The following is a 288,358-nucleotide window of genomic DNA, read 5'->3' as shown; positions in this document are numbered from 1 at the left end:
CTAGCTTGCAGAGTTTCTGCTGAAAGATCAGCTGTTAACCTTATGGGGATTCCCTTGTGTGTTATTTGTTGTTTTTTCCTTGCTGCTTTTAATAAGTTTTCTTTGTATTTAATTTTTGACAGTTTGATTAATATGTGTCTTGGCGTATTTCTCCTTGGATTTATCCTGTATGGGACTCTCTGTGCTTCCTGGACTTGATTAACTATTTCCTTTCCCATATTAGGGAAGTTTTCAACTATGATCTCTTCATATATTTTCTCAGTCCCTTTCTTTTTCTCTTCTTCTTCTTCTGGAACCCCTATAATTCGACTGTTGGTGCGTTTAATGTTGTCCCAGAGGTCTCTGAGACTGTCCTCAGTTCTTTTCATTCTTTTTTTTTTTTTTTATTCTGCTCTGCAGTAGTTATTTCCACTATTTTATCTTCCAGGTCACTTATCCATTCGTCTGCCTCAGTTATTCTGCTATTGATCCCATCTAGAGTATTTTTAATTTCATTTATTGTGTTGTTCATCCCTGTTTGTTTCATCTTTAGTTCTTCTAGGTCCTTGATAAATGTTTCTTGCATTTTGTCTATTCTATTTCCAAGATTTCGGATCATCTTTACTATCATTATTCTGAATTCTTTTTCAGGTAGACTGCGTATTTCCTCTTCATTTGTTAGGTCTGGTGGGTTTTTATCTTGCTCCTTCATCTGCTGTGTGTTTTTCTGTCTTCTCATTTTGCTTATCTTACTGTGTTTGGGGTCTCCTTTTTGCAGGTTGCAGGTTCGTAGTTCCCGCTGTTTTTGTTGTCTGTCCCCAGTGGCTAAGGTGGGTTCAGTGGGTTGTGTAGGCTTCGTGGTGGAGGGGACTAGTGCCTGTGTTCTGGTGGATGAGGCTGGATCTTGTCTTTCTAGTGGGCAGGTCCACGTTTTGTGGTGTGTTTTGGGGTGTCTGTGGCCTTATTATGATTTTAGGCAGCCTCTCTACTAATGGGTGGGGTTGTGTTCCTGTCTTGCTAGTTGTTTGGCATAGGATGTCCAGCAATGTAGCTTGCTGGTCGTTGAGTGAAGCTGGGTGCTGGTTTTGAGATGGAGATCTCTGGGAGATTTTTGCCGTTTGATATTATGTGGAACTGAGAGGTCTTTTGTGAACCAGTGTCCTGACGTTGTCTCTCCCACCTCAGAGGCACAGCACTGACTCCTGACTGCAGCACCAAGAGCCTTTCATCCACACGGCTCAGAATAAAAGGGAGAAAAAGTAGAAAGAAAGAATTAGTAGAAGAAAGAAAGAAAGAAAGGAAGGAGGGAGGGAGGGAGGGAGGGAGGAAGGAGGGAAGCAATGAAAAAAGAAAGAAAGATAAAGTAAAATAAAATAAAGTAAGATAAAATACAATAAATTTATTAAAATTAAAATTAATTATTAAAAAAAAATAAAACAAACAAAAAAAAAACGGACGGATAGAACCCTAGGACAAATGGTGGAAACAAAGCTATACAGACAAAATCTCACACAGAAGCATACACATACACATTCATAAAAAGAGGAAAAGGGGAAAAAATCATAAATCTTGCTCTCAAAGTCTACCTCCTCAATTTGGGAGAGATTTCCCTTTCTCTTCTTTGTTCTCACAGCTCCCAGGGGCTCAGCTTTGGATTTGGCCCCGCCTCTGCGTGTAGGTCACCAGAGGGCATCTGTTCTTCTCTCAGACAGGACGGGGTTAAAGGAGCCACTGATTTGGGGGCTCTGGCTCACTCAGGCCGGGGAGAGGGAGGGGCACGGAATGCGGGGCGAGCCTGCGGCGGCAGAGGCCGGCATGACGTTGCACCAACCTGAGGCGCTCCGTGCGTTCTTCCAGGGGAGTTGTTCCTGGATCCTGGGACCCTGGCAGTGGTGGGCTAAACAGGCTCCCCAGAAGGGAGGTATGGAGAGTGACCTGTGCTCGCACACAGACTTCTTGGGGTTGGCAGCAGCAGCCTTAGCGTCTCATGCCCGTCTCTGGGGTCCGCGCTTTTAGCCGCGGCTCACGCCCATCTCTGGAGCTCCTTTAAGCAGCGCTCTTAATCCCCTCTCCTCGCGTACCAGGAAACAAAGAGGGAAGAAAAAGTCTCTTGCCTGTTCGGCAGGTCCAGACTTTTCCCCGGTCTCCCTCCCGGCTAGCCGTGGCGCACTAACCCCCTGCAGGCTGTGTTCACGCCGCCAAACTCAGTCCTTTCCCTGCGCTCCGACCGAAGCCCGAGCCTCAGCTCGCAGCCACGCCCGCCCCGGCAGGTGAGCAGACAAGCCTCTCAGGCTGGTGAGAGCCGGTCGGCACCGATCCTCTGTGCGGGAATCTCTCCCCGCTTTGCCCTCCACACCCCTGTTGCTGTGCTCTCCTACGTGGCTCTGAAGCTTTCCTGCTCCGCCACCCGCAGTCCCTGCCCGCGAAGGGGCTTCCTAGTGTGTAGAAACCTTTCCTCCTTCACAGCTCCCTCCTACTGGTGTCGGTCTCGTCCCTATCCTTTTGTCTCTGTTTATTCTTTTTTCTTTTGCCCTACCCAGGTACGTGGGGAGTTTCTTGCCTTTTGGGAGGATTGAGGTCTTCTGCCAGCATTCAGTAGGTGTTCTGTAGGAGTTGTTCAACGTGTAGATGTATTTCTGGTGTATCTGTGGGGAGGAAGGTGATCTCTGTGTCTTACTCTTCCGCCATCTTCCCGGAAGCCTCCTATTTTTCTGTTTCTTACGTCGTATTTCTTTCTTATATCTCCTCTTTGAGAAGATAATGTACTGTTTTTAACTCAGGAAAGAATTATTGAGGCTACCACTCACTGTGCTACATGCTGTAGAAATAATGAGACTATTATCACTATACTTGCCCTCTTGGAAATTGTAATCAAGGGTATATGGGGGATACCATCTATTTCATGCTTTGATGTCTTAAGAGATGAAATGAAAATTAAATACAATTTAGTAGGATTATATTCTTACTTAACATTGAGTACACATTATTTAATCAAAGGGCTTTTCCAAATCAAATAAAATTAGAGATCAAATAGCCAATCTTTTCATTATAATAGATAGCTAACTAGGAGGTAAGTCTGGATATGCCATAGAAGATATAAAGATGTTAGCACAATTCAGCAATGAGAACCTCATCTTGGATATCACAAGTCTCTTTCATTTTTCACTGCAACATGCTATACAAAACAAAATGAAAACAATAAATTATCACATCAGCTCTACTGCTACAAACATATCCTCATATGTTAGCATATAAAGGCAAAAATGTTTGCACAAGATATTATTTCAGCCTTGTAATAGAAACCTCTTTAAAACAACCTGAATGTCCATCAGCATTAGTCATGAAAACAAAAGCTGCATAAATTATTACAGCAACTATAAAATGGAATAGGCTTCGACTATCAAAAACAATGAGGCAGAACTAAAAGTACCTTTTGAAAAAGAAGTGCAAGTTAAACTTGAGTGAACAAAAAGCCAATTAATAATGTGTGAGAAATTCTCATTTGTGGAAAAAAATGAAGAAACACACTGCACACACACAGGCATATATATATATATATATATATATATATATATATATATATACACACACACACACATACACATGCATATTCTTGAAGAGTATATGGAACTTTGTGTGATATTTTGGTGATACTGGTAATATCTGTTAAGTGAGAATTGGTCCTGGAATAGGTGGGAGAATGATATTTTTTAATATATATGTTTTACTGTTTATATTATTTCTGTACATTTTAAAAATAAACATATTTTAGGAGTGGGTATGGGAAAAATGACTTATCTCCTGTTTAGACTTAATATAAGTAACACAAAAATTCACTAAAATATATATGGAACTTGTTAATAACAATACTTGGAGAAATACAGAGAAAAAGAGGTGAATGTTGCTTCAGTATTCTAGACTGTTTCATAGGACAGTTTACTTTGGATGTTTAATATTAGAAAAGATGCAAGAGAGTACTCTATTTTTTTTTTTTTTTCGGTACGCGGGCCTCTCCCGTTGCAGAGCACAGGCTCTGGATGTGCAGACCCAGCGGCCATGGATCACGGGCCCAGCCGCTCCGTGGCATGTGGGATCCTCCCAGACCGGGGCACAAACCCGTGTCCCCTGCATCGACAGGCGGACTCTCAACCACTGCGCCACCAGGGAAGCCCGGGAGTACTCTATTTTAAGTTTGCTAAGCCATTGAGTTTACTGGTATACTTTTACTGATATTTAAATCAAAATTTAGTAGTCATGCTTATGGAGAGGTGTTTTGAAATGGTAGTTTAGTTTTACAACTTTTTTATTTATGTTAGTAACAGTGACCATTCTCTCTACCCTTTCTGATAGAAAGATATATATAAAACACCAGAAATAGGGCTTGTGCTCTAAATTGAGCTCTTTTGTTTTTCTTTTAAGTCGAAGTAAAACTACATCTTCTCACTATCCTTATGATCAACAGTGCACATTTTCATAATTTTACCCTTGGTAAGAGACAGATAATAGGTGGGAACATTGAAGACATCAGAGCTAAAGTGACAATAAAAGCTCAATACCATGACTTTAATTATCAGTGGACTTTTGGTGTAACTAAATGAGCTAGTCCCGAGTAGGGCCTAATTTCCAGTTGCCATAGAACACTATAAAATAAAAAATTTCATGTGTCAGAAGGCTTGACCATAAAATCTTAGCAGAGAAGAACTGATTGGTGTCTTCCCTTCCTTTGAGGATAAACATCTTATTGACACATGTGAAATCAATGTTGATTTGTGGGGGTTTTTTTAAAGAAAATAATATTGTGAGAACAAATCAAAGTGTCATTTCACCATCTTCTGCATTGAAACAAATTAATAATTTACCTTTGAACTCATTTTCATATAATACTGTTCATCTTTCCTTTTATTCCAGAAATGTTTTCTTTTCTCTCCAGCCAGATTTCAGCTTGGCTCTGCACTTCTGTTCTCATTCATATATTTTTAAAACAGGTCCTAGTGTGTCAACAAGGTATTGATTACAAGGTTAGCATGAAAAAACCTACAAATGAGAAGTGTGCTGTGCACTGTAATAGTGTATTAATATATTGATACAGAGGTGGAGGGTCATAAGAAAATATAGTAGCTGTGAACAAAAGAATGGCACATTATTTATGATTTATAATTGTCAGTAAATCTCTCGATATCTAAATATTTTTAGCTCCATTCATTATTCATTTATTTCTTCATTCAACAAATAATGTGTGAGCTTTACCATGAGTCAGGCACTGGGTCAAGCGTTTGCTTTTTCAATTCTTGTTGTTGGTAGAGTTTCTGTAGGATGTTTTCTACCTATATGTGACCCTAAAATGTATTAATTTTAATAGAAGAAAAATCATCCAGATAATCCTGGAAAGTGTTCACTGTATATGTCTGTTTAAGCTTTTGTTTGTTTTTAGTGTGTTGATTAATTTCTAATTAGGAAAATCTTTACATAGTTAAATAGCTAAAGACAGAGTTTCTGAATAGGTTTTCTGTGATGCACAACATTGTGTTGGAGGTAAGCTGATTTCTGGAAAAAGCACAAGGGCAATGTGATCCAATGAATGTCAATCTTGCATGTTTCGATATAACTTTTTTCAATCTCCATCTCCTTTCAGGGAGTTAGGTGGCTCAGAGATCAGTGAATTTACAACTTAGAAAACAATATATTTATAATTATTTTGCATTCATTCCATTTAAAATAGACAGCACCAGCCAAAGGAACAAATAACTTTTTAATAGTGCAACATTTTAATTATCTTTCTTAGTTTTGAATATTCTATTATTACCCGTTATTTTCTCGCATATGAAGATAGTCTTGGTTTATAACTCCATTTCTATTTCCTCATGATGAAAAGCTATTTTTCCTTCATATCTGTGTGATCCATTCTCTCATCTTCTTCATTTGTATGCTCAAATATTACTTTTCCAGTGAGACTTTTCTTGGCCATTTTATCTAAAATGATATTCACACCATGATGGCACTGCTTATGCCCCTTCTCTGCTTTACTGTCCTCCATAATATGTTTCCATCTGACAGATTGTATTAACTGGCATGTTGGTCTACCTCCACTGGGATACAAGCTCAGTGAAATCAGGGAAGTGCATCTCTTCTGTTCAGGTCTCTGTCTAGCAATAGAACTGTGTCTGGCAAATAGTAGATGCTCAATACACATCTGTAGAAAGACTGAATAAACAGATAACCTTTTTGAATAAGAATCCAATTATGTAATCTACTTTTATGTAGCCTATAAGTCTCTTACAGGCAGAAATGTGATCATATTTTAAACTTGGTTTTCCATACCTCTAATGCACTGCATTAAATAATCCTATGCTCAATACATTTGTATATAAATTGTTCAAATAAGTAATTAGATGAAACTCCAATGCATAATTCTCAAGTTACAGATTAGATTCAGTCCAATGTAACCACAGAACTGAAAACTTCTAACTGCAGAGTTTGAAATCATCATCTTTCTGGCAGGAAAAAAATACATTTTCAAAATATCTTTTTCCTGCAATCAAATTCCATTCTTCCACTTAGAAGGCATACATTTGACTTGCATGTGATGGAAGAGAAGTGAGACAATAAATAAGTCATGAGCATACATAAAATAGGATGTTAGGTGTTAAAGGATAGAAGAAAGTAAATCAAGAGAAGGGTATAGAGAGTAATTGATGAAGCAAGAGATGATGATAATAGCTTAATAATGGCTTAGTCCAGATGCTGTGGGTGGGGCTGGTGACTTAAAGAAAAAATCTCCAAACCTTGAGTTCTGCAACTAAAATATTAAGATGATAATAGTGATTGATTTAGAGAGTGGTTGTTAGGATTACATGTGATAATATATGTGAAATATTTAGCCTCATGTCTGGAGTGTAATCAAGTCTCAATAACTGTTAAATGCAGTGTATTGGGCTTAGATAAATATGTGGCAAAGATTCATTATTTTATCCAATTTATCATTGATAATAGACTTGTGGGTATCTGAATACTGTCCTACTCAGGTGCCTGAGGTTATCTGTAAATTATTACAAAAGGCAGGATTCTTCCCCGACTAGGGAGGACAAATACACTTGGAAAAACCACTGAGAACGCATGATGTTCACAGATATGTTAGCAGCGAAGTAGCATGTGATTTTTCTAACATTGCCTACTACAGACTGTTAAAGGCCTTGGGCAATTAGCAGACTTATGGAAATGTCTAGAGTAGGGAAACACTGTTTTCACATTTTTGTTGTTTTTCTTGATAGTTTGCTTAGTCTGCATGTCGGGACCACTTGTGTTGATAGACTATCTGCCTTCAGTATTCCAGTCTCCAAATCATTACTCTCAGTAAATTGAGAGTTGTTTATTTCAAAATATTATATATATATATGTATATATATATAAATCAATAGCACTGATTTTACTTAACTCATAAAATGCTATTCTTTTAGGCACCCAGTTTCCATCTCTTTCTTTCCTCTTAATAACACAGAGGTATCTTGATATGTGGCACAACTCTTTACATTGCCCACATTAGAGCTTCATAACATCAACTGCAACAGAAACAAACAATAAAAAGCTTCAGCCTTCTGTATGAATTAGATGTGTTCAAGCTTTCCGAATGCTGAACCATATTTTTTATTTCTTATATTTGTAATTAAATCCTGGAACTGAAAATAAAGACCACATTAAATTACATATTTATTTAGCACATATTAAAGGGCACTGTGTTAAGAGGGAATGAAGACTTTAGAAAGTGTTTAAAGCCTGGACTCTGTTCTGCAGGTATCAAAAATTTATTTCATCCTGAAAAGTTAGATAGAACATGCATTGGATATATTTCTTTAAATAGTGGATTGTGGAATCCTCAATATCAAGAATACAGTCATCCCTCAGTATGCTTAGGGAGATTGGTTCCAGGACCCCACAGATACCAAAATCTGAGGATGTTCAAGTCTCCTATATAAAATGCTGTAGTATCTTCAAATAACTTATGTGCATCCTCCTGAATACTTTAAATCATCTCTAGATTACTTATAATACCTACTACAATATATGTAAATATTATTTAAATAGTTGACAAGCCCAGCCATTTCAAGTTTTACTTTTTGGAACTTTCTGAAATGTTTTATTTCCTGAATATTTTTGATCCCCAGTTGGTTAATCCTTGGATGTGAAACTCGTGGATATGAAGAACCTACTGTATCTATGTGGTCCAATCATCTTAGATCAAGCTGATACAGTAGAGGATGTGGGGATTTTGTTTGTAAGATTGGATGAAAGTATTCCCTGTCTTTTCTTTATTTAGTGATTTTTGGAAACTTCTTTGTCTAATTAGGTGACAAAGTTATTCAATCATTCTTGGTAGTTTTATTCCTGTCCCATTTGCTAAAGAACTTTTTCCTCTTAAAGTTAAATCTCCTCTTCCCACTCCCCAGTGGACATGCTTTATCCTGACTTAGACTCTGTGAATGGTTTCTCCATACCTTCTTTTTCCCTAGTCACATTTTTCTTTCCCAAGGACCCAGGAGATTGAAATACTACTAGAGAATACAGGGAGACTTGAGTTTAGTAGTACAGAGCCAGGCACTGGGTACCTGAAGCCAGATTCCTGGGTTGAAATTGAGAAGCCACCAATTGATTGTATGAATGTGATCAAAGTACAAGCAAACTCTTGCCCATTCATTTTTTCCCTCTTTAAATAAGGATAGTAATATTATTTACCACATAAGAATGTTGCAAAGATTAAATGAGGTTATATTTTTCTTCTTCTCCTCCTTTTCCTCCCCCTCCTTCTCCTCCTCTTTCCTCTCCTTCCTCTCCTTATTATTATCATTAATGTGTCCTTAGTAAACATTTCCAGGAAAACAGGGAACTCCGTTTTTTACAACGGGAGAAACCGTAAGTCATACCCAATTATGTATGCAATCTGAAAAATATATAAATTTACGTTTAGAAGGCACTCAAAGAACATGAATCAGAATAACTTTGACATGAATTAATCACCAATCAGGAATGTTTTTGTCCCAAGACAATGGGGATAAAGATAAGAAAAATGTTTCTGGCTTTGCATTCCTTCAGGATGGCCGTCAACAACATATGTACTGTAAGAAATAAGTAGAATGGATTTAATGCTAGAGGGTTATTAGGATCAGCAGGTGAACATATCAAGGGAATGTAGAACAATACCCTGAAGGCTGAGTGAGGACACATTTTCATTTACAGCATATGAATATGAATATATATCCCAGTTGTATCATATTTTATTCATGTATAATAGTATCATATCCACAGGCTGGTATTTTCAAAGTCCTGTTTACTGAATTTAAAGAGATCCAATTTGTGGAATAAACATGTTTTCCCAAACATGTTGCTTAGTGATGTGTTGCCTCTCACCAGAATAAAATGATAGAATGGAGGTAAATTTTTAAAGATGAGATAGGTTGAGAGCAACCCTAAGCTCTAGGCCAGTGAAGGAAGAAATGGAAGAGGATAGTTGTGTGTTATTCATCCTTTTGTTTCTAGTACCTAGCACAATACCTGCAACATAGTCAAAATGCAATATATATTTTTGAATTAATATATAAATTAGAGATGGTGAATTTCTTTAAAATCATTTCTCAGTGTATTTATATGATGGAGTAAGAAATTTATTATGTTATTTATGTATTCAGATTTTCCACTGGAGATAAAACTTTAATCATAATATTATTGCACCAGAGATACTATTTTTGAATCTGTCAAGCTGAAGTGTTTAAATTCCTAATAACTTATACTTGTTCCTAGTTGCCTTCGTGTTCTCCTCCAGTTAAAGCCAAGGAAGGTAGACATGCAGTTTGGGGTTTGGAAACAGGGTTTTCAAAGTGCATATTGTCAAACAAGCATTTTAATCTGTAAGGAACAATTTTTTGAAAGAGTAAACAGTAAATTTTGAGAGTTCCAAGCCTGTATGACTAGAGCATAGAAGTCTTCAATAAACTATTTAGTAGGAAGGTGACACCATGCTGACCGTAGGAAAGAGATTAAATCCCCCTCTGAGACTGGAAGGAAGGGCTCAGAGAGAAAAGCATAGGAGGAGGACAGGAATACATTACAGAAACTGGCCTGTTCCCTGCCAGTAGCCGCTATACCTCCCTGGTATCTTGCTCCAAGTGCCTTGAATGGGGGCTTTGTAGGATAGGTGTAGTCCGAGAGACTGATGCTACTGCCCTGCTTAAAATGTGTGTATATACATATACACACATGTATCAATATGTATATATCTATATCTATATATACATATATATTTGCTTATCATTTTCAATTTCTCTTTGGCAACATTTTTCTACATTCCTATTCATTTCCTTTTTTTCTCCTTTTCTCTTTCCCTTCTTCTTACTCCTTTTATACAGGTAGCATGTTTGAATAGATCTATTTCTGGTTCCATTATGTAATATTACTCATCTTGAGAAGTAGTGGGATTTTTCTCAATCAGCTATTTGAGGACAGTCCCATAGTAGCAGAATTTATTGTGCCTCCTTTTAAGTTTTATTTTTGTCTCCCCAGTAAACTGAAAAGGGCAGGGTTGGTAAAAATGCAGTGTCTTCTCTTTACACTTATACACGTTTTGCTTTCTGCAAAAGTGATTTGCCTGGGTTCTTTCTAGTTCAGTTCCATCTTACCTGCCTCCCCAGACTTGCTGAATGGGGTATCTGGGAGTTTTTGCTACAGCCCTGACCTTGAGTTCCACTGTCAAAAACAAGGAATTGTTGGTTTCTCCCACGGGATGTACTGTTCCTGTGGGAATCCTGACTTTATGAGATAATCAACAGCTTCTATCTGTCTTCACTAAATTTGTCAATCCTTCCTCATTTATTAGGTTCGGTCTTATGGAAATACCAGAGTTTTGTTGAGGATGCTGTTTTTCAGTCATAATTCTCCTTGTTGATTTTGTGTAAATTCCAGGAAGAAATGAGGTAAATCATGTTCTTTCTTCTATCATGCCATTTTAAAACTGGAACAATGAGACTAAATTTGAACTCAAACATGGCTAAATACCTTACATGAAACCCTTCTTTTTCCTTCTGAAAATGGATATGGAGGTGATAAACAAGCAGTGTCCATTTGCAATAATTCCTCATATTTTTGTTCATCAGTTGAATTATATAAATTTTGAGTTCCTGTTATATTATGATTAATAAATATATGTTTAGTAAAAGGTGAAATGATTGAAAATGCTCAACCTGATGAAAAGCTCTATCTATGGGAACATTTCTAACTAGTCTTCCTAGATCACAGATAATTGATGAATCACAGGATCCTCACATATAGGGCATGATTTCTGCAGATTGTCAAGTTCAGCATTACTATGTGAGTAACAAAATCATCCTATGAGTAACGTAATGGATGTACCCAATCCTTCAGGAAACTCTCCATCACTGAAATCCTGCCTTTTGGTCATTTTAGTACTTAATATTCTTTATCCATGAAGAGCATTTTTCTTTCTATTTGCTTAATTATCACAGTGTTTTTTTTTAAATTTATCTCTTGTGTTCCTTGATTTAATTCCTCTTTTCTGTGTTTACTTGTAAAACACATGTATGTATGCAGTTACCCTGATCCTCTTTCAAAGAAGTTCAGTAGCCTACTCTTTGTGGGAGAGGGAGTGAGCGGCCACGTGGTGTATGAGGCATCTCTATGGGTCTTTACATAGGAAATGTAATTGCACTCCACTCAAGGGCATGGCTGTCTTTGGTCATAATTATTGTAGTAGAAATATGAGAAAGCAAGTTTGAAAGTGAGCATGACCCTAAAGAGGGCAAGGCCAACATACAGCTATGGTGCCACTGACTAGCAGCAGAACTATTATGAAGATAATAACTCACACAGGAAATCAGAGGCTTGGGTAAGTGCATAGGCTGTTTGAAACCCTGTCACTCTTCCTCTTCCCTGAAGAGGTGACTGAGTGACATAGTACAATTTCTCTTCTTCTGGTGCCTGTCGGTGTCATGATTTGCTAGTCTTTCCATAGTACAACAGAAAACTGTATAATTATGTATTTCCTCTCTACACCTGTCCCTCTATATTTCCCTCTCTAGTTGCTTGTTATTTAACTAATCAGGTAATTATTCTATTCATTTAATATTCAATGGATACCTATTCTGTACCAGGCATAATATTAGAGTAAAAAAACATATTTTCCTCCCTAGTTCATGGTTTTGGGGAAGAAATACCTATAAATAAATAATTATAGGCTCAAATTTTAAGTGTACTAACAGATGCATATACATGTGTCTCATAAAATAACTAGAACATTATAAGCACCATGAAAGCTGGTATTTAGTTGGGAATTTGAAGACTAACTGGAAGTAGATGGTAGAAAGAGTTATGGCAGAAATAAACTCAGTCTGTTGTTGCCTAGGAGGTGTGATGCTTTTCCTTCTGCAAGATCTGAACCTGTTACTGAAATGGCCACAAGCATCTTTCTATCTGAAAAGGTCCAAAAAACATAAGAATCAGCTTACCAGTGTATGAACAGGAACATGTTAAGAGTTGTGAACATATCATTGTTTTATAAACCCGAGAATAAAAAGCTTTTCCTATTTTCATCTCATTTTTTTCTGATCTGAGAAGATTAGTGATAGAAAAGAGGTAGCAGGAAATACTGTCGAACAAAATGAAAACCCAAACTGGACACTGAGGGCATATCTGCCATAAAGATTGACAGCTTTATGTGACTAGAGATGATCATACTCAGTGAAGTAGTCAGAAAGAGAAAGACAAATACGATATCACTTATATATGGAATCTAAAATATGATACAAATGAACCTGTCTATGAAACAGAAACAGAATCACGGACATAGAGAACAGACTTGTGGTTGCCAAAGGGAAGGGGGTTGGGGGAGGGATGGAGTGTGAGGTTGGGCTTAGAAGATGTAAACTTTTATACATAGCATGGATAAACAACAAGGTCCTACTGTATAGCACAGGGAACTATATTCAATAACCTATGATAAACCTTAATGGAAAAGAATGTGTGTGTGTGTATATATATATATACATTATATATATAAATCTTTGCTGTACAGCAGACATTAACACAACATTGCAAATCAACTATACTTTAATTAAAAAAAGATTGATAGCTTTAAAATAGAGAGCTTTTAAAACAGAAAATAATTGGCACCTTAATTCATATGAAATGCAATATATAAGCATAATTAATAAAAATGGAATATAAATGACAAATAACCATGAAACATAATAATGAATTTCATGAATACTTGTAGAAATATTTTTAAATGAGATACAATATTCACATATTAAATTGTAAATATTTTTTTTTATCTTGGACATGCCTGATGTGTATACTCTGTATTTGAAAGTTAATATTGGCACAATACAAAAAAAATCATTCAATGTTACTTACATTAGAGAAAAACTGAAAACAACCTAGTCAACAGTTCTGAAGTGGTTGCATAAGGTAGTATAATATTCTTAATATGATAATTAGAACTCTTCTTAAGTCATAAAATATTACTAGTAACATCACATAGAAATAATTAGAAATAAGACTGACATGACTATGGCAAATATATAAAAACCTAAGTGAGAAAAAGGCTGCAAAAGTACATATCAGTAACTATGTAAACATTAAAATAAAATTTTTTTCTTAAATATGATAAAACATTCACAGTGGATTTTGGTGGATGTGGGGTCTTTGGATGATGCATTTTATACTTTTAAAGTTTTAATTTTTCTGTGAAAGGAAATTTAAATAAAATTAACAGATATGTTGAGAGCTTATGTCATGGGTTTGGCACTACCCCATTTATGGGAAATGAGGATTTCAAGAAGTAGTATAGGGTACTTGAATGAGACTGTGGTCTGATTCTCTGTGTGGTCAAAATGACAGGAGGTTACATGTAGAAAGGCATGGGATGCGGCTGGCAGAGACAATAGGGGATTTGGGGCCAAAATTTGCCCAGGAGCCTTAGGCTTCCTACTCTCTTAAGAAAACAAGTCATTCCTTTGCCTGAAGGCAAAAAGGTCAATTTTGAAATTAAAGTAGTCAAGTGTTTGATTTCAATATATGATGCTGTTCCTGTGAGTTTGCCAATCCAATTATCTTGTCAAGTTCTCACTGAAGCCCTGGAGAATATGAAGCCCATCCCTGATTTGAATTTTTTCTACAAAGGGTTCTTTTCCTTTCTGAGTTCTACTAATGTATTTTCCCCCACTGCTGGCATCAACTTGTCTGCAGTGTCACCTTTCCTCTCTTTCTTTTTTAATAGTAAGCTATTTTAAAGGTCATTAGAACTTTGAAAGGTAAACTAAAATCAGCCAGAGACTTATCTGTGATGTGATATCTAGACAAATAAAGACCTTCTAGGATACTGATGATGATGTTCACACCTCTTAATTTCTTACATGGTTGTTTTAAGATGAAGGTTAAATAATTTACATTCGTAAAAGCTTAATTGAAAAGACAGCCATGTCCATTAAATTCCTAAAGCCTACCAGCATTGGCCACGCTTTGCAGTTTTTGTGAAGTTTATCAAACAGAGTTCTTACTATCCTTTTATCATTAAAACACATATGACTTATATGTTTCAGTTATAGCTTTATTAAAACACAGCACCACAAACTTTTTCATTTTTGGTTGTGTTTTACTTATTTTTTCCAAACAAAATTGGTGTTTTAAGAGACATACATCCTTGAAAAGAAATACTGTGTTTTTACCACATGGTCAAAATTCATCATTTTGATGAAATCACTTGTTCCTATATTAGAAAAAGGGACAAACAATGAATGCCTCTAACTAGCTATGTTTGCTCTCAAAAAGCAAGTCAAATCTTGTGCTGTCAAGCCTCCAGTAAATACCCTTGCTCTGGAACGTGTCCTGAGTTCTTTACTTTCCTATACTGACTTCCAGTTCCTCGCCATGCCAGGGTGTAATGAATGCTTTTTCATTTACATTTTCTTATGCAGCTTGAGGGAAAATGGTGCAAACATCACAACCACCACAGTGAGAAAGATGATTTTAATATCTTTTTAATATCTTTGCAACTTCTCCCTGAATCATTTCTAGAAATACCTCTTACCATGGTCATTTCCATAGCATTTCCTAGCTTGGGTCATGTGCACATAATCTTAGGGGAATGGAAGTCTCAAAAAGAAAGCTGAAATAGCTCCCAGCCAGGGAGCTATAAGCATGTGCTTGAGAAGCAGAAGGAATGATAGATTTGGGCTTTGTTTCTGACCCCACTTTCACAGCATCTCTGTATTTACATAGCTGAAGTGTGCAGGGAGGGAGGCTGGGCTGTCAAAGAGCATTTCTTTTATCCCTTATGTCAACCACACAATGAAAGAAAATACAACTCTCATCTAATAGCTAGAGTCAGGACCCAGAGGCGAAGGAAGGTGCATTCTCCGTTTGCCCCCTTTTGCCTCCTGTGTCTTGTGAGCCACTGGATGGATCAGCAGTAGTTTTTACTTTCATCAAAAGATTCTATAAATGTCCATTAATCATTGGTTATGGTGTGATTTAAGGTATTTACAAAAAGCTGTTGGACAAAAAGTATAGGATCTAATCACATTATTGGCAAAACAGGTATTTATAATTAAACTGGAAGATAGTTCAGTAACAGAACTTTTCTTTTTTCTTAATGAGGTGTTATCTGATTCTTTCTAGGCAGAAATAGCTAGTATGGTAACCGAACCCAGGTTCGACTGTTTGCTGCTCAAAAGCCAATAATTCCAGAGGCAAGTGTCAGTAGAGAAGAAAGGTGCTTTAATCAGAAAAGCCGGAAATCTGGGGAAGAGGTGGACTTGTGTCTAGAGACCAACTCCAGAGATTCTGCTCAGCCATGACAGTTTTTAAAGGAAAAAAAACGGGGAGAGAATCTCAGTGAATCATGGAGGCAGGAGGTTGGGTTCTGAATCATTGAGTGCAGACTGTCTGACTCTCTCTTCAGATGTTATCTTGCCTGCATGATCTGCCTGCAGAATTGTTAAGGGGGCTGTCGGGGACAGAAGGCTAGTCACTTTTTACCTAATTAATTCTTCATTTTTTGTTGTCTAGGAAAAGAATCAACAGGTTAGACAAGGCATGGTGTACATTCAGGAAAGCATGTCAGGAGCTAGTTTCAATTGCTTAGTGATCTCATTTCTATAATTAGGTTCTTTTAAGGTTAGAGGGGAATAGAAATGTGCAAACAGGAAAGGGGCAAAAGAGCTGCTTTCCGTATAAAGTTTATTTTTTTCCATGACGATGAACGTCTCTTTCTCTAACTTACCTGGCAACACATTTAGAAAGAAAATGTTCTGCTACTTTCTGAGTGCATAAAGAGAAGGGACAGTGAAAATTATTGTTTGTATTGTGATAAAAGGTAGGCTAGCACTGAATGTTAGAACTGGAAGGGAACTAAAAGGCCAATTCATCCAACTCTTCATTATGAAGATGAATAAACAGAGGCACAGAGTATTTAAGTGTTTTGCTCAAGACCATTCAGACAGGTGGGCTGACATTGCGTTATCCACAAAACCAAGAACCTTACATTTATAGAATTCTAGGCTTCTGGTCCATTCCTTTTTATTATCCCATACAGCCTTCATTTTCATTAAACCTATATTGGAAAAATCAAATAATATCTCCTGCAGTGTACTTTCTCTAGGAAAAGTCAGTTTTCATCCTTGATTCAATGTTCAGTTTGTACTGTAGAAGAATGTTAGAAGAATCCAGTAGAGAGCAATGCCATTCCGTTGGAACTTATATTGTAGTGATATTGGCAAAAGGAGACTGTGGGACTGAGATAGAATATTTTTTTTTTAATGAGCATAAACCTCTTTATTACATGCAATGTATTCTACCATTTACTTTGAATAGATTGAATAAAAGTAATAGTAACACACATCTAAAACATGTTTCTTCATTCCTAAGTCCCATATTTATACAAATGTACTCAGAACTAGATATTAAAATAGTGTTGAGATATAATGCTGTATTTTTACTCTCATATACTTAGTTTGGGAATGTGCCTTAAAAAACTAAAATAGCATTCTGGTTTCAATATAGGCATTTTAATATGAGAAATGGAGTGGACATAGATTATCATTCATCTATGCTGGTTATGATTTCTTAAAGACTGCATCACCTAGTTTTATATTAAAGTCTACATTACAGTGGTTTCAACACAGGCACCATAACATTGTTTTTCACCCAAATAAATGGTTGTTGCCTTACTTTCAGTAGATAAGTGAAATGATGGCTTTATGAGGAACTCCATGTTTGATATCGTAGAAAAAAATATATATGGCATTGGTTCCTAAAATTTAATCAAATTTAGAAGATGCCATCTTTTTTCCCATTTTTATTGAGATGCAGCTGACATACAGCACTGTGTAAGTTTACAGTGTACAGCATAATGATTTGACTTACATATATCATGAAATGATTACCACAATAAATTTAGTGAACATCCATCTCATATAGATACAAAATAAAAGGAAAAACAATATTTTTCCTTGTGGTGAGAACTCAGGATTTATTCTCTTAACTTTCATGTATAACATATAACTGTGTTAGTTAGTCATTTTGTACATTACATAAGATGTCATCTTTTGAAGATATGTTATACATGCATTCCATTTCTTCACAATCCTATGCCTATGAAATTTTAGGATTTAGATGTGTCAATGTTACAATACCCCCTTTAAAGGCTATCCGTGTACCCTGGATACTTCTTTACAAATTAGTCCTTTTTCTGTCTATAGCCTGTGAGTCAGTGCTTCCCAATGTGAGCTCATGCATTCTTAGGCTACTCAGAGGCTATAATGGAGCAGGGTTGTGGGTGGTACACAAGCAATATCTGCTCTCACAAAGAGCCTATAGGACAGAGTACACTTAGCACTGGAAAACCTGCTATGACGGGCTCAAAAGTCCAAAATACGTGAGCAGAAATTGCTTCCACTTGCTGTGATTGCAAAGGTCACATGTAGCTAATGGCATATGGTCTGCCAGGCAAACACATGTGTTTTAAATAAATAGGAAAATAAATTCCTTATTGTTAAATCAGTGCTGATTAGTGGCATAATCTTTCATGATATGGAACCCAATGAAGAGAAATATGAAATGAAGGGTGTTGGTGAATCAGTTACAAATTATTGCTCTAAATTTTTTTTTTTCTTTTCTAACATTTGATCCCAGGGAACTTACATATCTGTCACAGTACTGTCAAATGAGAAAATGGGTAAATGCCTGAATCAGGATCCAGTTTATACTTGGTCTGAAGGTTGATTGTTAATCAACATAATAGAACATGACTCAGTTTCAACTATCATTTGTGTTTGTCTGTGCGTGTGTGTGTGTGTGTGTGTGTGTGTGTGTGTGTGAAACCTCAAAGCAAAATCTAGTGTCTAATTCAGGGTTTCACATACAAAAACATCCACTAATCATGATTAATTATAATATACAGTCTTTTGCAACCAGAGTGTTACATTTTTAGTTTCAAATTTTGATCACTTCCTTGTTTCTTCTCATCATATACATGTGCCTAGTCTCCACATCCAGTTCATAATTTACTGACATGCTTAGAAATGAATTTCTCAATCTCCAGGATTCATATAGTAGTCACTTCCTATATGTTGGTTGATTCACCCATTCACTAAATACAAAGGATGAACTCAATGCCGTATAATGCAGAGTGTGTTTCTTAAGGAGCTCACAGTCTAATGAACTGATTGACTAAGGATTTTGATTGAACTATTGTGTGATAAATAATACACAATAATTATCTAATAAATAATAAGTAACTAAAAAGTAAGTGAAGGTTCAGTTATGCATAGCATTGAGCCTAACATCAGGCCCAGACAAGACAGCAAGTCTCAAAGCCACAAGAGCTTCATTTTGAAGTATGTGTCATATCTTTCAGCCCCTTTTTGGTTGTCATATTCAGGTATTGCCCATTATATAATAATCCTTGCATTTTCACCCCAGTTAATTTGATATCTTTTTTGTAAAAGGTTAATCTTAAATTATGAAGTATTGTTACCAAAAACAACAAATGACTTTAAGTATTCCAAGTCATAATCCAATAACATTTCAGAAATAATATGCCCTATGTAGAGCATTACGGACTTTGCTTTTCTTAAAAATAGTATCTGAATATTGTCAGAGATAGAAGTGACCAAAAGATCTCATGTAAAAGAACATTGTCTGTATTGTTTACTGTCTCCTTTCCAAAAACCTATAGTAAGAGTAGAGTTCAGGAAAGTAATGTCTGGAAATGGTGTCAAACGTTAAATGAACCCAAATTTTCAGGTTAATAAAGGTCCAAAATAGGTATTTTCCTTTTCTGCTTGAATAAGGCAAAACAGTTTTCTCTGATGCGGGCTACTGAATTCTTTTAGAAGAATTCCAGTCTACATTTAATATTCATTGGACATCAGATTAAATGTCCTCATTGGTAGAATTACGGGCCAGATAGCTGCTTCTTTTTGTTTTTCAAAGCAGTATTGTTAGCTATAGTCGTCATGCTGTACTTTAGTTACAAATACAACTGTACAACTTATTGTACAAATAAATACTTTGTACAAAACCACTCAATACATAAGAGGTCCTAGATTTGAAGACCTTCCTGGAATGACTAAGTCCATTTCTTTTTAATATACAATGTTTTTATCCTTGAAAAACTTCCTGGTTAAATGGCTCCCATGACCTATGATTCATATGCGATTCAGTTACAGTTGGGGAACTCGATAATTGGCTCTACATTAGATTCCCAGAAATCATTCGTCTTATAACTGAAAGTTTGTACCTTTTAACCAACATCTCCCCATTTCCCACCCCCCAGTCCCCCAGCAACCATCATTCTACTTTCTTTTTCTATGAGTTTGCTATTTTTAGATTCCACATATGAGATCATAAAATATGTCTTCTTTGACTTATTTCATTTCACATAAGGCCCTCAACATTCACTGATGTTGCTGCAAATGTCAGGATGTCCTTCATTTTTATGGCCAAATAATATTCCATTGTAGATCAGGACAATGCAAGTCAAAACCAAGGAAATTCAAGGAATTTCAAGTTCCTTGAAAGATCATCTGGTTGGTGTATTTGCCTGTGAGCTAACTTTTCAATTTTCCTTTTGTTTATTAACCATTATTTTTTTTAAAAAAGAATATGTGTTTGGGGGTGGGGGAGCAGAGAGGGAGAGGGAGGAAAAGAGAGAGAGAGAAAGGGAGAGAGAAACAGAATGTATAACATTGTAAGCCAACCAGTGCTTACCCTACTTCCAATACTTACATTCTTCTTTCTGGTACTAATAGAAATGAAGTCTGTGATGTAACATTTTCTACTACAGCTTTCTTAAGGTAAAGAAAGGGGATGAAAGTTAAAGATATAATGTTCTTTTAAATATATATGGCTATTTAATCCCTTAGCTCATTTTTTCTCATGTCTCTTTCAGGAATGTATCATTAATATAATCATTTTATAAGGTTCAAATATGTTAAATACTTTATACAAAACCATACAAATAAAGAGCAATCCTAGATTTGAAGACATTTCTGAAATGACTAAGTCTGGTTTCTCTCTAATATACAATGCTTCTGTCCTTGAAAAACTTCCTAGTAAAATGACTCCCATAACCTATGATTCATATGTGATTCAATTACAATTGGGGAACTTGATAACTGGAAACAAATGAAAGAAATTTATTTTCTAAATAATTTTCTTTATCTTCCTCAAACTCTGCATCACTGTTTCACTTCTTATTCAATGATTGCTAAGTAATAATAGCTAGTAACTAGTGAGCACCTCATAATGATCCTGACATCTATTATTATTATTATTATCATTATTATCTTCATGGTATAGCTAGGAACACAAAGACTTGGAGATGTTAAGTGATATATGCAAAGTCACACACACTGCTTTCAACTAAACTAAACAAAATTTGTGTGTGTGTGTGTATGGTTTGTTTTGTTTCACTTCAAAAGGTTCCAAGATCTCGAGGACTTTGAATAATTTTTACTTTGTCTTTTCTTTTACCAGTCTCCTTTGGGGCTCATCTACTTGTCCAGCTATGATGTTATAACAAAAGAAAATTGGAATTCTATGGCAGATGATCTAAGGTTTTCATTTCATTAATGGAGAAATTTGGGACAAGACAAGGGATAGAGGAATATTCGGCAGGAATTGCTGGGGGAACAAGTAGTAAGCTGTGTATTGATTTTCTGTGTATCATGTTTGAGTGGTTGAGATTTCACTGCCCTGAAACAGGTTATCTTACAGACCATTTATTTGTCAGGGTATGATTTTATTAGCAACCAGTTCCGGGCCTTGCATGAGAATGAATCTTCTCACAGCCTGAGCATAAAAGACTAATGAAATTCAAAATCAACACCGCATTTGAAAGCTTTAGCTCCGGATCAGTGAGGGGAGGAGGTTGGAGTTAATGTCCCATTCTGTTCTGCTCAGATGAAGCTGATAACAAGTACTACATGTGTGGATGCGTTTTCATCTCCATCTGCTGTGTTGAGTGTTAGCTCTCTATTTATTCTAGCTCATCCCCATGTTTGTGCTGATGGTTAATAAAAGGTGTAGCACAGGAATGAAAGGAAAATAGTGATTTTAACCATTTTGGAAAAGAAAAATGGTGGGGTTAGGCATTTCTTATAAAATAAGGGAAGTACAAAAAGACTTGTGAAGGCACTTAAAGGTAACTTAAACTCTCAGGGCCATTGGAAGTTCAGCATGCAAAAAAATCCCCAAAACAAAAAAACTTTATGTAAAATTTAATCAAATTGATCAGAGCATTCAACATCTATATACTAATGTTTTAATGATATCCTGTTTAATAAGAGTAGTAAAAATGCTAAAATTTTTTTAAAAATTATTCTAGGTTAGAAACAACAGGCTACTTATTTTATAAGATGATCTAAATAAGTCTTTCTAATGCAGGAAAAAAAAAAAAATCTCTTTAACTCTCACAGAATGTTTAAGGCTGTTTAAACAGTTGCCTGCCGGAATTTCTCAGTTTATATAGGATCCAGGAATCCAATGGTAAAGAACTTGAATCCACTTCAGATATAACTTAACACATCTGATATGTTGAGATGTATGTTTTTTCTCAGGGGCAGAGTGCTGGATCCTGGAGAGTTGTGTCTAGAGAGGGATGAAGAAGAAGGAAAGCATCATGGTGGACAATGGTGGTGGTAGGATCCATAGACTTAGCAGCAGGTCTGGGAGTTGTGAGTGAGCCCTGGTCACTGGTACAGTGTAACGCTGCATTTGAATACATCCTAATACAGCTTCACACCAACTCTTACCTCTTTTTAAATATAATAGTTGTTTATTGTGAGGAGGAGAACACTAGGATTTTTTTTTTTAAAGGCTATTACTAAGAACCTGATTACCTTGGCTGCAACACCCCGCTCAACACTTTAAAAAGTTATCTAGAAAGGAGAGGTGCTTGCCTGCAGGAGAAAAACAGAATGAGTTACAAAGCAGCAGGTGGTTCAAGAAGAATACAGCACCAAGCAGCAACAGCAGGAAAACAGTGACAAAACTCACCTCATTGGTGGTTGAGTTGAGCATTGATGACAGTTTCAAAGCTCTGGAGACAGGGAGGCAATTAACAGGGAGAGACGCTCTCCAAACACAAATGACCACAGGACAGAAGTGGCCCGTATGAGTAACTGGCAAGACAAACCACCCCACCTTGAAGACTCCTAGAAAATTACCTAAGTGCGTAAGAACTAAGGTCTACCTCTTGGCAGTTGGGAATTCTTAATGCCAATAATGTAAGTCCAACTTATTAAAGTGATTTTTTAGATCTTCACACCAGTGGGTCCTTGATCCTTACAGATGGTACTTCAGACTTTGCAGTCAGCTGATCCCTTGAGGGTTCATCGCAGTAACAGAACCTCCTACCTATCTGTCTTCAGCTTGAAAGAACATAACCTGAAAGGTTCAGAAGCCTACCCACAGGGATCTTTCCACACACAGAATAATTTACTTTTAGTGTACGACCTGGAGAATCATATTTTTTTATGATAGTCTCAAAGCTTCTCAATTTCAACTTCATCTTTGGGTGTTTCTTTTATCTCCTTGCCTTAGTAGAATCCAGTTTTTACCTGAGGAATTGCTTCTCATCATGACCTCTGTAAAAGAAATAGCTGTGTATTCATAATTCTCATACCTCAGGGTCAGAATATGGAGCTGGTACCTATCATCTTACTATACTGCACCTCCTTGCTTATTATTGCCTTTTATAAAATGTTTAGTGTCTGGTCATTGAATATCTTCTGGCCTTCTTTATCCTGCTATCTGTTAATCACCCTGCCATTCCTCTTGATTCAGCAAAGATTTTGACACCTGGATCACCATATTTCTCTTTACTAAACCTGGCATCATTCTGGATGATTTTAATATCAGTTTTAATATCTGAATGAATTAGCCATTCTAAACTTCCTTATCTCCAAACACTTTTCGACCCTCCATCTTAGCTACCCACTTACTTGACCACATGTCTGTAACTGTAATTCACATTTTTCATTCATCTGTAAAAATCTTTGTCAAGTATTACATCCTGCTATTATAATCTTTTAGTTTTTCAGTTTGCCTGTCCAATTACTCCCACTTCAGTCTTTTATACCTTTATTGAGACTTTGAGTCTAACATCTCTCTACCTGCTCCAAATACATCATTCAGGTCTTTTTATCCCATCCTATCCATATTACTGATAATCTTATTATGTTGTTTTCCATTTCAAGAAACATCATAATATATTTGTTAAGGACATGGACTCTGTAGCTGCAAAATCTGGGTTCAAATTCCATCCCTGAAGCTTCCTAGATCATTAACGTGTGGTTTGATTTCTGTTTCTTAATATTCACAATAGTAGTATTTATTTTACAGGGTTGTTGTAAGGGTGAAGTGACTTCACTCTTGGTTGGCAGTTATTAACATTACAATATACAATTTATATATAAGCATTTATTATCGTAAGTTTGACAAAACTACAAACTCCCTTGTTCATCCTGTTTTTACCCCATCCCTCTGGCAAATCTGAAAACATGGATCAAACCAAAAGATTCATTTTAACCATACCTCTACTGAAGTAGCTAATTCCTGCTGGAGGGAGTTATATATTTGGTACCAGTACAAATTCATTGTCACAAAATGCAAGGTCTTATGATTCTCTGGACATTCTATTATTTCTCTTTTTCAACCCACTCTCACCCTCTTCACTACAATTAGTGAACTTTGCACTCTCCCCAAATTCCTAATGCCTAAAATCACCCCCCCAAACACACACACCTTAGTCAAGTGATGTCATCTTCTTCACATTAGACACTTAAAGGGCAGTGGGCCAGTAAGCATGAATTCTATTAACGTCCCTCCACTAAACAAACCAACCTACTTCTAATTGTCATTTTCTGCATTCTTACCTCTTGTAATAAAAGGGATGCCCTTATTATTTGAAATCAATTCTGCCACCTATGTTTTGATTCATCCCTCATACCACCTTCGAAAATACACTTTTTGTTTCTGTTTATTTGTGTGCTTATTAACTACTGCCTCTAAGTTGAATCTTGCACATTGCTTGTGAGTGTTTTCACATCCCTTTCTGCATCAGGAAACAGTTATCTACCCTAAACTGCCAGATGCCATTTTCTATCGCTTTCTTATTCTCTCTGAAGAAAACTTCTGATAACAGTTGCCTTTATTCAGTCTTTTGTTCATCATTTCTCATTCACTGTTCAATTCACTTCAGTTTGACTGACAACTTATGATCTCAATACTATCATCAATGCAAATTAATTTTTTTTTTCTTTTTTCTTGACTCAGGCAGCATCCATTGATTTTCTCCTCCTTCTCAGAATAATGTATTGACTAAACTTCAGTAACACTACACACTCTTGGCATCCTCACAGTGTTCCCTCTTATGGACTCATTCTCATCTATGCAACTCTTACAAGTTGGAGTTCTTTAGGATTTGAGCCTGGATTCTCTTCTCAGTATATAATCTCTCCAAAATTCTGTCTTTCACTCTTTAATACTTAAAATTCGATGACTCACTGTTTTATGTCTTTAAGCCTGGATACCCTCTGAGGTCTAGACCCTTATATCCATACAAAAATCTCTTTTTGGAAGCTTCAGTGTCACTTTATACTCAACATATGCAAAAAGAATCATGATCATTCACTCTAAACCTGTATTTCCTTCTGTAACTCTTCTAAATGAATGGCAACACCATCCATCTAGTTGTGCAGGTCAGAATCTAAGTATCTGTTGTTGAATGTCTCCTTTCCCCTCATTTCCCACATCTAATACATCTCCCAGTTCTCTTAGTCATTCTACCAATATATCTTGATTCCATTTCTTTCTACATTTTATTTATTATTCCCCATTCCAGGGCCAATCATCCCTCACCTATATTGTTTATATAACCCCTGAACAAGTTTCTCCACATCAATTTTTGTCCCTGTTCAATCAGTTCTTCTTAATGCAGTCACAGTGATCATTTATTTGTCTTTTCAAAAAGCAAATTTTATGTCACTCCATTTCTTCTCCCTCTCATAACTCTCCAGTTGCTTCCAAAAGCCCTTCGAAACAGTCAAAATCTTTAACATCACCTAGAAAGTAATGCATAGTCTTACCCCACTGTAAAGCCTACATCATTATTTCAGATGTGTCTCAAATTATTCTCTGTGCTCTTATTTTTCAGAGAGGTGGGGATTTTCCTTATGTATTTATTTATGATTTATTTAAAACAGCTTTATTGAGATTTTATATACAAATGATGCACATTTTTAACGTGTGTAACGATGAGTTTGGACATATGCAAACACCTGTGGTACCATCACCACAATCAAGATAACAGGCATATCCAAGACCTCCCAGAGTTTCTTCCGTGTGTGTGTGTGTGTGTGTGTGTGTGTGTTTGTGTTAAGAACACTTAACATGAGATCTTTCGCAGTACACAATACCATCTTGTAAATTATAGGCACTATGTTGTATAGCAGATCTCTAGAACTTATTCATTTTGTATAACTAAACTACCCATTGAACAGCAACCCCCATGTACCCCTCCATTCTACTTTCTCCTTCTATGAGCCTATTTGATATGCCTCATATAAGTGGAATCCTACAGTATTTGTCTTTCTGTGACTGACCTATCTCACCTAATATATTGCCCTCAAGTTTCATCATGTTGTCACATATTGCAGAATTTACTTCTTAAGACTGTATAATATTTCATTGTATGTATATATGACATTTCCTTTATTCATGTACTTGTCAGTGGACATTTAGATTGTTTCTTCATCTTGGCTCTTGTACTTCAGTGAACATGGAGGTGTTCACTGAACACTCCTTGAGTTCCTGAATATCTCTTGTGATCTTAATTTCAACTATTTTGGATAAATACCTAGAAGTGGGATTGTTGGATCATATGGTAGTTCTATCTTTAAGCTTTTCAGGAACCTCCATACTATTTTCCATAGCACCCCTACCATTTTAATTTCCTCCAGCAGTATATGAGGGTTCCAGTTTCTTCATATCTTTGCCAACTCATTATTTTTTGTGATTCTTTTTTATAATAGCTATCTCTACAAGTGTGAAGTGATATCTCACTGTGGTTTTGATTTGCATTTCCCTGATGGTTAGTGGTGTTAACATCTTTTCATACACCAAATAATTTTGTTATAACAAGAAAACCAATGAATTTGAAAAAAAATTAATTATTTTTTACATTAAATACTGTGACTCAATTATCAACTTTAGTTTTGTAATGTCAGTACTTAACTCTAATTAGATTTAGGTCTATGGAAATATTTAGATTTTGCATTAGTTAAAATTAATATCTAATAGAGAAATGGCTTTATATTTACCTCAATTTGATGAAAGTCTAATTAGGTTTTTAAATGTAATCCATATTCTAGAATGCATGTAATGACTTTTCTTTTTCTCTCTTTCTGGCATAAATATTTTGTCACATTTTAGGAATATCGTACAACAAAATAGGTTAGTGTAAAGGAATATATGAGCAATTAGTATTAGTGAAAATCTTTGTGCTTACGTAAAAATCATTTTGTTCAAACCACATTTTATAAAATAGAATACAATGAATAAAATAAGTTAGAGAATTCAACAAGGTTAAAGATGATTTTAGAAATGTTTTTGAAAATAGTAGCTTGTTTGTGAGTGTGGTTTGGCTCCCCGAATGCTTTCATGTATATAGTGGTTCAGAATTAGGCACATATCCTTTCAAATAGCAGTTCTGCTACTGACCCACAAAATGTATCAGGAAACATACATAAAATCAGTACTCTGGTGTCCTTATCTGTAAAGGGGGAATAGTAATACTTACCTCAATGAGCTGTTATAAAGTTTATACTTAATATACTTAATAATGACTTTAAGCATTAAGCACAACCCTGGCCCAATTAAGTCCTAAATTGGGAAATTACTATTCTACCCCAAATGATTTCTACCGTGCTAGAATAGCACACTGAGCACAATAATCACTTAATAAACACCATAACATGCTGTGGCTGCTCAATAAACATTATTATAAATCAGTGGCTGATCAATAAGGAGGAGAATATGTCTGTTAAGGCTTTTTATATGATATATCTAGTTTTATCAAAGAGCAGTAGAATACCTATCTGACCAGAACCTAATCAGCTTCATAAAAAATAGGAGGTATTGTCATATACAACTTGAAGCTTTCTTGGTACCCCATTTTATTTTCAGATTTTAGAGGAGAAATGGTACATTCGAATTACGTTAAACCAAGCTAGATAAAACTGTAACATTTCCAGCTTCCATAAGCCTTAACTAATTCATTGGCTAGCCACATTGGATTTGTCTATATGGCAGAAAGAATGGCAGCACATAAGCTTGCTCAGGTCTATGCCCATAATCTTGTGCATAGCAGGGCTAGGCTGACTGATGACCTTGACTGCAAAATCGAAGTCAGAATTGTTGAGCAATAAACTTTTACCTTCATGTGTATGTGCAATTTTGTTTTTTCACCCACATTTTGTTTTGCTTTGTTGTCTCCCTAACTCATTTTTCCTCTGTTATTTGTGATAATGCCTGCTCAGGATGTTATACCTGTATAATATTTTAATCTTTATCCTGCAAATGTATATATATGATTTAATTTGAAGTACAGAATAGCTTCACGATAACCAGAGATTTGAAATACAGAAACTAATGTTTAATCCATTTCCAAGAAATGGATCTTAAGATCCTGCTTGGTAATCAAGTTTTTTACCTTAACTAATTCTTGGCTAAAGAACCAATGTCAATCTGGGAAGACTGGCCTATCTGACAGAGAATGCATATTAATAATTGAGGGATGAAGGAAGGAAGCACTTAGATATCAGTGTGACAGATAAAACATTCTCAGTCTCACAGCCAATCATAAAAGTTAGGAGATTTTTCTGAATGTACTGCAACTGGTAAGCTGAAAATCAGCCTGACAATTAAAATAGACTGTCCCCTGGCTTGCTCTAAAATGATATCCATTGCATAGAATTTGAGAAGTGCTAAATGTTAGTATATATGTAACAAGTTTTACACAATGCATCTTGCATGGTAGAGGATCTATAAATACAATTTCCCTTAATGTTGAGGCAACTCGAACTGAGAAGTTCTGTTTGCTTTTACAGTGTGCCCCTAGAAGTTCTTAACTGTGTCACAGCCTGAAAAAATATTGGGCGATGCTGCCCCAGGGCAAAGGGAAGAAGCCAAGGCATTACGCTGCAGCATGTCACACAGCAGGCAATTTAAGATCCTAGGTTCTGAAATCCATCTCTTGAAATAGTTCCTAGAATAGATATAGGACATTTATTTCAAGAAATTCAAAACCAATCTTTTATCCTATCTCATTTATTCACACTACTCACCTGTGAGAAATGAGAAGGTCAAATAATACCAACCCCAGAGTTTTGATACATAGATCTGATAAGTGATTTATTCAGAAACATAATGTTTAATAGATCTCAATGTTCTAACTCCCAAAGCTTTGCAATGTTTCTTGACTTAATGAATTAACTAATTTCTTTGTGAAGAGGGCAGTGATTAGTTCTTGTTTTACTGGCCCTTATGGATGAAAATGTCATTTATCTTGAATGTGTTCACAATAATGGTCACCTAGGGTCTTTTTGGGATTGCAGCTCAAATAAACAAATAAAGTCCCTTTCTGGGATTGCAGCTCTAATAAACAAAGTCCTGAACTAAGCATTAGCATTGCCAGATTTAAATCACTTTCTCTATTCAAGTTAGTTTCCTAGGACATGTGCACCGAAAATTCTAACTTTATCATGTTAGTGAGGAAGATTTGTAAGGATCCCATTTTATAGGGTCTGAAAGAGCAACAGCATAACCACTATTGTCCAGGACCCTCACTCAAATGAATAATAAATATAAACTTATTTAAAAATAAGATTTTAAATAATAAATGACTACATTGCGTGGAAAGAGCAGGTTCACACATCCCATTAGAATGGCATTCATTATCTGCAGGCATTTCCACAGTTCTTGCTGACCTTTATTAAACCATCACTAACAAACTCCTTCAGGTGACTGGTAAAACATGTTGAAATGAAATGAAATGAGGAAGTTAATATCTGGATGTGGAGAGACATTGCTGTCTTTACAAACGGAGAAGTTAAACTCCCAGTCAGTTTCTAAAGTGGAAATATACCATGCAAAAGTGTGTATAGCACAAAGCTTACCACTGTAAAGGAGATTTTGGAAATATATCTAAACAGCCAAAGTAAAAAAAAAAAAAACCCTTCTTAGGGAGAGAACTGTAAAGTTTAGAAAAAATTACTGTTTGGCATCATAAGTTAGGGCACTACTTTAGTCGTGGATTAGGAGGAGAATCAAAGGGATAGCTAATATAATTTTCATTACAAATAAGTAGGAGTTTAGGAGAAGCTGAAACCTGTGGGAAAGATGAAATTAGGAATTTCTAGAGTCAATGATGTAACTGAAGGGGTTGTAAGAAAAGATACTTAATATACAGTTCCTTAAATCACTGATGTAAAATCCCTCTCCCTCTCAGGCTATGTATGTATGTATGTGTTTGTGTATATGAAATGGACGATCAACTGACTGAGCCTTAAACGAAGAGAAGAATCATGGATACATGAGGCTTAATTGGGATGGGAAATTACAAGGAATCAGAATCATAAAGTTAGAAGCCATAGCAATCATGAAAATACAAGTCCATGGACATGTTTAGGAATCTTGGGAACAAGTAAAACATACACTTTGAATTGCCATCTAGATAAACCTCATTTTATTTTCCATTCTCAAGTAATATTTAGTTGGAATTTCATTTTTATAATTTTGAGCCACTTGAAAAAACTATTTCTTTTGCATTTCACCATCCTCTAATAATATATTGCTGGGCTTTGTTTTCTGTAGGTTATTTTTTTCTTTCACATCCCTCCCCCATCACATGTCTGACCTTACTCCTTAATGACAATTCAATATCATTGGTTTTAGCCGTCATCACAATCTTAATTAGTTCCTGTTTTTAGTCTCTCTGTGCTACATGCTTTTGTCCATGATGCCACCAACTACCTTTCTTAAAATTTTAAATCATCTTTCCCTTTTTAAAAAACTATGATAGCATCACTTCATAGCAAAATATTTTGATCTTTGCATTTTTATACTCAAGGGTATTTTGACTTCACTGTTTGACCCTTTGTTTTGTCTTTGCTCTGTTACTGGTGGGGAGAGTTACAACACCTTATGCAAAGCAATAAAAAGATGGGTGCAGAACAGAGTGAGTGGTAGAACATGTGCAATCTGGTCAGTAGAAACACTCATAGGACATCTGAAAGCAATTTGGCATATTTTTCTCATTGGTTAATTACCACCTCAATCATAATGCATATTATTGGCATCTGTCTTTAATATAAAGTAAAATGAACAATAACCAAAACTTCTCATTATAAAAAATGAGTTCTGCAATATTTTTACTCTCAACCATTAGACATCTCTCACACACACACACACACACACACAGATTTATAATGGTAAAGTTATAAAGAGTAAAATTTGAAATTGAAAAAAAAATCTAAGTGATGCATAAAATTTTAAAATATATTTACAGAACATAAAGTAGGATAATGAAAATGTAATAAATGGAAATGGTGTAATGGAAATGGTTTAATACATTTTAGTAAAGATTGATCAGTGTTGATATATATCTTTTTTTGATATATTTCTTAAGTATTAGGCTTGTTCTTTTTAAATATATATTATTAAAATGCTGTCAGGGTCAGAATGGTATGTCTATTATCTGGTCATTCTCCTCATTGGTTAAAGAATTGCTTAAAATAGAGAATTCAAATTACTTTCCCAGCTAGCCTCAGTCAACCTCCCCAGCAACATTCCCTAATTCCTCCCCAATTCCTTAACATAGTCCTTAGGACCCACACTGCAATAATCATATTGAGGGTCTTATTTGTATTTTCACAATCTCACACTTTATAGTTCCTGAAACATCCCTTCAGAGCCTCTTCATCTTCCCTCATTTTTCTGCCTGGCAAATACTTATTTACCCTGAAGGTTTGGTTGACCTCCATGACCACAGTCAGATTTGATCACTCCCACCTTAAGAGCATAGTACTGACATGATGGTATTCATTGGACAGATGCCCATTTCTCAACATATTCCATCCATCACTAATCATCAATTTAATAAAGGCCAAGATTTAAGAACCAAGGTTTACACATTTGTATATTCCCTTCAATATTTTTCAAATATTTTGTGCACGTTCCAAAAATTTTGCTAAATAACTAAAAAAGCGATATAGTAGAAGCCTTGAAGAGCTTCACAATGAATTACCATGTACCCTCTGGGAATTTTCTTAAGCTCTTTGTGCCCTAGAATTTATTTTTGTTTGTTTGTTTTGTTTTTCTCATTTTAAAAACAATGATGGTCATACCAACCTCATAGAATTGATATATACATGAATGTATGTATGCAAAGGACTAAGAATTGTGATTGGAATAAAGTATGCATTCATAAATTCAGATATGTAAATTAATTTCATGTCTTGAATACTTACATCAGTCCTAACTGGAAGTAAAAATACACAAAAGTTCTTGAACTATCTACCAGCTCTGGGATTTCCTATGGCTGGTGAGTAAAAGGCAGACATGTGAGAATTGTTCTGCTTTTGTTTACATATCCTGATACATTGTATAATGTGATTCGGATTTTAACATTCATGTAAGCTGCAGTGGTAACTTCCATGTAATGGACTGTGGCACTAAAAATTAGAGAATTCAATTGAAAGGAATTATGGTAGTGTTGGCTGTTTTCAATGAACTAGTTTGAAAGTTAATTATTTTTTTAATAGCTTTACCAAGAAAGTAACTCTTCAGGAAGCTTAAAAAGCATAATTTCTCTGACTGCTTTTCATCGAAGTCCTTTTACTCCCTGTTGTGCTGACCTATTAAAATCAGTATTGAATCACATGTTGAATGCAGAACTTTGGATAATTCTTTGCTAACAAGTAAATAAAACATTTCAGAGATAATCACAAGGTTTTATTTCTGCCAGGTAGGGGCTCTCACATTTGACAGTTATATCTTAATGTCAAACTGAAAGCAGACATTTACAGTGATTACTCAGTGCAGTAAGGAAGGGGACCTTTCCCTTCTAGATTCTTACCCTTTAAAAACACTCCTTCACCTGTCTCAGTTTTTGGCAAGGAAAGTCACTATGGCCAGTTTTGTGGTTGCTTCTCCATACTTGGTAGTAGTTGTTCTGGAGAAAGGAAAGGAGGAATATACTTCAGTGAAAGAGGGAGACTTATACTGGTGATCACTTTTTATGAAAGAGAAAAAAGATGTTTTGGACTCACTCAGTTTTGTTGAGCGTGACCTATAACAGCAGTAATTTAGAAGACACTGTTATTAAGGCAATTCTATGACACTGTAAGGAGGGTAACACAGGTATCTGTCTTCAGGGGGGGACAGTAGTGGTGAAGGTTATGATATAAACAGAAATAGACATAGTTATATTATTTCCAAAATAGTATCCCTCACCTTTTAAAAAACAATCAGTTTATGAACTAGCTTATAAACGTGTTTGCACGAGTGGTTTTGTAAAGGGATTTATTTGAGAATTCATTCTTTCAGCAATCTGTTTTGTAAGAGGCAGTGGCATATATAGATCTTAGAGAAGAAATGTGACTATCCTAAAACAGAGGTGAGGACGAATACCACAAATTGCCCTGGAATGGAGTAACAACCAGATTTGAAGTTTATAAATGTTCTGGAAATTGATCATGCGTCTTGGCCTCTGGACATTTTCCAGACCCTTCCAAGACATATCTCTCCAGACAGAGGTGTAGCTTGCTTCCTATTCTCCTATGAGGTGATGTAGCAGGAATATGGCTTGTCTGCCAATCTGCTAGATCCATATGAGACATCAGTTCAGAATAGAACAATATGCAGGCAACATGACGAAATCCACACAGGAGTCTGGTTTTCAGGGCCATCAGTAGCACCGGAGGCTTTACTGTACAGTGTCCAGCATGAGCATCGTGAACTGCAGGGTAGTGCCCAACATAAGGGCAAGGAGGTCATAACTGGAACAGCCTTCACACCTAACTTTTTGATCCTACTGATGAGTCTGAGAACATTTAAGTGTCTTCTAATAAATCTATTGTCTTCTTAAGCTAGTTAGTGGTGGTTCTCCTGCAACTAGAAGCCATGATACATGGAGATAGCAACAAGAACTCATACTTCTCCCAATTTCTAGAGTATATAAATGATAGTGACCCCAGATTGAATGATATTAACTATGTATATATAAATGAATAGATAACTATGTGATACTGAATACGAACTTCAGAATTGCATTATTTCAAGGTCCTGGTGAAAGTAGTCCTTTGGACAAGTCATTTAAACATTGATATGGCTTTTTGCAGCTCAGAAATTTGCTTTTAAAGTATCAATGTAAATAACTCCCTAAGCCCATAGTTATGAGGGTTAAATAAAATGATTTTTAGAAAATGATTCAAAAATACCTGGAACACATATAGCACTCAGCAAATTTTGGTTGCCTTTGCTGATGTAGTAGTAGCAATGATAGTAGTAGTAGTAGTGGTGGTGGTGGTAGTATGACCTGATAAAAGTTTTTTTGTTACCTCACTTATTCTCACAGAAGCCTCAGTAAGTAGTATAATTTCCAGTTTTAGTAATGAAGAATATGATGTTGGAAGTTTAAATATCTCATCCCAAATCACACAGATTTGAAATAACAGTCGACATTTCTCCAAAACCTGTGTTGCCCAATTCCCCATATCGCTTACCCGAGTCAAAGGCTGACAAACACAAAGGTACGAGTCAGGATGCATCAGTGGTCAAAGCCTGCATGAGTGAAGAAGGAAGGCTCAAGAGTCAGGGCAGGTGCCAATTTGTCCCCAGAACTGGAGATCAGTAGTTTTTTAGAGGACCGACTATGCTCCATGTACTGCTGTAAGCTCTTCCTAGGTATCATTTCATTTAATGACCACAAGAAACCAAGAAGACCAGTTTTAGAGTGAATTATCAACCTTTTACAGGAAAACTGAGACATAACCACTTTTGCAGGGTCACAGAGCTTGCAGATGCTGTAGCTGGGAACTGAAGCTAAACTGACTTCCAAGTGAGTCTGTGTTGATTAAGCCAATGTTTTATCATCTCCACTTTGCTCTGGTTAGCAACTCTTTCTCTGGTGTCAGACTAACCTGGATTGCTGTGTGTGGTAGTTAAGAAGTGACAATATGTGAACATTTGCATTGTTTAAGGGGTTTGTTTTTGTCCTTTTGCTTGTTTGTATTTGTTTTATCTTTTGGTGTTCTTTTTCTCTTTGTTTAAGTTCAGGCTTGGGAAGGAAGTAGTGAAGAGTCATTTAAGTATGTGAATAATGACTTATAAAGTCTAATACACAGGAAACACAGTAATAGTCTCTCATGGGTGTGTATGTGTGTGTGTGTGTATATTTGTGAAGTGACATAAAATCTAGGGAATGGAGAACACAGTACTTGATAATTTCAAGTACTCGTACATTTTAATGATTATTATTGATATTTCCATCATGAATTCTTGTTTCTATGGAATGGATCATATTAAAGAGCCAAGAATAAACTTGTTTAATCGTATATATCTTAAGATTATAGATGTCAGTAATTCTTATATTTCTGTATATCTTAAATTTATTTATCACTAAATATCCCCCCCTATTTTCTTTCCTGACTGGTCTTCTTCTCCCTATGTTCTCCCTAGACTATAGTTATCAGTCTAAATGGAACCTAAATTTTACAAGAAAAATAGCATATGTAGAAAAACTTTGCGAGAAGAGTAAAAAATAACTTTTTTTTTGATGCTTTGCGCTAAGTTGATGTCTATATATATGGTGGCAATAAACTGACTTTTTTAGTAGTACAATTTCTGTCCAATTAAAACATGCTTAAAGTATGCTTATTAGCATGTGTCTGAGTTATGTATGAATAAATGCATACAAATCTTCCATTTGTTGTACTTGGAGCAGATGAAACTAATAGGAGTGCCTACAGCAGGTGAGGAATAGTCTGCCTGCAGTTCAACTACAGAGTGCACATGATTCTTACTCTTAAAGCCTTCATGTCATTAAACTGTTATTTATTGATCCTGCTGTCAAGGCAGCAAAGAAGAGTAATTTTAAAGCTCAGAATGAAAAAAATAAATTAAAAAATCCCTTTTCTGATAGATTGTGCATATCCAGTGCAATCCATTTTCATATGTTCCCAGTTCTTGATTTCCTTATATGCCCAGAAGTAATGTAACCATAAATGAGATAAATGCATGAAATATCTTCTCTGCTTTTTCAATTGATAGTGTCTTGTGTTTAATTCATTTATCAAAAGTATTAGTATCAGGAAAGGAGAAAATGTAGTAAGTCAGTGCCACATTAAAAAGATAATAAATGCTTAATTTTATCTTTTGGTATCAATTTGTAACATTTTTTTAAAGAAGAGATTGCTAATAGGAAAGATAGATATTATGGTGATGATTAAAATGATCTATTCCTCCCTGTTTTTGTTTTTATTTTTATTTTTGTTTTGTCTTCTTCCTGTATACTTTATTTTCAACTTGTGGAATCTACAAAGAAGCAACAGCAAACAGCCATGTTAACTAATTCCCTATCTCTTTGGAAAGGGGGATTTTTAAAAGTTAGCAATCATGACCTGTGATTTGAAATATAATATGAATTGTGTGTGTGTTGATTTTTTTATTTGACTGGGGTTTTTCTTTAGTATTCTTTACTATAACTTTCTGTGCAAGTTTTAAATACAGTTTTCATTTAGGACATTGAATTTTCTACTAACTTACAATACAGTACTGATAAACTGCACTGTTATTTCCTTTCCTTGTGCACTCATTTATGTATTGAGAGCGCTGAAAGATTTAATATATCAGTTTAGTATTTTTAACTGTCACTGAATTTGCTACAAATGTGGGGTCTTCATTTTTTGATTGTGGAATCGTGCTACAATTTCTATGCTCTTGCTGGCTTGATCACTCTCTTCTATGATGGATCCAGAAGGAGCAACACCAGGTGGCAGATATCTGCCCCAGAGAAACAGCTAGGTATGTTTCCTTTTATACTTCTGTACTCTGTTAGCGTTTGGTAATGATGGGGTTGCAGACTTTCTCCAAATTTTTCTGCGGAGATTCAAGTGTCTCCTTCTCTACAATGTTACTCTTATTGAACCAGTCAATGATTTCATTACACTTGTAGAAAATCTTCTATTTGTCCTCATCATTGACATTGCCTTTGATTTTTTTTTTTACATTCGACGATGGCTTTCACATTGAAGATGTAGGATTTAAGAGAATATTTAGAAGAAACCTTGTGTCTCTGCTTCTCGTTTCAACTTTGTGTTTCTTAGCCTTCTGAACTGCACCCTCAAGGTCTTCCTTGCTCAAAGGACACTTGTCATTTGTGGTGGCAATCTTGTTCTTTTTTCCTGTATTGTTATCTGCATACTGGGATCTGAGATATACCACAGAAAACGGGAGTATGCCTGTGAATTAAAACGTGCCAAGCAGGTTGTCATGGCACATCACCCTTTATAAACTAGAATAAGTTCACTGAGCTGGTTGAGTAAGCTGTGAAAGTCTGTGAGTGGGCACGCTGATATTGTGTTGATCATGGTGATTATGACACCACCAGGGGTTTCAATATTAATGGAAAAAGTAGTGATATCCAAGAGCAGTAAACCTTGAACATCCTCAGATTTGTCCCTAGATAAGATCACTGCCTGGGCAGATGTATCATGAACAATAGCTCCATAGGGATTGATGTACCTGTCAATTGTTTTCCCTTGAAGAAGTCTTGCAGAAGTGTCTGAATACTAGAGATATGTGTATAATCACCCATCACAATGAGGACATATATCTCTGACTTGTCTAATTTGACATAGTGAATGGCTTTCTCCACAGAGTCCAGAATGCCACAAGTCAGCATTCAGTTTTTCAAACTAGCACAGAAAATTAACGTGTGGAACTCAACCCTCTCTTGGAGAGAATCAATATCAATTTTGACCTGATTTTGTTTAGTTACATTGTGCATGTTTGCAAGTAGTATAGAGGCTGCAGTCATATATCTTGCTCTCATGAATATCCTTCTTATGCTTGGACTTGAAATCTGCAATGAAACCTTCTGTTTGTCAAAGTCTTCTCCATATAAGCTTTAGTCTTCTGCTATAGGTTTGACCCAAAAGATTCCATAGTCAATAGTGAGGATTTGTACATTTTAAAGTACACCTTTTAAGAAAAAAGTCACCATATGTATTTCACCACCAGTATCTTATTCAAGCCACAGCAGCAGCCAATAGCTCTTTGATACTTCTGAGAATATTAAGAGAAGCAATAGGTTTACCATCTTTGGAAATCTGTTGGTGGCAGTCATTAATAAACTAATGCTGTGGCAATAGCACTTGTAAACAGTCTTCCCAAGGTAGGCTTCTGTGGTTTCTTCATCTTTGCTAGAATCATAGATGATACCTCCTCTGGTTAGAAGCTTTTGGATTCTCCCTTGTATTCCATCTGGACCATAAGCCTTCTTGCATCATTTACCACCAAGAACGGCCAATGAGTCATGTCAGACATGTCCAGACATGTCAGGACAACAGCATTTTCACATCTACATTCAAACTAACACAGTCTAATTCTTCTAAACGTATCACCACTTAATTGAAAATATTAATTAAGGTAATAGTTTCAGGCGATCTACCTAATCATTGGCAATTATCTCTACTTCCCATGCTGCCAGATATCTACACAGGAATAGATGGTGCCATTATCACTGGCAACTGCAGGTACCTCAGACAAGGTTTCTGAGTGTAGGTCTAGGTCAGCTTATTGGAGAAAGTAGTTACTGAAGCTGTTGCAATGTTCAAGGGGAGCTCTATATTTTTTAAAAGAAAACGTACATATCATTTTCTTCTGAGAGTGAAGAGGATATTTATAGTAAAACAAACAGCCAGTCTATTACAAATTATTCAAATTAGCACTGTTTATATTCAAGTGAGATTTTTGATGATATTCCTTCCAATTATATATGAATACGTCTGGATAGATATAAAGTATAAAGTAAATATAAATTTACATATATGGAAACCTAACATTCTACTGTTCTTGAAGTTTTTATACACAAAAATATATCATGGGGAGAGAAAGAGAAAGAGAGAGAGAAGAGAGAGAATTTCCTTACTCAATTTAAGTGTCTTCTTACACAGAATTGCATTATTTTTAAACATCTTTATTGGAGTAAAATTGCTTTACAGTGGTGTGTTAGTTTCTGCTATATAACAAAGTGAATCAGCTATATGTAGAATTGCATTTTATATGTGAGCTGATTAATCTGGCTCTCACTGATGGACATTTTTATATTTCTAATTTGGTTTACTATAAACAATAATTAAATGACGTCTTTGTGTAAGTACATCGGTTCACTTGTGTAATTATTTTCTTTACATTGATTCTTCAAACTCTCATTGCTAAACCAAACTATATTTTATATTGAAACATTAAATGTATTGAATTATTTAATAAATATTGTTATTACTACTCCAAAGAACAAATCATAAAGTATTTTTTCTTCATAATATATCCAATACTAGATTTTAGCTATATGTTTTATTTTTCTTAATTTAAAATTTTTTTTAACATCTTTATTGGAGTATAATTGCTTTACAATGGTGTGTTATTTTTTGCTGTATAACAAGATGTATCAGCTATATGTATACATATATCCCCATATCCCCTCCCTTTTGTATCTCCCTCCCACCCTCCCTATCCCTCCCCTCTAGGTGATCACAAAGCACGGAGCTGATGTCCCAGTGCGATGCAGCTGCTTCCCACTAGCTGTCTATTTTATGTTTCATAGTGTATATATGTCCATGCCACTCTCACTTCGCCCCAGCTTACCCTTCCACCTCCCGTGTCCTCAAGTCAATTCTCTACATCTGCGTCTTTATTCTTGTCCTGCCCCTAGGTTCATCAGAAATTTTTTTTTTTCTTTTTAGATTCCATATATATGTTTTAGCATATGGTATTTGTTTTTCTCTTTCTGACTTACTTCACTTTGTATGACAGACTCTAGGTCCATCCACCTCACTACAAATAACTCAATTTCGTTTCTTCTTATGGCTGAGTAATATTCCATTGTGTATGTGTGCCACATTTTCTTTATCCATTCATCTGTCAGTGGACACTTTGGTTACTTCCATATCCTGACTATTGTAAACAGAGCTGCAATGAAACTTGTGGTACATGACTTTTTTGAATTATGTTTTTCTCAGGGTATATGCCCAGTAGTGGGATTGCTGTGTTGTATGGTAGTTCTATTTTTAGTTTTTAAAGTAACCTCCATACTGTTCTCCATAGTGGCTGTATCAATTTACATTCCCACCAACAGTGCAAGGGGGTTCCCTTTTCTCCACACCCTATCCAGCGCTTATTTTTGGTAGACTTTTTGATGAAGGCTGTTCTGACCGGTGTGAGCTGATACCTCATTGTGGATTTGATTTTCATTTCTCTAATGATTAGAGATGTTGAGCATCCTTTCATGTGTTTACTGGCAATCTGTATATCTTCTTTGCAGAAATGTCTCTTTAGGTCTTCTGCCCATTTTTGGATTGGGTTGTTTGTTTTTTTGATATTGAGCTGCATGAGCTGCTTGTAAATTTTGGAGATTAATCCTTTGTCAGTTGCTTCATTTGCAAATGTTTTCTCCCATTCTGAGGGTTGTCTTTTCATCTTGTTTATGGTTTCCTTTGTTGTGCAAAAGCTTTTAAGTTTTATTAGGTCCCATTTGTTTATTTTTGTTTTTTATTTCCATTTCTCTAAGAGGTGGGTCAAAAAGATCTTGTGGTGATTTATGTCATAGAGTGTTCCGCCCATGTTTTTCCCTAAGAGTTTTATACTGTCTGGCCTTACATTTAGGTCTTTAATCCATTTTGAGTTTATTTTTGTGTATGGTGTTAGGGAGTGTTCTAATTTCATTCTTTTACATGTAGCTGTACAGTTTTCCCAGCACCGTTTTTTGAAGAGGCTGTCTTTTCTCCACTGTATATTCTTGCCTCCTTTATCAAAGATAAGGTGACCATATATGCATGGGTTTATCTCTGGGATTTCTATTCTGTTCCATTGACCCATATTTCTGTTTTTATGCCAGTACCATACTGTCTTGATTACTGTAGCTTTGTAGTATCGTCTGAAGCCCGGGAGCCTGATTCCTCCAGTTCCGTTTTTCTTTCTCAAGATTGTTTGGCTATTCGGGGTCTTTTGTGTTTCCATACAAATTGTGAAATTTTTGTTCTAGTTCTGTGAAAATGCCATTGGGAGTTTGACAGGGATTCCATTGAATCTATAGATTGCTTTGGGTAGTATAGTCATTTTCACAGTGTTCACTCTTCCAATCCAAGAACATGGTATATCTCTCCATCTGTTTGTGTCACCTTTAATTTCGTTCATCAGTGTCTTATAGTTTTCTGCATACAGGCCGTTTGTCTCTGAAGTAGGTTTATTCCTAGGTATTTTATTCTTTTTTTTGGATTGGTAAATGGGAGTGTTTCCTTAATTTCTCTTTCAGATTTTTCATCATTAGTGTATAGAAAAGCAAGAGATTTCTGTGCATTAATTTTGTATCCTGCTACTTTACCAGATTCATTGATTAGCTCTAGCAGTTTCTTTTTTTTTTTTTTTTTTTTTTTTTTTTTTGTGGTACGCGGGACTCTCACTGTTGTGGACTCTCCCGTTGCGGAGCACAAGCTCCGGACGCGCAGGCTCAGCGGCCATGGCTCATGGGCCCAGCCGCTCCGTGGCATGTAGGATCTTCCTGGACCGAGGCACGAACCCGTGTCCCCTGCATCGGCAGGCAGACTCTCAACCGCTGCGCCACCAGGGAAGCCCGAGCTTTAGCAGTCTCTGATAGCATTTTTAGGATTCCCTATGTATATAGTATCATGTCATTTGCAAACAGTGACAGCTTTACTTCTTCCTTTCCGACTTGGATTCCTTTTATTTCTTTTTGTTGTGTGGCTAAAGCTTCCAAAACTATGTTGAATACTAGTGCTGAGAGTAGGCATCCTTGTCTTGTTCTTGAAGTTAGTGGAAATGGTTTCAGTTTTTCACCAATGAGAAGGATGTTGGCTGTGGGTTTGTCGTATATTGCCTTTACTATGTTGAGGTAAGTTCCCTCTATGCCTACTTTCTGGAGTGTTTTTCTCATAAATGGGTGTTGAATTTTGTCGAAAGCTTCTGCATCTATTGAGATTATCATATGTTTTTTCTCCTTCGTTTGTTAATATGCTGTATCACATTGATTGTTTTGCATATATTGAAGAATCGTTGCATTCCAGGGATAAACCCCACTTGATCAAGGTGTATAATCCTTTTAAAGTGCTCTTGGATTCTGTATGCTAGTATTTTGTTGAGGATTTTTGCATCTATGTTCATGAGAGATATTGGCCTGTAGTTTTCTTTTTTGTGACATCTTTGGTTTTGGTATCAGGGTGATGATGGCCTTGTAGAATGAGTTTTGGAGTGTTCCTCCCTCTGCTATATTTTGGAAGAGTCTGAGAAGGATAGGTGTTAGCTCTTCTTTAATGTTGGATAGAATTAACCTGTGAAGCCATCTGGTCCTGGGCTTTTGTTTGTTGGAAGATTTTTAATCACAGTTTCAATGTCAGTGCTTATGATTGGTCTGTTGACATTTTCTATTTCTTCCTGGTTCAGTCTCAGAAGGTTGTGCTTTTCTAAGAATTTGTCCATTTTTTCCAGGTTGTCCATTTTATTGACATATAGCTGCTTGTAGTAATCCCTCATGTTTCTTTGTATTTCTGCAGTGTCAGTTGTTACTTCTCCATTTTCACTTCTAATTCTGTTGGTTTGAGTCTTCTTCCTTTTTTTCTTGATGAGTCTGGCTAGTGGTTTGTCAATTTTGTTTATCTTCTCAAAGAACTAGCTTTTAGTTTTATTGATCTTTGCTATCATTTCCTTCATTTCTTTTTCATTTCTTTCTGATCTGATCATTATGATTTTTTTCCTTCTGCTAAGTATGAGTTCTTTTTGTTCTTATTTCTCTAATTGCTTTAGGTGTAAGAATAGTTTGTTTATTTGAGATGTTTCTTGTTTCTTGAGGTAGGATTGTATTGCTGTAAACGTCTTAGAACTGCTTTTGCTGCATCCCATAGGTTTTGGGTCATCATGTTTTCATTGTCATTTGCTTCTAGGTATTCTTTGATTTCCTCTGATTTCCTCAGTGATGTCTTCGTTATTTAGTAGCCTATTGTTTAGCCTTTATGTGTTTGTATTTTTTACAGTTTTTTTCCTGTAATTGGTATCTAGTCTCATAGCATTGTGGTTGGAAAAGATACTTGATATGATTTCAGTTTTCTTAAATTTACCGAGGCTTCATTTGTGACCCAAGATACGATCTAACCTGGAGTATGTTTCATGAGCACTTGAGAAGAAAGTGTATTCTGTTGTTTTTGGATGGAATGTCCTATAAATATCAATTATGTCTATCTGGTCTAATGTGTCTTTTAAAGCTTGTGTTTTCTTATTTATTTTCATTTTGGATCATCTGTCCAATGGTGAAAGTGGGGTGTTAAAGTCCCCTACTATAATTGTGTTACTGTCGATTTCCCCTTTTATGGCTGTTAGCATTTGCCTTATGTATTGAGGTGCTCCTATGTTGGGTACATAAATATTTAAAATTGTCATATCTTATTCTTGGATTGATCCCTTGATCATTATGTAGTGTCCTTCTTTGTCTCTTATAATAGTCTTTATTTTAAAATCTATTTTTGTCTAATATGAGTAAAACTACTCCAGCTTTCCTTTGATTTCCATTTGCATGGAATATCTCTTTTCCATCACCTCACTTTCAGTCTGTATGTGTCCCTAGGTCTGAAGTGGGTCTCCTGTAGACAGCATATATACGAGTCTTGTTTTTGTGTCCATTCAGCCAGTCTATGTCTTTTGGTTGGAGCATTTTATCCATTTACATTTAATGTAATTATCTTTGTGTATGTTCCTATTACCATTTTCTTAATTGTTTTGGGTGTTTTTTTAGGTCTTTTCCTTCTCCTGTGTCTCCTGCCTAGAGAAGTTCCTTTAGCATTTGTTGTATAGCTGGTTGGGTGGTGCTGAATTCTCTTAGCTTTTGCTTGTCTGTCAAGCTTTTATTTTCTCCATCAAATCTGAATGAGATCCTTGCTGAGTAGAGTAATTTTGGTTGTTGGTTTAACCCTGTCATCACTTTAAATATGTCCTGCCACTGCCTTCTGACTTGCCGAGTTTCTGCCGAAAGATTAGTCATTACCCTTATGGGGATTCCCCTGTATACTATTTGTTGCTTTTCCCTTGCTGCTTTTAATATTTTGTCTTTTATTTAATTTTTGATAGTTTGATTAATATGTGTCTTGGCGTGTTTCTCCTTGGATTTATCCTGTATGGGACTCTCTGCACTTCCTGGACTTGATTGTTTGTTTCTTTTCCCATATTAGGGAAGTTTTCAACTATAATCTCTTCAAATACTTTCTCAGACCCTTTCTTTTTCTCTTCTTTTTCTAGGATCCCTATAATTACAATATTGGTACATTTAATGTTGTCCAAGAGGTCTCTGAGACTGTCCTCATTTCTTTTCTTGCTTTTTTTTTTATTCTGCTCTGTGGGAGTTATTTCCAGTATTTTATCTCCCAGGTCACTTATCTGTTCTTCTGCCTCAGTTATTCTGCTATTGATTCCTTCTAGTGAAGTTTGAATTTCATTTATTGTGTTGTTCATCATTATTTATTTGCTCTTTAGTTCTTCTAGGTGCTTGTTGAACGTTTATTGTAATTTCTCTATTCTAGTTCCAAGATTTTGAATCATCTTTACTATCATTACTCTGAAGTCTTTTTCAGGTCGACTATTTCCTCTTCATTTGTTTGGTCTGGTGGGTTTTTACCTTGCTCCTTCATCTGCTACATATTTCTCTGTCTTCTCATTTTGCTTAACTTACTGTGTTTGTGGTCTCCATTTCACAGTCTGTGGGTTCATAGTTCCCATTGTTTTTGGTGTCTACCTCCAAGGGGTAAGGTTGGTTCAATGGCTTGTGTAGGCTTCCTGATGGAGGGAACTGGTGCCTGTTTTCTGGTGGGTGGGGCTGGATCTTGTCTCTCTGGTGGGCAGGACCACGGCTGGTGGTGTGTTTTAGGGTGTCTGTGAACTTTATTATGATTTTACATAGCCTCTCTGCTAATGGGTGGGTTTGTGTTTCTGTCTCGCTAGTTGTTTGGCATAGGGTGTCCAGCACTGTAGCTTGCTGGTCTTTGAGTGGAACTGGGTCTTAGCATTGAGACAAAGATCTCTGGGAGAACTCTTGCTGACTGAGATTACATGGGGCCAGGAGGTCTCTGTGGTCCAGTGTCCTGAACTTGGCTCTCCCACCTCAGAGTCTCAGGCCTGACACCATGCCAGAGCACCAAGTTCCTGTCAGGCACACAGCTCAGAAGAAAAAGAAGAAAAAAAAGAAAGAAAAAAAATTAAATGAATAAATATATAAAAATAAAATAATTTAAATTAAAAAATTAAAAAAATATATTAAAATAGAAAGGTAACAGGATCTTGGTTTGGTTGAGAGCAACGAAACCAATAAACAAATCCACCAATGATAACAGGCACTAAAAACTATACTAAGATAAACATAAAAATCAGAAACAAGTCAGTCACAGAGAGCAAACCCCATGTCTACATTTGCTCCCAAAGTCTACTGCCTCAATTGTGGGTTGACTCGTTGTCTCTTCAGGTGTTCCACAGATGCAGGGTACCTTAAGTTGATTGTGTGGATTTAACCCGCTGCTCCTCAGGGTACGTGGAGAAATTTCCCTTTCCCTTCTTTGTTCGTACAGCTCCTGGGTTCAGCTTTGGTTTTTACCCCTCCTCTGCGTGTAGGTTGCCTCAGGCTTTTGTTCCCACCCAGACAGGATGGGTTAAAGCAGTGGCTGATTAGGGGGCTCTGGCTCACTCATGCCTGAGGGAGGGAGTGGTACGGTAGTTATAATTTGAATGAGGGGCGAGCCTGCGGCAGGCAGAGGCTAGCATGACATTGCAACAGCCTGAGGTGTGCCATGTGTTCTCCTGGGGAAGTTGTCCCTGGATCATGGGACCCTGGCAGTGGCGGGCTGCACAGGCTCCCAGGGTGGGGTGGTGTGGGTAGTGACCTGTGCTTGCACACAGGCTTCTTGGTGGCTGTAGCAGCAGTGTTAGCATTTCATGCCCGTCTCTGGTGTCTGAGCTGATAGCCACAAGCTGAGCTCGTGCCCATCTCTGGAGCTCACTAAGGTGGTGCTCTGCTTTCTGTGGGCAGACAGGGAAGGAATCCCCTGTCCTCGTGCACCCTGAAACAATGGTCTCTTGCCTCTTAGGCAGGTCCAGACTTTTTCCTGGACTCCCTCTCAGCTAGCTGTGGCGCACTAGCCCCCTTTAGACTGTGTTCATGCAGCCAACCCCACTCCTCTACCTGGGGTCTCACCTCTGAAGCCCGAGCCTCAGCTCACAGCCCCCGCTCGCCCTGGCGGGTGAGCAGACAAGTCTCTCGGGCTGGTGAGTGCTGGTTGGCACTGATCCTCTGTGTGGGAGTCTCTCCGCTTTGCCCTCTCACCCCTTTTGCTGTGCTCTCCTCCGTGGCTCTGAAGATTCCCCCCCAACCACCCCCCGTCTCTGCCAGTGAAGGGGCTTCCTAGTGTGTGGAAGCCTTTCCTCCTTCACAGCTCCCTCCCAGAGGTGCAGGTCCCGTACCTATTCTTTTGTGTCTGTTTCTTCTTTTTTCTTTTGCCCTACCCAGATATGTGGGGAGTTTCTTGCCTTTTGGGAAATCTGAGGTCTTCTGCCAGTGTTCAGTAGGTGTTCTGTAGGAGTCGTTCCACATGTAGATGTGTTTTTGATGTATTTGTGGGGAGGAAGGTGACCTCTACCTCTTACTCCTCCACCATCTTGAAGGTCCCCCTAGCTATATGTTTAGACTTTATCAATCCAGTGGTTGAAAAATCATACCTCATCCTTTTAATTGTCTTTATTTTAATACTAAAGATTTTGAACATTTTTTTAAGCATTTCTTTGTTCATTTGAATGGTCCTTTTTGTGAAACAAATGTTTATGTACTTTGAATATTTTCTAGTTTAGTGATGAACTTTTTCTAACTACTCTGTGGTTGATTGGCCTAATATTTCTAGTTATTTAACTCCCTTTTCCTTCCATGAGGTTTGTTTTTACCCTCTCTTCTTAAATCGGACTTGACCACCTGATTGGCGTTGACCATGGAATGTGACTGAATGTGATGGGTGGTGCTGTGGAGCAGAAACCATGGGAGTCATTTATAGCCCAGCCATTGCTCTTTCTCTCTGTGCTACAGGAGCCTTTTCTCCTAGAGAGATTTACAGTGTAACACAAGAACAAAAGAAATGTTCAATCTAAGCCATAGAAGTTTTGGGGATTGTTCTTTGATGCATTAGAACCTTGCCTAAACTGATTGATAAAAATCCATAAAAAAATATTTCTATACATCATGGGCAGCAGTTCTTTAGGTTTCTTTATTGGGGTTTTGTTTTCCACACAGCATTTGCTTCCAACAAACTCAGCTACCAATGTAGAATTAAAATGCTCATTGAATGTAAGTTTCCAGTACTTCAGTCTTCATTTTTAGATGAGTACACAGTCTCACTTTTTGCTCCAATAAGTCTATGGTATTTAGATTTTTAAAAACTTTTTGACAAGATAAGTATTCATTGTAGATATTCTGTCTGATGATAGGTATACATTCATGGTTCTCTTTAAAAATTACAAGTAAACTGACACCTAAAGGAAAAACAAATAGAAAGCCCCATGTTATTTAATATCACTATAAAAGTTATTTTTGTAGGAAAAGGACACATCCTTGTTTATCTTTCCTCTCCAACTACCTCATTTGCATCTCCTTAGGTATTTTTAAAATACTTCCGCTGTAATCTGCTGAGCCAAATTCTCCTAATTTTATAGGACCCAGTTTAAGCTTTACTTTTTCATTAGTACACTTTTTTCCCTCTGTATTCTCATAAATCACTGTAGCACTTTTAGCTGGTAATTGGTATTTAACATTTTATTACAAACTGATTTAATGATAACTTGGTTCGTATTCACATTATCTTCCTAAAATTGTAATATCCCCGATGTCAGAATTCAGACCTTAATCTAAAGCACTCAAAATACTTAGCATAATACTAGACAGCGAAGAAATGGTCAATAAATTTAAGCCTTAAAACAGATGTATACATTCTTCATAGTTTCAATCTCATCACAAAGAAAATAGTCAGCACACTGTATGTTCACTCCTCATTCTAACTCACTTTTCATCTTTCAAAGTATTAAGTAAAAAATATGTGTGATAAATATGGAGGAAATAGTTTTATGACTGATTGAGAAATGACAGTAGTCATTAATTGGATTTGATCTAAAAGGGTTCCTACCAATTCAGCTTCATTATTTTTATTTTATGTAACAAAAATTTATCAAAGTAGGCGTAACACCAAAAATTGTTATTTATGTAAAAAAATCTTTATCATTTTATCTAAGATAACATAGTATTGTAAAAGGGAAAAGCAATATGAGAAGATTTGTTATCTTAAAATTAAAGTGAACTTACAATAAAATATATGCTAGAAATAAGAAAATTTAATAATAGCACAAGGAAAGGACAATGGATAATAATGTTAGGGGTAATATCTTAAGTTAGTGTATCATATTTTCGTTATTACCATCTAAGTAACTCAATCTTATTAAAACTAAGTTAAAAATTGAAAAAAATAATTTTAAAATATTGTTTACAAAGACTTGCACAATATTGTTGAATCTTAATTTCAATAGAAATTTTTAGATACATCTCTTCGAACATCACATGCAAATGTCAAAATATTGACTCAGTGAGAAAATATATGAGAAGGTATTTGGGGCATTAATTTATTTTCATTTGAATTGACTCAGAGTGAAAGTCAAAATATTTGTGTTTAGGAAAAGAAAGTAACTGCAGTTTTTGTTCCAAAGTAGTTCATTTAAATAGAAGCCTCCTACTTATGAGTGGGCTGTATTCTAAATAGTGATGTGTAAATCAATTATTTGAACATTGGAATGTATTTTCCCTTGCTGTAATATAATAAATGGTGGCTTTGTTACTTATATAAACAGTTCCACAAACTCAGGGTGTGAATATAGTTAGACTTACTTTTTTTTTTTTCTTTATAATTAATTGGCTAAAACTCTGCTCTGTTAAAGGGGTACCACTGTGAAATATAGAGAAGATGAGAAAAATAAGACTACAAACTGGGATGAAACATTTGTAAATCACATGTCTGGTAAAGCTCTTTTATCTAGAATCTGTAAAGAACTCTCACAACCTAAGCTTAAAAAATCCAGTTAGAAAATCTGAGAAAGAGATATGGATGGCAAATAAACACATGAAAATATGTTCATCATCATTTACCATTAGTGATATGCAAATTAAAATCACTATGAAACATCACTGCACACTTATTCAAACATTTAAATTTTTAAGAATGTGACAAAACCAAATAGTGGTGAGAAAATGGATAAATTGGATCGTCCATACATTTCTAGTGAAAATACAAAATGGTACAGGCAACTCTAAAAAATAATTTGGTAGTTTCTTATAAAATTGTACAGGTACTAAGCAGACAACTCAGCAGTCATGTTCTTGGGCACTTATCCCAGAGAAATGAAAACATACATTCACATTAAAACCTGTACATGAATCTTCCTATTGGATTTTTGTAACAGTTCCAAACTGGAAACATTTGAATATCCTTCAGTGGGTAAATGTTTAAATAACTGTGCCATATTCACACCATGGAATTCTAGTCAACACCAAAAATAAACACAATACATGTAATAATTTAGATGGATTTCTAGGATATTATTATTGGTGGAAAACAATTTCTGAAGTTTAAAAACCATATGTTTCATTTGTATAACATTATATAACGTTCTGGAAATTCTAGTGGTAGAGAACACTTTAGTAGTTGTCAGGAGACAGAGACTAGGCTTGTAAATATAAAGGGCTAGTATGAGGGAGTTTCCTAGTAGTGTTGGAAGAGTTCATATGTATGATGAAATTGTTTGGAACTATGTACCCATAGTACTGCAACACCTGGTGGCTCAGCTCTGCTCTTGACAGTATATACTCCTATCAAATAAATGTATTGAGGGGACGTGCTGGTTGTCTAAATATGACTGTTTATAGTACAAGCATATAATTGAACTGCAGAAAGATTAGCTCCTAAAAAAAGTGTACATGATATCACCCAGTTCTAGTATTATACAAGTTATGTTGCCTCTGGGGGGGAAAATCTTTCAAATTGTCTGAATATAATTATTACCGAGAAGATGTGAACTACCTATTCAGAAGGGAGAAACAAATGAGCAGCAATGCAAGATTCTGTAAGCCTACTCAGAAGGATGTGCATGATATTTATTGCAACAATATTATCTATCTACAGAAAGATTGATAATAAATATTGAATCAGTAACATGTGTGATTAAATTAAAAACATGCTTCTGAAGAGTATAATATCCTGTAATTAATATACTACTAAGAAGATATATGATCTGATGTTGCCTTGATATCGAATTATTCATTTTAAATAAAATTGGCTTGACCTCCCATCTCTGTCCTGTGAAAAATCTGATACCCAGTATAGGATGTCTACTACTGGCTTAAATTCTCATTTCCAAGGTCTGTTCTTATCACTTTCTTGTTCCCATTTTAATAATAATTGCACTTCCAGTAATGCCTGTAGCCCTCTCTATGCCTTATATTTAGCCAAATGTGAAACACATACCCACTTCCAAGATTTATTAAAAATACTGGGCACATTCTTTCTAGTATAATTTTAGATTTGATAGAAAATATAAACCATAGCAATAAAAATAAAATATAAAACATTCCCCATTCTTAAAAAGTCCCTGGCTGTGTATTTCCACAGAGGATTTCAGTGGAGTTGCTTTTCTCTCTTGTTATCTCTCCTTCTCTTCAGACTTGTTTTTCATCTCTGCCCATTCAAGCCAGGCCTAGAGAATGTTACTTCTATATGCATCCATATGCGTTGGACGTTTTTCTGAGCAGAGGTATTTTTCTTCATGAGAAGAAATCTGCAATGGTCTCTTATTTGTTTGTTTATTTATTTCCTATCTTGCTGTTAGGGAGTTCTCAAACAAGAGCTATAGTTAAGTGATGTAATCCATTTAATAAAGGTCACATTTGAAGTGCAGTAGCTCCAGAATTAATAAATACTCCAATATGTGAATAGTGAGAGAGTGCACAGAATATGCAAATCTATACAACGGGAAATGTATTAGAGACTGTGGCAAGAATCTTTAACTCAGTACAACAGATAAATGGAAAAAATATATGTATTTATTCATCACTTTCTATGTGCCAAGCAGTGTAAGAACATCACCTATTTTATTTTTTAAATCTCTACAACCACACTCTTCATTAATATTACTGTCTCTTTTAACAGATTTGTGAAAACTGGAAACCATGGTCCTATACTTAATAAAATAACAGAGCCAAGAGTCTAAAAATTTTATTCTGATTACAGAGTCCACACTTATATCCATAAATCAGGACTTTTTGGCTCTTTGTGAGAGTATTTCATTGATAAGATGGATTTTTTTTAAATATTTTATTTCATGGAATCCAAAATAATTACCAAATGTTTAATTAGCAAGAAAAAATTTATATTAATGTGATATCAATTATTTGTGTAAGATCTGTCCTACTCTGCAAAGTCAGTATATAACCTTCCAATTCTTTGATTTAAGGGAAAGTAATTTATATGCATTTCTCCATAGTAAAATATGCAAAGTCTTCAGGAAGACAATTAGAAACTGCATTGAGAAATGCATGTTCAGTAACAAGAAACATATTGAGAGTGTACAGAAAGTCTTTCCTTTGTATATATTTTATTCCCTTCTTTGCTCTCACACACTTTATTATTACTCCTCTAGCTTCTAAATAAGATTGATTGGTGAGTTGATCACAGGGGTGCCTGAGCACAGATTGTGGGAAGTCTTAGTGTGACTCGGTATGCCATAAATCAAACAGCAGGTGAGTGGGAAACACAGTTCCCTGACTCACAAAATATAATAATAAAAATGTAAATAAATAAACTAGCCTCCTTTATTAGGAGATAACCAGTATCAGTAATAACTCTGATAATATATAGGATTCAGTTACACATTTTCCTTTTATATACAAATTTTAAAATATTTATAATATACAAGCTATTATACTAGGCAGCATGGGAGATTTAAGTGTGAAAAAACAAGGTACTTGTCAATGACATCACCATCAAGTAGAGGAAATAAAATTGAGCACTATAGCATAGAGTAGAAATTAACAGCAAATGTTTAAGATTATTTGGAAGAGAAGAAATTTATGTTTTCTGAGGTAATGATTTGAAGAACAGAGAAAGATTCTTAGAAGGGGCTTCCATGCACATAATGATGAAAAACAATGGCATTCAAAGTGGAAATAGCAATGTGAGTATTGATCCTCCCATTTTCACAACAAAACAGGCTTCATTTCCTTACTCTCACTCAGTGTGGACACAATTTAGGCATCCATTGCCGTAAATACTCTTTTCATTCATCATTCTTTCCATCCTGTTCTTTTGATTCCTTAGTATGTGCCAGTCACTACAATAAGCTCTGGGAATAAAGAAGAGAGAGCCAAAGTCTCTGTCCTTAAGGAAATCTTAATCTAGAGAATCTTTTTCCATGTCAGAAATGCCTCTTCAATTTTCCCTCCTGTCCATTTTGTGGTCACTGCTTTAGTATATGTTATCATCACCTGTTCACAGAACTATTTTGACCAACAATTTCTTAGACTTCCCCACTTTACACCCACCTGTTGTTGAGGGTTTTCCTTGGCGCTCTCTGTTGGCAGGAGAGGAAATCAAGCCACACTACTGAAATTAGGCAATCACTGAAAAAGTACATGGACCAAAATATAGACGACAATTATGTGCATAAATGATAGCAGAATACATGAAAAAAATCCACATTATAATGTTCATTTCAGAGCTATTTCTAATGGTGAAATAAAAATATAATTCAAATCTCCATCAATACTATGGTGATATAAAAAATAGTGCATAATCATTAAAAGTGACGATACCATTTGTAATTTGTGACCTAGAAAAGATGTCCATGATTTTTTTTTTTTTTTTTTGCGGTACGCGGGCCTCTCACTGTTGCGGCCTCTCCCATTGCGGAGCACTGGCTCTGGACGCGCAGGCTCAGCGGCCATGGCTCACGGGCCCAGCCGCTCTGTGGCATGTGGGATCTTCCCGGACCGGGGCACGAACCCGTGTCCCCTGCATCGGCAGGTGGACTCTCAACCACTGCGCCACCAGGGAAGCCCTCCATGATGTGTTTTTAAACGTGTGTGTCTATATGTTTGACAGAGATGAGAACCCTGAAGGAATATGTTTTAAATCACTAAAATTGGTTACTGCTGTGTCAAGGAATTATGGTTGGCAATTGAACATTCTTTCTAAGATCTTTATAATAATTCATCAAAATCCTAATATAAATATATATTGATTTATATATAAAACAAATATATTCATATTATAAAAATGGAGTTTTTACATACATAAAGATTAAAGCAACACTATTTTGTATAGTCAATGATATAACATTGGAGGTTATGTATACATAGGAAAATATACTTAGCAGTTTTTTAATTTACTTATCTGTATTAGAAAAAAATTCTGCCACTGTTTTTGATTAGATCATCATAATTGCATATTAAAGACTTTCATGGAGCTGGTCTAAATTGCTCAGCAAATTATAGGCATTATGATTTAGTCAGAAGTCTACTAGATATAAAAACCTGAAAAAAGATATTTTTACAGATTTAGGCTATAAAGATCTCTTTATTTCTCCAAGGAGCTTATAAATATTTAAAGATAAAAATGCTCTCTAACTGTGACAGATGATTTAGGTAAAATATTTGAAAAAACATTTAAATGATAAAATTTTCTGACAGTGATCAATAATACCAGGTTTCACATAACCAGGGGGGAAAATTAGTGTCAGTCAGAAGTTTAGCTAATAATATGGGATCACAGTATTAATATTCCTGGGGATAATTTTTTTCAAATTGTGTCATATTTTATCTGGGTTATTTTATCACAGAGCAGAAAAGTCTAATTTGTAAAGAAATCCTCATGAGGTGTTGGGAGGCTAAAAGAATCAAAATCTGAGTATACAAAGAGCCAAACAAGATCTACATGAACTTCTATCAATCCTCCAATCCTTTTCATAGTTTACATTATTGGGTGTTTTATTCTTTTCCCATCATTCCATTCAATTTAACTCTGGGTTATACTTGGGATTATGGTGATCTGGTTAGATTCTAACTCAACAAACATCACAGTATTCTTCCACAACTTCCTTCCTTAGTTAAAACTCGACAGTTTCCAAGTTCAATTTTGTCTCCCATAACGACTTCCTCACTTTCTTTCATGACTTTTGCCACTGTCATTACTCAAGCCCCTCTCTTTTCTTTCAAGACCTCAATTACCCACATGTTAGGTCACTTGCCATTGTCCCACAGTTCACTACATATTTTTTTTTTTCTTTCTGTTCAACTTCAGTCATCTTTTTTCTACAGTGTATAATCTTCCATTAATGCATTAATGCTCTCCAATGTATTCTTCATCCCAGACATTGTAGTTTCCGTCTCAAGAAATTTGATTTGGGTTTTTTTTTTTTTTCAGTAGCTCTAACTAAAATATATGTAATACAGTTACAATACTTGTTTTAAAGTTCTTATCTACTAATCTAACATCTGTGTCAGTTCTGGATTGGTTTCAGTTGGTTGCTATTCTCTTCATTATGGTTGATTCATCAAAATAGAGACTATATCGTCCCCGATGAAGCTCAGCCACAGAGAACTGAAGTGATATGTCGTATTGGTAGAGTATTCAAGAGTAATATTCCATGAAATACGTGTGAGGAGTTCTGTGTGATCTTGGAGTGGTTTTGGAAGACTTTTTGGTTGAGGAAAGACTAGCTGGCTCCTCCCTTAAAGTTCAAAGTGCTTATTTTCCCCGATGGCAGGACACATATCATTTGAATAATAATGAAAAGCAGAAGAATTTATTTTCCTCACTTTTCTGTTGAATTTTTAGCACAATAACAGCTTGAGGAAAGACATACAATGATGTTCATTTCAAACAGTAAAACATTGAAAAATTAATTTCTAACTAAACTAAAACCCAATTGTGTGCATAAAAATGGTTGGAATATAATGCTTCCTTGGCAAGTGAGAAAAGGGGAGGACTTTGCTGAAGAAGTGTTTATCATTTGTCTTTTGTTTGCACATTTATTTCCTCCCTATATGATTCTGATAGACTGCATCAAGGATATAATTCTCTTTCTGGTGCTTGCTTTGATGTTAACCCTACAAACAGAAAGGATAGTGTATGTTTCTGTATAAACAGGTCAAAGATGGCCTAGAAATTAGTTCACATTATGCTGTCACTTACATCATATTACAAGATTCTTACAATAGCTAAGTAGCTAAGGTGTCAGCATTGATGTGGACTCACTATGCCCATTTTATAATTGGTGGATGTAAAGTTTAGAAAGGTTAAGAGCTTGCAATCATAAGATAAATCTGTGAAGGATTTATAAGCAAGCCCAGAATTTCCAGTTTCAAATCCAGTATTCTGCCCTCTGCCTCAGCCATTTTTTTAAGTTTGCATGTTAGAGGCAGTAGGACTTCTACTGTTTTAGATAACATCAATGAAATACCATAATTGTACTCTTGATTATGTTTAAGATACCAAGAAACTTTAGTCTACATTCATTATTTTTAACTAAAAGTTTCAGTTTGAATATTAATTTTATTTAAATAATGTTCGTAGAAATTTTAGAGAGAAAATTAAAATTACTTTATGTGCAGAATACAGTCTCCATTTGCTTTGACAACTCTTAGTTCATGTATGCAAAATAAGTCTACCTTTTTGTATATAAAATTAAGATGCAATGCCAGGATATCATTGACTGCTTAATTAAAGCAATTAGGATTGTAGTGAATCATGGCACAACTTACCTTAAGAGGTGTGAGCAGACTGCGTCACAGGCTATGATACAGTAAATAGTCATTGAGTTCAAAATACTTCCCACATAATAAAACATAAAGCATATTTGAGTGCTAAAGCTTCATTCATTCTTAACATTGTAGATGCATTTAGAAAAAAAGAAAAACCTTAGAGGTTACCTGCTCTTCAAGACTTGACTTGGTGCACATCATATAGAAGGACTTCCACATGCTGACTTATTACTCAAAACAATGAAGTCCCCAATAGAAAGCATTTCTTTGCTTGGAGTGTCCTTTAATGTACCTGTCTTAGAAACCTTTGGTGGTAGTAGGTAGCTGACTGAGGGTTCAGGGAGATAGACCCTACCTGTGTCTCCATCTTTCTATTAGAGAGCTGTTATTGCCTCTCTCACCTTATCTGAGAAGGGATTAGAAGACTGGTCGCATTGCATTAGCATGGACTTTGAAATGACAATCTCGGAATCAAATTCCAGTCTCAGCATTCATTTTCCTGTAAATTAGGGCAGGGTGCTTAATTTTTCTGAGAGGCAGTTTCAGCAGTGATACAGTTATATCTGCCTCATAAACAGGAGCAGATCCAGATTTTATGGGACCTAAAGCAATACTTTTGGGAGTGCTCTTTAAGGAAAAGGATACAAAATAGGAATGGTTGTGAATATTTATTTAGAATTAACAAAAAAAAGCACAATAGAAATTTGAAGAAGCTGACAAATTCATCATACATTAAAAAAAATTCAACTCTCTATAATTAACTGCCAGACATATCATTTATTGTACTTTGGCTTTGGCTATATATTCTCTGATTATTTCTTTATAACACTTTTAAATTATTATTTTCTTTAGAGAGAATGCTATTCAATATTTCCACTAGCATGGTTGATTATTTTTAAATTAATAATGACAATTTACAAAAGGTTCTTTCAGTTTCACAAATAAGTATTGATTATGTCATGTGGATTTTAAAAATTATTTTGAAGCTTGAGAAACTTCCATTGAGTTTCTTTTGTATATGAGATATTTCAGATATACTTTCTGTAGTATTGCTATAGGTTTGTGTCCTAGAAACATAAGAATTTTATTAAATTTTATTTTACATAATTCTCATTTTTAAATGCATGATGTTTTTGTAGTCATATATATTACCAAGTATATGCCTGACAGAGAGAAATTCTCCTCTGATTTAGGCGCTGATGAGAACTAAATACTCTTCTTACAATTTTATACTTATGACTAAAAGAATATTCTAATAACAACAAAATCTTTTTTTAAAAAAAATTTATTTATTTATTTGGTTCTTCCAGATCTTAGTTGCTGCACGTGGGCCCCTTAGTTGTGACATGTGAACTGTTAGCTGCAGTATGCATGTGGGATCTATTTCCCTGGCCAGGGATCGAACCTGGGCCCCCTGCATTGTGAGCACAGAGTCCTAGCCACTGCGCCACCAGGGAAGTCCCAAATCTTTTGAGCTCTGTCCTTTTCATACCTCTATTATTTACATATTTCTTTTGTTGCGTATCTCGGGACACATTTATATCCCATCGTGATCTGTGGCTGTAAAAGTTTGTGACATGATGATGGGTGACTCAGCACAGGGCCCGTAGGGGTACCCACCATTCCTATACAGTGGATTCAAAATGCCTTGACAGTACATGAAAGGGGTTTCATCTACTAAATACAAAGTTTATGTATCCCCAACTCAACTTCTGCTACCATCTAGCCAAGATGCCTATGGCTGCTTCAGTGTTCCCTGACACAAAAGGAGAGGTGTGACAGAGGGGAAGTTGTTGCTTGAAGAGATTATCAGTCTTAACTAACTGTTAAAATATTTTAATTGTATAAATTTAACATAATTATAGGGCCATATGAAACAACGGCTACTGTCTCACCTTTGAGTCTTTGTGAGCAAATGGCCCTGAAGTGTAAGATTCATTAGGTACGTGGTAAATCTTCTGGTTTAATGTTTACTGAATGTGTAAATTAAAGAGCGTATTCAACTGTATATATTTTGATATTATCCCCACAAAAGCTACTGACATATAATGCAATAAAGGAATACCACCTATTTTTCTATTTCAAATTCAGAAATTTTTATGCTAATTAGAAGCAAGGTTCTAGATACAATATTAATAAGATTCTTCTTGGTCCTCATCATCAATAAAGAATTGACCAAATATTTCCAGCTTAATTTTTTAAGTCAGAGAGTAACATTTTATTAAAATACAACCATATACATTTTAATTATAAACCTCAGATTAATAATTGATTAAAATATACAAACATCTTGGTAAAATTAAGCATTTTCTGATTTTTTCTGAAATTTCTTTTGACAATTTTATCATGAAAAAAATAACCTGTGATCATTTTACATCGTCTAAAGAAAATAATTTAATAAACCTATTAGGGAATTATTGAAGTTTTTATTATCCTGTAATAACTCCTTAATAATGAAAACATTCTCTTCCAAAGAATCTATTATTATTATCATTTTTAGAGGTCTAGCTTTTTCGACTGAAAAAGATACACAACCTAAAAGTTGAGAATTATTTTATTTGACAGACAGAACTGAGGACTTAAGCCAGGAAGATAACTTCACAGCTCTGAGGGATGCTCTGAAGAGATAAGGAAGGAGACAGGGTATATAGGAGTTTTTGCAACAAAACCAGGCAGTCTGAACAAGACACCAAACGATTACTGTTAATTAAAGAAAAACAGACATCTCAAGTTAATGAATTTAGTGCTTTTCTATGTATGGGAACATGCAAGAGTCTGGGCTCTTTAAAATCATTCCTTTGATATGCACCTCAGCTATCTAGGGCCAGTATCCTGTTCTTTTCCATCCTGAATCCCCTTAGGGTACACAGTCTGGGGCTGCTGCAGTGGCTGATGGCTAATGGCTTGATGGCTGCAACATCCTTTGTTTACTGATATGGTGGGTGACTTTCTTTTTAGACAATCCCCTGGGTGATGATTTTGCATGAATTCCAGAAATTCTGTAACATTTTTATCAGCTTCCTGAAATTCTGTATGTTAGAATTTGCCATTTCACTTGATAATCAATTTGAATTCCATTTCCATTATATTTTGTGATATCTAATATATAGAAAAGTTAGACTGGTCAAACAGACAGGGATACACATTATTGTAAAATAGGGACAGCTGATTTGGGGAAGAGTGTATCAGTCTGCTTGGATCACCATGGCAAAATACCAGACTGGGTAGCTTAAACAACAGAAAATATTTTATCACAGTTTCGAAAGCCAGAAGTCTAAGGTCAAGGTGCAAGCAGAGTTGGTTTCTGGTGAGACCTCTCTTCCTGACTTGTAGATGGACACCTTCTCATTGTGTCCTTACATGGTCTTTTCTCTGTGAATGCATAGAGAGAAAAAGAGAGAGGTCTTTGGTGTCTCTTCCTCTTCTTATAAGCACACCAGTCCTAAAGTGTTAGGTCTCTAGCTTTATGACTTCATTTAACCTTAATCTTCTTTAAAAATTCTATCTCCAAATACGGTCACGTTGGGGGTTTATGGCTTCAACATATGAATTTTGAGGGAACACAATTCAATCCATAACCAGGACTAATATAATGAATTCTCAGTTTATTAAAAATATGTTCATATTAATGTTATTTTGCTCTAAACTCTACATAATGAATATTTAGATAATAAATACCCACTGTACTGTAATTTTTCTTTCAACATGTTACATATTCACTCTTTTCTTGTCTGCATGTGTTCTAAAGAGAAGTCCGATGTAATTCTTATCTTTGTTCCTTTATAACCATAATTCTTTTTCTCTTTTTTCAAGATTTTTCTCTTTGTGTTTTTTTTTTTCGGTACGCGGGCCTCTCACTGTTGTGGCCTCTCCTGTTGCAGAGCACAGGCTCCAGACGCGCAGGCTCAGCGGCCATGGCTCACAGGCCCAGCCGCTCCGCGGCATGTGGGATCTTCCCGGACCGGGGCACAAACCCGTGTCCCCTGCATCGGCAGGCGGACTCTCAACCATTGTGCCACCAGGGAAGCCCTCTTTGTTTAGCTTTTTTGCAATTTGATTATGATACACCTAGGTGTATGTTTTTTTGGTATTTATCCTGCTTGATGTTCTCTGAGCTTTCTTGACTTGTAGTTTGGTGTCTGTTACTAATTTTGGAAAGCTCTCTGTCATTATTTCAAACAGTTCATCTGCACCTTCCCTGTTTGTTCTCTTAGTATTTCTATAATGTGTATGTTTTACTTTTGAAATTGTCTTACAGTTCTTGCATGTTCTATTCTTTATTATTTTCATTCTTTCTCTCTTTTCATTTTAGAATGCAAAGTTTCTATTGACATATTTTCAAGCTCACTAATCCTTTTTCAGCTGTGTTCAATCTACTATTGGACCCATCAGAGGCATTTTTCATTTCTGTTGAAGTTTTTTTTCTAGCATTTATTTTTATTCTTTCCATCTCTCTGCTTATAATACCCATCTCTTCTTTCATGGTGTTCACTTTTTCCACTAGAATTCTTCACATATTAATCATAGTTATTTTAAATTCCTTATCTGATAATTTCAAAAGCTGTGTCTTTTCTGAGTCTGGTTCTGATTCTTGCTTTGTCTTTTTAGATTGTGATTTTCTTGCCTGTTGGCATGCCTTGTAATTTATTATTGAAAACTGGGTAATAGCAACTGAGGTAAATAGGCTTTTAGTGTGAGGTTTCATATTAATCTGGCTGGGCATTGGGCTGTGCTTAATGATTACTATAGCTGTAGGTGCCAGAGGCTTCAAATTTAAGTGTCCTTGTTCTTGTCTTGCCTGTAGTCTTTGGACTTCCCCATCAGTTGCTCCTCAGTTAGTCTGTGTATTGCAGTTATTTTTTTTGGCTGTAAGCCACTGTTATTACACAGGAGTTCTTTTGCTGTGGTGGTAAGGTTTGAAGGATGGCAACAATTCTATAATCCTATGATTGCATCTCAGTCTTTTAGGGGGTAGGCCTGTGCACTTAGGCTGTATCCTTCATAGGGATTTCTTAGTTCCCCTTCTGGTAGAGTAGGCCTTCGTAATGGAGAACACTATGGGCATATTTTAATGGTTACCTTTGCCCTGCCCCTGCCAGTGTCATTAGGGACTATTTCTTGGCTGTTCATCTTGAAAACCTGGTGAAATCCCTGGATATAAAAGCCTGGAAAATGTGGGAGCCCCTCACAAGCCCCAGGGGTTTCTCACTCTCAAGTCAATGCACATTAGCCTCCAGCAATTCATTAAGAGAATTTCCACTTAAATATTCCTACCAGTTTATGACTCTAGGGCCTTCTCCAATAAACAGATCTCAGCTGTGACTCTGGATTTGCTTGTCTCCAGATTTCAGGACAGCAGTTTGCCCTGTGACCTCAGGACCCTTTTCCTGAGTCCAGGAAAAGTCATGGGTTTTCAGTGAATTTTTTCCCCTCATTTTCTTACTAAAGATAGGAGTAATGACTTCTAATCCCTTTACATAAAAGTTGGAGCTGAAACCAGAACTTATATTGAAATTTTGCTTCTCAAAAAGTTATGCCAACTTATAAATTATAGTGTATTAATTTGTAATAATAATAATGAATATCACTTGAGAACTTAGTTTGCATGAGGCATTGTGCTAAGTACTTATATGTCCTATTTGATAGAAACAATATGCAAAGTGGTTGAAGATACGTAGTTTGGAGCTAGGCTGCCTGGGTTGCTGAATCCAGGCTTTATCACTACTATGGGACCTTAGGGAAGTTACTTTTCTGTACCTCAATTTTATCATCTGTTCATGAGGATAATAATAAGACCTACCTCATAGAGATTCTATGAGGATTTAATAAGGTAACACATGAGCAGTGCCTCGTACATTGTGAGCGCTGTGTGCTTGCTATTATTACCTCATGTAATCACATGATAATCCCCCGAAATGAATATTCTTTTGACAGAGAGGAACAAAGCCACAGATGGTTTAAATTACTTGACTAAGTGCTCTTCAGTAGCCAGTCCAGATTCCTAAACTATACCTATGACTTAGAGATAATATAGAAGAAAAATCCCCCATCCTAATTTTCATAATTGGCCACACAATTTTTGTAACTTAATATAATGCTCCTAGCCTACAGAAATGGGTTAATGCTATTTAGAAATTAATTTTTTATATATGTGTAATCCAGATATTGTAGATTAGTTGTATGAATCTCAGAGCCCAGCCTAATCTGCACAAGTTTTGATCGGTAAAAAGTCTTTGTTGTAAAAAATATGAATCTGAAAGTGTTCCGATTGGGGCTCCTGCAGTGTCCCAATACTTTACCTCATCTGGTTAAATATTTGTTTTTTATAAGACCACTCATCAAATATTGAAATGATGGATAGCAAGATCATGCAGGGTTTACTGAGGGCTAGGCAATCTCAAGTCCCTCCATGTGTTCCTATTCAGTTCCCCAGGGAACCAAAATATTTACCGTTTTCATCTGATTCATCTCTTTTAGTTTGGAACTTTCCTTCCCATTGTTTTATTCTATTTGGGTACCTGTGCTTCAAATCAAGCAAGTGTGTTTTTTTAAAACCTCAGCTTGTACTGGCACTGGGAGTACCAGGCAATCACCAACATGATGAACAGATTGTAGGAATAATCAGTATTTACAGCATACGCAACTTCCAGCTTTCATATGCCTTTGTAATTACTGGCACAAGATGCCTCTCCACAAAGTTTTGTGCTTGCTGGTGGATTTTAGAGGTTGTTCTGCTTTCCCAAGTCTAACAGAAAACTGCAAAACATGGTTTTCATTCTCAGGCAAACCATAAAACCTACAGTAAAAAAGAACAAAACTGCCTAACTCTTCTGAGAGGGATTCCCACTTGGTGAATCTTTAAAAGCTCGTAAATCCAGAAGTATATTTATTGCCTTTGATGCAGTTCTCTTCCAGGAGACTCCCCACCTTCCTCAGTCTCTTAAGTCCTGTATTACCCTTCTTAGATATACTGCACCCCAGTAGGATTTCCCTGAACTTTGGTAAAATCCCCACATACTAATAGGTCTTTCATTCCAATGGATATTCAGACCTCCTTCCCAAGCATTCGATTCCTTAGAATTTGGCCCCCGAATCCATTATTGTTTCAATATGTCTCATAATAACTTGAAGGAGACACAGTACTTAAACAGTTTTGACTTGCTGCTTTTTTTTTTTCTTTCCAGAAAGCATTACTCACATTCAAAAGAGGAAAAAAAAAAAAAAAAAACTAGTTTAAGTAAAAATGAGATACTGTGCTATGTGTCTGTGGGGGGTGGGGGGTGGGAGAGGGGTGCACATGAGGGGTGGGAGAGGGGTGCACATGCTTTCAAGTGTGTATGTACCAAATGGGATATTTTGACTGAGAAGAGGGATGAGGCTTTTATTTTCTTGGTGTGTTAAGTTAGGTGCCATCTTTCTCTTAGTAAATAAGTTTAAAATTAAACCAAGAATTTTGTTAAAGCCAATATGTCCCAGAAGGTAGCACATTATCCCTGTATATACATTCAAATTCAATTAATTTGTATAGTGAAGCTTGGAACCCCCTCAGCGAGTAAAGGGTCTTAAATACTTATCTAGTTAAGGTCAAAACATGTAAAAGGAAATAAAAACGTTTGCTATGGACAAAGGCGGGTGGGCAATATGGGTGGAGTTGATGGATATCTCATTGAAGATAAGATTGAACCCAGAATGTTATAAAGGAAGGGGAAATACTGGGAGTGATGTGGATTCAGAAATAGGACTTTTTTTTAAACTGAAGTATAATTAACTTATAACATTTTATTGGTTTCAGCTGTACAACATAGTGATTCAATATCTTTATGCACTACAAAATGATCAACATGATAAGTCTGGTTACCATATGTCACAATACAAAGTTATTACAATTATTGACAATATTTTCTACACTGTACATTAGATCCCCATGACTTATTTATTTCATAACTGGAAGTTTGTACCTCTTAATCCCCTTTACCTACTTTTCCCATCTCCTCATCCCCTTCCACTCTGCCAACCACTAGTTTGTTCTCTGTATCAATGGGTCTGTTTCTATTTTGTTATGTTTGTTCATTTCTTTTGTTTTTTATATTCCACATTAAAGTGAAATAATATGGTATCTGTATTTATCTGTCTATCTTATTTCTCTTAGCAAATACCCTCTACGTCTATCCATGTTATCATAGATGACAAGATTTCATTTATTTTTACGGTTGAGTATTATTCCATTGTAAATATATATATCTATATTTGGCTATTGTAAATAATGCTTCACTGAATACTGGGGTGCTATAGCAAAGATAAACAAATGAGACTACATCAAGCTATAAAGCTTTTGCACAGCAAAGGAAACCATCAACAAAAAGAAAAGACAACCTAGTGGGAGAAGATATTTGCAAACAATATACCAGCATACCTCATTTTATTGCTCTTCACAGATACTGCATTTTTTTTTACAAATTGAATCTTTGTGGCAACCCTGTGTGAAATAAATCTGTTGGCACAATTTTTTCCAAAAGTATTTGCTTATCTTGTGTCTCTCTGTTACATCTTGGTGATTCTTACAATATTTCCAACTTTTTCATTATTGTTATAGTTGTTTTGGTGATCTGTAATCAGTCACCTTTGATGTTACTACTATGACTTGCTGAAGGTTCTAACGATGGTTGGCATCTTTTAGCAATAATTTTTTTTTTAAATTAAGGTACGTACCTTTTTTTTTTTAGAAATAATGCTATTACATGCTTAATAGACTACTGTATAGTATAAATACAACTTTTATATGCACTGGGAAACTAAAAAATTCACATGACTCACTTTACTGCTATATTTGCTTTATCGCAGTGGTCTGGAACCCAACCCTCAATATTTCTGAGGTATGCCTGTATCTGATAAGGAGCTTAAGTCCAAAGTATATGAAGAATTCATACAGTCCAGTATCAAAATAAACCAAACAACCTGCTGAAAAATGAGCAGGCATCCTGAATAGATATTTTTCCAAAGAAGATACACAGATGAGTAACAGGTACTTGAAAAAGTGCTCAACATCACTCATCATCAGGGAAATACAAATCAAAACCACAATGAGATATCACCTAACACCAGTCAGAATAGTTGTTATCAAAAAGACAAGAAGCGACAAGGATTGGTGAGGGTGTGGAGAAAAGGGAAACCTTATATGCTGTCAGTGGGAATGTCAGTTGGTACAACCACTATGGAAAACAGTATAGGAAGCTCCTCAAAAAATTAAAATAGAACTACCATACAGTCTAGCAATTCCACTTCTGGATGTTCATCTGAAGAAAACAAAAACTCTAATTTGAAAAGATATATACATCCCAGTGTTCATTGCAGCATTATGACTTAAGCGCCCGAGTTTTTTGTTGTTGTTGTTGTTACTATAAAAAAGACTGCAGCTGGTTCTAGAACCCATGCTGAACTGGTTACCATGAGTGTGTGTGTGTGTGCGTGTGTGTGTGTAAATTAAAAGAATAGTCAGTTACACAGTGGGGCCTTTTTAGAATCTCAACTGATGGTGATGATGGCTGCAAATATTCCTCAGTATTTAATGGTATTTATCTTGAGTTATCAATTCATTGTTATTGAATTTGTTGAGCACTTGAAAGCTCCATTATGATTTTTTTCAAATTATGTGAAGATGGGTATTTCAGAAAAATATACATTGTGGGATAATCAACCAGGAGAGAAGCCTGGAGTCATTGAAAATTGAGGTTTTAATGAAGAGGTAATATTAGTTTTATTCCTGAGGTTATGAAGCCAATTCAAACCAGCTGTACGCTGGAAATGTATGAAACTATAATCAAAAAAGCCATGACAAGAAAAAATAAGTTGAGTATTGTAGATGTCACATTTATCTTTGCTCTTGCTGACTTCTAGCAACTTAGAAAATCCATTAGGTGAGTTTTCTTATATAAGTTCACTGACACCACTGTCATAATCAGTGACAACTGGACAATTCATTCTTTCCTCATTGGTGTCTGAAAGTAATTCCTTTTTCTAGACGAGATTATAATTCACAGAAAAGCATATCAATCATCTACTGTCTTAGACTGTATTGTCAAGGTATCAGTTTTCACATCAACCAGACTTGAATTTTAATCAATGTACTAGTTCAGCAACATTGGATATGTTTTTCAACCTTTCTGATATGCCTGTTTTTTTGTCTATATACAAAGAATATAGGGGGATAAAAATTTTTAGAATGCAAAGGTCATGAATATTGAGCAATGAGCAAATTGTGGTGCAATGAGTGGTGTTTGCTGCGATTTAACCTACTGGCCTCTCTCTTCTTGTCAACATTATTCCCAAGGGTATTGTCTTGGCTACATATTAGTTCCACATTATAGGTTGTTGGAATTTTATACATTGAAATAGGGCACCTGGAAGATTTGTTTGTTTGTTTATGAAAAGAGGTAAGTCTTTTCATTCTAGAGTTTTTCTAACATTCTGTAATAGTACTATTAGCATTAACTCCACACAAAATTGTCTTAACTTATACATCTTTTAAGTCCTACTTAATTTTCTGCTGTATTATTTAGAAGATGTTGAACCTGGCTTTATTGAATGTCAATTCAATGTAAGCTGGCGAGAACTGCCAAGTCATCTGATGTTAGGAAGCATATAATACAAATTTAACATAAAGCCATACAATTTGTATAGGTAACTAGATTTAAAACATAGAATCAGCTGTGATGTTTCATATCATAATCAGCATATGAAACAGTGAATTAGCTGATGCATTACTTTGAGCTATCATATTTAATGAGAATTATTTTTCATAAAGTTTGTAGCTGTGAAGAAAATTAATAAGGTTTTGAATAATGAATTCTTTTACATTTGGTAGTATTATTTTACTAATTGAGCTTTTTTTTCTTTGCTCACTGAGGTTGATTTCTTAAATGCAGAAACTTAAGCGATACATACATTTTTTGTACAAGATACTGATATTTATTTACTCCACTAGTACTTAATAAATATTAGCTTAGTACATAGCAAACCTACTAGACATTGGTTGATGATATAGAAAGATAATAAGACAAGTTGTATATTAATTAGCTATATGAAAGTGACAGTGAACATGGAAGTGGCCAATTTTGGACTGAGGATGGACTGAGGAATTTATGAATTTTAAACTTGCATAATCCTATAGTGGAATCATGACATATGGACTTAATTAGATTTAGCTACATATATTAAAAATACTGAGGCATAAATGAGACAGTTTATTTTTGTTATACCTAAAACATTGTTGGTCAGGGGCTGCTGTGGTAGCCCCTAGTATCATCAGGGAACAAGGCTTTTTTCTTTCTGTTCTTTGATCATAAATTATTCATAGCTTCATTTATCAAAATTATTGTATCAGAAGGGCACCAAGTCAAAGGCCACAGGCCAGATCCACTCTGTCAAATTCTGCATATAATGTTGTGTTGGAGCACAGCCACCCCCATTTATTATGTGTTGTCTAAGGCTACTTTCATGATACAAATGGCAGGATTGCATAGTTGTGACAGAGACTATAGTCCTACAAAGCCAAACATTTGCTATCTGGCGCTTTATAAAAAATAGTTTGCTGATTCATGATCTAAGACAGTGCTATCTATTAGAAAGAGTGTAATGTGAGCCACATATATAGTTTAAATTTTCTAGAAGCCACATTAAAAAAGTAAAAATGAACAAGCAAAATTCATTTTAATAATGTAATTCTTAAATCCTTTATATCAAAAAATATCATTTCACCTTGTAATACATTTAGAAAATAATAATACATTTTACTTTTTTTTCTCTAAATCTTTGATATTTAGAGTATATTTCAATTTGAACTGCTCATACTTCAAGTACTCAATGGCCGTATGTTTCAAGTGGCTATCATGTTGGACAGAACAGGACAGATATATCAAAATGAGTACATCCATATCCTTTGCTTTCTTCATAGGAAGAAGAAAGAGAAGTTTTGAGAGGAACAAATAGGATAAATATAAAACAAATAGCAATATTATATATATATAAGGACACACTTGTATCAATATTTACAATAAAGGTACATAAGTTAAAGATCTCCATTAAAAGGCAGAGGTCATCCAATGGATAAAAAGCAAGAAAAAATGATATGCTGCCATAAAGAAAGTGATTTTAAATATAAACATGCAGATTTAAAAGTAACATGCAGGTTAAAAGTAAAAGAAGAGAAAAAGATATACTATGCTAACACTAGTCACAGAAGACTGGGATGATTACATTGATATCAGCCAAAATAGACTTCATTGCAAAAATATTACCAGGTGTAAAGAGGCTTATTTAGTAGTGATTAATGAGTTAATTCATCATGGGAACATGATAATTATAAATGCTTTGGTATCTTATCCCAGAGCTTTTACTTCACTGACATTTATAGAACATTCCACCTAATAACAGAACACAAATTGTTTTCAAGTATACAAAAGTAAATTTACCATATGGACCATTTTCTAAACCATAAAGCAAATTTAAATAAAGTTCCATGGAATCAAATCACAGAAAGCATGTTTTAAGACAATTTGGCAATAATTAGAAATAAATATCAGAAATAAATTTGAAAAATCATCAAATATTTGAAAACCTAAATAATAGACTTTTAAAATGATAGGTCAGAAAAGCAATCAAAAATGATGATTAGAAAATAAAATGCAAATACAACATACTAAAATTTGTGAGATATAGATAAAGTACTGCATTGAGGAAAATTTATAGCATTGGACGCCTTTATTATAAAAGAAAAGGATCTCAAATTAATTTTCTTCCATTCTAAAAACGTTTTAAAAATATCAAATTAAGTCCTAAGTAAGCAGCAGAAAATAAATAGTAGAGGTTAGTATGAAAATAGAAAACAGAAAAATAATAAGTAAATCAATGAAACCAAAAGTGTGTCCTTCCAGACAGGAATTTAAATTGATAAACCTATAACCAGAGTAGGAAAAATAAGAGAAAAGACACATATTACTAATATAAGGAATGAGAGAGGTGAAGATGCTGCTAATTCTACTAGAATTAAAAATATACTAATGGAATATTGTCAATAACTCAATGCCAACAAATTTTACAACTTGTATAAAATGGACATTTCTTCAAAAATGACAAACCCAAAGCTCAGTAAACAATAGATTAGCTGAATAAATTTCTCTATATTTGTGGTTGAAAAGGTAGGTCCAGATAGCTTCATTGGTGACATCTATGACATTTTAAAGAAGAATTAATATCAATTCTATAGAAACTCTTCTAGAAAATTGAAGAGGTAGAAATACTTTCCAACTCCTTCTGTAAAATCAGCATTACTCTAATAATCAACAAAAGGTAAACTTTTCCACAATGGCACTGGATCAATTTGAGATAGATAGATAGATAGATACATACATACATACATACATACATATATGCACTTTGATCCATATCTGTAACATATGCAAAAACTAGTCAGTATAGGCCTAATGGAAAAGAGAAAACTGTCAGACTTCTGGAAGATTATATAGGGGGATATTTTCATGATATTACTAAGGCAAAGATCCCTTTGATACAATATCATAAGCATGATCTCTCAAAAATTGATAAATTGGATTCATCAAAATTAATAATATATGCTGTTCAAAAGACACTATTAGAAGAATCAAATGACAAGCCAGAGACTGGAAATAATTACTTGTAGGTCACATGTCTGACCAAAGGACTTATCTTTGGGCTGTATAGAGAATTCTCAAAACTTAAAAAAGATTACTAAAAAAAGAAATATTTAAATATACATATTATAGAAGAAGATATGTGGCTATTAAGTAAGCACATAATAATGTATGCAACAGTATTAGTCCTTAAGGAAATGCAAAATAAAACTATGATAAGGTATTACAACACACTTAATAGATTGTCTAAGACTGAAAAAGACTGACTGTATGGAGGTCAGGAGGATGTGAAGTAACCAGAACTCTCATGCAATGCTGGTGGAATGTACATGGTACAAGTACTTAGAAAAGGCTTTGAATATTTCATTAAAGGTTATACATACACCTTCCATACTACCCAACAATTTCACGCCTAAATATTTACCGAAAGGAAATGAAGGCATATATTTACATAAATATTTGTATACAAAATTTATAGCATCTGTATTTGCCAAAAAATGGATACAACAAATGTCTGTCTGTAGATGAATTGATAGATTGTGGTATGGCCATAATAGAAATACTGTATTAAAAGAATAAAAAGGAATAAACTGAATAAAAAGAACTGAATTACTGAATAAAAAGGAATAAACTATCAGTATATACTAAAGATGGATAAAACTCAAAACTTATTGATTGAAATAAATCAGATCCCCCCAAATCCATCCTATATGATTGTGTAAAATTTTATAAAATTCAAATATATTGACAGAAAACAGAAAGAAGATCAGCACTTACCTTGGGATGAGGGTGTGAGGAAAGACAAATTATTTTATGAGAAAGAAGTCATGAGAAAGAAGTCATGAGAAAGAAGTTAAGAGTGATGGATATATTACTTGCCTTGATCGTGATGATGCCTTCAGGAATGTGTGTGTGTGTGTGTGTGCATGTGTGTGTGTGTGTGTTTGTGTGTGAAACATTACGTCGTCCAATAGAACTGTTGAAAAAATATACAATATATTTCACCTCCCATTCTAAATGAAATGCATTTAAATGTAAAAGTGATATAAGTTAATGCCAGACATCCAAATGTACGTATTCACGGACCGGCTGAAAAAATTGGTTTGTTCTTGCTGTTGTTGTCGCCATTGTTTTTGTGTTTTTACAAATCATAGAAAATAGCTAGCTGGCTATATAGATGCTATGGTCTGAATTGTGTTGCCCCCAAATTCATTTAATGAAGCGCTAACCCCCAAGGTGACTCTATCAGGAGATGGGAGTCTTTAGGAGGTATTTGAGGTTAAATGAATCCATAAAGATAAGGCTTTAATCACAGTAGGACTGTGATCTTATAAAAAGAAAATAAATATTTCTTTCCCTTTCCCTTTCTTATTTTCTCTCTCTCTCTTCAACATATGAAGACATTGTGAGAAGGTGGCCATTGGCAAGCTGGGAAAAGAGCTCTCACCAGAACCCAGCCATGCTGACCCTCTGATCTCCAATTTGCAGCCTTCAGAACTGTAAGAAAATTACATTTCTGTTGTTTAAGCAGCCTAGTCTATGGTATTTTGTTATGACAATCCAAGCTTATTAAACAGAAACATGTAAGTGTAGAGACCACTGTCTCTATAAGCCTGCAAATTAAGTTTTATAATGATTGTCAAATTTGAGTTAATATCTACAACAGAAAAGAATATTTAAAATTTAATTTGAGCACAATTTTATATCAAAGAGTAGAGATTAATCATCAATTGTCTTTTATTAATTTAGCATAGATGAGTATATATTACCTGAAATTTATTAATCATTAAATATTTATATAATTTATTAAAATATGGTTTTGAACATCTGGTGAAGCATGCACGGTTGACTCACTCAGTTATTAAGGATTTCAGATGCCCTTCTTCCTTCTCACTTCGATACAGAAGACAGAAAATCTATATACTTGCTTTCCTAGCCTCTCTTGAACCTATGAGTTTCTTGGAAGCAGTTCTGTCCAATTCAACATGACAGTTTGGGGAAGTTTCTGAAAAGTGTTTGGCTTTATCTGATAAAAAGAAAAGAAAAAGTTTGTCTCCAGATCTCTCAGTTCGTTTGGCTTTGAATGCAAATACAGTGTTTACTGCCAGTAAGGCTATTTTGCAATAATGAAGGAAATTGGGCAACTGAATGAACTTCAGTGCACACTTGCCTCTATGCATCTTGTTCTATGTAAAAAAATCAAATATTTAAGCCATTGAAAGTTAAGTATTCTGTTTAATACAGCCAAACATTCTTAATCAATAAGCCCAGTGCATATTAAAATAATTGCTTGGCACCACAATTACAGAAATGGAAAGTGTTGATTTTGATTCTGAACACTTCAGAGTCTCCTGAGGATGATAAGCAAGTAAAGAAATGCTTGGAGAGAGTTTCTTCTGTAAGATGAAGGCATGGTGCTAAGGCATCAATCAGAAGACCATTATTCAGTGAGAGAAGGGTAGAGAAGGCTTCCTGGATATGGAAGCTTGGCAGGAAGAGTATCATTTAGCCAGATAAAGAATGGAAGGGCATTCTAGCCTCAAGAAAGAACTGTCCATCTACGTTGTTTAATTCTTCTTTCAAAATGTACCTTTTAAGCCATCCTCTTCTTTCTATTCCTGCCTTACCCGCCCTAGTTCAGATCACAGCCTGACCTACTTGATTATCCTGTTTTCTTCCCTTCTGTACTCACCCCCACCCCAAATCCATTTCTTACTAGCAGCTAGAGATATGTCTTTAAGAGAAAAGAGATCATGTTACTCCACTACTTTAAATCTTGCAGTAGACACTATCTCCCTTAAAATAAAATGTTTGTAAGTTATTCTATATAATAAATGTCTAAAAAGTATGAAGGCAAGTTAGAAAAATAAAGCAAATTGGGCAACCAAGTAATATCAGACTCTTAGAATTAAACCTGGATTATCTAAAGTGACAAATACATCAACTATAATACACAAACAAAACACATCTTTTAATGCTTTTTACACAACTAACATCTTGACTGTAAGACTTATTCATTTTTTGGGGGGAAATGTTTCCAATGAAAAAAGAGGGGGTAGAAAAAGAAAGAAAACATTGCTGAGCCAGTTGCCCTGAATGGCATTAAGCTCTCAGTGTGTACAGTGAGTGAAAATGAATCTGACATACTTTATTACAAAATCAGTGAAATAGCTTCATGCAGGTTAGCAGGAAAACCTGGCTTGTATGCCAACATTGCTGAAAGCATTTATATGAAGGAAAAGCCAAGTACTCCCTCGTGTTAATACACACCATGATCTATTGTTGGAACAAGAGTCTGAGCTGTAAGCCTTTGGGAACATAGGGAACAAAATCTTTTACCCATGACTTTATGCAGATGCTTTGTTTTTGCAAAACCTTTTTCACTTTTGCCTCTAGAAAGGTACTGAGATTTTCACACAGTGCAAAATGACTAAAACAATATATCACAGAGGAATGTGTATAGTATTTAGATGAGTCAAATAGGTTGGTTCAGGACAAGGATGACTCTTACCATACTGTATTGGCTTAACTTGAATTCAAGGGTCTGGGGTCAAGAATGAAGTTACAAAGTAATGTTCTTGGTTTTCTGATGGATGGAACTGTAACAAATGGGGTTGGGAAGTGGAACAGGGACAGAACAGTTATGAGAAAATTAAGAGACCTTGAAGTTATTAGCTGGAGACCTTAGTATGGCAGGTCATACATTACCAGAGAAAGTACCCAGACTCCTTTAATTTTATGTTACCAAGAATGTGCTGTAGTTATAATGTGTATTGCTGTATATTTCTTCATCTCACTTTAAGAGCAATTTTGTGCTGGGTACAATGCTACGTCCTAGGGTTTTCTTGATGCATAGCACTCAGTCATTCTTTCCTTAGAAACTTCTTGGTCCAGTTTGTGAAAGGAGACATTTGAGCAATGAATAACAAGTGCTCATCACTCAGTAGTTCAGGTTGTGCTGCATTTGGCTGAAGAAAGGATAATTAATTGTTTTCCTTAAGGAAATTAGAGGAGGCTCCATGGAGGTGGTACATGTAAGACAAACAAATATTGTGATAAAAGTTTGAAATAATTTTATCTTCATGTGTAGCAAATGGGAAGTTAATAAGAATGTGAAGAGAAATAATATTGCTATTTGTAGGCTTTTGGTGTACTATCTTTTCTTCATATTAAATAACATTTCATTTATACAGAGTTTTATTTGTTGAATTAACTCATCTTCCAAAGCTTACATGCCACATGGTCAGTCCAGATATCTTCTCATTTTTACATTCATTTCTCATTTGCAATTAGCGTATGATTTAAACATCATGCACTCATAATCAAATGTCTTTCATTAGTTCAGTAGAAAAAAGCAACTTTAAGAAATTAACATGTAGTCTACTATGTCTCCTTTGTATTTAGCTTAAATATTTATATGTTTAGCATAAATATGTATATATTTCACAATATAGCACTCTCTGAATTCATATCTACTGTTTCTGCTCTCACACTGCTTACTAGATGACTTGCATTTTGTTATTGGTCTGTTTTTCCTTTCCGCTGCTTAAAACACTTGAACAAATTAGTTATTTGCATGTAGTGTTTTTGTATGAATAAATCAAGGAAGAAAAACTAAACCTATACTTTGTAGAAATGAAATCATTACAGTGGGCCCTGTATTACTTCTGAGTCTAGTTAGACATATTCAGTCACGGCACTGCCTGACACCTCTTTCTACTGTCACAGAGTAAGGTCTGTGACTGATGATGTATAACTCATGAAGAAAGGTGGCAAAATTGATGGGAATGGAAATTCAGAACGGCCAAATTTTGATTCAGGCTCCTAGAATTAGGCAACCATGCTGATCAGTTCCCAATATTACTGGCGAGGTTACAGACATGGCCAAATGTTGTTAAATTCATAAGACATCAATTTAATGAAACTACAGTCCTGCAGTCACCAGTGAGCATTTGTTTCCCATAGGACACAGAAAATAAGCAATCTTTCAGACCCAATCTTTCAAGTATGGAGATGGGAGGAAATCAGCTGTGTGGAGCAATTCAAAATGAATAAAGAGACTATATTTTAAAGTGAAATAAAGTGGCTTCAGCCATGGTCACTTGTGTCAAATTCAATCTTTTAACTGCAAATTTGATTGGTATGATGTTTCGGGATAGAGTTGCAGATGGGGTGATGAGGTCTTCAGAGTCATTATAGAACTGAGAATTGAGACAAGTTTCTTCTTGTAAGACATGGAAATCACAAACCTTATTTTTAGGTTGGTGAGGTTAAAATGAGAAAAAAATATATGAAAGATCTGAAGCATAGTAGAGTGCTAAATAAAAGGCAGTTTCCTCTCTTTCACTCAAGATTCCTTAGCAGTAATTGGGAACAAGTTATTCTTAGGAACTCTGGAGCAATTCACTAACTTTTGCCTGTTTAAATAATAGAAAGGAAATCCACCATAAGTAATTGGGGGAGAACTATATGATAGAATTTCCATCAGTCAAAGTAATTTTGCACTGCTGATAACCAAAATGGAGTCTGTGGTTTATACAGTGAAAGGTAAGAAATCGTCTGTTTTAAAGTCTCTAAATAGGTAAAAAGATGAGAGTGAAAGTTCTGGTCCAGATAGTGATGATTGTTGGTGTAAAAATGTGCATTTCCATAAGTGAGGAAATGGAGATATTCTGTAGGCAGAAAGAAAGCCTCTAGTAGAGTTAGATGAAATCAGAGAAATTGTTAAGGACCAAAGGGACTTTCATAAAGGAGTTGCATCAAACATGATAATTGACAGTGAAACACCTTCTCCAAATCATCTAAACACTCAAGAAGATTAACAGGATAAAAAAGTTCCCAGAGTTTCAATGGCGGAGAAGCAGAAGGTTTAGTTCAATGTAATTCAAAAAGCATGTATTAAATATTTATCAAATGGCAAATACTGTACCGAGCATGAAATAGTCATAAGACATTTTTAGTCCCTGTCCTATAGAAGCTCATGTTTCAGTAAAGAGGAAAGCAAGTTGGCAAATATTTCTTATGCCATCTTATTTTAAGTTTGTTAAGCGAAACCCCCAACTTTAAGCTCCATGGGGCTAGAGATTTTTGATGTTTTAATTTTGTGTTGATTGTTTTATCTTGACTGATAAATCTGCAATACCTCAATTTATACCTCACTTTATATAATTGGTACATATTAGGTATTAAATAAACTTTATTGAATGACTGAATAATCAAATTAAAAAGGAAACATTCTGTTTAAATGGAAATAATTTTGATTTCCTATGGGAAACCTCTCCAAACTTCACACCATCAACCCTATTAGTAAAGATAGGCACACAAACATCCCCATCATAGGTATATGAATCTTTGTATGCAGGTACTGCTATGCTGATCTATTAAGAACATAGAGAATAGAGAATAAAAAAATAAAGATGAAAATAAGATAAAAATAAATAGGAATAGAAGTTTTAATATTTTTCTTCCCATTCACTTATAAAATGTGTGTGTGTGTCCCCTGAGGTTCATGAAATCAGTTTGTTTTATTTTGTTTTGTTGTGAAGGAACAAAGTAAAAATGTTATCTGACATGTATATGACCCAGTGTAAATTTAGGGTGATCTACACTTTTTTATGTCTATAATCCTAAAAGTGAGAACTAGAGGAAGACACGCTGTATAACTGGTAAAACTGAGTAAACAATCTGCTATATTTCATTTGGGCAGAGTCAGTCATGAAAAGAACATATGAAATGACAGTTATAATGGTATTGAGTGGATCCTTGAATGAATTAATTCCTGATCTGTAGGTAAAGAAAGATCCTTTCTGAAGATAATAGAAAAAAGTTTCCTGGCAAAATATATTCAATTGTATAACCTTTAAATGTACTTAAACAGTTCTCTCTTTTACTACAAATTTCTCAGAGCCCAATTAAGTAACTACTATGAAGACAATACAGGAAATGAAAAAATGCATTTCAAAATTAGTGGAACTTTATTAGCTAACATAAAATGATTCTTGATTAGGTTTCAACTTTTATTGAAGTTTTGTGTAGGAAAAAAAAAATCTGGTTTACTTGTTTCACGATTCTTTCCAAGGTGATGTGATTGATGGAATGTGGCCAACATAACCCAGGTAAATTGAAACAAGTTACCTGAATGTAGATAAAAGTTGCCAGAAAGTATGTAGTTACTACACACCAATTAACAGCTCTGTGATAAAGGTCAGGAAACCCTGCCCTTTGAAGTCCCCTAAAAGAAAGCTACTGCTTATACTACCACTTGATGGCTTGAAGATCCTCTATGAAAAGCTCTCCTTACTAATTTATTGGCATTGTTTGATCCCAGTGGTCTCTGTCATCTGTTCTGGAGATCTTGTTTGCCTTTAATTATGTGTACTGGTTATCATAGTACATTTAGGAATGGTTTTCATCAAGGTCTAAAAGTGGGCTAGCTGAAGTGATAGTAGAACTTGGAAGTCAATGTTGAATTCTTCCTAAAAGAGGGCACTCAAAATGTCCAGGGACAAGTAACAGGAAGCCAGCCCAGCATATTGCGAGTGTTCCCTGCATGAGTCCGATATATCAATTTCCTGCGTCTACCATCACTCTCAGGCCTGGCTGAAATTTATTCCAAGGCATTATGATACTGCTGCACATTAGTAAATTTGGTCTTGGGCATCTGTGGCGATAGAACAGGTGGAATTTCCCATATGGATCAAAAGACCCAAAAATGGCTATCCATAACATCCTGTTTTACTTCTGACAGTGGTATTGTCTTAAGCCACACATGGTAGCCCTAGTACTGGCAAGATTCCACCACCTTTATCATGAATAATAACCTTAGGAGAATAGTATCATTACAACAATTTTATAAAACTCCCATTACTGAGGTTTATAAGCTTAAATTAAGTCATACGTACAGCTTCGAGCAACCACTGTGGCCAAGGAGATACAATGTTCCAATTAGCAAGATACTCTTTCTAAAACCAAATGTGTAGAAGTTGTTAAATATACCCAAACCAGGGGCTTCCCTGGTGGCGCAGTGGTTGAGAGTCCGCCAGCCGATTCAGGGGACGCGGGTTCGTGCCCCGGTCCGGGAGGATCCCACGTGCCGCGGAGCGGCTGGGCCCGTGAGCCATGGCCGCTGAGCCTGCGCGTCCGGAGCCTGTGCTCCGCAACGGGAGAGGCCACAACTGTGAGAGGCCCACATACCGCAAAAAAAACAAACAAAAAAAAAAAAAACCCAAACCAGATGTGCTATTTGATTCAGGGAGGGCTGTTCCCAATTGCAATATCATTGTTATCTGAAGTCAAAATGGATGATGGATAATTAAAATTATCTCTATAAAGTAAAATCCTAGGACATTTCTCTCTTCAGGGAACTGTCATTTGAATGGCACCCACTTTCATTATAATAACACTCTTCCTGGGGAAGATATCTTGACATAGGCTGCTCTGTGCCAGGGTGAACCTTTTCTTATGGAAGAGTCTTTCTTAATGTTCCCTTACAAAATTTGTCATGTATCTAACAACTATCTTAAAACACACCTGTTTTACAAATGCAGTGACTGTTTCATTTTATAGAGTTAGCATTTTCATCATTTTATAAAGTCTAATGCTTGATATACTTAAGAAACTGAGTTGAGACTCTACCATTAGGCATAAAATTTATGAACGCCTAGTAGAAATTTTTTTTTTCTACCTGTGTCATTTTTCCTCAAAGGCCATCCTTTTGAGCTGGGAATTAGCAAATCATTCATGTTTTATGGAAGTTTATGCTTCTGGAATTCAGAAATCGCAGCAGTTAGAGATGAAAAGACCTTTAAAATGACCAGTACATCAAGCTTATGCCCTCCTGTGAAAGCAGGAGACAGAGAGTGAAAGAGACAGAGACTGTTACTGATCTTTATTCTAAGAAAATCTCTATACTATTAAACTTCTAATGTTGTGTTGAAATATAAATTTATTTCCAATTGCTGATAAAGACAAAGTTTTCAAACACTTTTAACTGAAAAATATTTGCATTCTTACCATGGTGTTTTGATTTGATTTGATTTTGATTTTTTTTTAATTGATATATAGTTGATTCACAACATTGTGTTAGCTTCAGGAGTACAGCAGAGTGATTCAGTTATATAGATGTGTGTGTATGTGTGTAGTTTTCAGATTCTTTTCCCTTATAGATTATTACAAAATATTGATTATAGTTCCCTGTGCTATATAGCAGGTTCTGGTTATTTATCTATTTTATATATAGTAGTGTGTATCTTTTCATCCCAAACTCCTAACTTACCCCCCTTTCCCCTTTGGTAACCGTAAGTTTGTTTTCAGTGTTTGTGTGTCTATTTCTGTTTTGTAAATAAGTTCAGTTGTGTAGTTTTTTTTAGATTCCACATATAAGTGATATTATATGATATTTATCTTTCTCTGTCTGGCTTACTTAGTATGATAATCTCTAGGTTCATCCATGTTGCTGCAAATGACATTATTTCATTCTTTTTTATGGCTGAATAATATTCCATTTATGGTGTTTTGATATGTATCTTTTTTCAACTTAATTTATTTTAAAGGTGCAATCTGAATTACTCAGGAGCCTTTACTTAATAGCAGAAATTGAAAATACCTAATGGGATTTCAAGCAGTTTATTTAGGGAGGCAGTTAAGTTTATGACACATGTTTGGAAAAACACACTACTTTTCTATGTGTAGAGCACCTTGATTGTTTTTAGGTTATTGACAAGGTAGTTTAATAAAAGTCATATTATTTCCCACTGGTGCTAAATACATTTAATAAAACATTATTATAATTCCATTTTATTTTTAATCTTTGTTTTCTTACCACAATGTGAAATTTTCTTATCTAACTTTAAAACTGAAGAAAGCAACATCTAGCACATGAGGATAGAAATAATGTGAAAATACAGAAATACGTAAAGAAGGAGATTATTATAATGTATCCAAATCATTTGAAAGGTTTCTCAAAGTAGCATTGTAAATGGGAACCTGAACAAAATGTCAATATTATGGTATGTTGTATCTCAAAACATTCTCATCAAAAGCGATACAAATTTTTAAAAATAACTAATTTTTATATTTAATCACCAAGTGTTACTAAACCAGGTTTTTTCATTGCCAGACATACAGCTAGCCAAACGCTGAGATGCTGAGATTTGCAGCAGAGAAAGGATTTATTCAGAAGGCAGTCAAGCAAGGAGATGTGAGAACAAGTCTCAAAATCTGCCTCCCTGAAGGACAGGGGCTTGGGATATTTATGGAATAAAGAAGCAGGGTACTTCTTAGGTGTGGGGAAAGGAGTTTGGAGGTAGGGAAAAGGTGAGGTAATCTGTGTTCTATGCAGGCTTATCTGAGTTACATGCTTCTTCATGGGACGTATGTTTTAAAATGGAGGCGCTTAGCATGATCTGAGGGTGGAGTTTTGGGCCCTCTAACGTCAGAAGGTCATTCATCTGACACCTGCACAGGTCCAGTTTTAGGGTCGGTGGTCCCGACCAGTCTTAGCCAGCTTGAGCTCGAACTAGACACGACTGACTCCAAGTTTCTACAAAACACTTCAGGCAAACATCTGTTTAGGCTAGGTGAAACTTGGAGTGTATGCAATTTGCACCAAATAATAAAGGCGAGCTTGCTCAGGGAAGGTGGGCTGCAAGTGGAGGGGATTTTAGCAAGCTGCAAGACTAGCTCAAGAATTTCTGTTAGTCACCAGTTTCTGTTAACCCTAAGGGGCATGGTTTCATAACAATCAAGAAGGGGTTAAAAAAGTACTTTAATGATTAACTCTAGAAGCTTTTTTGCGATCCTCAGTGTGGTCAGAAATGCCTTTTTCCACTTAGTCCTGACTACCTTATCACATCTGAGATTTTTCTAGGTTAACTGAATAAAGAGAGAAAGCATTCCAAACCTGAATAAAGAGAGAAAGCTTTCCAATATTTTTTCAAATACGCTGATTTCCTACCCTTGTTTAAAACTTTTTGATGGCTCCTATTTTGTCCAAATGTGCTTTTCACAGTCATTAGATATTTTACTCAATTTCCCCCTTTTTTCGTCCAGCCTAGTGTTTTAATCAACTGTGTAGCCATAGGGCGTTACTGAGGTTCTCAGAAATTACCCTACTCTGTTTAATTTGGCACCTTTGCAAAACTGTTCCATTTGACTTAAACAGCTTGGTTCAATTCTGCTCTTAATTTTCACAGACATAATTCCTGTTAACTTTTTGTATTCTTCTTAAACATCACCTTGTCTGGGAGCCTTAGCAGATGACACAATATTGTATTACTTTCTGCTTATATACCTTTCCAGAGTGCCCTGTATCATAGCACTTACCATATGCTCTTAGCCTGACTGTAATCTTGTATTTTTCCTTCTGCTATCTAATTGAGGACAGGCCTGTGTCTCATTTATTCCCAGAATCTAAACACTGCTTGACACATAGTATGGGCTCAATATATAGATGCTTTCATACATTTGTTGTGTTTCTAACACATTTGTGGAATAGGAGTGAATTATTTGAAGACAATGGCAATTCTTCCAAAGCCTCTCAAATAAATTAAATTTATTTCATCTATAATCATGTACTAAATTTGTTTTCAATTTCCAAATGCAAGTTATTTAAATCTTTTAAATTCGTTATGAACTACATACAAATATTCATTTTCCCAACAACTAGAGAAATATATAAAACACAGCTTAAAAAATCTGAACCTCCCACTGGCTTTCTGGAATTCTTTCACTCCACATTTTAAATGATTTATTCAAAATAATGATTAGATTTCATATAGTGTTTATTTGGAATGGATTGCATTATATATCTCAGCAAAAGTGCATATCTCAGCATCATGCAACTTTAAGTCATATTTCACACAGAGTACAGTGGATTTAAGGGATTATACTTAAGGAAAAGTTTAAAAAAACACAAAACTTTGCAAAACCTATTATCATTTTCTCCTAAATTTCAAATTTTGGAATGTGACTCATATACAAAAGTTGACATAAAAAATTATAAAATAATAGTTTCCACTTCTCTAGTGTGACTAGCTCAGTATATCACTTGCACAGTATTTCATGTTATCCTGATGATGCCATGTGGATTTGGATACATTGACAATTATGTTTGTAATGGTTGTGCTCAATAACTTAGCTAATATGGTTGTGATGTAGCAGTATTTTTCTACCAAATATTCCTCATCCTACCTGTTGTGTCATCTTCAGTAAGAGGATTCTATTATCCCCTTCTCTTTGATGACACTCTTGCCTACATGACTTACTTTGGCCAGTAAAATTGTGAGCCCGAGTGATGGGCATTATGTCTTTTCTGAGCAAAAGCTGTTTGAGTTACCTCACAGCTTGTCATGTTTATTTTTTCTCTATACCAAGACTAATAATGTCCCAGGTAAGGGCTGCTACAGCACTATGAATTCTGGAAAGATGGCATGAAGCAGAGATGTAGTTGACCACTTGAGATCCCTCCTTCCTCCTGGCTGTGTGAACTTTAACCGATTACTTAACCTCCTCTCTGAGTTTCAGTTTTCTTATTTGGAGTCATGAGTGTTGATACTTTGTCATATATTTTTTATGCATAATTAAATGAATATAAAGAAACTAGCTAAACACCTGGAAGTGCATGTGTAAGCAATAAACGATGGAAATCTCTGTTCTTAATCTTTGAAATTCAGCTGGAAGAAAGTCACTCTGGGTCTTCCTTTAGCGTTAATGCATAAGTTTTTAGCATTTAGAAATCAGTATAAAATAATGTAAAAAAATCCCATATATACATTTAACAAGTATTAATATTTATTACTGATAAAATAATTAAGATTAGTGTAATCTTATTGTAATAATAAGTAGCTGTTATTACTACGTAACATTTTTCTGTTCTATGTGTATCTAAAATAAATTATGAATTCACATTATTTCATCCCCAAATGCATTTCTAAAATTAAGGGCATCCCTAATACAATGCAGCTATCATAGCTAACAAATTAGCAATTCCTTAAATTCAGTTAATATTTCACTTCAGTTAATATTTCAGTTAATATTTCATTCCTTAAATTCAGTTAAAATTTCATTAAATTTTACTAATTGTTTACAAAATAGTTGTACATTTGGGTTTTTTTTTTCAGGACTAGGATTCAAACAAGGCCTTCATATTATACTTTCTTATGATTCTCGAGTCTATTTTTCATGTAGTTTTGGAGAAATTGTTTTATATATAAAGAAAAGTAGAAACAAATAATACAATGAACAACTGTTTGTCTGGAATCTAGGTTCAATTGCTAGTATTTTGCTACATTTAGTAAATCTATTTATCTATCGAATCATCTGTCTAACTATATTGCTAAACTATTTTAAAGTAAATTCCAGAGGTCCTAACACTTAACCTTTAACAATTCATAACCCATTAAAAAAAAACTATATTCTCTACCATATTTTATACCACAAACACCTAAAATTAATATACCTAATATCCAATACCCAGTATTTTAGTATTTCTAAGATGTTGTTACTTAGCTGGAATGAAAAGGCAGAGAAGTATGTGCTGGACAGTGAGGGATTAAAAGAAAAAGCTTGCATAAGTGTCTGCCTTCAGCCCTGCCTTTCACAGCACCCATATGCACATATTATTACAACCAAATGTGAGGCAAAACCCTTAAAAACAGCTTGGAAAGGAAATATATCACAAGTGCGCATTGTTCAGTGTATTAGACTATAATGAGAAGATAAATGGTACTCATCATTGTCAGGAAACCACTAAAAATATTGAAAGTCGATATTGAACTCTTCAGGGGAGAGTGAATAGTAGCAGTGAAAGAGGCACTGGTTCATTGGAGAGTGGAATAGTGATAGGAGAAACTTTAGTGACATGTATGGAAAGGGAAACATTTGTATAAAACGTGTGCCCATGGCCTTAGGAAGTTTCTGGTTTTATTTTCTGAGAATCTACTATGGAACACCAGAAGCTATGGTAAAATGGCCTGGCAAGAATAAGTCCAGTAACACAAAGCCTTAATAGAAGCCAAGCTGGTGCCCATCAGTTGTCCCTCATGGGCTTACTTTTTGCAGAGTAGACGGGCACCCACCGTCTGAAAACTTGGATAATGAATGTGAGACACTAAGGCAGTTTCTTAAATGCTGTATCTCATGGATTAATATGTGAATAAGGTATAGGAAGGAATTAAAAGGGCAGAAAAGTTAATAAAAGTTGAGAAGACAGAGATATGGAAAAGTGGGCTTCTAAAGACAATTTTAAAATAAAATTAATCCATTATGCGTACATTTAGGAAGGGTGTTCTTTCCTTCCTGGCAGATGGTAGCACAATAGAATTCCTTAAACACTGTTGGAAGTGGCAGTGCACGGTGATGGCTGCTGATGTATAACACTAATACTTTTTTAGAGTGACAGCACTCTTGATGATGGATTATACTAATATTGTAGTTTATCACCTGAGCAGAACTGTGATGATGCATTACAGCAATATATCATCAAAGCAGTTGTGTTTATTTTCTTTCTCACCAATCTAAGTCAAGTTAAAAATTCTGTTAAAAGGGTAAATCTTTAAGTCCAGGATGGCTTTCAATCTGTTTGTTTGGGGAAAAAAAGGGCATGACATTTGTAGTTACTATAAAAAATGCAAATGACTACCGAGAAGTCATTATTTCGCTTTAGTGCTTAACATTTACATCTCATAACCTTGCTTTAAAAAAATATAGTATATATGTAATGAAGTTTTGCTTTGTATTGGCAGAACAAAATTTTATATCCACTGTATCTACAATAACATTCCTGGTCTGACAGAAAAGTCTGAATGAGGCTAAGGATAGAGATAATACTTTATTACATAATTCAGGGACTATGATGAATAAAATGAGGTCAAAGTGGTTGTATTAATTGTCTTAATTTGAGAAAAGTAGAAACTACTATCATACAATGAGGAATTAGCTCCTAAAGGTACCTCATTTTCTCAAGTAACCAGGTAAACTTTGATATAGATGATTATGTGATTAAGAGAACTAGAAAGAATGATTTAATTCTGGATATTGTAGAGAAACTGAGGTTTACTGGTGGGATGGGCATTATATGGAGGGCAGCAGGAGAAATAAAGGAAAATTAAGGGGAATCAGAAACCTGTACTAGCAGGAAGTTTAGATCCATCAATAGTGGCTCCTAAGATCAGTTTGGACTGAAGTTTAGGGTTGATTATCAAGGGCAATTCCAAATGTAAAATGTATATTTATAAATGAAAATTATCCATAAGGATTTGGACTGAGAACTAGTCAGTGCACAGAGGTGAGGTGGATGGGGGAGTAGTCTTGGTGTACAAAGAGTAAAGAGCTGTCTTAGAACACTCTTGACAACTACCTTTCACCCAACAAATCTGAATTGTGAGTTGTCTATTACTTTTTTTAACTTTCTAGAAATATAACTTATTTTAAAATTAAACAACTGCACCCTCTTTAAGTGTCAGCTCTCTTTTCTCCACATTTAAATCATTTCATTTACAGATTATCCTCCATGATCCATTTCATGATGTTTTGCCTCTTTCCAGGGATATATACAACATGCAATTTAACCAGCAAAACATTTTTTTTCTAATGTGAGAGTGGGCGAAGTAGAACATTTGGACCAAAACACAGTGTCATAATATTGATGCTCTTGCTAATAGATCTAAGTTGTGCTTGTACAGATAAAATTTTTTTCAATAATCACAAAAAATATGTACAAAAATTATATGTATTGTAGCCAATTCAATGATATCTGTTGCCTTCATTTGATTTAGCAGATAAAAAATTTAATATTAATCGAAGTATGTGGCAGATGAAGGCTTTATTATTGTATATTTTTGCCTTCTTTTAAATGCCAAGTCCATGAAGCACAATATTTAATCATATAATGAAGTCAGTGAGTAGGTGTGAATGTATTAGTGTGTTTCTGTTAAGTTAGGACAATTGACAAAGGAGAACTAACAAAAGTAAAAGTCATATATCTTGCAATTAATATATTTATAGTATACTTGGGGAGTCAAATACTAATAACAATAAAAAGCTTTACTGTGTAAAGTGCTATGAAGTCCACAGGGCCATAGTGTTCAGGATATTACTTTGCCTTTATATTGACTCTGGAAGGTGAGTGGTACATGGGTTAAGATCTTGGACTTTGGATTTCAACAAATCTGGGTTTTGAATCTCAGCTCTTTACTTTACCATATACATGGTTTTGTGACAGTTAAGTATGTAAATCTCTTAATATCTCCAACACTCAATTGTTTTCATCTGAAAAATGGAGAATAGAAAGAATATATATATAATAGACATTGTGTGGGATTAAGGCGATAATATGATTTTTAAAGGTTTACTGCAGTATTCTGGGCATTGAAAGTGCTCAGTATATACCATTATTTTCTGTTTCTTCTGCATTTTCAAATTAGAAAACTAAGGACCAACTTTTGTCAAGGGCACCTAGAAAGGAAAAATGAATTGCAAACTAGTGCTAATGATTCTTGCTGATAGACAATTCTGCCTCTCCTACAAACTTAATCAGTGTTGGTGTTGGTAGCAATGGCTTAGTTTGTCCCTATGTTTTCTTTTCTGAAACAAAGAACTCTATGAAGTTGTTGGCTATATTAATTCAGGGAAAGCTTCTTAGATGAGAAAGATTTTCTATCTTTTCTAAGAATTGTGGTAGGATAATTTATTGAATTAATAATTAAAGTTTGCTTTTTCTTTTTGAATATAAAACCTGACTTCATTAGTGGGGATGAAAAAGAAATGCCTACAATGATGTATTCTCCAAGCTGGAACGGAGCCTAGCTAGGGCTTAGAGTTGAAGATGGAGAGGTGACAAATTGGGGTGAAGGGAAGTAAAGCGTTTCCCTAAAAAGAGAAAGATGCATTCATTTCTGAAGGGATTCACACATAGTCCACAAGAAATGGATTTCTTCCAGAAGATTCCTGAAGATGGGAGGGAGAGGTGGGAATAAATACTAAGAATTACAGGTCTTGGGTGCCTTTTAAGAAACAAATAAGCACAAGCACAAGGAAGTCAAGGCTTTGCGGTGTCTACCTTCCCGTATGTTGATGTGAACATGCACAATGACCAGTGTGAACCCACAGAGTAGAGAGCCCAACCCCATTTCCTCTGAACTGAATATATGTATATATATTCATATAATTCATATATATATATATATATGTATGTATGTATTTGTGTGTATGTATACACACACACAACTGAACAGAAGGAGGAGCGCAAGGAGCCCCAGAAACCACAGGATTTAAAGCAAATTACATTTGAATGAGTAAAGTCTATTTTCTTATAAACGAGGGAGGCTGGGTACCTTGCTAGTTAGTAGCACATAGTCAGTTGCCAGTTTGGCTGATGTGAACTTCCTATAAATTGTGGCAGGAACTTGAACAAGTTATTTAACCTTCCCATGCTTCAGTGTCCTTATCCGTGTGATAATATTAACAATACCTATAATATAGAGCTATTGGGAGAATAAGTTAATATAAAAATATAAAGTTAGGGTAATACAAATTAAAAAATATTTGTAGGGTTATGTGGTTGAAATAAAACAATTCTTATTGCTTATAAGAATAAAGGTGCTATGTAATAGCAAGTAATGATAAATTATTACAAGTAATAGCTGCGAGTGTGAACCAGGACTCAAGGATACAAGGGATGTTTCTCGGAATTATTTATAATAATTTGGGATAATTTATTTTCTAGTCACCGTGTACCTCTATACTTACAAAACTATATATTGCTTCTATAACTTAATAAAAAGGAAGCTACAAACTGGAATGGAATATTTGCATGATTTTATTAGTAAAGGTAAACAATGATCTATTCTCTCTAGGATATAGTTTCTGTGAGAACAAAAGATAATTCAATTTAGAAAAACGGAACTCTGTTTATTCTGGGAACTTTTATTTACTAGGTAGAGCTGTAGAATCACTGTTGATAATTATTATGATGACAGTAGCCTATCTAAATATTTTGAAAATATATTTGATCTCAGTCTGTGAAAGATTTTGAACAATTGTCATATTATGGTTGATTTCAAGATAAAATTTCTTTCTAAAAATGAGCTTACATATACGTAGGCAATTTCTTAATCTCAAAATTAATTTACCCTGAGCAGCTCCCAAAATTATAATTGTCAGATAATTAAAAAATAAAACATTAACAGTGGAAGAATGAACATGCTTAAAAATTTTTTGATTAGGTAAGTTAAACTGCTTACTATTATGTTTTTTAAAATGCCAGCCTTTGAATACTGTAGACAAATCTCCTATAAAAAGTCTTCTGATGTCTATACTTCTAATTACACAGATTTGAAAATATATATTAGGATTCAATATTTATTACAAAATATAATCCTTAAATTTAAAGACTTTATGCAAATTAAATTACCCTTATAAAATTATGAGGTCATTTTTTTTCTCTCTCCTGATACTGAAATACAGTGCTATGCACTTTCTTCTTTCCTCTCTAGAGGATAAATTGTGTTTTGATTGCTTTAGGAAGGACATAATTTAGACATCAGGGAAGGCTGTGTTTTATTGTTTTAGATTACAAAATGTTATAGAATATTTGGTTTTGAAGGGACCTTTGCAGTTATTTAATCCACTGTCTCCCCTTTACAGAGGAGGAAACCAAGTCTTCCACAGTGACTTGCAGAAAGTCAAAGTAGCCATTGGCAAAGCTAGAAATGGAAATCAGGCCTGTTTGTTTGTTTGTTTGTTTTCCTTCCAAGTTGTGGAAAAAAACGATTCATTTTGTAGTATGTAAAATTTCTGACATTATTTACAGTTGTAATCAGACATCTTTGAGATGGGCGTGTTTGTGGTCAAATAGTGTTGGATTGGGTGGGGCATTTTTCTTTAACCCATTTTTCTTTTCTTTTTTTAAACATCTTTATTGGAGTATAATTGCTTTACAATGGTGTGTTAGTTTCTGCTCTATAACAAAGTGAATCAGTTATACATATATATATGTCCCCATATCTCTTCCTTCTTGCATCTCCCTCCCTCCCACCCTCCAACCCATTTTTCTTTAATGGGTGTAACTGTGCCTCCATGAAGGCAGCTGCATAAACTCATTTTGGGTTTCTTCCCTGCCAGCCTGTTGTTTCAGCCACAGGCTAGAGACAATGGAACGTGAAAGTTAACAGTATTTTGAAATCCATTAGTTTCTCTTGAAATGAGTGCTCAAATAAGCCTTATAGAAAGTTATAAACATAAATAAATGAATAAATAGCTCTGTGTTAAAACAATTAAATTATATGTCGGATAGAAGGGAATGACAAATGTATCAGTGAAATGCTATTTAGTGAAATAGGTCTCTGTGTGTCAGTGAGCATGCCTCTATTCTTACATTGTTAGCATTAAACATTATATTTAAACAAAAGAAATAAACACAGCTCTTAATGTTACGTGTAACCCCAGCACTGCAGTTGTGTAGTTATTTGAGAAATCAGAGTGTGACCTAAAGTCCGTGAGCTGGTCTGCTCTGGTGCACATTGTGAGACAGCATGCTCCACTTCTCAGACTTTGAGCCAAACATTAATGAAATTAGACCAAAGAGAAAAATCCTCATCAATTTTTCCTTTGGGGCCTCATTTTGGTTTTATGTTTTCTTAGCCTCTCATTCAGTTGTCTCCTATGTCTGATCCCCCAAATTGTGTTACCATCCAGATTCTAGGGTAGTTTCATTTAGTTCAGATATTTCCAAATCTGAAGCCTGCAGAGGTCCTAATTTTATTTAATAGTCAAATGACCTAATCGAAGCTTCCTTCTTAGGTACCTTAGGGAAGTATACTGATTGATCAAGTTCTTTCCCTCCAAGGATTTCTGAAAATCTTTGGAGAGTACTTGAATATTCCCTAAAGACCTCCTGTTTGCTTAAGACCATGTTGCTTGCTTCTACCCTAGTTTAAAAGCATGCTAAGTGATGTGTGGTCCAGGTCAGCTCACCTATTAAGGACACAGAAGAACTTCAGCAGGTACTAATGTTTGATCTGGAGGGTCCCCTTGGCAACTGATCAAAGATTTGGCAACTCAGATTTGACCATGGCTCCTTTTTCACAGACAGAACTAAGAATTTGCCTGTAATTCTTCTCTTGACTCCTATCCCATCTTGACCCCCAGACTCTGAACTTCTTATTTACAGAATAAGTCTCCTAGTTTGATTTACTGTAATGTCAATGAAATGACTCCATCTTTGCAGGCAGCCCAGCTCAGTTCAAATCATACTTTATTGCCATTCATATAACCACAACATGAAAGGAGGCCAATGACAGCTTATTGGATTCTTAAATGACACAGAAAATGAAGTGATCAAAACATTGTTTGGGGTTATTGTTAAACCCACTGAGTAGAAAGTCTGCTGCGTATTATTTAACTTCCACATAAGAAAGTATTGCTGCATGTGCAGAAAGACAAAATGATAACAGAGAATTAGGGAGCAGACAATTAAACATACCTGGTGATAAGAAGTTTGTTCTGAAGTAGCTTTAAGTAGCTTTTCTTCCTTTCATCCCGTTAATAGTTGATTTTCTGGTCAGGTGCACTATTGATCGATTTGCACTGAAGCCATTTCTTCCTCATTAGCTTTCCAAACTTTTTCTTGCTTCAATTTTCCTAGATACAAAAGCCTTACAAGATTATAGAAGACGTGTTGCTTAGCAACAGTCTCATTCCTGTAACTGTCATGGTTGAGTGCACAATGTCACATTTTTGGGGGGAGAAGTCAGACATTTTCTTATTTCCAAAGTTTACTCCATTTAATGACCAATGTAAGATATTTAGTTATTTTTAATTATATCTTTCCTACATGAATGTTTTCAATTTTGGTAATTGTACACAGCGTTGAGACAGAACAATCGTTTTTATGCTGTACAAATATATCCAGAAACTTATTCCTGGTTAAAAAAAAATACTAGCGGGGCTTCCCTGGTGGCGCAGTGCTTGAGGGTCCGCCTAACGATGTAGGGTACACGGGTTCGTGCCCCGGTCCGGGAATATCCCACATGCCGCGGAGCGGCTGGGCCTGTGAGCCATGGCCGCTGAGCCTGCGCGTCCGGAGCCTGTGCTCCGCAACGGGAGAGGCCGCAACAGTGAGAGGCCTGCATACTGCAAAAAAAAAAAAAAAAAAAAAAACTAGCAAGAAAAATGCCTGTTCTTTTTTACTCTCAGAAACTCTTTTCATACCTTAAACAAGAAATCTGAACACTTCTTATAGTAATAATGGCAATCTACTATTCTGTTCTAAAGGATTAGAAAATATAGAAATTTATAGGTAAACAAATTGCCTGTAGTAAATTCCTGTAACAATAGAATTACAGGAATTCTGTAATTCCTGTAAAAGGAAGTAACTTATGAAAAATAAGTTTTCTCTTTTCTACCAACACCTATACACCAATTATACCATTTGTATCTGTTTGATATAAAATATTCTATGTGTTTTGTATACAGAATTTAAATATAATTCAGAGATGCTCATGAATGTAGCTATTATGATGTTTTGTGACTACAATATAATTTTGTACAAAATTGAGCACACCAGTAGTGAGATGTAGAAATAAGACAAAGAGAAAAAAGTTGGAAATAATATACATAGTTGACCCTTGAAAAATGTAAGGATTAGGGACACAGACCCCGTGTAGTTGAAAATCCTAGTTTAACTGTATAGTAGGCCCTTTGTATCTGTGGTTCCACATCCATGGATTCAACTATAGGAGGATCATGTAGTGTGGTAGTACATATTTACTGAAAAGAAATCTGCACATAAGTGGGCCCACAGAGTTCAAACCCATGTTGCAATAGCTCAAGAGTCAATTGTACAGCCATTTCAAAGAAATAAAACATTTGAGATTAGAAAATTTTGTATCTGCCACTGGGAGCAAGGCAAAGTATCTAGTGCATATTTTCCCATACTGCAAAATAAGTGTCAAAGAACTGAAGTGTGCAGAATTGCGGTTAAAAGCACTATACTAATAGCCTGACATTATGGACCTCAACACAACTGGATGGAATGAAGAACAATTTAGAAAATGTTTTATTTATTTATCTATCTATAATTATTTTTAATAATTTGGAAGATCAATCATGAAAACTTAGTAATTATCCTTGATGGTTATTTGGTGGGAGGTTCTATATGCAAAAATCTAGATCCCCGTAGTGAAATGTGTTTTCAAATTTTTCATCTTTTATCAAATGCATTTAGTTATTTATCTGTTTATTTTTGCCTGCGTAGTTACTAGGTGACAGAGGGTATACACGATTGTGCAGGGAGATTGCTCTTGTCACGTGACTTCCCTGTATGCTGTGGGAGGGAATCCACATGAATCAGTCCTTGGGAAGCCAACTACAGAGCAATGTGTAACTTTTCTTATCCTCCTATTATCATTTATTCAACTTAATGGCATTTCAGAAGACAAAGGGAATAAAATATTCATTCCATGGCAATGTTCAACTGGAATTCCACATTCTTATTTTAGATATGAGGACTAGATCAATTTTCTTACCAACATTAAAAAAAAGCACTTATATAGAGATCTGAAGTTTTTTTTTTTTTTTTTTTTTCGGTATGTGGGCCTCTCACTGTTGTGGCCTCTCCCGTTGCGGAGCACAGGCTCTGGACGCGCAGGCTCAGCGGCCATGGCTCACGGGCCCAGCTGCTCCGCGGCATGTGGGATCTTCCCGGACCTGGGCACGAACCCGTGTCCCTTGCATCAGCAGGCAGACTCTCTACCACTGCGCCACCAGGGAAGCCCTAGATATATGAAGTTTAATCACAGTTACATTTTTTTTTTTTTAATGCTTCTGTTAGTAGATGCTTGAGGAAGCATACTGTTGTGCATGGAAAGGGAATTGCTTTTATCAAGTGTCTTCTTTGTATGTTGTTTTGAAGAAATGCAATTAAATCATACCACAGAACTGACTGACAGCAAACCCAGGTATAACTAATACCTGAAGCCTCTAAATCTCACTGATCACCAATTGCCAAGATTTTGGACATTCGACATGAAAAGGGTGTTCCTTAGACGGTGTATTAGTTTCCTAAAGATGCTGTAACAAAGTGCCACAGACTGGGTGACTTAAGACAACAGAAATTTTGCTTTAGCAGTTCTGGAGGCTAAAAGTCCAAAATCAAGGTGTCTGCTGGGTGGCACTCTCTCTCAAGTCTTTAGGGGAGGATCCTTTCTTGCCTCCTCCAGTTACTGGTTCTCCAAAGTGTTCCTTGGCTTGTAGCAACGTAACTCCAACCTTTGCCTTCATCTTTACATGATGTTCTCCTTGTGTTTCTCTGTCTTCAGAAATCCTTGTGAATCCTTATGAGTTTTGAGTAGAGTCTTAGAGCATAGAATGTCCCAGATCATCAAATTAGTCTAATTTATTGACTAGATATTCAACTCAAATAATGGGAACTAGCTTTCCTGATTTTCTCACACTATTTCCTGACTAAAGATGTTTTGTTTGGCTTATTATTATAAATATTATTATAATTTTATCAGAGTAGAATATTACTCTACCCACACACATCGTTTTCCTCAACATACTTTCATTGGATGCTGACTATTCATAATTATTCATAGTGATAGTTCTCTCTCTTTTTTTTTGCACTTTTGCTAAATTAAAATATACATGCATGAAGGACAAATGCACATAGATAATACAAGAAAAAATATTAGTGTGACAAGAATTGAATGTTTTATTTTTAAAGAAGGTGATGTACAAATGATTGCTTTAACCTTACATCTAACTAGTACCCTAAGCGATTGAGGTTGACTAACTTATGCACTCATATTTACAGGAATAAATTAATGGGTAAATACATGGATCAATAGGTAGATGAGTGAATGGTTGGATGAATCACAAATTTATAGATTTATGAAGTCTTTGCAAATCAAATAGGTATTGATATTCTAAATAGCACATTAGAGGCTCATAGTTTAACAGATTTCTTCAGTACAAGGATTTTATAAGAATTTTAAATTGATTTTCTAGTATTTGCTATATCTAGATGAAGTTTACATATGTAACCATATTTCATCTAGAAAACTTTTATTTTGATGTCAATAGGGCCATAATTTTCATTTATTTTCTTGTACTACCTGTGTACTTCCTGAGGGTATAAAAGACATATAGAAACATTCATAAAAACTTATCAATTCTGGGAATTTATTAATAATACATTAATATATCTAAGCCCTGGTTATACTGCCAGTGTGCTTTGGAGGATTTAGAATTCCTCTGGGTAATTTGTTTTGCTAAAAATGTATTGCTTAAGAATTCAGGCCACTAATGTATTGAAATTTTCCTCAACACATTTTAAAAACAAATTCTCTACAGACACTTAAATTGTGAAAAATCTCAAAGTAGAGCCATTAAAATACTTTCAGAATTCATTAGGGTAGTTCCTCATTTCACATCCTTTATAATTATTTTGAATTGTGAATCAGAATAACAGTCATTGAATAAATACTGGATTCCCATGTGTACACAGGACCATTTCATTCAGGTTGGAGATTTTGATATTTGCACCCAAGGAACTTATTCTCTGATGAAATGTGCAGGGCTACCCTAGAAAATGCTAGTAGAGGGGAATGTAATTAAGTGATAAGACCTATATATATATATTTTAAAGTATCAAAACAGAGGAATCTAAAGGGTTTCAAGGAGTTGATGGGACTTTTACTGACTCTTGAAAGTGAGAAAGCATTAGGCAAGGTATAAAAATAATAAGAAATAAAGTCTCAAAAGCAAAAATAAATAATGAAATATCCTCATCTGTGTAGGCTTAGGGTAATGTAGAAATCTATTTTGTCAAAGGGAATGATGTGTTTGGGAAGTTAATGAAAAATAAATTGGGGTGGCTTTATGGCGAGTTCTGAAAATGAGACAAGTTTCTGGAGTATTAAGATGCATTGGCTTATGAAATGACCAGACTTTAGAATATGTAATATTCTAAGTACAAATAATATATGAAAATTATATTGACCATATCAATAGTACTGTATTAAGTATTAATGAATACTGATTTATTGTATCAATATTAATTAATATAATAATATTAATATATTGTAATAGTATAATAAACTAAAAAATATAAATTTAAAAAAAACACAAGATCATAGGTACAGAGAAGAGATTGATAGTTGCCAGAGGTGGAGGGTAGGGAGATGGGAGAAATGGGTGAGCTGTTTATTTTAAAAATTTAAATAAATTGAATATATATATGTATATATTCAATTTATTGAATTCAATTTATTTATTCAATTTATTTATTTTCTTTTATTCAATTTATTTCAATTCAATTGATTTATTCAATTTATTTTATATATATATATATATATATAAAACTTTATTTCTCTGTAACTATAAATTCAGACTTTACCAAAAATTTATTTCTCCCCTATGGTTGAAGTCCACACATATTTTGGAAGGTAATCTGCTTTAGTCAAAGTTACTGATTTAAATGTTAATCACATCTAAAATATGCCTTCCAAACAACACCTAGGTTGGTGTTTGACCAAACATCTGGGCACTGTAGCCTAGCCAAGTTGGCACATAAAATGAACCATCACAGCTGCTCTTTGTTACCTTACGTGCTCCTACAGGTTACCAATTCTATTTTATCTATGAGTCTTATCTGTAACAATACTACTATACCTGGCAAATGAAAAGCATATAATACTGATATAAAAATCACTGATTCTGAGGCTGGGAAAGTGGACTTTATCCAAACAGTTGGGGATCAAACAGACTGAGGTCCACCTTGGCCAAAAAAGGAAATTCTGCCTCCAGACTGCCTTCGAGTTTGAGCTTCAGCTCAGGTCAACTTTTTCTTAGGTCTTCAGCCTACAGGCCTGCTCTGCAAACTTCAGTCTTGCCAGCCCACCATCATGTGGGCCAAATGCTTAAACTAAGTCTCTCTCTACGTGTATATACATACACATCCTATTGGTTCAGTTTCTATGGAGAACCCTGGGTAGTACAGTGGCCGATGTTAATTATCATGTTATAACAACACATTTTATATGCAATACTAGCAAGTGCTAACAAAACAGTAGACAGTTTTCATGGTAAGAGCACCTATAGAGTAGACAAAATAAATTAAATCGCAGATAATTCACAGGTTAAAAAAAAAAGAAAACTTAACCTTAAGGATTTGATATTTTATTTCAGATATGCTGACATGTTGCCCACTATTGTGAAGACTACTTGGCCAGAATTAACTTAGTATGAATACTGTCTCCCTAATTTAGCTCTGAAATGGCTTCACATTAAGTAACCAAAGACTCTGTACACCAAGGATTCATAATCTGTAAACTTGTATAATATCAATTACCTTCTGTTGACCATGCTTTCTTGGTGTAGGGTTCCTAGAAGTTTATTTTCATTAAGCCCTGTAAGAATCATTTTGCAGGGGAGGGTAGAATTAGGATCTTTTGCTCAGAAAAGGCCAAGAAGCATGAAATGGTTAATTATACCCAATTCTGTGCTATGACTTGCTCAACTATGGTGTGATCGTGAGATTTCCTCTGAGCTAGCAGAGAACATATATCAGTGATATCAATTTGTATTGATGCTGCTTTGTTTAGAAGGGTGGTGTATTCAATAATTTATGGTCCTTTAATTGATATCTTCGTGTCTAAAATTGCCACCACTTACAAGTGAGCTCTTAAAATCCATTGATCTACTTTAATGCAGAATATGCCTTCCTGTTCTGATTTACAGTAAAGCAATGGATTATAAGAGCTCACTTGTAAGCGAGGGTGGTCACCTATATGTAAGCAGACTGCGCCGAAGCTGTTAACTATGAGCAGGTTTGGAATTCTGGAATTTGAGTACCTGTCAGTTGTGTTTTAATTATCTGTTTGGAAGCAAGGAATACCACCACCTGGCACAGTGCATAGTTAATGAGATGCAGTTAATAAATATTACAATTTATTAAGTTAAGTATTAAAAGAATCAATTCATGACAAATGGTAAACTGGGGTATAGAACTTTGGTTCTGAAGAATACACAAGTAAGACTTCCTATATTTAAGGGACTTCAAGAAATAATTGCAAATTTTGGTATCCAGAAAGTTAATGACTTACCTAATATAAACTTACAGCTCCAGAAAAGAAGTAATTAAGGCTGTCTAAGAATCTAAAAATGTATAAGCCATTGAGCCCACCAAAATGGACAGAGAACTACCCTAGACCAGACATTAAGGATTCTCAACTGTGCTTAGTTAGGCAAAGTAACTGATTGGGGAAGCCAAGTATGAAGTGAGTTTGGACAGATCTATGCAGCATGAAGAATTATAGTGTACACACACACACAAAAAAAAGGCTGAGTCACCACAAGAAATTTTTTAAATATATCGAAAGGAAAATGTATAGCATACATGAAAAAGAAAACATGGGAAAAACAAGGGAAAATGTGAGTCTTAATTAAGCAATGTGCACATGAGTCTATACACATAGACAAACCCATGTAGAATTTAGCTTTTGGCTTTGTTTATTATGAACACTTGACACTCATCTTAATTTACTCTGGTTTAGGAAACTCTGATCCCCCATGAGAAAATTGCTTTGTAATCTGTATTTTTAAATAAGCTAGACTGTGGTGTCTCATTGCTTAAAATAATCTTGGTACTATTCCAAGTCTTGTGTGTGTGTATGGGGAGGGGTGGGAAATACAGTGTTTCTCCATTTCAATATTTTCCTTTACAATTTTTGTCAAAATTTTGGCTCTCCTAATTTATCTGATAGTGAGAGATGACCAAAGTCCAACATAAATGAATAAACAAATTGTAATTATTTCCCCCCCAAAAGATGTTGAAGTCCTAACCTTTATACCTATGAATGTGACTTTACTGGAAATATGGTCTTTGTGGATGCTGAAGTTCAGATAAGGTCATTAGGAGAACCTCCTTATAATATGTATTAAGGGGGGATTAGGGCACAGAGACAGACACCCATTGAGGGAATGTGAAGTGGAGACACAGAATGCTATCCACAAGCCAATGAATGCCTGAGGCAAACTAAAGCTAGGAGAGACTCATGGAAAAGATCCCTGAGAAGTCAACCCTGATTTTGGATTTCTAGCTTTCTGAACTGTGAGATGATAACACTTCTGATGCTTAAATCACCCAATTTGTGGTACTTTGTTATGTCAGCTCCAGGAAATGAGAACAAGGTATACTTTAAACATGTTTATATGTATGTACAAATTGCTATGAAATAAAATATTTTGATCTATAATTTAAAAGCTTTTAAATTATAGTTGCAGAGCTAACCTCAACTTTCGTCAAACTTCCATACATATTAGCAAATGCTGTTAATGTGGCTTATAAAAGGGATGTCAAGAATTCTAGAGGAAATATTTTCCTATTTAGGAGAAAAACTGGAAGATACAGTTCAGTGTTATGTGAAAGTTTGGAGTCTATTTAAGTTTATGTAATCTGCTTATAACATTCTATTTTTGAGCAAGTCTCCAGATAAAGACTTTTTTTAAAAAAACAAGCATTGTGCTAACATATCTTCATCTGTTGTTTTTACTGAGTTCCTTTCTCAGCTCTTACATAATATAGCTCTGCTTATGAACCTCTGTTTTCCTCAGTAGTTATTTCTGGAAACGTGGTCAATTTGGCTTTGTATATAGCGAGTCAAACTTTTTGTTCATTATTTACTATTTATGACTCACTGTCCCTCCTGGCATGGAAATATCTTTTACCTTTATGTGTGTTCTTTCAAAATATTATTTAACGTTTCATTTTTTAGCAATGAAAATAATTTTCATTTTTGAAGTATTGTTTTCCCCTTATCAAGAAATGCCACACATCATCTTTCTTCAGCAAATGTTTTTTTTTTTTTTTTTTTTTTGTGTTTTTTTTTTGCGGTACACGGGCCTCCCACTGTTGCGGCCTCTCCCACTGCGGAGCACAGGCTCCGGATGTGCAGGCTCAGAGCCATGGCTCACGGGCCCAGCCGCTCCGCGGCACGTGGGATCCTCCGGGACCAGGGCAAGAACACCCGTCCCCTGCATCGGCAGGCTGACTGTCAACCACTGCGCCACCAGGGAAGCCCCCAGCAAAAGTTTTAATTAATATATTTCTGAAAGTGTGTGGTACTTCCATTATACTAGTTTTTGCTTTGAATTTTCACTTAAGTTTACGTTTTATTCCCTCTGGATGTTTTCCATGAAAGCACTGGCAAGTGTTTGGTAGTTTGTTATTTGGTGCTTTGGCAGCAACCAAAAGAGTAAAAGATAAGCAGGTGTGGTGGGCTGAATAGTGGTCCCCAAAGTGATGCACGTATTAATCCCTGGAATTTGTGGATGTTACCTTATATGCCAAAAGTGAGTTTGCAGATACCATTAAGTTAAAGATTTTAAGGTGGAGAGATTATCCTAGATTATCTAGGCAGGCTCTAATGCACTCACAGTATCCTTATGAAAGGCAGACAGAGGCAGATCTGACTACACAGAAGAGGAGAGGGTGAGTGACAATGCTGCTTCTAGCTGTGAACCTAGAAAGAAGAGCTGTAGACCAGGGAATGCAAGGAATGCAGCTCTAGCGACTGGAAAAGACAAAGAAAGAGATTCTACTCTAAAGCTTCTGAGGAAGCCTGGCTGTGCCACCACTTTGGTTTTGGCCTATTGAAACCATTTCTCACCTCTGGCTTGCAGAACTGTAAGAGAATAGATGCATGTTTATTTGAACCACTGATCTGTGTGTGGTTTTTTTGTTTTTTTGTTTTTTTTTTGCGGTACGCACGCCTCTCACTGTTGTGGCCTCTCCCATTGCGGAGCACAGGCTCCGGACGCGCAGGCTCAGCGGCCATGGCTCACGGGCCCAGGCGCTCTGCGGCATGTGGGATCTTCCCGGACCGGGGCACGAACCCATGTCCCCTGCATCGGCAGGCGGACTCTCAACCACTGCACCACCAGTTGTTTTAAACCACAAGTATGGTGTAATTTGTTACATACCGTAGACAGCTGATAAAACAAAGCTCCTCTTGGGAGGTGACCTTATGAAGAAGAGGGGGGCTCCATGAACATCAGACCATTTGTGCCCATCTGCTGTGTGGGCTGATTTGCATAGGAAAAGGGATGTGGAAGGAGATGAGGCTGTGAATTGAAGGGTAGGGGTGAGGAAGGGAGAGCTGGGAGAACAAGAATGGAATGGTGGGCATATGACTGCTTGGACTTTGTAGTAACAACAATTCCCTTACCTTCCCTCCTCTGAATCACCTATGAAAACATTTTATTAGCTTCTGTGGAAGTTCTTTGTAAATCACAGGTTTAAGTGGCCCAGGGAGTATCACTTAGATACTCAACTGACAAAATGAAACGGCATAGAAAAGAAGCTTATTATATCCCCTTGGTCTGGGAAATGAGCTCAGTTTAAGTCCAATAAATATCACATTGAAAAAGACTCCCTCAATCATCATAAGGAATCTGGACTTTTGGTACTTCAGAAGACTGACCATTGCTGCTAAATCTTTATTATGATGGAGGATTCCATCCACGGCAATGATGAAGCCCTGCCTGTAACTGGATTTACAGGCAGCAAGCATCACTGATGGCGTCTGGAGCCAAAGAATCTGGAAAGTCTGTTCATGATCTCAAATGTGTCAGATATCAAGACTGCAAGTGATAAATGGATGAGATTTTTAAAGGACCATGGAAGTCTTATGTCATCAAGGTAGAGTTATAGCACGTTACTAGGACTTAATCTGAAGTAGTTAACCCCTCTTTCCAAACTTATAAGTAAGTCTTAGAGCCTAGTGGACTTTCAGTTGTTGTCTAAAGTCACAAGGGCTCCTTTCTTAAAAGTTGCTTGCCAGGGGGAGGGACACGCTGTGCTTTTCCATCAACTCCATTCGCTAGTCAGATGATTGTCAGTGCTAGAAATAGAAAGAAATAGAAATAGAAAAATAAAAGTGACTCTTCAGAGATTCTGATGAAGTATGACCAGGCTGAGTTTCCACATTGCTAATTAGGAATTATTCACACACACAGAAGGAGATTTCAGCAGAATGTGTTTCACAGTCATCAAACTATGTTCTTTTTCATGCCTTATCAAACCCTTCCCAACTGAAGCTCACTGTCTTGTAGGCAGCAGCCCTCACACAAACAGCCCACACTGGCAAGTAACTCTGGTTTCAAGAGGAAGAACACACAAAATCTGTAGTCAGTTCATTGGTAATTGTGTGTTGGCTCCTAGATGATCATTTTTTAAAAAAATAAAATTATGACTTTTATAAAATAATCACCCAAAGCTTTTATTTAACACATTAATTAGTGAAGGAACCAATAAGATGATAAGATGTTACAATCAGGAATTGTTACAAAGGAATACCTGAATAGCAAACATATAAATATATACATTAGCAAATTAGGAATGATAAATGAATTTGCCAAGAGATATAAAATGTTTAAACTCTATAGGGCTATAAAATAGAGTATTTGTATTTATATATTTATAAATTTTTATTGAAATATAGTTGATTGACAATGTTGTGTTACTTTCAGGTGTATAGTGAAGTGATTGAGGTTTATATATATATATATATATATATAGAATATATATATATATTTTAGATTCTTTTCCATTATAGGTTATTAAAGATATTGAATACAGTTCCCTGTGCTATACAGTAGGTCCCTGTTGTTTATCTATTTTATATATAGTAGTGTGTATCTGTTCATCCCAAACTCTTAACTTATCCCTCCCCTCCCTTTCCCCTTTGGTAACCATAAGTTTATTTTCTATGTTTATGAGTCTATTTCTGTTTTGTGAATAAGTTCATTTGTATCATTTTTTAGATTCCACATATAAGCAATATCATATGATGTTTGTTTTCCTCTTTCTGACTTACTTCACTTAGTATGATAATCTCTAGGTCCATCCATGTTGCTGCAAATGGCATTATTTCATTCTTTTTTATGGCCGAGTAATATCCCATTGTGTTTATATGCCACATCTTTTTTATCCATTCTTCTGTCGATGGACACTTAGGTTGCTTCCATGTCTTGGCTATTGTAAACAGTACTTTACGGATATTGGGGTGCAAGTATCTTTTTTTTCTTTTATTTTTTAAAATACATCTTTATTGGAGAGTAATTGCTTCATAATACTGTGTTAGTTTCTGTTGTACAGCAAAGTGAATCAGTCATATGCATACATATGTCCCCATATCTCCTCCCTCTTGAATCTCACTCCCACCCTCTCTATCCCACGTCTCTGGGTCATCGCAAAGCACCAAGCTGATCTCCCTGTTCTGTTCTGCTGCTTCCCACTAGCTAACTATTTTACATTCGGTAGTGTATATATGTCAATGCTACTCTCACTTTGCCTCAGCTTCCCCCTCCCCCGCCGTGTCCTCAAATCCGTTCTCTATGTCTATGTCTTTATTCCTGCCCTGCCACTATCTTCATCAGTACCATTTTTTTAGATTCCATATATATGTGTGAGCATACGGTATTTGTTTTTCTGACTTACTTCACTCTGTATGACAGACTCTAGGTCCAACCATCTCACTACAAATAACTCAATTTAATTCCGTTTTATGGCTGAGTAATATTCCATTGTATATATGTGCCACATCTTTATCCATTCATCTGTCGATGGACATTTAGATTGCTTCCATGTCCTGGCTATTGGAAATAGTGCTGCAATGAACATTGTGGTAAATGTCTCTTTTGTGATTATGGTTTTCTCAGGGTATATGCCCAGTAGTGGGATTGCTGGATCATATGGTAGTTCTATTTTTAGTTTTTTTAAGGAACCTCCATACTGTTCTCCATAGTGGTGGCATCAATTTACATTCCCACCAAAAGTGCAGCACACCCTTTCCAGCATTTATTGTTTCTAGATATTTTGATAATGGCCATTCTGACCAGTGTGAGGTGATACCTCATGTAATTCTGATTTGCATTTCTTGAATAATTAGTAATGTTGAGCATCTTTTCATGTGCCTCTTGGACATCTGTATGTCTTCTTTGGTGAAATGTCTATTTAGGTCTTCTGACCATTTTTTAATTGAATTGTTTGTTTTTTTGATATTGAGCTCCATGAGCTGTGTGTATATTTTAGAGATTAATCCTTTGTCTGTTGTTTCATTTGCAAATATTTTCTCCCAAAATGAGGGTTGTCTTTTTGTCTCGTTTATGGTTTCCTTTACTGTGCAAAAGCTTTGAAGTTTAATTAGGTCCCATTTGTTTATTTTTATTTCCATTACTCTAGGAGGTGGGTCCTAAAAGATCTTGCTGTGGTTTATGTCAAAGTGTGTTTTCCTCTAAGAGTTTTATAGTGTCTGGCCTTACATTTATGTCTTTAATCCATTTGGAGTTTATTTTTGTGTATGGTGTTAGGTAGTGTTCTAATTTCATTTTTTACATGTAACTGTCCAGTTTTCCCAGCACCACTTATTGAAGAGGCTGTCTTTTCTCCATTGTATGTTCTTGCCTCCTTTCTCATAAATTAGGTGACCATATGTGCATGTGTTTCTCTCTGGGCTTTCTATTCTGTTCCATTGATCTGTATTTCTATTTTTGTGCCAGTACCATACTGTCTTGATTACTGTAGCTTTGTAGTATAGTCTGAAGTCAGGGAGCCTGATTCCTCCAGCTCCGTTTTTCTTTCTCAAGACAGCTTTGGGTGTTCGGGGTCTTTTGTGTTTCCATATGAATTGTAATTTTTTTTTGCTCTAGTTCTGTGAAAAATTGCCATTGGTAGTTTGATAGGGATTACATTAAATCTGTAGATTGCTTTGGGTAGTATAGTCATTTTCACAATATTGATTCTTCCAATCCAAGAATATGGTATATTTCTCCATCTGTTTATGTCAACTTTGATTTCTTTCATCAGTGTTTTATAGTTTTCTGAGTACAAGTCTTTTGCTTCCTTAGGTAGATTTATTCCTAGGTTTTTTATTCTTTTTGTTGCAGTGATAAATGGGAGTGTTTCCTTAATTTATCTTTCTGAGTTTTCATTGTTAGTGTAGAGGAATGCCAGAGATTTCTGTGCTTTCATTTTGTATCCTGCAACCTTACCAAATTCATTGATTAGTTCTAGTAGTTTTCTGGTAGCATCCTTAGGATTTTCTATGTATAGTATCATGTCATCTGCAAACAGTAACCATTTTATTCTTCTTTTTCAGTTTTTATTTCTTTTATTTCTTTTTCTTCTCTTCTTGCCATGACTAGGACTTCCAAAACTATGTTGAATAAGAGTGGCCAGAGTGGATATCCTTGTCTTCTTCCTGATCTTAGTGGAAATGGTTTCAGTTTTTCACCATTGAGAACCATGTTGGCTGTGGTTTTGTTATATAGGCCTTTATTATGTTGAGTTAGTTTCCCTCTATACTGATTTTCTGAGAGTTTTTATCATAAATCTGTGTTGAATTTTGTCAAAAGCTTTTTCTGCATCTATTGAGATGATCATATGGTTTTTATTCCTTAATTTGTCGATATGGTGTATCACACTGATTGATTTGCATATATTGAAGAATCCTTGCATTCCTGGGATAAATCCCACTTGATCATGGTGTATGATCTTTTAATATGTTGTTGGATTGTGTTTGCTAGCATTTTGTTCAGAGTTTTTGCATCTCTGTTCATCAGTGATATTGGTCTATAATTTTCTTTTCTTGTGATATCTTTGTGTGGTTTAGTATCAGGGTGATGGTGCTTCTAGAAGGAATTTAAGAGTGTTCCTCTCTTTGCAATTTTTTGGAAGAGATTGAGAAGGATAGGTTTTAGCTCTTCTCTAAATATTTGGTAGAATTCACCTGTGAAGCCATCTGGTCCTGGACTTTTGTTTGTTGTAACATTTTTAATTACAGTTTCAATTTTGTTACTTGTGGTAGGTCTGTTTATATTATCTAATTCTTCCTGGTTCAGTCTTGGAAAATTGTACCTTTCCAAGAATTTGTCCATTTCTTTGTGGTTGTCCATTTTACTGGCATATATTTGTTTGTAGCAGTCTCTTATAATCCTTTGTATTTCTGTTGTGTCAGTTGTGATTTCTCAATTTTCATTTGTAATTTTATTGTTTTGATCCTCTCCTTTTATTTCTTGATGAGTCTCGCTAAAGGTTTAGCAATTTTGTTTATCTTCTCAACGAACCAGCTTTTAGTTTTATTGATCTTTGCTATTGTTTTCTTCGTTTCTATTTCATTTATTTCTGCCCTGATCTTTATGATTTCTTTCCTTCTGCTGACTTTGGGTTTTCTTTTTTCTTCTTTCTCTAGTTGCTTTAGGTATAGGGTTAGATTGTTTATTTGAGATTTTTCTTGTTTCTTGAGGTGAGATTGAATTGCTATAATCTTCCCTCTTAGAGCTGCTTTTGCTGCATCCCATAGGTTTGGGTCATTATGTTTTCATTGTCATTTGTTTCTATGTATTTTTTTATTTCTTCTTTGATTTCTTCAGTGATCTCTTGTTTAGTAGCACACTGTTTAACCTCCATGTGTTTGTGATGTTTTTTTTTCCATGTAATTGATTTCTAATCTCATAGCGTTGTGGTCGGAAAAGATGCTTGGTATGATTTCAATTTTCTTAAATTTATCGAGGCTTGATTTGTGACCCAAGATGTGATCAATCCTGGAGAATGTTCCATGTGCAATTGAGAAGAAAGTGTATTCTGACATTTTTGGGTGGAATGTTCTATAAATAACAATTAAATCTATCTGGTGTTTTGTGTCACTTAAAGCTTGTGTTTCCTTATTTATTTTCTGTTTGGATGATCTGTCCATTTGTGTAACTGGGGTGTTAAAGTCCCCTACTATTATTGTGTTACTGTTGATTTCCCCTTTCATGGTTGTTAGCATTTGCCTTATGTACTGAGGTGTCTCTATGTTGGGTGCATAAACATTTATAATTATTATGTCTTCTTCTTGGATTGATCCCTTGATTATTATATAGTGTCCTTCCTTATCTCTTATAACAGTCTTTATTTTAAAGTCTGTTTTATCTGATACTAGTATTGCTACTCCAGCTTTCTTTTGAGTTCCATTTGCATAGAATGTCTTTTTCTATCCCTTCACTTTCAGTCTGTATGTGTCACTGGGTCTGAAATGGGTCTCTGGTAGACAGCATATATATAGGTCTTGTTTTTGTATTCATTCAGTCAGTCTATGTCTTTTGGTTGGGGCATTTAATCCACTTACTTTTAAGGTAGTTATCAACATATATGTTCCTATTACCATTTTCTTAACTGTTTGGGTTTGTTTTTCTGGGTCTTTTTGTTCTCTTGTGTTACCCACTTAGAGAAGTTCCTTTAGCATTTATTGTAAAGCTGGTTTGGTGGTGCTGAATTCTCTTAGCTTTTGCTTGTCTGAAAAGCTTTTGATTTCTCCATCAAATCTGAATGAGATCTTTGCCGGGTAGAGGAATCTTGATTGTAGGTTTTTCTCTTTCATCATTTTAAGTATGTCCTGCCACTCCATTCTGGCCTGCAGAGTTTCTGCTGAAAAATCAGCTGATAACCTTATGCAGATTCCTTTGTATGCTATTTGTTGTTCTTCCCTTGCTGCTTTTAGTATTTTTTTCTTTGAATTTAATTTTTATTAGTTTGATTAATATGTGTCTTGGTGTGTTTCTCCTAGGGTTTATTCTGTATGGGACTCTCTGTTTTTTCTGGACTTGGGTGACTATTTCCTTTCCCATGTTAGGGAAGTTTTCCACTATAGTCTCTTCAATTATTTTCTCAGACCCTTTCTTTTTCTCTTCTTCTTCTGGGACCCCTATAATTTGAATGTTGGTGCATTTAATGTTGTCCTAGAGGTCTCTGAGATTGTCTTCAGTTATTTTCTTTCTTTTTTCTTTATTCTGCTCTTCAGCAGATAATTCCACCATTTTGTCTTCCAGCTCACTTATTCATTCTTCTGCTTCAGTTATTCTGTTATTGATTCCTTCTAGTGTATTTTTCATTTCAGTCATTGTTGTCTTCATCTCTATTTGTTTGTTCTTTAGTTCTTCTAGATCTTTGTTAAACATTACTTGTATTTTCTCAATCCATGCCTCCATTCGATTTCTGAAATTCTGGATCATCTTTATTATCATTGCTCTGAATTCTTTTTCAGGTAGATTACCTGTTTCCTCTTCATTTATTTGGTCTTGTACGTTTTTACTTTGCTCCTTCCTCTGTGACATATTCTTTTGCCATCCTTTTTTTTTTTTTTTTCCTTTTTTTTTAATGAGTGGCACTGTTTTCTTGTCTTACTGGTTGTTTGGCCTGACGCTTCCAGCACTGCAGTTTGTAGGCTTTTGTGTAGAGCTGCGTCTTGGTGCTGAGGTGAAGACCTCTGGGAGACCTCACTCCGATGAATATTCTCTGGGCTCTGAGGTTCTCTGTTAGTCCAGTTGTTTGGACTTGGAGCTCCCACCGCAGGAGCTTCAGCCAACTGCTGCCTCATTAACTGAGATCCTGCCTCTTTTCTAATTATAGTTTTCTCTGGATATATGCCCAGGATTGGATTGTTGGATCATATGGTTGTTCTATTTTTAGTTTTTTAACAGACCTCCATACTGTTCTCCATAGTGGCTGCACCAATTTTCATTTCCAACGACAGCATTGGAGGGTTCTTTTTTCCCCCACATCTTTCTAGTATTTATTATTTGTAGACTTTTTGAGGATGGCCATTCTGACTGGTGTGAAGTGATATCTCATTGCAGTTTTGACTTGCATTTCTCTAATAATTAGCAGTGTTGAGCATCTTTCCATGTGCCTTTTGCCCATCTCTATGTCTTATTTGAAGAAATGTCTGTTTAGATCTTCTACCTGTTGTTCTGTTGGTTTTTATTATTATTATTATTATTAAACTATATGAGCTGTTTGTATATTTCAGAACTTAAGCCCTTGGTTGCATCATTTGCAAATGTTTTCTCCCATTCCATAGGTTTTCTTTACATTTTGTTTATGGTTTCCTTTGCTGTGCAGAAGCTTTTGAGTTTGATTAGGTCCCATTTGTTTATTTTTGTTTTTATTTCTATTACTCTAGGAGGTGGGTCAAAAAAGATATTGCTGCAATTTATGTCAAAGAGTGTTCTGCCTATGTTTTCCTCTAGGAGTTTTATAGTATCTTGTCTTACATTTAGGTCTTTTATCCATTTTAAGTTTATTTTTATGTATGGTGTTAGAGAATGTTCTAATTTCATTCTTTTACATGTAGCTGTCCAGTTTTCCCAGCACCACTTATTGAAGAGGTTGTTTTTTCTCCATTGTATATTCTTGCTTCCTTTATCATAGATTAATGACCATAAGTGCATGGGTTTATTTCTGGGCTTTCTATCTTGTTCCATAGATCCATATGTTTGTTTTTGTGCCAGTACCATACTGTTTTGATGACTGTAGCTTTGTGGTATAGTTTTAAGTCAGGGAGCTTGATTCCTCCAGCTCTGTTTTTTTCTCTCAATGTTGCTTTGGCTATTCAGGGTCTTTTGTGTTTCCATACAAATTAAAAAAAATATTTGCTCTAGTTCTGTGAAAAATGCCATTAGTAATTTGATAAGGGTTGCAGTGAATCTATAGATTGCCTTGGATAGTATGGTCATTTGAAATAACCTTTTTATATGGGTAGAAACAGTTGTATCTCTGCCTGACACTTGCATTTCTATTGAAAAAAAAAAAAAAAAACACTTGGAATGTCCTCATTGTTCTATAACTTACAGGTTTATTGTCAAAGAAAATAAAATTGCAAATCCTATAGTGTTAGGTAAGTACAAAAACCCCAGCAAGCCCAACATACTGTTGAATGGACCCCCAAGCAGCTTTTGCACATTTTAGAGACTTTTCACGTTTTCTCCTGACATGTCTCTATTACATACCAATTGTGTGAACATGGTTAAGCCATTGCAACTCTTTGCAAGCATAAGAAGAAAATAATTTCTTGTACCATAAGAAGGAAATAATTTCCAGATTATTTTTTGACTATATTCCCACAGGATTCCACAGGAGTATAAAGTAGAAAAATTAATGTGTATAAAATAATTTTGGGTATAAAAATCACTTTATGAAATTCTTTAGGTAAATTAAGTGCTTGTAAACATGCTGTATTTCTCAAGTAACACTATTTTTCCATATCCAAAAAACAACTTGAGCCACCTTTCCATGTTAAGAGAGTAAATCCTAAGATTTCTCAACACAAAGAAAGCATTCTTTTTTTTCTTTTTTTGTATCTATATGAAATGATGGATGTTCAGTAAACTTATTGTGGTAATCATTTCATGATGTATGTATCAGATAACTAAGCTGTATACCTTATACAGTACAGTCCACCTTTCCATACCTCAAGTCCAATTTCCAAAAATTCCCTTTTAATACTAAAGAGCCGATTAGTGTAATTTTTGGAAACTATCATATCACCCTAGCATAAAATTTGCAGGTAACTTTTAAAAACTAGAATTGTTTTTATTTTAACAAATATGTGTTATAATTTATACTTTAGATATGTATATGTTATATATATTTAACAAATATATATTATAATTTAAATTTAGATTAATTTATATTGCATGCTAATTACCATAGATTAATATTGAAATGTTCTCTAAAGATTTTAGTTTCTAGAAACTACAATCTACCTTTAACTCATGCACTTAACAAATACATTAAAGATTAATCATATACCAGATAATGTTCTAGATAGTAAATAAAAATATGCTTGATCTCATAAAGGAGACAGTTTAGAAAAGGGAGCATACAAAACCAAGTAATCAGTTAAGTAAACTATTTATACACTGTGGTATTTATAAAATAGTATTTTAAGAAAGAGTTTATGAAGGGAACTATTCCAGAAAAGGTAGTCAGGAAAAACATCTCTGAATAATCAACATTTAAAATGAAAAGTTTAATAAAAAATAAAACCATTTAAAGAGTAGGATGAAACACTTTTCTTGGAGTGAGAACACAAAATGCAAACCATTTTGAAGTAGGAAAGAGCTTGATATATTTGAGTGTTTGAAAAAAAATCAAGTGACAGAAATTTAGTTGTTAAGAGAGATGAGTGAAAGCAGATGAAGTCACAGGAGTAGATATGGACAAAAACAGTCAAAGCCTGGAAGATCTTAGGAAGGAATTTGTATTTTATACTACGTTCAATGAAAAAACATTGAAGACCTTTTCTTTTTTTCTTCCAGTTATATTGAGATATAACTGACACATAGCACTGTATAAGTTTAAACTGTACAGTTTAATTATTTGGCTTTTATACATCATGAAATGATTATCACAGTAGGTCTTGTGAACATCCATCATATCATATAAATACAGAAAAAAAAAAGAAAAAATATTTTTCCCTGGGATGATAAATCTTAGGATTTACTCTCATAACGACTTTCATATAAAACATACAGCAGCTTTATTATATTTATCATGCTGTACATTACATCCCTACTACTTATTTATCTGATAACTGTAAGTTTGTACCTTTTGGCTGCCTTCACTAATTCCCCCTCACCCCATGCCCTGACTTTGGTAACCACAAATCTTGTCTCTTTTGCTATGAGTTTGTTTGTTTGTTTTTGAAATATAATTGACCTACAACACTATGTTAGTTCCTGTTACACAACATAGTGGTTTGATATTTCTATACACTTCAAAATGATCACCATGATAAGTCTAGCTACCATCTGTCAACATAAGAAGATATTACATGATTATTGACTATATTCCCCACACTGTGCTTTTCATATCCAGGATGTTTTTATTTTACAACTGGAGGTTTGTACCTCTTAATCCCCATCAACTATTTCTCTCCTATCCCTGCTCTCTCTACCACTGGCAGCCACCTGTTTCCTGTCTGTATCTATGACTCTGTTTTTGTTTAGTTATGTTTGTTTATTTAACTTTTTAGATTTCACATATAAGTGAAATTGTACAGTATTTGTCGTTTTTTGTCTGACTTGTTTCACTTAGCATAATACTCTCTATTCCATCCATGTCACAAATGGCAAGATTTCCTTTTTTATGACAGACTAATAGTCCATTGTGTGTGTGTGTGTGTGTCTGTCTGTCTGTGTTTATACCACATCTTCTTTACCCATTTCTGTATTGATGAGCAGTTAGGTTGCTTTTGTATCTTGTCTAATGTAAACATGATGCAATGAACATAGGAGTACATATATATTTTCCAATCAGTTTTATTTTTCTTCAGATAAATACCCAGGGGAGGAATTGCTAGATGATGTGATAGTTCTATATTTAACTTTTTGAGGAATCTTCATACTGTTTTCCATAGTGGCCATACCAACTTGTATTCCCACCAACAGTGCACGAGCGTTCCCTTTTCTCCATGTCCTCAGCAACACTTGCTATTTTTTTTTCTCTTCATTTATAGAGTTTATTTTTTAGTTATCTATTTTTTTTTATTGCTTTACAATGGTATGTTAGTTTCAGCTTCACAACAAAATGAATCAGTTATATATATACATATGTTCCCATATCTCTTCCCGCTTGCGTCTCCCTCCCTCCCACCCTCCCACCCTCCCTATCCCACCCCTCCAGGTGGTCACAAAGCACTGAGCTGATCTCCCTGTGCTATGCGGCTGCTTCCCACTAGCTATCTACCTTACATTTGGTAGTGTATATATGTCCATGCCTCTCTCTCTCGCTTTGTCACCGTTTACCCTTCCCCCTCCCCATAGCCTCAAGTCCATTCTCTAGTAAGTCAGTGTCTTTATTCCTGTTTCACCCCTAGGTTTTTCATGACATTTTTTTTCTTAAATTCCATATATATGTGTTAGCATACGGTATTTGTCTCTCTCTTTCTGACTTACTTCACTCTGTATGACAGACTCTAGGTCTATCCACCTCATTACAAATAGCTCAATTTCGTTTCTTTTTATGGCCGAGTAATATTCCATTGTATATATGTGCCACATCTTCTTTATCCATTCATCCGATGATGGACACTTAGGTTGCTTCCATCTCTGGGCTATTGTAAATAGAGCTGCAATGAACATTTTGGTACATGATTCTTTTTGAATTATGATTTTCTCAGGGTATATGCCCAGTAGTGGGATTGCTGGGTCATATGGTAGTTCTATTTGTAGTTGTTTAAGGAACCTCCATACTGTTCTCCACAGTGGCTGTATCAATTTACATTCCCACCAACAGTGTAAGAGGGTTCCCTTTTCTCCACACCCTCTCCAGCATTTATTGTTTCTAGATTTTTTGATGATGGCCATTCTGACTGGTGTGAGATGATATCTCATTGTAGTTTTGATTTGCATTTCTCTAATGATTAGTGATGTTGAGCATTCTTTCATGTGTTTGTTGGCAGTCTGTATATCTTCTTTGGAGAAATGTCTATTTAGGTCTTCTGCCCATTTTTGGATTGGGTTGTTTGTTTTTTTGTTATTAAGCTGCATGAGCTGCTTATAAATTTTGGAGATTAATCCTTTGTCAGTTGCTTCATTTACAAATATTTTCTCCCATTCTGAGGGTTGTCTTTTGGTCTTCTTTATGATTTCCTTTGCTGCGCAAAAGCTTTGAAGTTTCATTAGGTCCCATTTGTTTACTTTTGTTTTTATTTCCATTTCTCTAGGAGGTGGGTCAAAAAGGACCTTGCTGTGATTTATGTCATAGAGTGTCCTGCCTATGTTTTCCTCTAAGAGTTTGATAGTTTCTGGCCTTACATTTAAGTCTTTAATCCATTTTGAGCTTATTTTTGTGTATGGTGTTAGGGAGTGATCTAATCTCATATTTTTACATGTAGCTGTCCAGCTTTCCCAGCACCACTTATTGAAGAGGCTGTCCTTTCTCCACTGTACATTCCTGCCTCCTTTGTCAAAGATAAGGTGACCATATGTGCGTGGGTTTATCTCTGGGCTTTCTATCCTGTTCCATTGATCTATATTTCTGTTTTTGTGCCAGTACCATACTGTCTTGATTACTGTAGCTTTGTAGTATAGTGTGAAGTCAGGAAGCCTGATTCCTCCAGCTCCGTTTTTCGTTCTCAAGATTGCTTTGGCTATTCGGGGTCTTTTGTGTTTCCATACAAATTGTGAAATTTTTTGTTCTAGTTCTGAGAAAAATGCCAGTGGTAGTTTGATAGGGATTGCATTGAATCTATAGATTGCTTTGGGTAGTAGAGTCATTTTCACAATGTTGATTCTTCCAATCCAAGAACATGGTATATCTCTCCATCTATTTGTATCATCTTTAATTTCTTTCATCAGTGTCTTATAATTTTCTGCATACAGGTCTTTTGTCTCCTTAGGTAGGTTTATTCCTAGATATTTTATTCTTTTTGTTGCAATGGTAAATGGGAGTGTTTTCTTGATTTCACTTTCAGATTTTTCATCCTTATTGTTTAGGAATGCCAGAGATTTCTGTGCATTAATTTTGTATCCTGCTACTTTACCAAACTCATTGATTAGCTCTAGTAGTTTTCTGGTAGCATCTTTAGGATTCTCTATGTATAGTATCATGTCATCTGCAAAGAGTGACAGGTTTACTTCTTCTTTTCCCATTTGGATTCCTTTTATTTCCTTTTCTTCTCTGATTGCTGTGGCTAAAACTTCCAAAACTATGTTGAATAAGAGTGGTGAGAGTGGGCAACCTTGTCTTGTTCCTGATCTTAGTGGAAATCCTTTCAGTTTTTCACCATTGAGGATGATGTTGGCTGTGGGTTTGTCATATATGGCCTTTATTATGTTGAGGAAAGTTCCCTCTATGCCTACTTTCTGGAGGGTTTTTATCATAAATGTGTGTTGAATTTTGTCAAAAGCTTTCTCTGCATCTATTGAGATGATCATATGGTGTTTCTCCTTCAATTTGTTAATATGTTATATCACGTTGATTGATTTTCATATATTGAAGAATCCTTGTATTCCTGGAATAAACCCCACTTGATCATGGTGTATGAGCCATTTAATGTGCTGTTGGATTCTGTTTGCTAGTATTTTGTTGAGGATTTTTGCATCTATGTTCATCAGTGATACATATCTTGGGTCACAAATCAAGCCTTGGTAAATTTAAGAAAATTGAAATTGTATCAAGCATCTTTTCCGACCACAATGCTATGAAACTAGATATCAATTACAGGAAAAGATCTGTAAAAAATACAAACACATGGAGGCTAAACAATACACTACTTAATAACGAAGTGATCACTGAAGAAATCAAAGAGGAAATCAAAAAATACCTAGAAACAAATGACGATGGAGACACGACGACTCAAAATCTATGGGATGCAGGAAAAGCAGTTCTAAGAGGGAAGTTTATATCAATACAATCCTACCTTAAGAAACAGGAAACATCTCGAATAAACAACCTAACCTTGCACCTAAAGCAATTAGAGAAAGAAGAACAAAAAAACCCCAAAGTTAGCAGAAGGAAAGAAATCATAAAAATCAGATCAGAAGGAAATGAAAAAGAAATGAAGGAAACGATAGCAAAGATCAATAAAACTAAAAGCTGGTTCTTTGAAAGGATAAACAAAATTGATAAACCATTAGCCAGACTCATCAAGAAATAAAGGGAGAAGACTCAAATCAATAGAATTAGAAATGAAAAAGTAGAAGTAACAACTGACACTGCAGAAATACAAAAGATCATGAGAGATTACTACAAGCAACTCTATGCCAATAAAATGGACAACCTGGAAGAAATGGACAAATTCTTAGAAAGGCACAACCTGCCAAGACTGTTTCAGGAAAAAATAGAAAATATGAACTGACCAATCACAAGCACTGAAATTGAAACTGTGATTAAAAACACTTGCTATTTGTTGTCTTTTTTTTTCCTTGAAAATTAAGTTTATTTTTTTTAACATCTTTATTGGAGTATAATTTCTTTACAATGGTGTGTTAGTTTCTGCTTTGTTATCTTTTTGATGATAGCCATCCTAACAGTTGTGAGATGATATCTCTTGTGGTTTTGATTTGTATTTCCCTGATATGTTGAGCATCTTTCATGTGCCTTTTGGTCCTCTTTTATGTGTTCTTTGGAAAAAATGTTTATTCAGATCCTCTACCTATTTTTAATTTTGGTTGCTTGTTTTCTGATGTTGACTTGCATATGTTCTTTGTATATTTTGTATATTTACTCCTAAATGGTTATATTGTTTGCCAATATCTTCTCTCATTCAGTAGGCAGTCTTTTTGTTTCATTGATAGTTTCCTTTGCTGTGCAGATTTTCAGTTTGATGTAATCCCATTTGTTTTTTTGTTTTTTTTTAATTTATTTATTTTCTTCATTTTTTGGCCATATTGGGTCTTAGTTGCGGCATGCGGGATCTTTGTTGAGGCATGCCGTATCTTTCACTGTGGCGCATGGGCCCTTTGTTGCAGTGCATGGGCTTCTCTCTAGTTGTGGCATGCAAACTCAGTAGTTGTGGCATGTGGGCTTAGTTGCCCCATGGCATGTGGGATCTTAGTTCCCTGACCCGTGTCCCCTGCATTGAAAGGTGGATTCTTTACCACTGGGCCACCAGGGAAGTCCTGTCCCATTTGTTTATTTTTGCTGTTGTTTCTCTTGTTGAGGAGACGTATCTGAAAAAATATCGTTAAGACTGATGTCAGAGCATACTGCCTATGTTTTCTTCTAGAAGCTTTATGGTTTTGTGTTTTACATTTAAGTCTTTAGTCTATTTTGAATTTAATTTTGTATGTGGTGTGAGAAAGTATTCCAGTTTGATTCTTTTGCTTTTAGCTATACAGTTTTCCCAATACCATTAATTGAATAAGCTATCTTTTCCCCATTGTCTATTCTTGTCTACTTTGTTGTAGATTAATTTCCCACATAAGTGTGGGTTCATTTCTGGAATCTCTATTCTATTTCATTGATCTATGTGTCTGTTTTTGGAATAACTCTAACTGAAGAGGTAAAAGGTCTGTACTCAGAAAACTATAAGACACTGATGAAAGAAATTGAAAATGGCACAAACAGATGGAAAGATATATTATGATCATGAATTGGAAGAATTAATATTGTTAAAATGACCATATTACCCAATGCAATCTACAGATTTAATGCAATTCCTACCAAAATACCAATGTATTCACAGAACTAGAACAAATAATTCTAAAATTTGTATGGAAACGCAAAAGATCCTGCATAGCCAAAACAGTCTTGAGAAAAAAGAGCAAAGCTGGAGGTATCATGCGCCCTGATTTCAAACTATACTGCAAAGCTACAGTAATCAAAACAGTATGGTACTGGCACACAAAACATTGAAGAATTTTAAGCAGTGGTGTAACTTAAAAAAAAAAAAGACATTCTATGGAATGTGGAAGATATTTAAATGAGGTAAAAATAAGGAAATAAGGTATCTGAATTATACATTTGGGAGGTATTGACTCAAGGTTGGTTCAACAATGTAGACAGAAAAGAGCAGAGCATCTGGAGCAACTATTGGAGTGCTCATTTTTTTAAAGATTGATAATAATGGAGTGTATTTGAATGCTAAGGGAACTATTTAAAAAGAGAAAACTGCTAGAAGATGTAGGAGAGAGTGGGGATTCCCAAAAGATGTATTTTTAAAATTTTCATTATGAAAAATTTTATACACAAACAGGCGTACAAAGAATGGCACAATAAATGCTGGTGTCTCTTTAAGCTGGTTTCAAATTATCAAAATATGGTTCATCTTGTTTCCTCCATGCTTCCTATGCTTCCTCCCCTCTCCTACTCCTAGATGTTGTTTTTAAGAAAATACCAAATATCTTATAATTTCTTTCATAAATACCCAAAGGAATGAAATCTTGAGAAAGTAAGCAAAAATGAGATCCAGAGCACAGTAAGCCCTGTCCAGGTCTAAGTGCCTGGTCAGATTTTGAAATAGAACAAAGTTCATGCTGGAAGCTTAAAGATCATAGAACAGTTCTGAAGCAGGTCCTATAGAGAATAAAGCTATTATAAGAGAAAAACTTTTCAACATTCTTTGAAAGGAACACTTCTATTATTTATATAAAAATAAAACCTTATCATTATGAAAAATAAAAATAAAAACCAACATTCATAAATGAGGGTGGTGTGTGTGTGTGTGTGTGAATAGATTACTGTCTATGAGTAAATATAAAGGAGTTGTTGATTGTGTTTTCTAAAATTTTCCATGACTTCTCTGAGAGTTTAATTATGTCAATGCATTTCAATTAACCTCTGTCATAATTACTTTCTTACATATCTTATAAATTATATTGACATTTACCTGTCTTTGATAATCACCCTTTTAAAAAATAATTATTAGGGAATTTCTTTAAAAACCATTTTTTAAAACATGAGGAATGACTTCTCCCCAAAGTAATGAGATAGTTAGAGACCGAGATTTATAGAATTCATTGAAATAAAATTTCAAATCCAATGTGATTTGTGAAGGAGATATACATAAATAGACATTGGTATATTCAGGGTGTTTTATTGAGAGGCCAAGCAGAAATGCTGATTACTAAATGTACCATTATCCTAGTTTTAGTTCTTTCAGAGCATGTATTAGATCTGCAAAGGAGTTAAAACTTGGATAACCAATGATTGACTCCCCTCAGTGTATCACATTCATGTTATATTCTGAAGACCTTAAGGTTTTGCCAAATTATATATGTATTATATAATTATATAATTTTGCTAAATTATGTATATGACTAGATATTGCTAAATTTTATATATATAAAATCAGTGTTTTTTTATATATATATATAAAAAACCACTGATTATGGTAGTACTAGCCGTAGAAGAGTTCAGCAAGAATGAATTAGAAACATAAGAAGTTTTGAAATGAGCCACATAGTAATAATTTCATCAAATTTGTGATCTGGAATAAGATGGAAGGAAAAGACACATGCTGACATTTTGATAAAATGACAGGTATAAATTAGGTGGATATCTAATTTTGAATAAAAATACTACAGTAAGGAAAAAGTGAGCTGCTAGGTTGGGGAGGGACTTGTTGTACCTTGATGTCATATCATTTTGTATATTGCCTCAAATGCTATATGTGTGTGTTTGTAAATTTTTAAGATAAGCAGAAATAAAATCACAGTTATATTTTTAAAGTTCTATATTACTTTATAAACTGTATACTAAAGTCATTCCAAGGTTCTTTCTAAACTGAATGTGCTAGAAGTCTTTGTAATAATAGCTAATTTCATTCTTCTGATATGTGTATAGAATGAAAATCTTAAAATATTTCAAATATATGTAATGAGAAGAATATTTAAATAGTCTTGAAAGCAATAAATTTGAAGGACATATATAATTAGTTCAAACCACTCTTTGACGACAAATACTGCATTGTCTGTAAAGAGCCATGTTTGTGTCCAATTTTCCTCACCACTCCTGGTACATGCAGACATACATATTTTCCTTTTTTGTCTCAAGGTATATCGAGAATCATACTGACTATTAAATAGAGATGTGTGAGCAAGTGGCAAGGAGCAAGCATATTCTAGTGAGTAATAGCAATAAACTTTACTATGCCAAGAATCAACTGTCAATCTGGTTTAAATGCAGATTTTGTTTCAGTCAGCTCAGAATGGAGACTGAGAATCTCCCTTTACAGCAGTCTTCCACGGACTGCTGACAGTGGTGTTGAATAGACAACAATTTGAGTATAAAGAGAATCAACTTAAATGGATTTGCACACCTTTGTCTTCCAGTGATAGAGGAATCCCCCCTATCAGATAAAACCTACCACTAATAACCATTATAAACTTTGGACAAAATATTAAAACAAAAAATAGTACAACCAACTGAAGGTATCAAGGGGGAATTAAAAGTGTGCAAAAACTGGAGCAGATTGTATATGTGAAAGAAAGAAGTAACAGTTGGTGACTTTCCCATCTTTTGTGGATTTTTCCATGAGTGTGGACCCCAGTTAGTGTTCTGGATATTTTGTGTAGAAAGGCAATAGAGATTGATGTAAATAATATTTTTCCCAGTGTGCTAGCGTGAATAGTTACCTCCAAAACTATGTATTCCTAATCCCTCGAACCTGTGAATATCAATCACCCTATGTGAAAAAAATGGGTCTTTGAAGATGAAATTAAGAATTTTGAGAATCGATCAGCTTGTAATTCCAACAGAGATGTCCCTGTAAGAGACATAAAGACCAGAGACACACAAACACACAGAGAAGAAGCAATGTAAAGAAGACAGAGATTGGAGTGATGTTACCATTAGCCAAGGAACTCTTAAGGCCTCTGTGGAGCCACCAAAAGCTGGAAGAGCCAGGGGATGAATTATCCCTCAGAGCCTCCTGGAAGGAGCACCGCCCTGATGATAAATACCTTTTCTCCTCCTCCTTCTTTTCTGCTGTGGATGTCTAGAGTTGTCTTCAGCTTTTCTCTGCCGATTTCTCAGTGGGCCACACTCGTAATAGAAGCCCCAACCTTCCTTAGGTTGAAGTTTCAAAATCATTAGGAAGCAATTTTCTGTCTAAATTTTCCCACAAAACCACTGTTGTGCTTTCTTCTCTGTTTGTCTGTTAGGTTGTTCAGTTGGTGGTAACAGGAGGTAAGGCATGTTAGGTTGGATTCTGTGTCCAGAGGAGGAAGTGGAATTTCCCTGATCCAGTTGGTGTTACTATTATCCAAGGACGTTTATACCTGTAAACAATTGCTGTGCTCTTGATGAGTTGAGTGTGTTTTACTTTTTCCTCATGATTTAATATATTTTGTGGTCTAAAATACAAAAGGATGATTTACACTCAGACTACCTGATTTTGAGTCCCTGTTTTGCCTTTTCCATGTATGTACATGGAAAATGTTATAATGTCCTTGAGATTCAGTTCCTTTATCTGTAAAAAAAAAAAAAAAAAAAAAAAAAGGTGAAGAATATTTACTCCATAGCATTTTTGAGGATTTTATGATAAAAAGTGTAAATTTTAGTGCAGTATATGCCAATTTGCTAAACTAAATTACAGCATAGTATAGGCCAATTATTCTAACGTGGTCCAGAAAAGATAATAAGTAATTCTTTACTTATCAATCTTGTAAGAGATTTCTAAGATGTCTGTACTTATTTATTTAAAGTGCACAGATATTTGCTTGCCTATTATTTGCACGTTACCATACAAGGCAGCCTACTGTTTGTCCATGCTCAGTCTAACCCGTGGCTCACTTCCTCTGTCTCTGGAGTCTCTCTTGGAAATATCAAGTGGCATACAATAAAGGATAATGATTTTCTTCTCTGCTGGTGACTTCAGGAACTTGGCACACACTACCAAATATTCTATTTTATATCAGTGAGCCATCTTGGTCTTAAGTCAAGGAGTCTTTCCAAAATCTTTTAAATCCTTCCTTAGTTTTATCCTATACTAGACATGCAGGATGTTCGTTATAGTAAACTCTTCATCCAAGTCTAAATGTTATTTACGCAAGTCTGGCATTTCCATGTTACCTCTGCCACTTACTAGCTGGGAGCAACTAGTAAGTTTAGTCACCTTATCTATAAAATGGAGAGAGTCATTCCTACATCCTGGGGCTAGTGTGAGATTTAGATAAAAAATTAATTGGATATAAAATCTGACATATGTTTGTTACCCCCAAAAATTATAGGTATTTTTAATCTGTGATTATTTTTTTCCAAGTGACAAATTTTTTTTCCTGCCTTCTGTTGTTTCAGGATTTTGCTTAAACAAATGTTTATAGTTTAATGGATTTTAATTATCTCTTCTTTTAGTCTTTTCTTTTAGGCTAAAGAACTGACACTTTAAAGAGTGTCTGTTTTATGTGTCATAATAATTCATTAACAAGTAAAGCCTATTACAGTGTAAAAGCAGCAGAGATTAAAAAATTGTAGATAAACCAATGGCAGAAATGGATGGACATTCAAATATATAAATAGCAGATAGACTGAAAGAGATGGAATAGCAACTGATTGAAAAAGAGAGTTAGAAGGACAATAGGTTTAAGATAGAAGATAGGCTAAAGATAGATGATATATATGTATAAAATAATGGAAAGATACACAGCTAATTGATAGTAGATTGATTTATAGATGATACGTAGAAAAGGTAGATGGTAGATTAAAAAAAGACAGTAGATAGATTAAATAGATGATCGATAACTTAACTGGAAGATAGATGACAGGGGGAATACTACAGATTAGTTCACATTTCCTAGTGTTTTAAAATTAGATAATATGAAATCATATAGAATTTTTTTTCCTACCTGGCTCCTTTCACTCAGCCTAATGATTTTGAGACTGATGTATATCATTGCATGTGACGGTTTATTTCCAGTTTGTCCCACTGTCTAAAAGAAAAGGCAAAGTGAAAAAAAAATTAAAAGTAATGAGAGGAAAAGGAGATAGTTTTCTAGAGAAATAAAAATTGTGGGAATTAACCATATTAAAACAGATCTTAAATGGAGTTCTCCCAGCAGAAAAGAATAATTCCAGATAGAATCATGGTAATGTAGAAAAAATGAGGAGCAATGAAAATTGAACATAATGCTAAAATAGAAGTAAATATTTACTTATAAAACTAATTGAAATGCATTTTGAAAGTTAAAATATATGTAGCATCAGAACACGTAAAATAATATAAAATGATGCCAAAATATGGAGGGATGTAAATGGCTATATAGTGCTCTCAGTTTTGCTGTTACTAAGGCAGGATAAAATCAATCATTTCATTTTACTATAATAAGAGTGTATGTTTAGATCATTTAACCAGTAAAAGAACAAGTAAAATTGTTTTATTTTTAAAAAATGAAAAACTAACATTAAGCTAAAATAATAAATTAAAATAAGGTATTTGACCCATCTGAAAGGAGGCAAACAAGGAGAAGAAAAGGAACTTCATGAGACAGATAAATCAAGTATTGCACAAATGGAAAGAAGGTAGATCTGAAACCAAATATATCACTAATCACATCAAATAAATGTGAATTTCAATTGAAAGGTTAATATTTAAAACTGAAAAGTTAAAATATGGCTTCTAAAAGACAGGTTTTAAATATAAAGAAACAAAATGGTTGGAAGTGAAGTGATGGAAAAAGATATACCCACCAAGAAAGCTAGTATAACTATATTAGTACAAGATAAAGTAGCCTTTAAGGAATGAAGTAGTACTTTTGGCAAAGAGTGATATTTCATATTGATGAAAGTTCAATCCACCAACAAGATATAAAAATTCTTAATAGGTATGTACCCAATTAACATGGACTCAAAGCATATGAGATGGATGTTGGGAAGAGCCACTATGATCATATTGCAAAGGTAGATTTGTGGTCCAGTCCTGAAAGTTAGTATTCAACTGCCATCCCATACAGGGATTGTCTTGGCTTCAGAAAGCTGCCTCACCCAAAGTGACATGAAGACTAGGTTCTTTGGGTTACAATTATACATATGACATTGTGGAATCTGGCCTCCAAATCTGTTCCAATATTTTGCCGTAGATTTGAGAAAGAACCATTTCTATGCATCGTATAAACAGGGTTTGAAAACAAATCTTATGGTACTATGAAGAAAACTTTGCATCCAGCTCTGTTCTGCCACTTCTTCAGAATTCATTGTCAGGAAAGTAGCAGTCCCTCCTCTGTCATAGTCAGGGGATTGAAGTCTGAGTCTTATGGCTGCCTCTATATAATGTGGTGGACTAGTGGCACTTGGTCTTTACTTGTCACCTTCATGTTAGGCCAGAATTCATTGATTCACACAAACCATTGTTTGTGGTTGTGCTTTCGGGAAATAGGTATCATTTCTGAAATGGTCCTTCACTGAAGGAAGACAAAATACAGTTAATCATTTTTGAACATGTTCAATCTCACTTCCCAGATATGATTTAAAATTCAAAATAAGGTTATCCCAAAAGATGGTATAGGGGTGCAGAGCACCTTAAAGTTTAGACAAGCATCCAGTAGGTTTGTCAGTATTTATCTCATTTTGGGGCACTGGGATGTAAAGCGTCTCTCAGCTCTTACTCCCCAGGATGGAGGATAGTAAAAGTAAAACTGTCTCTTCAGAGAAAGAACCTGGGATAGTGGGCATATAATTAGAATAGTAATTTTGGGATAGAGAGTAAGCCCAAAATTTAGTTAGCAAAACCAAGTCATACAAGTGACCCTTGAACAATGCAGGGGTTAGAGATGCCAAACCCTAGGCACAGGAAAATCTGCATACTGCTATCTCTGCCTCAAAACCAAAGGAATTGATGAATGACTCACCCAAGGGCGGGAAGCTGAAACAGTTTGGATATAATCATGACTCAAGCCCTAGTCCTTTTGATTCCACATATTGTGATCTCTAATTGAACACTACCTGATTTTGAGTCCCCACACTTTATTTTAAAGATCTGTAAAATGAAAATCTAGATACTACATTTATTGAATAAAAAAACGTGTATAGGCGGACCCATGCTGTTTAAACCCATGATGTTCCAGGGTCAACTGTATTATTAGTATCTAGGGATTTAAAATGTTAGGCAAATAGAATTATCAGAAATGAAACACTCCATAGAATAGAATTAAGATGTAAAGTGATTTGCTGTTGAGGCACCTAAGGTGAGAATGGGCTACTCAAGTACCTTTAAATTCCAAATTTTATTTAAGGTACTGAGGGAAGAGTTCAGTTAAAAGAGAGAGACCAAGTATTGACACTAGAAATGCAATGAGATGACTACCAGGATCATGGCTTGAGTTTATTATAAGTCATTGTGCCTTAAGGCTATGTCTGCCTTGGTCATGTCACCTCAGTAAAGACCTGAATAATCAGATTAATAAACTATGAAGAACAATCAATGAGTAATGAATTATTTAATTATATAATTTAATCAATTGTCTAAAACTGGCTATTACACACACACACATACAAACATACATACCTAAAGGTGCACACATACCTTTAGTGAAATAACCCACCTAAATATTTTCCTGGCTTACACCAAGAACATATTTACTTTTTAATTGTCTGGTTTTACTTTACTTCATTTTGTTTTATTTTAATAGCTTTATTGAAATATTAACATGCAAATAACTGCACATATTTAATATATACAATTTGATGAGTTTGGACATAGGACATTGTAGTGATACGGTCACTACGATCAGGGTTATAGTCATGTCCAACACTTCCCAGAGTTTCCTGTCCTTTTGTGTTTTGTGTGTGTATCTATTTTTTTGTGAAAAGAATACTTTATGTGGCAGCTATTATCTTAACAAGTTTTGAAGTAAACAAGGCACTATTATTAACTGTAGGCACCAGATTGTACAGCACATCTCTAGAACTTATTCCTTTTGTATAAATGAAATGTATGCCCATTATATAACTCACTTCCCTCTGCCCTGCAGCCTTTGACAACCACTTATTGTATTTCCTGCATCTATGAGTATGATTGTTTTAGATACTTCACGTAACTGGAGTTATTTGTCTTTCTGCGACTGTCTTATTTCACTTAGGAAAATGTCCTCTGGGGTCATCCATGTTGTCACAAACAGCAGGATTTTCTTCTTTAATATTGAAAAACAGTCAGCATGTATTTACTTTATAATATCCACTGGGTAATTAAGCTCAAATTTCTGAGATAGCATGGTTTTATATTATTTTCATTTAATGATTACATTAGATTAAAAATGTGGACACAAATCAGAATTCTTAATTGTCACTGCAATTAGAGGTAAGGCTACTGGGAAAGATGCCTTTCCCATCATAAATTTGGTGGCATTTCCTATTTTAGATAGATGAGGCTTGTATAATTAAGTGATCATTAAATTCTAAGTTTAGGAAGCAGAAATACCTTCATTAAGTTACTGTTAATGACCCGTTCTTTTTTACTGTGGAGCTTTATTTGGAAACCATCACAGACATTTTTACTATCATTAGAGGAGTCAGACAAACAAGTGGCTAAATAAGGATGAGTACGACACTGATGTTAAAATATTGATATGGCTCTCCTTTTGGTGAGAATATAAAATATTGACTTAAAAGAGAGAACTGTAACTATTGATTTCTCTCCAAGGAGAAATATTTAAGTTTATGTTCCTTGTTTCATCTACAAATACTTAAAAGTCTGAATTCTACAGTTTACAGCTTGAAAAAAAAAAAAGGCAAAACTCAACACACAGTAACAAGTGCAACCTTTTATTATTATCATTAAGTTGCCTTTTCTTCAGGCTGGCAAGACTCTTCAATATTACTAATCTGACTGAGCTGCTGATCCCACTACTCTTTGCCAATCATTATTTTATTTTATTTGGTAAATCTCTATGACAGTTTTATTGCAGACTGAAAGCAGAATCGATCTTAGCCCTAGTTTACTTAGAATATCTTTTCAAAGGATACAGATATTCTCCATTAATGGGAACTTTGAAGAGAAATAAAATTAAGTACACTCTTAGCCTAATCTAAAACTCTCTATCCTGTAGCAATTTCTACTCTCATTATGTAATATTAACTCTTTGGATTGAAGTATCCATTAAAAAGAAAGGGATTTTTTTTAAGAGTAAAATTATATTAAATATCTAATTCTTCACTTATATAACCTCAAAATGATTTAAAATGTACTCATTCTATTTTGAATTTCATGTTTGAAAACCAGTCCATATGGCATGGAATACTGCATCTTGCAGCATTATAACACCTGCAGGGCAATCTGCTAGCTTCAGTGAGGCTAGCAAACCTTACAGCATAGTGTTTCTGCACGCTTACTAAGATGAGTTATGTGGGAGCAGGGTTCACATTGCTTTTTAAATTTTTTGATATAATATTTATTAGAATGCATGCTTACACTGTTGTAGGTACTATTTTAGTAATTAAAGATACATATGTCAGTATCATTGATCTCAAAAACTAATGAACAGATATTTATCTACCACTGTGATAAATGCTTTAGTAGACATACGAATAGAGTGCTATTGAAGCATGTTTAAGCAAGTAACATTGGATGAGAAGGCAAGGAGCAACTTTCTAAAGAAGATGGTAGACTGAAATTAAACACATAATTGGGAGTCACAGTCGGTCAGATGAAGACCGATGTTTAGAGATAAGGGCTCAGGTAATAGCCTGAGTGAAAGTCTGAATCATGGGACACCATGATAGGTTTTAGTAAAAAAGATACTGGAGTAATTCAGTTTAAGTATTATTTGTGTTTGGGACTTCCGTGGTGGCGCAGTGGTTAAGAATCCACCTGCCAGTGCAGGGGACACGGGTTCGATCCCTGGTCCGGGAAGATCCCACATGCTGTGGAGCACCTAAGCCTGTGTGCCACAACTACTGAGCCTGCACACCACAACTACTGAAGGCTGCGCGCCTAGAGCCTGTGCTCCTCAACAAGACAAGCCACTGCAAAGAGAATCCCGTGCACTGCAACGAAGAGTAGCCCCCGCTCACCACAACTAGAGAAAGCCCGTGTGCAGCAACAAAGACCCAACGCAGCCAAAAATAAATACATAAAATAAATAAAAAATTAAAAATAAAAGAATTATTTGTGCTTGAGCTAAGTTAGTAATAGTGACAGTACAATGCAGGGATGATATTGAAGAGACATGAAGAGATAGAATTGATAGAATTTTCTGACTGGACATAGGGAATTAGACAGAAGTTGTCAATGATAGCTCAATTTATAATCTTGAGCAACTTGGTAGATGGAGTATCATTCAGTGAACAGAGCAATAAATGAATGGGTGAGGTGGCAGATGGTGTGGTCAGTTTGGCAACACATAGGAGGAGTCATTTAATATATATCTTAGATCAGAAGTTCAAGTGTGACACCCATGCTAAAGATAGATATAAGTAATTTATATGAATATAGATGATAATTTAAGCAATGGGGGAGTGAATGAATAGAGAGTGATAAAAGAATAAAGAGGGACATCTAGAAAACTGAAATGTAAGGGCCAGGATATGGAAAAAGACTGGTTTCGTGAAATATTCTAGAAAGAAAAACAAATGGAACTACTAGGCAGGTAAGAGGAAATATAATTTCAAAAAGAAATGGATAGTCAGTGAGGATCCTGAATAAAAAAGTAATAAACACAAATTTGAAGATAATCTAATCAAGCAATAATTTTAAAAGGTATGGGCAACATGCAGGAAAACAGAAATAGTGTACTATCCCAGGTTTACAAACAGGGTAGATGGGGCCATTATTAACAGCCAGGTCCTGTTACTTCAAGGGACAAGTGGAGGGAGTGATTAGCTTAATTGGAGAGAGGCCACCTGACAGTCTGTGACTTAGTCTCATTCTCTCTTTTCCAAATCTTCATTGCTGACCTTAATGAGAGTGATTTAAAGAGAATACTTTAGGAAGAAATCAAATTGCAGTGAGTTGAAAAGTGAGTACAGATAACTCTTGGTCTTAATTAGCAATTTCTAGAAAAGTCCATTCAGTGAATAAAAGAAGCAATAATTATAAAAATACCAAGGAAAGGTGGCAAATGGAAGCAAGGGGCACATTAAGCACACTTGCCTTCTCCATTATTAAAAGAAGGATATAACCAAGTAAACAAAATAATACTTGCAATATAGAATGGATAAAGGTAGTAAGGTTTTCTTTATGTTTCCTTGAGGTCAGAGCATGGTAACAAGAGGGAAATTGAGACATCAGAACAAAAGGACCTGGACAAAAATATTCTTAGATTAGTATCCTGTTTCTGAATTTTATAAACTTTCAGCAAAGTCAATGCTTTGTAGCATTCAATTCTCCTTGACCTGCTGTCATTCTGTCATTGTCATTTATTCATATTGGACTTGCATTATGGGCAACAGGGGTAAAATTACTAACACTATTTTGTTTATGTACAGACAAATACGTGTTATACACACACACACACACACACACACACACACACACACACAGAGACATTGGCATTGCTCCCTTTATGATAGAAGTTACCAAAGCTTTATCAAAATGTAGCAACCTTTCAACAATTTGGATAAAAATGGCTTATCAATTCAGTCAAATAATCAGTCAATTTAATCAAAATGCTTTAAATACTATCATTTACAAACAAGAAAATAACCACTACAACTGGAGGTATTCATATTTAGAAAATTTAATAGAATGTCTTGGTTTTTCTCACCTAGAGATCTAAGCTACATACTGTTTTCCAGTTTTAAACAATTTTTATGATGACCTTTTTATTTTATTATAACTTAATTGAGAAACAATATAATTTTCATCATTATCATAATCAATTATTTTTCAGTTTTCCCAAAGAAGAATCATTGTTGTACATAAAACAGTTGTAAAGGGAGACACACATATTTTAAAACTAGATAAAATGCAGTAAGGTTATAACTAGAAAAGTAGTCAAGTTTCTCTCTTGTTCTCTTGAAACTCTTGTTCTTGCTCTTCACCAACATGTGTTCACACACACACACACACACACACACAAACACACACAAGTTCCTCACCAACTGTTACTACTAATGAAAAGCATACCAAAAGAATCTCACTGATTGGTAACATGTTGCTGTGTTTCTGAAGCTGTTTGCTGCTTTAACTGAAAATATTCTTGTTCATATTTATCTCACTTTGCATGCACTAATACATTTCTCTCTAAGACTTAGTAGGAATGATCATAATCTCTTCAGAGATTTCACAGAATTCTTGATTCTCCCTCTCTTGAGATGCATTTTAAAGGAATATATCCCTTCATAAACATGTTTTCTTCGGACATTTAAAAGAATAACTTTGGACTCAGTCTAGTAAACTTACTGTGCCCACAGTTAAAGATCTCAAGACAAAAATACATCTTGTAAGAAATATTGGGAAAAAACACAGAAAGTGTCTTAAACTTGAATTTCAAGTCTTACACTTGAATTTTTAAAAATAGGCACATAGAATCCTTGAAATTATATCTACATAATTGTACAATGGGACATGTATATGTCTGTCTGAAGGCAGAAGATTTATCCCTTCTTTTTATTTTATAGTTATGTATAGATAAATTGAAATATGCTGTCTAAATGATGAATGAACAACCATGAATTATTAGATCTACAATAAGAATGTCTCTCAAAGAGACGTTAGTAATAGTTAAAATGTGTGTAAAACATTTCACAGTTTATTTCACACTGTAAAGTGTACTATCATTCCTATTTTCATTACTGTCAGTATTGGGATTTCATTGTCATATACAAATTGACATCATTTATTTATCAACAAAAGTAAGCTGGCAGAAGCTAGATGTAAAGTACTTTTCACATATTATATTTTGTTTTCCAAAGGGAATATGACTTTTTGGTCTCTATCGCATAAGGAGACTTTTTTACTCACATTAACTTTATGGAAGTTTAAGCATATCCAACGTATCCCTTTCCTAAATATGTCTACTTACAATGAGAATAAAGGGCAGAACCTTATATATCAGAAAGAGATAATGGTCACACATATGAGAGAGCCTGTTCCTTTCTAAGATAATGACTCCTTAGAAGATAAAAGGAAATAGAGAAGGTATACAGGCTCCAGTTCACTTATCTATGTAAGTGTCCATGCATCTATCCATCCACCCACACATTATACAATTTCTGAAGCATAAACTGGTACAGAACAGAAAAAGAAAGATAAGAGTGATTTCTCTCTTATGTGATCTGTCTAGAGAGTGGTCCTTCAGGCAAAAATAAGTAACTATTATGTACAATAATCTCATATGGAAGTGTGAAATTCAAGAACATGGAGTGAATAAACAATGTTGGAAGTAAGGGGACACTCTTCAGAGGAAATAGCACCTAAGATGATAATTAAAGAATTATCAGAAGCAGAGAGGGACCTTCAAGATGGCAGAGGAGTAAGACATGGAGATCACCTTCCTCCCTACAAATACACCAAAAATACATCTACATGTGGAACAACTCCTACAGAGCACCTACTGAACACTGGCAGAAGACCTCAGACCTCCCAAAAGGCAAGAAACTCCCCACGTAACTGGGAAGGGCAGAAGGAAAAAGGGAAAAACAGACACAAAAGAATAAGGATGGGACCTGAACATATGGGAGGGAGCTATGAAGGAGGAAAAATTTCCACCCACAAGGAAGCCCCTTCACTGGTGGAAATGGTGGGTGGGGGGTTGGGAGAAGCTATGAAACCATGGAGGAGAGCTCAGCAACAGGGGTGCAGAGGGCAAAGTGGAGAGATTCCTGCACAGAGGATCAATTCTGAACAGCACTTACCAGCCTGAGAGGCTTGTCTGCTCACCCACTGGGGCGGGTGGGGGCTGGGAGCTGAGGCTTGGGCTTTGGAGGTCAGATCCCAGGGAGAGGACTGGGGTTGGCTGCGTGAACACAGCCTGAAGGGGGCTAGTGCACCACAGCTAGCCAGGAGGGAGTCCGGAAAAAAGTCTGGACCTGCCTAAGAGTCAAGAGACCATTGTTTCGGGGTGCGTGAGGAAAAGGGATTCAGAGAACTGCCTAAACGAGCTCCAGAGATGAGCGCGAGCCTCTGCTGTCAGCTCAGACACCAGAGATCGGCTTGAGACACTAGGCAGCCACCAAGAATCCTGTGTGCAAGCACAGGTCACTATCTACACCTACCCTCCTGGGAGCCTGTGCAGCCCTCCACTGCCAGGGTCCAGTGATCCAGGGACACCTTCCCCAGGAGAACACACAGTGTGCTTCAGGCTGTTGCAATGTCATGCTGGCCTCTACCCCCGCAGGTTCGCCCCACATCCTGTACCCCTCTTTCCCCCCGGTCTGAGTGAGCCAGAGCCCACTAATCAGCTGGTACTTTAACCCTGTTTGGGCAGGGAACAGATGCCCTCAGGTGACGCAGAGGTGGGGCCAAATCCAAAGCTGAACCCCAGGAGCTATGCGAACGCAAAAGAGAAAGGGAAATTTCTCCCAGCAGCCTCAGGAGCAGTAGATTAAATCTCCACAATCAACTTGATGTACCCAGCATCTCTAGAATACATGAATAGGCGATAATCATCCCAAAATGGATGTGGTGGAATTTGGGAGCAACTGTAGACTTGGGGTTTGCTTTCTGCAACTAATTTGCTTCTGATATTATGTTTATCTTAGTTTAATATTTAGCTTATAATCATTGGTAGATTTGCTTATTGATTTGGTTGCTCTCTTCCTTTTTCTTTAATTTTTATATATATATATATATATATATATATATATATATATTTGCTTTTTCTCTTTTTGTTAGTGTGTATGTGTAAGCTTCTTTGTGTGAATTTGTTTGTATAGCTTTGCTTTTTACCATTTGTCCTAGGGTTCTGTCTGTCCTTTTTTTTTTTTTTTTTGGTATAGTTTTTTACGCTTATTGTCATGGTGGATTTGATTTTTGGTTTGGTTGCTCTCTTCTTTCTTTTTTAAATTTTTTTTTTAATTTTTATTTTAATAAATTTATTTTGTTTATTTTTTTCTTCTTTCTTTTTTTTTTTTTTTTTTTTTCTTCCTATTCTTCTCTGCTGTGTGGCTGACAAGGTCTTGGTGCTCCAGCCAGGTGTCAGGCCTGAGCCTGTGACATGAGAGAGCTGAGTTCAGGACATTGAACCACCAGAGACCTCCCGGCTCCACATAATATCAAATGGTGAAAGCTCTCCCAGAGATCCCCAACTCAATGCTAAGACCCAGCTCCACTCAACAACCAGCAAGCTACATTGCTAGTCACCCTATGCCAAACAACTAGCAAGACAGGACACAACCCCAGCTATTACCAGAGAGGCTGCCTAAAATCATAAGGTCATAGACACCCCAGAACAAACCACTGGACATGGTCCTGCCCACCAGAAAGACAAGATCCAGCCTTGTCCACCAGAACACAGGCACTAGTCCCTTCCAGCAGGAAGCCTACACAATCCACTGAACCAACCTTAGCCACTGGGGGCATACACCAAAAACAATGCAACTAGGAACCTGCAGCCTGTGAAAAGGAGACCCCAAACACAGTAAGTTAAGCAAAATGAGAAGACAGAGAAATACACAGCAGATGAAGGGGCAAGGTAAAAACCCACCAGAACAAACAAATGAGGAGGAAACAGGCAGTTTACCTGGAAAAGAATTCAGAGTAATGATGGTAAAGATGATCCAAAATCTTGGAAATACAATGGAGAAAATACAAGAAATGTTTAACAAGGACCTAGAAGAATTAAGGATGAAACAAACAATGATGAACAACACAATAAATGAAACTAAAAATTCTCTATAAGGAATCAATAGCAGAATAACTGAGGCAGAAGAATGGATAAGTGACCTGGAAGATAAAATAGTGGAAATAAATACCACAGAGCAGAATAAAGAAAAAAGAATGAAAAGAATTGAGGACAGTCTCAGAAACCTCTGGAACAACATTGAACACACCAACATTCGAATTATAGGGGTCCCAGAAGAAGAAGAGAAAACAAAAGGGACTGAGAAAATATTTAAAGAGATTATGGTTGAAAACTTCCCTAATATGGGAAAGAAAATAGTCAATCAAGTCCAGGAGGTGCAGAACGTCCCTTATAGGATAATTCCAAGGAGAAACATGCTAAGACACATATTAATCAAACTATCAAAAATTAAATAAGAAGAAAAAACATTGAAAGCAGCAAGGGAAAACAACAAATAATATACAAAGGAATCCCCATAAGGTTAACAGCTGATCTTTCAGCAGAAACTCTGCAAGCCAGAAGGGAGTGACAGGACATATTTAAAATGATGAAAGGGAAAACCTAAAACCAAGTTTACTTTACCTAGCAAGGATCTCATTCAGATTAGCTGGAGAAATTAAAACCTTTACAGACAAGCAAAAGTTAAGAGAATTCAGCACCACCAAACCAGCTTTACAACAAATGCTAAAGGAATTTCTCGAGGCAGGAAACACAAGAAAGGAAAAGACCTACAATAACAAACCTAAAACAATTAAGAAAATGGTAATAGGAACATACATATGGATAATTACCTTAAATGTAAATGGATTAAATGCTCCAGTCAAAAGACATAGACTGGCTGAATGGATACAAAAACAAGACTGGTACATATGATGTCTACAAGAGACTCACTTCAGACCTAAGGACACATACAGACTGAAAGTGAGGGGATAGAAAAAGATATTCCATGCAAATGGAAATCAAAAGAAAGCTGAAGTAGCAATTCTCATATCAGACAAAATAGACTTTAAAATAAAGACTGTTACAAGAGGCAAAGAACGACACTACATAATGATCAAGGGATCAATCCAAGAAGAAGATTTAACAGTTATATATAATTAGGCACCCAACATAGGACCACCACAATACATAAGGCAAATGCTAACAGCTATAAAAGGGGAAATTGACAGTAACTCAATAATAGGGGGCTTTAATATCCCACTTTCACCAATGGACAGATCTTCCAAAATGAAAATAAATAAGGAAACACAAGCTTTAAATGATACAATAAAAAAGATGGACTTAATTGATATTTATAGGACATTCCATCCAAAAACAACAGAATACACTTTCCTCTCAAGTGCTCATGGAACATTCTCCAGGATGGATCATATCTTGGGTCACAAATCAAGCCTTGATAAACTTAAGAAAATTGAAATTTTATCAAGTATCTTTTTCGACTAGAATGCTGAGACTAGATATCAGTTAAAGAAAAAAAGTCTGTAAAAAATGCAAACACATAGAGGCTAAACAATACACTACTAAATAGCCAAGAGATCACTTAAGAAGTCAAAGAGGAAATCAAAAACACCTAGAAACCAATGACAATGAAAACACAAGCCAACACCTATAGGATGCAGCAAAAGCAGTTCTAAGAGGGAAGTTTATAACAATACAATCCTACTGCAAGGAACAAGAAACATCTCAAATAAACAATCTAACCTTACACCTAAAGCAATTAGAGAAAGAAGAAGCAAAAACTCCCAATGTTAGCGAAGGAAAGAAATTATAAAGATCAGATCAGAAATAAATGAAAAAGAAATGAAGGAAACGATAGCAAAGATCAGTAAAACTAAAAACTGGTTCTTTGAGAAGATAAACAAAATTGATAAACCATTAGCCAGACTCATCAAGAAGGAAAGAAAGGGAGAAGACTCAAATCAGTAGAATTAGAAATGAAAAAGAAGAAGTAACAACTGATGCTGCAGAAATACAAAGGATCATGAGAGATCACTACAGGCAACAATATGCCAGTAAAATGGACAACCTGGAAGAAATGGACAAATTCTTAGAAACACACAATCTTCTGAGACTAAACCAGGAAGAAATAGAAAATATAAACAGATCAATCACAAGAACTGAAATTGAGACTGTGATTAAAAATCTTCCAACAAACAAAAGCCACATGTCTTCACAGGCGAATTCTATCAAACATTTACAGAAGAGCTAACACCTGTCCTTCTCAAACTCTTCCAAAATATAGCACAAAGAGGAACACTCCCAAACTCATTCTACAAGGCCACCATCACTCTGATATGAAAACCAGACAAAGATGTCACAAAGAAAGAAAACTACAGGCCAATATCACTGATGAACATAGATGCAACAATCCTCAACAAAATACTAGCCAACAGAATCTAACAGCACTTTAAAAGGATCATACACCATGATCAAGTGGGGTTTATCCCAGGAATGCAAGGATTCTTCAGTATACACAAATCAATCAATGTGATCAATTGTATTAAAAAACTGAAGGAGAAAAACCATATGATCATCTCAATAGATGCAGAAAAAGCTTAAGACAAAATATAACACCCATTTATGACAAAAACCCTTCAGAAAGTAGGCATAGAGGGAACTTACCTCAACGTAATAAAGGCCATATATGACAAACCCACAGCCAACATTGTTCTCAATGGTGAAAAACTGAAACCATTTCCACTAACATCAGGAAAAAGACAAGGTTGTCCACTCTCACCACGATTATTTAACATACTTTTGGAAATTTTAGCCACAACAATCAGAGAAGAAAAATAAATAAAAGGAATTCATCTTGGAAAAGAAGTAGTGAAATTTTCACTGTTTGCAGATGACATGATACTGTACATAGAGAATCCTAAAGATGCTACAAGAAAACTACCAGAGCTAATCAATGAATTTGGTAATGTAGCAAGATACAAAATTAATGCACAGAAAACTCTTGCATTCCTATACACTAATGATGAAAAATCTGAAAGAGAAATTAAGGAATCACTACCATTTACCAATCCAAAAAAAAGAATAAAATACCTAGGATTAAACCTTCCTAATGACACAAAAGACCTGTCTGCAGAAAACTATAAGACACTGATGAAAGAAATTAAAGATGATACAAACAGATGGAGAGATATACCATGTTCCTGGATTGGAAGAATCAATATTGTGAAAATAACTATACTACCCAAAGCAATCTTCAGATTGCTTGCAATCCTTATCAAGTTACCAATGGCAATTTTCACAGAACTAGAACAATAAACTTCACAATTTGTATCAAAACACAAAAGACCCCGAATAGCCAAAGCAATCTTGAGAAAGAAAAACTGAGCTGGAGGAATCAGACTCCCTGACTTTAGACTGTACTACAAAATCAGACTCCCTGACTTTAGACTGGCACAAAAACAGAAATATAGATCTATGGAACAGGATAGAAAGCCCAGAGATAAACCCACGCACATGGGGTCACAATCTCTTTGACAAAGGAGGCAAGAATATACAATGGAGAAAAGACAGCCTCTTCAGTAACTAGTGCTGGGAAAACTGGACAGGTATATGTAAAAGAATGAAATTAGAACACTTCCTAACACTATACACAAAAATAAACTCAAAATGGATTAAAGACCTAAATGTTAGGCCAGACACTATAAAACTCTTAGAGGAAAACATAGGCAGAACACTCTATGACATAAATCACAGCAAGATCCTTTTTGACCCACCTCTTAGAGAAATGGAAATAAAAAAAAAAATAAATGAATGGGAACTAATGAAACATAAAAGCTTTTGCACAGCAAAGGAAACCATAAACAAGACAAAGAGACAACACTCAGAATGGGAGTAAACATTTGCAAACGAAGCAACTGACAAAGGATTAATCTCCAAAGTATACAAGCATCTCAATATTAAGAAAACAAACAACCCCATCCAAAAATGAGCAGAAGACCTAAATAGACATTTCTCCAAAGAAGATATACAGTTTGCTAGTAAACACATGAAAGGATGCTCAGCATCTCTAATAATTAGAGAAATGCAAATCAAATTCATAGAGGTATCACCTCACACCAGTCAGAATGGTCATCATCAAAAATATCTACAAACAATAAATGCTGGAGAGGGTGTGGAGAAAAGGGAACCCTCTTCCACTGTTGATGGGAATGTAAACTGATATAGCCACTATAGAGAACAGTATGGAGGTTCCTTAAAAAACTAAAAATAGAACTACCATATGATTCAGTTATCCCACTACTGGGCATGTACCCTGAGAAAACCATAATTCAGAAAGAGACATTTACCTCAATATTCATTGCAGCACTATTTACAGTAGCCCAGGCATGGAAGCAATCTTAAGTGTCCATCGACAGATGAATGGATAAGGAAGATGTGGCACATATATACAATGGAATATTTCTCAGCCATAAAAAGAAATGAAATTGAGTTATTTGTAGTTAGGTAGATGGATCTAGAGACTGTCATACCGAGTGAAGTAAGTCAGGAAGAGAAAAACAAATACTGTATGATAATACATATATATAGAATCTAAAAAAAAGAATAGAAAAAATGGTTCTAATGAACCTAGAGGCAGGACACGAATAAAGACGCAGACCTAGAGAACGGACTTGAGGACATAGGGAGGGGGAAGTGTATGCTGGGATGAAGTGAGAGAGTAACATTGACATTTATGTGCTACCAAATGTAAAAGAAAGAACTAGTGGGAAGAAGCTGCCTAGCACAGGGAGATCAGCTAGGTGCTTTGTGACCACCTAGAGGGGTGAGAGGGAGGTGCAAGAGGGAGGGGATACGGGTTATATGTATACATATAACTGATTCACTTTGTTATATAGCAGAAGCTAACACAACATTGTAAAGCAATTATACTCCAATAAAGATGTTAAAAATGTTTTATATTTTAAGTCATTTTCATTAGGGAAATTTATTGATCTCACTGTTGGAAAATATCAGACGTGTACTTTGTTTGTCTTCATTAGCATGGTCAGTCTTTAGATTGTTTTCAATTTCAACATATTAAAGCAATGTGCTGCCTTCTCACTTTACCATATCATGATAGTATGATAATTATTGTCTGTTTAGAGTCTTATGAGGTTCAGATAGACAATATTGGGAAAGTTCAGCATTTGGAAGAAGATTCAGTTTAGTATAATTTTAAAAAATTAATCACAATCCTTATTTTGGATTAGAGGATTGAAGTAGAGGAATGAATCTTAAGACAGAAAGTTAATATCTGTATCATTGATTTTTATGAAAAACTACATATATAATTTGAAAACATAAAAATGGAATTTAATTGAATGTGATGAATTATTTACTTTCATAAAAATGCTTTTTTTTTGTTTTTTCATTGCAAGAAGTATAGATCTGTATTCACACTTCAACTGCCATCTCCTTTTCTTTATTGTTTTGATTTATAAAAGTATTCAGAGGTGCTCTGTTAACATTTTTCTTTTTTTTCTTCCAGTTTTATTGAGATATAATTGACTACAGCACTAAGTTTAAGGTGTACAGTATATTCATTTAACTGACTAACATCATGAAATGTATGCCACAATAAGTTTAGTGAACATCCATAATCTCATGTAAATACAAAATAAAAGGAAAAAAATTTCCTTGGGATGAGAACTCTTAAAATTTGCTCTCTTAACTACTTTCATATAAATCACAGCAGTGATTAACCACAGTGTTAACCACAGTCATCATGTTGTACACTACATCCCCCATACTTACTTGTCTTTTCACTGGAAGACCCCCTCCATCCAATTCTCCTTACCCCCAGCCTTCACCTCTGTTAAGCCCAAATATGATCTCTTTTTCTGTGAGTTTGTTTCATTTGAAGTATAATTGACCTACAACACTATGTTAGTTCCTGCTGCATGACATAGTAATTTGATGTTTCTGTACATTGCAAAATGATCACCACAATAAGTCTAGTTACCGTCGGTCACCATACAAAGATATTACATTATTATTGATTATATTCCTGTTAACTTTTTTTCTTAAACTTTACTTGCAAACTCTTATGATCTGCTATTCAACATTATTACCGCCTCTTCACCAAGGGCAAAAACGGAAAACAAAACATATATATTTATGTATATATGTGTGTAGATAGATAAATAACACCTAAATATACATAATACTACCTAAATATACATACTTTACATCTATAGAAAAGAGTAACAATGTTAAGAAATGATCATTGGAGTCAGACTGCTAATATTAGGTTTTTGGTTTCCTTACTTACTAGATTCTTGAGGCCTAGGGCAAATTAGATAACTTGCTTCCTTTAATTTCCTCACATATTAAATGGCAAAATTATTAGCACCAACTTCTCATTATTGGTGTGAGAACTGAATGTTAACATATATGAGACAATAAAGAGCTCAGTAAATGATAGCTCTTATAATTCATAAATAGGTGACTAGAAGTAGACCTTTACTCTTGAATTTCAATTCAATTAATCCAAAAAACAGCTATGTAGAAATTCTTGTTTCTTATGTATTTTAATATTGAGGAAAAAATGAGTAGATGTTTCAATATAATATCCTGTTGTCACTATATATTCTTAAATATTAATCCTCCCTGGGAATTCATAATAGTGATTATAAGAAAATAGATAATCAGTAATTTTCAGAACTTAGTTGTAATATATACCATTATTTCTGAAAACTAACCTCCTGTTTATTATTGTCACTAAACTCTTACATTTAAAGTGTTCATTCTAATTGGGAGCTCCAGATCTCTGAACTTCATCACTCCTAAATGCAGAAAACTGTCTCTTACACTGAGTGAGATCCTTGAGGCCAAGAAGAGCATCTGCATAGTGACCTTCTTACAGATTACCTGACACACAAAAGGTGGTCAGTTAATATTTGCTAAATGAACTAATGAATAGCTAATTAATTAAGGCACTGTATGCATATTGAATTACCAAGATTTTTATATATGTTACAAATGAAGGGATGCTGGGCAAACTTCCAAATATTAGTTGGCCCTCTGTTATGAACCTTTTTTCTAAGACAAGTGAATTCTGCTTAACCATCTAAATGCATTGATCCAAATGTTTCTTTATGCTTCTTCTCAAGAATCAGATGGCATAATTAGAGTACAGATTTTACCCTATTTGACATTGATTCTCCATAGTAACTATTTCTAGAATCCTGTCGCCTTCCATAAGGGCAGTGTCAAACAGGAGAGTTTCTGATTAACAGTAGCTCTTGGCTATAATTATTCTAGTATAATATATTATAATTACTAGTCTTCAGTGTGCTGTATATGTGTATGTGTGTGTAACAGGTATGGTGAGGTACAAAGGGATCAGATCTGTGTTTATATAAACTTGTTAACTAATGGATTAAAAGACATTGTATTACTACCTCTAAGGGGGTTTCTTAAGAATAATGATTTCTAATATGCAATATTAATGTCTAATATTGTTTCGAGTATGACATTTTACTAAATTAACATTACCCGATTATGGATTTATTGTAAGTCTATTTTCTAAGCATATCAAGGTGTTTCTGTTGTTGACATTTGTTGGTTTCCTAGGAATCAATAAATTTGCTAAGTCTTTGAAACACAAGGGAGGCAAGTAAAACCAGAAGTTTCTTGTGAATATTAATTTGGGGACATGTATTTGATTTTTATCTTTGCATATAAGTAATACATATCTGGTCATATAGAAGGCAAGATACAGATTTTTGTTTTCCTGAAACTAGCTAACAGTGCAAATAGCTTCCACAAATATGTTTTAGAGAGTTTGTTTTGATTTAATAAGACCCTAGTATTTCTATATAAATATGGCCACAATTATTTAATCCTTTTTCCTGGGATATGTGTCCAAAGGAATTTTAGCAGGAAAGAAAAAATATATATATATATATAACTGGAACCAGTAACAATGGCCACTCTTCTGGATCACATTCTTACATAGTACAGTTTCTTATCGTTCATCAATCAAAGTTACTTTCCTCTTCTTCCCAGTGTCACAAGGGCACCATCAATCAAAAAAGGATACTTTGTTGAACAGGTGAGTGTCACAAATGACTACTCACTTGAGAAAACCGTTTACCCCATTAGAGACACAGAAGTTCCCATTGAATTTTTCACTAACACCAGGGTTAAAAGAGCAAGACTTCTGATATATCTAAGAGGAGTGAAAATGTTTTATGTCACAAGATTTTGAGACTCATTGACTGTTAGGGTTATGACTTTAGGGTCATACTTTGAGGTCAACAGCAAAGATGGTAAGCAGAACCAATTTTTGGTAATTTGGATTAATTTCTTTATTTCTCTGGCATCCCTGACTCCTGATAAATTATGAAACTTCTATTGCGATTTAGCTAAGACATATTTTGTACTCTCTTTGAAAGAACTTTTGGGAAACTAACATTATTTCTGAATATAAATATACCGTTTGGTGCTACACAATGAAAAATGAAGGAATAAGGAACTTCCCTAATGCCAAATGCTCTTTGTATAAATGTTAAAGTTCTGATCTACAGTGATTCACTACATGCATGGGCTTCACCTTCTTTGGCTCCACTGGGTCTTTGGATGTTTTCCTGAGGAAAACGTCTAAATCAAACTTTGTCAAAGCTGATTTTGCCCCATATTCCTATGTTGCTGAAGTTCCAGATCATGGTTTTTATCCAGTGAAGCTTCACATGAATAGACAATGCTTTGTTTTATTTTATTTGGGGATTAACAGATCTTCTCATTTTGTGATATTCTGTTTCTGTAGGACTTGCTTTCTTCTTTCATTGTATCACTTGTCCTCCAAGAGACCTGTTCTTTTCCAAGATATTTTCCTCTCTTCATAAAATATCACCTTCCCAGATTACCTTCTCTGGTCCCACTCACTTTGAAGTCCTTTTCTTTGGGTTGTTCTGTAGACATTGATCTGGTCTGTCATATCTCAGACTAGTTGTTGGAAGTTGACACACAGCTTGAGACTCTCTCTTTCTGAGGGTGATTATGTGTGTGTTTTGCTTCTGCTAGAATTCCCCTGTCCTATCCTCTTCTCTGCAAGGTCTCTCAGATTGCTTGTTTGTTATAAACTCTGAACCCAGCTCTGCTGATTTCAGGTGTTTCCTTTATGTATGTATACACTGACATTCTCCACTTATATGTGTAAATTGAACTTTAGTGTTTTCTCTCTCCTAATTATGCTATACACATAAGTGTTTCCATTCCATGTTATATGTTTTTTGGAATGGAGGCAGTCAGTATTATCTCATGGGAAAATGGAAATTGAAAGGGATCTATTTTTTCTTTTTTTTCCAGTGGGAGAAAATACTTGCAATCGATGCAACTGACACGGGATTAATTCCCAAAATATACAAACAGCTCATACAACTCAATGTGAAACACACACACAAATAACACAGTCAAAAAGTGGGCAGAAGACCTAGATAGATATAAAGATGGCCAACAGGCACATGAAAAGATGTTCAACGTAGCTAATTATATGAAAGAATGAAAGAGATGTATTAAATTATTACCTTTAGGCCCAAGAATGGTAGTCCAGTTAATCAACTTCATAAATTATTCACCTTTTATTCTATAACCCTCATCTCCTTTACTGCCGAAATATACAAGTCTGAGGCTAAAGAATGGATGCCTGTGTGGATTCAGACCTCTTGAAACTTGGCTTCTATGTGAAATAAGCTTATTTGTTGTGTTTATTGCATTAACTCTGGCTCCAACTCTCTATCAGTGGTCCTCAAATTTGATGATGTATCAGAATCAACTCAGAAGATATTTTTAAATGATTTCCAGGAACCTATGATTTCCAGAGACCTAATTCCATAGGTCTTGAGGGGAGAACATAATTTACTTATTTAATAATTACTATGAGCTCCTTTTGATGTAAATATTTCATAGACCATATGTTGAGCACTGGAGCAAGGAAGATCATTTTTGATACGTTTATCAGAAATGGTGTGAATCATATGGGTGGCTGGGGGAGCGTAACATTCTGGGCATTGGGAAGGGGATTTGAAGTTAGAGTGTCTTAGTACCTTGGAGGCTTAGTGATAAGGCCAGTGGAGGTGGGCTTGAGTGTGTGAGGAAGACGAAACTAGAAGATGAGATCAGAAACTTCTCTGGCATTTACAGATCACCATATGGAAGAAATGGGCCAAAGAGACTGAGAATGTCTGAATAGAACCAAGAGAGAATCACATACAGCTGAAGACAGAATGTCATATGTATCAATTACATCAAATTCTGCCTAAATGTCAACTAAAATGAGAACTGAGAATTAACCAATTGATTTTGCAGCATGGAGATCATCATTAATATTGACAAGAGCAGTAGTAGAGACAAAAGCCCTTAAATGCAATTGTTTCAAGAGTGGATGTAAAGAAGAAGAAAATGTAAATAGAGAATAAATTAGAAATTTGATTGTTTTAATTAGTTAACACATGTTTTAAGTCCTATAGAAGCACATCAATTAGGAAATAAATTTAAAAAGACTACATTGAGAAAAGGACATTCTTTTTCTTTTCCTTGAGATTGCTGTTAAAGAAAAAAAAGTTTTTATCTAGGAGAAAGTAGATGAAATTGTGAATAGGAATGAGATATTATAACAAAATCATCATCTCCTGTCTCTGCATATATTGGCTTCTTCAGTAGTGAGTCAAATGTGAGGCAAGCAATTTGTGTTTTAAATAGTTATAGGGAATGCCTCTTGCAAGAGAAGTTTTTGATAGACAGCTCAGAAATATTACATGAACCATAGATTTTTACTGATACATACTCCCTCTCTTTTTATGTATTCTATTATTTAAAGACAGAGAAGATAAATCCTCTTACAACAGCAGCATTGCCAAAGTAACAATGATAAAATCCTTCTATTATGTGACCCTTCTCAAAAAGCAATTTGTATTTTTCACACCCTGCCAAGCAGGTTCTTGGGAATTTTTAAGTAGTGTCTTTAAGCACACAATTTTTATTTTTTAGGGTAAAAATAGGAGGCTTTACTATAATTTATTGAATGTGAATTGTTCAGCATTTCAAGAGAAAATAATCCTTAATACCAGGTTAAACTGACTTCAAAGGTTCCAGGACACCAAGTTGTTTTAATAGTAGCAGGCATGGTCAGCCTCATGGAACATAATTCTCTTTCTGGTACTCTTAACCTATCTGTGGCCAGGTATAATGGGAAGACTACTGAAGTGTGTTTCAGGAGGTATTGGCAATAAAATCCTGCTGTGCAGGCATGGTTTGCTTTGATCAGGTAATGGGAACTGTTCCTTAATAAGACCTTGAACAGTTTGAAACGACTATTCTTTCCTCCATTAAATTGTCCTGGGACACTTGTGGCAAATATATTGACCATAAGTATAAGGGTTTATCACTGGATCTCAATTCTATTCCATTGATCTATGTCTATCCTTATGGCAATACAAATGTATGTTCATTACTGTAAGTCTGTAGTGAGTTTTTGAGATTAGAAAACAGGAGCCCTGCAACTTTGTTCTTCTTTTTCAAGATTGTTTAAACTGTTCTGTGTTCCTTGCATTTTTATATGAAGTTAGGGATGGCTTGCCATATCCTGCAATAAATAAGCAAATAAAAAAAACAGAGAAAACACTGGTATTTTGATAGGAATTGTGTTGGATTTGAAGATAAATTGGCAATTATTGCCTTTTAAAAATTCTATTTTCTAATCCATGAACACAAGGTGTCTTTTCATTTATATAAATCTTATTTAGTTTATTCCAACAATGCTTGTAATTTTCAGTATGAAAGTCTTGCTCTTTTTTTGTTAAATGTATTCCTAGGTATTTTATTGCTTTAGCTGCTATACAAATTAGATAATTTTCTTAATTCAATTTTGAATAGTTTATTTCTAGTGCATAGAAATATGATTATTTTGTATATTTATCTTGTATCCTACCATGTTGTTACACTCATGTAACAACAATAGTTTGTTTTAGTCCTTATGATTTTGTACATATATGGTCATTTCATCTTCAAATAGAGAGTGTTATAATTCTTACTTTTCCATATAAATGACACATTTATCTTTATTGCCTAATTGTTTTGGCTAGAACCTCCAATAGAATGTTGAATAGTAAGGGCAAGAATGGACATTCTTGTTTTGTTCCTGACTGTAGGGGAAACCCATTCAGTCTTTTTCCATTAAGTATAATGTTAACTGTAGGTTTTTCACAGGTGCATGTTATCCAGTTGAGAAAATTCCCTTATAGTCTTAGCTTGGTGAGTTTTCTTTTTGTTTGTTTTTTGTTTTTGTTTTTTACAATCAAAACAAGTATTTGTCCTGGTTTTTATTGAATAGCCTTTTTTCCAAGTACAGATTGTCCCAATTAACTTTATTTTCTCTTTAAAGGTTTGTATCCTATTTAGTGTCTACAGAACTTCACCCCATTTGCCTTTAGGTTCCCTCTGCCCTTTGATATTCTTTCACATTCTTATTTCCCAAACTTGACAAGTTCTTACTCTTCCTTGTTAACAAATCTGTCCCCTGTGGCGATTACATTTTAGTTCCTGAGAATGTTACTTAAGCTTCTTAACCCAAACCACCGCTTACCACTGAAATAGCTTTCCTTTCTCTGTAATGATAAAAGTAAGACATTTTCTTTATAAACATTACAATATGCTGAACACTTACTAGTTACTATGTGCCAAGTGTTGAACTAAGTACCTTATAGTTTTTAGTCTGATTTTAATCCTCACAATATAAGGTCAGTGCCATGATGAGCTCCACTGCACAGAGAGAGAGGTTAAGCAAAATGTCAAGGTCGCAACACTAGGAAGGAGCAGAGTCAGGATTTGAATTCAGATCTCTGTTTCCAAACCCTGGCTCAAACAAAAAATAATTTAAAAAATAAAACAAAACAAACAACAAATACAAAGTCTAGCTCAAGCTGCTGTGTCAAACTATAGCATCCTTCCCAATCTTTCCCCAGTTAGAATCACTGATAACATTGGTTTTATCCTTCTGAAGTTTTTCCCCAGCTTTATTGTTATATAATTGATATATACGTTGTATTAGGTTAAGATGTACAACATAGGGATTTTATAAATGTGTAGATTGCAAGACGATTACCACAGTAAGATTACTTAACACTTCCATCACCACACAGTTACAAATTTTTTCTTTTTTATGCTGGGAACTTCTTAAATCTACTCTCTTAGCAACTTTCAGATATACTATATAGTATTGTTAACTACAGTCAGCATGCTGTACTTTACATCCCCAGAATTTATTTTTATCATGAAACGTGTTTTGTCAAATTATTTTCATTGTGTGGATTCAAGTTACTGTCAGTGGCCTGTCATTTCAGCGTGAAGTACTTCTTTTAGGGTAGTTCCACTAGTAAGGAATTCTCTCAGTTTTTATCTATGAGTATCTTAATTTATCCACTTCTGGAGGAGAGTTTAGCTGGATATAGAATTCTTGGTTGATAGTCTTTCCCTTTCAATACTATAAAGATGGTTCTCACTGTCTTCTCACCTCCAAATTTCATAATATTCCTATTGAGGAGGAGTTCTACATGATACATTTTTATTCTCTTGCTGCTTTCACATCTTTCTCTTTGTCTTTGACATTTGTCATTTGACTATGATGTGTCTAGATGTGGATAACTAAATTTACCCTTTTTCAAGTTTTTTGAGCTTCTTTAATGTGTCAATTGACATTTTTCATCAAATTTGGGAAGTTTTTGACCATTATGTCTTCAAATATTTTCTTTCTGCCTCTTTTTATTTTTCTCTGGGGCTCTTACTGTGCATGTGTTGGTATACTTCATGCTGTCCCACAGGCCTATGAGCCTCTGTTCATTTTTTTCTTTATTAATTTTCTTCTGCCTCCATTGTATAATTTTGAGCTATCTGTATGTTGGCTGATTTTTTTCTTCTGTCAGATGAAATCTACCGTTGAACCACTCTAGTGAATATATCATTTGGTTATTGCATTTTTGACCACAGAATTTTGTATCATTAACTCTTATAATTTCTTTCTTTTTAATGGTATTGCCTGTATTGTGAGACATTGTTGGCATACCTTCTTTAGACATGGTTTTCTTTAGTTCTTTGGACATGTTTATAAAATTAAATGAAGTTTGTATCTACTAAGTTAAAAATATGAGCCTCCTCAAGGAACATTTTATCTTTCCACCCTATGTGTATGTGGCATACTTTCCAATTTCTTTTAATGTCTCATAATTTTTTTGTTGAACACTGGACATTTTAGCTAACATATTATAACAACTCTGGTACCAGATTCCTCAAGTCTCCACCCAGCCTCTAAAGTTTGTTGTTACTGTGTTTTTTATCTTTTTCTCTCCATTGTTTCAAATGCTTATTTGTTTATCAACTCTCCTGAGCTAATTCTATAGGATCTGTATTTCCTGCAGTGTGTGCACACTGAGTTTTTTTTATTAGCTAGTTGTTGTTGTTGTTGTTGCTGCTGCTATTAAGTTCTTGTGTTTATTTTTAAGCCTGGCTTTCTGTGGGGCACCCCTCTGTCAGTATAATTTAGTGTTCAGCCAATGATTAGTCAGAAGATTTCTTTAATTATCTTGCCTATGGTTTATCTATCATTTGCAAAGGGATTTGTATGAGAAGAATACCTTCAAACTTCAAAACAGTTTACAAGACAGCCTTAACTTTCACTGCCTGCTGGCACAGTGTCTCAAGATCAGACTTCTCCTTTCTCGTGTTTTTCCTGGGCATATACACAGCCTTTCACATATACTGAAACTTTTAGATTCCCACATATATGTTGGACCTTTCCAAGTTCCCTTATCTAGTTCTTCCATATTTCCTTTTAAATTCCTGGCCAAACTACCCCAACTGAATTTACAACTGTAGGCAGCTGAGATGTTGCCAGCAATTTTATTTTGTTTCAGTAATGCTCTGGAAATTGGCTCACCCTACCTTGCTGATCTGAGGTCTGTGTCAAATGAAATGGATGTCACATTCAAAGAATATAGATTTTCTAAGAATCTGAAAGTTTGGACAAAATATTGACTGTGCTCTGGGAACGGTACTTTTAATGGAAACCCAGAAGAGGGCAGTCATCTTCTTAGGCTAAAAGACTGATGGCTTTTCTCTGTTACAACACCACCGAGTGAGAGAGGGGGTGGGTGGGAATAACCTGAAGTTATAATGTCATAGACCTCACTGTCTCACCAAGATTAAGCATTTTCTCTTGGATAAATTTAGTTTATTTTTAGTTCATTCTGTGACACTAGTTAGTTTCCAGAGTTCTGAAAAGGTTAATTTTAGATATTTTGTTTACATTTGTGTTAGTTTTGAGGGAGAACAATTTTATAAGTATACTTCCTTTGTAATTCTGGAAGTCAATTGCGGCTCTGCTCCTTTAATGCCACAGACTACTTCAGCCAACTTCCAGCCTCTCATTAACTATCTCCGTACCCTAACGGAGTCTAGGTGACACAGGCCAGGCTTTCATTTTGGTACTCTTGAAGCCCTTTTGCCTCATTTGAAATCAAGGTGATTATCATGCAGTCCCCTGAAGGGTAGATCAACACATTTCCTTAAAGGGATTTATTTTCTCAATCACTTCAATCTCATTGCTTTCATACCAGTATTGATCAGGATGAACGTGTTTATCCTGTGGCAACATCTTGAAATTTAATGTAATATTTATTTTTATTTTTTTTAATTTACACTGTTAGTTCATTTTAGGTTGGTGCAGTGTTCGTTTCTATATAGAGACTCAGGGACCAGTGTAACAGAGACTCCCCCATAATGTAGCTGTGCTATCTGGTACTTGCAGCATCTTCATGTGCTAGGAGAAGTACATGGAGGTCTCATCACTGCTTTCCCATGCTTCAGCCCAGAAGTGCTTCCTGCCAATTTCTCTCACAGCAAATTGGATAGAATTAGTCACATGGATTTACTTAGCTCCAAGGGGATTGAGGTTTTTCTTGCCCTCCTTATGACTAGGAAAAAAAAAAAAAAAAAGAACCCACAATCTACTACACTACTCTAAGCTGAATGCTGGTTAAGTGTTGCAAAAATCAGGTTCAAGCCATTTCCTCTTAGAGTCCTCTGTGGGTAGTCTAGCACTTTACTTTTGAATTGGGGCATACTTGGTATGTATTATTTTATTGTCTACTGGAACCTCAGCTAGAACTAAAGAAGGAAAATCTCATTTTACTTTCTTGCTACACAAAGTAGAATTTTTTATAGTTAGGATATTTTCTTAGATGCCTTTTCACAAATTGTCTCCACAACTGCCAGCAAGAATTGGCACTCTACCCAGTCCTGGTCCAGGAATGAGAGCAGCACTATTTCTTTTCATCTTTTCTTCCAACTGGCTCAGAGAACAAGAAGTTGCACTGATTCATTCTGACAGTCTGTCTGGCAATATCCACCTAAACAAGAAATGGTTTTCAAACATTATTAACAAAAACTTTTGCATTGCTTTTCTAAAATTAATGTTTAGCTTTAGATCAGCTATTCTGTCCAACATAGAAAATTTACTTCATAAAGACTGTCCTAGCTGCAGAAGATTGCTTAGTCACACTATACATGGGGCCTCTATCATCCATCGCTCAAAAACGTAATAAACAGAGAGGTCTTGTGTTTCTACTACAATCAGCCCTCTGTATCCACGGGTTCTTTATCCATTCATTCAACCAACCACAATCCTAAGTTGGTTGATTCATTGATGTGGAACCCACTGATACAGGTGGTGGCTGACTGTACTACACCACTGAATATAAGGGACTGAATATCAACAGATTTTGGTATCCATGCAGGTCCTGGAGCCAATCCCACTGGGATAATGAAGGATGACTGTATATGCTAAGGAGTGAGTTAAGATCTTAGACTTTAACAAGTGTGTGAAACATACATACTTATTATTCTCATGCAATTTATAGTCTATTAAAAATAAATATTAGAAAATATTAGAAATATTAGAAAATATTAGAAAACCACATTCATTCAGTAACGCAATACATATTTATTTAATATATTGAACATTTATTAGATGCTAGGTACTGAAATTCCAAAAGCAAATGGGGCATTATCTCTGTCCTTCAGGTTTAAAGGTTATGAAAATTTAATTGATTTATTCACTTCCCTTCATCATAACAAACAAAAGTATATCAGGACTTAATTATGCTGCCTAAAATTTCTAATGTAAGTCTGTTTTGCTTCTGCTGAGGTCTGGTAATTGTGCTTCAATGTTAATTTCCCTAGTATAGTCTAGAGGGGACAGAACTTCTGAAATGGAAGAGTAAAGAACTTGATAGATCTTCTTCCCAACCATACAACCATTTAACTAGGGGAAATTATAAAAATATCATGTAACATTTCTAAAAATTTTCCTTAGTGCATATAGAAAATGGAGAAGCATTGGTTCAATAAAGTTTACTGAATCTTGTTAAGAACAGAGAGAGTCTGGCATTTGAGCTCTCACCCACTCTCTTCCTCCCCTCCCAGTTTGGTATTATGGATACTCTAGTTTGGATGAGTTATGGCCAAGAGTATCAAGTTGGACTTAACAAGTTGGGTAAACACAGAGTTTATCACTGTGTTACACAGTGAGTTCTACACCCAGATATATCATAGCCAAAATGTTGAAAGCAAACATAAAGAGAAAATCTTGAAAGTAGCGAGAAAAAAAACACTTCACTTCCAAGGAGCCCTAATAAGATCAGCAGCTGAATTACCATGAGGAAAACAAAACCAAAAACAATAACAACAGCAACAAAAGTAGCTATAAGGCAGTGGGATGATGTATTCAAAGTATTAAAAGTTAAATAGAAAGACTGTCAGTCAAAACTTTTTCCCTGAATAGCCTAACAAAATAGATATTTTCCAAATTATTTTAATATACACAATAATAAAATCACATATTCTAAGATGCTATCCTAATGCCAAATGAAATCTACATTTCCCAACTAAATGCTCTCCACACTCTAGCAGAGCAAAAGAAGACAATGTGATAAAATAGTAAGAACACAGTATTTGCACGTAAAGAACACTATATTTAAATCTAATTTCTGCATTTCATAGCTCTCTTGTAATGTGTAAGAATTATAGTCTCAATATGTCTAAAATAGGAATGATGATACATACATAACAGGGTCATGATAAGAATTAATTATTGTGACACATATGTGGTGCTTAGTACAGGGCAGGTACTCAATAAATGTTTGCTCCAGTAAAGAAAATTACTATTCTTAATATATGATGGACATTTCACTAGCAGTGTTGCACTAGTTCACCTTATTTATATTGCCTAGAAGCACTGGATAGATAGTGATATCACTCTATTTTAAAGTGGATAAATGGTAGTACAAGTATGTAACAGAACTCATCCAATATCTTACATTTATAGCACATTTTATTTTAAGACTTATACTTCTAAATTCTGAGTTCTATGACTTTTGGTTGCTGTTTTCACTGCAGTTTTCCTAATGCCTAAAACCACAACTAGAAGGTGGCTGATAGCAATAAGTATTTCTCGGGCGAATGAAAGCCAATCTTAATCTCATTTCAGACATAACATTGAGTCATGCTGAAATAAGGGGACTGCTAAAAACCTTAATATTCAATAAAACATAACACTTTGCATTATTATTATTTTTTAACATCTTTATTGGAGTATAATTGCTTTACAATAGTGTGTTACTATCTCTTTTATAAAAAAGTGAATCAGTTATACATATACATATGTCCCCATATCTCTTCCTTCTTGCATCTCCCTCCCTCCTACCCTCTCTATCCCACCCCTCTACGTGGTCAGAAAGAACCGAGCTGATCTCCCTGTGCTATGCGGCTGCTTAGCTATCTGTTTTACGTTTGGTAAAACAGATAGCTAAGCAGCCGCATAGCACAGGGAGATAGCTATCTATCCCCACTAGCTATCTGTTTTACTTTTGGTAGTGTATATATGTCCATGCCACTCTCTTACTTTGCCCCAGCTTACCCTTCCCCCTTCTTGTATCCTCAAGTCCATTCTCTAGTAGGTCTGCATTTTTATTCCCGTCTTACCCCTAGGTTCTTCATGACCTTTTTTTTTTAGATTCCATATACATGTGTGAGCATACGGTATTTGTTTTTCTCTTTCTGACTTACTTCACTCTGAATGACAGTCTCTAGGTCCATCCACCTCACTAAAAATAACTCAGTTTCATTCCTTTTTATGGCTGAGTAATATTCCATTGTATATATGTGCCATATCTTCTTTATCCATTCATCTGTTAATGGACACTTAGGTTACTTCCATGCCCTGGCTATTGTAAACAGAGTTGCACTGAACATGTTGGTACATGACTCTTTTTATATTATGGTTTTCTCAGCGTATATGCCCAGTAGTGGGATTGCTTGGTCATATGGTAGTTCTATTTTTAGTTTCTTAAGGAACCTCCATACTGTTCTCCATAGTGGCTGTATCAATTTACATTCCCACCAACAGTGCAAGAGGGTCCCCTTTTCTCCAACCCTCTCCAGCATTTATTGTTTCTAGATTTTTTCATCATGGCCATTCTGACAGGTGTGAGATGATACCTCATTGTAGTTTTGATTTGCATTTCTCTAATGATTAATGATGTTGAGCATTCTTTCATGTGTTTACTAGCAAACTGTATATCTTCTTTGGAGAAATGTCTATTTAGGTCTTCTGCCCATTTTTGGACTGGGTTGTTTGTTTTTTTGATATTGAGCTGCACGAGCGGCTTGTAAGTTTTGGAGATTAATCCTTTGTCAGTAGCTTCATTTGCAAAGGTTTACTCCCATTCTGAGGGTTGTCTTTTGGTCTTGTTTATGGTTTCCTTTGCTGTGCAAAGCCTTTTAAATTTCATTAGGTCCCACTTGTTTATTTTTATTTCCATTTCTCTAGGAGGTGGGTCAAAAAGGATCTTTCTGTGATTTATGTCATAGAGTGTTCTGCCTATGTTTTCCTCAGAGTTTGATAGTGTCTGGCCTTACATTTAGGTCTTTAATCCATTTTGATTTTATTTTTGTGTACGGTGTTAGAGAGTGTTCTAATTTCATTCTTTTACGTGTAGCTGTCCACTTTTCCCAGCACCACTTATAGAAGAGGCTGTCTTTTCTCCATTGTATATTCTTGCCTCCTTTATCAAAGATAAGGTGACCATATGTGCATGGGTTTATCTCTGGGCTTTCTATCCTGTTCCATTGACCTATATTTCTGTTTTTGTGCCAGTACCATACTGTCTTGATTATTGTAGCTTTGTAGTATAGTCTGAAGTCAGGGAGCCTGATTCCTCCATCTCCGTTTTTCATTCTCAAGATTGTTTTGGGTATTTGGGGTCTTTTGTCTTTCCATACAAATTGTGAAATTTTTTGTTCTATTTCTGTGAAAAATGCCAGTGGTAGTTTCATAGAGATTGCATTGAATCTGTAGATTGCTTTGGGTAGTAGAGTCATTTTGACAATGTTGATTCTTCCAATCCAAGAACATGGTATATCTCTCCATCTATTTATATCATCTTTAATTTCTTTCTTCAGTGTCATAATTTTCTTCATACAGGTCTTTTGTCTCCTTAGGTAGATTTATTCCTAGATATTTTATTCTTTTTGTGCAAAGGTAAATGGGAGTGTTTTCTTAATTTCACTTTAAGATTTTTCATCATTATTGTATAGGAATGCAAGAGATTTCTGTGTATTAATTTTGTATCCTGTTACTTTATCGAATTCATTGTTTAGCTCTACTAGTTTTCTGGTAGCATCTTTAGGATTCTCTATGTGTAGTATCATGTCACCTTCAAACAGTGACAGCTTTACTTCTTCGTTTCCAATTTGGATTCCTTTTATTTCTTTTTCTTCTCTGATTTGTGTGGCTAAAACTTCCAAAACTATGTTGAATAATAGTGGCGAGAGTGGGCAACCTTGTCTTGTTCCTGATCTTAGTGGAAATGGTTTCAATTTTTCACCATTGTGGACGATGTTGGCTGTGGGTTTGTCATATATGACCTTTATTATGTTGAGGAATGTTTCCTCTATGCCTGCTTCCTGCAGGGTTTTTATCATAAATGGGTGTTGAATTTTGTCAAAAGCTTTCTCTGCATCTATTGAGATGATCATGTTTTTCACCTCAGTTTGTTAATAATGGTGTATCACGTTGATTGATTTGCGTATATTGAAGAATCCTTGCATTACTGGGATAAACTCCACTTGATCAGAGTGTATGATCCTTTTAATGTGCTGTTGGATTCTATTTGCTAGTATTTTCTTGAGGATTTTTGCATCTGTGTTCATCAGTGATATTGGCCTGTAGTTTTCTTTCTTTTTAAAATCTTTGTCTGGTTTTCGTATCACGGTGATGGTGGCCTCGTAGAATGAGTTTGGGAGTGTTCCTCCCTCTGCTATATTTTGGAAGAGTTTGAGAAGGATAGGTGTTAGCTCTTCTCTAAATGTTTGATAGAATTGACCTGTGAAGCCATCTGGTCCTGGGCTTTTGTTTGTTGGAAGATTTTTAATCACAGTTTCAATTTCAGTGCTTCTTATTGGTCTGTTCATATTTTGTATTTCTTCCTGATTCAGTCTTGGCAGGTTGTGTATTTCTAAGAATTTGTCCATTTCTTCCAGATTGTCCATTTTATTGGCATAGAGTTGCTTGTAGTAATCTCTCATTATCCTTTGTATTTCTGCAGTGTCAGTTGTTACTTCTCCTTTTTCATTTCCAGTTCTGTTGATTTGAGTCTTCTCCCTTTTTTTCTTGATGAGTCTGGCTAATGGTTTATCAATTTTGTTTATCTCCTCAAAGAACCAGCTTTTAGTTTTATTGATCTTTGCTATCGTTTCCTCCATTTCTTTTTCATTTATTTCTGATCTGATCTTTATGATTTCTTTCCTTCTGCTAACTTTGAGGTTTCTTTGTTTTTCTTTCTCTAATTGCTTTAGGTGTAAGGTTAGGTTGTTTATTTTAAATGTTTCTTGTTTCTTAAGGTAGGATTGTATTGCTATAAACTTCCCTCTTAGAACTGCTTTTGCTGCATCCCATAGGTTTTGGGTCATCATGTTTTCATTGTCATTTGTTTCTAGGTATTTTTTCATTTCCTCTTTGATTTCTTCAGTGATCTCTTGGTTATTAAGTAGTGTGTTGTTTAGCCTCCATGTGTTTGTATTTCTTACAGATTTTTTCCTGTAATTGATATCTAGTCTCATAGCATTGTGGTAGGAAAAGATACTTGATATGATTTCAATTTTCTTAAATTTTCCAGGGCTTGATTTGTGACCCAAGATATTATCTATCACATGTTCCATGAGCACTTGAGAAAAATGTGTATTCTGTTGTTTTTGGATGGAATGTCCTATAAATATCAATTAAATCCATCTTGTTTTATGTATCATTTTAAGCTTGTGTTTCCTTACTTATTTTCATTTTGGATGATCTGTCCATGGGTGAAAGTGGGGTGTTGAAGTCCCCTACTATGATTGTGTTACTCTCGATTTCCCTTTTTATGGCTGTTAGCATTTGCCTTATATATTGAGGTGCTCCTAAGTTGCATGCATATATATTTACAATTGTTATATCTTCTTCTTGGATTGATCCCTTGATCATTATGTAGTGTCCTTCTTTGTCTGTTGTAATAGTCTTTGTTTTAAAGTCTATTTTGTCTGATATGAGAATTGCTACTTCAGCTTTCTTTTGATTTCCTTTTGCATGGAATATCTTTTTCCATCCCCTCACTTTCAGTGTGTATGTGTCCCTAAATTTGAAGTGGGTCTCTTGTAGATAGCATATATATGGGTCTTGTTTTTGTATCCATTCAGCCAATCTATATCTTTAGGTTGGAGCATTTAATCCATTTACATTTAAGGTAATTATCCATATGTATGTTCCTATTACCATTTTCTTAATTGTTTTGTGTTTGTTATTGTGGGTCTTTTACTTCTCTTGTGTTTTCTGCCTAGAGAAATTCCTTTAGCATTTGTTGCAGAGCTGGTTTGGAGGTGCTGAATTCTCTTAGCTTTTGCTTGTTTGTAAAGGTTTCAATTTCTCTGTCAAATCTGAATGAGATCCTTGCTGGGTAAAGTAATCTTGTTTGTAGGTTTTTCTCCTTCATCACTTTAAAAATGTCCTGCTACTCCCTTCTGGCTTGCACAGTTTCTGCTGAAAGATAAGCTGTTAACCTTATGGGGATTCCCTTATGTGTTATTTGTTGTTTTTCCCTTGTTGCTTTTAATATTTGTTCTTTGTATTTAATTTTTGATAGTTTGATTAATATGTATCTTAATATGTTTCTCCTTGGATTTATCCTGTATGGGACTCTCTGTGCTTCCTGGGCTTGACAGACTATTTGCTTTCTGTTATTAAGGAAGTTTTCAACTATAATCTCTTCAAATATTTTCTCAGTCCCTTTCTTTTTCTCTTCTTCTTCTGGGACCCCTATCATTTGAATATTGGTGCATTTAATGTTCTCCCAGAAGTCTCTTAGACTGTCCTCAATTCTTTTCATTCTTTTTTCTTTATTCTGCTCTGAAGTAGTTATTTCCACTATTTTATCTTCCAGGTCACTTATCCATTCTTCTGTGTCAGTTATTCTGCTATTGATCTCTTCTAGAGAATTTTAAATTTCATTTATTGTGTTGTTCATCACTGTTTGTTTGCTCTTTAGTTCTTCTAGGTCCTTGTTAATTGTTTCTTGTATTTTCTCCATTCTATTTTCAGGATTTTGGATCATCTTTACTATTATTATTCTCAATTCTTTTTTAGGTAGACTGTGTATTTCCTCTTTATTTGTTAGGTCTGGTAGGTTTTTGCCTTGCTCCTTCATCTTCTGTGTCTTTCTCTGTCTTCTCATTTTGCTTAACTTACTGTGTTTGGGGTCTCCTTTTTGTAGGCTGCAGGTTCATAGTTCCCGTGTTTTTGGTATCTGTCCCTAGTGGCTAAGGTTGGTTCCGTGGTTTGTGTAAGCTTCCTGGTGGAGGGGACTAGGGCCTGTGTTCTCGTGGATGAGGCTGGATCTTATCTTTCTGTTGGGCAGGTCCACATCTGGTGGTATGCTTTGGGGTGTCTGTGGCCTTATTATGATTTTAGGCAGCCTCTGTGCTAATGCATGGGGTTGTGTTTCTGTCTTGCTAGTTGTTTGCCATAGGGTGTCCAGCACTGTAGCTTGCTGGTCGTTGAGTGCAGCTGTGTCTTGGTTTTGAGATGGAGATGTCTGGGAGATTTTTGCCATTTGATATTATGTGGAGCTGGGAGGTCTCTTGTGGACCACTGTCCTGAACTTGGCTCTCCCACCTTAGTGGCACAGCCCTGACGCCTGGCTGGAGCACCAAGAACCTGTCTTCCACACAGAAAAAGAGAAAAAGGGAAATATCTATCTATCTATCTATCTATCTATCTATCTATATATCATTGATATATATATATATATATATATATATTATATATATATATCATTACTCCCAAAGTCCACCTCCTCAGTTTGGGATGATTTGCTGTCTCTTCAGGTATTCCACAGATGCAGGCTACATCAAGTTGATTGTGGAGATTTAATCTCCCTGCTCCTGAGGCTGCTGGTAGAAATTTCCCTTTTTTGTCTTTGTTTGCTCAGCTCCTGGGGTTCAGCTTTGGATTTGGACCCGCCTCTGCGTGTAGGTCACCTGAGGGCGTGTGTTCTTTGCTCAGACAGGATGGGGTTAAAGGAGCAGCCTATTCGGGGGCTCTGGCTCATTCAATCCGCGGTAGGGAGGGGTACGGATGCAGGGTGAGCCGGCGGTGGCAGAGGCCGTCGTGACATTGCACCAGCTTGAGGTGTGCCGTTCGTTCTCCCGGGTAAGTTGTCCCTGGATCCCGGGACCCTGGCAGTGGCTGGCTGCACAGGCTCCCCGGAAGGGGGTTGTGGATAGTGACCTGTGCTCGCACACAGGCTTTTTGATGGCTGTTGCAGCAGCCTTAGCGTCCCATGCCTGTCTCGCGGGTCCACGTTGATAGCCGCGGCTCGCACCGGTCTCTGGATCTCCTTTAAGTGGTGCTGTTAATCCCCTCTCCTTGCGCACCAGGAAACAAAGAGGCAAGAAAAAGTCTCTTGTCTCTTCGGCAGCTACAGACTTTTTCCTGGACTCCCTTTCGTATAGCTGTGGTGCACTAGGCCCCTTCAGGCTGTGTTCACGCCGCCAACCCCAGTCTTCTCCCTGGGATCCGACCGAAGCCCGAGCCTCAGTTCCCAACCCCCGCCCGCCCCGGCGGGTGAGCAGACAAGCCTCTCGGGCTGGTGAGTGCCGGTCGGCACCAATCCTCTGTGCGGGAATCTCTCCGCTTTGCCCTCCGCGCCCCTGTTGCTGTGCTCTCCTCTGTGGCCCCGAAGCTTCCCCCTCCGCCACCCGCAGTCTCTGCCCGCGAAGGGGCTTCTTAGTGTGTGGAAACTTTTCCTCCTTCACAACTCCCTCCCACTGGTGCAGGTCCCGTCCCTATTCTTTTTTCTCTGTTTTTTCTTTTGCCCTACCCAGGTACGTGGGGAGTTTCTTGCCTTTGGGAGGTCTGAGGTCTTCTGCCAGCGTTCAGTAGGTGTTCTGTAGGAGTTGTTCCACATGTAGATGTATTTCTGATGTATTTGTGGGGAGGAAGGTGATCTCCGCGTCTTACTCTTCCGCCATCTTGAAGCTCTTGTTGACTCTGTATTATTTAAATTAACAGAAAATCTTAGGAGGCTCATGTATTCTTTTAAAATTTTGTCATAATATTCCAAAGTCAATATTCCAAAAAGTTAGTCTTCCTACAGTCAAGGTGAAAACAAAATCTAGCTATTCTGGATTTTTACCTGGTTTCTCCCCAACAGTAGTTTACTAGATCTCTGACCATCATAAATTTAGCTGTATAAACTCCCAAAATAATCTCACAGAACTCAACATATGGACAATATGTGATACCCACCATATGAAAATGTGAGATGTAGGGTATATTATATGTAAACAATCATTATTTAGTTAAAATTGGACATTTCCCAATGACTCACATCAGTGTCATTCATTAGTCCCTGTTCCCACTCCCACAGATGATCAGGAAGTTCAGGAGCTCACATATTAGTCAATAAAATTATTCAGATCATAAATCTAATTTTATCTGATTCACAAAGTTTCAACACTCAGGGGATTTTGACAAAGGCTTGATTGCCAGTTCTTGACTACAGTAAAAGGAGATGATGCTTTAAAGTATTTCTTTATTCTGTTATCTTAGGTAGGTCTTAAAGTCTGGAGATAAAAGCAAATTTGTTGTAAAATTTGACACATAAAAATGGAATCACTGGAATCCTTCTATATCATGACTCAGCAGTAGAATATAAATCAGTATAAGTCAACTAATTAGGCTTAAGTTTTTGCTGTGACTCCAAGCTGCTCATAAAATATCCACTTCCTTTTATTACTGGGCACCCAGAAATACATTTCTTTGACTGTGGTACAGTTGGGTGAGACCATGTTACTGTGTTTTTGCTAATAAAATAGAATTACATGTGGCATTTCCAGACCAGGACATTATGAAGCAAGTGGCCACTCTGCTTTTTCTTCTTCGGCTGGCGGCATGCAGGAAACACGAGAGTCATGGGGATACCAGAGTCATGAATGTCCTTTTAGCACCGTGTAGCAGCAAACTGACCCCCAATCATATATGTTAATATTCATGGATAAATGGTCAAGCATAAAAATTCTAGTATGTTTGAGCCATTACATATTTTGGGATCTATTTATGGCTGACATCCTTTCATCACAAACCACGTATATATTAGTAAGTATAGCAATAATTAATGCAAGCCACTTTAATAAGTGAAGTTAAAGAGATTTTATTTATCCACAGATTCCTAGAGTTAGTTTAGGGCCTACTTTTAAGCTTTGCATCAACACCAGGGATAAAATAATAAATAATGCTTGGTACCACCTGGTAGAAAATCATATTTGACTCCTTGAATACTCCCTGAATAAGTAAAACATCGTGTTTGTATTTGGAATGCACAATACATGGTAAGCTTTTATATTTTCAATCAACAGCAGAATATTTATTGTAACATTTATGTTGCAAAACTAAGTGTTACAAATTGTTTTTATTTCTGACTCTTAACTCACCAGTCTAGAAAATAAATAAGTCTGGATTGAAATATACAGAACTGGATGGATGGCAGGAGGAAGAAAATCCAGAGTTCAACTTTATGCTGTAGGAACAAAGAGTATTCTACATAAATATTTTTACTTGAAAACAAAACATCATATAATGTAGTGAAAATACATGTATTGAATGAAATATGAAATATTTAGCAATAGTAGCTTTTAAACATTTCTGGTTTTAGTATAAATGGTGAAACCACTTTGAAAAACTGTTTTTCAATTTCTCATATATTTTAACACACACCTATGCTAACTCTACTTTTCTACTCCTAAATATACATCGAAAAAGAATGCTTAAGTCCGTAAAGGATTTTATACAAGAACATTTATAACAGTTTTATTCTTCATACCCAAACCAATAAAAAGTCCACATATTTTTCAGCGGGGAAGTAAATGAATTGTGATATATCAGTATAGTGCAGTACTACATAGCAATCATGATAAACAACTTCTGATACAAGTGAGAGTGCAAATATGTCCCAAAAATATATTGAGTGGAATAAGGTAGAAACAAAGGAACGCAAATTTTGTGGATTCGTTAACACGTAGCCTGAGAACTGAACAAATTAATTTATATTAAACGAGTATGAACAAGATTACCTCTGTGAGGGGGGCATTGACTAAGAAAAGGCATGAGGAAACTACCTAGGGGTATGAAAATGCTCATTATCTTGATTTAATTAGAGGTCATCTAAGCATGTGAATATAAACAAAGTAAAAACATTTAATTAAAAATCATAATTAAAATATTTTTGAATATGTGGTAACACCTCTTCGATTGAAATACTTAAGTCTCAGATTCATTTTATCACTTATTTATTCTCTCAATAGACATTAAATAATTATTAAGGATTTACTGTGTACAAACCAAACTCAATGGCGGGAATTTTTAATTTTTTTTTTTTTTTATTTTTTAAAACATTTATTGGAGTATAGTTGATTTATAATGTTGTGTTATTTTCAGGTGTACAGCAAAGTGAATCTGTTGTATAAATACATATATCCACTCTCTTTTAGATTCTTTTCCCATATAGGACATTACAGAGTACTGAGTAGAGTTCCCCGTGCTATACAGTATATTATCTATTTTATATATATAGAGAGAGAGATAACTAATAACTGTATATGTCAGTCCCAATGGTGGGAATTTGAAGTAAGATATTAACTCTGCCTTTAAGAATCTCCCAGTCTAGTAAAGAAAATGAACACAAGAATCCATAATATATGATTAAATCTTTCTGTATCAAGTTATTTAATTGCATGTTGTATATTGTATATGAGATATATGATTATTGCGGGAATGCAATGGAAAAAGCAAGGATGCATACCTAAAAGATGGCATCTTCAGTCTTACATTAATGTAATTACCACTATGTAAAATGCCTCCCCCCGCCCAAAGCACAAATAAGAGAAAGCAATTTGGCTAAGCAATCATGTGCTTATTAGTTCGGTTCCCTTAGTCCTAACTGGTAGACTCAAAATTAACCACAGGGCTCCCCTGGTGGCGTAATGGTTGAGAGTCCGCCTGCCAATGCAGGGGACACGGGCTCGTGCCCCGGTCCGGGAAGATCCCACGTGCCGCGGAGCGGCTGGGCCTGTGAGCCATGGCCACTGAGCCTGCGCGTCCGGAGCCTGTGCTCCGCAACGGGAGACGCCACAACAGTGAGAGGCCTGCGTACCGCAAAAAAAAAAAAAAAAAAAAATTAACCCCATTTAATTCTAACTCCAGCCACCAGGAAAAGATGGGTTGCTATAGAATGGCAATTAATGAAATCCCTTTTTTAGACATATAATCCCAAATTCTTCATTGGAAAGACTAAAATGACATATAGGAAAAAATCCCAAGCCGAGTTAGAACCAGAAAATTTAAGAGAAACTTGCAAAGAGAGTATCTAAAAATTTGGCATAACTTTTATACCTTGAGAAGATTTTCCTTCCTGGAAAAAAGAAGGAAGGTTTATTTCTTGCCATTGTATTCCTTCCTTCCAGTCTGAAACATAAGGCCCATCTTGAAATTGTCTTCTTCCCTACCCACTACTAAAAGCACCCAGATAGTCTATTCCCCTCTTGTTAAAGTGGACTTCTCCCATAGATTTTGCTTTCATTTAGTGATTTTCAACTCCAATAGAAGTTCCCTCATACTGAGTTACAGTGAAAGCTGGCTGGGTGGAAGCTGGGATCTTTCATGGGTCCTTTCCAGCCTACCTATGATTAATGTGTAATATTTTCAGTTTCTTTCTCAGAGAGTAGTTTTAATGCTATATTGTTCTGAAATAAAATAAGAATATGTTGTTTATGCAAACTATAAGCTCCCTATCCTTAATTACAGCATCAGTAACTTCCATGAAAAGTCATTGAGCTTAGAGTTCTAGCAGAGTAAGGGTTAGGCTTTATTTTGTAATTTCTTACTTAAAAGTCCAAAGCATTAAATTGCATGGTTATAAACTCACAGCTCAAATAAAAAATCAAGTCATGCAAGGCGAATACTATTCCTGTAAAAAAGTCACATAAATAGGGAAAAGCTGAATCGAGTGGAAAGCTTGACAAATATGTAAATATGCTAACAAAAGCTATTTTCTTACCAAAGCCAGATTGGTGCCTCCTGTCCTTATAAAACAAATCATATTACTGCCTAGCAATCTCAAGCTTTGTAAAAACGTGTGGTTAAAGAAAGAATGATCTAGGCAAATGCACATGATGTAACATATGCTGAATTTTACCTAGTGATAAAAATTGAAAAATGTAAAATCAAACAACAGTGGATTTGAAAGAGTCTTTAGAAACTGCCGAGTAGGTTCTGTTTGTATTACCATCACCAAATGAACCAAGAACACCAGATTCGGCACAAACCGCTGCTCATTCTCCCACCAGAAACATTCAGAGGCATACACATCTACAACCGGCCAGGAAACAATCCATGTAAAGGAGCGCATGAGTGATGGAGTTTATACACAGCACCAAGAAAGGACTAATCTCTCAAGCTGTTCTTTCAGAAGAGGATGTGATTAGCACATGACACTGGGGGTGGGGATGGGGAAGTGGATCACAACTCTAGTCACTAGATCCTGTCTTTAGGACCTTACTGTGGGAATAAAACCCTCAGCCTCAGGTGTTTGTTTTACCTTTTTTTTAAAAAAAAAAAAATGAAGTATACTTGATTTACAATACTGTGTTAGTTTCTGGTGTACAGCAAAGTGATTCAGCCATATATATGTACCACATCTGCTTTAAGCGTTCATATGTTGATGGACACTTAGATTGCTTCCACGTCTTGAATTTTACCTCTTTCTTAAACAGAAAGCACTCAGTTTTCACCCACCATCCACATATGCAGGCTTATCTCCTGGCTTTGGGTGGGAGGGTGGTGTCATTTAAAAAAAAAAATTTAAATAAATTTATTTATTTACTTATTTATTTATGGCTGAGTTGGGTCTTTGTTGCTGCACGTAGGCTTTCTCTAGTTGGAGCGAGCAAGGGCTACTCTTCGTTGCCGTGCGCGGGGTTCTCATTGCGGTGGCTTCTCTTGTTGTGGAGCACGGGCTCTAGGCGAGTGAGATTCAGTAGTTGTGGCTTGCAGGCTCTAGAGCACAGGCTCAGTAGTTGTGGCGCACAGGCTTAGTTGATCCACGGCATGTGGGATCTTCCCTGACCAGGGCTCGAACCCATGTCCCCTGCATTGGCAGGCATATTCTTAACCACTGCACCACCAGGGAAGCCTCAAGGGTGGTGTCATTTTAATAGGTATGGTGCATTCATGGGAGGATTTGCGTGAGGTATTGCGGGGGGGGGGGGGGAGTGGTTGTTTTTCCATTTGTTGTCTGCTTCTCTAGAACTGAAGAAAGTTGTTCCAATGAGTTTCCAATGTCTTTTTCCTAATACAAAAGAAAAAACAGGTAATATCTCACTGGAGTAGAATTGATTGATTCTGGAGTAGAATTGATTGATTTAATTTGAAAGAAAGCCCTCAAATGTAAATTTGAGGGCTTTCTTTCAAATTAAATACTTTGTTTATCCTGGGAGAGCTTCTGTCATTTGGCAGCATGGAAGAAAGTGATACGCCCTGGGATGGAAGTGAGGTTTCCAGGAATTCTCTCATCTTTTCCAATCTTATCTAGACAAAGTGATTCCTTTTATTTTAGCAGTCTCAGAGAAGGAATGGATGGAAGTGCCCATTTGGCCTTTTTCAAATAAACATACAACATAATATAACTCATAAATATAAAAAGCAAAGTTTGTGTCCTTGCCGATAACCTTATCTTTGTTATCAAATGTTACCTTATCAAATTAACATTAAATAAAAATCTTTCACTGAGGCATCAAATCTCCTCCATTTATTTTCTTGTCTCAGGAGCCTTTCTATATTCTCTTCCTTCAACTCTCTGCCGAAAGATTTCACTTCCAGAGAAAACATAAATTTATATTGCAGCAGTGAAATGCTGCTGTAATGCAGGCTGTCAATTTGTCATGATAGGCCAATGTTCTTCTTATAATGTGTTAGTAAAACTGAACGTCAAATAGTTACTTTTCCTATGTGCAGTCCAGTAGAAATTATAAACTCTTTCACTTACTTTCACTATAAGGATTACCTGTATTTCTTCAGTATTCCTTATATGATGTTTAGTCTTTCATGATTTTAATATTTTATCTTCACAGTTTTAGATGTTTTTGTCTGTGAAAGCAGGAGTTTCCTGATAAGCTACAGATTCATCTCTATTTATCTTCTCTTGTACTTAATAAATAGACAATATTTTAAAATAGTTTAAAATTAAACATGAACAGTAATCACTCTGACTTCTCAGGATGTATGTTCATGTTCAAAATCTATTCTTTTTTTTAATCATGTAACTATTTCAAACAGAGAGGTTATTTTCATGGAAGTAGCCAGGTGTTTCATTGGTCCCATATACTGAATTTTGATATAACAGGACAATATAATTGGTGATAGTTCCAAATCAGTGTGCATAACTATCATACATTAAGTAGGGACAGTACCAGACTTATAGACTTGGTTAGATTTTTTTTGTAAGAAATTCCCCCATGGGTGAGAGAATCATTATATAACAGCTAATTTCTGATGAAACACCAATAAACACTCAAATATATAACTTAAATCATTGATCTCATCAAAGCACTCATACCATTCCCAATTCAACTGTTGATTTTTGCACAAATTGATGTGTATATTATTTTGCTTTTTTCCCCTGGATGAGTAGAAAATTCATTACTTCTAAATTTTTAAATGATTAGCATTATATACTACAGTTCACCCTTAGAATCACTTGTCATTGACCCTGCCAATCTGTAAGTAAATTTCTATCCATAAGTAAATTTCCCATTGCCATCCTTTTCCTGTTTATCCAGTACATAGTCAGTAGTCTGTAATTATAAGAAGCACTCTTTTCCAAAATCCCATAGCTCTCTTCCCTTTATTCTTACATTTTCCTAATTTAGCAACACATATCTGTTTTCTCCGTGTCTTTAACCATGCAGTTGAGCACTGATGCAGAAAATTCCCCCACTCCAAAAATTGATAATGAGAGTCAAGAGTCACAAATGCACATGAAATCTAACAGGCACACAAAAGTGTCTGCCCATCCTACTAATAGTAATGTGACTCTCCCAGTTTCAAAGAAGATTGTTTTGCATTTTTTTATATCTAAGTCTCATAGTCACCTTTACTTTCAGCCAATTCTAGCCTTGCAATTTTACTTACGATATAGAAGTCACCAGGTTTAGACTCCCAGATCTTTCTATCAATGATCCCAAGCTTTCCAAGAGCAATTCCATTCTAGTTAAAACATAAGCCCTTTCATTACTTGAGCACCTATCTTTACCATATCTCTCTTTCTACCCTGTGCATTTGGAGACCAGCAGTTTGCTAGGCACCTTGAATTGAAAGACAAAACACAGTAATTGAGGGGCTGCTAATTTCAGAATCATACTATAAGCTCTGCAACAGAAGAGACAATGGGCTGATTGTTGAATGAATGAATGAATGAAGACTCCCATGATTAATGAAGGTGTGCATGGTAAGAATTTGCAAAGCTGTTGAAGAAATATGATTGTGCTGCTATAATAGGAATTGTTAATAGATATCTGTTTACCCTTACAGATTAATTATTAATCTTTATTCATTTTTAACAAAAACAAGAGACTTTAATCAATAACATGGTAAATGGAAAATGTTGACATATTTTTGGCTTAATGAGGAGCTACATAAAGAATATAACCATCAGTAAAACCAAGAGCTATCTTTTTTTAATTAGGTATTTACTTTATGTCCATCACTATGCTAAGTGTTTTAGAAGTATTATTAAATCTTTTCTCCATTTTGAGTTGGTCACTGTCATTAAAATTAATCATCACACCACCATTTTTTAATTGAAATAGTCGATGCTTAGAGGCAGTGTGCAATTTGCCTAGGATTATTCAGGGCCTTCGAATCAGGAGTCCAAATTATTAACAATCATCCTCTTCCTTCCCTAGTAATAAAAATTTGAAAAAACCACTTCAATCACATGGAGAGAGAAGTTTGCATTTTTTGTCATGTAGAAAAGACCTACATTCAGATTAGAAAGTATCTAACAATTACTTTTTTTTTTAATGTCAACAATTGCTATATTCTTAATACATCCAATGAAAGTCTTAAATACTGCTTTACTATAAATAATCTACTGTCCTAAGACAAAAAATCCTAAATACAAATGTCTACGTTCAGTTTTTTCATGTTGGATAGGTTTCATTTTAGTCTGCTTCGTTTATCTGTTAAATACCTAGGGATCCATGTCTCAGTCAATACCCATATCTGTTCAAAATAAATTAATCTCCTTTAGGTAGATAGCCTGATAAAAATGATTTAAGTAGCTCAAACAATTTGGGTTCATTTCCCTTTCCTAGTTTGAATCCTTTAAAATAGGTGCATTTTTTATTTTGAAATTGAATTACTGATACCTGTTGAGATGGCTGTAAATGAGCAAGTACTAAAGTCAGGAAAATACACTCTAGCTATGTAGGTAAACACTTTTTTTTTTTTTTAACCTAATATTTGTTCCTTAAAGAATCCTAGTGATTTTTTATCCTGTCTTTCCTTACTGTTTTACTACAAATAATTCACAATTTGTAAAGCCATGTTTCTAAATGAAATATTGCAAACTAAATCTTATTTAAAGTTGTCCACATTTTGTTTGATGTTTGGACTTGTCTTGAAATGAACTCTCTTCAGAAGTAGAAAATATCTTACAGGTGATAAATTGAGATATCCTGGTTTAGTTAGTTGAAACTATGTTAGATGAACTCTTTCCTGGATTCACCTTCTAAATGAAGAAAATTTAATTGCTTAATGTCAAATTACAAAATAGTAATGGATGAAGATTATTTTCTCTTTCACAGTAATTTAAATTTTTTTTAATTGTAAAGATATTATATGAGTAATATTGAAAGAAAGCTTGTCATGAGTTCAGATATAATTAAAGGGAAATAATTTCTGTCCAGTTATGACTTGCTAATAGATTTGCTCACATGTGTCTTATTTCTGCTGTTTAACACTGGCTGTCAAGGAAAGAATTGTCAACTTGAAACAAAAGCACAAAAACATGCAGAAGTTTTACACATGTACAAATTAAACCTAGGGAATGAATTGTATATTAAAGACTTAATTATGTTAAAGATTAAATTAGCTTTGTGCAGTGACTCACAAAATCTATTTTATATAGATATAGATAATTTGTTTTAATTAAAATTTGCATTTAAGTTCACTTACTAATTTATTTCCCAAGAAAGTAATTCTCCAGTGAACAGTTGAACTTTGAACGTATTGACTCATATGTCCCAAACCCTTTCTTATTATAAAAAAAAACTATAAATGAACATCATTGTGAACTGTAATTTTTTTTTTTTTGGCTGTGCTATGTCTTCCTTGCTGCACGTGGGCTTTCTCTAGTTGCGGCGAGCAGGACTACTCTTTGATGAGGTGCGCAGGCTTCTCATTGTGGTGGCTTCTCTTTTTGAAGAGCACAGGCTCTAGAGTGCACGGGCTTCAGTAGTTGTGGCGCACGGACTTAGTTGCCCCGCAGCATGTGGGATCTTCCTGGACCAGGGATCGAACCCCTGTCCCCTGCGTTGGCAGGTGGATTCTTAACCACTGGACCACCAAGGAAGCCCCTATAATATTCTTTCCTACTTAAATCTTGAAGGTTATACTTTAGAGCAAACACAACTCTCTGTAAAATCACACTAGGATAAATTAAATTTATAACACTAATAGTTTGTGTCTTAAAATGTAGCAATATTTTTGAATCTTTAAGCTATCTAAGGATATGAATGAATATAAACATTTATTATAAATAATGATCATAAGTACATAAGGTTTAGAATTACATGCTTTCTACTGAATTGACTGCCATCACTCACTTGAATTTTGCAGTTGGTTGAGAAATTTTGTTTGAAATAAACTATTTTTGAAGCAAGAAATTTCATTTTCAAGATAACTATATATACCTTCCTTTACATGTTTTATGAGCAAGATGTGGGTTTCAGGTTTTTTTTTTTTTGGAAGCCACATCTTTGGATGCTCATATCTATATATACATTTTTTTTCTTCTGTGTAGTCTAGTGAATGGGCAACATAGACATAGTAACTCTGTGTCCATCCTAAAAGAGAGTTGTTGATTTATCAGTCCATTTAGTAGGCGATTGGGTTAATCTAAATCCTTAGGAATTCTTGAATGAGTTTGGAAACTGGCTTTTTGTAAGAAATGCAAGGTAAATAATTGAGCAAAACCTATTTTAATCTAGAAATAAGTGTTATTGTGTTTATTAAATAATTATTTTTAACAAAAAATAAATCACATGCATCCCCCGTACCCATTCCCTACTCACATGAGTTAGTCCTGCTGATTTGCTTTCTAAAATCTATTGAATCTCTCCCTTCCTTTTATTTCCACTGTTTTTGCCTTAGTTTATGATGCCATCACAAATATCACTGTCCATTGTATTTTGTACTGACTTCTTTATCTAAATTAGAATCTGCTGTCCTCTATTCCACCTCTATTTCATTCTCCATATCATCTTTGGAACAATCTTTTTAAAACACCATTCTTCATTCTTCCTGAGAGAAAAAAAAGGGCAAAAATTTGCCCTGGCTTAAGTTCTTTCACAATTGACCTCCTGCTCCGCAATTTCCATACCTGACCTACAAAAGACCATACTCAATTATTTGATATTCCCCAAATATATCCCTGCATGTTTTAATGATTTTTCATGCCTTTCTCCTTTTCCAGAAAAGCCCTTCCCCTGAATGCATATAACAAACACTCTTTCAAACTATTTTTACCTTACATTTCTCTGGAAACCTGTGACTGTTCCCCTAATGGGAGTCTTCTCTGAGCTCCAGCAACCTTTGAGTATACCTCTGCTGTGTTGACTGTGATGTGAAAAGAGGATTTTTTGTCTCATGTCTTCATCCCTGTATCTACTACAAAGTACATGGAAGCTAGAGGGTAATAAGATTTTTTTAAATTACTTTTTATTTGAGTATAGTTGCTTTACAGTGTTGTTTTAGTTTCTTGCTGTTCAGCAAAGTGAATCAGTCATACATATACAAATATCCACTCTTTTTTAGAGTTCCTGGTAGGTTATAAGTATTGAAAAATATTTGCAGGATGAAAGATTTTTTTTTTTTTTTTTTTTTTTTTTTTTGCGGTATGCGGGCCTGTCACTGCTGTGGCCTCTCCCGTTGCGGAGCACAGGCTCTGGATGCACAGCCTCAGTGGCCATGGCTCACGGGCCCAGCCACTCCGCGGCATGTGGGATCTTCCCAGACCGGGGCACGAACCCGTGTCCCCTGCATCAGCAGGCGGACTCTCAACCACTGTGCCACCAGGGAAGCCCAGGATGAAAGATTTTAATGAAACTGTATGTTTACGTATCTTTCTGTTTTATTATTCTGAGTGCATTGAGGATTGGTGCCAAATCTCATTCACCATTGTCAATAATAAATTTTAAAATAAATGCTGTACTGTTTTCTCCAATTTAAGTAATATATAATTATTTAAATTAGAAGTAAAAATATTCCATTTTCCCAATCCAGTTTTGCTCACCTTCCCTTTCACTTACTCATCATCAGAAATAATTTCTATTAGCAGTTGACATATCATTCTGATTTCTTTGCTGACTATTCAAATATTTAAATGCATACATAAACAATAAGACATTTGATTTATTTAAAAATGATTTTTATATATGTGTGTGCATATATACATATGCATATACATATATGTGTGATTCTTTACACATCTGAAACTTGTCTTTTTATTATTATTTTATTTAATGATACTGGATACCTTTTTCCACTCTAGTTTATATAGATCTACCTCATATTTTTAGTGACTTCCTAGTATTAGATTATTTGGATATGCCATATTGCACTTGTCATGATTGACAGTGAGGATCCAATAGCTTTTTCAATCATTTCTTTAAGATTGTTAGTGTTGGAAGTATATTTGAAAGTTATTTATTTATTTTTTTTAAGAAGATGTTGGGGGTAGGAGTTTATTAATTTATTTTTACTGTGTTGGGTCTTCGTTTCTGTGTGAGGGCTATCTCTAGTTGTGGCAAGTGGGGGCCACTCTTCATCATGGTGCACGGGCCTCTCACTGTCGCAGCCTCTCTTGTTGTGGAGCACAGGCTCCAGACGCGCAGGCTCAGTAGTTGTGGCTCACGGGCCTAGTTGCTCCATGGCATGTGGGATTCTCCCAGACCAGGGCTCGAACCCGTGTTCCCTGCATTAGCAGGCAGATTCTCAACCACTGCGCCACCAGGGAAGCCCTGAAAGTTATTTTTAAAAACACATTTCAGTGTTAGATAGTATCACTTGGCTTCCAAAATGAAAAATTAAATTATTATTCTTTCATATTTTTCTCTCTACCTTCTGTTTATCATGGTGTGTAGTATTTAATTTCATTTGTAGCTATAATCTCTCTGATAATTAATTTTTTATTATTTGATATTTAGCCAACACTTCTTTATTCTTTTCTTTTAAAAAATTTACTTATAGGCTTAATTTCATCACTAAGTACATTAGATAAGAACATTCCACGAGTACATTCAAGTTTGAAAGGATATCCCCATTATAACAATCTTCTCCAGGCTTGTTACAATACTTATAGGTCATACTTTCATCCTCCAGAATTTATCAACATGGTTTAATTGTGTTGGACCTTTGAATAATGCTCAAGTCTGAGGTAGGCTGTTAGACAAGCTGGATGACTGAAAAATCTTTCTTTATTCAGATGTGTGCTGAGTTCAAATTTCCTATTTTAAGATTTGACATTTCAGTATGAAGATACACTATTTCTTTCATTTCAGTGAAAAAAAAAAAAATGGAAGTTGGAAACAACTTAGTACATAGTGTTATACATAGCTTGAGTTGGTCAAACAACCATTATGAGGATATGTTTAGTGACTTAATTTCAATATTTCAACTCTGAAATGTGGTAGTTTTCAGCGGTAGATACAGTCCGATATTGGTACATTTTTTGACCTAGGTTTTTTGTGTGCTTATTCTGGTGGAATGTTTTCAACATTATGATTTTCTTCACTTATCCTCTGTAATTTTAGAGAAATAAATTGCCTCAGTAGGTTTTATGAGATAGTTTCAGTCTCTGCATTATTTGAAAGACTTAATGGTTCACAGAAAATCAGAGATATGTTTTATGTCTCCGACTTTAAAATATCTACTTCATTGGAAATGAAGCCAGAAACTGAGATCTTATTATATTAGTGACAACAGTAACTGTGATAGTATAATTTAGATTCATTGATGTATTCAGTTATTCAAGACATGTTTTTTTTTTTTTTGTTTGTTTGTTTTTTTTTTTTTTTTTTGCGGTACGCGGGCCTGTGGCCTCTCCCATTGTGGAGCACAGGCTCCGGACGCGCAGGCTCAGCGGCCATGGTTCATGGGCCCAGCCGCTCAAGGGCATGTGGGATCTTTCCGGACCGGGGAACGAACCCGTGTCCCCTGCATCAGCAGGTGGACTCTCAGCCACTTTGCCACCAGGGAAGCCCTCAAGACATGTTTATCGAGAGCCTACCATTTTGCCAGGCATTTGAGACAGAGCAGTGAACAAGTGGATGATCACACATATCCTGCTATAATGGAGATTGTATTTTAGAAATGAATACAAATTCTGTGTGTGTGTGTGTGTGTGTGTGTGTGTGTGTGGACACACTGTGTACTTGTACTGGGTAGGTGAGAGAATAATAAGTGCTATAGGAAGAAAAATGCAGTAGGAAAGTGAAGAGTGTGTATTTGCAGAGGGGAGATCATTTTTTAAATAGGTTGTTTAGGGAGAGCTCACTGAAAAATCTGTGGTGAAATAGAAATGAACAACAAGAGTGAGTGAACAATGAAGGTACATGGTAGAAATTCCAGCCAAAGTGAAGAGTCAGTTCAAAGACAATCATGTTGCAATGCATTGGGGAAATGACTTGGAAGTCCCTAAAATGTAACTGAGAAAGTAAAGAAATAAATAATAGTTTCATTCAAAGAGGTAACGAGGGACCACATTGTGTGAATCTTGAAAAAAGAGCAGTGGCATAATATGACTCATGCTTTGAAAGGATAATTTTGTTGCTATGGTATAAATGGACTAATAAAGACAAGAACAGAATTAAGGAGATGAGTTAGAAGATTATTATAATAATCCAGATAAGAATGATAATGATTAGATCAGCTCTGTTGTGACAGTGTTATTGAGAAGTCTTTGGATTCTATATATTTTAAAGTTAGAGCCAAAAGAATTTTCTGAGAGATTAGATATGAGATTGCTGAGAAAGCAGGGGATCAAAGATGATTACAAAAATATTTTGACAAGAGTAACTGAGATCTGTAAGAACTTCAAGAGAAGAAGGTTTCTAGGTCTCATTTGTTAATTTTTGCTTTTATTTCTTTAACTTTAAATTTAAAAGCTTTTGCACAGAAAAGGAAACCATTGATAAAACAGACAATTAATTTAATGGGAGAAAATATTTGTAAATAATATGACTGTAGGGGGTTAATATACAAAATATATAAACAATTCATACAACTCAAAATAAAAAAAAAAAGAACCCAATTACAAGGGCAGAATATCTGAATAGACATTTTTCCAAAGAAGATATACAGATGGCCAACAGGTATATGAAAAATTGCTCAACATTGCCAATCATCAGAAAAATGCAAATCAAAACAATAATGAGATATTGCCTCACACCTGTCAAAATGGCTATCATCAAAATGTCTACAGAAACAAATAGCAGCAAGAATATGGAGAAAAGGGAACCCTGGTACACTATTGGTGGGATTGTAAATTGGTGTATTTATTATGGAAAACAGTATGGAGGTTCCTCAAAAAACTAAAAATAGAGCTACCATATGATCCAGCAATTCCACTCCTGGGTATATACCCAAAGAAAGCAAAAACACTAATTCAAAACATACATGTACCCACATTTTCATAGCAACATTATCTATAATAGCCAAGATATGAGAGCAACCTAAGTGCACATCAACAGATGAATGAATAAACAAGATGTGAGATATATGTGGAATATTACTCAGCCGTAAACAATGAAATTTTGCCATTTGCAACAAAATGGATGGACCTGCAGGGTATTATGCTAAGTGAAGTAAGACAGAGAAAGACACATACTGTGTGTCATCACATAAAAAAAAAAACTTATTGATACATGCATCATCATGGAAGTGTCAAAAATATTTTAAAAGTGAAAGGAGGCAGACACAAAAGATTACATACTATACTTGACCTTTGAACAATGCAGGGGGTTAGGGATGTTGACCCGTTGACCCTCTACATAATTGAAAATCCATGTACAGCTTTACATTTACCCTCTGTATATACAGTTCTGCATCCACGAATTCAACCAACTGCAGATTTTGTGGTACTGTAGTACATATTTATTGGAATAAAATCTGTGTATAAGTGGACCTGTTCAATTCCATTCCATGTTGTTCAAGGGTCAAATGAATGTGGTCCCATTTTTTTGAAATTCTAGAAAAGGCAAAACTATTGTAAAAGAAAGCAGATTAGTGGTTTCATGAAGCAAGGAGGTGGACCAAGGGAGAAGCCTACAAAAAGGCATGAGGGCAGTATTTGGGGCAGTGGAAGTAATCTCTTTCTTGATTGTGGTTGTGGCTACATGACGGTATATATTTGAAAAGACACCATCAGTGGGTTTTTAATGTTTCTAAACTATTTCTCATATGAATTACCCTTGGTCAAAACTGCTTTACACTGTATATTTAAAATGGATGAAATTTATTATATGGAAAGTAATCATCACTATAACTGATTAAAATTAAAATAAAAGGCAGTAAAGGGGGCATCCCTGGTGGCGCAGTGGTTGAGAGTCCGCCTGCCGATGCTGGGAACGCGGGTTCGTGCCCCGGTCCGGGAGGATCCCACATGCCGTGGAGCGGCTGGGCCCGTGAGCCATGCCTGCTGAGCCTGCGCGTCCGGAGCCTGTGCTCCGCAACGGGAGAGGCCACAACAGTGAGAGGCCCACATACTGCAAAAAAAAAAAAGGCAGTAAAGGATATGATGAGCAAGCTTATGGCATAAATGGCAATTTGCGTAAAATGGATAAAATCCATAAAAAAACACAATTTCAAAAATTAACTCAGGAGGAATTAGAAAAATCTCAATAATCTAATACCTCTTAAGAAAACTGAATCCAACAGAAAGAACTCTGATCTTAGATACTTCACAAGTGAGTTTGCACAAATTACTAAGACAGAAATATTGCTAACCTCACACAAATTCAGAAAGAACAAACAGAGGAATATTTGCCAGCTCATTTTATGAGACTGGCATAGGCTTGATACCAAGACTTGACAAAATCTACAGAGAAATAGAAAAATTACAGGATAATTACTAAATAGACAATCCCGTGAATTGAATCAAAAGTCACAACAAGCGATTAGCCATTCAGAATTTGGCTCACTCAACAAAGCTTTAAATACGCTCCATTATATACTGAGTCAGATACTCTGAGAAAGAGTTGATCAACAGAGGAAATTAAGCCTCAGGATTCCAGGTTCATATAATTCAACAAGTATTCATTGTGTTCTTATTTGAAGGAATTGTGCTGAGATATGCAGAGAGAATAAGATCCATGTTTTGTCTTCAAAGCGTTTACACTCTAGTGTGGAGAAAATTCACAAATATAATTCCCATAAGATGTGGTTTTTGTAGTTACCACAATTAAAGCATAATCATGGTTCCAGAGGATCGCTAAAAAGGGAGGAGGTGATTACCTCCAGGTTTCCCCTCAAGGGGGAGTCTCATGAAATAAAGAGGGTGTGTAACAGCTGAGAAAGGAAGAGAAGGAGTGTTCAAAGTGTTGCACTTCCCTTGACTTTGCTGACCTAACTCCTTTGCTGTCTATTTCAGTGTCAACATCCCTTCCCTGGTGCATTTTGCCATCATAAGAAAATGTGATTAGTAAGAAAAAGAGCCTGCAATCAGGTGGGGAAAAAAAAATACTAAAATTAGAGTTGGGATGTAAACCCAAGTCTTTTATTACCATTGGAAAATCGTATTATATTGTACATGACTTAAAATGTCATAGCAATCCAAATCACACAAAATAAACTCTGGCCTATTCATTTTACCTAGAAACATTTTTTTTCCAATTTAATATTCAGTGGAAAAAGACAAACAAGGAGACAAACACTGAAACCTAATTCGTTGACCCAAAATTCCCCAATTTTTTTCAAGAATTAATGCAACATGGGAGTAGTTACCTATTTGAATAATTTATTAACATAATACTGAACATATTCAGTGCTGACAAAACTGTGTCCATTTCAAACAAATATTAAAAGTACAACTCACCTCTCAGCATCTCAGCTGAGTGCATGTGTCAGTTTTTAAAGTCACCAAATTTAGAGCATGATTGCTTGTTTGGGTTAAATAATTCCCCGATATAAAATTATGTTTAGTGTAGTAACATCGTCTGCATTATTCTGATATGTCAGGGGCTTGACAAACTAATTTATGGATTTGAAGATTGAAGAGTTTACTGTAGACAATCTTTTATAACCACATCTCATTAGAGGTGAGGAAATTGAGTAGCAGGAAAATTAAATTACTTTCTCAGAGATGTAGAAATAGTAATATAGCCAGGCTTATATATTCCAATATGGTGTCTTTTCACCACACCTCAGGTTTAGATGTGTACACAGGCCAATATTGTTCTCTCTGTTTTATCATAAACCTATCTGGTTATCCCAGAATCTCCAGGTCATGTCTGTCCTGTTCCATCTCTAGACTGGAAGAGAATTATTCCAGAACATTTCTTTATCCCTTTTAAAAGGAAAAAGCAGTCGCAGAGGTCACCAAACCAATTTGGATTGAAATATTTTATGCCTGTTTATTTAAAAGAAACACAATGATAGTTTGTACTTTCTCAAGAATATGTGCGTAATTTTATACATGACTCGTTGGTATAGAGAATGTTAACATGTAATGGTCTTGCTTTTGTGAGGTAAAAGAAAATTTTGGACTTTCAAGGAGTAACCAATACTTGGCCTATCAAATGCATGGAAATACTATTACACTATTCCGTCCTTAGCACTGGCATATATCTCGATCACTGTGGGAACAGATGAAATAACATATGTTAGTTGGACTCTTTAGTGTTTTAGGAAACAGGAACTTCTTTCGTTCAGGGGATGAGGATTAATTGTGAGGCTGTGAAAATTCTGTGGCTTAACCAAGATGTGAAATATAACTTATTTATATTAGGGATTAAATAATAGATGTGATGGCCTAACAATATCTTTAGTTTCTCTCATCACTCGTCATCTCCTCTGAAATAGTATCAATTCCTTTTTACTCTCTTGACTTCTTTGATGTATGCTTCAGCTTCTGTTAAGATCTGCTTTTCTACCTGTCCCTATAATTTGCTCTAACTTTGCTACATTCTCTATGTGAATTTTACACTTAAAACCCTTGGGACACTGAGGCTGGTTAGAGTATCGCCATATATTTGGGGAACTTTACTTTGCTAGAAACCTTAGTAAAACAAAGATATTATTTCCCTAATCTGTCTTTGGCTGTCTTTAGATAGTATGCTGTTTTTTTGTTTCCAATTCCATGTGGCAAAGATAATGACAAAATTATGACAAAATAAAAATAATTATGGTGATAATAATGATAATAGCTAAATTTTATTAAACGCTTACTATATGACAGCCACATTTCCAAGCACTTTGCATGTTTATGTCCATAACATCTGATGACAAATCTGTGGATTTGGAACCATTATTATGCCCAATTTATGAATTAAACTGTGTGAGTTCAAGTAATTTATACAAGATGACATAAATACTAAGGAATTACTTTTGATTTATTGTTTTTCTTTTAGACAGGAAGTTTGAACACACTATGTATTTGGTGCTTTCCTAGATTTTCAAGTACGTAAGACAAATTAAATCACTGAAAATTAAGTGATATTTAGATGTACTTTATTAGTAGTAGGATGGTACTCTACTGCTTATATTTACTTTCCTAAATTGTTTAACATCTGTGACCACACAGCTGTTGAGAACTTCTAATAGAGAAAAACAGGAATAAAATTTGGAGATATAATGTCTATCCATTGCTTTATTTCCTTGGTATCTCTTCTCTTTTCTATATGCAACAGCACTACTTGTACAGAATAATCTATCTACCATCCAGTGTGGTCTTGTTACACTGAAAGTTGCATAGCCACAGTAATCACCTTGTGATCCAGTCCTTGACAATCACATTGTTTCACTGTTTGCAATACTACAATACAAAATGCAAACTTACAGTGAAAATAATAATTTGTTCATTCATTCATTCACTTAGGCAATGTCTCATGCAGCAATGAAGAACAGCAAAATGCCTACACAGATGTGCTCTAAAAGAGACTGTTATTAAAAAACACAAATAATATACACCAGTCAGCCAACTAATAATACATGGGAAACCAAGAAAATGCATATGCACCTTTATTAGTTCTCCACTTAACGATTTGTGAAGCATGAGTACAAAATAATGCAAAGTATAATACCCCTTTCTGATCCTCAATGAAGCATTTCAAGTATCTTTTCCCCTCAAGTTATTGTTTTACCACAAGGAATAATCTTATTTAATTAGTGTTCATTTACAAATGAAAAGTCAGTAACCATTCATGGAACTGGGATTAAAAGAATCCCTAGATTCATTTCCAGAGTACATGATCAAAGAATACTAAGATGGGAAGTTGATAATTCCCCTTCCTGGCAAATGAAACTTTATCACGTGTGGCTCATCCACCACAGGCTCGTATCCTTGAGCCCTTGACAGATTAAATGTTTATTGTCTATAATTGATTAGGTCTGCTTTGAAAATTTAATCTAAATCATCTTCTAATTTGATTTTAGAAATACTGGGTTTTGTTATATTTTTCTTAATTTCAGGCTATGACATATCTAGTTCCCAGTAGCATTTTTCCATACCATAGAACTGAATGGAATATATTAAGTGTGGTCCTTTGAATTAGATTAAATTGTATCTTTCCCATTTTTATTATGTTAACCATTTTATAGCAATAAGGAAATGGATCTTGTTGTAAAATCATAATCACAGATCTGTCAGATCAGAAATCAATTAATTCTAATTGATAATCTTGATCCCAAACTTGCTGTAGTGTATGGTATATTTTTTGCAAGTATTCTTCCCTCTCATGAAAATCTAGACATAAACCAATGATTACTAAAATCAGTGGCTTTATTTTTCAAAAGAAATGATAAAAAATATGCAGCCTTCATTTACACAGAGCTTTGCATAAGTCAAGCATTCACTGCTGTGTTTGCTTTGAAATGAGTTTAATATTTACTCCTATGCCAAAGGGCTTGTCATAAACCCATTTTTCTTCAGGTAAATTTAGGCCACCTCTATGCTTTCCTGGCATCAATACCAATCACTACTGCCAACTCTTGATTGTCTGTGTTAATGAAGCGTAATATTAATGCAGATAATCCAAAACAGTGTCAAAATATCAAAAAGAATGCTTTGGAAACCTGCTCCCACAATATTTCTCTCATGGATCCTACTTCATACAGGTGATAATATAAATTAAGCTATTGGGTTGGCCAAAAAAGTTGGTTCCGTAACATCTTATGGAGAAACCCGAACGAGCTTTTTGGCCAACCCAATACATTCCTTTGACATAGATCAATAATGTGTAATATTAGACTAGAAATATTCTGTATAAATAACATCCACCATGAAATTAAAGTATTTGCACATATACTTTAAAAAATAAAGCATTAAATTGTGCAATTTCTATATGATAAACCTTGGCATAAAAGATAAACATTTTTGAAACATGTGCCATAAAAGAAAAAAGAAATTATTTAGACCTGAACTACTTGACATTTTGTGTTTTTTCCAGAAGCACTAAACAGGACTTTTTTCTTTTTTTCCATGATTTTTTTTAACATCTTTATTGGAGTATAATTGCTTTTCAATGGTATGTTAGTTTCTGCTTTATAACAAAGTGAATCAGTTATACATATACATATGTTCCCATATCTCTTCACTCTTGCATCTCCCTCCCTCCCACCCTCCCTATCCCACTCCTCTAGGTGGTCACAAACCACCTAGCTGATCTCCCTGTGCTATGTGGCTGCTTCCCACTAGCTATTTTACGCTTGGTAGTGTATATATGTCCATGCCACTCTCTCACTTTGTCACAGCTTACCCTTCCCCCTCCCCGTATCCTCAAGTCCATGCTTGAGGAGGTCTGTGTCTTTATTCCCGTCTTACCCCTGGGTTCTTCATAAACTTTTTTTTTTTTTCCTTAGATTCCATATATATGTGTCAGCATACAGTATTTGTTTTTCTCTTTCTGACTTACTTCACTCTGTATGACAGACTCTAGGTCCATCCACCTCACTACAAATAACTCAATTTCGTTTCTTTTTATGGCTGAGTAATATTCCATTGTATATATGTGCCACATCTTCTTTATCCATTCATCTGTTGATGGACACTTAGGTTGCTTCCCTCTCCTGGCTATTGTAAATAGAACTGCAATGAATATTTTGGTACATAACTATTTTTGAATTATGGTTTTCTCTGGGTATATGCCCAGTAGTGGGATTGCTGGGTCGTATGGTAGTTCTATTTATAGTTTTTTCAGAAACCTCCATACTGTTCTCCATATTGGCTGTATCAATTTACATTCCCACCAACAGTGCAAGAGTGTTCCCTTTTCTCCACACCCTCTCCAGCATTTATTGTTTCTAGATTTTTTGATGATGAACATTCTGACCGGTGTGAGATGATATCTCGTTGTAGTTTTGATTTGCATTCCTCTAATGATTAATGATGTTGAGCATTCTTTCATGTGTTTGTTGGCAATCTGTATATCTTCTTTGGAGAAATGTCTATTTAGGTCTTCTGCCCATTTTTGGATGGGGTTGTTTGTTTTTTTGTTATTGAGCTGCATGAGCTGCTTGTAAATTTTGGAGATTAATCCTTTGTCAGTTGCTTCACTTGCAAATATTTTCTCCCATTCTGAGGGTTGTCATTTGGTCATGTTTATGGTTTCCTTTGCTGTGCAAAAGCCTTGAAGTTTCATTAGGTCCCATTTGTTTATTTTTGTTTTTATTTCCATTTCTCTAGGACGTGGGTCAAAAAGGATCTCGCTGCGATTTATGTCATAGAGTGTTCTGCCTATGTTTTCCTCTAAGAGTTTGATAGTGTCTGGCCTTGTATTTAGGTCTTTAACCCATTTTGAGTTTATTTTTGTGTATGGTTTTAGGGAGTGTTCTAATACCATTCTTTTATATTTAGCTGTCCAGTTTTCCCAGCACCACTTATTGAAGAGGCTGTCTTTTCTCCACTGTACATTCCTGCCTCCTTTGTCAAAGATAAGGTGACCATATGTGCGTGGGTTTATCTCTGGGCTTTCTATCCTGTTCCATTAATCTATATTTCTCTCTTCGTGCCAGTACCATACTGTGTTGATTACTGTAGCTTTGTAGTATAGTCTGAAGTCAAGGAGCCTGATTCCTCCAGCTCCATTTTTCATTCTCAAGATTGCTTTGGCTATTCGGGGTCTTTTGTGTTTCCATACAAATTGTGAAATTTTTTGTTCTGGTTCTGTGAAAAATGCCACTGGTAGTTTGATAGGGATTGCATTGAATCTGTAGATTGCTTTGGGTAGTAGAATCATTTTCACAATGTTGATTCTTCCAATCAAAGAACATGATATATCTCTCCATCTACTTGTATCATCTTTAATTTCTTTCATCAGTGTCTTATAATTTTCTGCATGCAGGACTTTTGTCTCCTTAGGTAGGTTTATTCCTAGATATTTCATTCTCTTTGGTGCAGTGGTAAATGGGAGTGTTTCCTTAATTTTACCTTCAGATTTTTCATCATTAGTGTATAAGAATGCCAGAGATGTCTGTGCATTAATTTTGTATCCTGCAACTTTTCCAAACTCATTGATTAGCTCTAGTAGTTTTCTGGTAGCATCTCTAGGATTCTCTATGTATAGTATCATGTCATCTGCAAACAGTGACAGCTTTACTTCTTCTTTTCTGATTTGGATTCCTTTTATTTCTTTTTCTTCTCTGATTGCTGTGGCTAAAACTTCCAAAACTATGTTGAATAATAGTGGTAATAGTGGGCAACCTTGTCTTGCTCCTGATCTTAGTGGAAATGCTTTCAGTTTTTCACCATTGAGGATGATGTTGGCTGTGGGTTTGTCATATAGGGCCTTTTTATGTTGAGGGAAGTTCCCTCTATGCCTACTTTCTGGAGGGTTTTTATCATAAATGGGTGTTGAATTTTGTCAAAAGCTTTCTCTGCATCTATTGAGATGATCATATGTTTTTTCTCCTTCAATTTTTTAATATGGTTTATCACATTGATTGCTTTGCGTATATTGAAGAATCCGTGCATTCCTGGAATAAACTGCACTTGATCATGGTGTATGATTCTTTTAATGTGCTCTTGGATTCTGTTTGCTAGTATTTTGTTGAGGATTTTTGCATCTATGTTCATCAGTGATATTGGCCTGTAGTTTTCTTTCTTTGTGACAACTTTGTCTGGTTTTGGTATCATGGTAATGGTGGCCTCATAGAATGAGTTTGGGAGTGTTCCTCCCTCTACTATATTTTGGAAGACTTTGAGGATAGCTGTTAGCTCTTCTCTGAATGTTTTATATAATTTGCTGGTGAAGCCATCTGGTTCTGGGCTTTTGTTTGTTGGAATATTTTTAATCACAGTTTCAATCACAGGACTTGTTATTGGTCTGTTCATATTTTGTATTTCTTCCTGGGTCAGTCTCATAAAGTTGTGCATTTCTAAGAATTTGTCCATTTCTTCCAGTTTGTTCATTTTATTGGCATAGGTTGCTTGTAGTAATCTCTCGTGATCCTTTGTATTTCTGCAGGGTCAGTTGTTACTTCTCGTTTTTCATTTTGAATCCTATTGATTTGAGTCTTCTCCCTTTTTTTCTTGATGAGTCTGGCTAATGGTTTATCAATTTTGTTTATATTCACAAAGAACCAGCTTTTAGTTTTATTGATCTTTGCTATTGTTTCCTTCATTTCTTTTTCAGTTATTTTTGATCTGATCTTTATGATTTCTTTCCTTCTGCTAACTTTGGGTTTTTTTTGTTCTTCTTTCTCTAATTGTTTAGGGGTAAGGTTAGGTTGTTTATCTGAGATATTTCCTGATTCTTATGGTAGGATTGTATTGCTATAAACTTCCCTCTTAGAAGTGCTTTTGTGGATCCCATAGGTTTTGGGTGCTCTTTTCTCCATTGTCATTTGTTTCTAAGTAGTTTTTGATTTCCTCTTTGATTTCTTCAGTGATCACTTAGTTATTAAGTAGTGTATTGTTTAGCCTCCATGTGTTTGTATTTTTTACAGATCTTTTCCTGTTATTGATATCTAGTCTCATAGCATTGTGGTCAGAAAAGTTACTTGTTATGATTTTAATTTTCTTAAATTTACCAAGGCTAGACTTGTGACCCAAGATATTATGTATCCTGGAGAATGTTCCATGAGCACTTGAGAAAAATGTGTATTCTGTTGTTTTTGGATGGAATGTGCTATAAATATCACCTAAGTTCATCCTGTTTCATGTATCATTTAAAGCTTGTGTTTCCTTATTGATTTTCATTTTGGATGATCTGTCCATTGGTGAAAGTGGGGTGTGGAATCCCCTACTATGATTGTGTTACGGTCGATTTCCCCTTTAATGGCTGTTAGTATTTGCCTTATGTATTGAGGTGCTCCTATGTTGGGTGCATATATATTTACAATTGTTATATCTTCTTCTTGGATTGATCCCTTGATCATTATGTAGTGTCCTTCTTTGTCTCTTGTAATAGTCTTTATTTTAAAGTCTATTTTATCTGATATGAGAATTGCTACTCCAGCTTTCTTCTGATTTCCATTTGCATGGAATATTTTTTTCCATCCCCTCACTTTCAGTCTGTATGTGTCCCTAAGTCTGAAGTGGGTCTCTTGTAGACAGCATATATATGGGTCTTGTTTTTGTATCCATTCAGCCAGTCTGTGTCTTTTGTTGGGAGCATTTAATCCATTTACATTTAAGGTAATTATCGATATGTATGTTCCTATTCCCATTTTTTAAATTGTTTTGGGTTTGTTATTGTAGGTCTTTTCCTTCTCTTGTGTTTCTTGCCCAGAGAATTACCTTTAGCGTTTTTTTAAAGCTGGTTTGGTGGTGCTGAACTCTCTCAGCTTTTGCTTGTCTGTAAAGTTTTAATTTCTCCATGAAATCTGAATGAGATCCTTGTTGCATAGAGTAATTTGGTTGTAACTTTTTCTTCTTTATCACTTTAAATAAGTCCTGCCAGTCCCTTCTGGCTTGCAGAGTTTCTCCTGAAAGATCAGCCATTAACCTTATGGGGATTCCCTTGTGTGTTATTTGTTGTTTTTCCATTGCTGCTTTTAATATGTTTTCTTCGTACTTAATTTTTGATAGTTTGATTAATATGTGTCTTGGTGTGTGTCTCCTTGGATTTATCCTGTATGGGACTGTCTGTGCTTCCTGGACTTGATTAACTATTTCCTTTCCCATATTAGGGAAGTTTTCAACTATAATCTCTTCAAATATTTTCTCAGTCCCTTTCTTTTTCTCTTCTTCTTCTGGAACCCCTATAATTCGAATGTTGGTCTGTTTAATGTTGTCCCAGAGGTCTCTGATACTGTCCTCAGTTCTTTTCATTCTTTTTTCTTTATTCTGCTCTGTAGTAGTTATTTCCACTGTTTTATGTTCCAGGTCACTTATCCATTCTTCTGCCTCAGTTATTCTGCTACTGATCCCTTCTAGAGTATTTTTAATTTCATTTATTGTGTTTTTCATCATTGCTTGTTTCTTCTTTAGTTCTTCTAGGTCCTTGTTCAATGTTTCTTGCATTTTGTCTATTCTATTTTCAAGATTTTGGATCATCTTTACTATCATTATTCTGAATTCTTTTCAGCTAGACTGCCTATTTCCTCCTCATTTGTTAGGTCTGGTGGGTTTTTAACCTTGCTACTTCATCTGCTGTGTGTTTTTGTGTCTTTCATTTTGCTTATCTTACTGTGTTTGGGGTCTCCTTTTTGCAGGCTGCAGGTTCGTAGTTCCTGTTGTTTTTGGTGTCTGTCCCCAGTGGCTAAGGTTGGCTCAGTGGGTTGTGTAGGTTTCCTGGTGGAGGGGAGTAGTGCCTGTGCTGTGGTGGATGAGGCTGGATCTTGTCTTTCTGTTGGGCAGGTCCATGTCTGGTGGTGTGTTTTGGGGTGTCTGTGGGCTTATTATGATTTTAGGCAGATTCTCTGCTAATGGATGGGGCTGTGTTTGTGTCTTGCTAGTTGTTTGGCATATGGTGTCCAGCACTGTAGCTTGCTCATCGTGGAGTGCAGCTGGGTCTTGGTGTTGAGATGGAGTTGTCTGGGAGATTTTCACCATCTGATATTACGTGGAGCTGGGAGGTCTCTTGTGTACCAGTGTCCTGAAGTTGGCTCTCCCACCTCAGTGGCACAGCCCTGATGCCTGGCTGGAGCACCAAGAGACTGTCCTCCACACTGCTCAGTATGAAAGGGAGATAAAATAGAAAGAAGGAAAGAAAGAAAAAATAAAATAAGCCAAGATAAAATAAAATAAAGTTATTAAAATAAAAAAAAATAATTATTAAGAAAATAAAATTTTTTAAGTAAAAAAAAGAACAAAAAACCAGATGGACAGAACCCTAGGACAAATGGTGAAAGCAAAGCTATACAGACAAAATCTCACACAGAAGCATACAGATACACACTCACAAAAAGCGGAAAAGGGGAAAAAATAATATATCGTTACTCCCAAAGTCCACCTCCTCGATTTGGGATGATTCGTTGTCTATTCAGTTATTCCACAGATGAAGGGTTCATCAAGTTGATTGTGGAGCTTTAATGCGCTGCTTCTGAGGCTGCTGGTAGAAATTTTCCTTTCTCTTCTTCGTTTGTTCAGCTCCCGGGGTTCATCTTTGTATTTGGTCCCACCTCTGCGTGTACGTCACCTGAGGACGTCTGTTGTTTGCTCGGACAGGACAGGGTTAAAAGAGCAGCTGATTCAGGGGCTCTGGCTCACTCAGGCCGGGGCGAGGGAGGGGTACGGATGCAGGGAGAGCCTGCGGCGGCAGAGGCCGGTGTGACGTTGCAGCAGACTGAGGCGTGCTGTTCATTCTCCAGGGGAAATTTTTCCTGTATCACGGGACCATGGCAGTGGCGGGCTGCACAGGCTCCTGGGAGGGTTGGTGTGGATAGTGACCTGTGCTCGCACAGAGGCTTCTTGTTGGCGGCAGCAGCAGCCTTAGCATCTCATGCCCGTCTCTCGGGTCTGCCTGCCTCGCGCCCGTCTCTGGAGCTCCTTTATGCGGTACTCTTAATCCCCTCTCCTCGCGCACTGGGAAATAAAGAGGCAAGAAAAAGTCTCTTGTCTCTTCGACAGTTCCAGACTTTTTCCCGGAATCCTTCCTGGCTAGCCGTGGTGCACTAACCCCTTCAGGCTGTGTTCACACCGCCAGCCCCAGTCCTCTCCCGGTATCCGACCAAATCCCGAGCCTCAGCTCCCAACCCCCGCCCGTCCCCGCGGGTGAGCAGACCAGCCTCTCGGGCTGGTGAGTGCTGGTAGGCACCGACCCTCTGTGCGGGAATCTCTTCTCTTTGCCCTCTGCACCTCTGTTGCTGTGCTCTCCTTCGCGGCCCCGAAGCTTCCCCGTCTGCCACCCGCAGTCTCTGTCCGCGAAGGGGCTTCCTAGTGTGTGGAAACCTTTCCTCCTTCACAGCTTCCTCCCACTGGTGCAGGTCCCATCCCTATCCTTTTGTCTCTGTTTATTCTTTTTTCTTTTGCCCTACCCAGGTATGTGGGGAGTTTCTTGCCTTTTGGGAGGTCTGAGGTCTTCTGCCAGTGTTCAGTAGGTGTTCTGTAGTTGTTCCACGTGCAGATGTATTTCTGATGTATTTGTAGGGAGGAAGGTGATCTCCGCATCTTACTCTTCCACCATCTTCTCAAATCCTAAACAGGATTTTTTAATGTGATATTAAAAATATGGTCCAGGGGGCTTCCCTGGTGGCGCAGTGGTTGAGAGTCCGCCTGCCAATGCAGGGAACACGGGTTCGTGCCCTGGTCCGGGAAGATCCCACATGCCACGGAGCAGCTGGGTCCGTGAGCCATGGCCACTGAGCCTGCACATCCGGAGCCTGTGCTCTGCAACGGGAGAGGCCACAACAGTGAGAGGCCCGAGTAACGCAAAAAAAAAAAAAAAAATATATATATATATATATATATATATATATAGCCCAAACATTTTAGAATTGACTTTTTATATAGGTCTGTTATCTGTGGGATCATCTAGGGCTCAAAAAAAGCCATATTCTAAGCATTTACTCATGTGAACTGTCTTCCCCTAGCAATCCAGATTTCATTAAATACCAATGTAAGACACATAATTCCCTGCTACAAGAGTACTATTTTTATTTTATTAACACTGACATTCTCAAGAAATGAAATTGAGTTATTTGTAGTAAGGTGGATGGACCTAGAATCTGTCATACAGAGTGAAGTAAGTTAGAAAGAGGAAAACAAATACCGTATGCTAACACATATATATCGAATCTAAAAAAAAAAGAAAAAAATTGTCATGAAGAACCTAGGGGCAAGATGGGAGTAAAGACACAGACCTACTAGAGAATGGACTTGAGGACACAGGGAGGGGGAAGGGTAAGCTGGAACAAAGTGAGAGAGTGGCATGTACATGTATACACTACCAAACGTAAAATAGATAGCTAGTGGGAAGCAACCCCATAGCACAGGGAGATCAGCTCAGTGCTTTGTGACCAGCTAGAGGGGTGGGTTAGGGAGGGTAGTGGGGAGGGAGATGCAAGAGGGAAGAGCTATGGGAACATAAGTATATGTATAACTGATTCACTTTGTTATAAAACAGAAACTAACATACCATTGTAAAGCAATTATGCTCCAATAAAGATGTCAATAAAAAAATAATACAAATGAATGTATATATCAAAACAGAAACAGACTCACACACACACACAAAAAAAAACCTGACATTCTCGACAGGTCTACAAATAGGGATGAATATAGAAGTGATGGTACATGTGAGTGCCCCTGATTGTATTTCTACCATGTTGATGAAATGGAATGCTCTCTTCACCCATTGGCCACCTGCACATAAATAATTGGAATCTACCCCTCAGATATAGATTGGCTGCTGTGTCCTGTCACAGTCAAATGTTTGAGACTAATGGGCCTGAGAGTTCGGCAAAATTATCAAGTTAATTCAGCACTGAGGGTAGGTGGTGAGCTGGTTATCCTTCCCTAGTTAGCACCTCTCTCTAATGTGTTACATACCTGTTGAACTGCAGAGTCTATATAACTCTTTGAAATACTATATAAATTAATCATGCTGTTATGCATTTTATTTTGTACTGAGAAGGGACATAAAATACCAAGCTATTTAAATATTAATTTTCCGGAAAATCATATTGTATATAATGGAATTAGTCTTTCTTCACATATAATTAACCTTCTACAAGTAACTCAGAGTCATGAGCTTTTGAGAATTTAGATGATTCAAAATTATACTACAGTCCATTTACTAGGGTATAAATTAGTATCATCATAATGAACAGCTTAAGAATACATGTACTTTTTGACCCAATTAATCTTTAGATAGTGATCCTTAAGGGGAAAAATACATACAAAATGACCTATCTATAAGAATGTTCAATACATTAATGTTTAAAATAACAAAATTTTAGAGAGAAAAAATTAATGTTCAGCCAAAAATGTGGGCTAAGTAAATTATCGTTCAAGGGAATATTTTTAACAATAAAAAAGAATGTAATTACATTTTGTTATGAATTTGGATATCTGAAATATATTTTGATAATATTTGATAGCGAGTTTTCAAAAGTAATTTTGGAAACAGTATATATATATTGTAGACTGGTTCTATATAAAATATGAATTTGTACAGAAAATGGTCAGGAATGATAAATAATGTAATGGGTGATCATTTCTAGATGACATATTTCCTTTTACTTATCTAACGTTTGTGTAATTCATATGTATTATTTGTTTACAGTAGAATCACCCCCACAACTGCTTTTAACTAAAACACATTTACTATACTTCGTTTATCCTCCTGAGATGGCCTACTTTCCAATTTTGCAATGTGCCTGTCACAGTGCATATCTTACCAATGTTGACTCGCTAAATCTACCACCATTGACAGCCATTTATCACTGCAGTACTAGTTATATGAAGTAACACATATTCTGAGACTTAAGGAGTGAGATGTAATTGTTCAAGTAAAGGACAATAGGGGTATTGTGAACAAGGGGATATTATGTGTCAGGCCAATCAGGTGGTAAGGAGCATGGCTCTTTCAGTATTGGGAAGAAAATTATACAACTGTAACATATAAAATAAGTTGTGGGGGAGTCCTTACAAAGTGGCAGATTGTACAGAACCACAGAGATGAAGTTAATGAATTATGATTTACTCCAAAGGGAGCCTAAAACCTCTAAAGGGTTTTTAAAAAAGGAGGCCAAAAGCAAGATGCATTAATTGAATATATTTTTGCTCCCTTCTCTGTAAAGAATGAATTGGGAAGTCAAGACATTATACACAGTAGGAGACATTTCCTGTGGTACAAACAGGAGATGATGCTGAAGCAGAGAAATTGGTAGTAGGAGTTATTTGGATACATGACTAGATTTTACACACACACACACACACACACAAACACACAAACACACACACACACACAGAGAGAGAGAGAGAGAGAAAGAGGGAGAGAACAGTAAAATTGTAGCTATTTTTATTATAATATTTTAATAATATTCAAAAGTTCAACTCATCAAAATCATATATTCAATCAAAAGCTTAGTTCAAATAAATGCCAAAAAACTGTGTTAGGATCCTTGAATTCACAATTTTGAGTTAGGAGTGAAGACAGAGTTTACTTTATAATTCATTCGTTAATCATTAATCATTAGAGAAAGGCAAATCAAAACTATAATGAGGGCTTCCCTGGTGGTGCAGTGGTTGAGAGTCCGCCTGCCGTTGCAGGGGACACAGGTTCGTGCCCCGGTCTGGGAGGATCCCACATACCGCGGAGCGGCTGGGCCTGTGAGCCATGGCCACTGGGCCTGCATGTCCGGAGCCTGTGCTCCGCAACGGGAGAGGCCACAACAGTGAGAGGCCCGCGTACTGAAAAAAAAACAAAAACAAAAAACAAAACTACAATGAGATATCATCTCACACCAGTCAGAATGGCCATCATCAAAAAATCTAGAAACAATAAATGCTGGAGAGGGTGTGGAGAAAAGGAACGCTCTTGCACTGTTGGTGGAAATGTAAATTGATACAGCCACTATGGAAAACAGTATGGAGTTTCCTTAGAAAACTACAAATAGAACTACCATACGACCCAGCAATCCCACTACTGGGCATATACCCAGAGAAAACCATAATTCAAAAAGAGTCATGTACCAAAATGTTCATTTCAGCTCTATTTACAGTTGCCAGGACATGGAAGCAACCTAAGTGTCCATCAGAAGATGAATGGATAAAGAAGATGTGGCACATATATACAATGGAATATTACTCAGCCATAAAAAGAAACGGAATTGAGTTATTTATAGTGAGGTGGATGGACCTAGAGTCTGTCATACAGAGTGAAGTAAGTCAGAAAGAGAAAAACAAATACCGTATGCTAACACATATATATGGAATCTAAGAAAAAAAAAGAAAAAGGTCATGAAGAACCTAGGGGTAAGATGGGAATAAAGACACAGACCTCCACGAGCATGGACTTGAGAATATGTGGAGGGGGAAGGGTAAGCTGTGACAAAGTGAGAGAGTGGCATGGACATATATACACTACCAATCATAAAATAGATAGCTAGTGGGAAGTAGCCGCATAGCACAGGGAGATCAGCTAGGTGGTTTGTGACCACCTAGAGGAGTGGGATAGGGAGGGTGGGAGGGAGGGAGACACAAGAGGTAAGAGATATGGGAACATATGTATATGTATAACTGATTCACTTAGTTATAATGCAGAATCTAACACACCATTGTAAAGCAGTTATACTCCAATAAAGTTGTTAAAAAATTTACTAATAAATGATAGGCTTAGGGTTATAGATTTAATAATCTAGTAAATTCAAAGCTTTATAATATTACAGTAATAAGTAGCATGTTTTAATTCCTTATTTCTATCCATTGTTATGTGAGGTTGCTTATTTAATCTAGATGATTTCTGCTATGTAACAGAGGCATTGGTATTCACTTAACTTTTCTTCTTCAAAAGATAGATTGATGAGTGTTTCCAATGTGATTGTCATTTAAGACTTGTCTTCTACCACTGTGTGAATCAATTTAATTGAAGTTCAATATATAATGTTGGGTAGTTTTATTTCCTGAGTTTTTCTTAGATTATGACATAGAGTAAATATAATATCGAAGACATATGCATATTATAAGTTAGGCTTCAATTTGTTGTTGTACCACATGGCATAGCCAGATGTATTCTTGCTAGACAGTGTATATAATTACAATGTTGCCCAGTTGGTGTGGCTGGCTGACTCTATAGATGGCTGCCATTATCCTGACTCCTGATGTTCATACTCTTGTGTCAGCTCCTCCCCTTAAGGGTGTGGGAGTCCTGTGATTTACTTCTAACCAATAGAATACATCAGAGGTGACAAGATGTCCCTGATTATGCCTACATGATTATGGGGTTAAGTTGCATAAGATTCTAGCACTCACTCATCTTGCTGGAGTCTCTTACTCTCCTTTGGTTGCTTTGAGAAAGCAAGTGGTCATGTTGGGAAACCCAAAGTGGAAAGGAAATGTGGGTGGTCTCTAGTAGCTGAAAGTACCCAGCCAAAAACAAAACAAAACAAAACAACAAAACAAAGGAAGCCTTCAGTACCCACAAGGAAATGGATTTTTGCCAACAACCTGAGCGAACTTGGAAGCAGATCTTTCCTCAACTGAGTCTCAGATGAGACTACATTCTGACCAACACCTTGATTACAGCTTTGCACAGGACTCAGCTAGGCTGTACTCAGACTCTTGACCCACAGAAACTATGAGAAAGTAAATATGTGTTGCCTTAAGTAGTCAAGTTTGGGACAATGTTTTTGCACAGCAATAGAAACTAATAGAGATGGTTTGTGAGTATGCTCAAGAACAATTATAAAATGATGGACATTTATCCTCCATCCCAGTGAGTCTACCTTGCAACTTACAACAGGGTACAACATTGGGCTGCCAATCTGCAGAACGTGTCACACTTGCTAACTTAGTGTCACCAGGGAAAGTAATCTCAGGCATGCTCCTCACAGTTTCTGTTGCAGTGGTGAGCACTCCAAATTGCAGGTTTGTTTGTGATTAAGATGATCCTGGCACAGACAACTGTTTTTATTTAGCATTATCCTAAATGAGGGGCAGCAGGGATTTCTTTGTTTAAAGATGGTTAACAAATCACTTAGATGCACTTAGGACAAACAGTAGTTCTACATAAAATGTTGCCATTTATCTTTTATTATAATTGTTTAAAGAAAAACAAACATGTAAGCAGAGGCAGATGAGAATAATTTTTCTGGTAACATTTCAGCCTGTACTGAGAAGAAAGGTAAATCTAGAATATAAAAGCAATAGGAAATCATTCACCATGTTAATTGTAGCTTGTTAGTATGCCTGTGTTCAAATATATCTTCTTTCTTTCCTTGATTTATATGTTTTTTCATTTAAGTTTCTGAAAACTTAGATAATCAGGATGCTACCCATGCTTCTTGGGTTCGGCATTTAGTCCCTCTTTTAATCACACTGAAATGGAGTCCTTTATCTGATCACTGACACCTAAAATGGATGATAAGCATTGGATTAGTATCATTACATAGTCAAGGCAGGGAGCAAGTCTGTGCTAATCCCTGCAGTACAGAAGGCAGCATAAGATTTTAGGACATGGAGGGCAGGCACAGGACAAATGCCATTTATAAAGTACTAGGAAAGAGGTGGGCTGTGTGAAGAGCTTAAGGATATATGAAGTATGATACAATGTTTGCACACACCTCTGTTCTTTTAAACATGCCCTTTCTGCTTCCTGGAATTGTTTCTGCTCAGTATTCCATCTAACAGACATCTATAACAATTAAATCTTTTTCCTGTTTTTTTTACTTTTTTTTTTTTTTTTTTTTTTTTGCGGTACGCGGGCCTCTCACTGCTGCGGCCTCTCCCTTTGCAGAGCACAGGCTCCGGACGCACAGGCTCAGTGGCCATGGGATCCTCCCAGACCGGGGCAGGAACCCATGTCCCCTGCATAGGCAAGCGGACTCTCAACCACTGTGCCACCAAGGAAGCCCCTTTTTACTGTTTTATTCAGACATAGTATGTGTTGTCCTGTGTGTCCACAGAACTTTATACCTAAGCTCATTTCAGTATTTGAAAGAAAATTATAACTTTCAGTCTCCCTTCAGTGTAGGGAATAGGAAGCTTCATGTGTTTAAATCTCTGCTTTTAGCATGGTACCTGGCACTCAGTAGATAGTCAATAGATATTTGTTTAAAAATTATTGCTACTGTTGATTGGAAACCTGCAGTGCAAGAAGCAAGAGTTCATACTAAATCAGATGACCACATCATATTAGGTATTCTTGGAAAAAAAAAGATTTAATACTTTTGCATACACACATACACGTACACACACATCCCTACGTACTTCAGTATATATTCAAATTTGTACTTTAAAAATTGATTTTTGAAAGTCAAATGGTCACATGTAATTTTTTTTTTAAATGGCTTTCTACCTATTAAGAATATTTGCATTTTTATGTGTTCTCTGAAAATTGAAAGGAACATTACATTTTCTGAAAATACTGGGAGGATCATTAACAAGTAAATAAATTCTTTATCACTAATTCTTTGTTGTAAAAGTCAAGATTTCCACAGGGAAATCAAAATAGTAAACCAATCTTTTTCTAAAACACTTTCTAACATACAAGAAAAACATTAAAACATAGCCTACTTGTGCTTCTGAGAAATAAACAGAATTAGATTTCTTCAGCCCTATCCCCGGTGTATAAGTGCAGATCCATTTACTAATTGTATACTCAGATTTCTTTATCTATTTGATTTTAACTTAAAATAATGTTTGCATTTTCTCATTATAAATGGAATGTTTACTTAGTGTCAAAATTTTGAAAATATATAGAAAGATTTTAAAAAGCAAAAGAAAAATTCAGTAACCCATGGATATGCCATCTGGAAATAAACATTGTTATCATTCTCATGTATTTATTTTCATATATATTGTGAGTACATACCTTTAAACAGTAGAGATAATATTGGCAAATGTTACTTTTTATATAACATTTTAAAATACCATGAACATTTCCCTATCATTTAATTAAAATATATTTACTTATGAAATATTTTCCAGATGTTACTTGTATAGTAATAAATTTGAATGATATTTTTGTTTGTTTAGGGGAATTATTTCTCTTTTTTTAAAATTTCAAAATATTTTAATTTTTAAGAAAGAATACATGCACAAAGACATTGAAATGATATAAAATGGCAAGCTTTGTGGGAAACTATGCTTACATTTTATTAATTATGAATTTTTATATACATTAAAATGATAATCAATGTATAAAGAATCTTAAAGTATATTGCCAAATTTTCATAGATATTTTTCTCATCATATGAATTCCCAGTTTGTGCACCATTTATTTAACGATGAAAATATAAAGGATTATTTCTCTTCAATAACCCATTTTTAGATTACCTGCCTATGACAAAATTGATGCAAATTAAAACATTAGTTTAAGCCACTTTCTTCTTAATATTTTAAAATATATTAATTTTCCATATTTAGTGACAAATTGTCCTGATTTGCCTGAGACTGAGGACATGGGGCTTTGAGTGTTAAAATCAGGACAGCCTCAGGTAAAATGGAGCTGTGGATTAACTTATTCTAATGTGAATGCTTTATTCTTCTCAGTGTTTTGTGGCAGACGCTGTTTCCTGTTCTACAACTTCCTGTTTCCTCTTCTTGCTGATCACAGAACTAGGCAATATTTTCTAGCTCCTCATGCAGTTAAATGCAATTCAAGTGGAAGTGCCATGCCCTGCATTCAGTCCTGGCCCATCAAAACCTCTCACACATGCTCTTTAAGCCATGTTTCCCTTTTGGCTGACTGGGGTGAGCAAGGCCATAGTAACCTTGGAAGTCATGTGATGAGTAGCACCCATGCCGGCCTGGTTCCTAAATGACCGCATGGAGCAGAGCCTCCCCTCTGACAAGAACACCTACTCTGGAGTGCTAAATATGAGGAATAAACTCTACTGAGTTTATATCACTATAAATCATGTGTCAGTATGTTATGGTAGCTGGATTTAAAATATTCAATCTAGTGTTTCACTATTTAAATATCTACTCAGTTACAAAGGATATCACTAAGCTGTTTGTGAGCTCTGTATGTGGGGAAGGATGATCTGAGATTGTCATAGTAATTTTTGGAGTTTTATGTTTTGTAAAGAAATCACAGTAGTTTGAAAAAGTAGTGAGTAGAATGGAAAAGAATCTAGTTAAATAATTGGAATTAGGCCAGAATCCCAAGGTTAAAAACTTATCTCTTTTAAAGGAGAGAGAAAAATAGTACAGTGAGATTTTTATTAGTAGTACTAAGAAAAAGAGCAATTTAATAACCAGAAATCATCAGTAGCTTAGTTTTATATATTTATTTTAAGTACCCTTCACAATTCCATCTGTACATTTTATAACTTGGCCATAAAATTAGATTTAAAATTCAGTCATTCAAAAGAGAAATTCAGTTCTTTAGTCCATTGCTAAATTAAATGCTTGTTCTCAAAAACCGCTGCTGAATGTCACAGCCGTACTATAGCCATGGAAATAGGGGGATTAGAGAAAAAATTACTTTCAGAAACACATATCCAGAATGGATGAATCAGAAAGTTTATTTTCACACTACTGGAGGCTGATATTTTCTGAAGATAAATTAATAGGATGTATATCAATAAGGATGAACAATCCAGATGTAATTAATTTATTCCACATGAAATGAAAGGTATGGGGGTGTGGTGGCTATTTTATATTTACCTTCTGTCTTCACTTTTCATTAGATACAGCATACAAAATTAACACTGAAAAACATAACCCTTCCAAATTAAGTAAAATTGACTGTATTTATAAATGATAATTTCAAAAGTAGCTCAATTAATTAACCTGATATTTTTGTACTATGTTTTCAGTAGTGTCTCTTTTCTTATCACACTTTAATTTGATGATTAATTTTTATAATTAAAAAGATATAAATTCAACTTTTACTTTAATATCCTTTGAAAGTACAGTATTTGCTATTATACAGTTCTGTGTATAAGCAGTCCAATGGCTCTTTAGTTTCTGAAGCTTCTTCTATTTTTTATTTCTCTCACCCTTAGGGTGTTAACCCTTTACCTACATGGCTCATCACCAAATCTTAAGTCTAGAAACCTGTGGGAAATAAAAAAAAGGGGAAAGGATCATTCAAAAACAAACCAAAACCACAACTTTGATATTTGGAAAATAAGTATTTGAATATTTGTTTCTTCATTTAAAAATGAATGAGCAACAATAAGACAATATAAAGTAAATAAAAAGTATACTGCAGCATAGTTCATGGTGTACTGGGGAAAACCACTGGATCCAGGAAAAATTAAAGAAAATAATACCTCTGGATAAGAACTGAGATGGAAAATAAAAAGTTTTGGAGAAGATCTGCTTTGAATTACCAGTGTGTACAAGGTGATATTGTTTCTATAAAAATAAAACTGTGTAACATAGGAAGAGAGTAAGCAGAAATGCAGAGATATAAATCTAAGAAGCAGGGTACAAAAAGAAAAGGAACTTGTTTAATTAAGAACACAATGCAGAGAAATTAAGGAAACAATCCCCTTCACCACTGCAACAAAAAGAATAATATACCTAGGAATAAACCTGCCTATGGAGGTAAAAGACCTGTAGTCAGAAAACTATAAGACACTGATGAAAGAAATCAAAGATAACACACACAGATGGAGAAATATACCATTTTCTTGGATTGGAAAAATCAATATTGTGAAAATGACTATATTACACAAAGCAGTCTACAGATTGAATGGAATCCCTATCAAATGACCAATGGCACTTTTTACAGAACTAGAAAAAAAATCTTAAAATTTGTATGGAGACACAAAAGACCCCAAATAGTGAAAGCAATCTTGAGGGAAAAAAACAGAGCTGGAGGAATCAAACTCCCTGACTTCAGACTATACTACAAAGCTACAGTAATCAAGACAATATGGTATAGTGAAAGCAATCTTGTGAAATAGTGAAAGCAATCTTGAATAGTGAAAGCAATCTTGAGGGAATAGTGAAAGCAATCTTGAGGGAAAAAAACAGTGAAAATAGTGAAAGCAATCTTGAATAGTGAATAGTGAAAGCAATCTTGAGGGAAAAAAACAGCTGGAGGAATCAAGCTCCCTGACTTCAGACTATACTACAAAGCTACAGTAATCAAGACAATATGGTACTGGCACAAAAACAGAAATATAGATCAATGGAACAGTAAAGAAATCCCAGAGATAAAGCCATACACCTATGGTCAACAAATCTATGACATAGAGGGCAAAGATATACAGTGGAGAAAAGACAGTCTCTTCAATAAGTGGTGCTGGGAAAACTGGACAGCTACATGTAAAAGAATGAAATTAGAACACTCCCTAACACCATACGCAAAAATAAACGCAAAATGGATTCAAGACCTAAATGTAAGACCAGACACTATAAAATTCTTAGAGTAAAACAGAGGAAGAACACTCCCTGACACAAATCACAGCAAGATCTTTTTTGATCCACCTCCTAAAGTAATGGAAATAAAACCAAAAATAAACAAATGGGACCTAATGAAACTTAAAAGCTTTTGCACAGCAAAGGAAACTACAAACAAGATGAAAAGACAACCCTCAGAATGGGAGAAAAATACTTGTAAACAAATCAACTGACAAAGGATTAATCTCCAAAATATATAAACAGCTCATGCAACTCAATGTTAAAAAAACAACCCAATCCCAAAATGGGCAGAAGACGTAAATAGACATCTCTCCAAAGAAGACATACAGATGACAAAGAGGCACATGAAAAGCTGCTCAACATCACTAATTATTAGAGAATGCAAGTCAAATCTATAATGAGGTATCACCTCGCACCAGTTAGAATGGGAATCATCAGAAAATCTACAAACAACAGATGCTGGAGAGGGTGTGGAGAAAAGGGAACGCTTTTGTGCTGTTGGTGGGAATGTAAATTGATACAGCCACTATGTAGAACAGTATGGAGGTTCCTTAAAAAACTAAAAATATAATTACCGTATGATCCAGCAATCCCACTACTGGGCATATGCCCAGAGAAAACCATAATTCAAAAAGACACCTGCACCCCAATGTTCATTGCAGCACTATTTACAATAGCCAGGTCATGGAAGCAACTTAAATGACCATCGACAGATGACTGGATAAAGAAGTTGTGGTACATATATACAATGGAATATTGCTCAGCCATAAAAAGGAACAAAATTGGGTCATTTGTAGAGACGTGGATAGACCTAGAGACTGTCATACAGAGTGAAGTAAGTCAGAAAGAGAAAAACAAATATCGTATATTAACGCATATAAGTAGAATCTAGAAAAATGGTACAGGTAAACCAGTTTGCCAGGCAGAAATAGAGACACAGATGTACAGAACATACGTATGGACACTAAGGGGGAAAGTGGGGTGGTGGTGGTGGTGGTGAGATGAGCTGGAAGATTAGGATTGACATATAATAGATATATATAGATATAATAGATAACTAATAGCCTGCTGTATAAATAATAAATAAAATAAAATTCATCAAACAGAACAGAATGCAGAGAAGTGAAAATGCAATAACAATTATAACTCCCATTGGAGGCCATAAAATCTTAAATGAAAGTTGAAGAAATGGGAATAGAAATTTTAGAAGGTAAACTTAATTCCTTTAGGATCACTGCAGTAAAAAAGAGACAAATAAAAAAGGAAAAGCTAATCAAAATCAAGGATTAGTAAGAAAAGATCCTAATGACACATAAAATAGCCTGACAAGTAGTACATAAAAGAAATAGATAAAATAAATAAAAGCTAAAAATAAAATAATCTCTGTTCTAATTTAATCTGAAGCTGTAGGTCTAAACTACTCATTTTATTCTAGGTAAAATTAATGGATTCTGGAAAAATGTTTGGATTTTGAAGATATAAGAAATAGTCTCAAATAATCACTCAAGCAGGTTTAGATTTACCAAACAAAGTAACAGAAGTAGAACAGAATTTACCTTTTTCTATTAAATATCAAATGCCAGCCATTAATATTCACAAAAGTTTCTTTTAATGTTTGTAAACAAGATATGGACACTCAAACACAGGTATATAGCTATGGTTTCTACCTTATCTCTGTTCTCCTAGTGCTCCCTGAAGTGTAGCAATACTGGCTTCTGTGCAGTTGATCATGTCAGGCATCTTTGTGTTTCATTATCTTTGAGGTTTTTTTGCTTTTTTTTTTTTTAACCTAAGCTGAATTACTCTTTCTGCAAATAGGCATATGGCTTGTTTGGGCCAACCTTTCAGATCTCAGCTTAAATGTCACTTTTTGGAGAACTTTTTCATGAATATCCAATCTAAAGAATATTGCCACTCACTCAACATTCATTAACTCTGGTTTATTTTTCTTCTTAGGACTTATGGTTAACTATTTCTATTTAATATAGCATTTATTTCTGTCTTTCACAGACACAGACTTTGTTCATGGTTATATCACCAGCACATAAAACAATTCTTGGGAAATAGTAGGGCTCAAAAAATCTTGGATAAATAAATAAATGAACAAGAAATATATAGATGGGAGAATCAAGCAAATGAATTTAAACACAGATTGACTCAGAAGTTTTCTGTTCACATAAAAAGTAAATAGATGATTTGAAGTTATGCCAGCATGCAGAATATAAACTACTAAAGCCCCTCCTGATAAAAATAAGTAAAACTGTGAATAAAAGTAATTTAAAAATTTCAAATAAACCACTGTGCTAGCATTGTGATAAGGAATCTAAAAAGCATTGAAATGAAGTGAGAGTAGGAAAACTAGGGGTTAAACAGTCTTCAAAGCAAGGTCAAACTCTGGAGACCTTGAGGTTCTACTGAAATATGTTAGCTTTAACAAATTTAAACATTTGTGTTCATGCAGACCACATTTTCTGAATGAAGGCAATTAAAATAGATCAATTTTAAAAATAACTGAAAAATGCATATTTGAAACAAAAATGCAACTCTAACCTCAAATGAAAAAACATAATGGAAATTAAGTATTAAGAATGAATAGTAATTAAAGCATTATCTATCTAAATATCTAAGAAGTAAAGTTGTATTTAGAAGGAAATATGTAGCTTTCCTTTGTGATACAAGAAACTATAAAATATTCAGCTGAGGCCAAAATAAGATATTAATTAAAGGAAAAACAGAATAAAGACAGTCAAAAGAAGGAAATATCAAAGATGGGATCTCTAGTTAATGAAACTGAGAGCAGAAGTAGTCAACAAAGCCAAAAGTTGGTTCTCTGAAATGCATGACCTGCATGACCATGATAACATGACTCTGATGATAACATGACCATGATAACATGATAGTCATGATAACATGACTGATAACATGACCATGTATTTCTTAAGACTCACTGAAATCAAAAGAGAAAGCAAAGATAAACAATAATATAAATGAAAAAGGAGACATAGCCACACAGCTAATAAAAAATATTATGAAGAACTTTAGGCCAATAAATTTGAACTTTTCAAAAAAAAAATAAGTACTTTGAAAAATAAAACCTCCTGAAAATGACTCAAAGAGATAATAAAACCATGAGATGCTATATAGCCATTAAGAACAATTTTGAGTTAAAAGTCTTCCTATAACTAAAATAGTAGTTTCAACAGTTTCAGAGACAAATTTAATCAAACGTTTGTGGCACAGATACATTTTACACAAAATTTAACTAGTAAAAAAAGAAAAGGCAACAACTTAAAAAAAAGAGAGCATTTATAATAAATCTACACATATGTAACACTTAATGTTGAAATAATAAAGCCTTTTCCTTTCCCTATAGTCAATACTATTTCAAAGGTGTCCATGATTCAACATTTCGATACAGGGTTTTCAATAGAAGAGACATAAAAAGGTATAAAGTATGAAAAGGAAAAACAAACTTGCCCATGGTTTTCAAATAATAGGATTATGTATGTAGAAAGTCCAAAACAAATTATCAGTTTATTTTCTCTTTTCCAATTTTCATATATTCTGTTGTTTTTCTTGCCAGGACTTCCAGTAAAATGTTGACTAGAAATACCAGTAGTGGCTATTGCTGTCTCATTAATCTCATAAGGAAAGCTTTCAACATTCTGTCCTTAAGTACAGAGTTTGTACTTAAGATCTCTTTTATCAAATAATATGGTTTCTTTCTATTTTTTTTTTAAGTACAGTAGTTTATTTTTTTAGTTTACAATGAGTGGATATTGACTTGCAGCAAATGATTTTTCCTGCACCTATTTAAAAGCTTGTATGATTTTCATCTTTATACTGTTAACATTGTTCATTATTTGTCTTTTTTATTTTAAAACTGTTTTTCACTACATAGTAAAGTTGAACATATAATTTAGTAATAACACTTGAAATGTATCTTGGAAAAATGATTGTATACCTGTCCCTGGAGACATGAACAGAAATGTTTACTGCAGTATTGTTCATAATTGCTCCCCCCCCAAATTGGGAAATAGTTTATCATCTGTCAAAAGCACAATGGAAAAACACAATTTTATTGTACAATGAAGCACTAAAATGTATGAACTTCAGCTATATATGTAGAAATGGAGAAATTGCAAAAACATTAAGCAAAACAAGCAAATCACTGAAGAATACATATACTATGGTTCCATTTTTATAATTTTTAACAGTAGTGAGGTTAACTAGGTAGTCAAATTATGAAGAGAGTCAATAGAATTAGGAAAATATTTGTGCCATACCTTGGGAGGTAGGGTAGTGAATGCTTTGGAGGCAGGACACAGAGGAGTCATCACATGTACTGGTAATATGCTATTTCTTAAGCTGGGTATATAAGCGTTAATTTTATTATAAATCTTTGAACTGTTCCTATACATTATATAAATACTTTTATAAACTAATGATAAATATCATAATAAAATACTTTAAAATAATAAATATATAAATATATAGCTGACTAAACCATAGTGAAATTTTACTTCCATTAGAAAAGGTGGGGGGAGACATATCTTCTCTGAAATAATTCACTCTTTTTCTTTGACATTCTATTACAGATTTTCAGTATATGTTAGTTTTTAACTTGCTTTTGCTGGTCTTCCCCACTGATTTTAGGCTCTTTGATGGCAAGATCCCATCTGTTGTTTAATCGAGTATACTATGCCTATTGTACATTGCCTGGCAAACAGTATTTGCTCACTTTATATTTGTAACTCAGTGAATGGGCTAATGCATAAAAAATAGTGAAAAGCAAATGATATCTGGAGAAGTTACCAGATATCAACTTGCTCTCCTTATAGTGAGCCTTACAGTGCATTATTTAGGGGTGCTTAATTTTCCTCTCTCTGAGGATGTTTATGATATATATAAATTGTAAGATTTGTGGCTACTGCATCCTGTAGCCACAAAATGAACAACAAGAACAAAAATATTATAGGGATAAACTAGAAAGTATAGCTTATTTTGTTGACTTTTTGCAGCTGTGTTTCATAGTTCTCCTTGAGTTATAGCCTAATTTAAAGGAGACATTAGGAGATCTTCAAGATGGTGAAGGAGTAAGACATGGAGATCACCTTTGTCCCCACAGATACTTAGGAAATACATCTGCATGTGGAGCGGCTCCTGTGGAATGCCTGCTGAGTGCTGGCAGAGGACCTTGGACTTCCCAGGGGGCAGGAGGCTCCCCATGTGCCTGGGTGGGGTGGGGGAGAAAAGAAAGGGCAGAGACTGAGGAGTAGGGATGGGACCTGCACCTCTAGGAGGGAGCTGTGAAAGAGGAAAAGTTTCCACACACTAGGAAGCCCCTTCACTGGTAGAGATGGTAGTGGCGGGGGCAAGCTTCGGATCCATGTAGGAGAGTGCAGCAATAGGGGTGCAGAGGACAAAGTGGAGAGATTTCCACACAGAGGATTGGTGCCAACCAGCACTCACCAGCCTGAGAGGCTTGTCTGCTAACCCACTGGGGCGGGTGGGGGCGGGAAGCTGAGGCTTTGGCTTCGGAGGTTAGATCCCAGGGAGAGGACCGGGGTTGGCTGCGTGAACAGAGCCTGAAGGGGGTTAGTGCATGACAGCTAGCCGGGGGGGCGTCTGGGAAAAAGTATGGACCTACCTAAGAGGCAACAGAACATTGTTTGGGGGTGCGTGAGCAGAGGGGATTCAAAGCACCACCTAAACGAGCTCCAGAGACAGGCGCGAGCTGTGGCTTTCAGCGCAGACAACAGAGACGGGCATGAAATGCTAAGGCTGCTACTGCAGCCACCAAGAAGCCTGTGTGAAAGCACAAGTCACTATCCACACCTCCCCTCCAGGGAGCCTGTGCAGCCCACCACTGCCAGGGTCCCGTGATCCAGGGACAGCTTCCCCAGGAGAACATATGGCGTGCCTCAGGCTGTTGCAATGTAATTTTGGCCTCTGTTGCCACAGGCTTGCCCCACATTCTGTACCCCATCCTCCCCCTGGCCAGAGTGAGCCAGAGCACCCTAATCACCTGCTGCTTTAACCCCGTTCTGTCTGAGCAAAGAACAGACATCCTCAGGTGACCTACATGCAGAGGCGGGCCCAAATCCAAAGCTGAACCCCAGGAGCTGTGCAAACAAAGAAGAGAAAGGGAAATTTCTCCCAGCAACCTCAGGAGCAGTGGATTAAATCTCCACAATCAACCTGATGTACCCTGCATCTGTAGAATAACTGAATAGACAAAAATGATCCCAAAATTGAGGCAGTGAACTATGGAAGCAACTGTAGACTGGGGTTTGCTTTCTGCAAAAGCAGAAAGCTTGTTTCTCGTTTTATGTTTATCTTAGTTTAGTATTTAAATTTTATTATCATTGGTAGATTTGTTTATTGATTTGGTTGCTCTTGTCCTCGTTTTTATTTATTTACTTATTTTTTATATATAAATATATATACTTTCTTCCTTTTACTCTTTTTGTGAGAGTGTATGTATATGCTTCTTTGTGTGATTTTGGTATAGCTTTGCTTTTACCATTTGTCCTAGGGTTGTGTCTGTTTTTTTTTTTTTTTTCTTTTTTTAAGTATAGATGTTAGCGCTTATTATCATTGGTGGATCTGTTTTTTAATTTGGTTATTCTCTGCTTTCTTTCTTTTATTATTATTTTTTTTATTTTAAAGACTATTTATTTTCTCTTTCTTCTTTCTTTCTTTCTCCCTTTTCTTCTAAGCCATGTGTCTGAGAGGGTCTTGGTGCTCAGGCCTGTGCCTCTGAGGCAGAAGAGCTGAGTTCAGGACATTGGTCCACCAGAGATCTCTTGGCTCCACATAATATCAAACGGTGAAAGCTATCCCAGAGATCTCCATCTCAATGCTAAGACCCAGCTACACTCAACAACCAGCAAGCTACATTGCTGGACACCCTATGGCAAACAACTAGCAAGACAGAAACACAACCCCGCCCATTAGCAGAGAGGCTGCCTAAAATAATAATAAGGTCACAGACACCCCCAAAAACACCACTGGACACAGTCCTGCAGGCCAGAAAGAAAAGATACAGCCTCATCCACCAGAATATAGGCGCTAGTCCCCTCCACCAAGAAGCCTACACAACCCACTGAACCAATCTTGGCCACTGGGGGAAGACACCAAAAACAACAGGAACTATGAACCTGCAGTCTGTGCAAAGGAGACCCCAAACACAGTAAGTTAAGCAAAATGAGAAGACAGAGAAACACACAGCAGATGAAGTAGCAAGATAAAAACCCACCAGACCAAACAAGTGAAGAGGAAACAGGCAGTTTACCTGAAAAATAATTCAGAGTAATGATAGTAATAATGATCTAAAATCTTGGCAATAGAATGGAGAAAATGCAAGAAACGTTTAACAAGGAACTAGAAGAACTAAAGAGCAAAGAAACAATGATAAACAATACAATTAATGAAATTAAATATTCTCTAGAAGGAATCAATAGCAGAATAACTGAGGCAGAAGAATGATAACTGACATGGAAGATAAAATAGTGGAAATAATTACTGCAGAGCAGAATAAAGAAAAAAGAATGAAAAGAACTGAGGACAGTCTTAGAGACTTCTGGGACAACATTAAACACACCAATATTCGAATTATAGAGGTCCCAGAAGAAGAAGAGAAAAAAAAAAGGGGCTGAGAAAATATTTGAAGAGATTATAGTTGAAAACTGCCCCTATATGGGAAAGGAAATAGTCAGTCACGTCCAGGAAACGCAGAGAGTCCCATACAGGGTAAATCCAAGGAGAAACACGCCAAGACACATATTAATCAAACTATCAAAAATTAAATACAAAGACAAAATATTAAAAGCAGCATGGGAAAAACAACAAATAACATACAACGGAATCCCCATAAGGTTAACAGCTGATCTTTCAGCAGAAACTGTGCAAGTCACAAGGGAGTGGCAGGACATATTTAAAGTGATGAAAGTGAAAAACCTACAACCAAGATTACCCAGCAAGGATCTCATTCAGATTCAATGGAGAAATTAAAATGTTTACAGACAAGCAAAAGCTAAGAGAATTCAGTACCACCAAACCAGCTTTACAGGAAATGCTAAAGGAACTTCTCTAGGAAGGAAACACAAGAGAAGGAAAAGACCTACAATAACAAACCCCAAACAATTAAGAAAATGGTAATAGGAACATACATATCGATGATCGCCTTAAATGTAAATGGATTAAATGCTCCAACCAAAAGACATAGACTGGTTGAGTGGATACAAAAACCAGACCCATATATATGCTGTCTACAAGAGACCCACTTCAGACCTAGGGACACACACAGAGGGAAAGTGAGGAGATGGAAAAAGATATTCCATACAAATGGAAATCCAAAGAAAGCTGGAGTAGCTATACTCTTATCAGATAAAATAGACTTTAGAATAAAGATTATTACAAGAGACAAAGAAGGACACTACATAATGACAAGGGATCAATCCAAGAAGAAGATATAACAATTAAATATTTATGCACCCAACATAGGAGCACCTCAATATATAAGGTAAATGTGAACAGCCATAAAAGGGGAAATAGACAGCAACACAATCATACTAGGGCTCTTTAACACCCCATGTTCACCATGGACAGATCATCCAAAATGAAAATAAATAGGGAAACACAAGCTTTAAATGATACATTAAACGAGATGAACTTAATTGATATTTATAGGACATTCCATCCATAAAGAACAAAATACACTTTCTTCTCAAGTGTTTATGGAACATTCTCCAGGATAGATCATACCTTGGGTCACAAATGAAGCCTTGTTATTTTTTTTTTTTTTTAATAAATTCCCATGAGTGACATAACTAGATCAAAGGACATGATCTTTACTGTGCTTCTTTTTTTAATTAATTAATTAATTAACTTATTTATTTATTTTTGGCTGCATTGGGTCTTCGCTGCTGTGCATGGGCTTTCACAAGTTGCAGCAAGCAGGGGCTACTTATCATTGCGGTGTGCGGTCCTTTCATTGTGGTGGCCTCCCCTGTTGTGGAGCACAGGCTCCAGGCACACGGGCTTCAGTAGTTGTGGCACATGGGCTCAGTAGCTCCCTGGAATGTGGGATCCTCCAAAACCAGGGCTCGACCCATGTCCACTTCATTGGCAGGCAGACTCTCAACCATTGCGCCACCAAGGAACCCAAAAACCTTGGCAAATTTAAGAAAATTGAAATTGTATCAAGTATCTTTTCTGACAAGAACGCTATGATACTAGATATCAGTTAAAGGAAAAATCTGTAAAAAAATACAAACACATGGAGGCTAAACAATACACTACTGAATAACCAAGAGATCACTGAAGAAATCAAAGAGGATATCAAAAAATACCTAAAAACAAATGACAATGAAAACATGATGACCCAAACCTATGGCATGTAGAAAAAGCAGCTCTAAAGGGAAGTTTATAGCAATATAATCCTACTACAAGAAACAAGAAAACTCTCAAATAAACAACCTAAACTTACACCTAAAGCAATTAGAGAAATAAGAATAAAAATACCCCCAAAGTTAGCAGAAGGAAAGAAATCATAAAGGTCAGATCAGAAATAAATGAAAAAGAAATGAAGGAAACAATAGCAAAGATCAGTAAAACTAAAAGCTTGTTCTTTGAGAAGATAAACAAAATTGATAAACCTTTAGTCAGACTCATCAAGAAAAAAAGGAAGAAGACTCAAATCAATAGAATTAGAAATGAAAAAGGAGGGGCTTCCCTGGTGGCGCAGTGGTTGAGAGTCTGCCTGCTGATGCAGGGGACATGGGTTTGTGCCCTGGTCTGGGAGGATCCTACATGCCACGGAGCAGCTGGACCCATGAGCCATGGCTGCTGAGCCTGCGCATCCCAAGCCTGTGCTCCGCAACGGGAGAGGCCACATCGGTGAGAGGCCTGCGTACCGCAAAAAAAAGAAATGAAAAAGGAGAAGTAACAATTGACACTGCAGAAATCCACAGGATCATGAGAGATTACTACAACCAACTATATGGGTAAAATGGACAAACTGGAAGAAATGGACAAATTGTTAGAAAAGCACAATCTTCTGAGACTGAACCAGGAAGAAATAGAAAATTTGAACAGACCAATCACAAGCAATGAAATTGAGACTGTGATGAAAATCTTCCAATAAACAAAACTGTAGGACCAGATAGCTTCACAGGCAAATTCTATAAAATATTTAGAGAGAAGCTAACACCTATCCTTTTCAAACTCTTCCAAAATATAGCAGAGGGAGGAACACTCCCAAACTCTTTCTACGAGGCCACCATCACCCTGATACCAAAACCAGACAAAGGTGTCACAGAGAAAGAAAACTACAGGCCTATATCACTGATGAACATAGATGTAAAAATCCTCAACAAAATACTAGCAAACAGAATCCTACAGCACATTAAAAGATCATACACCATGATCAAGTGGGGTTTATCCCAGGAATGCAAGGATTCCTCAATATATGCAAATCAATCAGTGTGATACACCATATTAACAAACTGAAGTATAAAAACCATATGGTCATCTCAATAGATGCAGAACAAGCTTTTGACAAAATTCAACACCCATTTATGATAAAAAGCCCTCCAGAATGTAGGCATACAGGGAACTTACCTCAACATAATAAAGGCCATTATGACAAACCCACAGCCAACATCGTCCTCAATGGTGAAAAACTGAAATGATTTCCACTAACTGAGGAACAAGACAAGGTTGTCCACTCTCACCACTACTATTCATCATAGTTTTGGAAGTTTTAGCCACAGCAGTCAAAGAAGTGAAAGAAATAAAAGGAATCCAAATTGGAAAAGAGGAAGTAAGGCTGTCACTGTTTGCAGGTAACATGATACTGTACATAGATGCTAACAGAAAACTACTAGAACTAATCAATGAATTTGGTAAAGTAGCAGGATACAAAATTCATGCACAGAAATCTCTAGCATTCCTATACACTAATGATGAAAAATCTGAAAGAGAAATTAAGGAAACACTCCCATTTACCATTGCAACAAAAAGAATAAAATACCTAGGAGTAAACCTACCTAAGGAGACAAAAGACATGTATGCAGCAAACTATAAGACAGTGATGAAAGATATTACAGATGATACAAATAGTTGGAGAGATATACCATGTTCTTGGATTAGAAGAATCAACATTGTGAAAATGACTATACTACCCAAAGCCATCAACAGATTCAATGCAATCCCTATCAAACTACCAATGGCATTTTTCACAGAACTAGAACAAAAAAAATCACAATTTGTATGGAAACACAAAAAACCCCGAATAGCCAAAGCAATCTTGAGAAAGAAAAACAGAGCTGGAGGAATCAGTCTCCCAGACATCAGATTATACTACAAAGCTACAGTAATCAATACAGTATGGTACTGGCACAAAAACAGAAATATAGATCAATGGAATAGGATAGAAAGCCCAGAGATAAACCCATGCACATATGATCACATTGTTTTTGATAAAGGAGGCAAGAATATACAATGGAGAAAAGACAGCCTCTTCAATAAGTGGTGCTGGGAAAACTGGACAGCTACATGTTAAAAAATGAAATTAGAACACTCCCTAACACCATACACAAAATAAACTTAAAATGAATTAAAGACCTAAATGTAAGACTAGACACTATCAAACTCTTAGAGGAACACATAGAATACTCTATGACATAAATCACAGCAAGATCCTTTTTGACCCACCTCCTAGGGAAATGGACATAAAAACAAGAATAAACAAATGGGACCTAATGAAACTTCAAAGCTTTTGCACAGCAAAGGAAACCATAAGCAAGACGAAAAGACAACCCTCATAATGGGAGAAAATATTTGCCAATGAAGCAACTGACAAAGGATTAATCTCCAAAATTTACAAGCAGTTCATGAAGCTCAGTATCAAAAAAACAAATAACCCAATCCAAAAATGGGCAGAAAACACAAATAGACATTTCTCCAAAGAAGATATACAGATTGCCAACAAACATATGAAAGGATGCTTAACATCACTAATCATTAAAGAAATGCAAGTCAAAACTACAATGAGGTATCTCCTCACACCAGTCAGAATGGCCATCATGAAAAAAATCTACAAACAGTAAATGCTGGAGAGGGTGTGGAGAAAAGGGAACACTCTTGCACTGCTGGTGGGAATGTGAATTGGTACAGCCACTATGGAGAACAGTATGGAGGTTCCTTAAAAGTTAAAAGTAGAACTACCATATGACCCAGCAGTCCCACTACTGGGCATATACCCTGAGAAAACCATAATTCAAAAAGAGACATGTACCACAGTGTTCATTGCAGCTCTGTTTACAATAGTCAGGACATGGAAGCAACCTAAGTGTCCATCGAGAGATGAATGGATAAAGAAGATGTGGCACATATATACAATGGAATATTACTCAGCTAAAAAAAGAACCGAAATTGAGTTATTGGTAGTGAGGTGGATGGGCCTAGAGTCTGTCATACAAACTGAACTAAGTCAGAAAGAGAAAAACAAATACCGTATGCTAACAGATATATAAGGAATCTAAATAAATAAACAAATGGTGCTGAAGAACCTAGGGGCAGGACATGAATAAAGACACCTATGTAGAGAATGGACCTGAGGACACGGGGAGGGTTAAGTGTAAGCTGGGATGAAGTGAGAGAGTGGCATTGACATATATACACTACCAAATGTAAAATAGATAGTGGGAAGTAGCAGCATAGCACAGGGAGATCAGCTCGGTGCTCTGTGACCACCTAGAGGTGCAGGATAGGGAGGGAGGGTGGGAGGGAGACACAAGAGGGAGGGGACATGGGGATATTTGTATGCATATAGCTGATTCACTTTGTTATACAGCAGAAATTAACACAACAGTGTAAAGCAATTATACTCCAATAAAGATGTTAAAAAAAAATAGGTCTGACTCTTTGTGGGGAAGAGTTTAAATAAAGGCTGAGAGAGCTATTTTTATAAAAAGCACTATAAGACTTCAGATACCAACAGAGCTGTTAGAGAGACCAAGAGAAGGATGAAGAGAATTCAGTAACAACCCAGCATCTTGAAGGGTTTTCAATTCTTGGCTCACCTAGGCAAATATTTTCCCCCAGTTGCCTTGGAGGTATCTAACAACAAAAAAAGATCAAAGACAGTAAGAGGACAAGAGCAAACTTTGCCTGGAGGCTTGTATGGTATCAACATAGAGCCTCCCAGAAGAAATAGCTAATGGGGTAGAGGTCAGATGTATCTGGTTAGAACCCCAAATCTTGCATAAGTACAGATGGGAGTTAGTAACTTTGAACGTTGACAGTTATATGAGCTCTTTGTATCTCCAGATTGCTGTGGCTTAAGGAAGTTTGTGTTGCACTTTATTGTTTATAACCATATTCATATTCAAATATTGTAAATTCAGGCTATAGTCATTTAAATTGTGGAATAATGGGTTAGGGTTAAACTTTAAGTATATTGTTTCTCTGTAAATGATGCAGCTTGATAATGCAATTCAAATGTTCTTGGTTGTCAGAATTTAAGGAAATTTTCCTCATCTCACTCAATGTTTCTTTTATACATTTTGAAAATTCTAGAGTATTTCAGGCATACAAAAAATGACAGAAAATATTTTTTTTCTAAAACCTATGCACTCACGGATACAATTTTGCAAATTTTTATGTTTTTATATATTTACTTCAGCTCTATTTTTTAAAACAATAGGGATCCAGTTAAAACAATCTTTTTCTCCATCATTTCTCCCCATAAGTACCTAGTATGTTAAAACTAGTAAACTTCTTTGTGGTCTATATTTTTTATGCTATCCATATTCCAGTGCTTCCACAAATGATATACGGTTTTGCCAGATACATTTAAATTTTTTACCTAGCAGATACATACATTGATCTTCCTGCTTTTTAGTCTGAAGCCAGTTTCTGTCTGTGGAAAAGCACTCAGTTCATCCATAGCAGGCCAGAAATGCTGAAGAGTTAATATCCCTGGACAACCCTAAACAAATGAGAGATTGATGGAAAACAGGAGGTTAATGCATCCAGCTGTGATTTCATGGTCATTGTTTCAAAGGAGAGTAATTAGTGAATTGATTTAAAGAAAAATGTTAAGTAGATAATTTACTGGAAGATCACACTTATGGCAAAACTCACAAAGGTGGTTTGTGTGCAAAATCTATGAGTCTAAGGAGTGTGAGGTATGGAGGGGAAACCTGTCTCAAGGATCAAGGGTCTGAATTACTCTGAGTTCCATCTTTAACCACTGTCTCTCATTTTCTTATTGATGCATCCATTCCACAAGCATGTGTTCATTCTGAGTTATACTCCATAGCATATCTGGGAGGTCCTAAAGGAAATGAGCAAAGCTGGCTACAGTAGTAACATATTCATTTAACACACCTTGCATTGGTTTTCTTCCCTTTCTTCCTTTCTCATTTCTCCACTTTCTCTTCTTGTGCTTACCTTACAAACAAAATATTTACCCCAAGACCTTTGTCTGATGGTCTGCCTTTGGAGTACCTCAGACTTAAGACACGTGATCTAAACTGCTCTGTATATACGTATTTCCTTTTCACTTCTAGCCATTCTTTCATCTCAGGCACATAAACAGCAGCCACAGAGTCCACTGATATTCTGAAACAGGTGATGCCAATTTATGACTCTGTGCTTTGCCTAATCTCACTTATGGTTTCTGTAGACTTCCTATACAACACGCATCTCAGTGCACATGGCTGGCTCTAACCCACATGCCTGTTTCCTTCCTGATGTTACTACCTCTTGCCTGAAATGCGCTTTACCACTGCCTTTGAAGTCTGGCTCCTCCTTCAAGATTCTACTCAAAACTTTACCTTTCCCTAAAACTTTCCCTTGACACACTGAAGTTGAATTACTAGCTCCTCAAAATATTCAGAACACTTTGCCAATATAGGACTTATCACAGTGTTTTGCTCAATATACTATCATCCTTAGTGACACATCTGTGCTTCTTGGTCAATTGTAAATTCCTTGATAGCATGAGCTTGGTGCTACTGTGTTGTACAGTTTTTTTATACGTTATATCAGCATCTGTTTAATAAACCCATAATACGTAATAAGATTAAATGACTATTATAAAGACTTTAAAAGTATTTTATAAGCTAGATTTAACTTACTAAATAGACTTAAAAATACATTGTAATTAAAGTTTTTAATCTAATTTTGTCACTTAATTTTGAAAAAGTGCTAAAATGTAAATCATATTGTCTGCATAGCAGGTAAGTATGGTAGATTGAAAAATTATAATTATTCATCTTTACCAATATTTACACTGTTGTTTTTGCTTCATGATGTAGAGAACATTCTCTCTCATCCCTAGATTGTAGGTTTAGCTATGTTATGTGCTTTGGACAAAGATATGTCTATGGAAATGACAGTAAAACAATTACACATTAAGACCATAAGGGGACTGGCATGATTTTGTTTTGTTTGTGTGTATGCCTCTAACATTTCCATGCAACAGCTTCCCTTGGGTAATGGCTATCCCTTCAACATCAACCCCAGAATGACACAAATGGAGAAGACCAAAGCCATCTAGAAATGTATTCTGGAGAAGGGAAATCTCAGCTGAGAGCAGAATGTCATACTTTTCTGCCAATAGAAATTCTAATAGTAGGTTCTGTCATGCAAAAAATGTGACCCTAAAAACAAGACATCATAAAATAATAAGTTCATTGCTAATGTCACTTTTCATAATTTTATTATTTTTACCAACTTTGCTTGGTTAAGTAAATTATCTGTGGGTTCAACTAAGTGCCACCCAGGTTGTATTTTCACATACAAACTCCAAAAAGATGAATGGTTAGTTTTAATGATTCCATCTTATAATTAAAATCAACAACTACAACAATATTAAAAAATCTCAATTTTTAGAAGAGAGAGGTATCAATTATTTTCCACCACCTCACAGTTATAGGTTTATCACATAACCGGCTATATTCTACTCAAATAATTGAGACATGCCTCTGGCACTGGAAAACTAATTACACTCTCTTTTTACACTTAATAAGTCCCATAAATCTTAATGTTTAATTTTGCAGCACAATATTTCATCTCATACAAGGTAAAAAAATGTAGCTTTCCTTGGCAGGAAAATAACATAACAGAACAATTATTAGTAAATGAAAAGTCACTAGTCTATAAATTCACATTATTAGATTATTTCATTGTTTTGGTCACTTGAGGCTCACGTTTATAAACCTTGCATCTTTCTTTGCAGGTACACTTCTTTATTAAAACTAAAATGTAACCATAATTCAAAAGTGGAGCCATAGCAATGCTTAAGATAGTTACACCCATTTCAAACCAAACAATTCTGCTCAAGTTGGTCTCTGTAGGTTCATTCCTGCATTTCACAATAAGACAACCGAAGGCCTTTGAAATGTGATTATGAGAGAATGACAGCCAAGCTTTTGAAACTCTCTATGAAGGAAGCTGAGTATATAGTTTGCTGCTATTTGGTTTTCATTCAGTTTGAAAGATACACAATCATATGTTTATGATTATTGGGGAGTTTCAGAATATTTCCAGTAGATATCTAGGAATATGTTAATTTCTGTGCCTTCTATTATTATCCACATTCACTCCTTCAGAAAATATTTATAAGTGTCCCAAATAAAAAATGTTATTGCTGAAAGATACACTATTTAGGATCATAGTGTCTAAGGGCTGGAGAACACACACGGTTTATATTATAAACCTTTCCTTTATTCCTCTATTCCAGTGATTAGCAAACTACACATCCTGAAGACCAAATCTAGGCTGTCACCTTTTGTGGTAAACTTGATGGGAACACAATTTCTGTTGATTTGTGAATGATCTCTGGCTGCTCTCACGCTACAGTGGCTGAGGTGAGTAGTTGCAAAAGAGACTGAGTGCCTTGAAAGGTCTCAAAGATTTCCTGTCTGGCCCTTTGCAGAACATGTGTACTGAATCCTGCTCTATTCAATACGGTTTAATATGCATGCTTACTGTATAGTGGAATTGTGCACAGTTTAATGTGTAAAATGAGAAAATTGGATTTTTAGAGAACTTAAGTGGTTACTTAACATCGTGTAGTTAACTAGAGGCAATCCTTATACTCAACTGATATTGCATTGCTCTGAATTCAGTGTGTTTCCTCTACCACAAGACTATGAGACCTGCTAGTTAAGCTGTGAAAACGAGGCATCATTTAAAAATAGGGCACTTATTAAAAAATATTCATTAGCCACTTCATAAAATTGAGATTTTCATTTGTATGTAGGCTATTGTATTATTTCATATAATGAAGCATATTTTAGGGACTGGATCAATTTGGCTACATGATAATCCTCATCGTGTTTTTAGCTGAAAGAGGCAGCCAGAAGGACATCTCATTCAATAACCTACTGTCCAAGTTTCTTGACTACCATCCTCTCTATCTTGACCACAGTTATTATCAGGAGCCAGACAACCTACTGTCATCATGCATGCTCACTTGTAAAATGACAAAATTATAGATTTCTCTCTGAGCTTATGTTTTTCCACTACTCTAGCTTTATTCCCCCAAAAAACTGATCTTCATGTATCAAAAATGCATATTCCTTTTGATTTAGAAATTTACTTCAAGGCATTTATACAGTAAGTTATTCTTGTACTTTATACAAATATATTTTATTTCGTAATGGGGAAAAATCTGCCAATTACCTAAATACCAATAGAAAAGATAAATATATCTTGGTATGTCCAGTTATTAAAAATAATGGGGCTTCCCTGGTGGCGCAGTGGTTGAGAGTCCGCCTGCCGATGCAGGGGACATGGGTTCGTGCCCCGGTCCGGGAGGATCCCACATGCTGCAGAGCGTGAGCCATGGCCGCTGAGCCTGTGCGTCCGGAGCCTGTGCTCTGCAACGGGAGAGGCCACAACAGTGAGAGGCCGCGTGCCGCAAAAAACAAAAAACAAACAAACAAAAAAATAACGAATTGACTTTTTATAAAGTTATATCTATAGCACATATTATGAATGAAAAGAGCAAGATGCACAAATGGGAGTAGATTTTTCTGCTCAGTCCCCCTCTCTTCAATGTGATTATCTGCTTGTCGTCCTCTGTTTAGCTTCATTGCATTGCTATGGGCCAGGTGCCTGAGACAGAAACTTAGTCTCCTTTGCACCACTGTTTCCCTTGTCTGTTATTGGTCGGTTGTACATATTATCTACAAAATAACACTCCAGCTCAATCCCTTCTACCTCATTCCAGCTGTCACAGCTCTAGGTCAAACTCTTATTTCTCTTTGCTGAACTTCTGAACTCCCGCAACAAACTCCTGACCCCTGTTTGAGAAAGCAGTATTTCTTCAAGTCTTTGCAATTAGTTCTCCCCATCACCTTCAAGCATTATTTTTAAAGAGACACATGAGTACATCAATCTTGTTTTTCAGAACTTTGAATGACCCTGTTGCTCTTGTGATGAAGCCTAACCTCCAATCATAGAATATCTTTTCTTTCATGACCTGGCAACAGCTCTCCTCTTCTGTAGGGGTCAGAAATCTCTTGTGCATGCAGGAACCAAGAAGGAGATGTCAGTTAACAAAATCAACCTTGTGGAGTGTGTGTCAAGTTTCATCTGGACAGCAGCTCCTCAGATTTGGGCAAGCATTCCCATCTGATGGTGTGTGTCCAGTCTCTGCCTTTATTACCACCACTAACTCCCATTATTAAATATGAAAGGCCAGCTCTAATATCACTTTCCTTTCATAGTTATTTCTGACCAACCCTTCCTCCATCTCCCACCCAAGTTCAAATTAAATGCTTTCTTATCTGTGTCCAGGACACTCCATCTATATTCTCATGATGGTCTTTATCACCATATATTTTAGTTATCATTTGACATGTCTATCTTTCTTCCTAAAATGTGATCTCCATGAAGATAGGGAGTATACCATTTATCTTGTATAATTCTCAAGGCTGAGGTGCTGCATATATGAGAAATGAATTGACATTTGAAGCATCAAAAAGTAAGACTACAAATAAAATGCTTCATGGACTGAAAAGCAAAGTATGGTTATATGTCATAACACCAAGGAGGATGATAAATGCTTCATTGAAGGAATGAGTTTTCAAATGAATCTTGAAGAGCAAATAGGAATTTCCAGATAGGAGATGAAGTTGTGAAGGATGAGAGGGAGAGTGAGAGAAGGGATTCTGTACTCAGGAGACGAGCATTTGCAGACTCGCACAGGTTGTGGCCTGGGCTGGGAATGGAAGGCTGTCAACCACTAACAGTGAATCTCATGGGATGAGGAGAGGTGGGAACTAGCTGGGTTCTAGGACTGTAGACTGAGTTCAAAGTGATATACAGATTCCAGATGTCATCGTAAAGTTTCGAGATTTCATCTTACTGGTGTGGGATGTCAGGGACATTTTTAAAGTGATTTTGTTATAACATGATTTATGTTATATCTGTTACTTAGGAAAAAATATAGTTCTTTCAGCTACATAGAGACCAACTTGGCTGGAGAAGCAACTTGAGAAGGTTGCTGAAAATATATAAGGTCCAAAGATGAGGTATTGAGTTGAGGCATGAGAGATGGGAGAGCCACAGATGGTGGATATGCAGAACTTGCAGTTTGTGAATTATGCCTTCTTTCCAAAGCAGAACCCTTTGGCTAGAAGGCTCACTGATCACCCAAAATGCTCCCTTCTTATGTATTCTCTAACATACTTTGGGAGGAAGAGCTCTTTGATAAAACCCATGCCTCTGACCCTCAGTCCATATAAGAGACCCTTAGTCCTCATGTTCTCCTAGCCCTTCTCCCACACTCTAGAAGCAGATGCACTCACAGGATGTCTCTGTTAATCTTTTGTTTTATACTAACTAGGCTGTGAGGATAAGTATCTTGAGGAAAGTGCCTGTGTGTTGTCTTGTATATCTTTTTAATCAAGCATGGTAGGCTGCAGCGGGCCTCTCACCGTTGTGGTCTCTCCCGTTGCGGAGCACAGACTCCGGATGCACAGGCTCAGCGGCCATGGCTCATTGGCCCAGCCGCTCCGCGGCATGTGGGATCTTCCCGGACCGGGGCATGAACCCGCGTCCCCTGCATCGGCAGGCGGACTCTCAACCACTGCGCCACCAGGGAAGCCTTTTAAATCTTTCTAGCTTTGACTGCCTTTCTACACTTGCCTCAATAATTTGAGATAATGCTTTCCTTAATGACTAAGTGTGCAAAATAGATTGTTAATTTTTATTTAATAAAACACATACTGTGCTTTAAGTGCTACATCATCAAAAACCTGATATAGATTCAGCTATGAAAATTTAATTAAATTTTCCCTCATAAAAGCTGTCTAAAAATTACTCTATACAATGTAGCTGTGCTATAAGAGAAATACTGAAATACTGCTAAAGATTTCAATTAAAGTATAACAGAGAACAAATGAAAAATTAAGAAGATAATTCATTCTTTTATTATTGAATTAAAATTAGGAAGAAATTACATTTTGCAAACAAGTAGATACATCTTATGCCACATATTTCAGCTTATATTGTTTAATGCTTTAAAATATAAAACTATCAAATAATAGTTAAATCATTGTTCTTATCTGAAATTGGTTAACTTTGTGAATTTCATCCTTTTAAAGAGAACCAGTTGTGTCGATTTTTTTTTTTTTTTTTTGCGGTACGCGGGCTTCTCACTGTTGTGGCCTCTCCCGTTGCAGAGCACAGGCTTCTGACGCGCAGGCTCAGCAGCCATGGGTCATGGGCCCAGCCGCTCCGTGGCATGTGGGATCTTCCCGGACCGGGGCACGAACCTGTGTCCCCTGCATCGGCAGGCGGACTCTCAACCACTGCGCCACCAGGGAAGCCCAATTGTGTCGATTTTGAATAAATTCTTGGCTGGCATTAGCATCTGTTCTCCGCGGGCCTTTTACAGTAACGGCAGTGAAATGAGCACCATTTCTTGTATCTCTGTTTCATATGTCCCTCAGTGCTACATAGCTAAAGACCATTAAGGTCAATTTAATAATATCTATGCTCTCCTAATAATTAAAAAAAATTACTAGAGAACATTTAAAACTAGAGTAAAGTGTAGACAATGAAATACAAAGTCAACCTCTCTTTTGGAGGGAGGATAAATTGTTAGCGCTTTAGAAAATGTGGCAGTATATAACAAAAGAGTTAAAGATTCTCCTTGGTGAGGGGTTGAAATGAATAGGTAGGACACAGAGTAATTTTAGGACAGTGAAACTACTTTTTATGATATTATAATGATGGATATGTGTCACTATACGTTTGTCCAAGCCCATAGAATGTACAACACCAACGGTGAAACCTAAGGTTAACTATGGACTTTGGGCGATTATGATGTGTCAATGTGGATTTATTCTTGGTAAGAAATGCACCATTCTAGTGAGCAGTGTGGATACTGGGGAAGGCCTTACATGTGTGGGAGCAAGGAGTACATGGGAAAACTCTGTATGTCTCTCAATTTTGTTATAAACATAAAACTGTTCTAAAAAATACTGTCTTAAAAATTATTGATGGAATTACATTTTATCAAGCCAGAACTTAGAACATGTGTTTGTTTTCCCATCTACCCAGAATAACATTAAAGTAACTGTAACTTAGAGCTGTGTGGCAATACTGAAAAGACAAAAACCAAAAACAAGAAAAGCATTTGTCCCCCGTGGAGGAGGGGTTAAGAGTCTTTGAAAGAGAGGGAGCATATTATACCATTTTAACATTTAAAACAAAACTTTAAGTCAAAGTTTACACAGAAGATGATTTCCAAGAAGATAAGGGCTGTTTCTCTCGGTCTCTTGATTCCATTAGGACATCTTGTTGGCTTCAAAACAAGAACATTGGGCTTCCCTGGTGGCGCAGTGGTTGAGAGTCTGCCTGCCGATGCAGGGGACACGGGTTCGTGCCCCGGTCTGGGAAGGTCCCACATGCCGCGGAGGGGCTAGGCCCAAAGCCTCAATAATCTGAAAATATTATTTGAATAATGCACTTTATCAAGGCTTCAAACCATTAAAATATCCCATTCTCTGGTTAAATGTGAATAATGAATAACCTCCAGTTTGAAAATAACAATTATTGAGTGATCTTAACATCAGTTAGTCTTTGCTCTAGTGAGTTAAGGATTACATGGCAGAATGACTTCTTAAGTCTCAAAAGAATGGAAAGGGCTCTGTCCTCAATGTACCAGAAAACCCATTCTAGAGAGACAAATATTAGCGTCCAATCTAGCTGTGCCAACATCTGTTTGCCTGTCCTCTGGGGAAGAATAAATGTTAAAGAAAAAATGTCAGTTAATAGAAACACTGCTAAGAAAATTGTGCAAGATAAATAGACAGCAGCATTAAGAGAAATTCTCTTTTGCTGAGAGTTGCAATTGTTTTATAGATGGATATTATTTACTGATTTAAACTTATCTCCACTGTTTAAAAATATTATATAAATTTACCACATTTTCTTCCTGATTTTATGATACATACCAACTTGTAAAATTTTTGCTTAACCCAAACTCTATTTTAGTGACAACATATATACCATTAGGTATTTTTAAAAGCAACATTATTCACAAGTAAGATAAATTGTGTATTCTAAATAATAGATTTCTTATTGATAAGTAAGCAAACATTATTTTTAGGAAATATTTAAAGAAGCAAAAATAATATATCACAAATTATATTCATTCCAAATAATGCTGAATCTCAGTTAGTGTTATTAGTTTCAAGTAATCTGAATTTTTTCAGTACATATAATCATGTATGAACAATGCACATGATTGACTGTATAAAAGGAATTGGAAAGGAGAAAAAGAGTTTGCTTCTATAGATGAGTGATCATAGATTTTATTCTTGAATTTACCATTAACCCAGAGTAATTTTTATCTCCTTCCTTTACACCTGCAGGTTTCTGATAATCTTACATTGCTTGTCTTTAAGGTCAGCTGTTATGATTTAGTCTTTATATATACTAAAACTCAATGTAATATTTAATAAATATTTAGATAAAGCTTTAATAAAAACTAGCTTATCACTAAATCAGTTAAATCACATAATCAACCTAAAACTTGTCTTAATGCCAAGGACCGTTGAAGCTTGCTGCCTTAAACTATATCTTGCAATTTGAAATGCAAGAGATATAAGAACAATTCTTATCAGTTATATAAGCATCATTGTGTCACTGTATTCAGGTTGGCCCATTTACAGTTTTCAATATTTAAGACAATGCACTATCCATGGGCACTCTCTAATGCTAATTCAAGGGCCTGCATTAATTTGTTCGCTATACCTCTAGTTTACTATTTTTTAGAAGTAGGGTTAAGACTAATATAAAGCAAGCTCTGCAAATTTTTATTTTTCTGTGATTTCCTGTGCCATTACTGTGATCTATGTATCGATAGAATCATGGACCAAGTCTCTCTGATCAATGGCAAAGACCATAGCGTGTTACATAATAAAATGCAGTTCATAGCTTTCTTACAGCATATTTATTTTAAATTAATATTCAGTAGCTTCTGAATCCCAGAAAAAGTCTGGCACCCAGAAAAAGTGAATGCAAAAGTCAGTTGCAAGTAAATGCCATTATGTCCTTATTGGCATATTCACATTCACTACTGCAAAAAAATGATGATGAGAAATATCCCAGGTTCTAACCATTCACAGCCAGATGTGATGCAGATAAACAGCCTGGATTTTATCCTGAGAAATAAGTTAGTTAGTTTGTGCAAATAAGGTATAGCTTCTAACCATAAGTAGGGAACAAAATGTCCTAAGAAAGAAAATGTGAATGTATAATCATTCTTGTTTAGTCTAGCAAAACCTCGCTAACTCACACCTCCTGAAGGGAATCCTAATCAATAGTGATGAAAAAAAATTATAATATGAATTTTAAGTACATTAGTGTGATCCTGATACTCATCTTTTATTGATGGTATCTGAATAAATAAAATAAATTTAATTAACATTAAATGCTATATATGTGTATGTATATATATGTTTTATATATAGCACATATATATTTTCTCAGCAGATTTTCCCACACGTGCACTAAAAAGTCCTACATGAACACAGTTGTAAATTATGAGAAAATTTTAATGAATAAGAATCCATGAAATTTCCCCTCTATAAAATGTCAAACTAGAAAGATATTAAGTGGTTGAAATATAGTGTTCTGAAACCTCTATGCATCTCAGTTGAGAAAGAATGGAATTTTACAAAGTAAAATATATGATTGTTGGTAATTGTTTAGCCTTGAGACTCTTATCCTCCACTCCCTCACGTATGGGAATAATAATATTATCTTTTTGTTAAGATTGTGACATTTGAAGGATAATATGCATTGAAGTGTTTAGCATATATCTGGCAAATAGAAGACACTGGACATTGTATAGTAAATATTATTACTTTTGCCAATATAATACTAATCATTACTATAAGTAGTGGTAGCAGTAGTCTACTCGTAGTTACATTTTCTTAGATTTGCAATGTTATATTAGTCCGACTCCCATTTTGATGTTTGACCACTGACTTCTTTTAAGTCTCTCCTTTCTCTTCCCTTTGGCACCATAGGTAGGGATGCTGATAAGAAAGTCCTTGCATGTGCTCGTCTCCTCCTTTAGCACTGATAGGACATTTCTATCTCCCGTGCACATGAACATGTTCCCAGTCCAACCTCCTTGACACTGTAAAGGCCCAACTCATTCCCTCTATTTTGCCCATATGGGCCCAAACCTGCTTGTACGTGATCAGCTCTCCCCATGCATTCCTTGTATGAGTTATAAACTTTCAAATTCTTTTGGTGTGTGGAGTATCACCAACCTTGACAACTGAGAAATTTCAAGTGTTGGTCCATTCTGCTTTGACGAAGTGACCAAAACGATGACTGGCAACTCAGGAGGATGCTCTAAGCTGTCACCACCACTCCTTTGAGATCTTTCTCCTCTGGATCTCAGCTTACTCTGCACATAGTGCATGGGATGGCTCAGCTGCTTGTTGGTGATCTTGCATTTTGAGTTGTGCTCCTTTTGTCGAGTCCTCTTGAGCTTCTTTTAAAATTGTTCTGACTTAAATCAGAAGTTTTGGTATTTGGCACTTAAGGATGAGCACAGGATTGGGCTGTCCTTCAGGTATCCCTGGGTCATGCATCTCAGCCCAGACCTATCTGTGTGACGCTGAGTGGATCGCGTGTCTGTGACTGATGCTAGGCTCAGGGAAAAGACTCTTACTCTGTAATTGTTTGCCTGTGCGTCTCAGCCAGGTATTGGCCTCCATTCTACAGAGTGCTCAGGAAAAAGACTGTTATACCCTGTGCAATATATGAGCCCATCAGGTTAGTCAAGAAAAAGAGAGTCAAAAAAAAAAAAAAAAAGAAGGAGAGTGAACCAGCTCTTTCCAGGCACCCAGGTATGACACTAAATTAATGACATGCTCCTGCCAGGAGATTCACTGGACACTCTCACGGGAGCAAATGCTCACTGTTGCACTTACAGAGAAGGGGTGGGCTAGTGCCCTACACATGGTTCAGGCACCTGCCATCTTGGTAAAATTGTTAGGCATCATGTGATCCACTGAAGGTTGCTTCCTTCCTAATGTAGCTAAAAGTCATCTCCTAACATTGTCAGCACAACCTCTGTCAAGTAGGCCCCACACCTGCTAGGTCACTTTGACTTCTGGAGACAACATATTTACATCTTTACATTTACGTATACTGCTGAGGCCTATTTATGAGGTCACGCAGAAATCGTCCCGCTTTGAACAGGGCCCTTATAACAGAAGGCCCGAGAGTCAATACTGATGGCCATACTGCAGGCCCATCTTTTAGTACCTTCTGGAGATTCCTCTATGGAGAAAGCTGTTGCAACTAACTATGCTCCTATGCTTCTTAGATTCTCTGGACAACTCTTGGTGGCTGCACATTGCTTCTCATACGAAAGTCTGCTCGCTTAGGTCCTGGACTCATGATATTAGAGCAACAACTGCTAGTTAACACATTGGACCCTCTTAGAAACTGAGGTTCTCATAGGACTTGAACCTGTGGCACTCTTCAGTCTGCTGTTCTCTGTGTCGTGGGTTATGGTTACAGCACCCCACAAACTCAGCACAGCCACAGAGCCCTCCTTGCTGAAATGGAGATTGCACTTACAGGATAAAGCCAAACCCGGGCTCTCTGGCGTATTCTACCAAAAGGATGAAATGATCTCTCCTGTGCTCCATCCCTTAACAAGTATCACAGTGTTCGAGGAGGTCATCTCTCTCCTAGACTACTTGGCCACCTGGGGAGCCTCTTGGGGTCAACTGAGTGAACAGTACATAGGTTCATATACTGTAAGGGCAGAAGTAACAATCACACATGACAGAGCTCACTAGAGAACTGCTGCTTTTCATCCCTGAATTAGAACATCCTTGATAAGGAGGGAACCCAAGATTAAGCACAATAGACCAAACTCCAGACAGTCGTACTGGCACTGGAGGATGCACTAGCTAACAACTGACCCAAACTACCCATCTTTAAGACTCCTGGGCCATTGTCAATGGTCTGGTCATTTTGTCTGGCCAGCAGCATGGCAATAAAAATAATTCTGAATTCAAGGCTTCCCTTTCAGGGTTAAGGGAATTTCTTAATTTGGGGAATTCCTTGACTCTCAGGTTGAGGAGGTTCAAGTTAAGATCATACTTGTCTTTGCCCACACTAAGGCTCAATTTAATGCTAAGACTGATACAGCATTATGTAAATTCTTGGTTCAAGGTTTTATCCTCCATGGATAATTGGTTTTATTGCCTTTTTGAACTCATTTATTACTTTGCCTCAGATTTCTCCCCTTATTTTGACCTGCACTTTTTGCATTTGCAACTAAATAAATTCTCTTGAGCTCCTGCCCCTAAACAAACCACACTGATCTTTTTCCCTCATATACCGTATTCTTGCCAATTACACTGTTCTGCTACTGCCATGTGGGACACTGGTGCTGCCCTTGGAATCCACAATGTTATGCAACACAATTTTTCTGAAAATGGATGCCACTCAAGAACTGTCCAAAAATATATGCAAATATATGATTTACATCACTACCACCCTCAAAGTCCTGAATAAGGGACAATACTTTCTGGCAGCTTTGGTTGCTGATAGTAGCCTAGCATTGGTCTATTAGCCAACTAAACCTTGGAATTAAAATACTAAAATTAAGTTTGCTATTGATTGGATACATAGAATCTTGACTCACTAACCTTCTTGCTGCTTGTGAATAAACAATACAGGCAAAGCTACTCAGATGTCCTAACAAATGAGGCAACAGGTTAAAGTCAATAATGTCACTTGGATGTTTGAACAAACGCCCTGAGCACTCGCAGACAACTTCTGACTCTCCTCAACTATCGCGGATGAGTGAATGCATATGCTCTTCCAGAGCTTCTCATTTCCATTATAGATGGTTGTATATGGTTCCAAAATTTATACTTAAATTCAGCTTCAGTTAAGAGATCTCTTTTGATGGCACATTTCAGTTATCAATCAAACATCAGGAGTGAAGACTATGACTCCATTATTGATGTTTGACTGCTGACTTCTTTTCATGCCTCACTCTCAGTTTCTCCTTTGGCCCCATATCTGGACAGACAAATAATAAAGGCCAAGCACAAGCACCTCCTTACTTGGTGCAGACTGGAAATTTAAACCTCCCCCACTTGGGAATTTTCTACAATCTCACCTCCTCACCAGTATTAAGACCCAATCTATAACCTCTGTTTTGCCTAAGCCATCCCAAATCTGATAGTCCCTCCCTAGGTCTGTCCACAAGTCCCTCATGTGAGAAATAAACTTCATCTCAAATTATCTTGATGTGTGGAGTGTCATCAATCTTTATATCTGAACCAGATTTCAAATGATGTCCATCCTGATTCTTTGAGTGACTACAAAATACAGGTCCGTTGAGGCTGAGAAAAACCTTACCATCTAATGGAAACACCATTCTAGTTCAGGAATTTCCAAAGAGAATTTCATAGAGCATAGAGTTTTAAAACATTTTTCAGGATAGATGAGTTGTCAAGTCAAATATTTTTAGGAAACACAGAGGTAAATGTAATTACATATATTCCATAAATGCAGGTCTTCCAGATCCTTTAATATTCTAATGTTACTTATAAATTGGGAAGACAAGTATATACAATGCAAGATTTCACAAATACATTTGTTCATTAAATTGGGACCAATGTTCAACTACGACCTTCTACTATCACCATAAGGTATTTATGGTGACATCTATTTTAACTGCTAGTGACCATGCTATATCAAACGTGTTTTATGTGTGTATGTGTGTATTTACACATGTATATATGTACTATATACATTCATACCATATATAATATAGTCATACATATATAATACACATGTATATATGTACAATGCATTTGTTACATATGTATGTAGCATATTTAATATATGGCTATATAACTCTTTCATGAAACTATATTTAATAGAGCATGGGTTAAACTAAGTTTTCACCAAACATATTTTAAGAAACACTGTTTTGATGATTATCCATCCTATGTATTAGTATTTTCCTCAAACAGTAAAGACACTAGTTTTTAGAAAACTAGTTTTAGAAAATTGTATTTACTTTGACCTGGAATTATCCATTTGACAACTTCTGGACACTTTCACTTTTTATTTAAATTTGCATAATCAATGTCTTTTTTATAACAGCCTGTTTAATGTCTATAGCTAGGACTTTACACCAGCCTAAGGGACACATAATCTTAGATAGTTACAATGTCCCAGATGATAATCAACTGTCTCTTTTTAATGAATTAAAACACTCCACTACATTAAAGATCTTGAGAAATTTCAAAACACGCAACTGTCCTCAGAAACTCATATCCTATAAGCTCCTTTTTCCTTCTCTATAAATCCCATAGTGCCTTGTCCAAAAACACATTAAAATGCAGAAACACTTCAGATTTCTAAATAATGTTTGCTACACATCCTTTCTATGTCACAACTCCATTGTTTTAATTTTCCTCTGAGTAACAGGGCCCCAGTAGCGATAGGTGTCTTTTGTGCATGTTACTTAGTAATTTGACAGTCTGAAAGTTCAGTGCACCAAAATGGTATTTATGCAAACAATACAAAACTTCATTTTTGTATTTTTATTTCAAAAATACAAAATTTTTATGGCTTAAGATTATATTGTTTTTATTTTTAGAGGTGTATATATATATATATATATATATATATATATATATATATATATATGGTTCACATTGTCTGGCACTTAGACATTAGAAAGTTCACAGATGTAAGTACCTTTGTTGTCACACTTTATATTTACATAATTTAATATTTTAGAGGTACAAAAGAGATTGAAGAAAATTATCACCCAATGTAAGTGTCATTCTAATTTAGCACTATCAAGAGATTATCCCAAATGAACTCATTTTCTATTAACAGGAAAAAAATGGGTTCCTTGTTAGAATTTATCAGTTGAAATATTGATTTCTAATTGTGCTTTCATATCTTTTTCATTTACCTTTTACATCAAGCATTAATCTATCAACTGTCCTCATTATATTTTACCCTTTTAATTTTTCTCATCACCCAGATTTAAAAATTCTGTGTACAAGTTTCTCCCCCTCTAAAATCAACTAGAAGCTGCAAGGATGATCTTCCCTTCCATCTTCAGTTTGTGTGCTTGCCTGACCTCCCTAAAGAGTAGACTTGTATTTTTACAAGCATTCCTTCTTTTAAATTGATTTATTTGTTCCCTGTAATCTGGCTTCTAATTTCAGCACTTTCTCAAAATCATTGTACTGAACTGCCTCTGTCAACTCAGCACGACTGCCCCCTTCAGCTTTCTCCTTTGTATTTCAGGGAGAAACCTGAAACTGCACTTTCCAGAAATTTGGCCCTTAGATTCAGCCAGTAAGAGGTATTTCATCAAATACTGGAAAGTGGAAGAGAAATAAATCAAAATTCTGTGATGGCAAATTCAGAGAGATAGTTTAGAACATCAGAAGCAGCTTCCCTTGACTTTGGACACTTCCTGAGAAGCACCCATTGTAGTCAGGCATTGAAACCACATTTAACTGTGAGTAGAGAGCTTGGAACATAAGCAGCAACTTCTATAGAATTCTGAAAGTTTTCATGATGTCGTATATATTACAGTTGGATACATTGACTGTAGAAACTTGAGATATTTACACTTTGATATTTCCTGAAAGCAGTCTTCTGTCCCTTTCTCTTCCTGCCCTTCTATAATTTGTGCAAACTCTAATTTTTGTCTCCTTAGGTAGGTTTTTTCCTATAGTTATACATAAGATCCTCAGACCTTATTTATCTTATAATCAAAAGTTTATTCATTTTTACAAATATTGCCCTACAACTCAGCAAACCTTCACAACCACTACTCAACTCTATTTTTCTGTAATTTTTTTTTTTTTTTTTTTTTTTGCGGTACGCGGGCCTCCCACCGCTGCGGCCCCTCCCGCCGCGGAGCACAGGCGCCGGACGCGCAGGCTCAGCGGCCACGGCCCACGGGCCCAGCCGCTCCGCGGCATGTGGGATCCTCCGCGGCAGGTGGGATCCTCCGCGGCACGTGGGATCCTCCCCGATCGGGGCACGAACCCGCGTCCCCCGCATCGGCAGGCGGACTCTCAACCACTGCGCCACCAGGGAAGCCCTATTTTTCTGTAATTTTTAAAAACTATTCCATATATAAATTTACCATACAGAATTTGTCTCTCTGTGTCTGGCTTTTTTTTCATTTAACATAATACCCTCCAGATTCATCCATGTTCTTGTACATGTCATACATTCCTTTTCTTAAGGTTGAATAATATTCCAATGTGTTTATATACCACATTTTCTTTACACATTTCTATAAATTGATATGTATGTTGTCTCCATACCTTGGCTATTGTGAATAATGCAACAATGTGCATATGAGTACAGTATCTCTTTAAGGCAATAATTTTGTCTTCTTGGGATATATATCCAGAAGCAGGATTGCTAGATCATATGGTAATTCTATTTTTACTTTTTTCAGGAACCTCGATACAGTTTTCCATAATGATTGTATCATATTATATTGCCACCAACAGGACAAATTCCTGTTCCCCAAATCCTTTCTAGAGGTTGTTATATTTTGTCTTTTTTGTTTTCTATACATATTAGTGTATATATGTCAATCCCAATCTCCCAGTTCATCACACCACCACCACCCCCCTCACCACTTTCCCGCCTTGGTGTCCATATGTTTGTTTTCTACATCTGTGTCTCAATTTCTGCCCTGCAAACCACTTCATCTGTACCACTTTTCTAGGTTCCTCATATATACATTAATATACGATATTTGTTTTTCTCTTTCTGACTTACTTCACTCTGTATGACAGTCTCTAGATCCATCCACGCCTCTAAAAATGACCCAATTTCATTCCGTTTTATGGCTGAGTAATATTCCATTGTATATATGTACCACTTCTTCTTTATCCATTCATCCCTCCCTGGGCATTGAGCTTGCTTCCATGACCTGGCTATTGAAAATAGTGCTGCAATGAATGTTAGGGTGCATGTGTCTCTTTGAATTATGTTTTTCTTCTGGGTATACGCTCAGTAGTGGGATTGCTGGGTCATATGGTAATTCTATTTTTAGTTTCTTAAGGAACCTCCATACTGTTCTCCATAGTGGCTGTATCAATTTACATTCCCATTAACAGTGCAAGAGGGTACCCTTTTCTCCACACCCTCTCCAGCATTTGTTGTTTGTAGATTTTCTGATGATGCCCATTCTACCTGGTGTGAGGTGATACCTCATTGTAGTTTTGATTTGCATTTCTCAAATAATTAATGATGTTGAAGAGCTTTTCATGTGCTTCTTGGACATCTATATTTCTTCTTTGGAGAAATGTCTATTTAGGTCTTCTGCCCATTTTGGGCTTGGGTTGTTTGTTTTTTTAATATTGAGCTGCATGAGCTGTTTATATATTTTGCAGATTAATCCTTTGTCCGTTGATTCGTTTGCAAATATTTTCTCCCATTCTGAGGGTTGTCTTTTCATCTTGTTTATGGCTTCCTTTGCTGTACAAAAGGTTTGAAGTTTTATTATGTCCCATTTGTTTATTTTTGTTTTTATTTTCATTACTCTAAGAGGTGGATCAAAAAAGATCTTGCTGTGATTTGTGTCAGGGAGTGTTCTTCCTATGTTTTCCTCTAAGAGTTTTATACTGTCCAGTTTTACACTTAGGTCTCTAATCCCTTTTGACTTTCTTTTTTGTGTATGGTGTTAGGGAGTGTTCTAATTTCATTCTTTACATGTAGCTGTCCAGTTTTCCCAGCACCATTTATTGAAGACACTGTCTTTTCTCCATTGTATATCCAGGCCTCCTTTGTCATAGATTAGTTGACCATACGTGCATGGGTTTATCTCTGGGCTTTCTATATTGTTCCATTAATCTATGTTTCTGTTTTTGGCCAGTACCATATTGTCTTGATTACTGTAGCTTTGTAGTATAGTCTGAAGTAAGGGAGTCTGATTCCTCCAGCTCTGTTATTATTTCCCAAGATTGCTTTGGCTATTCGAGGTCTTTTGTGTTTCCATGCAGGTTGTGAAATTTTTTGTTCTAGTTCTGTGAAAAATGCCATTGGTAGTTTGATAGGGATTGCATTGAATCTGTACATTGTGTTGGGTAGTATAGTCATTTTCACAATGTTGATTCTTCCAATCCAAGAACATGGTAATCTCTCCATCTGTTTGTATCATCTTTAATTTCTTTTATCACTGTCTTATACTTTTCTGCATACAGGTCTTTTGTCTCCTTACGTAGGTTTTTTCCTAAGTATTTTATTATTTTTGTTGCAGTGGTAAATGGGAGTGTTTCTTTAATTTCTCTTTCAGATTTTTCATCATTAGTGTATAGGAATGCAAGAGATTTCTGTGCATTAATTTTGTATCCTGCAACTTTACCAAATTCATTGATTAGGTCTAGCAGTTTTCTGGTGGCATCTTTAGGATTCTCTATGTATAGTATCATGTCATCTGCAGTCACAGTTTTACTTCTTCTTTTCCAACTTGCATGCCTTTTATTTCTTTTTCTCCTCTGATTGCCGTGGCTAGAACTTCCAAAACTATGTTCAATAATAGTGGTGTGAGTGGACATCCTTGTCTTGTTCCTGATCTTAGAGGAAATGCTTTCAGTTTTTCACCATTGAGAATGATGTTTGCTGTGGGTTTGTCACATATGACCTTTATTATGTTGAGGTAGGTTCACGCTATGCCCACATTCTGGAGGGTTTTTATCATAAATGGGTGTTGAATTTTGTCAAAAGCTTTTACTGCATCTATTGAGATGATCATATGGTTTTTCTTCTTCTATTTGTGAATATGGTTTGTCACACTGTTTGATTTGTGTATATTGAAGAATCCTTGCATGCCTGGGATAAATCCCACTTGATCATGGTGTATGAACCTTTTAATGTATTGTTGGATTCTGTTTGCTAGTATTTTGTTGAGGATTTTAAAATCTATATTCTTTTGATTTCTCCATTGAATCTGAATGACATCCTTGCCGAGTAGAGTAATCTTGGTTGTAGCTTCTTCCCCTTCATCACTTTAAGTAGGTCATGCCACTCCCTTCTGGCTTGTAGAGTTTCTGCTGAGAAATCAGCTGTTAACCTTATGGGACTTCCCTTGTATGTTATTTGTTGTTTTGCCCTTGCTGTTTTCAATAATTTTTCTTTGTCTTTAATTTTTGCCAATTTGATTACTATGTGTCTTGGCATGTTTCTCCTTGGGTTTATCCTGTATTGGACTCTCTACACTTCCTGGACTTGGGTAGCTATTTCCTTTCCCATGTTAGGGAAGTTTTCGACTATAATCTCTTCATATATTTTCTTGGTTCCTTTCTCTCTCTCTTCTCCTTCTGGGACCCCTATAATGTGAATGTTTTTGTGTTTAATGTTGTCCCAGAGGTCTCTTAGGCTGTCTTCATTTCTTTTCATTCTTTTTTCTGTATTCTTTTCCGCAACAGTGAATTCCACCATTTTGTCTTCCAGGTCACTTATCCGTTTTTCTGCCTCAGTTATTCTGCTATTGATTCCTTCTAATGTATTTTTCATTTCAGTTATTGTATTGTTCATCTCTGTTTGTTTGTTCTTTAATTCCTCTACCTCTTTGTTAAACATTTCTTGCATCTTCTCGATCTTTGCCTCCATTCTTTTTCTGAGGCTCTGGATCATCTTCACTATCATTATTCTGAGTTCTTTTTCTGGAAGGTTGCCTACCTGCACTTCATTTAGTTGTTTTTCTGGGGTTTTATCTTATTCCTTCATCTGGTACATAGCCCTCTGCCTTTTCATCTTGTCTGTCTTTCTGTGAAAGTGGGTTTTGTTCCACAGGCTGCAGGATTGTAGTTCTTCTAGCTTCTGCTGTCTGCCCTCTGGTGGATGAGGGTATCTAAGAGGCTTGTGCAAGTTTCCTGATGGGAGGGGCTGGTGGTGGGTAGAGCTGGCTGTTTTTCTTGTGGGCAGAGCTCAGTAAAAGTTTAATCTGCTTGTCTGCTGATGGGTGTGGCTGGGTTTCATCCCTGTTGGTTGTTTAGTGTGAGGTGTCCCAACACTGTAGCCTACCCAGGCTCTTTGGTGGGGCTAATGGCAGTCTCTGGGATGGCTCACGCCAAGGCTACTTCCCAGAATTCTGCTGCCAGTATCCTTGTCCTCACAGTGAGAAACAGCCAACCCCTGCCTCTGCAGGAGACCTTCCAACACTAGCAGGTAGGTCTGGTTCAGTCTCCTATGGGGTCAGTGCTCCTTCCTCTGGGTCCCGATGAGCACACTGCTTTGTGTGTGCCCTCCAAGAGTGGAGTCTCTGTTTTCCCCAGTCCTGTCAAAGTCCTGCAATCAAGTCCTGCTAGACTTCAAGATCTGATTCTCTAGGAATTCCACCTCCCATTGCTGGACCCCCAGGTTGGAAAGTCTGACGTGAGGCTCAGAACCTTCACTCAAGTGGGTGGACTTCTGTGGTATAAGTGTTCTCCAGTTTGTGAGAAAAAACTGTGAGAAAAAATTCCATAACCCAGCAGTTATGGAATTTGATTTTATTGTGATTGTGCCCCTCCTACCATCTCATTGTAGCTTCTCCTTTGTCTTTGGATGTGGTGTATCTTATTTGGTGAGTTCCAGTGTCTTCCTGTCGATGATTGTTCAGCAGTTAGTTGTGATTCTGGTGCTCTTGCAAGAGGGAGGAAGTGAGAGCATGTTCTTCTACTCTGCCATCTTGAACCAGTCTCCCCTTTTGTCTTTTTGATAATAAACATCCTAACAGGTGTGAGGTAATATCTTCTCATGGTTTTGAATTACATTTCCTTGATGATTAGTGATGCTGAACATCTTTTCAAGTAGTTGTTGATCATTTGTGTGTCTTTTTTGGAAAAATGTCTCTTTGGGTCCTTTATATAGATTTAACTTTGTTTTTTGTTTGTTTGTTTGTTTGTTTTGCTATTGAGTCATATGAATTCCTTGTATGTTTTGTATATTAAGTCTTTATCAGATATATGATTTGCAAATATTTTCTCCCATTCCACAGGCTACTTTTCATTTTATTCATGGTTTCCTTTGCTGTGTAGAAACTTTGTAGTGTTACATAGTCTCATTTGTTTCTTTTTGCTTTTGTTGCCTTTTCTTTTAAGTCAAACCTCCTCAAAATTATTGTCAAGACAAATGTCAAGGAGTTTACCCCCTGTGTTTTCTTCTAGGAGTTTTATGGTTTCAGGTCTTACATTCAATTCTTTAGTCCATTTTGAGGTGATTTTTTTGTATGGTGTAAGATACAGTTTTAGGGATACAGTTTCAGTTTTCTGCATGTGGATATCCAGTTTTCCCAACACCATTTATTGAAAAAACTATCCTTTCCCCATTGAATTTTCTTGGCTTATTTGTTGTAAATTATTTGACCATGTATGCATGGATTTATTTCTTAGCTCTCTATTCTGTTCCATTGGCATATGGGTCTGTTTTTATGCCACTACCTTACTGTTTTGATTACCATCACTTTAAAGTATAGTTTGAAAGCAACAAGTTTCTACTTTTGTTTGGAACATATTCCCCTGTTTCTTCATTTTCCTTTCTTCTCTGTGTTGGTTTCCTCTCATTAGATAAATCAGCTCCCATCTTCCAGTCTTGACAAACTGCTCTCCTGTAGTCAATCAGCCTGGCCTGAGGTCCTGGCTGCCTCTCATATCTTTGAGATGGTAAAAGCCACTGTCTTTGTTCTTAGTGGCTCTGAATACTTGAGGATGTGCCAAGACTCATCAGTGTCCCAGCTGGGAGGATCATATTCAGCCCCTAGATGTAGGCTGATTAGAAGCCAGACCTCAGGCAGCAGCTAGGAAAGTATGCATTCAGTCCCCTTTCAGGTAGAATCTGAGGGATGGGCATCTTTTCTCCCTCTGCACTGTACCCAGGTGTCTAGCCATTGGCAGTGCACTTGTTCCCATTAAAAAATTTCTGCTTTTTTTGTTATAGTCCTGTGGTACTTGTGAATGCAAGCTCCAGTGGCTTTCAGAGCTAGGTGACTTGGACTCCATCCCTCAGATGGTAGGTAGCCTTAAACTCAGGGTGTTCAGTGTGTGGTCCAAACCCTTTACTCCTCAGAAAGAAGCTGGAAGTTGAGTGTTCTCTCCCAATTGCATGCTACTGTGACAAGGGTGGGGTTTATGGCAAGAGTATGTCTCAGCCTTTACTACCCAGTTCAATGTGGGTGTTTTCGAAGTCACCCAATGTGCAGGAATCACTTAACTAGTTTCTGGATTTCTTTCAGAGGATATTGTTCCATGTTTAGCTGTGTATTTGCAGTTGCCATCTTGGTCTGGAGTCCTCTCTTTCAATCTTCTACTTAAAAAATAATAATCATGAAATAGCATCCTACACTGTATAATATTGCAAGAAAGAGCCTAACCTTACTATATACAACCTTGATGATTTTTAACAGACAGTGGTGCACTTATGAATGCAGTGAGAAAAAAATGATAACATATTATTCTGTACAATATATGAGCAGACACCTTTTAGTGAGTAAATGGGTGTCTTGTTTATTCTCATCTACTTTGAGATAAATCCTGAGCCTGTGATCTGTTGCTGGAGCTGACAGAAAGAGGATATCCATTTATTCATTTGTCCTACTAGAACCAGCACTTGCTTTACAAATACAGAAAATTTACAAAGGAAACATGCCAACCCATCAACATCAGTTATCTCAGAAACAAATATTTGTTCTTTGTATGTTTCAAAAAAAGAAACCCAAAATTTTGATTTTAAAAAAGTTAGTAACTTTCCCACAGTCTGCCAAGGCAGATGTGAAGAAAAACTGGTTTTTCCCTTTGTTTCAGATTACTCTTTGTATAACACAAAAAAAATCAGATTCTTTAAACTTTCCCCCGTGAGAAACATACATCCATATTTAACCATATTCCTTCTGAAGTTTTCTGAGTCTAAGAACTAGATAAGGATGCTGAGCCTTGGACCCAATTGTCACTTACCAATAGTATAGCAAGGAAAATTTCTGCATAAGAATGATCAAACAGAAAGTACTTACTAGACCTAGGTCAACATCAAGCACGCCTTAATTTTGGAAACAGTTCAACTGAAGACAAATCAAAGCCCTCCTTATTCCACTCAATATTCCCCAAACTGTCATATCATAAAAGGTGTTTTCTTGCTGACTGCAGATAAACTATCTATCCAGTCACTATCATTTAAAATAATTTATTCATTATTTGTATATTGATTTATCCATTCATTCTTCACTTTTCTAATGTTGATTGAGTGCCTAATAAAGATTATACATCTGCCCATGTGTAAGAAAGACAGATATGAGTAGATCTGCCTGATCCCTACCTCCTGAAGTGTTTAGCCTGGAGGAAAATGGAACTTTTTTTGTTATCCTTGTGACATTGCCTTCCAGCAGCCACCTTTTCATACTTTCCTTTCCTCATGATATCCTCTTCAAAGGTTGAGTGAGTCAGCAGCCCAAATGATTGATGCTCTGAAGGTGCTACCATGTTAGTCTGCTAGACTTCCCTTACTCAAAAGGCCTTTTGGGGCTCTGTTTGGAACTCTTCAACCATCTTTCTTTGCATTGCCCTTACCCTAGCCATTGTCCTAAACTCTGCTTTTGGGGTTATCAGTGCCATTGCCCCTGCCCTCTAGGACAAAATGGCTAAGGTAAATAAAGTTTAAGGAATTTTCTGTTTTAAGCAAGTTGCTGCTTCAGCAAATTGATTTTTGGCAAATTGACTTTTTAAACTTTGGTTTTCAGGGGGCTTATTTTTTAGAGAATCGATTTAGAGCCCTACCAAATTCTTAGCTTTCTGGGGCTAATGATAGTCATTGAGATAAAGTGCAATGCCACAGCTAAAGCCCCCAATTTTCTTTGCCCCTAGATAACCCATTAGTAATATGAACTCTGAACTCACACAAAATTAGGGAGCAGATAAGATGGCCAATGCACAGTGGACCAGTAAAACCCCATAGGTTTACTAGTATTCTCTTCTTGCTATGATTTGATAGACTAAATTTTATAAACTCAGTAATGTTAAAAGGCAATCGGATCCCCATATAGTTCTCTTAGACAATATCCTTCCCCATAAGAATATTTTTTCTCCTTCCTATTACTCTCTGCCTTGGATGTCTTGGGTTTTGTGAGGTTAACCAGAGGAAGATGGATATATCAGGCTGTTCCATCTCACTAGTCTAACAACAGATTATTCAAAAGTTGTCAGAAGATTTTCCAAAGATGCTAAAAAACTTGTGACAGATTTCACCCTAAAGGACAGATGATTGTTACATTATGTCTCCATGCTAATTAGATAGTTGAGAGTAATAATAATAATAATAATAATATAATGATGATGGTGGTGGTGGTGGTGATGTTGGTGTTGCCAGATGTTCAAAAGACTGGTAAGGTATAAGATTTGATTTCATTTCATCCTAATATCAAGGCTTCTTTGCTCTCCTACCACAGCATTATATCCCTAGTCTCTTCAGCTATATAAATCAGTTTCTAATTTTTTTTTTATCTTGGAAACTATAATAATAGCCAGTTATTTTACCAACAAATGTAAGTTTATTTGGTAATAGTAGAGGAATTGAAATTTGGGAAATGCATGCTACTGAGGACCAAAGGCAAATCCAGAGAACAATGAAGGGGAACGTGCTTTTAGAGATAAAAGGGACGACTTGGGAGAAGCTGTGATAACCAAAGAATCCATTGGAGGAAACTGGGAGAATTCAAAGTATGGAGGCTTCTCATTGGTTGGGCTGTTACAGTCTCTGGTTGGCTGGGGTGTCTGATTGACTAAGCTGTCATTGGGCAGAGAGAGGTTTTCCTTCTTCCTCCTGTATAGTAGAGTAGAGGCACCTTTTTGTTAGAGATATAGGTGTATGTCTCTTCCTGTTTGAAATAATTGAGGATGCATGACAGGGCACAAGAGCTCCTTCTACAGAACTTCCCAACTCCAGTTTTAGCTGAGGTTACTTTAATTCCACAATATAATATCCAGATAGTTGTAGATTCAGTTCTCTGCCACTATTCCTGAGTAAAACTCTGAATTTCTTGACACAGGAACAGAAAGGAATGAAATCATGATGTGTAATTACAAAAGATGCACTCTTCTATGTTTAAGCCATGTCAAGTAGAAGTTGACTTCTAAAAGACCACAACAATCAATTATGAAGTAGGGAATCTACTAATTTATACAAAGTTCAGACAAGACTCAAGCAATGAGACAGAATCACTGCGTTCTCTCCAACACTCCCTACAGAGAGGTGGGGAAACTTCCTAGGAAGTCAGCCTGGATTTCTGGCTGCTACATGTGTCCTAACAGAATATGTTTAGAAACAAGGTCCTCCACAGTCTATAGAATTTCCAAAGGAGCCTAAAATTCCTTGAGTAAATTTAAGCCTATATTCTGCCTACCTTTGGCCTTTCAGTGCCATTAGTTCAGAGTGGTAATTGGTAAGACATTTGCTGTTGTAAAAATGCTATTTCTTCAAGAGTAGCAGGTACCATGGTCCCCATGGGGGTCCAATAAGTCTGTTTGTTTGGTCAAAAGTGCAGTCTTGAAGGGTTAAACTAAGGAAAGAACAAACATTTAAGATAATAAGACTCATGCCCTCAAAGATCTTGCTCCAGAAGCCATCCCCTCATCAAACGACAGGGGCTCCCTGTTTTACTTGTGCTTCTCTTTCCCCATTACATTAATTTCTCGAACATTCTGAATACAAACAATCTCTGGAGAACTTATTAATAATATACATTCAGAGAGAAAAAAAACAGAAATTAGACACTTGATAGGACTTTGAGGAATCTATATTCATGTAAAGCTACAAGTTACTTTGATGATCAACAAATGTTGAAAATCCTTGTGCTGTAGATTTCTAAATTCTGATGCCCTCTGACCCAACTGGATCCCAATGTTCCCTCACCCAAGTGTAGAACTCTTCTTTAACTCCAAATAAAGTTATAAGTAACATAGAGACAACAACCATTCTGTTGTTTCATCTTAGAACATTTTATAGACTGAATTTTCCTGAAAAACATTATCACAGAAGGAAAACAACACAAAACAAAAGAGATGGAGATCATAATAACTTGTTACAAAGCACAGGTTTTGGTTCACAGAGTGCCTCTCCCTCTGTCTCAGGCCTCTGAGTTCCTTCACAATTTCCCATTCTGTTTGAACTTTTATGTTATGTTTACGAGAAGGCAACCTCAAATAGCTGCTGAAAGATTCTCTTACTGACCATAGGATCTGGTTCTCTGAACACCTGACTCTGTATTCAATGCCTAAAGTGAGTCAGGGCTTTATTCAGACCTTCCATTTTAGTCTTACTTTTTTGTTAAAGGGACAGGTTTTTTGTGTGTGTTTTTTTTTCTTTATGAGAAATGTTCAAAATGACATCTTGAAATGGTTTCAGACATGAGGAGAGACACCTTCTCCTTTGAAATAGTTGGTCCTTTAGAAAGAGAAACAAATATTTTAAATAAATTGTCCAAAAATATGCCTCAGATCTGCTATTTGAGTAAACCATTAATGCTTTTTAAAAAGACTTATCAGATAAAATAAATTTAGAAAATACAAAAAAAAATCAAATTATCAATACTTATCAATTTAAAATTGATAAGACTATTTCTAGGTTTTTGAAAAACCTAGAAATAATACAATAAAATGAGAATTTTAGGTAGCTACCCAAAGCTTTATAATTCATAAGCCTTTAGAGAATATTATAGTAAAATTCTTATTCAATAGAAGAATACAAAATTAGAACACCAAAAAAGGTAGTATGTTGAAGACATATGATGATTATAATAAAAGTTTAAATATAGACTCAAAAGAAGTTCCTGGTAAATGGAAATATACTATGTTCTTTTTTTTCTTCTTCTTTTTTTTGCGGTACGCGGGCCTCTCACTGTTGTGACTTCTCCCATTGTGGAGCTGAGGCTCCGGATGTGCAGGCTCAGTGGCCATGGCCCACAGGCCCAGCCGCTCCACGGCATGTGGGATCTTCCCAGACCGGGGCACGAACCCGCATCCCCTGCATCGGCAGGCGGACTCTCAACCACTGTGCCACCAGGGAAGCCCTATACTATGTTCTTATATGGAAAAATTACTAAATGTAAATTTAATTCAAGTGTATCTACAAAACTGCAAAAATCCAAACCCCATTTGAAGTTTATAACTTATTGAAAATATTATTTGGAATAATTTTAGAAAGTGAAAGTAGCTATAAACAATAAAGTAATAGGAAAAAAAATTGCCTCATGAAAATGTAAAATGTAATATCATTTTAACTTAATAATCCTTCTTATTCAGGAATAGTTCAAGTAACCAGTCAATTACATATAAGAATTTTTCATCTGATAAACATTGCATTTAGAAACAAAGGAAATATGCTAATTTTGATATCATGAAAAGTAAAGTCATGTTTCAAGCCCTCTGAATATATAAGCACATACAACTCACAAAGACAAAGCATAGCAGCAGCAGCAGCAGCTACTACTACAACAGAATTAGAAGTAAAAGAAGAAATATAGATTACAAATGTAAAATTAATTTACAATAGGCATAGTAGACAAAAATTAATATATAAAATCATTAAAAATATCAATTAAGACAACCATACTGATACATGAGCAGAGGTTATAAGCAAGCAATTTATGAAAGTGTTCAAACTAGAAATTAAAAATTAAATTTTTTAATTAAAAAGAAAAAAGAAAAAAATATAATATGTGGCTTTATGGTGATGTGAAGGAAAAACTCACTCTCATAAGCAAACTCTTCAGCTGATTACATTAGGCAACCAGGAAAATAAAAATAAAATAGAACCAAACAATCCAATTGGACATTTATATCAAATATTAAACACGTTCTATCTCTTGGTTACTATTATGTAATTTAGGATTCAGTTAGCAACTTAAATACGGTATAGTTTTCATGGACCTCACCATGTCTCTTGCGAGACTGGTAGATATAACTAAATATGCTTAATGAATAAATCAGCATGAGGGACAAAAGTCACAATTGATGACATGAAACACATTGTAGATGTAATTCCTGCTCTCCATATGATTCAACAGAGTATTTGATGACTCTGAACTTAAATTAATAATTCTTTGTAATGAACTTACAGTAGGTGACGTGTGTTGTAAAACTTAAACTCATTTGTATAAAGAGTAATTTTTGATCTCACAGGGTATTCATTCCTATTAAATGACATAAGGTATAAATAATATCCAATAGAATACCTTAAAATGTAGCTATGACAATTAGAGCATTATGTCTCTGTATTAAGGTTTGGCAAATCAAATAATATTATTATCATTTGTGTTTTTCCTGCTGTTATTCTTTGTTTACAAGAGAGGAAAATGAATCTTTCTGAGTTTTAGTATTCCCTAAGTTTACATATCTAATAATGCACAAAGCCAGAATTGTAGTTCATTATTCTAAATGCCAGCCCAGTCTGATAGTCTAGTACCATTTTCATTCCAATAACCTATATAATCAAATAAATATAGAAAATTTAATATTACTATAGATTTTAACTTTATCTTGGTAATATGACATGGTTAAATACACATTAGGCTCTTAAGCTAAAGGAAAACATAGTTTCTCAGTTATTTTATTCTAATTCTTAATAAAAACAAAAAACAAAAACAATAAAAAGGATTTTTATACGTTTTGCTTCATTCTGCCTTTTTTTTTTTTTTTATCTTTTGGCCACGCCGCGTGGCATGTGGGATCTTAGTTCCCCGACCAGGGATCTAACCCACACCCCCTGCATTGGGAGCACAAGGTCTTAACAACTGGACTGCCAGGGAAGTGCCTGCTTTATTCTGCTTTTGTTAGCATTTAGTCTTTGTTTAATTGCAATTCTCATCTATCTCTTTCTCAATGAAGTGATACAGCTTTCATCATTGTTATGATTTTAGAGACCCACCCCCAGATATTTGTACATTCATATAAATGGAAGAAAGCCTTTTCAATAACATAAATGTAAATAACACTACAGACACATAGGAGTATAGATCTGTTAATTACTAATCGAAAACCAACTTGTCTGGCCGATGACACTTTCATTATAAGGTCCTTAGTAATATCTAACAAGCACACAGAAATAATGTATAAGAAAGAAGCATGAAAGTATATTATTTAGTAGGTATTCATTCATTCAGTATATGTATTGAACTCTTACGCTTGTCAGGCACTAGGCTTGAGAATGAGACAAAAAGAAATATACCAGAATCAGGCATTAAGAAACTCACAGATGCAAATATTAGAGCTCTAATTCTGCCAAACTGTATTAAAATAACAAAATAAGCACTTATTTCATACAACTCATAAAAGAAAATTAGGAACAGCTAAATCTTTGTTTACTTATTTATTTTTTAACATCCTTATTGGAATATAATTGCTTTACAATGATGTGTTAGTTTCTGCTTTATAACAAAGTGAATCAGCTATACATATACATATATCCCCATATCTCTTCCCTCTTGCATCTCCCTCCCTCCCACCCTCCCTATCCCGCCTCTCTAGGTGGTCACAAAGCACCGAGCTGATCTCCCTGTGCTATGTGGCCGCTTCCCACTAGCTATTTTACATTTGGTAGTGTATATATGTCCGTGCCACGCTCTCACTTTGTCCCAGCTTACCCTTCTCCCTCCCCATGTCCTCAAGTCTGTTCTCTAGCAGGTCTGAGTCTTTATTCCCATCCTGCCCATAGGTTCTTCATGACCATTTTTTTTTTTAAGATTCCATATATATGTGTTAGCATATGGTATTTGTTTTTCTCTTTCTGACTTACTACACTCTGTATGACAGACACTAGGTCCATCCACCTAGCTACAAATAACTCAATTGTGTTTCTTTTTATGGCTGAGTAATATTCCATTGTATATATGTGCCACATCTGCTTTATCCACTCAGCTGTCGATGGACACTTAGGTTGCTTCCATGTCCTGGCTATTGTAAATAGAGCTGCAATGTACATTGTGGTACATGACTCTTTTTGAATTATGGTTTTCTCTGGGTATATGCCCAGTACTGGGATTGCTGGGTCGTATGGTAGTTCTATTTTAGTGTTTTAACGAACCTCCATACTGTTCTCCAAGTGGCTGTATCAATTTACATTTGACCAACAGTACAAGAGGGTTCCCTTTTCTCCACACCCTCTCCAGCATTTATTGTTTGTAGATTTTTTGTTGATGGCCATTCTGACCGGTGTGAGGTGATACCTCATTGTAGTTTTGACTTGCATTTCTCTAATGATTAGTGATGTTGAGCATCCTTTCATGTGTTTGTTGGCAATCTGTATATCTGTGGAGAAATGTCTATTTAGGTCTTCTGCCCATTTTTGGAATGGGTTGTTTGTTTTTTGGATATTGAGCTGCATGAGCTGCTTATAAATTTTGGAGATTAATCCTTTGTCAATTGCTTTGTTTGCAAATATTTTCTCCCATTCTGAGGGTTGTCTCTGTCTTGTGTATGGTTTCCTTTGCTGTGCAAAACCTTTTAAGTTTCATTAAGTCCCATTTGATTTTTTTGTTTTTTTTTTTTTTCCATTTCTCTAGGAGGTGGGTCACAAAGGATCTTGCTGTGTTTTATGTCATAGAGTGTTCTTCCTATGTTGTCCTCTAAGAGTTTTATAGTGTCTGGCCTTACATTTAGGTCTTTAATCCGTTTTGAGTTTATTTTTGTGTATGGTGTTAAGATGTGTTCTAATTTCATTCTTTTACATGTAGCTGTCCCGTTTTCTCAGCACCACTTATTGAAGAGGCTGTCTATTCTCCACTGTATATTCTTGCCTCTTTTATCAAAGATAAGGTGACCATATGTGCATGGGTTTATCTCTGGGCTTTCTGTCCTGTTCCATTGATCTATATTTCTGTTTTTGTGCCAGTACCATACTGTCTTGATTACTGTAGCTTTGTAGTATAATCTGAAGTCAGGGAGCCTGATTCCTCGTGCTCAGTTTTTCTTTCTCAAGATTGCTTTGGCTATTCGGGGTCTTTTGTGTTTCCATACAAATTGTGAAGTTTTTTGTTCTAGTTCTGTGAAAAATGCCATTGGCAGTTTGATAGGGATTGCATTTAATCTGTAGTTTGTTTTGGGTAGTATACTCATTTTCACAATGTTGATTCTTCCAATCCAAAAACATGGTATATCTCTCTATCTGTTTGTATCATCTTTAATTTCTTTTATCAATGTCTTATTGTATTCTGCATACTGGTGTTTTGTCCCCTTAGGTATTTTTTTTAATTTAATTTGATTTATTTTTTTATACAGTAGGTTCTTATTAATTATCCATTTTATACATATCCTTTGGTAGGTTTATTCCTAGATATTTTATTGTTTTTGTTGCAGTGGTAAATGGGAGTGTTTCCTTAATTTCTCTTTCAGATTTTTCATCATTAGTGTATAGGAATGCAAGAGATTTCTGTGCATTAAATTTGTATCCTGCTGCTTAACCAAATTCATTGATAGCTCTAGTAGTGTTTTTGTAGCATTTTTTACAATTCTGTATATATAGTATCATGTCATCTGCAAACAGTGACAACTTTACTTCTTCATTTCCAGGTTGGATTCCTTTTATTTAGTTTTTCCCTCTCTGATTGCTGTGGCTAGAACTTCAAATACTGTGTTGAATAATAGTGGTGAGATTGGGCATCCTTGTCTTGTTCCTGATTTTAGAGGGAAAAGTTTCAGTTTTTCATCATTGAGAACGATATTGGCTATGGGTTTGTCATATATGGTATTTATTATGTTGAGGTAAGTTCCCTCTATGCCTACTTTCTGGAGGGTTTTTATCATAAATCGGTGTTGAATTTTGTCAAAAGCTTTTACTGTGTCTATTGACATGATCATGTCGTTTTTCTCCTTCAGTTTGTTAATATGGTGTATCACATTGATTGATTTGCGTATATTAAAGACTCCTTGCATTATTGGGATAAACCCCACTTGATCATGGTGTATGATCCTTTTAATGTGCTGTTGGATTCTGTTTGCTAGTATTTTGTTGAGGATTTTTCATCTATGTTCAGCAGTGATATTGGTCTGTAGTTTTCTTGTTTTGTAGTATCTTTGTCTGGTTTTGGTATCACCATCACGGTGATGGTGGCCTCATAAAATGAGCATGGGAATGTTCCTCCCTCTGCTATATTTTAGAAGAGTTTGAGAAGGATAGGTTTTAGCTATTCTCTAAATGTTTGATAGAATTCACTTGTTAAGCCTTCTAGTCCTGGGCTTTTGTTTGTTGGAAGATTTTTAATCACAGTTTCAATTTCAGTGCTTGTGATTTGTCTTTTGATATTTTCTATTTCTTCCTGCTTCAGTCTCTGAAGGTTGTGCTTTGTGCCTTTCTAAGAACTTGTCCATTACTTCCAGGTTGTCCATTTTATTGGCATAGAGTTGCTTGTAGTAATCTCTCATGGTTCTTTGTATTTCTGCAGTGCCAGTTGTTAGTTCTCGTGTTTCATTTCTAATGATGTTGATTTGAGTCTTCTTTTATCTATTTCATAGAGTATCACATTTCAAATTAAAATTGATTTTTTTGGATTTTATTTATGCAATTGCATGACAAGTCTGTTCCAATAATTTCCCTATTTTAGAGGTAATACTGAGGTCAGTATTACTTGTTCTATATGATTTAATATTGTCAGTAATATTTCTAAATATTCTGTATCAGGTCACTAAGTGTCAGAATACTTTTATTTGGAATGTAAATATATGTATATGATATATATATATATGTGTGGGTGTGTGTGTGTGTGTGTTTAATTAAAATAGAGATTGAATAGATACATTTTAAAATGATGTAGGTTATTTGCTACAGGAGAATGGGAGGGAATTTTGGTAGTTCTTCAACCAACCACTTTGGATTAGATTAAAGAATGATTTAAGTGTAACGTCTCCCTTTTTAGTAACTTCTACACTCCTTTACGAATAAAAGAAAAAGCTCCACCACTGTAATCAAAGAATCCATAGTCTCCAGTGCAGTCATAGAATAGACACTCTTAGGACTGGCTCAGTGATAGTGTTCACTTTGGGGAAAATAAAACAGAGAAAAAGATCCCCTTTTTGACTGAAAATCAAGATGCTACATATATTAGTTTTTGTTTTGTTTTGTTTCTTTGCTGAAGAACAAATGATAAAAAGTTTAGTGGATTAAAGTAACATACATATAATATCTTACAGTTAATGTGGGCCAGGAATCTGGCCATGACTTAGCTGGGTCCTCTGCGTAGGATCTCACAAAGCTATAAGCAATCTGTCACCCAGGACTGGGTTCCCATCAGGGGCTTGGCTGGAGGAGGATCTGCTTCTAAACTTTCTTAGGTTGTTGGAGAATTAATTTCCTTGCAGTTGTAGGACTCGTGACAGCTTGCTTCTTCAAAACTAACAATGGCAAAAGAGATTCTAGCAAGATGAGTGCTCTACTCTTATGTAATCACATACACATAATTAAGTGTATCCCATCACCTTTGCTGTATTCCACTTGTTGGAAACAAATCACAAGCCCTGTCTACACTCAAAAGAACTGGATTACACAAATGTGTGAACACCAGGAAATGGGGAATACAGGAGCCACCCTAAGATCTATCTGCCACACTGTAATTACTACATTTGTGGTTAAACAATCGTGAGAAAAAACTCTGATTTCATCAGTGATGTCCCCAATAGTCAGATAATTTTGTAAGAGTCCTGGTAATCGTTCAAAACTTAAAGGTTTTTGATCCCTGAAATAGCCTGGCTCAGTGTTAGGAGATTTCTCCATTAATTTGCTCAATATACCTGAGAAACTTTAGGTAGGTGCTCTCCTGAGTGAAAGAATAAACCTGCAACAAGGGCCAAAAGAGCCAGTCTTAAATAACACTTCTAGGAATTACTACGGTTAATGAGTCAGTAAACAGAAAACTACCTGGAAGAAAAGTGAGAGGATAATCTGTCCAGATGAAAGACAGTCACTCTAAGCAACTCTAAGGGAGCAAATCAAGCAGTTTTGCTTCAGTTTTTCTTAGGAAGGAGGTAGGTACTGGAGGGGTGTCACAGTTATAGTCCATCATGAAATCCACAGATACTGAAGGGGCACCAAAACTGATGACTTCTAATTTGTTTCCCTCTAAGAATATCCATTCTAAAGGACCAGGTCCCTGTGCCATGTACAATATGTAGCCAGAATGTAAAACACTTGTAATAGGAAGAGAGCCACAGTTTATTAGAGATTTTTCTCTTCCCCATGTTCTGACATTTAAAAAAAAAATCACTTCACTGCCTATGGGAACCAAGTGGATGAAAGATCTGAGAAAATATCTTCTACTTTTGACTTGCTTATTTTACAAAGACTGGAGTCTAGCAGGTAAAACCCCATGTAAGGAACTGTAAAAGAAAAAACTTGGAAACAATCTTTCCCTGGGCTGGGAGACAAGCTTGTCTAAGGCAAATCAAGCTGTGGCTCATGACCCAGGCACACTTTAACACTGAGTGGCTGGAATCAGCAATATCTTGCAGCCCTTAAGCTGTATTCTTAGCAACATGATATAAGGAGGAAGACTTTGAATACACACTATAAAGGGACATAATCAGTTTGGGAGACAAATTGAGATCATGACTCTTCTCAAGAATAAGCTTTGCTATTATAAACTCAGATTCATTTACTGCTATTTATTATGTTCATGAATTTGTGCTTATATAATCCCGTGTTTTAAAAATGTCTCAGCTTTAATTTTGAATATTGAAAAGATTGAAAGATAACTCTATGCACAAAATATCTTAAGCTTTTTGGTAATGACTAAGATTGTAAAGCAGTTCTGAGAACAAAAATTTTGAGAAATGATGCTTTAAAGAACCAATTTAGATGAGAGAAATTTAAAATTTATAATTGATAGAATTTATACCATAAATTTAGATCATAAAAACATGTGCTTTATAGTTTATAATTTATAGAAATTTATTATTGATCAGTTCTAAATACATTATAATATCCTTTATGATATTCTTTTGATCCATGAGTTATTTAGGTTTTATTCCAAATATATTTTAATTAAATATTTTTTTTAATTTATAACTATGGTTATTAAATTTATCATCTAAAGACACTTTAATGTATCCTATTGTATATTTCTCCATGGATATGGGATGTTGGACATAAAAAGAGATTCTTCCAGTTCACACCAGTATCTAAGCTCACTGTATGTTTAATAAAGATGTGTTGTCTTTAAAGAACCGTCTAAGTACAATTATTTCAAATTTTGATACTTGTTTTATGTGTTCAATTAAAAAGTGATTCACACATGCTTGAAAAGAGCATATATATTATATTATAGTCAGTGTTCTATATATGCCAATTAGACCAGATGTGTTATTTGTGCTTTGCAAATATTCTTACACCCAAACTATTGTTCTTTTGGCTTTTTGTCTGCTTAAACTGTGTTCTCTGAGGAGTTAGGTATATAATTCTGTCAACTTAAACTTAACATTTTATAAGCGTGTGTTTTTTCTATATCTAAAACTTTTCTTAACAGTGAAGTATAATTATATAATACTACTATAAATGCTCTAATTTGGGGCGGTTTAATATTTTCTATGTATATTCTTTTTAGTTTTTTTTTTTTCTTTCAACTCTGCTGTGTCCCTAATTTTTCCAAGATTTCTCTTCGGAGCTGTGGATGGGTATATGAAGTTTCCTACTTGATCTACACTTGACTGTCTAAAAGCACATGTAACTTAGCATGTCATAAACCAAGTACCTGATCTTACCTCCAGAACCTTACTGCTGCTTCTTTTTAATGATAAGTTTAACTTTCTAGTTTCTCAGAAGACATCTATAATTTATTTCTCTCATAGTATACATTCTATTTTCAGAATATACTATTGGTTCTACCTTCAAAATAGATCTAACCACTTCTCACTATATTACTACTGCAAACTACCATTTGCTTGCCTCTGATTTTTTTAACTTATTTATTAAGCACATCTTAATAAATGTGCTTAATCACTGAATTTCACATCACTGAAACCTAATATACCTACAAAAACCCTGCACAGATGTTGAGTTCATATGTTTTCACCTGAAACAACTAATCAGATCACAAATATTTCATTACCTGCATCCAAAGTTCCCCCCTTGCCCTCTCCCAGTCACTAATCACTCAAAATTAACAATTACTCAGTCTATCGCAATAGATTAATTTCACTTGCTTATAGAATTTATAAAATTTAAATATACATTATTTTCTCATTTAAATCTCACTGGTTGCTCAACATAAGGTTTGTGAGATTCATATGTTGTTGTGTAGAGCATTAGTTTCTTTATTTTCATTGTTCCATATCTCTTATATGTGGAATCTAGAAAAATGGTACAGATGAACTTATTTGCAAAGCAGAAATAGTCCAGATGTAGAAAACAAACTTATGAATACCAAGGGAGGAAGTGGGGGTGTGTGAGATGAATTGGGAGTTTGGGGTTGACATATATACACTACTATATATGAAATAGTTAACTAATGAGAACCTACTGTATAGCACAGGGAACCCTACTCAGTGCTCTGTGGTGATCTAAATGGGAAGGAAATCTTAAAAAGAGTGGATACATGTATATGTATAACTGATTCACTTTGCTGTACAGCAGAAAGTAACACAACATTGTAAAGCAACTATACTCCAATTTAAAAAAAAATATTCAAATATGTAGATATACCACAATTAATTGATTTGTTTTACTGTTTATGGACACTGGATTGTTTCTAGTTTGAGTCAAATAAAGCTGCTATGAGCATTGTTAATTCATTGTTAATGAATTTGGGGACACATATGCATGCATTTTTGTTGGGTATATTCCCATGAGTGGAATTGCTCAGGGATAAAGTTAATTTGTAGATTAGGACCCACAAAATGGAGACTGTGCCAGTGGCCCAGCCTACACCACACATTTCAACTTAAGTCAGCCTGCCTTATCCGAAACACCTCCCAAGGAAACCTAACATACACCGATCACAATCCTCCAACTCAGCTTTAGCTTATCTTACTTTAGAAAATAGGACGTGCTAGCATTATAAGGAAATCCTCACCTTCTTGCCAATTCTGCCCTGCTTCTGTGTTGCCTCTTCTAATGCTCTATAAAACTGGGTCTTGCCCCAAATCCCTTGGAAAGAGTGCTGCACTGCTTGTGATCCCAACCCATGGATTGTTTTCCCTTGAATGAAGAGCATCAAACTCATAACTAAATTTTTGGTAACAAGATGGGACCCACAGAAAGTTGCTGAAGCTTCCAGGGACCGCTCCTAGACACAGGGGTAGGTACCTGCAGATTCCTTTTGGTTCACTGTTTCTTGAGCCACACTCTGGGACTTTGGGTAAACTTTTCTCAGATTACACTGTGCTTGTTTTGTCATCTGAGCTCTTCAAGTTTATTTATCATAATACTTCCAGGTAGAAAATTGAGGTGTGAAATACTCCAGATTTTTTAGAGTGAGACTTAGTGGGCCACAGCAGTTGGGTTTGCAGCTGACTTATCTACAACGTAAGCTCCTTTGGGAGATTCTGACAGGTCTCAGGAACTGTGCACAGGCAGCCAGAAAGAGTAAGTCTGGTTGAATTAGGGAAGATTATTTCAAAAATGAAATAATGGGTGTCCCTCAATCTAAAGAAAGTAAGATGGCAGCAGTTAGGGAACTCACAAAGCCTTGAGGTAAATTCATTGCATAAACCGCTGGAGGATTTGGGGGAATAAATTAAGACAAGAAATTCAGACTTTGGGGGATATTGACATACCAAAAGCTAGGTAAGCATAAGATGGACTTTTAAAAGCCATTAGGTCTGTCACTATAAAGAAATCTTGTGAAAGGAATAATAGATCTATTGCTAATGGGAATCTCAGAAGCCAAAGCCACAAAACTGGTGTGCATGCCTTGAGCATTTAAAAGCTGTTAGAGCACCTGCCACCTAACTAAAACTTCTGAGCTAGGATAAGTTAGTTAGATTGACACCAGATCACCAAACAACCTCAAGAAAACTTCTGTGCAATGAGGTACACTGTAAAACACCACAAAATCCCCATATCTTAGGTGTTAATCTGTTTTCATGAGACCCAAGGCTTAGCTAAAGAAATGGGATCCTCACGTTTCAAAGAATTAAGTGCATCACTCCTGCTTATTTTATGTCTATGAATCATGGTCCTAGAAGCTGTAGATAGCTACAAAATGTCAAAAGCTCACTAAGACAACCTAGAATTACAATAACCATTATGGGGAACGTTCTAGTTATACAAGGTTGTTTATTTAAAAGTACACTTGAAAGCAGGGTTTCCCTATATTACCTTCTGTTTGTCTTGCTTTGTGTCCTGAGAATTGGGCTTGGCTTTCTCCCTGCCTGGGGTGTGCAGCTTCTTGTGTATACAGGTAGCTCAGTCATCAGGTTGAGGGCCCCAATATATGGCCAGATAGAAATGTGGGTTGCACTCCATTTACAGCTAAAGCTCTACCCACTGCTGCCAGCTCTCAGGGAAATAGACTTAAGTCCTTCTTTATTATGACTGTCTTTCAAAGCAGCTGTGGATCTTGGGTGCATAGTATCTTTGGGGGTTGTTCAGTATTGCCAGGGATGTTTACTCTTTGTTACTCTCAGGAATATAGAAACTAACCCAAATGTTTCTCAAGTTCATATGATTTGTGATAATTTTCAAGAAAAAAATCTAGTTTGTTGATTTAACTAAAATAGGCATGTCTTTAGAGCTATCAATATTAAATATAATGTAGGTATGCAATTTTATTCTACCTAGGTTAACTAAAAGTTAAATAAAGTCATGTTACCTCTATTACTGAATTTGTCAGCAAGAAAGATAACTTAAAATGATTACTGTTTAATGGCTCATGAAATTTTCATGAGTAATCTAAACATAATTGTTAAGAAAAAGTAAATTAAATAAATGTAAGATAAAAATTTATAAATAAACCTTCCAACAATTATGCTTTAAGTAAACTCTGTTTACTTTAAGCATAGTTTAAAAAATCTTTTTGGTAACTTGAAAGCCTAAACTTATACTAAGTTACATAATGGATATTCATTGACTATCTAGATCATTTCCAAATAAGATAAAATACGGAAACATTAATTACTAAACATAGGTTTATCTACTTTTGGCTTCCTTTTATAGAGGAACTAAATACATTTGGGTTTATTAGACATCCTTTTTTCGACATTAAACAACTTACTACGAGAAAGAATATACTTGTAAAAATTATAAAATATATTTATAAATTTGCCAATTCAGAGAATACTGGTATAACAGACAGTCCATAATTGCTTACTTCCTAGATTTCATTAGTTATTAAACATTCTGTGGGTTAAGAATTCTAATCAAAATATGAAATTAAAAGTATTTAAAAATAATAATAGTTAAAGGAAACAACTGCATGAAAAGTAGAATGACCACTTGTTCCAGAATGAGAAAGAAAAAAAAACATAGGAAAAACCCGAATGGATATGAAAAGTTGTAGAAATTTTGTGGAAAGGAATTTTATGTGTGCTCAAGCTGGCTAAGATTTCATTTTTTTAAATAAGTGTTAATATCAAAAGTACTTTGATGTAAAATTAGAATTTGGTTTTCTCTCTGTTAAAAACACAAGGTGGTTTTGGATTATTGGTCTGTTCTTGATAAGAGATTGTGAAAAGTTTATTTGACCTTTTGGGCAATCTACCTGTAAAGCAAAGATATGGGGTCTTAACAAAGCAGTAACTGACTCTTTACTTAGCAATGAAACATCACTAAGGTTAAAAATGGTATAAAAATTTAGAGTTATAATCCACATATATTTGGGGTTTTTTTAACATCTTTATTGGAGTATAATTGCTTTTCAATGGTGTGTTAGTTTCTGCTTTATAACAAAGTGAATCAGTTATACATATACATATGTTTCCATATCTCTTCCCTCTAGTGTCTCCCTCCCTCTCACCCTCCCTATCCCACCCCTCTAAGTGGTCACAAAGCACCTAGCTGACCTCCCTGTGCTATGAGGCTGCTTCCCACTAGCTATCTATTTTACGTTTGGTAGTGTATATATGTCCATGCCACTCTCTCACTTTGTCACAGCTTACCCTTCCCCTCCCTCCTGAAGTCCTTTCTCTAGTAGGTCTGTGTCTTTATTCCTGTATTACCCCTAGGTTCTTCATGACATTTTTTTTTCTTAGATTCCATATATATGTGTTAGCATATGGTATTTGTCTTTCTCTTTCTGACTTACTTCACTCTGTATGACACACTCTAGGTCCATCCACCTTACTACAAAATAACTCAATTTCGTTTCTTTTTATGGATGAGTAATATTCCATTGTATATATGTGCCACATCTTCTTTATCCATTCATCCGATGATGGACACTTAGGTTGCTTCCATCTCCTGGCTATTGTAAATAGAGCTGCAATGAACATTGTGGTACATGACTCTTTTTGAATTATGGTTTTCTCAGGGTATATGCCCAGTAGTGGGATTGCTGGGTCATATGGTAGTTCTACTTTTAGATTTTTAAGGAACCTCCATACTGTTCTCCATAGTGGCTGTATCAATTTACATTCCCACCGACAGTGCAAAAGGGTTCCCTTTTCTCCACACCTTCTCCAGCATTTATTGTTTCTAGATTTTTTGATGATGGCCATTCTGACTGGTGTGAGATGATGTCTCATTGTAGTTTTGATTTTCATTTCTCTAATGATTGGTGATGTTGAGCATTCTTTCATGTGTTTGTTGGCAGTCTGTATATCTTCTTTGGAGAAATGTCTATTTTGGTCTTCTGCCCAGTTTTGGATTGGGTTGTTTGTTTTTTTGATATGGAGCTGCATGAGCTGCTTGTAAATTTTGGAGATTAATCCTTTGTCAGTTGCTTCATTTGCAAATATTTTCTCCCATTCTGAGGGTTGTCTTCTGGTCTTGTTTATGGTTTCCTTTGCTGTGCAGAAACTTTGCAGTTTCATTAGGTCCCATTTGTTTAGTTTTGTTTTTATTTCCATTTCTCTAGGAGGTGGGTCAAAAAGGATCTTGCTGTGATTTATGTCATAGAATGTTCTGCCTATGTTTTCCCCTAAGAGTTTGATAGTTTCTGGCCTTACATTTAGGTCTTTAATCCATTTTGAGCTTATTTTTGTCTATGGTGTTAGGGAGTGATCTAATCTCATGCTTTTACATGTACCTGTCGAGTTTTCCCAGCAGAGGAAAGAGGCTGTCCTTTCTCCACTGTACATTCCTGCCTTCTTTATCAAAGATAAGGTGACCATATGTGCGTGGGTTTATCTCAGGGCTTTCTATCCTGTTCCATTGATGTATATTTCTGTTTTTGTGCCAATACCATACTGTCTTGATTACTGTAGATTTGTAGTATAGTCTGAAGTCAGGGAACTTGATTCCTCCAGCTCTGTTTGTTGTTCTCAAGATTGCTTTGTCTATTCAGGGTCTTTAGTGTTTCCATACAAATTGTGAAATTTTTTGTCCTAGTTCTGTGAAAAATGCCAGCAATAGTTTGATAGGGATTGCATTGAATCTGTAGATTGTTTAGGGTAGTAGAGTCATTTTCACCATGTTGATTCTTCCAATCCAAGAACATGGTATATCTCTCCATCTATTTGTATCATTCTTAATTTCTTTCATCAGTGTCTTATAATTTTCTGCATACAGGTCTTTTTTCTCCTTAGGTAGGTTTATACCTAGATATTTTATTCTCTTTGTTGCAGTGGTAAATGGGAGTGTTTTCTTGATTTCACTTTCAGACTTTTCATCATTAGTGTATAGGAATGACAGAGATTTCTGTGCATTAATTTTTTTTATCCTGCTACTTTACCAAATTCATTGATTAACTCTAGTAGTTTTCTGGTATCATCTTTAGGATTCTCTATGTATAGTATCATGTCATCTGCAAACAGTGACAGCTTTACTTCTTCTTTTCTCATTTGGATTCCTTTTATATCCTTTTCTTCTCTGATTGCAGTGGCTAAAACTTCCAAAACTATGTTGAATAACAGTGGTGAGAGTGGGCAACCTTGTCTTGTTTCTTCCAGGTTGTTTCTTCCAGGTTGTCCATTTTATTGGCATAGAGTTGCTTGTAGTAATCTCTCATGATCTTTTGTATTTCTGCAGTGTCAGTTGTTACTTCTCCTTTTTCATTTCTAATTCTATTGATTTGAGTCTTCTCCCTTTTTTTCTTGATGAGTCTGGCTAATGGTTTATCAATTCTGTTTATCTTCTGAAAGAACCAACTTTTAGTTTTATTGATCTTTGCTATTGTTTCCTTCATTTCTTTTTCATTTATTTCTGATATGATCTTTATGATTTCTTTCCTTCTGCTAACTTTGGGGTTTTTTTTGTTATTTTTCCTGTAATTGCTTTAGGTGCAAGGTTAGGTTGTTTATTCGAGATGTTTCCTGTTTCTTAAGGTAGGATTGTATTGCTATAAACTTCCCTCTTAGAACTGCTTTTGTTGCATCCCATAGATTTTGGGTCATCATGTCTCCATTGTCATTTGTTTCTAGGTATTTTTTGATTTCCTCTTTGATTTCTTCAGTGATTAACAGAGAATAACTTTGTTATTAAGTAGTGTATTGTTTAGCCTCCGTGTGTTTGTATTTTTTACAGAGCTTTTCCTGTAATTGATATCTAGTCTCATAGCGTTGTGGTCGGAAAAGATACTTGATACAATTTCAATCTTCTTAAATTTCCCAAGGCTTGATTTGTGACCCAAGATATGATCTATCCTGGAGAATGTTCCATGAGCACTTGAGAAAAATGTGTATTCTGTTGTTTTTGGATAGAATGTCCTATAAATATCAATTAAGTCCATCTTGTTTAACGTATCATTTAAAGCTTGTGTTTCCTTATTTATTTTCATTTTGGATGATCTGACCATTGGTGGAAGTGGAATCTTTAAGTCCCCTACTATGAATGTGTTACTGTTGATTTCCACTTTTATGGCTGTTAATATTTGCCTTATGTATTGAGGTGATCCTATGTTAGGTGCATGAATATGTACAATTGTTATATCTTCTTCTTGGATCGATCCCTTGATCATTATGTAGTGTCCTTTTCTGTCTCTTCTAATAGTCTTTATTTTAAAGTATATTTTGTCTGATATGAGAATTGCTACTCCAGCTTTCTTTTGATTTCCTTTTGCATGGAGTATCTTTTTCCATCCCCTCACTTTCATTCTATATGTGTCTCTAGGTCTGAAGTGGGTCTCTTGTAGACAGCATATATATGGGTCTTGTTTTTGTATCCATTCAGCCAGTCTGTGTCTTTTGTTGGGAGCATTTAATCCCTGTACATTAATCCACATAGATTTGAATTAAAACTTATTGAACTTCTAATAGTCTCAGTACATATGTTCTTACTTAAAGTGGCATACCAGGGGAAGTAAAAATATATCTCAGTTATAAATCCTGCCTGTGGAAGAAGTAATTCAAAAATGGAATATAATAAGAGAAAGTAATATCTAATTTGACTGATGTCAAAGGATCTGAAAAGAGTTTTGCTCTCAAGATGCATGGACTGTTCTCTCAGGATCCTGATTTTAAAAAATAATCTCTAAAAGAGGCAAAAACCTCACATTCCCTGATGTGACATACATCCATACATAAGTACATGCATTCATACACATGTATATATAAAATATTAGACATATGAGAAAATATAAGAAGTGAGAAAAATACAAAAAAATATGTAGTATACACACACACACACACAACCTTGGATTCCAAATGTATACTGGTAGAATGAATAAAATTAGACAATGAAATCAGACACTTTCTGGATTGGACCAACTATGACTTGGCAATTTACTTGATGTGCAAGGACCAATTCTTGAAAATACTTTCCCATTCTTGATGAATTGCTTTGTTTGTCAAAAATTATTTGATCATATATTAATTGATTAATAAATAATAATAAAATAAATAGTAAAATAATATAATTAATAATTAATCATAATTAAATAATTGATCATATATATACATGATCATATATATATATATGTCGAATTCTGGAGTCCATGATGTCCTATCAATATATTTATTTATTCTAACATGAATACCACACTCTCTTGACCTCTGCAGCTCTTTTACAGCCTTGAAATCAGGTAGTGTGCATCTCCAATCTTATTTTTTTTCTGAGTAATATATTTTCTACCTGTTTTCTTTTTGATTTCTTCTGTTCATTCTTGCTAGGGATTAATTTTGTTAATATTTAACAATCAATTTTGAATTTGTTAGTTTTATTATTTTTTTGCTTTTTCTTTCATTGATTTCTCTCCTTTTTTTTCCCACTTAATATGTCCTTTCTCCTGCTTATTTTGGGTTTAATTTCTGTTTCATTTTCCAGTATCTTAAGATCAAAACTTAGATTTAACTTAGGTTAGAATTATATTACATCTGGAGTGGAAAAACTCTATGCTTACTTCCAGTAGCACCTGGATATCTGTCTTTGGCTTGGTCAAGAAAAGTTCTGTGGATTAACTAACCAACTAATAAATTATAATGTGCTGAGTAAAGTCCACAACTTTTCTGTTGACATCCCTGGTCAGTTTGTTTGATGAGGACTTTCCCTCTGTCTAACTGGTTTGTCAACCTGGCTTGACTACATGACCAGAGAGACATTAAAAAAACATATATTTCTCATCTTCTCTCTGAGAAAGTCTACATTGAGCTCTTCCCAAATCAATATTCATCAGAACAAATTTTGGCAGTTTAATCTTGAGATAAAATACGCTTAACATATGATAATGAATAATAAGATTTTAAGGGCACAGCATGTTGCTGTATCTCACATGATCAGTAGAGATACAGATCCTCCCCCTCCTTGTAATTTTTATTTTGTAAATTTTGGTTCTCTTCACTTTTATTGAGAAGAGATCTTTATAATGTCTTGCATATACCCCATGCTTTAAAGAAATCTGGGTTTGACCATCCTAGCAGTATTTTTGAAATTTGTATTTACCAATAGATTTCTTATCTCAAGATAATCTACAGGATTTAAATATGCTAAGATCTGATTCTAAACATTTTTTCAAGAGTAAGAAATTCTATGAATAAATTTAATTATTGTCTCTTAAATTTTATTATAAACTAACCTCCTGTCTTGTAAAGTATATCAATTCCAAAACTGGTCTGGGGTACTTTTATACCAGAAAACTATTATATGAACAGTAAAATGTGTGTGAATTAATTAGGTTACAAAAATTGTACAAATTAAAAATACTTTAAATATTCTTATCACAGTGATGAAGGTACTCTAAGCTTTCAATAAAGTATACTTTTATTCTGTTTTTTTGGTAGATCTGTGGGCTAAAAGAAGTTGATGAAGACAGGCTTCCACTATATTTCAGCTTTAAACCTTTGAGATTTGCTCTTCCCTCTGAGTCTCAAGACCAGGTAAGACAATGAGCAACGCTTCATTCTAATCTCAAAGGAGAAATAGTTGCTATTTCTAGTGTTGACTTCATGTACAGTCCTTTGAAGTCTTTACAGGCACCCTTCCAAGGACCTGGCCTTCAGACCAAAAGATTAAAGGGAAAAAATTTAAAAGCAAAGAAGCCCCCTTTTCCCCTAGATTTTGTGGAAATGGTATTTCCTGTTTGAGGCCAAAATGCATCTTCTTTTTTTCGATCTTTTTTGTTGTTATTATGTTTGTACAAACTGATTTAAGAACTGTTTATGTATGGCTTTCGTTTTGCCAGAGACATGCTTTACACTAGGGATACAATAGTACATAAGCATGATTGTTAATTTTACTCTTCAAGGGTATGGGGATTACTGTTTGAGAAATTATATGTAGTCATGTTTAAACACATAGTCTTGTGATAAAACAGAAGCAGATTTGAGTCTCAAGTTTATCTTGGATTTATTAACTTATTACCTATCTAATGCTTAAAGTGTTAAGCACTTACGTATTGGAGCATCAGTTTTTTTCTATTTTAAAAGGAGATAATAATACTTCTATTAAAGATTACATTGGCAGTTTGATAATGTAATGTAGAAAAGTTCAAGAAAGTGTAGAATGCTTGGCATATAAGTGATCAGTAAGAGCATGAACTTTAAATACATTTTTCTTCTTCATTACCACTGTCATCATCACCATGACCATTAGTGTCTCAATTTTGTAGTATATGTAATTCATCTGTAATAGTTATTTTGGAATTGGGGCTTAGTATTAGATGTGAGATATATGTTACTAGTATTGTAACAGTTTGGTTACCTTAGCAGAAAATAATACATTGAAATATTGATTGTTCACCTTTCAGTGTTATAGCAAGATATATATCTGATGAGATCAACTGAATATTTTCTACAGAAAAATATAAAAGATGTAGTCAAATAATACAAAAGTGATTATGATTACTTTTGTTTTTTGTCTTTACATTTGGTCTGTGGTAACTTTTAAGACTTTCATCTCTCTTCTTTTTTTGTGGCTCACCTTAGGTTATTTTCCTACTTGTTAATAGGTTAAAGCTGAGGGATACTGAGAGAATAAACTAAATGAATATCAAGATCTCTGATCTGAAAAGTCCTAAGTCAGAAGGTCACATATGTCTTATTAGCACATATTAACACATGCTTTTATCTTCAGCACTTAAATAGCATTGTACTCAGGTAAATTACAATTTATTTATAGGAAACACAGCAGAATGAATTGTACAAGTTGTTAGCTGTTGAAGGAAGTGACTTTGTCTTTCTTTTCCACTGTTGTATATTTAAACTTCACATTCTTGATCACACTTGTTAGCACTATTTGGACCTTATATGTAAAGTCAGGCTTCCATCATTCCTGCCTGCTTTCCTTAAACCATTTTAATTAATATTTTTTAAAAGTAATACATTGCACATATATTTCAGAACTATTATGTTTTTTATTGTGGCATACTTTATATACTGTGAAATGCTCAAGTATTAAGAATATCATTTAATTAAATTTGATGACTAAATATCAAGACACAGAACACTTTCCCAACCCTACAAAGTTCCCATGTGTCCCTTTCCAGTCAAACCAGACAAGAGCACTACCAGGAAGAAATCCTTGAATTAATTCCTATCACCATAGTTTAGCTTTGTCTCTTCCATAATTCCATGTAAATGGAATCATACAGTATGTATTCTCTTTTACTCCCAGCCTCATTTGCTTTCAATAATATTTGTGAGATTACTGATATTGTTATAGTATCAGTAGCTCAGTCTTTCTAGTTCTGAGTAGCATTCTCCTGTATTAATATAGCATAATCTGTATACCCATTTTCCTTATGGTAGAAACCTAGATTGTTTCCAGTCTTCTGGCTTTTATGAATAAACCTATAATGAACATTCTTTAAAAAGCTTTTGTATGCATAGGTTTCATTCTCTTGGATAAACATCTAAGAGTAGAATTGTTTAGCTTTTTAAGAAACTAGAGAATGGTTCCAGTATATAGGTAGCATTTTGTGTTCCCACCACCATTATGGGAGAGTTCTTGATGCTCCACATCCGTTATATATGGTGTTGTCAATTGTTCTAATTTATCTATTTTGGTGTGTATCTAGCGGATCTCATCCTGAATTAATTTGCCTTTTTATGACGACCATGAGGTTGATTTTGGACTACTGAGGTTGAGTTTAAATCTTACACATCCTTATGGATTTTTTCTACTGTTTTATTTATTATTGAAAAGTGTCTGCTAATGTCTTCAATTATGATTGGGAGATTTGTGTCTAGTTCCCTTTAGTTTTAGCAAGTTTTCTCCTGTATTTGAGAACTTGGTTCATACACATTTTGAATTACGTTTTCTTGATTAACTCACCATTTCTTTATTGGAAAATGACCTTTTTTTAAAATCTCTGGTAACACACTTTATCTTGGTCTTTATTTTGTGTATTAGTGAGTCATATTAGCTTTATGTTGCTTAGAGTTTGTATGGCAATTTTTTTCCCATCCTTTACTTTCAGCTTATTTATGTCTTTATGTTTAGATTTCCATCTGTTAAACATATAGTTCATCTTGATTTTTATGTATTGTGAACTCTTTATCTTTTAATTTGGGTCTTTGATTCATTTAACTGTTGATATGTTTGGATTTTAAGTCTTGGTATTTGATTTCTATACTTTCCATATTCTCTTGTTTCTTCTGTTTCTAATTTCCTGTCTTATTTGTTGGTAAATCACTTACGTTATAGCATTCCTTTTCATCTTCTCTACTAAATTTTAAACTATGCTTTCTTGTCTTATCTTTTATTGGTTTCTTTGGGTAGTACAAAATGAAGTCTTAAGTTATCACAGTCTATATCCAAACCTACTCTCTTAATTCACAAAATATTTAAGAACTTCATGATAATTTACTTCCAATTTATAGACTTCATGACAGTGTATGTACCACCCTCCTGCCCTTTATGTTTTTATTTTTATGTATTTTTGTTTTAGAAAAGCTATACAAATGGTATATTATTATTTGTACTTTAAACAGTGTATAGTCTCTCAGGAGACTAATGTCATCCTTTAAATTTCAGCACTCTGATGGATTCAAATATACCATTTTGTACATTATCTACTTTGCTCTTACCAGTAGGTTAGAAGCAACAATGTCTTGTAACTTTCTACAAGTGGAATTTCTTAAAGATAATATTTAATGACTGGCCTTTATTTTAAGGATATATTTGTGTGTATATATATATATATGTGTGTGTGTGTGTGTGTATATATGTGTGTGTGTATATATATATATGTGTGTATATATATGTATATACATGTATATATATATGTATATATATGTGTGTGTATATATATGTATATATATGTATATATATATATATGTGTGTGTATATATATGTGTATATATATATGTGTGTATATATATATGTATATATATGTGTGTATATATATATATATGTGTGTGTGTGTGTGTGTATATATATATATGTATATATATATTGCACCCATACACTGGATGAGGCACTGTGCTAAGGATAAAGATACAAAAGTAAGATACTACCCAAAGCAATCTACAGATTCAATGCAATCCCTATTAAGCTACCAATGGCATTTTTCACAGAACTAGAACAAAATATTTCACAATTTGTATGGAAACACAAAAGACACTGAATAGCCAAAGCAATCTTGAGAAAGAAAAACGGAGCCGGAGGAATCAGGCTCCCAGACTTCAGACTATACTACAAAGCTGCAGTAATCAAGATAATATGGTACTGGCACAAAAACAGAAACATAGGTCAATGGAACAGGACAGAAAGCCCAGAGATAAACCCATGCAAATATGGTCACCTTATATTTGATAAAGAAGTCAAGAATATACAATGGAGAAGAGAGCCTCCTCAATAAGTAGTGCTGGGAAAACTGGACAGCTACATGTAAAAGAATGAAATTAGAACACTCCCTAACACCATAAACAAAAATAAACTCAAAATGGATTAAAGACCTAAATGTAAGGCCAGACACTATAAAACTCTTAGAGGAAAACATAGGCAGAACACTCTATGACATAAATCACAGCAAGATCCTTTTTGACCCACCTCCTAGAGAAATGGAAATAAAAACAAAAATAAAGAAATGGGACCTAATGAAACGTAAAAGCTTTTGCACAGCAAAGGAAACCATAAACAAGACAAAAAGACAACCCTCAGAATGGGAGGAAATATTTGCCAGTGAAGCAACTGACAAAGGATTAATCTCCAAAATTTACAAGCCACTCATACAGCTCAATATCAAAAAAAATAAACAACCTAATCCAAAAATGGGCAGAAGACCTAAATAGACATTTCTCCAAAGAAGATATACAGATTGCCAACAAACACAGCCATTGATGTCACTAGGGCACTTTTCTGCCCAATTTCTGTTTTTTTTTTTTAATTTTTATATAAATGGACATTTCCCTAACATCTCTGATTATGGCAAAGATGATTTGTTGTATTGAGTTAAAAAAAATTCTTTAGGTCTCTTTAACTTCTTACTTCACATATTGGCCTGCAATGCTTTACACTTAAAAAAAAAATCCTGAATATAATTGTTCTCAGATATAGTCCTCACGATTTAGAAATAACAATTGTTCCATCTCCATCACACGTCATTCATTAATTAACTGCAGAGCCACCATTATCAGTCTGCTTGCTGAATATTCTCTCCTACACCCCACCCCCCGAATTTCCCTGTGACTGAATAAGGCTTTTAGTGCATAGTGAGGACCTTTATTATAATAAAACCATAAAAATTAAATGAACATAGATAGTTACCAACAGAAAAATCGCATACCAAATGGGGCTAAATAATGTTTTTCTTTAGGTAAATATTTACTTTTTCTCTGAATTTAATTTATTACTATTTTACTTGAAAATTTTGGTATAATTTATAGTTGAAAATAATACATTCTCTCCTAATACTAGGAAGACCACATCTTTAATAATATCTTCAATATTATTTTTCAAGGAAGGCCCTGAGACACTCCTAAAGTTTTTGTTCATTTACCATCATTTAGAATATCTAAATTCTATTTTCATAAAGGTCATGCATTTTAACATTCAAATTCATATATTTAAACATTCAAATTACAGTTGTTTATTCAACAATGTGGAATGAGATTTGGTTAACAAACATTTCGTCGTATCCATCATGGTACAGGCCTGTTCAAAACTACTGAGACATATACAGCAGTACTTTGTACTCTACAGTAAGGGAGTTTACAAACTCTACACATTTGAGAGAGATTTTAGGAAAGATTCCTGGGAGCACGTGACATCTGTGTCTACAGATAAGTTAAATAAATAGCTGTTTTACCCCCAAACTGTCTCATCTGAAGCTTCCAAAATATTCTGCATGTCTGAAATACCCATGAGATTTAGAGCCAACAGTTAACACATAAAGGGAACTTTAAAATATAATTCATGTGTCAAGGCAAGATACCTGAATATTAAAATCTAGATCATCTTTCTATCTTCTCCTAACATAGTAGAGAATTCTGATTGAGTTCTACCCCTTCAGCTCTAACCAAGTGCATATATAAGAAACAGTTCTCTAAGGAGCATGTCTCTAAGTGTTATCCAAGAGTTTATTAGGATAGCTTTCATTATTTTGCTCAGCGATTTTTACAGAGAGAGTAGAGAGACTGCATATAAATTTTTCTGCAAGATAAGTGTCAGGAAAAAAAAGAAGCTAATATCTTCTGGTGAACAAAGTTTTTTTTTCTTTCCACTGAAAATTGAGAGTTATATAATTCATTACATTTCTCTCAGTGTATGATACTCGAAAATGTCAGCCTGTGATCAAAAAATAAAGTTTTTTCCTCTCCCTTTACTACATTACTTTTGTCCTTACTTTGTTCTCAAAAAATTATTTTTTGGTCTTCTCTTATCATGGTTTTATTAGAATCTTCCAGAAATTCATATTTTAGTAAGGATCATAGAAATAAATATAAATAATAACATGCATTTATAGATGTAAATGTACATATGTATATAATTGCTTATATTTAGTTAAAAATATATGATCCATTTCCTACTTTTACAAAGCAGTTTATATGTTTTCTCCTTACTTTATACATTTTTAAATAAACCTACATCTTTGGTTCAAAGCCTTAACAGTTACTAAAGAAAATTCAGATGAAGAATAGTGAGACTAAAGTCTGAATGCAGGAAAAAAAAAAAAAGAATAGAAAAGAGCTTCTAAAAATTTGATTCATCCCTATCCCCACCTAATCCCTAGAAGAAAGGAAGCACATCATAGTAGTATTTGAGAATAGCACTGCTCTCTCTTAGTTCTGTGACATTAGAAACTTTGCAGCTACACTGTGAGAAGATGCAAACTGCTCAGACTTTTGCCATCTTCCATAAAAGGTTAACTCTATCATTTTGAGAAATGTTAACAAAATAACATCCATTTTGCTTACTTTCTGCTTTTGGGAAAAGGTCAGCTTTCCTAGAAATACTATTTCTTATTTAGCACTCAATTTCTTTCTATTTAATGATCCTATTAAAAACATTTCAATTTAATTAGAGAAAAGGATGATTAGAAATATAATAGAAGCCTAAAATGAAGCAAACACCATCTCTCTCTCTCTCTCTGTCTCTATCTCACACACACACAGATACAAACAAATTATTTTGGACATAATATGTTACTTTTCAAATGTGAGGACATTACAAAAATTTGCATTGATGTGGGAGTTGGGCAGTAAAACATATCATACTGTCAATTCATAATTAATAAGAGGTAGTAAGAATTTTTACATCCCTTTCACGGAAAGATGAGCTGCCAAGGCAAAATTTAGAATGTTTGGACTAATATAGGTAATTCAGATTCTGGCTATTTCCATGCTTTACCACGTTGTAGCTAAATGTACCTAAGAAACATTTCCAAAGGTCAGAAGATGAAGAGTAAAATAAGATTATCTATTCTTATTTATATAATTTATGATACATAGTTATGTGTGCTTGTAAGATTATTTATGTTTAATGGTTATATGGATCCTGGAATTCTCTAAGTCGTGTGCTTCTAAGGTCTTTTAGAAAGGAATTTTATCCACTTTAGAGGCTAATTTTGTGTTTCAATATTTTTGCAGAAAATTATTGATAAGAGGGATTCTGTTGATAAATATTTAAAGATATAGCTAATGCTTTTGAAAGTAAGTTTTGTTTTGTTTTCTTATATTCAGAAAATTTTGCTGGAATTAGGAGAGAGCTTTATGTGTTTTCCTTCATTTTTTAAATGTGGGCCAGACAGAGCTGAACCCCTTAGAGATTTATGAGGATGTCAAAATAGCCCCCTCAGAGTGAAATTCTACTGCTGCTCCTACATTTTACAGAGCATGCTAGCACTGATCCTCTAAACACTGTACATTTAACTCAGAGGTCCTCAGCTGATATGGTAGAGAGGGACAGAGAAAAGAAATACCAGAATCAATTTGTGCTCTTTAAAATCTTTTTCCAGAGCCCCACACATGCTAATTCTGAATTTCCGGGTACATGGATCTATAATGAGGATGAATTAAGGTGTGAGAGCTTATTGTCATGGTCTACAGTAAGGACTGACAAATTTTCTTTCAAGGGTCACATAGTAAATATTCTAATCTGTGAGGGACCTATGATCTCTGTTGCAAATCCTCATCCCTGCTAATATTATAACACAAACACATTAGTAAGCAGCCCTTAAATGAATGAGCAGTGTGACCATGGTTGTTGGAATGATGTCCTATTTATCTTTCCTATCTCCAGCTGGCAGTATCTGATAACTGGTATGGGTTTAATCGAAATGGTGTGGATTGACAAAACCACAGTGAGATATTACCTCACACCTGTCAGAATGGCTATTATCAAAAAGTCTACAAATAACAAATGTTGTCAGGGATGTGGAGAAAAGGGAACCCTTGCACATTCTTGGTGGGAATGTAAATTGGTGCAGCCATTATTTAAAGTAGTATGGAGATTCCTCAAAAAACTAAAAATAGAACTACCATATGATCCAGTAGTTCCACTCCTGGGTATATATATAAAGAAAACAAAAACAGTAATTCAAAAAGGTTCATGAACCCCATGTGTATAGCAGCATTATTTACAATAGCCAAGATATTAGGCAACCTAAGTGTCCTCCAACCTATAAATTATGCACTCATCTACTTATCATTAATGTTATTTTAAATTTGGCAATGTTCATGTCTGTTCTGTAATGTACTCATTCTGCATTTGAGTCTTCTTCAATACTTAGCAATCTATTTCCAGCTTTTAAAAAATTCAGTGATAACTTTTACAGTTAATGCATTTAAAATGTGCATTATATAATACTGTACATATTAAATAAATATCCATTTAATCGGTTACTAATTTTATACCTATACCAAAAACTATGGCTTTATGGAATTGACTTCAGCGAAACATAGAAAATAAACGTGCCCCATTAACAGCCCCATAGTCTTACAACAATACATGGATTAACAACAATGGAAGAGTTACAGTGAAGTATTTTTTGGCAGCTGTATAGTAACTAGCTCAGTGATGTGTACCTATTTATTATCTTTAGGACTTCTGCTTCATGGTTGCCATACAGAGGATGGTATCAACCCCATCCTTTACCCAAAATTAACTTGGAGGTTGAGATGAATGTTGTAGGACATGTACCAAGAGCTTATGAAGAGATTTTTTTTTTGATTTACAGTGTTTCAAGTGTACAGAAAAATGATTTAGTTATCCATATTATATATATATATTTTTTCTAGATACTTTTCCATTATAGTTATCACATGATATTGGATATAGTTCCCTGAGATATGCAGTAGCTTCTTGTTGGGTATCTATTTTATATATAGTAATATGTATCTGTTCATCCCAAACTCCTAATTTATTCCTCCCCCCTACCTTTCAGTTTTGGTAAGCATAAATTTATTTTCTATGTCTGTGAGTCTGTTTATTTTGTAAATAAGTTCATTTGTATCATTTTTTTTTCTTTAGATTCCACATCTAAGTGATATCATGATTTCTTATGCATATATTGAGATTTTCTGATAGAATAGGGAAGGCATCCAAGCTAGTGCAAAAAGGAGCAAGTGGCATGTGTGTGCCTGTGTTTGTATGTGTGTGTGTGTGTGTGAGATAGAGGGTGGGGCCAAGGTCAGGTTTGCCTGGTGCACTGGTCAGGTTTGCCTGGTCTGACCTTCCCTGTTGGTGTCAAGGGAGTGCACATCTGGAATTTCTTTTCAACTTGCCCAGATATGTGGCAAAGGAGGATTGTGGGACTTGAAATTTGTCAATAGTTAAATATCAAAAATTAAGTGAGACTCTCTTTCAAACTTGATGGTTAAATTTGACCTTGTTTGAGTACAGGAGACTTGCAGCTGAGACTAGTAAGGGAGGTTAAAGTTCTATTGCATGCCTTGTGCAAGTGTTGAGTATTCTATACTTTGTGATGTGAAATATGTGCCTTGGTCACTATCATTGATGACTTGAACAATGAAGAGGATATAGAGCGTCTTGTTGATGCCTTGTATTATTATTGCTTTAGAATGTGCAGAGTTGGGTTTGACCTTGATATATATGTCTGTGTGTGTGTGTGTGTGTGTGTGTGTGTTTTGTGGTACGCGGGCCTCTCACTGTTGTGGCCTCTCCCGTTGCGGAGCACAGGCTCCGGACGCGCAGGCTCAGTGGTCATGGCTCACGGGCCCAGCTGCTCCGCGGCATGTGGGATCTTCCCGGACCGGGGCACAGTCTCGCGTCCCCTGCATCGGCAGGCAGACTCTCAACCACTGCGCCACCAGGGAAGCCCTGTGTGTATGTATTTAGGGCAGATACAGTTAGCCCTAAATTAAGGCTAACTTGTTAACAAGAAATTAACAGAGTTCTTTACCTCAAAGGAGCAACTTAAAGACGTTTTATAGGTGGACCAGATTGTACACCATTGTCAATGGCCCAGGAGTCTGCAAAAATATGCTGATGGGGTCCATTGATGCTCAGTGAATCCTCTAGTGCTAAGGTGACTGCCTGAAATCCAGCCAATTTTGCTGACTCTTGGGTCATTGGATTAAATCTATAAAAGTAGGTTGGTAGGGTGAGCAAATAGGGCACAAAGCAGCACAACTCCAAGTACATGCTTGCAAACAGGCAGCAACAGAGCAAAAACACAAGATAGTCAATAGGCAGCAGCTCAAAGTACAAGCATGCCAACCAACAGGAGCCATATGGCCAGCCAAAGCAAGAGAAGAAAGACCACTAGTGGTGGTCATCTTCTAAGACACTCTGCTCGCTGTGCATACAGCTTTGCCGTTGCCTATTGAGGGTAGGATCAACCCTTTCCCACCCAAAATTGGTTCAGATGCTAAGATGGATAATATTACACATGCACCAAGAGTGTATGAAGAGATTCATTGCTCATATATTGAGACTTTGTGAGTAGAGGAGGGCAGAAACACAAGTATTGTGAAAAAATGTTTTAGAAAGGAGGAGTGACTTTATTTTTTATTGTTTTTAGAGGCTGGGACTAGCATAGGGTTACTGCATGCAGGCTGGCTTTTCTTCAAGGTAGGGGATAATCCAGGCTTTCTATAGCTCACCCAGGTATCATAAAAGAAGAAAAGGAGCATAGTAGGGCTTGAGAGATATCTCAGTCAAACATTAAAAAAGGAGTCAGATTCCATTTAATCCCCTACTCTTTAAAAATGGTTCACACAGCTACATACTGGAAACAGTTCAATATCATTCTAATATATGCATGGAAATAACAACCTTACCGATAACTAACAGCCTTAATTACAGCTGCAAAATCTCTTTTGCCACGTAAGATAGTAATAATCACAAGTGCAATATGTCATCACATTCATAGTCCCAATTTTAATTTAATCATGATATGCATTAAACTATAGGCAACTATAGTTGCAAATGGCACAAAGGCATAGCAGCATGACATTGAATAATTAGCCAATTCAATCAGAAAAATAATCAAGTTTGAAGTTCATATAAGTTGACTAGGAAGTTGTATCAATATTATCAAACATACCAAGGATCTTAATGACTAAGGTGACTTTCTCAGAAGTTTATGTTGTTTTTTTTTTTTTTTTTTGTAACAATACTAAAAGGTTTGGAGTTGATAATTTCTATGACTGTTTTTATAGCTTTGTGACCTTCATTCCAAGTATTTCCCTATAGGTTATGGCGTTGACTAACTTGACTCCCTTGTATTTGACTCTAACCACCTGTGCAAATTTAAGATTCTGTTCTTTTTTTTCTGAAAGTGTCTGATATATTAAATATTTCAATCTAAAAGAAAAATTTTTGAAAATTCTTTGACAGTCTTCTCATTGACAGTTGAGATATATGTTTGCCTCTCTTGATTCTGGGCCTCTGTGACTGCATAACCAATAGAATATTGCAGAATTGATACTGTTTCAATTTCTGAGTATCTTCCATTTCTGGTATCTAGGTCTATTAACGCTTGGAGCTATTAGCCACAACCTTAAACACTGACCCCCATGGTGACCTATCCATATTCCTGATAACAGATTTATGGCTAAAATAAGTGTTTGCTGTTCTTTTAAGCCACCATACGTTGGGTTTGTTAGGAAACAATTGATAACTGAAACAGAGTTTGGTACTTAAAATAAGTATGCTACCATAACAAAATTCTATAACATTCGCTTCAGGCCATTTGTTTTGTTCCTAGTTTTGGGCGATTAAGAATAAAGCTGTGTAGTAGGCAGGATTCTAAAATGCCTTTCCCCACCCCAGTTTTTCCACTCTAATCCTGAGGATTATGCATATGATGATATTTCATGGCCAGGATTATGTAAGATTACATGATAAGAGGAAATTTGCAGATGTAATTAAGGTTACTAATCGGTTGACCTTGAGTTAACTAAATCAGAGATTATCTGCTTGGACCAAATATAATCACATGATCCTTTTAAAGCAGAGATATTTTTCCATCTAGTAACAGAAGATAAAGTCAGAGACATTTAAAGAAGAATCTGACACACTTGAAATGGAAAGAACCACGTGCAAAGACCAAAGAGTAGACTCTAGGAGCGGAGTGAAGTGCTTGGATAATATCCAGCAAGGAAATTTGGAGGGGGGGTGGTGTGTCTCTGTCCTATAGCTGCACAGAACTGAAATCTATCTACAACCTGAGTGAAATTGATAGTGTAGTCTTTTCCAGATACTCCATAAAGTAAAGTAACCTGGCCAAGACCTTGATCTCAGCCTTGAGAAACAGTGAGAGAACCCAGTCATGCTTACCCATACTTCTGATCTATAGAACTATAATAATTGGAAGATGTTTAAAACTACTCAGTTTTTGGTAATTTGTTGCACAGTGATAGAAAAGTAACACAAGCTTCATGTACATTCTTGGGCATGCCTTTTTTGTAAACATATGTTTTCTTTTCTCTTGGGCAAATACCTGGTAGTGGAATTGCCAGGATATTGAGTAGGACTACGTCTTACTTCATTAGACAGTACCTGTGCAAATGTTTCCCAAAGTGATTGTATCACTTTATATTTCCTACATAAATGTGAAAATAAGAGCTGCATTTTTCACCTCCTTGATAAAACTTTTAAGTTTAAGTCATTTTGGCTGTTAAAGCAAAATTATCTTATTCTGACTTTAATTTGAGTTTCTCCAATGACTAATTATGTTAAACATCTTTGCATGTGTTTATTGGCTATTCATTCTTTTGTAAATATATGTTCAAAATATTTTGCCCATTTTCAGTTGAGTTGTGTGTCTTTATAACCATTTGGTAGGTATATTTTCATACCCCTTTTACTTCAAATGGTTCCAAATCTACAAGGTCATATTTTTAATCAAAATCATGCTTGGTGCATAAGATGTTATTGTTTAACATCTTTAAGTGATCGGTATTATTTCAATTAGTTATTTTCATGTTTCTAATTAAATGTAACCTTTTCAAAATAGAAAATTATTACTGAGATAATATTCTCTTAATCTCATTAAACTCAAATTAGCTTGCAAAAAACTCACAATTTTAAGATCACAGTAATATATCAATAAAACTATACAGTATAATTTCAATTTTCCTTGTGGTCAGACTCCGTTTTCATACAAAGTGTTAAATAATGAGGACTAAGAAATCTTTTGCTTCATTCTTATCCTTCCCACAATAATTCACCTCAAACCATACTAGTTGTTCAATTTATGTTCTCCATCCCCCCCAAAAGTTCTAACTTCCAATATGAAAGGGACTAAAGATGATCATTTGAGAAGCACGTAATCGATGTTAACATCCTACATGTCAGATTCATGGGCATATATTCAGAACTGCTGGGTTAAAGATTTAAACTCTGACTACATCTCCTGAAAACATTTCAGTCTGCATTGGATAGTCTATGTTAACTTGCCTTGACCATGTTGGATAGGAGAAGCTAGAGAACTATGCTTCAGACTAATGTACCCTTGCCTAAGATATCCTAAATACCTTGCCCTGCATGCAATCGTTTTCATTGCAGTTGATTTGTAAGATTAATCTGTTGCTGTTGTTCTTTGTTTCTTTTTTGTCTTTCTCTCTTTTTTTGCCTTGTTTTAATTGAGCATTTTATAAATGATTCTTTTTCCTAACCTAAATTGGCATATCACTTATATATTTAAATTAGTGCATTTTGGCTTGTCTACATCTGTGTTCTAGTAGAGCAGCCAAATCTAATTTGTGTATGTGTATGTGTGATCAGTCCATCTGCTCTGCTATTTGTTTCAAGCATCCACAGCATGTCACATATTGACTAGCTTCCCTTGTCCCTTCAATTCTTTCATTCCTTCACCTTTTGACCTAGAGTATAGGAATTCTGGTTGTGTTTGCTTCTTTATTTGTATGTTTGTTCGCTTGCTTTTTTTTATACTTCACGGTTTGAACTCTAGCCTCCTTTTCTCTGCTTACCAGGAGCCTATCAATTTGGAAATTTCCTGTGCAGTAAATTTACCTCTCTTTCAAATTACCTGTTTGTTTTAGATCTTTGGTGGTAGATATACACCTTTGCTGACATCATCTTAGAATCTAAAGCAGGCATCTCTGAGTTCCCTGATCCCAGGTTCCTGACACAGTGGAGCATGTGTCCACCCCATCCACTTACGGAAAAGCACATACAATGACCCTTTTACACAGTTTTACATAACAGTCTTGGTGGAACTGATTTTAAAAGAAAGACAATTTTAAACAAAGGTATATTTAGAGTTTCTTCTAGCATCAGAGCATAATGATGGACAAACATGAATGTCTGAAGAAGTAGGTTCAGAAGAGCACCATGAAGAAAATTATGGTATATTTTGAAAAAAAAATATTTTCATGAGATGCGAAAGTGCTAGGTATATTCAACCAAAAGGAAGGTAGGGAAAATACCAGTTACAAAAATTCAAGGGATTGATGCATTGCAATCTTGTCAGAACAGATGTACCTTCCTCTATGTTGGGTGAGATTGCAGACATAGGTATTAGGAGGGATATGAAGGAAATTTGAAGAACATTCCATGCTTATTTTTTCCCCAAGGGGAAGAAGAAACTCCTCTTTTTTAAATCTCAGCTGATAGATGGGCAGTTCATTTTTGCCTGCTTTGACTTCAGTAGATTTGTGGATAACTTATGTAACTTCAGTGAATGGATGGGCAGTTCATATTACTTAGATCAAAGATAGAACACATGAAAGTGGACATTGACCTTGCCTTGAGTAGTTACTCGGCCATACTTCTCTGCCCTTAGAGGTTGCTTATGATGACAAAATGGAAATCCTAGTAACCCTGTGGAACTGATTGTTCTGGAAAAACAGACAGTACTATGATTCATCCCAACTCAGGGTGTAAAGTGGAAGACCTTGATTGGTTGCAAGTTAACACATGCATATAACCCCAGAAGACTTGTATAGAGCCAAAGCGTTTGAATAACTTTTTACTATTCTATCACAAGCATTGACAAAAGCTCCTAATCCATGTTGAAAAGTGCCTTGGCATGGTGTTACAAACTTTACTTCTCACACGACCCAGCTTCATGGGATCTTTTGCATGTTTCATCCCCAGACATCACTGGAGAAATCAATGACCTGTCAGTAATCAGAGTCAATAGAGATATTTAATGAGAGTTCATGGACCAAAAGTAGACAGAGAAGACACAGATGTATAAAGCTGGAGGCTCATTTATTGTATATACTCTTTTAGGATTGATAACTTAGCAGACCCGACCCAGCAAATCTGAGCTAGCCCATGAGAGTAAACGTTAACTATCAATGGGCTCTGAAGTCTGGCTCACTTTAGCTAGGCCAGTTTCCAGATTAAGAAGCTTCCATTGCTGTACAGATATTCTGTGGCAGAGTGATGTTAATGACCCCAATTTTTCACTCCTCCCTGTATAGATACCCTTTGCCAGATAACTTTACAGAGTCCTGATCCTCTAACATTATAGGCAACCATATAACTCTCTTTGCTCAAAGGAATAGTTGTACATGTGATACCCTAAGAAGCTTGGAAGCTTTTTCACATGTCCGTTTCCTGTTCTTGATCTTTTCCGTCTCTAACAGAAGATGATGTTATGTATAAACTAGGCCACTAGAAGAAGAGAGACACATGGCCCAATTACCTCTTTTTTCCCAGATGACAACCAACCAAGTACCAGACATGTGAGTAACATTAAAAATGGCTAGAAAAGTTATCCAGCCAAACCTAGATCAACTGTCTATCTATAGCTTTATGAGAAAAACAAAACCATATCATTTTAAGCTGATTTCTTAGGCAACATTACATACAGAGTATAATCTGTGTGGGTTACCTCTCAATCACAATGTTGACCACTGTGTGTGCAGGCTGTCTACACCTAATCTAACGGGTGAGACATTGAGAAGTGTGGGTATTGTAGTGCTTTTTAGAACTCCTCTGCTTTTAAGGGTTTCCCTAGAAAGTTTCATTTACATCTCACTTCTGTGGCATACCCCTCTATTCATGGTCCTCAATTTGACCGCATTTGATTGTGTGTGTGTGTGTGTGTGTGTGTGTGTGTGAGAGAGAGAGAGAGAGAGAGAGAGAGAAGGAGAGAGAATAAATGTAATTAATGAAGCTTATAGAAAATTAGGATAACATAAAAAAATTCTAGGGACAATAAACCTTAGATTCACCCATAGTCTCACCACTCGGAGAAAACTTACCATCATTCTGTTGTTTTATATTTCCTTTCTTAATGAACAGAGGAAGCTAGATAAATAAATGGAAGGTTTTCTTTTACTAATCTCTGTTTAAAATGTTTATTAATTCAAGAAATTTGTATTAGTAGCTACCATGGATTAGATATTGTTTTAGATACTCAATTCAAATGAGACTGTATAGTTTTATAACAGAGGATTTTGTTTACCATGATTTCATAAACAGTTTTCATTTTTAAACATTTAAAAACATTTATGCATGTATTATTTTCAAGTTTGCATCATTTATGTATGTATGCTTTAATTAACCAAATATTTCTTTGTGGATCATTTATTTATATTTTAATTAATTTGTATTATATATAATATTTGTGTATATATCAATTTATATAATATCAATTTGTATATTATATTCAATTTATGTAAATATTTACAATTTATGTAAATATTTACGTAAATATGAACAAAAATATGCCTCTATAGTAGGCTATTATTTGTCATGATTTTGTAGGTCAGAAGTACCTCGCTTCTTGTGGACCTGACCAGATTGGTCATTGTCATTGTTGAACATCAGGGACATGAGATAATTCAGTGGGTTTACTCAAAGCAACCAGGATTGACTCAAAGCTGAAATAAGTGGAAAGCATTCAGGGTCAGTGTAATAGAATCAAGAAAGGTCTTTGAGTCCAAAGAATTTCAAAGACCCAAGTCTGAGCATTAGAACACAAAGGGAGTACGGTTGGGGTTAAAATGAAGAACATCTTACTAAAGATTCCATTCATATACACAGTGCCCTTTTCTATCTCTTTATTGATCAGAATCATGTATCAAGCATGTGTATACTCACCAAGGAAACACCTACCCATATGCTAGGGTTCTCCTTTCTCCCTATGAAATTTCAATAAAATTCAACTAGGATGTTTTTCATTTCTATCTTGGTGAGCATCCAGCTGATTAGAGTTAATCTAAAGTTGTGGTGACTGATTATAGTATTAACAATCCAATAGGGACTCCTGGATATATTACTTGAACTAAAAGAGTTAATGTTTATTTATGGAGTTTCCTGGCTAAGGGAAGCAGATACAAGATAAATCAACCCTCAAATACCTACTGGCACTTAAGACTATTTTTTCCTATTTGGATGCAGAATATTTTGATAGAAATTATAGTCAATTCAATCACAAAATATCTGTCAGCTGTTTTATGGGTCTGCTCATTCATGTAGTCATTTCCCTGTGGCATTTACAACAAACAGAGCTCTTGAGCATTTGGGTCCTTATAATCACCGAGAAGATGGCAATTGGATTTTAGTAATCAGTAGTTAACAAAACTATTACAAACAATTTAAGAGATACTTTGTTTATTTTTGTGTGTTACAATTTTTCTTTCCTTCTGTACTTTCATTTAAAAGGGATTGAAGGGAAAGCTAATGGCATATTTCTGATAGTTTCCCTCTATTGGCATTACAAATCCTGCTTTCAATCTGACAGTAATCCTCCTTAGCATGAATGATTCAAGGAACTGCTTGGAACTGTAATAAATTGAAGCAAGAATTTAAACTATAACACTAGCCTAAAATCTTTGTTTTTCTAAATGAGTAAGGACATTTTAAAGGATGAAAATTAATGTGCTGAAGTTTGAGGCAAAACATAAGGGGTAAGGATAGCCCATAACATTTTGAGAAAGGACAGGGTCAGCCATGTGAATTAAGGTAGAGATTTACGATGAAACATTAAACTTGGCAAGCAAATAGACTACCTGGAATCTATGATGGTCAAAGGCAGCACTACTAGGGACTGATTCAAAACTGAAGGTCTTAGTAACTGAATTATTGAATCTAAATCAATTCTGAAAATACCAGCGCGTCATACTGTGAAATTACTTTTCTAAAGTTATTGGAGGCGAGTTTCTCTCTGCTCTGTTAAAATTTAAACATAGCTTTCAGAAAAAGAAAATGAAGAATATATCCCAAGCTTAATCCCTTACCTAAGAAACAGCTGGAAACCATAATTCTAGGTGGTTAAGGGCCATGGAAAAAACAAATAATTTACATTATAATCTTACAAAATATTGCAGAGTGGTAAAAGACTAATAAACTGTACTTGATCATATTCAGTTGAAAATGTTTGTGAATTAGCCAACAATAAAATTATTAAAATGGAATGAATAGTGGAATATTCAAATAATAAGTTAGAGAGTAGAAAAATAAAGTGATTCATAAATGTGTTTCAAGTGTGAACACACAGAAAGTGAGCTGTCACCCTCAACAGTACCAGCACCCTACATATACAATGGAAGACAGGGCAAGTGATTAATCTCAAGCACCTTGGACAAGCAAGATGCCACAGCCAGTATAATTTTTTTTTTTTAACATCTTTATTGGGGTATAATTGCTTTACAATGGTGTGTTAGTTTCTTCTTTATAACAAAGTGAATCAGTTATACATATACATATGTTCCCATATCTCTTCCCTCTTGTGTCTCCCTCCGTCCCACCCTCCCTATCCCACCCCTCCAGGTGGTCACAAAGCACGGAGCTGATCTCCCTGTGCTATGTGGCTGCTTCCCACTGGCTATCTATTTTACGTTTGGTAGCGTATATATGTCCATGCCACTCTCTCGCTTTGTTGAAGTTAAATTTGAGACCCTGAGACTAATTTCCAAACTAGGCCTCTTCAATAATCTCAAGATCTCCCTAACATCATATTTGTTATATTACTGTGATAGGTAATTTTAAATGTCAACATGATTGGGCTAAGGGATGCCCCAATAGCATGTAAAACATTATTTCTGGGTGGGTGTGTGAGGATGTTTCCAGAAGAGGTGAGGATCTGAATCTATAGATGGAGTAAAGAAGATCACCCTCATCTATGTGGGTGGATATTATCCAATTCATTGAGAGCCTGAATACAAAAGGTAGAGGAAGGGTGAATTCACTTTCTCTTTGAGCAGGGAAATCCATCTTCTCCTGCCAATAGGTTTCAGCTCTCCTTTGGATTTGGATCGGGGCTTACACTATTGACTTGTCTGGTTCTCAGGTCTTCAGAATTAGCCTGGAACTACACAAACAGCTACTTGGGCTCCACTTTGCAGACAGCAGATCATTGAACTTATCCTCCATAATTGTGTGAGCCAATCCCTTGTGATAAATCTCTCTCTACATATATATATATATACACAGCCTATTGGTTCTGTTCTCTGGAGAACCCTAATATAGTCATTTATAATTTGTGCATACTACAATGCACAGTCATCACTCTAAGTGACAATTTCTTCAACCCCTGTCTTCTCTTTTAATCATAACGTCATGAATGAAAACTTAACATTATCAGTAGCCCCCACCAAAACATAAACCGAACCTGTTAGATGACCTTGGGATTTGCCATCATTGAGCAAACATACTGAAATCTTTTACTTGTTTGTAATTACATTTTATTAACCACAAAGCACTCATGTCTTCAATATTTTTGGCCTCACATTTGCTTCACTAAAATTTAAAGCTACCTTTCAAAACGAGTACTACCTCTCTCAGCTCTGTTAGAAACTGAAGAACGATATTTATCACTTGTCTATCTTATGAGTTCAAGAGAAGCCTCCGGTTAACCCTAGGATTCTCACTAATCTCCCTCCATAAACCTTCACAGTATTTCTACTGGGAAATGTTTACAGTCATTTTATTGAATTTTGTGAACTGTATATTAAAGATATTAACACATTTTTCATCCCTCATTTGCAAAAATTTTCAAATTTTGTTGAATTTTTCTGCATAATTTTGCTTGTTTTAAAACTATTAGCATATCATTTAAAATGTTTAGGTCATAACATCTGTTTCTTTATCTTTTTTCATGAATTTTAAGGCTTAAAAGCCTTCCCCAAACAAAGATTAATTTTTTTCTACTTTTTACTAAATATCTGCAACAATACCTCTCACCATGACTTATGTGCCTCTTTTTACCTCATTTAAGGATTTCCCTACATCAAGCAAAGTACTTTAAATACAGTATGCTTAATAAAATTCTTTGGTATTGAATTAAATCAGCTTGCTATTAAAGGTAACTGGAAATGAAGAATAACATGCAATTGTCTTTATCAATAGTATATACAAATTGCTCTTATATTAAATTTGGCTTATGCTGGTACTCTTTCAGCATATAGGTTAAATATAACACTAAAAATTAAATAAAACAGAATATTAAAGGTACTTTCCAATTTATTAAAAGCTTTAGTGGTAAGCATACTTGTATATAGAATCTTATAATTTCTTACATTTTCTAATAAAAGTTATAAAGTAGAACATCCCCCCAAGCAACATAAAGAGAAAAAAGTAGAATGACTTAATGTTAGAAAATTATATAATTCATTGCAAATTAACAAATTACTAAGGACATTCAACTAGAATCTTTTTACTTATGGATGAACAAATATTTATGAAATATTACTTAAAACATATATAGTAACACAGTGGAAAAATCACTTCATTCTCTTAGTTAAAAATGGCAATACCTACATATTATGAACGTAGAACTAACAAACAGAACACATTTCCAAAAGTTTAATTACTGGGTTAATAGTGGGCTATACATCCTAACATTGGCAAACCTGTCTTATTTTTGTATATTTCCCTTTAGAGCACATCCCTGGTTTCCTATACATTCTATTTTTATTTAAATATAAATTTATGAGATTGATAAAAACCGTATATTGAAACTGACTGCTCTTATATGATGAAATAATAACATTGGTCAAATGGCGTTATATATTTATATCTGCACTGAAGAGACGTTACCTGACTCTCATGAGTAATATTTGGTTATTTTCAGTGAGCAGAAAAGAATCGCCTTTTCAATGTGCATACTAAAAAGACTATTTCCGAGCTGTTTTTTCATAGGCTATAAATGTGTCAATAAATTGCAATATAGTAAGTCAGTATGCAACTGAAACCCTTAACTAGCTCAGCAAATGAAAAAATGAAATTTAACATACATTATTTTTATTGAATTTTCTCAGGAAGTCAGTCTCTGTGAATTCAGGGATCACCATGTAAATGATCCACAGAGATAATAATTTTAATAATCTAGAACTCCACGCCTCTGAGGTTATTTTTTCCCACCATTTGTCATCTCATTTTTACCAATATTGTCATAGGCTTTCCCATTACTAACATTCAACTGTGACCTTTCTATATTAAATTTCCAACATTGTGTTTTCCAAATATCACTGCATACGTTTCCAGATCACTTTCTCTAATTTCCCAACTCCATCAGTACCTCAAACATTTACGAACGTTGAACCATGGATCCAACCATTTTTCACTGTCTTTCAACCAATCATGTCTTCACTTCTCTCCTTCCTCAGCTGAAATTTCATCATCATTATCAACACTGGCATTCACACCAATGCAAGCCCCTTGTCCCTCAATCATTTAATTTTAGGGTCTTAAAAAATACAACTCGTAGTTAATGCAGCTCTCTATTTATATTCTGTCTGCATGAGTGCCACTGAAAGTGTCTGGAATGTAACCCTTACACCACAGACTCACAACATTGCTGACTGGTTTCACTTTAAATTCACAATTTACAAACCACAAGTGGGCCCATTCTATATTTCCCTTGTCTATGTACTTTCCCACTCTTCTGCTAAAATATTATATTCTTCCTCCTATCTCTTTAAGCCTCCCAAATCCACCTACATTCTCCTCCTTCTCAGATGATGGCCTTATTTTCTCTTCTACCAGTAAAGAAAACATAATCAGAAGGGAACATGTCCAGGTTTCCCCTACTGCATCCACTTACTACCTTCACCTATGCCTACCTACTACATTCTCTTTTGTCACTATGGATACTCAGTGCCTTTGGCTAGGGACAATCCCTTATCTTATTCAACAGAATCTATGTCCCCTGACAACTCAAGGATATTGCTATAGCAATTCTCCTCTGTCTCTTTCATGTATTACTTTTTCCTTCTCCATTAAAATATTCCCCAAAGTATTAATATATCATTCTAACCCATTAAAAAAAGAAAAAAGAAAACTCTATCTTGATCCCTCATCTCTCTAGAGCCACCACCATTTTTCTCAGCAGTACTCCTTAAAAGTTATATTTGTTAACCAGTGTCAAATATTTCTCCTCTTATTCTCTCTTACACTCATTTTAATTAGACTTTTGCTTTTATTGTTCTACTAAAATTGCTCCTGTCAACTTACCAATCACTTCAAATTGCAAAATCCAATGACTTTTTATTAGCCCTCATATAATTTGAACTATAAATAGCATTTGTTAGGGCCAACCACTCTTTTCTCCCTTGACCTGCATGCTAAATCTGGGCTTCTAGATCAAGATTTTGTTCAATTTTCAACTAACTCTCTGGTTTCCTATGTCTCTCTTACTTTTGAATGATGGAATGTCCCAGAAGTCAGTCTTCTGAACTGTTCTTTGTTTTATTGCTTTGATTTTTGAATCTCAAATTCATCCACTTATATCTGTCTAGACTCATAAATCCAATTGTCATCAACATTTTCCTTGCATAATTAATATAAATGTAAACTTAACTAGTTAAAAAATAAACACCAGATATTTTCCTCCAAATCTACTCCTTTCACATGCTCCACCATTATGGTATAAAGTAACATAATTTTTCAGTTGTTAAGGCTGAAGACCTGGAGTCAACCTTGAAATCTCCTTTTTAACATATCTCATATTTGATGCCTCAGTGAATCTTGTTTTTCCTACCTTCAAATTATATACAGAATGTGGCAGACTACTACCAGGCTGAACCAAGCCATTACCAACTATTGATTGTTTGTCATAGATTATTTACTGGACCTACCTGCTTCTATTTGACTTCTCTATTAATCCAGACTTTAAAATGCAATCAGAGAGATATGATAAATTTTCATCACTTAAATGTAATGATTAAAGAAAATGTCAATTTTATAATTCAGAGTCCAATTAGGAGACAGAAACCACATAGTAGTTTAAAGAGAATAATTTAATACAAAGAATATTTAATGTCATAAAGAGTAATAAAGATATAAAAAGCAGCCACTATGCCTAGGTCTGAGATAAACCATGCAATGAAGATTAACACCCCTGAAATACAGACCTTGCTGGACAGGACATGGCTATGGTTCACTGGATAGTGGAGAATTGTTGAGGTTGAAATGTAGGTGAGGGAAGGATGAAATGCCATTATAAACTGAAATTCCTCAAAATTTCCCTTGAAGACAGTGATTAAGTGGGCAGACCTCTGTTGTGATATTTCCTGTCTCATAATGACCAGCTAGTGTTGAAGCAACTGTTCAGCACTGTTTGATGGTGTCAACCTGAGGTTCTTTGTTTAACTCTGTTAATTGAATTGACCATTACTTTCAGTAAATTATTTTATGAATTAACTCATTTGATTAAAAATATAAATTATCAGTGTATTGTTTTGAAGACTCTGTCTAAATCTTGCCTGTTGTTTCTATTGGTTTTCATGAGTTTGTGATAGTTTGTTTATTCCTGGAGGAAAAAATCAACAGGCAAATCATGTAACTGGTAAAAATCTAAGCAGAAGACAAAAAGCAGTAAATCGATAAAAATAAATATATATGGGGCTTCCCTGGTGGCGCAGTGGTTGAGAGTCCACCTGACGATGCAGGGGACACGGGTTCGTGCCCTGGTCCGGGAAGATCCCACATGCCTCGGAGCGGCTGGGCCCGTGAGCCATGGCCGCTGAGCCTGTGCATCCGGAGCCTGTGCTCCGCAACGGGAGAGGCCACAACAGTGACAGGCCCGCGTACCGCAAAAAAATAAATAAATAAATAAATAAATAATAAATATATATGTATGATTGCATGGAATATAAATATATATATGCACTTTCATATACACGTGCATATACATTATAAATAAGTATATATAGAAGATGTATATAAGTATAGAAATATTTTTATATAGAAGTCTACTTTTATAATATTGATACTTTAAAAATAGAATTTAAAAAACTGGTAATATAACATCAGAATAACAATTTAGCAAATATTTACATGTTAATTTTTACATTCAGTTCCTACCAAGGGAAATACTATGTACAAATGCATAAAACACAGAAGGAAACAAGGTCACAAAATACGGCATCTGAGTGTAGTAATAGATTCAGACTAGTAAGGCTGTATGATTCATTTTATTTATATGGTTAGAAAAGAAAAGTGTTTCTTGTAAAGCTATTTGCAAAATAACCATTTATAATAAACAAGTATCCAATTTTAAGTGCCAAATCCATTTTATAAACTGTGAATCTATGCATTTATGAATAAAGATATTATTGAAGTTATCAACCATGAAAATAAGCCCTCCCAAAATAAACAAGTTTGTGTATTTTCAAGGTGATTGTCAGCATGATATCTAATCCTTGAAACAAAAAGTATTCAGAAAAAAGAAATATATGTATGATACACCTTTATTTATATTGTATATAATATATTAATTCATATTTTAGATAAAGGTTCTGTCAATATGTTATATGTCTATGCATATTTATATAATGTAGATTTAAAACTATACTACATTTTTTAGAGTGGGTAAGATATATAAAATTTTTAATATTGTTATTAGTCTATTGAAATCAAGAGCCTAAATCTAGTTCAAAAACAGTCATATTTATACAAGATTATTAAATTTAATGAATATATGTCAAAAACAAAAAGTGCTATGCCAAAAATATGTGATAAAGTACATATTAAAATATTTTAAAACAGAATTCTAAAAATATCATAGGGACAAACGATACATTCTAAAGGCTTGCATATTATAGATTTTTATCACCTCCACCCCAAATTCATGCTAAGCAGCTGTATTTCCTTCCGATTTTGCTTGTAATTTTATACAGTTGCCCCAGATTCTCACCCATTTTTATCCCAACAGACAAGACTATTCAATGTTACCTTTCAAATAAGCAGTGAGGGTGGCATCAAATCCCAAATCCTCAGTTTTCTAGCTCTTGCTTTAGGGAAATCCCTTCATATTTCTGAAACTCATTTTTTCTCAGCTGATGAAAAAAATATAGATAATAATATATCCTTTGTAGAGCTTTACAACAGTAATATATGTAAGTCACTTGTTGCATGACAAGCACTCAACTGTGCCTATTGTTAATTTTAAAGTTGCTTTTTGATATGTTATGTTTACTTACGTGTATATCACATTTTATTTCAGAGATCAAATGTAACAGTTTGCAATTATTTTTCTTCAGAATTCTGAATTAATGAAAGGTACTCTTTGCCTGTTAGAAGCTATCTTGTTATTAAGCAAAATGGAAAAGAGTTGAATCATGATACTAAATAAGTTTTCCAGTGGTTCATCAATCAATAAGGTAATTAATCAATCCAAAATATTACTTTAGTGCTGTTTAAAAACAAGCACTAAACCTTACCTAGGCCAGTGGCTATGTGTTGATAGAATGTGGTGAGTTCTACTCGGGTTTAATAGCTATCTGAGAAAATGTATGTGTACGTTTGAGATTTGTGGCAATGCTTTTGTAACATAAAATTTGTTTATATCAGTATGATGATAGCAGTAGCCAGATAAAACAATAAAGCTTAGACATTTCATACTTTTATCTCCTCCTAACCCACAAAGCAAAACATACATACAATCAATGGCTGATACTTACAGAATGGTTACTATGTACCAGGTCCTGCTCTAAATTCTTTACCTAGAATGGACTTTTCACTACAACTCAGTGCACTATGTATATTACCATGCCTATTTTACAGAGGAGGATATTAAGTCAAAGACAGTTAAAGAAAAGGCCAAAGTTCATGCAGCTAAGACCTGATCCATATAGTCTCACACCAGAGGCTACTCTTAACCACTCACATCTTTGCCTCTCAAGAAAAATGCTAACTCCTCCAAGGGTCATACAGTAGTTTTTTCTCCTCCTCCTCTTTCTCTCCCTTCTCCTTTTTTTCTTTTTTAATTTATATTTGAATCCCTCAGGCTTTCAATTAATGTCTACTTGGTTGGCATTGAAAGATTCTTATTCATTTCAGTCTTAACTGGGAAAAGGCAGACATAGCTATGAAATTAGGTAGTATCACTAGTGAATCTATTTGAAAAGTGATTTAACAACCCTATTCTTTATCTAGTAACTATTTATGGTAATGTCCTTCATTTTCTAAATGTTGTAATTGGGAGAAAAACACAATAAATAGGAAAATAGGATGAGGATCCTATTGCAAACACTCCAGTACAATGTTACGACAAACCTGAGAAAATCATTTAGACTTATCATGTTTCTATTTCCCCAACTACTACACCCAAAAGGCCTTTTTAACTCATATGTGTTCCACATAAATATTAGATATAATTTGAATTATATATCATATGTTCTATTATATTTAAATTGGAGGTAGCTTACTGTAGTGTATAGAGTGTGGTTTTAGTGTTGTAAGAACTGGGTTAAAATGTTGACTCTGCCAATTATTAGCTGTGTAATATTGGGTGAGTCTCAATCTCTCTGAGCCTCAGTGTCTGAGCTGTGAAATTCAGATAATTTTTGTTAAATGTCATGGAATTATAGAATATGATGTATAGGAAAGTGCTTTGTAAAGTACTTTAAAGAATGTTAATATTTGTTAACATGTTATCATTATAATATGACCTGAAGCCCATGCTGAGAACCACTTAAGGAGTGAAACTAAACTCATAATGAGTACTATCTTATTTATGAAGTCACCTTGAATCACAAGTTATAGAACTCTGTCTTTTTGCATATTGTACTGCATTACACATTCTAAACAGACTGTCTTTTTATTGTAATCATAAAAAATAAGAGAGATACAAGGGAGAGACCTTCAAGATGGCGGAGGAGTAAGACGTGGAGATCACCTTCCTCCCCACATATACATCAGAAATACATATACATGTGGAACAACTCCTAAAGAACACCTACACTGGCAGAAGACCTCAGACTTCCCAAAAGGCAAGAAACTCCCCCACGTACCTCGGTAGGGCAAAAGAAAAAAGAAAAAAACAGAGACAAAAGAATAGGGACAGGATCTGAACCTCTGGGAGGGAGCTTTGAAGGAGGAAAAGCTTCCATGCGCTAGGAAGCCCCTTCACTGGCGGAGACAGGGGGTGGTGGAGGGGAAGCTTTGGAGCATTGGAGGAGAGCACAGCAAAAGGTGTGCAGAGGGCAAAGAGGAGAGATTCCCGTACAAAGGATTGGTGCCAACCAGAATTCACCAGCCTGAGAGGCTTGTCTGCTCACCTGCCAGGGTGGATGGGGGCTGGGAGCTGAGGCTCCGGCTTTGGAGGTCAGATCCCAGTGAGAGGACTGCGTGAACACAGCCTGAAGGGGGCTACTGCGCCACAACTAGCCGGGAGTGAGTCTGGGAAAAAGTCTGGAATTGCCTAAGAGGCAAGAGACTGTTGTTTCGGGGTATGTGAGGAGAGGAGATTCAGAGCACCACCTAAACAAGCTGCAGAGACAGGCGCGAGCTGCGGCTATCAGCACAGACAGGAGACGGGCATGAAACGCTAAGGCTACCGCTACAGCCACCAAGAAGCCTGTGTGCAAGCACAGGTCTCTATCCACACCTCCCCTCACATGAGACTGTGCAGCCCAACATTGCCAGGGTCCCATGATCCAGGGACAACTTCCCCAGAGAACACATGACGCGCCTCAGGCTGTTGCAACATCATGCTGGCCTCCGGCGGCGCAGGCTCGCCCTCTATTCCATACCCACTCCCCCCGCAGCCTGAGTGAGCCAGAACCCCATAATCAACTTCTCCTTTTATCCTGTTCTGTCTGGGTGGAAACAGACGCCCTCAGGCGACCTACACGCAGAGTCAGGGCCAAATCCAAAGCTGAACCACAAGGAGCTCTACAAAGAAGACAAAGGGAAATCTCTCCCAGCAGCCACAGGAGCAGCGGATTAAATCTCCACAGTCAACTTGATGTAATCTGCATCTGTGGAATGCCTGAATACGCAACAAATACTCCCAAAATTGAGGTGGTGGACTCTGGGAGCAAATGTAGACTTGGAGTTTGCTCTCTGCATCTAATTTGTTTCTAGGTTTGTGTTTATCTTAGTTTAGTATTTAGAGTTTATTATCATTGGTAGATTAGTTTATTGATTTGGTTGTTCTCTTCCTATTTTTTTTTATATATAGATATAAATTTTTCTATCCTTTTTCTCTTTATGTGAGTGTGTAGGTGTATGCTTCTTTGTGTGATTTTGTTTGTATAGCTTTGCTTTTGCCATTTGTCTTAGAGTTCTGTCTGTCCATGTATATATATTTTTAACTATAGGTTTTAGTGCCTGTTATCATTGGTGGATTACTTTTTTGGTTTGGTTGCTCTCATCTTTCTTTCTCTCTATTTTTTTTCGTTTTTTTATTACTTTTTCATTTGTTTTATTTTTAATATTTTTTTATTTTAATTATTTTATTTTATTGTATTATTCTCTTTCTTTCTTTCTTTTTCTCTCCCTTTTCTTCTGAGCTGTGTGGCTGACAGGGTCTTGCTGGTCCAGCCGGCTGTCAGACAGGTCTCTGCCTCTGAGGTAGGAGAGCTGAGTTCAGGACATTGGTCCACCAGAGACTTCCTGGCCCCACGTAATATTATTTGGCAAAAGCTCTCCCAGAGATCTCCATCTCAATGCTAAGACCCAGCTCCACTTAACGACCAGCAAGCTACAGTGCTGGACATCCTATGCCAAACAACTAGCAAGACAGGAATACAACACATACCATTAGCAGAGAGGCTGCCTAAAATCATAATAAGGTCATAGACACCCCAAAACACACCAGCAGACGTGGACCTGCCCACCAGAAAGATAAGATCCAGCCTCATCCACCAGAACACAGGCACTAGTCCCCTCCACCAGGAAGCCTACACAACCCACTGAACCAACCTCAGCCACTGGGGACAGACACCAAAAACAACGGGAACTACAAACTTGCAGCCTGCAAAAAGGAGACCCCAAACACAGTAAGTTAAGCAAAATGGGAAGACAGAGAGAAACACACAGCAGATGAAGTAGCAAGATAAAAACCCACCAGACCAAACAAATGAAGAGGAAATAGGCAGTCTACCTGAAAAAGAATTCAGAGTAGTGATAGTAAAGATGATCCAAAATCTTGGAAATAAACTGGAGAAAATGCAAGGAACGTTTAACAAGGACCTAGAAGAACTAAAGAGCAAATAAACAATGATGAGAAACACAATAAAAATAAAAATTCTCTAGAATGAATCAATAGAAGAGTAACTGAGGCAGAAGAATGTATAAGTGACCTGGAAGAAAAAATAGTGGAAATAACTACTGCAGAGAAGAATAAAGAAAAAAAGAATGAAAAGAACTGAGGACAGTATCAGAGACCACTGGGACAACATTAAATGCAACAACATTTGAATTATAGGGGTCCCAGAAGCAGAAGAGAAAAAGAAAGGGACTGAGAAAATATTATAGTTGAAAATTTCCCTAATATGGGAAAGGAAGTAGTCAATCAAGTCAAGGAAGAACAGAGAGTCCAATACAGGATAAATCCAAGGAGAAACATACCAAGACCCATATTAATCAAACTATCAGAAATTAAATACACACAGAAAATATTAAAAGCAGCATGGGAAATAACAAATAACATAACAAATAGCATTCCCTTCCCATAGAAGGGAATCCCCATAAGATTAACAGCTGTTCTTTCAGCAGAAACTCTGCAAGCCAGAAGGGAGTGGCAGGACATATTTAAAGTGATGAAAGGGAAAAACCAACAACCAAGATTACTCTACCCAGCAATGATCTCATTCAGATTTGATGGAAAAATTAAAACCTTTACAGAGAAGCAAAAGCTAAGAGAATTCAGCACCACCAAAGCAGCTTTACAACAAATGCTAAAGGAACCTCTCTAGGCAGGAAACACAGACAAAGACCTAAAATAACAAACCCAAAACAATTAAGAAAGTGGTAATAGGAACATACATATCGATAACTACCTAAATGTAATTGGATCAAATGTTCCAACCAAAAGGCATAGACTGGCTGAATGGATACAAAAACAAGACCCATATATATGCTGTCTACAAGACACCCACTTCAGACCTAGGGACACATACAGACTGAAAGTGAAGGAATGGAAAAAGATATTCCATGCAAATCGAAATCAAAGCTGGAATAGCAATTCTCATATCAGACAAAACGGACTTGAAAAAAAGACTATCACAAGAAACAAGGGCACTGCATAATGATCAAGAGAACAAACCAAGAAGAAGATATAACACTTGTAAATATTTATGCACCCAACATAGGAGCACCACAATACATAAAGCAAATGCTAACAGCCATAAAATGGGAAATCAACAGTAACACAATCATAGTAGGGGACTTGAACACCCCAGTTTCATCATTGGACAGATCATCCAAAATGAAAATAAATAAGGAAACACAAGCTTTAAATGATACATTAAACAAGATGGACTTAATCGATGTTTATAGTACATTCCATCCAAAAGCAACAGAATACACTTTCTTCTCAAGTGCTCATGGAACATTCTCCAGGATGGATCATATCTTGGGTCATAAATCAAGATTTGGTAAATTTAAGAAAATTGAAATCGTATCAAGTAAGTTTTCCAACCACAACGCTATGAGACTAGATATCAATTACAGGAAAAAATCTGTAAAAAATATAAACACATGGAGGCTAAACAATACATTACTAAATAACCAAGAGATCACTGAAGAAATCAAAGGGATATCAAAAAATACTTAGAAACAAATGACAATGGAGATACGATGACCCAAAACCTATGGGATGCAGCAAAAGCAGTTCTACGAGGGAAGTTTATAGCAATATAATCCTACCTCAAGAAACAAAAACATCTCAAATAAACAACCTAACCTTACACCTAAAGCAATTAGAGAAAGAAAAAAAAAAAAAAAAACAAAGTCAGCAGAAGGAAAGAAATCATAAAGGTCAGATCAGAAATAAATGAAAAAAATGATAACAAAGATCAATAAAACTAAAATCTGGTTCTTTGAGAAGATAACCAAAATTGATAAACCATTACCCAGACTCATCAAGAAAAAAAGTGAGAAGACTCAAGTCAACATAATTAGAAATGAAAAAGGAGAAGTAAAAACTGACACTGCAGAAATACAAAGGATCATGAGCGATTACTACAGGCAACTAAATAGCAATAAAATGGACAACCTGGAAGAAATGGACAAATTCTTAGAAAAGCACAACCTCCCAAGACTGAACCAGGAAGAAATAGAAAATATAAGCAGACCAGTCGCAACCACTGAAATGGAGACAGTGATTAAAAATCTTACAACAGACAAAATCCCAGGACCAGATGGCTTCACAGGTGAATTCTATCAAACATTTAGAGAAGACCAAACACCTATCCTTCTCAAACTCTTCCAAAATACAGCAGAGGGAGGAACACTCCCAAACTCATTCTACAAGGCCACTGTCGCCCTGATACCAAAACCAGACAAAGATGTCACAAAGAAAGAAAACTACAGGCCAATATCACTGATGAACATAGATGCAAAAATCCTCAACAAAATACTAACAAACAGAATCCAACAGCACATTAAAAGGGTCATATACCATGATCAAGTGGGGTTTATCTCAGGAATGCAAGGATTCTTCAATATGTGCAGATCAATCAATGTGGTAAACCATATTAACAAATTGAAGGAGAAAAAACATATGATCATCTCAATAGATGCAGAAAAACCTTTTGGCAAAATTCAACATCCATTTATGATAAAAACCCTCCAGAAAGTAGGCAAAGATGGAACTTACCTCAACATAACAAAGGCCATATATAACAAACTTACAGCGAACATCATTCTCAATGGAGAGTAATTCAAACCATTTCCACTAAGATCGGAAACAAGACAGGGTTGTCCATTGTCACCAATTTATTCAACATAGTTTTGGAAGTTTTAGCTACAGCAGTCAGAGAAGAAAAAGAAGTAAAAGGAATCCAAATTGGAAAAGAAGTAAAACTTCACTGTTTGCAGATGACATGATACTGTACATAGAGAATCCTAAAGATGCTACCAGAAAACTACTACAGCTAATCAATGAATTTGGTAAAGTAGCAGGATACAAAATTAACATACAGAAATATCTTGCATTCCTATACACTAATGATGAATAATCTGAAAGAGAAATTAAGGAAACACTCCCATTTACTATTGCAACAAAAAGAGTAAAATACCTAAGAATAAACCTATCTAAGGAAACAAAGACCTGTATGCAGCAAACTATAAGACACTGGTGAACGAAATTAAGGATGATA

General features: G+C 35.6%; 1 long non-coding RNA gene and 1 other non-coding gene across 2 annotated transcripts; one reads left to right on the top strand and one right to left on the bottom strand.

Moving 5' to 3' along the window:
• Positions 1 to 57,095: 57,095 nt before the first annotated feature.
• On the bottom strand, positions 57,096 to 57,168 carry TRNAV-CAC (transfer RNA valine (anticodon CAC)). The gene has a single exon. It is a non-coding gene; the product is annotated as a tRNA-Val (tRNA).
• Positions 57,169 to 70,814: 13,646 nt separating this feature from the next.
• On the top strand, positions 70,815 to 255,857 carry LOC137227091 (uncharacterized). Its single transcript, XR_010944689.1, has 3 exons — positions 70,815 to 70,874; positions 212,671 to 212,797; positions 255,761 to 255,857. It is a non-coding gene; the product is annotated as an uncharacterized lncRNA (long non-coding RNA).
• The last annotated feature ends 32,501 nt before the right edge of the window (positions 255,858 to 288,358 follow it).

This window comes from Pseudorca crassidens, chromosome 7 (assembly GCF_039906515.1).
Source record: "Pseudorca crassidens isolate mPseCra1 chromosome 7, mPseCra1.hap1, whole genome shotgun sequence".
In the NCBI taxonomy this organism is placed as follows: Eukaryota; Metazoa; Chordata; class Mammalia; order Artiodactyla; family Delphinidae; genus Pseudorca; species Pseudorca crassidens.
Note: the sequence above shows the minus strand (reverse complement) of the source record. Positions and strands in the feature narration are given on the sequence as shown.